General features: G+C 40.4%; 1 protein-coding gene across 1 annotated transcript; it reads right to left on the bottom strand.

Moving 5' to 3' along the window:
* Window positions 1-48048: 48048 nt before the first annotated feature.
* Window positions 48049-273584, bottom strand: adamts3 (ADAM metallopeptidase with thrombospondin type 1 motif, 3). Its single transcript, XM_034216683.1, is given in 23 exon segments — window positions 48049-50805; window positions 53304-53421; window positions 56074-56281; window positions 68985-69117; window positions 69459-69615; window positions 80105-80268; window positions 90405-90485; window positions 93775-93898; window positions 95372-95505; window positions 99420-99489; window positions 99492-99597; window positions 101732-101877; window positions 104269-104382; window positions 110493-110625; window positions 114612-114755; window positions 120981-121086; window positions 155383-155539; window positions 157149-157232; window positions 181810-181997; window positions 236380-236539; window positions 263967-264388; window positions 272834-272855; window positions 273211-273584. Coding segments are annotated over 23 exon segments (3510 nt in total). The 5' UTR covers window positions 273271-273584; the 3' UTR covers window positions 48049-50326.
* Between the last annotated feature and the right edge of the window lie 14517 nt (window positions 273585-288101).

Genomic DNA, 288101 nt, shown 5'->3' with positions numbered 1-288101 from the left:
AAACAAACATTTTTGACCGTTGGTGCTCATCCTAATTTTCGGCCTTGATGTAACAATATTTATAATTAAGTAAATGTAACACCCTTTTCACCCCGGTTACACGTTTCATTTGCCCTGTACGATGGGCGCTGTATGTGATGAAATGGGGGATGTTGGCTTATCTGGCGCCCGCAGCTCACAGCCAAAATGCGAGTGAGCGACGGAGAGAGAGAAGGGCGCACCGCCCGGTACTGACGCTGTTGTTATTATAATCTGGTGCTAGCTGTTTTAACGGATATAAGAAGAAGATGTTTCTACAATAATGTGGAGGGAGAGTCCTCTCCAGTCAGACTGAGAGGCTGATGACTACAGCTCAGTGAGGTAAAGGACTCTTGAGTGTTTAGATAGTTCACTTTAGTCTAAGTTCAAACGGTTTGGTCACAATTTATATAAACACATATTTCCAAGGCACTCCTTTATAATTATTGGGATAAACAGGTTTGAAATCATTCTATCGGACAGTAGCCAAAAATATCCTTTAAAACTGGAGAGATAAAAAAAAATGCATAAATAAATCAATGTTAAGGTAAAATAAGATATGAATGAACAACATAAATAAAATAAGTTACATTCATTTGTTATTGGTTATGTTCACATACTTATTTGATTACATCCACTTTTCTAAGATGACAACAGAGACTTTCGACCCAAACCCAGCTGTTGACTTGTGGATGCAAGCAGCTAATCGCAGACTCAACCAGAGAGGAAGGGTTCACATCTGCATGTGTGTTCTGTGTTCACCTCACGTGTGTTCAGTGCTGTGTGTCTGGCAAATAAAGTCAAGACCCCCTCAAAAGTTACGGTTTATTTAATTTTAAGGATGAGCATCAAGCAACATCTCCAGGTGCTCCTTTGAGAACCAGGGCAAAAAAGTTATGTGCACCCCTGGTTATAACACACTTAGATACAGTGGCAGGGTGCATCACAGCTCAGCTAATAAGGCAGATTCAAGAGAAGCTTTGCTGCGAGGAACAGTGAGGGGAGCAGTGAGGCTGAATTAATGAACTGCATGGAAAAGCACCAGCTCTAGTGGTGTGGAGTCATGCACACAGAGTTCACAACAATACTGATACTACATTATAGATTGAGTCATTCATGTGAAGTTTACATCCACACGTCACTATTCAGCTGCGATGAAGCACGGATGGCAGTGAGAAAAATGCAGAGTGAAAGATCACAGCACTGGTTGTTTACATTCTAACACAGCAAGGGGAATATAAGGTTAAGTTAATAGTATAATATAAAAATTAGTGCTGTCAAAATTATCGCGTTAATGGCGGTAATTATTTTTTTGAATTAATTGCGTTAAAATATTTAACGCATTTAACGCATGTGCAGAATGGCCCGCCCCATACGTGCCACCAGTGGCAGCGCCAGGGTATGGCTGGGGTAGGCTACACCATGGGCTACACCCAGGGTCGGCTCCAGAACAAATCGAATGGGGGGGGCAAGCATTTACCAAGGGGGGGCACACACTGCCGTCAACAACCAACACACAAACACCAACGCAACTTCAATTTAAAAAAACATGCTGTAAAGTGTCTTTCACACACATTGCAGGGGTGTAGTGCTATTGTATAGCGCACCTATGACTTGTGCATACATGCACGGTTGTGGCACGACCACCAAAACAGAAACATATAAGGACATAGGCCACCATATAAAAAGTGTGCAAATGTATTTAGTATCCTATCTATGTGAACATGTTTTAGGTGGGGGTGGACCTAACCTCCTCTAGGAGGGTCTGGGGGCATGCTCCCCCGGGAAGATTATTTTTAAAATATTGAAGTTAAATGCATCAATCTGGTGCACTTTGAGAGCAAAGTGAAGAGATCTATGGATAGTCTACATCTCTCAGCATCCATATGAAACAGAACTGTACACAGATTTACTTTTTCTTTATGGATATTTCACTAATCATTCCCCTTTTAAACTGTATTCTTGTGTTACTGTCCTATAGTATGTCATACCCGTTTTTCATTTATTCTCTTATTCTTTAATAACTATAATGATCATATAAAGGTATTCCTCGCAAATACTTGTTTACATAAATGGTGACCAAACCGTTTGAGACCCACTGAGATAACCTACACTAAAGTTAACTATCTAAACACTGAGAGAGTCCTTACCTCACTGAGCTGAGGTTATACGATCCTCTCAGTCTGACAGGAGAGGACTCTCCTCCACCTTGGTGTAGAAACAGCTCTTTATATCCGTTAGCATAGCTAGCTAACCAGATGCTAACAACAACATTCCACGTTACCACTCGCGCACTCACAAAATGCGCTCGTGCCACACACACACAGAGCCGAGCTTGAATTAAACACAGAGACCCAGAAGTAGGCTACTTGTACTGTACTGTATATCATATTATTTTCGATGGCTTACTGTATAATCAGTATAACATATGAACAGATCGCCACTGGGCTTTCATCTAAACACACAGCCACATAATGATTACAAAACAAAGGTCGGGGGTCATTGGTCAAGCAACACACCAATCAGAGAGCAGCAGTGAGCACAGCTCAGGCTGTGTTTTATATTTGTATTCTTTATTTCTGATGTATTTCACACAAAAAACCTTTAGTGGAAACGTTTTCACTTATATGATTAAAAAAAACAAAAAACGGCAAAGTGGCAAGGCTTGCCCACCCTGCTTTGGGGGGGCACAGTGACTCATTTGGGGGGGCATGGCCCGCGAATGACCCCCCATGACGCCGACCCTGGCTACACCAATACCAAGAAATGGCTTAGCCCCACCATGACAAATGATGTTAAAGTAAGCAAAATAAAGTCTGCCAACTCGCGCGGAGTAAATTGCACAGACAGCAGTTAGTAAGATTGATTTCAGTAGCCACGGTTTTGAAAACTTTTGTCACGTAGTGATCGTCTTCTCAATAGAACATCTTTGATAACGGCGTGGTGTTGTTGCAGGAAGTCCCGACGGAGAATACTTTTTGCTGTAGTACAGGGGTGCATATAACTGGTACGCAGGTTATGTGCGTAATCTCTCTGAAATGCGTACCGTCACTTGTGTCACAAAGCGCATTTGCGTACCGACGTAGCCTACTTGTGAAGCTTTTCCAGAAGGCGGTTAGATCACCGGACGACAGAGTCGGTCTCCGTGTGCACAGACAGGGCTGCTGTTAATGTCGGTCTGTACAACGGAATTGTGCCAAAACTACGCCAACCGGCTGCGGAGGGAGACTCCCCCCCTTCACCGGAAAACTGCGCTAAAACAGCTGATAGTTCACACTTTGTGGTCACTCCACTAGCCGCCGCCCCCCCCCCCCCTCTGTCGACTTTACTGAAGTACTCCCCCGTTGATAGAAATCAACACGTAATGAATTAAGACCCCACGGTTTGATGATTGATAGGTGTGTGGGTTGTCTTTCATTTTGACACGCAGAAAAATGTTATAATAAACATAGATACTGTATGTTAAATGGATATATCCGCCTTCTTTCATTTATCTTTCCATTCCCACAACAATATACATAAATAAATGGCATATTTTGGACATAGTTCGAATGGTGATTAATCATGATTAATTAATTTTTAAGCTGTGATTAATCTGATTAAAAATTTCCAAAGGCGGATTTCATTCTGGAAAAAAAAACATTGGGAAGTGCAACATAAATCCTCCCAGTAGCAAACCCAATGATACAACTCCATCATGAGTGAACACAGCTCTACAGTAATCCTTTCACATGAGGATGTATCAGTCTGAGTTACACAAGTCATCCTAGGTTTATCGGTTTTCATACAGAATGCCCATTTGTGTCACTTTTCCTCCACTTCCGCTCAGCATGGAAACACTGTCTGGGGGAAACTAAAAGAGGGAATTTCATACAAAAAAAAGATTTTACATTTGGAAGTTACCCTCTGACACAAGAAGATAATGCTTGGGAGGTTTTCTTCACACAGAGAGCAGATTCTTTCCCCAATATCCTTGAATAAGCGACCCTTAAAGTTCACATGGACACATATTCTTAATTAAGACATCCTTTTTCATTTGAGTCACATTAAGTGAAACACCGCAACAACACGCCTGAGTGGAAACCAAAGTGCAGCCTACAAGCCGACGTGTCAAACTTTTAACCCTTCCTGCCCCCACCAGACCACAGTTTACTCCTATTGATTTTGTTAAGTGAAGCACTTTGTTTTGATGATGAAAATCCATATCCATGTGCTTGGAAGGTTAAGCTTGTAATGAGAAACTGTAATTAATCTTCATGGGCCCATAACCACTTCTATATCAGTAACTGATTCCCCACATTGATCTCCCTAAATAGACATTTGTTACCCTGCCACAGAAGAAAATGAATTGTCGGTTATTATACAATGTTGAAGCACGAGGATATCAAAAAAATAAAAGGAACACATTTGCGTTACCTTACAGTATTTACATTGCATAATGGTCCACCGAGGCTACTCTCTCTGTGGAGAAATGGATATCTGCCGCTTGCATGAAGAATTTCTCCCTGATTCCCTTTGCTCATGTCAGAAATGGTTGCAAAATGGTGAACGAATGACATGTTAACCACTGGGTCCACTCCAATGTGTTTTTTGTTATCATGTTATGTCGGGAGCCCAAGTGAAATAAAGTGTATGAGCTGAATTGGTCTGTGTGCTTTTTATATTTTTGTTCAAAGTTCATCTGAGTTTAGAGGGCATGCCATCCAGTGGAAAAGGCCATCCCATAAAGGAGAGCTTATGAGGGAAGATTTACTCAAAATAAGGGGAAGACATTGGGATTGGGAAGATGAATTCATGTCCAGATTCTGAATCTTTAAATTGGTTTAAGAAGATTTTTAAAGGGGACGAGTTATGTTTATTCTTAACATTCATATTTCATACATATTTTTTATTCTGTTTTTTACTAGAACATGTTTACATGATTTAATTAAAAAACCGTCTGTCTTAATATACCTGTATTCACCCTCTATCTGAAACACTCACACACTTTTAATGACAACTTTTTCTAAGCCCTCTTAGAAAAAGCCCAGTCTGCTCTGATTTAAGAAACTCTTCTCAAGCTATACGTGGAGAAGTTCAGATCCGGGGTGATGTATTGTATAATATGATGTAACATTGAAAGGTCAATCAATCAATTAATCAACCAATCAAAATACTTTATTTAACGTAAGGTAAAATTAGGTTTGGTGAAAGTTGCATCATGTTCGAATATAAAATAAATACATGTTCATAAAAACACAAGTTGAAGTAAAATATGCAACAAAAGTCATGGCCACAGGTACGCAGCGTCTGAGGCACAGGAACGAGGCTGGACGTCTCACACAGCCCAGGGACCATCATGATGAAGACTCAGGCTCATGATGAAGACATTGTGCAGCTCTCGATGCAATCCTTGTGGGCCCAAACTGTCCAGAAGCCATCGAAGGAAACGCTGGATAACCTGGTGCAGCTATGTTTCTGTAAAACATATTAACTACACTCAGATATTTGGTCTGACAGCTAGCTAACGGCGTTAGCCAGGAGTTACAGTAACATCAAATAAGAAAAGTTCAAAATTGAGCTTAAAGTTGAAAATAGTACATATGTAGCAACTCCAGAAATAACCAAATGTATCTGCACAAGCACTGAAAAGGTGAGTTTTTCATGAAATGTCCTCTTTAAATGAAATGAAAAGAGTTTTATTACGCTGTCATTGGTCATACATGAAGAGACATTATTGTTTTAGGAGATTGGGTCTCTCTCCCTACTGATTGAGTACCACTTGCAGAGCAAACAGGAGCTGCCAGTTTGTTCAGCTAACAAAAGGACAAACAGTAATCAGTCAAATCACTGTTTCTAACCAAACCCTCATGTTCAGCCAGGAGTTCATCAAAAGATTGATTGATTGATTGAAAATTGATTGAACATTTTATTAACAGATAGCAGAATGGGTACAATACAGTACAGCTCACAACACACAATTGTTAAGGGGATGCAGACCAGAAAAATACTTTCGTCTTGTTTACATCAGGGTCCCCCTTGCATGAGTTATCTCTTGGAAACCTTTGGGCGAGCTCCCCCCACATTTGCAGGCACTGACAAAATCATACACAGACTGTCATGCAAATGTTCACAGAGGCTGAGCCCACTTGGCCTCCTGCCAATGGGGTGGATTGCTGCTTTGGCTGTTCACGCTGCAAAATCAGTCAATACGAAAACATTCATCCGTTCCCCGACTGGATGAATGCAGTTACCACAGCAACAATGAAGTCACTGCACATGTTTTTCTGTGAGGTGACGCAGCTCTTGCTGGTTTTTCAGGTGTGTGATGTGAATCCCCAAACTCCTTTGACGAAATCCTTTCATTTTCTGAGCAGACTTGAAAATGCTGTTCATGCTTTTTAAATTGTTCAACACATTAGCAGACGAACATGTTCCCAACTTAATTTGTATTTGTTAGATGTGAGGCTGAAATGAAAACAATTATATAAATGTTATGCATTACTTCTTGGTAAAGTTCTTAATGTACCTTGCAGTACAGAATTATACAGAAAATGTGTACTTCAGGGTACTTTGAATTAAAAATAACGGCATTTGAAGACCCAGACAACTTTTTTTTCTCAAGCAGCCTTATAACACTTCTATATATTCTGTAGCCTAGTGAGACTGTATATTTATATATGTCTTTTCTATTGTATACATGTACAAGTGCTTATTTTGTATTCTTACTCCACTTACTTGCCACTAATGTTGATTTAGATTTGTGTTATATTTGTACCTTATTGTATCTATTAAACCTATTTTCTCGTGTAATGCTTTGACACTGCTGCTGGAACAAAACGATTTCCCAATTTCTTGTTGGTTCTGGCTTTTTGGTTTGGATCAGTAAGAAGAGGGCGGGTCATTTTGTGGCTGTCAATCAAATCAGATCTAGTTTCTGATGTTTTACAGGGGCCCTACGATGCTCATTTTCAGGTTTCATATCTGTATTTTGTGCCTCTACTGTGACATGCTTAAATGTTCAAAAGGTCTTTATTTTTTCTTTTCACCCTCTGTGTGAAAACAGAGCACAGTCTGCTCTGATTGGCTGGCCGGCTCTGTTGTGATTGGTCAACGGCTTAGAGATATCCCCTATCAGTTACAATTTTCCAATAGAAGCGCGAGTGTTACATAGTTATACTTCTCTGTTAGGCATTTCCAGCAGGGGGGTTTGGGGGGTGGGGGTGAGGATGAGGATGAGGAAGTAGCTCCCTTTGGTGGGAACTTTGGGATTTTAGCCTTTGCAGGCCGTTTATATATTACACCATTTGATGTAAAGGTTTTTTTTATTCTTTATTTTTTTTATTCATGAAGACATGTACTTTTGTCACTTTTACACTTTTAATAAGAACGTCAAAGTAAAATGTTAAATATGGAAAGATGGATTACATGTCTAAAGATGATGTGGATGAAATATTAATGTTGGTTTAATATGTGAAAAACACCCCTCTCATGATCTGTGGTAGTTTAAACCGATGGTGAATGCAGCTGACATGCGAATGTGAAAGCCAATGAGAAGAGGCGATCTAAAAGCTCCTATGATGTCAAACATTGGGCACAGGCTTCTGACTTTTTTTTGCAGTAGGCTTATGTAACGTTTTTGCCACATTGCCAAAAGCAGCCACCCGAGTGCAAAGTAGTTTATAGTGTGTCAGCTCGGAGGATAAACCCTCATCAGTCATGCAGGATCCTGGCTCCGTGTCAGACGCCTGGGCTCTGAACGCCACGGGAAAAAAAACACAATGACGCAATTCGTATTGGTTTGCTCACCTCATACTGCAAAAAGGCCTCTCAGACGCTCTTCCGTTTACATGTTTAATAAAGAAAAACAATTGGACGGTAGATACACGGATTGTTTTGCACTTTGGGTGTGTGGTTTTGTGAATTGTGTTTAGTGTTCTGAGATACATTGAAGTACTTTTACTGTGTATTTTTTTAGAAATACTCTGTCAAAGTCCCCTGCTGAGAACACAATCAAGCCACTTCTGCTCAGTTTGATGAGGGAATTATTTTTTATTGCCATTAGTTCTTCGTGAGATTGATCCTGTTGGACTCAGTAGGCTACTAGTGAAACTACCCCCACAAGTACTTTGAAGTACTTACTGTGTACTTTTCCAACAATCCTCTGTCAATATCCCCCCCTGAGAACAAGAATGCATGTTTCTCTGCTATTTTGAATAAGCGTTAAAAAACCTTTCTTCATGAGACTTATATTGTTGGACAGAGTATTTTAAGAGGATATGGTAGACTTGATATCAGCAATACTTCCAGTCAGTACTCCGGCAGCAGCATTTTACACCTTGGAAAGTCTTTAGATTCTGGCCTGGATAGCATGGTCTATCCTTCAGCACACTGACACACTCTGTCACCCTCTTATGATGCTGCTGTCTTTTAGATTATTTTTCAGCCGCCAATTCGTTCCTCACAGATTCTTCAGTCTCATCAGCCTCATGCTTCCATCAGTCCCCTGTAGTCAACGCATCAGCCTCCATTACACTTCCAGTGTCTGACTCCAGATGATATTGTCCTGATGCTGTAAGGGTGATGCCCCATGATCACAAAATGACCCAAGGAGACACCCATGAGTGCCAAGGACCTCATATAATGTATGTCATTAATATTACATCAACCATTATTAAAACAATTTGATTTCCTTTTTTCTCTTCTCTTAACTGAATAGCCCTGTCTTTAAGTATAATACAATGTAAAGTCCTTTTCCTGCGCCATTTTAAGGCTTCAAAAACAGGCATTTTTACTGTATGTGTTTGGAGAAATGACACAATCAATGGCCAAGAATTGTACTTTATAAACTCTGAATCTTGTGGTGCTTGAAGAAATACACACTGGCTAAGCCGGCCAGGTTATATGCCTTTTTTGGAGCCATTTTTTGCAATATTTATTAAAATATCACTAGTTATTTAAACAAACCACTATCTGAGGATAATGAAGCAACCATAAAACACCCTTTACTAGAGCCATGGAACCCCATGAATAATTTATCTTTTCACAAATCTTTTCAACTGCTGTAAGTTAGGGCACTATCTGTGCAGAAAATTAAAAATATTCTTCATTTGCAGTATATTTTTTAAAAAGTGTTCAGAAAGACTGCATCAATTATATGCTATATATATATAATATCAATATTTGTATTAACTAACCAAAGTCAATTTAAATAGCGGGCACAAATGGGTTAATTGCCATGCATGTGGTGTTTGATATAGTTTACGTTCAATTTCAACTATTTTAGGCAGAAAAACGTATATTGACTAAAACTTTTTTAATAATTTACTATAATTTAGAAAGGTTTTTGTGAGAAATCATTTCAAAAGTAAACTTTGTTTTCATTTTATATTTAAATTTGATTGTTTGTACACAACATTATTAATTTATACATTTTTATCAATTTAAAAAAATTATGAATCCATTTATTTTTAATGTATTTCCTTGAGGCTGGGGAACATATCATGTAACTAATACAAGTAAGTATAAATATAACATGGAAAAGGAAATAAAATAGGTTTCATAGGAGGATGTGGATTTATTTTCTCTCACCTTGTAATTACACAATCAAACAATGTAATGTGGCTCTGGCCTTCATTACATTACATTACATTACATTTAGCTGACGCTTTTATCCAAAGCGACTTACAATAAGTACATTCGACCAGGAAGACACAACCTTGAAGAAAACAGAATCATATAAGTACATCAGGTTTCATAGAGCCAAACATTTCAAGTGCTACTCAACTGGCTTTAGGTAAGCCAGTCCTTTATTAGTATAAAAGTGCTTCGTTAATAGTTCTAACGCTCGAAGTGGAGTCGAAAGAGATGAGTTTTCAGTTTGCGCCGGAAGATGTGCAAGCTATCTGCCGTCCTGATGTCAATGGGGAGCTCATTCCACCATCTTGGAGCCAGGACAGCAAACCCACGTGTTTTTGCCGATGGGAACTTGGGTCCCCCTCGCAGCGAGGGCGCAACGAGTCGTTTGGCTGATGCAGAGCGTAGTGCACGCGCTGGGGTGTACGGTTTAACCATGTCCTGGATGTAGGAAGGGCCAGATCCATTCGCAGCATGGTACGCAAGTACCAGTGTCTTGAAGTGGATTCTAGCAGTTACCGGAAGCCAGTGAAGGGAGCGGAGGAGCGGAGTGGTGTGGGAGAATTTAGGAAGGTTGAAAACCAGACGAGCCGCTGCATTCTGGATGAGCTGCAGAGGTCGGATGGCACATGCAGGTAGACCAGCCAGGACGGAGTTGCAGTAGTCTAGGCGTGAGATGACGAGAGCCTGGACCAGAACCTGAGTCGCTTTCTGAGTCAGCTGGGGACGTATCTTCCTGATGTTGTAAAGCGTGTATCTGCAGCAACGGGTTGTAGCAGCGATGTTTGCAGTGAAGGACAGGTTGTTATCTAGGGTCACACCCAGATTCCTTGCAGTCTGAGTCGGGGAAACAACTGAGGTGCCGATGTTGATTGTCAGGTCAAGAGTTGGACAATCTTTTCCCGGGAGGAAGAGCAGCTCAGTCTTGTCAAGGTTGAGCTTGAGGTGGTGAGCAGACATCCACTGAGAGATGTCAGCTAGACAAGCAGAGATGCGTGCGACGACCTGGGTCTCTGAGCGGGGAAAGGACAGAATTAATTGGGTGTCGTCAGCGTAGCAGTGGTAAGAAAAACCATGCGGGCTAATGACTGATCCGAGCGAGTTTGTGTACAGGGAGAAGAGGAGGGGACCAAGAACAGAGCCCTGAGGGACCCCCGTAGTTAATTGACTAGGGTCGGACTCAGACCCTCTCCAAGTCACCCTGTAGGTACGGTCTTTCAGGTATGAGGTGAGGAGGGAAAGTGCAGAGCCTGAAACTCCAAGTTTTTGGAGCATGCAAAGGAGGATCTGATGATTCACCGTGTCGAATGCAGCAGACAGGTCCAACAGGATGATGACAGAGGAGAGGGATGCAGTTTTGGCAGTGTGCAGTTCCTCCGTGACAGCAATGAGAGCAGTTTCTGTGGAGTGACCTGCCTTGAAACCAGACTGGTGCGGATCCAGAAGGTTGTTCTGATTGAGATAACAGGAGAGTTGTTTAAAGACAGCGCGTTCAAGTGATTTAGACAGGAACGGGAGGAGAGAGACAGGCCTGTAGTTTATAACATCAGACGGGTTGAGAGTGGGTTTCTTTAGGAGACGGTTTACTCTTGCCTCCTTGAGACTGTTTGGAAAGTGACCAGAAGTTAGAGAAGTGTTGATGAAATGGGTGAGAAACGGTAGAATATCAGGAGCGATAGTCTGAAGGAGGTTTGAAGGGATAGGGTCCAGAGGACAGGTGGTAGGGCGGGCAGAGGTAATGAGGGTAAGAACCTCACTTGGAGAGAGAGGGGAAAAGGAGGTTAGTGTGTTGGTGGAAGGAAGGTCTGGTGACCCAGCGGTGAGTAAAGGTGAGTCAGAAAAAGAAGTGCGAATATCATTAACCTTTTTTTCAAAGTGGGTAACAAAGTCGCTTGACAGAAGTGAGGAGGGGGGAGGAGCTTTTGGAGGGTCCAAGAGGGTGGAGAAGATGGAAAATAGTTTTTTAGGATTGGAATAGGAAGATTGGATCTTATCTTGAAAGAAAGTGCTTTTTGCTTGAGAGATTGAAGCAGAGAAAGAGGAGAGGAGAGCTTGATAGGTTAGGAGGTCGTCACGGTGTTTGGATTTCCACCATTTCCGCTCTGCTGCCCTAAGGACGGTTCTATTAGCACGCAGTGCATCATTTAGCCAGGGAGCCGGAGGGGACTGACGAGCCTGCCGAGATGTCAGAGGACAGAGCGAGTCCAGAGTGGATGAGAGAGTAGAGAGGAGAGTTTCTGCAGCAGAGTTTGGAGGCAGTAGTTGGAACGAATCAGAGGAAGGGAGGGCTGAGAGCACCGACGAGGCAAAGGTAGAGGGAGAGAGGGAGCGAAGGTTACGGCGGACAAGTGTAGGATGGGAAGAGATTAGTTTGTTATGTTTGGAAAGGGATAGAGAGAATGAAATGAAGAAGTGATCGGATGTGTGGAGCGGGTTTACAGAGAGGTTAGAAGTAGCGCAGTTCCTTGAGAATATGAGATCAAGGACATTGCCAGCTTTATGAGTCGGTGGGGACGGAGACAGTGAGAAAGCAAAGGCGGTTAACAGAGATGTTAGTTCGTCTATCTTCCCCATCTGGAGGTTGAAGTCTCCGAGAAGTACAGCGGGAGGGCCAGTTTCAGGGATGTGTGAGAGGAGATGATCTAATTCCTCCAAGAAGTCCCCCAAGGCGCCTGGTGGACGGTAGAGAACAACAATGGTTAACTGTATAGGATGGGTTACTGTGACGGCATGGAACTCAAAGGTGGAAGGAGTGAAGTTAGGTAGCTTGAAGAGGGAAAAGCTCCATTTGGGAGAGAGCAGGAGACCAGTGCCACCTCCTCTGCCAGTGGGTCTGGGTGTATGGGAGAAGGAATATGCAGTGGAGAGAGCTGCTGGGGTGGATGTGTTGGATGGAGTAATCCAGGTCTCAGTGAGAGCAAGGAAATCCAGAGACTGCAGGGAGGCGTAGCCAGAGATGAAGTCAGCCTTAGGAACAGCTGACTGGCAATTCCACAGGCCACCTGAAACTAGATGTTGGATCTCAGTGGAGCACGTGGGATAGACGAGAGCAGGCCGGTTATATCGATTACGAGATACACGGGGTCAGTGATAATTGCGAGAGGACACATGAACAGGAATGGAGAAAATACACATGATTATAGCACGAGGGGCTAAACAACAAAATTAAAAAATTAAAAACACCAACGATACTTAGCTCAATCAAAGTAGGATTTGCCTCCTCTTTGCCTCCCTCGTGACTCCTGTAGGACTCTAATGTCTTTGTCAGTCTTAGCCTGTCTGCCGCTGAAGCTGACGCTGCAGGAAAGTGATACCTAAAATGGACGCCTTCACTCACAAAAAAACATTTTGTTGAATTGGACACATTTTTCGAAGCTCTATTGACTGACATGCAATGACTGGGACCAGTGGCGTGCACAGACATTTATAGGGGCAGGTGCTCAAGAGAAAAAAAAGGGCACCTTCTGAGTCGTCGTGGCGGTCGCGCCGAAATTGTGCGCTCCGAAATTGTGCGCAAAAATTTGCCGGATAATGGCGGATTATGTTAGTTCATTTTCGGTTTTTGGTTACTTTATTTCGGTGTTAGGGTTAGGTTAGGGTTATGTTATTTAATTCTTATTTTTGCCTGATTTTACTGATTTATTATCAAAAAATTTATTATTTTAACATTTATTTGTATTATTCTAAATGACTTAGGGGGGTCCAATCTGAAGCTAAGGGGGGGACGAAATCCCCCCCCCCCCCCGGGATTGACGCCCCTGGTGGAACCGCCGTCTGCCTTAGTAGTGTGAGATTTATTAAAGGCACATCTTGTATGTCGTAATTGCATATATATTTATTTCAATAACCATATGCTGTCTGATGCAGATGCCTATCTAAAACAAATCAGATAGTAGGCTTACTAGCTTCTACTCGCTAAAGCAACTGTAGTCAGGGATGCAAACTCATCAGGTATGAAAAAGGTGACAAGGATCCGAGCCCCCCGACCCCACGGAATATCGGCTTTAAAATTAGGAATAACAGAGGATTTTAGCAGTCAGAACAACTAAAGCAGCAGGTAATAATAACAGAAACGCCAAAGAGTTACATCTAATAGAAATATATAAAAGCATTTATTTTAATTGTGTAGCAGTCAGTTTATAATTTTGGCAGCACTGTTGAGCATTTTGAAAATGTATTTTCATGCCTTAGTATTTTTATAATACTTTTCTACTTTCACTTGAGGAACATTTTGAATGCAGGACTTTTACTGTAACAGAGTATTCCTACACTCTGGTACTTCTACTTTTACTCAAGTACAAGATCTGAGTACTTCTACGTTTATTAAGTACAAGATCTGAGTACTTCTACTAAAGTAGGCTACAAGATCTGAGCAGTGGCGAGTCGTGACTTTTATACCTAGGCCCTCTGACCCCCCCTCCCTCGAGAAAAAAAGAAGAGATATTACGTCACAGCGTATACTTCAGCGGAATATCAAAACAGCGGCCCGGGGTGCAAAACGCATCAATGACAGCGACCCTCTACCACACAAAACAACACCATTTATATAAACACCTATCATGACAGGGCACCCACAGACAAGTAACAATTACAAATGAATTAAGTCGGCACGGCGGCCCACATTGAAAATGACTGAGGCCTACCTTTGATGATCAAATCACTTAAACACAAAGTCCATCCTCCTGTCCTTTTGGATGAAGCACTTGATGGCGGGTCATTCAGCTGATCCTTTGCCACTCCAGTTTATCATTGTAATTCAATCTTGAAAATGACTCGGTTAATAATTTCGCAACGATGTCCTCACTATCACTGAAGTGAGCCATCATGAACGAACTTATGCTAATTATAAATATATCGATCATAAATCTATCGATCTATCGAAAATAATAAAAGTAGGGTAGACATGTGGATATTATCCGGCTGAACAAAACGTGCATTTATCTAACAGGTTCGTTTTCCACAGACCTTATTTCGAGCTATTTTCCAAAATCCTATGGAGAAATCCCACTGCTTTCTGTCGAGGGAATCCGAGCGAAGCTTACTTCCGGGTTTTAGGACGCGTCACTGCACCACTTGCATAGACCTCAGAGCGGGCGGAACTTGTCATAAAGTCCGCGAAAATAAAGCCCGCCCATTTAGAGGGAAGATATGATTGGTCAATTGTACTGTCATTTGACATTACTCTCTCGTTGAGTTACTATAGCTGGCCCTCTGTGAATGTAGAGAGGGACCAACAAGCTCTCCCGTCTTCACATAACTCGCAGAGACGGCAGTTAACCCTTCACATTCCAACAGAAACTGAACAGGCAGATTCAAAGGATTTATTTCTTTGGAAATATTATTTTAAATACAATTAAATGAAGTTATTTTGGTAAAACTAATGAAAAATGTAACAACAAAAAAATATTACAAAAAATATTTAAAAAAAACGTTTTTAAGAAAAAATGTTTTCAAATATTATTTGCCCTAGAGGGCCCTGATGGCTCGCCACTGGATCTGAGTATACTTCTACTTTTACTCTAGTAGCCTACAATCTCTATACTTATACCACCTCTGTTTATAGCCTATGAAAAAAACTATTAGAAAACGAAGGCTAAAGCTAACGTTAGCAGATAGTGACAATGATATTGCGACAGAAAAACGTTCCAGTTCACATCACGCTCTGCCGCTCTGCTCTGAACACCTGAACGGCCCGTTCTAACAGCTGTTCACCAGCGGCTCAGTCTGTGCCACAATGACTCCGCACAGTTAACGAACACACCGTAGATAATGTAGCTGACCCTCATCCCGGAGCAGCAGAGTTCAGCCGGCCCGACAGGCAAGAAGACTCGAGCACACAGCTCGCACTTCATATATTAAAAAATAACACCATGCGCGTCATGATGGCACATAACAGCTCGCGACCGCAGATTATTTCGGCCATTAGATCAAATGTAAATTATATTTGACGCAACTTTAGTTACATTTCCATGACTTTTCCAAAACTTTGGGAAAAATATTGTTTTCCATAACTTTTCCAGGGCCTGGAATTTGCATTTTGAATTTCCATGACTTTTCCAGATTTCCAATGACCGTACGAACCCTGTATAGTTTAGTTTGGCATCTGATTTAGGGGATTAAACAATACACTCGTTGTATTTGTTACCTGGTGGTTACTTACTTGGTCGTCACTAGGGCACTTTTAATCGTGTTGCTGCGTGCTGCTGCACCACACACCCGCCGTGGCCTGTCTGACTGACTGACTGTCAGCTCTGCGCGCTGCGCGTTCACGTTGAGAGCAGGGAAGGGAGGGGTTGCAGCCAGAGCACGTACGGGAGTGCCGCGGGGCACGTGTGGGGATGTCTGACAAAATTACAACGCGCATTTGGGGCATTGTTGTATATATTAGAAGCTTTTAATCCAGAATTGATCGATGTTACCATGAGCCACATACAGTACACTGTAAAAAAAAACTAAAAAAAAAAAACTGTAAAAAACGAACTTTCAAAAGGGCACATTGCTGTCAAGAGGGCAAAACGGGCAGGTGCTCAAGCACTACCTAGAGTCTATGTGTGCACGTCTCTGACTGGGACTGATGGAAGAATCTGCGAGGAATGAACTAGGAGCAGAGAAATAATCATATTTTAAAAGACAGCAGCTTCATAAGAGGCCAACAAGAGTGACAGAGTGTGTCAGTGTGCTGAAGGATAGACCAGCTATCCAGGCCAGACTCTAAAGACTTTCCAAGGTGTAAAATGCTGCTGCCGGAGTACTGACTGGAAGTATTGCTGATATCAAGTCTACCATCCTCTTAAAATACTCTGTCCAACAATATAAGTCTCATGAAGAAAGGTTTTTTAACGCTTATTCAAAATAGCAGAGAAACATGCATTCTTGTAATCAGGAGGGACAGAGGATTATTGGAAAAGTACACAGTAAGTACTTCATAGTACTTGTGAGGGTAGTTTCAGTAGTACTGAGTCTAACAGGATCAATCTCACGAAGAACTAATGGCAACAAAAAATAATTCCCTCATCAAATTGAGCAGAAGTGGCTTGATTGTGTTCTCAGCAGGGGACTTTGACAGAGTATTCCTCAAAAAATACACAGTACAAGTACTTCAATGTATTGTAAGTAGTAGGCTAATACAAAGTCAAACAGTATCAATTATACAGGGCCGGCCCTGACCAATTTGTTGCCCTAGGCAATATTTTAGCTGGCACCCCCCCTGGCACTTTGAGAGCAACATTAGGAGATCTATGGATACATCTCTCAACACCCATATGAAACAGAACTGTAAGCAGATTTTCTTTTTCTTTATGGATATTTTACAAATCACTCCCCTTTCAAACTGTATTGTTGTTTATTAATAACAACTTTTTTGTACTGTCATATAGTATTTTATATCTGTTTTTCACCTATTCTCTTATTTTTTTATAACTATAATGATCATATAAAGGTGTGCCTTTACCTCACTGAGCTGAGGTTATCAGAGCCTCTCAGTCTTTCAGGAGAGAGCTCTCCCCCCCGCGGCCGCTTACAATGTACATTCCAATGTTAATAAAAGCACACAGAAGCTGTGTACGTTTTTTGGGAGTTTGATTTATTTGAAATGAATACAAATATAAAATTAAAAGCTATAATTGCACACTAAAACCATTATTTAAAAAAAAGAACAATTTCACATAAACCTCTGTTTTTTACTGGGGCTGGGGCAGTTCAACTTGATTTTGGGGGGGGGGGGTGTGCCATAGTTTATGGGCGCTGTACGCAATATAGGCGTAGTTCTGTTAGTATAAGATAATAAGATGTACTTTGTTGATCCAAAATCGGGAAATTGTGTTGTTATGAAATATTAAAAAAAAAAAAGATTTTCTTTCTAACTTTTTTCTTTTTCTTTTTGTCTCCCACATTTTCGGCGCCCCCTATGGGTTGATGCACCCTTAGCATTCGCCTATACCAGGGGTCTTCAACTAAAATTCAACGAGGTCCAGTTAGAGAAAATCTCCTCATGCAAAGGTCCGGAACATCAAAATGTCTAACTTGCTTCATGAATTAGTGTGATATTGAAGTGACCTGTAGCTTTATCAACGTCTGCATGTAATCAACAACTGACTGCCAATCAAATAAAGAAAGTACAATTAAAAAACAACAATATTTATTGTCAATTAACATTACTTAAATACTGTGGATATGTGTAATGTTCCTCTCGGGCTGCATTTACAAATAAAATAGAGAACATAAATAAAATAGCTTTTGAAAATATGTGCATCTTAAAAGTGCTTAATTTTAGATAAATAAAATAAAGTGTAGCAGCAGCTTGAGTGTCCCTTTTTCTTTGTTAACCGTTTCACATCATGACTTAACAGTTTCAGCCGATTATAGAACAATATCAGTCTTCACACATCATAACAATTGAACAGTTTTAAAGTTTCTCTTTCTTTCCCTCTTATCTTATTTCCCTTCAGTCCCTCACTCACTTTTTTTAAATTCAGTGTGAGAATTGAGCTCGAGCTTGTCCTGCCAGGAGTTTGTAAATCTGGGCTGACATGGAGTCAGGGCTATTCTCATACACATGCAGGTGCTCATTGGTTACAGTGATGCAAACACAGGTATGGTGAAAAAAGAGAGAACTATTAGAAGCAGAAAAAAACAGCGTAATATACCATCTGACAAAGGCCTGTGCTATAATGCTTCAATTAACTGCTATTCTTTATAATATACTCAGATCAATAGGAGACAGAGATGTTAAGTTAAAAATCAAGGGTTTTTATTATTATTTACAGCAGGGGTGGGGAACCTTTTTCCTTTCAATTTTTACAACATCCTCCGAGGGTCGTACAAATTATTGAAGTCAACCACTGCTTAAAAAAACTAAAATCACAGCCCATCAGTAGCGTGGCGTGGGAAAAAAATTAGGGGAAGCCAATAATACCTACTTTCTTTTGGGTCGGGGGTGTGGTGGTCAATGTAATAACGTAACCAGATGAGTTACCCGGTATCATTTTACACACATTTGTATCATACAGATGCAGGACTTACACACGCCTGTTATCTAACCGACAGGTCCGCACGCACTCTCTAGCCGAAACTCTAATAAGCATTCATTCACAAACTAAATCAGGAGACCTTTCACATTTTACATCCGATTGGCTCCTTTTTTCCTCGCTGTACACAGCTCCAGTTTGGGCATTGGCCTGTCATCAGATTGTATTTTAGCTGCTGCTGTAGCGGAAGTTTAGTACAATTATTTTTGATTAAACACTCCAAATCTCCACCCTCCATAATTGCACTTGCAATTATGCTTGCTACTTTCTAATGGTGGCGAGAGTGGTGCAGTGACGCTATCTATCTTCTATCGATTAGATTTATGATTTGAAAATTATAAAAGTAGGGTAGACATGTGGATATTATCCGGCTGAACAAAACGACCACTGACCTTATTTCGAGCTATTTTCCAAAAGCCTATGGAGAAATCCCATTGCTTTTTTGTCGAGGGAAACCCATGGGAAACCGAGCGCAACTTACTTCCGGGTTTTAGGATGCGTCACTGCAACACTAAATTGATGTGATTTGATTGGATTGTGAGGCAAGGGAAGCCAGCCGCCTCTGGCTTCCCTTGGCATGGCCCTGACCAATCACAGGGGCATGACGTGATGTCATGTCTGATTGGTCAATCCCTCCATTTTTTTCCACCAAGGGAAGCCAATTTCGGCTAGCCTCCTGTCGCAACAGAGAGTGCAATCTACTGTTTCACCATAACATCTAGAGGGCCGCTGTTTCACTCTTTATAAAATATTCAATGAGAATGGGGGAGAGACGGGCCGGCAGCAACACACAACAAAGAATTTCCGAAACTAAACGAAGTGTTTTTATTTATTTATTAAAATTATAACTACAATCCGAAAAAACAGGGGAAGCCTGGCTTCCCTTGGCCTCCAGGAGAAAACGCCACTGCAGCCCATTCATTTCGCCTTTCTTTCATGCTGTGCAAAGAAAAAGCAACCTCTTAATCCAGATATCTCAACATGACTCACGTATGCATGCATGTGCACGGTGTGGCATGACCACCAAAACAGAAAGATATGGACACAAGATGTGTGCAAATGTATTTAGTATCCTATCCATGTGAACATGATTTAAGTGGGGGGGGGGGGGGGGACCTATAGGGTGACCAGGTCCCAACAAACCAAATGTGGGACAAGGAGGATGTTTGTGTGGGACAATGTGGGACACCCCCCCGGAAAACAAATCTCTATTGCTATTCTGTTTCATTTGGTTTATTCAACAGCATCCAATAGACAATGACAGAAAGTGAATTCAAAATGCAGTGTGTGGGCTATTTTGTCACCTAGAACCACTGGTGTTTTTAACTCTGTCAAACAACTCTCCACAGAGGCAGGGGCAAGCACATCTGTTATTATGGACGCTGCTTTTGTACGACCACATGACATTTTCTTTACTATCTCAGAGTCTGGAAAAATGGTCGGCGCTAGCTTGTTACCACAGTCATTTGACCGGTATGGTTGGGAGTGTTGCACTGTATGATAAACACTGGTTATTTCTGCTGCTGTTACCTTGTCTGAGTGGCCATCGTTTTTTGGTTTGAGTAGGAATGTCTCCATAGAGTGGGATGTCTCTTTTTGAGCGACACGTTTCTTGTGAGAATCGCATTCTCTGTGTCTTTTTACGTCGTATTCAACGCCATGTGAAATTGAAAAATTACTCTTGCAAAGATTGCAAAAAACTCTCTGAGAGTCGCCCTGCACTGGCTTCACCCACGGGTAAGTGTCTTCCCAGTCTTTGTTGTATGTGCATCTTCTTTTCTTCTTAGCTGTAGTTTCAGTTTCCTCCATTTTCCATAACCTGCTGTCTCGCCTGCGTTATTGACTGACTTTCGTTGTTGTTGTTTGGCGGGGGCCGCGGGGGGGGGGTGTGTGTGAGTGAGTTACTCTCATTGGTTAACACTTGACCAGCACCCGCCGTGTGTTACAGTTTGATTGACAGCAAACACACCCCCGTGATGATAGCCTTCCCTGCTTTCTCAACAGCTATTAGATAAATCTGATTTTAAAGAAAAGCGTTTTAGCCAATCAAAATGAAATATGCGGGACATCGTCTCAATTTGCAGGACGCACCAAAAGTCGTGAAAATGCTGTGCAGTCCCGCGCAAAGTGGGACATCTGGTCACCCTAGGCTCAGTAGCGTGGCGTGGGGAAAAATGTAGGGGAAGCCCATTTTTTGGGTCGGGGGGGTGGTCAATAACGTAACCAGATGAGTGATTACAGCGCCCGGTATCATTTGACACACATTTGTATCACACAGATGCAGGACTTGCACACGTCTGTTATCTAACCGACAGGTCCGCACGCACTCTACAGCTGAAACTCTCTCCTTATTAATTTAAGCATTTTACTTATTAATGTATGCAGACAATCACACAATCTATGTGATTTTTGGATTTACCGTGCCTCTCAATTGCCCGTGGCAGGTTGGCAAGGTCGATGAATCCTGAAGTTGCCCAAGGATTGTTCAGGGAGCACGAATCCTTGACGAAGAAGACATGGCCAGCAAAATAGACGCTGAAGTTTAGCGCTTCCAGTTAGCCACTCCGTGCGGACATAATTGTCCTCATTGAACGTCCGATTCTCTCCCTTTTTCCTCTGTGTACACCATAGACTGGTGTACACACAGCTCGAGTGCGGGCATTGGCCTGTCATCTGATTTAATTTGTAGTTGCTGCTATAGCGGAAGTTTAGTAAAGTTATGTTTGATTAAGTACGCCAAATCTCCACCCTCCATAATGCTTCATTTGCTTGATAATTTCTAACGGCGGTGATGACAGTTACAGTATTAAAACTGATGTTGATGTGATTTGATTGGATGGCAGTGTCCAATCAAATCGCCAGCCGCCTCTGAAGGGAAGCAAGAGGCGGCTAGCTTCCCTTGGCATGGCCCTGACCAATCACAGGTTGGCAGGGGCATCACGTGGGCCTCATCTGATTGGTCAATCCCTCCATTTTTTTTCACCAAGGGAAGCCAGATTCGGCTGGCCTCCTCTCGCAACAGAGAGTGCAATCTACTGTTTCACCATAACATCTAGAGGGGCGCTGTTTGTTTCACTCTTTGTAAAATACTCAATGAGAATGGGGGAGAGACGGGCCGGCAGAAACACACAGCAAAGGAGAATTATCGAAACAAAACAAAGTGTTTTTATTTATTTATTTAAATTATAACTACAATCCGAAAAAACAGGGGAAGCCTAGCTTCCGTTGGCCTCCGGGAGAAAACGCCACTGCCTAGGCTGGGGACCTAACCTCCTCTAGGGGGGTCCGGGGGCATGCTCCCCCGGGAAGATTTTTTTTTAAATATTGAAGTTAAAAGCATCAATCTGGTGCACTTTGAGAGCAACATTAAGAGATCTATGGATACATCTCTCAACACTCATATGAAACAGAACTGTAAGCATATTTTTCTTTTGGGATATTTTACAAATCACTCCCCTTTTAAACTCTATTCTTGTTATTTTTAACAACTTTTTTGTTACTGTCATATAGTATTTTATACCTGTTTTTCATTTAGTCTCATTAATAACTATAATGATCATATCAAGGTGTGCCTTAACCTCACTGAGCTGAGGTTATTTGAGCCTCTCAGGAGAGAGCTCTCTTCCACCTGGTTGTAGAAAAGCTCTTTAAATTCGTTAGCATAGCTAGCTAACCAGATGCTAATAACAACAGATCGCCACTGTGCTTACAACTAAAGACACAGCCACGCAAACACTGCGGCATGTGTACGGCTCCTTATGGGTATTGCAATATTTGAAGGGCTGGAGCGGCGTTCCGGTGCTCTCTGTCAGCACTCCTTTCAGACGAGACACCACGTGAAGACACGTTACGCTCGTGTTGTGTTCAAGGAACCTGTCCTTGGCCAGGAAAAACAGGTACTCGCTTGTTTAATTATTTTTGCGGTCTAGATTTCTTCTTCTTTTTTGAAGTGAGAAGTTGTCTGTCAGTCGGACTGACGGACTGACGGACGGACTCCCCCCCCCCCCACCCCCAAAACGAAAACTCTTCGGTTCACCACGAATTACACAAATCACCCAAATCAGCGTTAAAAAAGCGGGAGGTGCCGAAATATCCCCTATTAATGTATTGATTATAGCTCCGGGTCCATATAGGTCGGCGTCTGGGTCCGGACCGCGGTCTGCCTGTTGCCGACCCCTGGCCTATACCTATGCCGAGGGCCGTCCCTGGCTATATATGATATTTAGGCTCGCTGGTTTCATCCAGAGCCGTATAATAGAAGAGTTACGACAACGGAAGTCCAAAAACGGTTATCGTCACGTGGTTCATGTAGACGAGGATCGTTCCCCGGAAGTTCATGGCGGGCAATGTGAATGCACTGATAACAGGAGATAGAACTACGATTTTTGGTAATTATTAGTGAATAAAGGTTTTGATTTGCAATATTTATACAACAAATCGATATGTGTATGTATTTACATCAATATGTTTTAAAAAATAAAATAGAATTTGCTAATATTAAGTGATAATATTAGGATTAGTGTGAACAACTAGTTTACATGGTAGGCTAACAGTGCCTTGGTTAAAGAGCCTGTTGCTGTTTATTTATAGCTTTGAATTCTTTAAAACCAATATTATCTTCTTAAACTTGTATGGTAGTCAGGAGCATCACTTTCTAATGTTTATTGATATATTTAGAGGGAGGGGATCTAAAGTAATGCTTTAAAATTCAGATTAGATTAATGTCTACCATTTTCTTAAATTCATGGTAGTTTCAGTAATCCCATGGTAATTGAGGACACAAGTTATCTAAATGACTAATGTCATCTTTATGGCTTTCAGAAAGGACAGGAGACCGACAGGTGACTATCAAAGGACTAGCAGCAGCAGCATGATGATGATGTTAAATGTGTTGTTTTAGGAACATCCATTGCAAATACATGGATTCAATAAACATTGAATAGCATATCATGCAGTTTGTCTGTGCCTTTTCCTCCGTGTTGTCCTGGTTTGCTGTGCTGCCTCCCAGTCGCCACCATGGTTTGCTGTGCTGCCTGGGGATGCTCAAATCGCTCCGAGAAAGGAGTACGAATGTACGGCTTCCCTACTGACACAGAGCGGAGGAAAAAATGGCTGGCTCAAGTCAGCAGGAGCAATTTCACGACCAACAGCAAAAAAATATGTGAGGTAATTATATACAAACACTGCATTTGCACTTTTTCACAAAACGAAAACCACACCATTGGGAAAGCTTAATGTTTTGTTTAATACAAAAAAAAACAGGCTCTTCAGGCTCCATTGAATCCCCCTCTGGTTCTTGTGCTGAAAGAGGGATAAACAGACAGGAGAAAGGGTTATACACACCTATATAGCACACCTATTGGATGGGAAATTGCCTTGGGGAGATAAGGTGTGGTCTTTGTTCCCAACTGAAGTTATGGAACTTTATTATTTGTGAATCTAACAAAGTATGACAAATGGCATCAGTAACAGATGTGATATGAATTTCTATAAAGTTGTCTCACATTCTTGGTCATATTTTATATACAGTATGTAATGAGTATAACATGTCCAGTAAGTATAAAGTGTTTCCTAATACTGTGTATTCAATCACTATGGAATATGTATGTGGGCAGACAAGATTCAGTGTTAGAGATTTGGAGGGATAACTGGTCCGCTTTTCAAATCTCCGCGCGTTCCTATGAAGCTGGTTATAATACAGGAAGGAATCCATATCTACAAAGTAACCGTTAACAATAATCTACTTTAATGGCAATATGACAATGCAATACAATCATTACAACACAACATGATATATTACAGTTATATTGTAATGCTTAAGGAGTAATGCCGGCTTACTCCTGCTCTGGTCCGCATACTGCAGAGCTACTTTCACCCGAGGGCAGCATGTGAAGAAGAGGCCGAACGCCAGGGATCCACCGGATATATACCAGAGTAAGAAGGAGGGGTTTGGTGTTAGGTCAGCTGGTCATCTTTTCAGGTCATCTCATTGGGAGACGCAACGCAGCAGGAAACGCAGCAGGAAACCAAACAGGCTCACTTTCCAACAAAAGGTCTCAAGGCCTGCATACCTACACCTCCCCCACCGAGCAATAAAACCCTGTTTACTCCAACCAGCCCAGAATGTTTATAGCCATTTGTAGTCCTTACATTTATGAAAGGATAAAACAGAGAAATCAATATAAAACACAAACACAGGTATTGTTTGAACAGTATTCACTTAACTGCTACTGTTGATAACCACCAGAGAAACCCAAGGGACCTCCCTTAATATCACAACCACTGTAGCTCGTTCTAAGTTGAATGCAAATCAGGACATGCTCTCACCTTCCCCCATCTTCCTTTGTCCTCAAAAACACATGTCAACAGGCCCCAAATCCAGCTCACAGTTTTACCCAAATTATTCCCATTTTAAGCTTACCCATAGTTTGCTAACATGAAATACAAATATTACACTACAAATCCCCCTTTTTATCTCCTTCTCCAGAGATAAATTTAGACAAGGCATTTTGAAATATACCCACTGTCATTATTTTCTATTGTGTCCGTAAATCCATCTGAAGCTGGTATTTAGAGCACTTGAAACCTTCATGGAGACCGAACACCACTTTCCATGGCAGTGAAGGAACCATGAGGGGGTAGCTGAGTGCTAGAATCATCAGCCCCCCCCCCCCTCCCTCGGAGGAATAGCCCACAAGGACAGCTAATAGGGAGGGGGAGATGCAGCTTTCCCTTCACGGGTAGAACTGAGTAGAACCGAAGTAGACTCCTCTGCTGCGCCGTCCTGGCTTGCCGTGTCTTTGTCCACCCAATCTGCTGACAGCAGCTTCTGGGCTGCCTGCTAGAGAGATGTCTTCCTCCTCCTCGTCCTCCGGCCCGCTGATGGCGGCTTCCGGGTCGATGCTGTAGAGATGTCTTCCCGATCCTCCTTCTCCGGCCCGCTGATGATGCCTCCCGGGTCGTCTGCTGTAAGGATGTCTCCAGGGTCCTCCTTCTCCAGTCCGCTGCTTCCGAGTAGTCCACGTCTGCCAGGGCCACGTCCGTCCTGATGTCGTCCCCTGGTCCTAGTAGGTGGTTTCCCCGCCGCACACTGGCTCCCGTGGTACGAGCTGTCCCCCTTTTCTCCCAGGCAGACGGCATAAGAGGTCCGCTGGGTCACTCGGTCGGGGTCGGAGAGCCTGGGGTTGAGCCACTTTGTCCTCGTGCTTCTCGGGTCCCCCTTTTGGCGCCAGTGACCTGTGTGGAGAAATCTGATACAACTCCCTCAAGCCTACGCTCAGCTGTTTTGCCCCACTTGGAGCCTGTTGTTGGGGTGTCTTGAAACAACAGACGTCTGTGAACAGGTTTTCCAAATTAATTGTAGACCTCCTATCTGCCAGTGCAGCTTCAGAATCTTAATACTTGGACTGTGCCAACTAAATAAGAACCTCAACATCTTTAGGTAAACTAAATAACATATTTCAATAGCTCTGAATTTCTGACAAGCATCCGTGTTTATTTTTAAATGAAATCCTATTTAAAATCCAAATCTAATATGAACTGCTAATGTTTCTGGCAAAGAAACACACTAATGTTATGGATTCAAAAACAACCAAAATCACGATGCTAACAAAGTGAATGATTTCCTGGTGATACTGCTTCTACCCGTCAGTGCTTAGATATTATCACGCTGAAAAAATGAATACAGAATTCCAACAAACTGTCATCAAATGTCTTTCTATTATAAATGTAGATGAAATGTATATCCCTATAATGACCTAAATAATAAAGTCTATGGCTTTTACTCCTTTACCAGGCTAGTTACATGATGTTGTCTAAATTAAATTCTGTCTCATTACATTACTATGTTTTAGCTTAACTTAACTGTAATATGTTCTTTCTACATTTCAAACCTCAGTTACTCTAATGTCTGTTAAAATATTACAAAATTGTTTAACTATCACAGGTCAACTTCTTCGGTTTCACAGTAGCCCCTTGGCCACTGCTTCTTTGTTACCTGTTATAATTCAAATCAATATTTAGAAACATCTCAACCTTCATCAAACAGTATCTTATCCCCAGATATGGAGCAGGTTAATTACATTCAATGCTCAGTTTGAACATCTGGGTTGGGGCGGAAGGTTTCTGTCAATCCTTAAAAGAAAAATTTAAATTGTGAATTTTACAGCCATGTTGACATTTATACATTATACTCACTCCCCCCTTTTACACATGAAATAATGTGTAACAAAAGCCTGTAATGGGAGGGGAACAAAAACTGTCAGGTAATTGGTTAGGGACATAACGAACATCATTATCATTATTTCCACAGCGAACACTTCAGTGAAAAGAAGTGTTCCTCTCCGTCCTTCAGGCCTAAAAGAAACAGAATCTTCAGATTGTAGTTTGACATTTGCAAACCGCCAACTCATGTGAGAGGAAAATATCACATGTGCGGTTTCCCCTTTTTGTGGAATTTTTAGGAAACCTCTCGTTTCCCTTGGAGCTCCAAAATAATATGTTAGTCCAAAAACATGCTTGGTTAGTTATTGTTTTAGAATCATGCAGTTACACTGATCACATGCCGGCATACATTCACACTCACACTGTCTGGTTGTCATGTCAAGTTTGGTCAGGTTCACCCCAGAGTCAGTCATCCACAGTGCCTTGTCAAGTTACACTGTCGGTCAGGGTCAAAGGTCAGTTGGTCTCCGTCTTTTTTGGCCATGTGTCGTGCTCTGCAGAGACTTTGACATTTCAGCATAGGCCAGTATCCTTTGTCTACATAAATATGTCACGATTTCAACTATAATTTTCAAGATGATTCTCACTTGTCATTGGGACTTCTGCCTCCCACTTTTCCTGAAACTTGGTACAAAACTCACTTCCTTCGAGTACCACTACTACTGCAATCCAATTACACCTAATTAGTATTAAAATGTCTAATGATCTATTTCAGAAACTTTTGTACATAACTATTATCTTGAGTCAAAACATTACTAGGATCTGTGTCGCTCTGCATTTCATAGCTCATTATAATTCTGGTCTACTTAAAAAACAATGTTAAACTCTTCAGCAGTGTGTGGAACCTTGGGTGTCCGAACATGCAACAATTACTCCCTCCTTTATCAAGGATTTAAAACCGAAGTCTGGTAATAACTATGCCACAATGGTGAAATCAACACTTTAGATTGGAATTTAATATGTGGCTTGGCACTAGCCATTAATACAAACAAAGATTTGTCCTATAGAGTGGTTCCTAAAACTATCCTTTTAATGGTGATCAATATTGTAACCAATGAGATCACTACTTTATTCACAAGTGAATAAAAATGTCTTAAAGAATGATTTGTTAACATGATGAAAATATTGAAGAATATGGTTATACTCTGTCAGTGTGTTTTAGGATGATTATCATTTTACTTTAATATTTTCCTCTTTACTGCTATTTTTAATTTACCAAATGATTAATAAATCTTTCTGTCTTTACGTATTTATGAAGTTAATTCAAGTTATTTAAATGTGCGTTTCGTGAATAAGTGTGTTTATGTGTAACTCACTCATTCCCGTTCTCCTTTCCTCCTCCCCTGGTTTTCTCAAGCCGTGACCCCGGCCTCCTCACTTCTAATCGACCATGCCAACTCCTCTGATTCTGTCTTCTCTTCAGTCCATCAGCTGTTGAATCCATCCGCTGTAACTTTTGTAGGCCGCCATTGGCCCAGTCACATCTGCAGCCCCATCATGCCACTGTTGTTGCACTCCTCCTTTACAGTCTCTCTGCTGTTTTTATGGAGGGCGGATTCTGCTCTCATGTCTATTGTGCCAAATCTCGCGGCGCAGTTTGGAACTTCATGTCCTGTTTGAGGGACCGATGAGAGTATCTCTCTGTATGTCAGCATGCTGGTTTGGTTCTGGATGCCACAGGTGGAGATAGTTCTGGCTGCAGTCTTGATGTAGTCTTGTTGTTGTTGTTGGTTCAGCTCTGGTTCTCTGTCTGTACGATGGAGAAGGAGGAGTCTCCTGTTGGGTTAGGTCTCGTTGTCTGCTTGGAGGGTCGGGATCAAAGCCTTTCTAACTCAGAGGGGGAGTCCAGGTCCCGGTACACATTACCTATAAGAAGTCTAGCACACTGATGTTAAATAAATCCAACCCTTTCCACTCTGTCTCTTTCTAATCATACTATCTGTCTTAGTTGTTAAATGCCATCTAAACAACATAATTAATGTCTACTTATGATATTACAAAAACTCACTCCAAAAATTGTTTCATCCATTGTTACATATTTACCCAACACAACTCTGAAATACTTACATGTTTCCAGCATCACATATTCCACACACTATGAAAGAACATCTCCATATCTTCTCTCATTTTAAATCCCACTGTTACTTCGAACAATAGTAAACCTGCAGAGCACACCAATCGGATCACAGTAATGAAATTTGAATCAAGTGTAGGCCTATGTCTTCTTTCTGAACATTTATTTATATTGTCTACATTTGCAAACAGTTCGAGTGTAAAATGTGTTTTGCACAATGTATTTACACTCTACAGATTCTTGAGTTTACTCATCCCCTGGTGCTGTCGTTGTAAAAAATGTTCAATCCCTTATTGTTTTGTACCAGTTTACCAAAATCAGTTATAATTAATATACTGGGAACGTGCTTCCCGTCTTCAATACCGGCCAGCAATGTAATGATTAAACTCTAAGGTCGCATAAGTTTCAAGGGTGTGATACCCCCTTTCAGCCACTAGATGGCAGCAGCAGAAGTTTCAAGGGTGTGATACCCCCTTTCAGCCACTAGATGGCAGCAGCAGAAGTTTCCAGACAAAGGGAAACGCTCTACCTTGGTTTAATATATAACAGACCTCTGGCTTTAAGCTTTTAGCATTGGTCTGTTATTTAAACCCCAGTTTTAAACGGCGACTCGATCTGATTTATCGAGTTTCCAGGTTTTGCCGTGCAGGATTCAAACCTCGCATTCAGACAAACTGCACCATCTCTACGCCACTCAGGAATAAACTACCTGCAGATCCGCGCCAAACTGCTCTATTTTACGTCACGCAGGACTTTCGTCTACCTGTCGATCAACGTTTACGTTTTGTATATAACTTTCCTAACATAGTAAAATATGCATTGTATATTCCATTTAAACTATAAAAACACTGTGAAACGCCTACAGACAATCCTAAAGTTTTAGCGTATCCAATTACAGACAGGCGACTTTAATCGTCTGCTTACCTTATTTGCAAAGTTGCAGAGTCCTGCTGATTGTCTGAGATGTTTGAAAGCGTCTGAATTCTTCCTCAGCTTCGTTATCTCTAGACGTCGGGGTCACCATTTTGTTAGAGATTTGGAGGGATAACTGGTCCGCTTTTCAAATCTCCGCGCGTTCCTATGAAGCTGGTTATAATACAGGAAGGAATCCATATCTACAAAGTAACCGTTAACAATAATCTACTTTAATGGCAATATGACAATGCAATACAATCATTACAACACAACATGATATATTACAGTTATATTGTAATGCTTAAGGAGTAATGCCGGCTTACTCCTGCTCTGGTCCGCATACTGCAGAGCTACTTTCACCCGAGGGCAGCATGTGAAGAAGAGGCCGAACGCCAGGGATCCACCGGATATATACCAGAGTAAGAAGGAGGGGTTTGGTGTTAGGTCAGCTGGTCATCTTTTCAGGTCATCTCATTGGGAGACGCAACGCTGGCCAGCAGGAAACCAAACAGGCTCACTTTCCAACAAAAGGTCTCAAGGCCTGCATACCTACACCTCCCCCACAGAGCAATAAAACCCTGTTTACTCCAACCAGCCCAGAATGTTTATAGCCATTTGTAGTCCTTACATTTATGAAAGGATAAAACAGAGAAATCAATATAAAACACAAACACAGGTATTGTTTGAACAGTATTCACTTAACTGCTACTGTTGATAACCACCAGAGAAACCCAAGGGACCTCCCTTAATATCACAACCACTGTAGCTCGTTCTAAGTTGAATGCAAATCAGGACATGCTCTCACCTTCCCCCATCTTCCTTTGTCCTCAAAAACACATGTCAACAGGCCCCAAATCCAGCTCACAGTTTTACCCAAATTATTCCCATTTTAAGCTTACCCATAGTTTGCTAACATGAAATACAAATATAACTCTACATCAGACACAGTTTTTCTGTGTGTGAAGTAACCTCAAGTCACTCCGCAGGCACATTTTGATGCAGACCAGTTTGTCAAGACAAAAAAGGGCAAGACTAGGCTGAGAGCAGAGGCTATACCCACCATCTTCGTGCATCGCCCTGTGGTCAAAAAGAGAAGGGCCCCTGCACCACGATTCACCCCGGGACCTGTATCTACAAAGCCCATAGCTCATGATCACAGCTATAGTGTGAAAGGTGACACAGGTATAATAAGTATGAACTCTTAGTAACAAAAGTAATATTTCTTATTTTTAAGTGGTATAATATTTTAAATGTTCGAACATTTACAGTGCCATGTCTTCTACTTACATTAGTCTCAAAGATTGAGGGAAGAAGGGATGAGGAGACTGAGAGAAAGGAAAGTGAGGGTGAAGAAAGAGAGGACATGGCTAGTGAGGAGAGACAGGGAGGGCGGACACCACCCACTCAGCCAGCAGCCAGTCAGCATACGAGGGAACCAGCAGCCAGTCAGCATACGAGGGAACCAGCAGCCATTCAAACAGATCTATTACAACAATTAAAGAGAAAATTAAAGAGCCAAGAAGGAATCACCAAAAAAGCAAAGGCTGCACTAAGAAAAATCAGGAAGGAAAATGCAGCTCTCAAGAAAACAATGAAAATTAGGGACAAGAAATATAAGAAAACGTTTTCAAAAGACCAACTGAAGGCATTAGGCAGACTCACCACAAAGGGGATGAAATGGAGCAATGAGACAATTAAGAAGGCTTTAAAAATTCGCTTTGCGAGCGGACCAACGGGTTACAAAACTCTGCAGGAATTGAAGATTCCCCTTCCAGGAATAAGGACACTGCAAAGAAGGATGCAATGTGTTAAGTTTGAGCCTGGTGTGTTGTCCGAGGTCTTTGATTTCCTAAAATTGAAGGCAGATAAATTGACAGACCTTGAAAGGGAGTGTGTGTTGACCTTGGATGAAATGGCAATCACACCAAGTGTGGAGTTAGACATGATTACAGGCAAACTGTACGGTGATGTGACTTTACCAGGTCACACAGGGGTGGCAACACATGCTTGTGTGTTTATGTTGCATAAAGCATCCATAGGGCTACATGTGCTTGATGTCACCACCGACATGGGTAGCCCTAACCGAGCCATGTGGAAATCCTTTGGGGTGGACCAAAATAAAACATCGGTGCCACATCCAGCAAAACCAGACAGGCAGCTCTATTTCATGCCCGATGTCCCACATCTGGTAACATTTTTAAAAAGTGCCCTTGTCCGTGGGCAGGTCTTCATAATTCCTGAGGATGTTGTTAACAGAGAGAACCTCCCCTCTAACGAGGTTTCTGTGGTCCCCATTAAGGACTTATTGACCTTTCAGGAAGGGCCTTAAAAATAGCTCCCCATCTTTCAGCTGCAGCCATCGAGCCAAGTCACTTTGATAAGATGAAGGTTGGTCTTGCTCTAAATGTGTTCAGTAAGGCTACAAGTGCTGGGCTGAAATACATGGTGCAGCAAGAAAACCGCCCTCTGTCCAACCTGACGACAGCGTGGTTCCTGGAGCAGGTTGATCGTTGGTTTGATCTGATGTCATCTCGCCATCCAATTACAGCCCTGAGCAGGCTCAAGATGGAGGAGTACCAAAAGGCCATCACCTTCCTCCAGAACATCGTCCATCTGTTTCGTGGGATAAAGATAGGTCAAAAGGGAGGTTGGAAGCCTGTTCAAACAGGGGTGATAATGGCAACAACATCAATTTTGGCCATACAAGAGGAGATGCTTACACAAGGACACAGGTTTTTGTTAACGTCAAGGTTCACACAAGACTGCCTTGAAAATACATTCAGCTGTGTGAGGTCTAAAAATCCTGTCCCAACTCCAGTGGAATTCCATCATGCACTGAGAATCATATCTGTGGGGCAGTTCCTCACCACCATCAGCTCTGGGAGCTACCAGGAAGACCACAGTAGCTTTTTGGCAGACTTCCTGGACACAGGGGAGCCAAAAATCACTCCATCAGTCAGAGTGGAACAGCTGATGGCGGTGAACAGAGCAGCAGCACCTGACCTCACAAAAACTGAGAAATGTATTCTCTTCCATCTTGCAGGCTACATCGTCCACAAAATCATCAAGTTTGCCAGCATCTGTGAAAAATGCAAAATTGCAACAGAGCACCATGATGAGAGTCCTTCTGGTGACAACAGCTTGTTAGTGGACTTGAAAGACTTCAAGGCAGGTGCTCTTTGTCGTCCCTCCCAAGAAGCCTTTGACTTCATTCACCAAATTGAGGAACTATTTAGGACCAAGACTGGTTCCTCCCTCATGCAGCTCCCCAACGCAGTGGGTGTCTTGGAGAAAGAAGCTCAGGCCCTCTCCAGCAGGCTTCCGTCATGCTGTGGAGTACAACAAAAACTCGTAAAAGATTTATACGGCTGAGGCTGAGAATTGAGGCAAAACAAATCAGAAATGACAGAAAAAAAATAAAATTAAAAGATGGCCATTTTGGAAGCAAGAGCCAATCCAAAAAGGTGAAAAGGAACAACAGCAGCCAAGCTACCACATCCAGCAACCCCCAAACAGATCCACAGCTGCAATCATTTCCATTAGCTGTTGCAATGGAAATATTTGGACTAAACATTGCTCTTCCACCTGCCAGCACCCAGCTAACATCACTGCCCCTCCACCCGTAACATCACTGCCCCTCCACCTGTAACATCACTGCCCCTCCACCTGCCAACATCACTGCCCTCCACCTGCCAGCACCCAGCCAGAGGAGAGCAAACAACAAAAACAAGCAAGGTGTCCCGTCATGTACCTGGAAGTTTGGGTTGGCAAAATGGAGTAAGAGAGGGACTTGAAAAACCTTGGTGGCTCTCTACTCCTGTTGTTACAGTTGTCTTGGTTACAGCTCTCACGTGTTTTTTTGTTTCCATTTCCACATCTTTAGAAAATATGAATTAAAAAATTGAAGTGAAATCAACCTCTTCTCTGGAGAACAAACTTTGATTTCTCTGTCTTGTGAGTTTTCAGTCTTGCAGTCTTGCTCCTCCACCTGTAACATCACTGCCCCTCCACCTGCCATACAGTAGGTTACTAACAAGATTACTTATATAATACAGTGATAGAATACATGTTTAGTATGCTTACTTATATAAAACAGTAGTATTAAACTTACCTTGTGTTTTCACACTCACTTAAGTCCCTCTCCCTTTGTCATCAATCCAAAATCAGCTGAGCTGCAACATTATACAGGCAGGTAATAATCAACATAATCACAAGGACACAATATGGCTCTGCTAAAAACACTCACTCTTACACGCACCAAAGTTATATTTATCTAATATTTAACTCCCTCCACCCCCGCATACAATCCCGTTTAGAAGCCCCTCTTCTCTAACTCAACAACGTTGGACCAAATGACATTAAGAGAACGGAATTTACAATTAAAAGGTTGTTCAACGTCTGTTGCTAACTTGCTTCGGTATCCTAGCTTGATCTGTTATCAGTAAACGTTCCCTAAATCTACTGATTTAAGGATAATCCACTGACATCCTTTAATACACATGTTAATTTGAATCAGATGTACTGATAATATCCGCAATATAAATCTTTAAACTTCTTCATACCTTTAAAAGTCCGTCACGAACGGTTATTATGCTGCAACTCTACCGCTCTGCTAGCCTTGGCGCTAACTTCCGGGGAACGAATGAGAGGCTCCACGATCCGCCATTGCTGTAAAAAAGTGGTCCATTGGAGTGAACGGAGATGTCATAACTCTTCTATTATACGGCTCTGGTCTCATCCAAGCGGCAAACTGTGGGGTAGAGCCGGGAAGCCAATACGGAAGTGCCACACACTGCAGTTCATATATTGGCCGATAGGCGATGGCTGCAGAAAGGAGCAATTTCCATAGACCCCCATGTTAAAATGCCCAACTTTACAGCAGAAAAAAACATGTTTCTACCCCTGGCTCCATACATTTTATTATCAATATAGTTAGATTCCACCTTCATGATTATGGATCTGTGAGTGAATTGTTTTCTAACGCGACCCTTTTATTTATATTAGGTCTTAAAGTTTGTGCATAAATTAGGGCGTGGTCACATTGAGTGACGGCTCTGTCGAGTGCCTGCCGCTGTTAGCTTCTTGTCTCTCTGCTAGCTGCTCCGTGAAGCTAGCTACAGGGACTCTGCCTGCTCAGCTCATCCAGGAAACACAACTTGTAGCCGGCCGTGGTTGTTTGTTCTTCATGCTTATATATCGGACTATTGTGACTCGCTCTGCGGTTAAAACAGACGGTGCATGAATGCGGTTTTGCGGTAAGTGAAATTCTGGTGCTTTATTTATGTGTTAATGATTTTAATCAGCTACGTAATGAATGGTAAGGCTTGGGTTAGCATGTAAGCTAGTGGTAGCTACATCGGTGCTAACGATTGTAATCGTAGCCTCCAAGTTAAAATCATAGACTGTATATATAAAGGTTACAACGAAATAGACAAGTGTTAAGTGGGATAATACTGTTGAACAAACGGCTTCTGTTTGAGGTTGATAAAATAAGGTTACATCCTTGTAACTTAGAGATATTTTATTATGTAGGTAGAACTGTATGCATCTAAGGTTAATTTAAATTGGCTATGCTCAAGTATGTAGACAAGCTAATGTCGAAGTAGTGTATGTGAAATCAACCTCACAATAAGATGTGTGTATATTACAATTATTAATGTCATATTTCAAGATGATTACTTAGATATTACAATATGGTTGGTTGAGCTGGAGTTCATTATTGAGCTTACACGTTAACGTCACAGTCATCTGAAGAACAAACCCAAACCTTGTTGTTTTTATTAATTGTATTACCAAATGGGTATCAAATAAACAGTAAGCATTGGTAACACAACTTCCAAAGTTACAGTAAAATAAAAAGGCCCCTGACTCGGACAATACACAATCCAACATGTTCAACAGAAGATAATTAGTATTGTTTGTACACATGGTACTTTACATATATATCTGTTTGTTTAAGGTGTCCACGTGATGCAGACAGGCTGGACCAGAGAGTGAGAGACAGAACTGGACTCCTCACAGCAGTGAACTTCAGCACACGTACAAAGACTCTTTTTTCATACTGTACAAAGAATCAAGAAAGATATTGGTTTAAATGAATGAAGTATTGACTTGAATACACTGATATACATTCCATTAAACAATACTAAATACTAGATCACCTACTGTACACATCAGTTAAGTTGAGGGTTTTTTCCATGCAAAAAGTTACATTTAGATGATAACAAGCAATATGACTTTGTCAGCTTTCTAATTTAATGTATTGAAGGCAAAGATATTTAACACATAGTGAGAACTGCTACTATTTATCTCTCAATATTGTCTGTAAAAAACGTGGTAAAAGTTATTCTTTCAGTGAGACAACGGAGCAAGCTTCTACAGTTGCACTACGTTTTGATAACAGTTAAATATTATTTTGATAATAACATATATTTAAATGTTGATGAACTTCATACTGTTCATTCATAATCTGATTGTCTTTGTAGTTCATTGTTGAAATAAAAAAAAAACATTACAATTACAAAATAATTATATCTACAGCCCCTAAACACACAAACACACCGCTTTCATAAATAACACACTTGTTCTGCAATAATATGTTTTATGTTTCCTGTCATTTTTGTTAGGAAAGGACATGCCTGAAAGTTAGGACATTTTCTCCTTCTCTGAGGGTCAAGAAGAACATCCAAGAGGAACATTAAAAGCTGATGTTATGAGATTTTAAGACCAGTACAGGACATTCACTAAGAAACTACTTTTATTGTAAAAACAGTCAGCTGATCGAATACAGCTATTTCCACATCTACACTCCATCAGCTGATTATTTCTATTTGCCTCACTTTATGAGCTTCACAACATGTACCTTGTTTTGCAACGTCACAAATAAATGGGGCCAATCTTCAGTCAGATGTGAATGTGTAATCTAACATTTTCAGTAAGAATAATGGACAAAAGGAGTGCAAATAAATATACAATTTATTGAAATGTGAACCAAAAGTTAATCAAATGTTTTAAATAAAAAGCACATATGGACAGAAGGTGTAAACCTATTAAATGTATTAAACACATTTAGTCAAATAAAGTGACCGACTAGGCCTGTGCAGTTGGTATCAGCTTTGCCCAGCATGGGCTCCTTCATCAGCCCTGGTCCTCCTCGCAGAGGAAAGACCCTCAGTCCTCTCCAAACCAACAGACAGGACCATCACACGGAGGTTTCTCCCTGAAGTCTCTGCAGCTCTCTGGACACCATGCTGTCTCAATCCGTCCACACTGAATATGAGATTGTGAAAATGAAAATAATAAATGCTTTAGACAATAAGAAACATAAAGTTGACTGTTGAGTTGCTCAGTTTTTTTAGATTGTCAATACTATTACTGTATAACTAATATCTCAGGTTAAGAGGCACATTCAAATAAAGATTGGTCTTTAAATACATTTTGTCTTTTGAATTGTTTGTCTAAAGTCAAGGATCTATAACTGGTACTTAGTTTTAATGATACAGTCTGGTTATTATGCTGTTTGGAGGAGGCCTCACAGGTAAGAGCACTAACTAGCTACCATCACATGTACCTTAGCTTGACTTAAATGTATTAAACGTATTGTAACGTTCCCAAGATGAGTCGGAGACAGGCTTGTAGTTATTAGGCTTTAATAACTAGTATTTGAAGACAGATGATAACAGGTCAAGTACACTTCGTGGGTTCTACCGCACACTCCACTCACACTCACACTAACTTCTACACATACCCATATATATAGCACTGTCTACGTCACAACTCCCCGCCCTCCCCCGTCCGCTCCACCAACCACAGGCCCGCACCTCAGCCACCATCACGGTGCAGCTCTATGATTGGCAGAGAGACGGGGGATGCCTAAGTGTCACCCTGAGTAGCCTATCAGGATCGCTACAGTATAGTTAAGTGATATCAAAATATAATTAACTAATGTCATGCAAACATATTAATATTTGCTTGATTCCAGTGTTGAATTAGCACAATTGCATACAAACGTTAAGGGGTTTTAAGATTCTGAAGTATTATGCTAAAAGCTCAATAACTTAGATTATTATTTATAGTTTTGCTGAATAGTTTCATGTCCGCTTACCTTAGAAACGTAAAATGCGACGGCAGCGTGCAGATGGGGAGCATGTTAGCTTAGCTTGGTAGCTTCAGCTAGCTCTGGAACTTCCAGCTCGGTGGCAGCAGGTCCCGCCTCGGCTCCGCCTCTTTGCCCTTATTTGGAGCAGGCTGGAGAAGGCGGGAGTTGAACTCTGGCGTCACTGTCGAGCCGTTAGTGGCCGACTCCGCCTACTAAGGGCTTCACGGCAACTCTGCAGAGTCCTATCCTATGGGTGACGTCACGGACCCTACGTCCATTTATATATACAGTCTATGATCTCATCATACAACGGCAATGAAAAAAGCACCAGGGGAGGCAGCCATAACCTCTGCCGCACTGGAGGGGGCACACGTGAGCCCACAGGTTCTTGTTGCTACTGTTACGCAGAGACGGTAGACACAAACAACAAACTAGACTTGTGAAACTACAGGAAGATAAGGAGGACTTTTACAAAAAAGTAATAGATTGTTGTCCAGAAGGATAGCATGGACTTCATCTTCAAGTCAAGGTAAGACCACAATTGTAATGAAAATGGGATCTTACTAAGAGAGAAAAATCCAATATTTAGATTTTGGGTATCCTTTTGTTGAACGGTCTGTTTAAAATGAATCGAAGCATCAGACTAAAAAAGCTTTTGAAAATAACCGAATATTTCAATTATGGTCAAAATATAATATTTGTAAATCTGACTCTGAAAGAGTCAGTGCTCACCAGCCATGAACCTCACCGCACGTCACTGGATTTCATACATGCAAGAGTAACATACACAGATTAAAACATAGGACCGCTAAGTGTAAACAAGGTCAATATAGCTAATGCTAGCTAGCTTTGCAATAAGCATGTATACTTACAGGCTAGTATGGCTAACGCTAGCGCGAATGCTAACGCAATGCTAGCGTGCATGCTAACTTATTTTCTCATTGAGTTTAAACATCTCCAAATGTCATCACATAAACACAATACATGTTACTAATCCTTACAGTGTAAGTGTAAGGCTTACACTTACAGTCATTGCTTTCTGACAGACTTGACCCTTTTACTCTTCAGGTTGCATAGGAAAATTAGAAGCAGTGTACTGCCATGCCAGCGCCATATAGACATATAGAGTCTAGACAGATCTATATGGTGCTGTGCCATGCTATTCAGTTCACTTTCTCCTACTTCCTGTAGCCTACCCGGTTTCCTGTCTAACCTTCAGTACACATTTTACAAAAATATAAATGTGCAAATATGAAACATACAGTTCAATATCACCTTGCTATTGGTAGCTGAACTGACAATACCCCAAAACATATTCTTAGATATAAATACCTAATTTTGAGTTATTTAGACACAATTAACACTTATAGTTTCATGTCTTGTTACATAAGAATATATCATATTTGTTAAGTGTTATTATGGGAGAATTACTATTCTTGTGGTACTACTGCCTTATTAGGCCCATATTGAGCAGAGCATATTAAGACCCAAACTCATGTAACTCCCAACTAATGGCTTATTACTAAGTTGTAGGATATGGTCATGTAGAATAAGGCATTAATAAGTGTTTTATAATGACTAATAAAGAGCCAATATACTGCTAATATGCATGTTAATGAACAACTAGTTGATGGTTAATTTGTGTACCTTAATATAAAGTGTTACCCACAATTATTTTAGCTGACACTCAAAGAGCAAAACATCGGCTCAAATCTCCAAACACGTCATTTTTTTTTAATATACTTTTATTAATCGCGTGGGGAAATTGTTTCTCTGCATTTGACCCATCCTGTGTTAGGAGCAGTGTGCTGCCATTTTGAACGGCGCCCGGGGAGCAGTGTAGGGAACGGTGCCTTGCTCAGGGACACCTCGGTAGCACTTGGTCTTGCCGGGACTTGAACTGGTGACCTTCCAGTTGCCAAGCAATTCACACAATTTGCAAATCAACATGGCACTTTTTGCAAACCACTGCACACGTTTCTCCACGTAAGACACAGGCATCCAACATAAAGTCACGTGTTAGCAGGTTTAAAACACTGATATTCCAAATGCCTCACACATGGACCAATGATCAAGAAACACGTTCCATCTGACCAAACACCTGATAGCATAATTATTGGCTCATTAATCAGGATGTTAGCACTATAAAAAGACCACAGGTGAATACTTTCTTACAGCAACAATGGAAGCCAACATGGAAGCAAGAGCAAGAGCAAGAGCAAGAGCAAGAGCAAGAGCAAGAGCAAGAGCAAGAGCAAGAGCAAGAGCAAGAGCAAGAGCAAGAGCAAGAGCAAGAGCAAGAGCAAGAGCAAGAGCAAGAGCAAGAGCAAGAGCAAGAGCAAGAGCAAGAGCAAGAGCAAGAGCAAGAGCAAGAGCAAGAGCAAGAGCAAGAGCAAGAGCTGGGCTGAGAGTGAGAGGAGGAGGAAGAATGAGAGGTAGAGCTGGAGGGAGAGGACGTGGACAAAGAAGAATACTCTCTAATGAAATGAAATGTTATCAACCATGGTGTGACGATGAGAGAGGCTGGACAGAGGGTTCAGCCTAATCTAAGCCGATTTACTGTCGCCTCTGTGATCCGGACACTTATGGCGCGTTTCCACTGCAGCGGGTAGCCCCGTTTAAGCGTCCTTAACCGTCCTCAAGCGGCCAGGCCGGTTTTTGGTGGCGTTTCCATATAGCCTAGTACCGGCCAGCGGGTACTTTTTCCCTCTTTTTCCGGCCTCATCAAATCGTGGTTCCCTCAGACCAGGGCCAGGGCTGAACTAGTGACGTCAACACTCTCGACTGCTGATTGGTCAGAGAGAATCGTCACAAGATTGCGCGCGAGTTCATCCCTAGCGTCGCATATATATCTAGAAGCAATAGTGCTGTAGCGACGCGTCGACGTCGTCGACGCGTCGACTTCAAAATATCGTCGACGACATATTTCCGCGTCGACGCGTCGCCACCATAGACTGTATGACGCCACACACACGTGGGTCACCCAAAGCAACAAGCAGTTCGCAATCGCACTTCTAACACAATGGAGACTGAAACGGCTACCAACTCCTCCTCACAGGATTGCGCACGAAGCCCTCAAACGAAAACATCTCGCCCCAGGTCTTCAAAAGCATGGGAATATTTTAAAGTTAGTCCAAAACGCAAAGATATTTATATATTTATATCTCACTGAGACTGCTGCTTGACCGGAAGCAGCAGCTAGCTGTGGTGGCAACCATTAGCAGCTAGCTCTCCGATTTAAAATGGAATTATGGATTATAAATTCAATAATTTTTTTATACATAGACGTTAAAAACCTATGGATTAACCGATTCAGCCGCGTTTTTTCTCATTTTAATGCCATTGAACACGTATTTTGATCAGATTGACAGCTACGGCGGTGAGACGATCTCCCTAGAAGCTCTGTGAAGGTACGTGTTGTGATGACTGTATTTGCTTCCCCTGTCGCGAGTCCGGATCACTCAGTGATGATACTATGTACCTACATAATCTGTGGAGTCTCAGCTTTAATCGGATATATTGTATGTGCAGCTACGATAAGTAATAAGGGTACTTTTATCTTGAGATCTGTGCCAATGTCCGTTAGCATTTTTCGCTCAGGGGTCATTTAGATAGCATTTTAGTTTGCTTCTTATGAGACTTGTGTTTTGTTTTGGTAAACATGGTTTGTATCGTCAGTTAGCTGAGATTATTTCCGTTAATCTGGTATAACACATTAATAGGTTCTTAAATATTAAGATCCCCTGAGACACAGTATCGTGAAAAATTTTTTTTTTACATTACGTTTTTTATGAATTGAACAACAGAAAAATAATCGTTCGATTAGTCGACTAATCGATCAAATAATCGCCCGATTAATCGTTTTCAAAATAATCGTTTCCCCCCAGCACTAAGAAGCAAGCTTGCAGCATTTTTATAAACAGCATTTTGTAAACGGATGAGCTACAAAAATGGCTACGTCTAATAAGAAAAGCACACGACGTTCCTACATCTCATTGGGGATGATCAAATCCAGCGGGAGCTCGACGGAACAACTCGAAATGGGAACAAAAACAAAGCCGATCGCCCCGCCTACACTGCGTTGCTACCCCAGGTCCTAAACTGTAATGGAAATGCGCCACGGCCTCGGACGGCCAGCGAGGCAGCCCGAGGCCAGAGCGAGGACGCTTAGGGACGCTTAAACGGGGCTACCCCGCTGCAGTGGAAACGCGCCATTAGACTTGAAAACAGGTTAGTTACCAGTTTGTAGCTCTGCATAATTCATGATATATCAGTGCTTATATCTGTTGTGTGAAACGTATTGACTTCATTACTGTAATTGAGTTGTTGGCATGTTGCATACTATAACTGTACACAAATCCTGCACAATGTACTGTGGTAAACTAACTGTTATGCAACACAGACACTGACCAACCACTCTGTCTTTGTTGATTATCTGAAGGACTGAGAAACAAAGAGGTGCAGGTGGAAGGCTAAGGATGTTCAATGAGGCACAGGAAGCAGCAGCTACAAACTGGGTTTTGGCAAACAATGCATCCCACTTAGAGAGATCCTAAGCATAGTAGCTATGTGATGAGATGCATGTTGCACAATGTTATCTTTGAATAAAATGTGATTTGTTTCAACAACTCATTTGTATTTCTTCATTTACTGTATGTATGTATAAGCAATCAATCTTTCTCTGCAGAAAGCTCTCTGTACAGAGCATCGCCCATAACAGATGAAAGTGCTTTAGATGATGCTCAGCAGTGTGTAGTTGGGTGGTCAAACAATCTAGCATTATGAATGAAGTGTGTTATATTTGGTGCTAAAGTTTGCATTTGGTAAGTGTTTATGTAGTTTTGAGGGCAGTTCTTCACTTAGCAGGAGAAATTAGGTGTTTTTCACCAAATGGGCCGATTGTTCAAGCGCTTAATACGACCTATAATTACGATTTAAAGTTTTCGCCCTCTGTCGTTTATTCACAAATAACCCTCTCTGTAAAATCCTAAATTGTAGGATAGTTTGGCCATTAAAACGCTTTTTGATTAGATTTCTAGAGAGAAGTGTATATTGTACTTTTAGAATCCACGTCCAGTCGATATGTAGGATCTATAGTTTGATAGATATTACGAAGATGATTTGAGGTATGCGGCAGCCTCCATGTAAAGTTACGGGTTGAAAACAGTATTTCCGGTCTCGACGTTTTCATAATAAAACCAATGATAAAATGATTTAACAGTGATATCTGCAGTACTCATCCACTAAAACACATCAGTTTATCCTTGTTAATTATACGACATTAATTGGTTTAAATTGTGTACAATGCTTTTGTGTTTTACCCATAGGTTTTTCTCTTTCGATTCTGAGAGACACATTTCTTTTTTCAGAGGTTTTGATAGGCTAAAACACCGAACTACCCACAATCCTGGATGTTTTAGCCGCAATGCACGTCGGGATATGGTGTTTATGCGATATGAAATCGGAAAACATTTAAAAAAAATAAAAATAATACTTTATTCCGAGTGTTCTTGCTTTTCTCTTTGAAAGTCATCACATAACGGCATTGTAATACACGGTTCGGCTGCATTAAATATTACACATCTGCCGTAGTTCTCTATTTATAGAGCCCTGATGAGAAGACTTCTGGACAAACAGGAAGAAGTGCCGCCGAAACTGAATATGTGACGTGAATCATAAATATATCAACAATTAAACAACATCTTCCATTTATTTTCACAGAATACGTCTCCTTGCAGTATCAACATTAATTCGGCTGACTTTTATATTTGATCCAATTGGTAGATAGGCTATATGTACACCATAACGGTGCACAGCTGATATAAAGGGACACCTAGTTAAAAAACGTTATTGAATTATTTTGTTGAAATTATGTTATATTTGATGAAAAAAATATTAAGAATACATACTTTCATAGGGGGAAAGTAGAAGGTCAATGATATAACTATAGAATAGATAATATCAAGAAGATACTGTAGTGATCTCTACAATAAAACAGTTTAGTGCAGGACATCCAAAGATATTAACAGGAGGATGTGCAAAACAGACACACTAATAAGGCTTTATTTAAACATTAAAGAATACTTTAAGTTAAGGTCTTCTTTTGAATAAGAAAAAAACGTTGCGGGTATCCACAGATAAATATGAAGTCTGACAAAGTACTTAGCGTCTAATATATTGCATAGTTTATTTTGGCACTTGACAATCACCTTCCCTGAATTTGAGTCAGGTGTAACTAAAGTCTGATTTAAGGGTTGTTTATATTTCACATCATTAATCAGAATCTGCAAAGTAACTAAAATAAATGTAGTGGAGTAAAAATACCAGGTTAACCTCTGAATTGTAGTGGAGTAGAACAAAGTAGTACTTGCTGCTGTAACAAAAACATTTTCCAACTTGGGATCAATAAAGTATATTTTATCTTATCTTATCTTAAGATGATCGATGGCTACTGCCATATTTGCTAAATGTGCCTCTGAACCTTGACAAGTGCATGTTTCAGGCTTATCAATGAACAACAGGAGAATGAGAATGTGTCTTACGTGGAGAAACGTGTGCAGTGGTTTGCAAAAAGTGCTATGTTGATTTGCAAATTTTGTGAAAAGCTGAAAACGTGTTTAGAGTTTTGGAGATTTGAGCCGATGTTTTGCTCTTTGAGTGTCAGTTAAAATAATTGTGCTTTATATATAATTTTAGTGTGTTAGCAATCGAGAAAAACTGTAATGTCTTTTAATTCATTTCCCCAGAAATCAATTATCCGGGCCCAACTGTTTATAGTTCAACCGGAAATTAGGTTTAAGCTTGCAACCCAGTGCTTACTATCATGCTGTAAGTGAGGATGTCTTTCATTTAGCCTTTTCAGACGAAACAGTGTGTTACTTTAAAGTCTGTCACAATAAATCAATCGGATATCTCTAAGGACTACTGATAAAACATCTTCCTTTTTTTATGTTTGGTCCGCACAACATTTATGTAACGTTAAATGTTATGTATGTGTACTGTATGTTATGTCATGTTTTAAGTCACACTTCTATGACAATTGTACATCGTCAAGGAGTTTTTCCTATTTATTTGAACCTGATGAAGGATTGTAGTGATTGGACGTCTGTATCTTAAATTATGAAAGAAGCTTTAAAATGTAGCCCTTATCTCCTAGCCCCTCCATCCTGTCCTACTTAAACAAGACAGATTATTGACGTGAAACTGCTTTATTCAGTGTTTTTAAGTTTAACTCACAGTAAACGTTTGTTTTGAAGAGGATCAGACTGCTGCGGATAATTTGGCCTCCGGTAAAAAAAAGTTGCCGTGCCCATCTTGTCCGCAGTCCCTCTGAGGAGCTGCATAATCACACATTTTTAACTGCTTCATCCAATGTTTTAACGGGGTTGCTCACAATGTGTGTTTGTTTTGTAGGACGAGACTGCTGCAGATAATTCGGCTCTTGGTAAAGTCCTGCTGGAATATGAAACTGAAGAAACCCTAACCAGGAGAATCTGACAGAAATGGTGTTGAAGACATCCTCCCCCATGATCCCACACTACTTCACAACGCCACCAAATTATAAATTGTGATTGTTTGGATAAAAAGATCCCTAGTGGCAGAAGATTACATACATTCATTGATATAATTGTAATTTTAAATGATCATAAATGATTATGATTTACAAGATTAGTTTCTTAAAAACTTCAATACCGGTCCTCACTGATGCAGAAATGGTGATGTAGAAATCCTGACAGCAGGCAATCAGAGAAGTTAATCATGTCTTTTATTGCTATGTGCTCCCCAATACAACAAACAGCATCAGTAGTGTACACTTCAATCTACACAAATACAGAGAAAAGCAAATAGAGCAGAGAGTGACTGACAGTCATGACAATCGTAGGCTAATACTTCAATGCACAGGTAGCACAGGGGCTATCGTTAGAGTACATGGAGAATCCTATGCAGTAATATCTGTCTGAGGCTCAGGGATTGTCAATGTAACATCTACAACTATTTATCATTACAAGCTCTGCGTAACATTAGCAGCAATGTTGTATAGGCAGCAATCGAAAGAACAAGGGGGCAAAATGGCAAATGGCTAGACAATACTGACAACTACAAACAGTTACAGCATACAAAATACTTTACTTGTTACTGGTACTATTAATGTTTTATTGGTTAAAATAAAGCATTTGTCTGGTCAGTACATGTTGCTGTGATGTAACAGCTCTGTTAACAACTTCAACAAAACAGCTGTGAAAAGACAGCTTTCTTAACAAGTAAAACATCTCAAAATTGAGCATGTATATTTACATCTAATTGTTTGCAAAAAACAATGTCATTTATATTCTATCATGTTTTAAAAAAAAGTTGAAATCCATTGAAATCCATGAAAATGCGGATGAAAAATGGTCATTAGAAGTGATTCAATGGTTTATCTGCTGCAGCTTATTGACCAGCCGGCACTGCACATATTGTAAAAACAAAGCAGAGCCCTTTTACTTTCAATAAATACTTACGTACTGAATGCTATATACATGTACTACACATTGGCACACAGGGGTGAGTGTGAATAGTTGTTCATTTGCTGAAAACACAACTGTGTCTTTGCTATTGCAGTCAGATGCATTGTGGTTGTAAATAAATCCTTTTTTTTCTTTTTTAAATAAATAGCTTCCTCTCTCCTGAACCATTTTTCACCATAAAAAAGCCATTCTGTAAATAAGTTGGGGGAGGGGGGGCATGTTCCACATACAGCAAAAACATTTTTAGCATATTGTGCTTACAATGAGGCTTTGTTCATGCAAACACAACATGTGAAATACACCTTGTTTTGACTAGTTGGTTGTGACGATCTTAAAGCTCCATTAAGCACGTTTTTTTATATTAAATAAAATAAAAATGGATCAAATGATTGTGTCATGTGTGTAAAGACATGAAGCAGCTGAGAATGAAGACCTGCAGCCCCCCACGGTTTATAGAATGATAGTTCTTTAACAACTCCCAGATAAAAAAAGATGTGTTTGTTAGCACCAAAACGTGAACAATCGGTCAAGAAGCAGATTTCACTTGGGAGTTGGTCGAGACCAAAACAGAGCAAGCAGGGCCGGCCCTGACCAATTTGCTGCCCTAGGCAAGATTTTAGCTGGCGCCCCCCCCCCCCCAAATGCAGACACTTACACTTACTATGACTCGCGCGTGCACGGTTGTGGCATGACCACCAAAACAGAAAGACTGTAACTGTATTTAGTTTCCTATCCATTTAAACATGATTTAAGTGGGGGGGGGGGGGGTTGGGGGGACCTCACCTCCTCTAGGGGGTCCGGGGGCATGCACCCCCGAGAAGACTTTTTTTTTTAATATTGAAGTTAAAAGCATCAATCTGGTGCACTTTGAGAGCAACATTAGGAAATCTATGGATACATCTCTCAACACCCATATGAAACAGAACTGTAAACAGATTTTCTTTTTATTTATGGATATTTTACAAATCACTCCCCTTTTAAACTGTATTGTTGTTTATTAATAACAACTTTTTTGTACTGTCATATAGTATTTTATACTTGTTTTTCACCTATCGTCTTATTTTTAGCTGAGGTTATCAGAGCCGCTCAGTCTTTCAGGAGAGAGCTCTCTAAAGCTCTCCCCTCCGCGGCCGCTTACACAGTAAATTCCAATGTTAATAAAAGCACACAGAAGCTGTGTACATTTTTTGGGAGTTTTATTTATTTTAAATTAACACAAATTTAAAACCATTATTTAAAACCATTATTTCACATAAACCTCTGGTTTTTACTGGGGCAGTTCAACTTGATTTGGGGGGGGGGGTGTGCCATAGTTTATCGGCGCTGTACGCAATATAGGCGTAGTTATGTTACTATAAGATAATAAGATGTAATTTGTTGATCCAAAATCGGGAAATTGTGGTGTTATGCAATCTAAAAAATAATATATTTTTTTTAAATTTCTAACTTTTTTTCTCCCCAATTTTCGGCTTCCCCTATGGGTTGATGCGCCCTTATAATTCGCCTATACTGCCTATGCCGAGGGCCGGCCATGAGAGCAAGTACTGAAGAGTGAGTTTTGGATTTTAATTAATCAGGTGAACAAAGATGTTTCAATGTGTTGCTAATCAAGCTAACTCTGCTGGATGTGTAAATATGCTAACTGGTAGTTTGTTTGGGAGGCTTTATGCCCCCTAGTGGTCAAAACACGCTTAATGTAGCTTTAAGGGAATACAAAATCAACAGTTTATGTCATTGTATAAAATAATCCAAAAAAAGCCAAAACCAATTATCAATTTCAAGTTGTGTGTTTGCTTTTCCATTGTCCCATCTTCTCAGTTGCATGGTGTTGTTTTTTGCCTCCATTTTCAATCTGTTCTGGCTGAGCAAGACACTGCTGTATTGAACATACACTATTGAGAACACTTGTTAAATATGTTCCCTTCTTTGATATGTCTGGGCACACAATTTCACAAGGAGGGCAAAACAGAGAGTCGAAAAGGGTCTATGGCTAGCAGTAAACAAACTTCTAATTTAGCGAAAAGGTCAAATGGATGGATGGAAACATTTGATATTCTCAGAAATTTAGTTATTTGCTTTCTCACCAAAAATAAGAGGAGAAGTTCATACCACACTTGGGTCTGCACAGTTAAGATGAACTGGCAGCCAGAAGATGATTAGCTTAGCCTAGCATAGACGAGAAACAAATAGAAAACAGCCTGGCTCAATGTTAACCAAAATCCTTTTGTTTTGTTTTCTACACTTTTTCTGATTAATTAAGCAAAGATAGGACATGTCAAAATTGAGCTTAAGAAGTTTGGAAGCAGAACTAGCTGTTTCCCCATGCTTCCATTTGTTACGCTAAGCTAAAATAAGCTAAGCTAAGAGTTTTGTTGAACTATTGTCATAGAAACATTCCCCCCAGAGAACTTGGCATTCACATACAGGGTAAAATAGTTGTTTATGTCCTTGTAACACTGTTGTTGTAACATAAATGCTTTTATAATTGATTAAAATGTTTTTTGAAAGTGTCCTCAGCTTCTTAAAAATAATACTGATATTTGCATACACAGTATTTACAGCATCCTTTATAAATACCCATTTCAATAGAAACTGTAGAGCTCCATTTAACTGACATTGCTGGATCTATATAAAAAAAAATCTATACAACTTCAACCATTTCCAATGGTTGTGCCACTTTGCATTTGTGGCCATATAAAGACTAGTGTTTAATTTTATAAAATGCAGTGACTTCTCACATACTAGGACATGTGGGTTCTCCGTAAGTCAAGCTTCACACTTACATTTTTTGGCAAGAAATTGGTAGTTTGTAACGTTCAAGTACATTTTCAGCTGCATCAGAATTACCATTTTACATCTCTGTTTCCATCAACTGCAACTTTAAATTACATTACATTGCATATCATTTGTTAGATTAATTAATAGCAAATAAAACCTCCCATCCAAGGTGAGGGATCAGAGATTTGAAATGGTGGCGTTTAATTAGTCGAAACTTGCTGTAATGCAATGTTAATCAAACGAAAAGCATCTGGGATAAACTTTAGGAATAACAAAATGGTGAATGTAACAATTTGCACTCGAGCCGTGTTGTTTTTTGTAACAAGTGCAACATGTATTTCTGTTTTATTCCTGTACTGAGTTGTCTTTCTGCAGTGTGCATACATCTTCACAAATTGAATCAGCTGCAATTATTGCACCTATTGACATTTTCTCTCTGCTGTCTGCTGAAGATGTTCTGGAGGCTGCGAGGCTCTGCAGACACAGGGGCCCTGATTCATTAAATGACCAGAGAAAAGAGCAGCCAGAGGGGGAATATGGACACCTTCGCCCATACCTTTCACCTGACTTTAAATAAAAGCTTCAATACTCAGATGGGTAAAAGGGTTCAATTGGAATTAAACCACAATTTCTTTGTTATATATACTGTTAGTCTGGAGTCAATTAAATGAATAATAATATATCCTTTGGCTATTTTGTATCCCTGAAATTATTCACTATTAACTACCAACACTTTGTTTCCTTGATCTTTTCACATGGAATGACATTTCCCTTGCGGCCCCTTTAAATTTGAATTTATTGTAATATTTACTCCTCTCAATTAAATGAATGAAATCAAGGAAACTCAATTTAAGTAATAATATACTCTGGGAGCTACCTGGAAGATTATATATTAAAAGTCAATACGAGGGGCATAAAGGAATGGAAATTCTTAACAACAAAGTGAACCAGCACTTTTTCTTTCTTTCTCTGCGTTTCTCTCTGTGGTGTTTTTGGCGTGAGAAGACTCAGGTTGAAGCTGGATAATCTGCAGTACATTATTGAAAGTCCTGACGGGAAAGGGGCGTTTCTTTCATCTCTCTACTTCAGAATACGCTGTAGGCCACTCGCTATCTGTCACGCTGCCCGACCTTTGACCCTGTGTGGAATCAGCCAGGGGAGATGGTGCCATAGCGGGCAGCTTCCTGCCAGTGAGAGCCATGTGTGGTGGTACCCGCCGTGCTGTGGTAGCGATCTTCAACAGGGTTTTCTTAAGTTGGGCAGGGGTGGTGGCGTGTTTCACAGCATTGACTGAGGTGCTGGATCCCTTGCCTGGTCCTTGTTTTCCTCGCAGAGTGCCGTTGGCCGCTGCAGAGGCCGTTAATGTCTCCAGCAGCTGGGAGGCTGAGCCGAAGCGGACATGATCCTCCGTCTCAGCCGCTTCCGGGAAGAGGGCTCCACCGCGTCTGGTGCACGAGTCGCAGCACAGTTTGTTGTAGCCTGGAATAGAGCAGTAGCGTGCTAGGACCTCCATTTGGCAGAAGATGGATTTGTCTCCATTACATGGCTCATCTGAAGGAAGCATAAAGCAAACAGTGTGAGCACTTCACACAGCCCCGAGAAGCTGTGAGAGATGGCCATGGAAAGAGATCCAACAGGCTGAGAGTAAGTGGGTGCATTACAGATCCCTTATTCATTGTTTTAACTATGAGAGTCTGACAGATAAGTGTTTAGGCCATGACACAACCGTAGAACATTTCATCAACAGTATGAAGCTCATTCCAATGAAGTCTGATTCACAGCAGCTGCCTCTCAGATACACACCACCATACATTAGTGATCAGAATGAAGGTGCGCTCCATTTCAGGTTCAATGTTGGGTGACAATCAGGTGTATTTTTAAGCTTGAACATTTTTTAGGGTTTCGATATGTTCACAGTATTCATACAGCACCAAGACCTACTTTATTATATAAAAGGCATACAAATCTTGCTTTCACATAATGTTACATTGTTTGTTCTTCTAACTGTTGTATCGTCTTTTTTTAAATTACATTTTGTATTTTAGTAAAGCTTTTTTGACCTTTGCACTGATTAAGGGGTTACACTTAATTAAGCATACATAACATAAATACCTGATGCTGTTACTTATATGCTTATTGATTTTGTAAGATATTTCCAGAATCCTCAAAGACTTTTCTAACGGTCTGAATAAAATGAAGACATGTTATCACCTGTAATGATGGCTTATTATCCGCAATCAACTAGTAGGGGATTACTAAAATCATTTATTTTTGTTTGATTTTAAGGGTAATTCAAATGTAAAGCTGACTGAGTTAGAGGCACAAATCCGACACTCCAGTATGAATGCAAAACACAAAAGAAGTAGAGGAGATATTTACCACATCAAATATTCAATGAAATTAAAAACATTGCCGAAAGAGCTCAGAGAATATCTTGGAAGACTTCAAAAGACTTCATTATTCCCTCAAGGGAGCGTCTGAGGTAAACTTTCTTGCAGACATAAAAACACAAAGATACTCTTACTTTCATTTTGCGCCAAAGGATTCATACGCAGTGGATGATATTTTGCTTTTTTGTTAGAAAACTGTAAACTATGAACATGTTTTAGTGAGCATATTGAAACATCTTCCTGACCTTTTGTCACTCAATCTTCTTTTTAGCTGTCCCCCATTACATTATATACCTTTATATGTTTATGCGCATACAAATACTATAGGATACTAAGTAAGGGAGAGGGGGTTTTATCGAAAAATAATCTGAACACACCACGTTTGAAGGAGCCTGTGTTATTTGTATCTTCATCCTCTGCTGAAAATCCACTAGGCAATGGATGTTTACAGGAAAGAGTTTTAAAAAGTGATTTTCATAGGTTTGAAAATACGGACATACTCGACTATCGATAAAAGATGCTGTTTTTCAAAAATAAATGCTAGTAAAGGTTTTAGAATAATGATTGGCAGTTAAAGCAAGACTATGTTATTTTTACTAAACAGTAACCCAAGTTGCACTGAAAGCAAAATGCCATATTTAATTCCATTTTAGGATTCCTGTGTGTGTTTACTCCCTCTATTGTGCTGAAGTCCAACATCAACAATTTACCAAGCTGACTGTCCTCACCAGAGGTGGGAAGGAACTAAGTACATTTACTCAAGTACTGTATCCACTACATTTATTTAATACCTTTAGTTACTTAACATATTTGGATTAATGATGTGAAATATAATGAACCCTTAATTAAGACTTTAGTCAAACCTGGAGTTAATTCACAAGCTGCAGTATACAAAGTCATTACAACTAGCTGCACCTTTGCCAGCTTTGATAACACTTTAATGACCAATAATTATAATAAAAACATATCATTTATATTGTTCTGAAATGGGCCAATCTGCATAATGAGTAGTTTACATTTTTTATTTTGTGTGTCTAAGTTTGTTGCGTTTGTGTGGCTAGTGTGGACATTTGTGTTTGACTGTGTAGGCCCCCAGGACGAATAGCCAATGTTCATGCTAGTGCTATCGGGGATCCTAATATAGAAAAAGACCATTTAAATCCACTCACTACAAGTATGTACTGTAATAATGACTATTCTGCAAACCAGGCTGTTTTTAAGTGTTATGTTCCTTTCTTCCAGGCAGCAGTTTTTCTATTCATCTCTAATAGAAATGTTTGACTCTTTAAACCTGCTAGAGTTGAGAAATTCAGCAGTTTTGTTTGTGGGGTGAAGGGCAGACATTTTTCAAAACTGTATTTACCACCCGACAATAATGGCACATTAAAATAAATAAATACACACTTAACGTTCATTGACATGAATTGCATTACTTGTTATCGGGTACCAACGGCTGCCTGGAAGGTTGTGACACAAAATAGCTTTAGGAAGGAAATGACATGTAGATTATTTTTGAGGACTTGCTCGAAGGATTTGTTATTCAAGAACGCAAAAAGTGCTGAAATGTTGAACCATACTGTAACATTGAAATAGTGTTGTGGGGGTTTGTCTGGAGTAGGTATTTGTTTTCCTTTAGTTTTTTATGAAAAACATGCTTACCGTGGCAGGGTCCTGGTCTGCACGTTCTCACATTTTCAGGTCTTTCTCCGTTACATTGATCTCCGATCCGGCAAGAGACCAGACGCCTCTCCAACCCCTCCCCACAGGTCACAGAGCACTGTGGAAGATTGCAAACACACTCAGAGATATTGCAGCAAAAGGATTCCACTTTTCTAGTTGAGGCAGAAGTAAATGTTAGGATAACTGGCTGGGTAACAAGCCCACTCGAAGTTCAATATCCACCTAGAGTACAAACTAAATTCGCCGCTGCCAGCTGAGCCGGCAGAAAATATCAGCATGGACACATTTCCTCTATCCCCCTCTTCAGTCTGTTTTCACAGGTACACAGCAACACCGTTTGTGTCCTGGATAACAGGAAGCTCTCACTGCTGTGGGTTGATTTACTTTACACAGCAGGTTCCTGTGTCTGGATGGTTTTTCCGAACTTGGCTGAAGAGTTTGTGTAAGAAGCAAGGGGAAGCTCAACTTTACTTTGATTCTTTTCCTCTACATTTGACGAAAGATCAAATTGGATTAGAGCCCCTAATTTGTATTGCATTTTTGAGGGATGCACCAATGTCATATTTTCAGCTTATTCTGATATTTAGAGTTACAATTTAGCAGATGCCGATCCATATTTTGCTGTTTTGTCGTTGTTTTTTCTTTTTTGTTGCCAGGAAAAACAATTATTTAAAAAATATATTAAACTTAGCCATCAATTACACTATCTTTGAATGCGCACCAGCTCTTCAAAAATACTTTTTACAACATTTCTTACAACTCTGCTGTACTATTATCCACTCTGAGGAGATTAGAAGTTCCAACAGACAGTGTTGCGTTGATTTCCTTTGTCCATCATAATCCATTATTACTTGTCATTTTTGGATGATGATGAATACAAAAAGGATTAGCATAAAGTTGGTGACTGCTAATGTTTAAATCAGCTGAAAGATGATCAGGATTCAGGATCATGAGGGATTTGTATCCATCATAAATGATTTTAACATACTTACAGTACAAGGATTTGTCTTCCAACAATAGAAAAACACTCAAAAAATGTCGTTAAAAATATAAATTGTATTTGTAGGAAGTGATGTGTCAACACGCTGTACAAACTAGTTTATTACAAGCAATTTGTGAACTTAATAAGATAACAACATGTTTTTTACTTAATCAAAAAAATTCACTATCAATCTCCAAAATGAGGAGACACAGTTGTTATATATGCTATTAGAAGTATTGCAATATTCACTCATATATCATATATTCATAAGCAGTTTTATAATTTGGGTGACTTGGCAACATTGCCAGAAAATATGCAAACATTTCTTACTGCTGCAGCTTCGCATTAAATGCATTTAACCGGTTAAAGTTGATGTTTTAGGATCTAATCATAGAAATGTAAGGTTTGTCAGTAAGCTTGAAAATGTTTCCCCGCATATTTTAAAACAATAATAGTTTGTTTTGCTACTCGCAGTTTTTGCTGTTGCTATCAGTAATTAGTTGCCAATCAAACATTGAAACGTTAAAAATGACCACTTTAAATAAAGCAGGCATTTAGTAATGAGTAAACCATCAACTGAATCTTAGCGGGTGATCGTTGGAAAGATGAAAGCAAGGCAGCATGAAACTGGCTTTGGTTGATCTTTCTTTTGATATGACTGGCTTTTTGTTTGTTATTAGTAATGTGGCTGTTTTTAGACTGATTTCCTGCTGTGGTCACCAACTGTGGGTGAATGAAAATGTCAGGGACACAATTAGTCTGTTTATTCCTCACAGCTGTAGCCCAAATGAGTCTTTGTGATTATTGTCTGATTTCACAAGCATCTAATTGTAACTCATAGATAAATAAAAATACAATTAAACATCATTATAATAATTACATTTACAATACGGCTAGCTCAGTGCATACAGTAATTAAATGCATGCATATAAAGAGCTCTCTCCCAGTATGGGGACAAACCATGATTTAAAAAAAGAAAAAAAGATCTGAACCCACACAAATCCGCTGCTAGCATGGCATGTTTCCAGATGAGATGTGACATTGCTTTAAATTAAATATCATACGCATCTGCTTCATTTTTTAACTTTAGAATTACATGTCATTATCAGACAAGCTGCTACTGCATCAACACGAATACACACAAAAATGTATTAGTCATTAAAAACGAAATCAATCCGACAGATTGATGATAAATTAGGTTGTAGCTAATTTATACAAGCCCAGACGACAGAATAACAGCGTTCAGCTTCCAGAGATGTGAACGGCTGCACAAATCAAGCCCTATATAAAGTCATAAGAAATGTTCTCCTTTAAAGCTCACCACAATATATTATAGGGCCATATCTATACAAAACATGTCTCTGAAGTGTTTAGATCAAAATACCAAACAGATCACCCATTGTAGCCATGCCTCACACCCCTCTATTTCAGCCCTGTTACAAAAGTGCTGATTCTGGGTCAGTAGCTACGGGGCCACACCCCCTTTGGAGCGCACATGCAGCAGAGCTGCAGAGAGAATCAGATTCCCAGCTAAATGCTGCTGTGCTTAAACACCATATCATGTTCCAAACCACATCAAGGATTATTTCTGTAACAGTATGCAGCTCAAACTATTTTTTGGGTACGGAGGAAAAAAGAGAGGGTTTTCTTTTCTGACGCTTTGTAAGTCTCCTTACACACCGGGGACACATATTTATGTATTAAAGACATTAAAAAGTGCCTTTTGCATAATCGGGGACCTTTAAAATAATCATATGGATACTGCACCTCTGACCAGGCTCCGGTCCTCCACTGGGCCGGACAGGAGACCCTGTTGCAGGGCCTCCGGCTCTCCGGCTTCTCCCCGCTGCAGTACTTGCTGTGGACGGAGCGGTTGGTGCCCTCGTGGAGGAACTGCACACAGCGGACCGTCCGGATCTGGAAGCCCAGGCTGCCGCAGGTTTTGGTGCAATGCTCCCATTCTTCTGAGATCCATCTGGATGAATCAAAAAGAGGAGTATACTGAAGTTATACAACAGGTTTCGCTGGTTATAACGTTACCAAAAGGTACGCATTTAGTTAGAAAACAGCAGCAAAAGAAATACTCAAATTTAACCGATTAAAGACTGCAAAAAAGGTCCGTCATTTATAATCCCACTTCAATACTCTGTTAAATGAAAATATCACAAGTTCTCAGTTCTGCGAATGGTGTATCTTTAAACATGACATTATATAACTGCTTTATATACAGTGAGTCAATGGCTCTCGATCGAGGGGTCCAATAAGTTAATTTAAGTGTGTTGGTGAGGAAATAATAGGATTCTGCATCACAACTCTGCACATATATTTACATGTTTATGTATGTCTATATTTGGAACTGTAATCTTTGCATTTCTGTCACTAATTGTAATTCATAGACATCTGAGCAGTGGCGAGCCGTCAGGGCCCTCTAGGCCCTCTGCGAGGCCCTAAGATATTCTAAAAAATAATATTTGAAAACATTAAAAAAAAAAAAATATTTAAAAATATTTTTTAAATATTTTTTTGTTGTTACATTTTTCATTAGTTTTACAAAAATAACTTGATTTAATTGTATTTAAAATAACATTTCCAAATAAATAAATCCTTCGAATCTGCCTGTTCAGTTTCTGTTGGAATGTGAAGGGTTAAATGCCGTCTCTGCGAGTTATGTGAAGACGGGAGAGCTTGTTGGTCCCTCTCTACATTCACAGAGGGCTCAATGAGGTAACTCAATGAGAGAGTAATGTCAAATGACAGTACAATTGACCAATCATATCTTCCCTCTAAATGGGTGGGCTTTATTTTCGCGGACTTGATGACAAGTTCCGCCCGCTGTGAGGTCTCTGCAAGTGACGCGTCCTAAAACCCGGAAGTAAGCTGCGCTCGGATTCCCTCGACAGAAAGCAATGGAATTTCTCCATAGGATTTTGGAAAATAGCTTGAAATAAGGTCTGTGGAAAACGAACCTGTTAGATAAATGCACGTTTTGTTCAGCCGGGTAATATCCACATGTCTACCCTACTTTTATTATTTTCGAATCATAAATCTAATCGATAGATTTATGATCGATAGATTTATAATTAGCATAAGTTCGTTCATGATGGCTCACTTCAGTGATAGTGATGACATCGTTGCGAAATTATTAACCGAGTCATTTTCAAGATTGAGTTACAATGATAAACTGGAGTGGCAAAGGAGCAGCTGCATGACCCCGCCATCAAGTGCTTCATCCAAAAGGACAGGAGGATTGACTTTGTGTTTAAGTGATTTGATCATCAAAGGTAGGCCTAAGTCATTTTCAATGTGGGCCGCCGTGCCGACTTAATTCATTTGTAATTGTTACATGGCTGTGGGTGCCCTGTCATGATAGGTGTCATGTATATAAATGGTGTTGTTTTGTGTGGTAGAGGGTCGCTGTCATTGATGCGTTTTGCACCCCGGGCCGTTGTTTTGATATTCCGCTGAAGTATATGGTGTGACGTAATAACTCTTCTTTTTTTTCGAGGGAAGGGCCTAGGTATAAAAGTCACGGCTCGCCACTGCATCTGAGAGGTGATAAGGACAGACTTTAGTGTCTTTCATTTCAAATGTTATAAGCCAAACAAGAGTGATCATTGGTTATTGAAAACATCACGCTGTTGGTTTAACGGGTGACCTTTATACTGCTGATAAACTAGTAAACACTTGTAAAAGGTCACAAGACTTTTAAGGTTGGAAACAGCAGTTTGCAACTGTCAAATAAAGGCAGAGGAAAAACAATGACAAATTCCCTCTGAACTCATGGAGTCCCCCATAACCAAGTATTATTTTATTCTTTTAAAATGTTTTCCGGATTTCATATAATATAAACACCAAATCCCAGCATGCATTGCGGCTAAAACATCCAATAAGCGAGCTTAAACCATAGCTGAGGATCTTGGGTAATCGCTCGAAATGCCTACGTCTGTTTCCGGTTATTTTTATTTTGAAATTCAGCTCCTGACGGACGCCAAAAAAGCCAGAGATTATGGAATTAAACCAATAAATAAAAGCAAGGATAATTGTGTGTTATTGGTGAGTAAATAATAGTGTGTTATTTTGAAAAGAATAACAAATTAGAAGGAAAAAAAGATTTAAAAATACAGATTTCAGTATTCTGAGGCTCTGAGCCCCATTTATTTTCCTCACAGACGGCAACAAAAGTCCAAAATTATACGATTTAAAATAAAAGCAATAACTGTGGCTTGATATTGAGTAAGAACATGTTTTTATGAACCACACAGCTTCCGGTCTTCCAAGACCCGACCGGAGAAAAGACGTGCTGCAGGCACGAAACACATTACCAGTAGAAATACATTGCTTTTAAAATCGTGCTGTGCAATACGAAAAAAAGGGGGAAAATGGTGTTGGTGAACACGAAATGCCATGAGACTGGTTGGCCTGCAATACTGCATCTATCATCAAATGACTTGTGATGCTGCCCATGACAGTTATATAATTATTGTTGTTAACTTGTACACTTTACTGCTGTCACAGTGTGATGTGGTCATATTGATCTACTTTCCATTATGTTTCACTGCGCTTTTCTCAGATTTCCCAGCAGCATGTTATTATAAGTTATATAAGAGTTCTGTGACAATAACAACTGTACCATTCTATCAATAATGAAAAACCCCAATGTCAGATGGAGTGCAGCAGGACCCACGACTTTAGTGCAGACATTTATGGTTCCCAGTCGATGGATCCTATTCACTTTAGTGATCCCTTGGCTTTTCCCCCACCATGAGGTTGACATTTGTGGTTATGAATGGGTCCATTACTTTGAACAAATATCTGACACATTGTTCAACTTATTGTGAGCTGTAATGAACTTATGAACATTTTCTAAAATGTCTGACTTTATGGCAGTCAAAAGTAGGGTTGGGTACCGAGAACCGGTTCCAGTTCGGAACCGGTTCCAACATTTCGATTCCAAGGGCATCATTTAGAAATGTGAATTTCGGTTCCGCTTTTCGATGCCTGAGGAAATGTTTCTCGCCGCTCTCCGTAGCCTACTGTATGACTGCGGCGAAGCGGGAAATGTAGCGTTGTACCTACACTTCCTACAGTGTAACCTGAGACCAGGGCCGCCCCGTCGCACTGGCATTATAGATGTTCGCCTAGGGCGCCAGATCTGTGGAGCCGCTGCGCTGACAATGTTTTGACCGTTGGTGCTCATCCTAATTTTCGTCCTTGATGTAACAACATTCATAATTAAGTACATGTAACACCCTTTTTCACCCCGGTTACACGTTTCATTTGCCCTGTATGATGGGCGCTGTAAGTGATGAAAATGGGGGATGTTGGCTTATCTGGCGCCCGCAGCTCACAGCCAAAATGCGAGGGAGCGAGGGAGAAAGGGAGGGTGCACTGGAACCGGCGCTGTTGTTATTAGCACCTGGTGCTAGCTGCTCTAACGGAAGAAGATGTTTCTACAATGATGTGGAGGGAGAGTCCTCTCCAGTCAGACTGAGGCTGATAACTACAGCTCAGTGAGGTAAAGAACTTAGTGTTTAGATAGTTCACTTTAGTCTAAGTTATCTCAGTGGGTCTCAAACGTTTTGATCACAATTTATGTAAACACATATTTCCAAGGCACTCCTTTATAATTATTGGTATAAAACAGGTTTGAAATCATACCAATGTATACTATAGGACAGTAAACCAGACATATCGTTTTAAACTGGAGATAAAAAAATATGCATAAATAAAATAGTAAAATAAGATATGAATGAACAACAAAAATAAAATACGTTACATGTATTTGTTATTGGCTATGGGTTATTGGTTATGCTCACATACTTATTTAATTATTCAAATGTAAACCGATCTTGTTCATATGGGTGTTTAGAGTTGTACCCCCTAGATCTAGTCTCTAGTAATTCTGCTTAAAGTGCACCAGATTGAAGCATTTTGCTTTAAAATGTTCAAACATTTCTTCCTGGTATGCCTGAGAAGGCAGATATGCTTGTTTTTCTCAACAAGAACTTAATCAATTTTTTTACCCTGCCCCTCAAAGAATCGGAATTGAGAACCGTTAAGAACCGGAATCGAAAAGTAGAATCGGAATCGGAATCAGAATCGTGGAAATTCAAACGATACCCAACCCTAGTCAAAAGTCAGTTGTTGGTTCTTGCACCTTGAAGGCCAGCACAAATGTTTATTTGCGCCAGTTGGGTCAAACTGGAACCATATTGGTCAGTAGACTTAGTTGTTTGGACAAAATAATGTTCTGTATTGTGCTCAGTCAATTTTGAAGAGGTTCATGCTTATATTTTGTTCCTCTTCTGTGACATGTTTACATGCTTTAATGTTCAAAAAGGTATTTATTTCTCTGATAATGTCTGTGTTGCAGAACCTCTTTTCACCCTGGACACAGTGGAGACGTTATTGTTGTGATAATTTTCTTGACTATGAATCGTGTGGTCTCTTAAATGGCCATCACCACTTCCCAGAGCCCAAGTTGATGTCACAAAGGTCTATTTTTATTCCAAACCACAAAGCTATTCAACAGAATTTTTGAATAAAAACAGCACATTCTTACACTATTTAACTAGTTATTGCAGATGTAGCGATCATTCGAATGTTTTGTTGTGTTGTAACATAAACCTGCCTTTAAATCAATACACACTGATCTACCTTTTTGATAAGATTGAGGAGAAGCGCCTTACAACTCCCCCTTTAGTGAGAGCAATCTCAGTGAAACAACCTGAGCCTTTAAGGTTGAACCCAGACTTATCTCACTTTCCCCAGTATACTCGCGGTGTTGCTGTGTAATGACAGGCAGATTGATCAAAGTGTAGATCTATAAAGCCCTCTCACTAACCGCAAGTTAATCTTCTACACCACACTTCAGACCTCCTTCCTTCTATTTGAGCGCCTAATACCGATTTGGGTCCTGTAAACGCTGGGGCATACCCCATGCAATCAGCTACCTGGATCAGCCTCATGCAGCTTTTATATATTATCTAAAGGGCCCTTCTTCTTTTCTTTTTTTTTAAAGGAACAAAGAGTAGAATAGACAAATAAAACAAGTTTAGACTTACAAGTTAAAGCTCAAGGGCTTTTTGCTTTGAATTTCAAAGGTTAATTGAAGATATATCCAAGATACACCTATACACATACACTCAGAAGTATTCTTGGGCTTAATCCTTTCTTAATCCTTCAATTTAATGGTTTCAAAAAGCTTTTCAAAAGACTTGTGAGAAATAACTTGGGGTAAATAAGCGATACAATCCCTGTTATTTATAGGCATGCAATCACATGCAGGCTGTTGAGATGGCGAATTACGCGGGTCTTCTGAAAGGAGGGAAAAACTGGCAAAATACTAAGTGATGCGATTCAGGCTCCTTTGCAAGGGAGCGCTGTATCCAGTAAATTCTGGAGCAGTTGCAAATAGCTTTGAAAACACCATGCATTGTGATTGGGAAATTAATTTCAGGGGTGAAATGTTGACTAAACATCAAGCTTGAATGCTCTGAATGCAGACAGACTCTTTCCAAACTTCTCAGATAAGTTGTAAATCTGCTGACGCCTCTTCCATAACATCCAGATGTAGTGTATCTAGCCGTACAAATATTGGTTTATTTGTGAAGGAATTTCAGAGGCAGCCACTTCATTTATGTCTTTTGACGGATAAGAGTTAGGATTTAATTTATTCTAGAGGATTCTTCATATGTTTTTTACTTGTAGTTTTTGATTGGTTTGAGTGCCATGAATGGCAATGCATTGTCTCACGTTGGAGGCACACATCCCTGCAATAAATACAACAAACTCGATAGATTGGGGGAACATATAGTTCATTTTGTGATATGGGGTAATTACCCCTTTAAAGAAAATAATGTTTTCCGAGAGTTCTCCAGTGGAACAAACAGTCAGATATACAGTTGTTTTTTTTAACAAGACAACAATTTATTCAGATTGTCTGAATTTACATATTTAGAGTGCTTCTGAAATATCGATAACAATCCCCATTTTACAGAAACCTGTGTGCATGCACAACTACGGTGATTGTTGTGGGTCAAAGTGGAACCAACTGAGTCTGCAAACTGTGGTGGAGGTTTACATTGGACCACTTGGATAATAATTTAACCGTTCATCAATGCGTTCTGTGAAGTTTGGCTTAGCTGAGGGGTTTGTTCGTCTGATCTGATTGAGTTTCTTATTCTTCAAACTTATTTTTGGAAATATTGCCTTTGATTTGTTGAAAGGTTATCTGAAATTGGATTTGCTGTTAAAAACAAAAATGGTGATATGATTTGACATCTGCTGTGTGTGCACACTCATTTAACTATTAGAGGCTGCAGTAATTTACAAGTAGAAGAAGAATATAACGAGTTATTCTCCTCTGGGATGCTGACATACTGTACATGTCAGCATTTTGCATTCAGCTCTGCTCACAAAGGATGTGAGCTAGGAGTGTGTTTTCAGGAAATCCTTTGAACTTTGAAGTACAGAGGATTATACATGTTTGTACTCCAGTTAGTGATTCATCGAATTACACTGACAAGCAAATCATGTATTGCACAGTAATTAAATAATGTCTTCCCACAGGGATTGAACAGTTACGCTGTGTCCAAGTATATCAAGTTTACATTCTACCTCGCTGCCTTTGTGCGAGTCTCACAACAGGAGGGAGCAGTTTGTCATCATCAGAAATGTGAATTTATTATTTTCAGTCAGTGTCTCAATTGTCTTTCTTGACATTTTAAATCACCTCTGCTAGAGTCTTCTGAAATCTCTGTCCTTAACTAAAAAGTTAGTAAGTATACAAGTCAAGTTATGAAGCAAAGGTCTAATATCTAGCAATGCTAAATGGAGTGAACTCAGCCTTACTTAAGAGCAATGCTACATTTAGCATGCTGATGTTTAGCATACTGTATATCATTTCCATCAACTAAGTTTTAAGTGTTAGCATGCTAACATTTTCTAAGTAACACTTAACTTAACTAAATACGTTTTGTCTAATGACAACATAACGCAAACAAAAAATACATGATGATGGCACTAGATAAAATCATGAACGGACAACCACAGTTCTTACAATAAATCCTAAATGAACACGACTTTCTGTAAAATATGCTATAGAATCCACGGCTCATTCTCTGGAAACCAATGTGACACATTTGCCAATCCATCCACTCCATGTTGATATATTTATATCCGGAGTCAAGGCTGATCCTCTTGCTGTAGTCCTGTGTCTTGGATCCTCTATCCTGAGTTCTGGATTAAGTCGTGGACTTCGGGTCGTGGCTGAACCTGTCTCTGCGGTCCTGCCTTGGGTCTCGTCATGCTGCTTCCCTGAAGGCTTCCACGGGATTGTAGCTGACATCCTCGTTGATTCATCTTCTTATTACAGACACATGCATTTCCTAACATTCGGTCTATATGCTGTAAAATGTATTATCTCTTCGATTTACACACGGCATCTATTGCACGTCTGTCCGTCCTGGGAGAGGGATCCCTCCTCTGTTGCTCTCCCTGAGGTTTCTCCCATTTTTCCCTTTAAACTGTGGGTTTTCTCCGGAAGTTTTTCCTTGTACGATGTGAGGGTCTAAGGACAGAGGGTGTCGTTTTTCTCATACTGATATTCTGAACAATCTGTGCTGTTGTATTTGCTGTAAAGTGTCTCTACTGTAGGCTATTTTTTATTATATGTACACCACTTTGGCTTGACCAAAAATCGTTTATAAATGTGCTATATAAATAAAACTTGATTTGATTTGATATTTCACAGAATAACCAAAAATGATTTATATGCCACTGAAGTCAGTAGAATTTAAATCTCTAAGGGTCATGAAAATCAGCACAGCATTGGCAATCCAACATAATAGTTGTTGGGATATTTCAGTCTGGATCAAACAGACCAGTGTTGTCCTCAGAGCCCTGAAACTAACACTGCTAACAGGCTAAAAGTCTCATGAACACTTTGAAGTGGACAAAGTTCAGATAAGATCCACAAGACATGGTTGTTTTGATATAAAGTGTGTCCTTCAGCCTCAAAAGAGAGGTTGAAACATAAAGCGTTCAGTCTCTGAGATTGCTTTCTTTTGTGGTTCGAATGGAGTCCATCCAGAAGAGAAGTCAATCCATACTAAGAGTAATACATGACACAGAATGAGTGAATAATTTTCTTCAGTGTCAGAAAACAGCAGCATTTGATCTCTCGGCTCTTTATTTCGTTTGGTTTAATATTCGACAGAATAGCGAGGTCTTAAGCCTCACGTTGCGTAATCTCACAGTTTGAGATTTGGATGGAGACTTCCGGCTTCAGCTTTTTAAAGTGTCTTGGGGTTTTACAGCCTTGACCACTAAACAGCTTATGCATCCGTTTTCTTTTACCTGCTGGCCTTTTCTGTCAGGGCCCAGCATTTAGACTCCTCAGATTTTGTTATTTTACTTTCACACCCCTGCTAGAGTTCAGAGCGTATAGCCGCTACACACAGTGTGTTTTCACCCAGAGAAGCAGCTTTTCCCTCCCGTTATCTCATCTCTAAACCAACTGTCACCGCTTTTAAAACGAGACTGCTATGATGGATCTCTGGGGACACAACTCATTACTCTCCTAACAAGTCCCACTGGAGGGATGTATTGATAAAAGAGTAGACCTGTCCTGGTTCTTAGTGCAGCAGATTTAGGGCAACAAATTGTAAAATCATCCCTGCGTTTAGTATTAATCGGCTTTGGTTCAGTCTCTGTGGGTTTGAACCTGTGGAATGTGAACTACTGAATAATTGACTTCATTAAGTGAATACCTTTTCACAACGCATTACATTCCTGGATTGTGAAGTTCAGCTATATATTTTCCTATCATATGTGTTGAAAATCCTCAAAGCACTTTAAATGTATTTCTATTTTCATCTTTTTTTAAAACACTTAGTTCAGTTTTAAATTATATTTTCTAAATGTAATCATAATTAAAGGTCCATTGTTCATTTCAAGATTAAAAGCTTCTCCACTTCTTGATCCCAATGTCTACTTAATCATTCTAATTAAGAAGGTTAGACCTTTATAAGATAAATTAAAACAATTGAAATGTGGACACATCCTCTAATTTTGTTGAACTATTACAAGGAACTAACAAGGAATCATGTTATTAAAACACAAAGAATCCCAAGATGTGTTTTATTTCTATGGTTTCTCATGTCATTTGTGCTTGTAATGAGCTGGTTTTCTCTCAAAAACCCACGTTGCCATTGAACTTTGGGATTGTAGCCTTTGCAGACCAATTACATGCACATAGTCTACATAACACACTACAGGAAAGGGACAACACAAAAAAGGGCCCCCAGACACCAAATTACAAAAGATGAGTACTGTTGTGACACCTTTAAATAAATAAATAAATAAATGTAATTTATATAGCGCTTCTCATCTGCCAAGACAAATCTCGAAGTGCTTCACAACAAGGGATACTGATACACTTTGAGAGATTAAACAAATAATTGTAATAATAATAAGAAATAAAAAAAATAAAAAATAAAATAGAGTACAAAAGTAAAAGTCGGAGATAGCGATAAAAATGGCATTACTCCAGGTGTACCATGCTCAAAGTTTATTGGAAGGCCTGCCGAAAGAAGAGGGTCTTAAGGCCGGTTTTGAAGACCTCGGTGGAAGGGGCAGATCTCAGCTGATCTGGGAGGGAGTTCCAGAGGCACGGGGCGAATGAGCAGAAGGCTTGGTCTCCCATTGTTCGGAGACGTGTGCGGGGGATGTGAAGAAGAGGAGCGTGGCTGGAGCGGAGAGAGCGGGTAGATGTCTGGGTATGGATGAGGTCACAGAAGTATTTTGGGCTTTGTCCATTCAGGGCTTTGTACGTGAGGAGCAGAACCTTAAACTGGATCCTGTAGTGGACTGGGAGCCAGTGTAGTTTTGCAAGTATGGGGGTTATGTGTGCGGACCTTTTTGTACCGGTGAGACCTCTGGCTGTGCTGTTCTGGACAAGTTGCAAGCGGTTGATGGATTTGGCTGGGAGACCGGAGAGGAGTGCATTGCAATAGTCTAGTCTTGAGAAGACGAGTGCATAAACCAGTTTTTTGATGTCATCAGTTGAGAGTGAGGGCTTCAGTCGGGAAATGTTTTTCAGGTGAAAGAAGGAGGTCTTGGTGATGTGTTTGATGTGGGCTTGGAAAGACAGAGTGGGGTCAAACCTTACACCGAGGTTGGTGACAACGGGGGAGAGAGGAATGAGCTGACCATCAAGGGAGGGGCTGATGTTGGCGGCCTTGGCAAGCTGGTCAGTGGTGCCTATCAGGATTGCCTCCGTCTTGCTGCTGTTGAGCTGAAGGTAGTTGGTGGTCATCCAGGAGCGGATGTCTTCCAGGCAGGTGTTTAGTGTTTGGATAGTGGTGATATTGGGTTGTGTTTTGATGTAGACCTGAGTGTCGTCGGCATAGCAGTGGAAGTTGATGTTATGTTGTCTGATGATATGACCCAGAGGTAATAGATAGATTAAAAATAGGATCGGCCCCAGCACTGAGCCCTGTGGGACCCCGCATGTCACTGCGGTGTCGTCAGACCTGGAACCCCCTAGAGACACGTGGTACTTCCGGTTGGTGAGGTAGCTTGAGAACCACTTCAGAGCCGTGTCCGTCACCCTGGTGTAGGTCTCGAGGCGGTGGAGGAGGATGGTATGGTCCACTGTGTCGAAAGCCGCACTCAGGTCAAGAAGGACCAGGATGCTGGGTGACCCAGAGTCGGCTGCCATCAGTAGGTCGTTGGCTACTTTTATTAGGGCTGTTTCTGTACTGTGTGCAGGGCGGAAACCTGATTGGAAGGTCTCATACATGTCATTGTCAGACAGACAATGACATGTAAATCTATCAATGCACCAATCATCGTCGAGACCTAACAGATATACCAATCTGGATATCATCCATATTATATAAAGAGAAAACAGCTTGAGAGGCTTGTGATTATAACATGGTTTATCAGTCAAAGATGAAAAATGCTATTTAATTGCATTATGGGTTCTGAGCTTGATTCATTACTTAGATAACGCCCCTCAAACATTAGTAAAGTGACATGCTGCCATTTATTGTCAACGTTACCTCCAGGTAACACCATGGTGCCTGCCTCCTCATGAGTCCTGACTCTGGAGAGAGAGGTTCAACTTTATGCAAATGTCCTTTCATGTAACAGGAGCAACAAGTCTGAGACAGCAATCCCACTCTCTTTGATTCCTCTGGAGAAGCCCAGCTCTTAGCAGCTAAGATCTAACTTGACTATGTAGTAACACTTCAAATGAAAAGAGGGAAAACATCATCATGATATAATTTAATTTAATTACCCCACTGCAGTTATTATGTCGTTGGCCCAATCCCAAATCACCCCCTACACAGGTTTAAAACTAAAAGAGCTTTACAGAAGAAGTAACACAATTAAATATGTTTGGAGTTTTATTTGAGTTATTAATTTAAATGTTTTGTCAAAGAGATGCTGATTTGAAACCGTTGTTACATACAGTTACGGCATTTCCTGTTTCTGCCGGAGAGAGGGGAGTTTGTCCCAAAGCTTGCTGCTGTATTTACTCCCTCCATCTGACAGGAGGGAGCCTCGTTGAGCTGCGAGTGTCACTCCACAGAGTTTACTCCGTCACGGAGGGGAGTGTGTAGGGGTAGGGTGTAGGGCGTGGTTTGGGATTGGACCGTTGTGTCCCTGGGCAAGACACTTCTCCCCAAATCGTCCTGTGGGGATTGTCCACAGTATTGAGTATGTCGCTTTGGATAAAAGCGTCTAACAAGTATAATGTAATGTTATATAGGGTTTTGTTAATGTTAATGGTCTGCAAAGGCTAAAACCCAAAGTCCCTCCAACACTGCCCCTGCCTCAAAATCACCATACTCCCATATTTCTTCGTTAACATAGTGACATCACTAAGTAAAACTCACCCTTCTCGCCTTGCGCACCAAAACATTGTACGCGATATGCTAAGGTGTGGGACATCTCTAAGCAGTTGACCATTCACAACAGAGCTGACTCGCTAACCAATCAGAGCAGACTGGGCTCTGGTTTCAGACAGAGGGTGAAAAGAGGTGCTGCAGCACAGGCAGTATGAGAAAAATAAAGAGCTTTTTGAACATTAAATCATGGAGACATGTAACGATAGAAGCACAACATACAATACTGTATGTCATCTTTAAAAATATGAAAACAAATCGGAATCAAAATACTAATCTTTACGAGTGGTGAAGAGCTTTCATTTCAAGACTGTACGTAAGAGTGTATTGCAAAAAGACTAAGAGTCTAAAGCAGGTGTGTTTCAGGGGGAAATTATCCCCAGGCCCTGCATTCAAAATGTCAAAGTGTTTCTCCTTTGCTCCTCCTTTACAGTAATTTTCATATAAGTTCTCATCTATATAATGCAGTAAGTATTGAGCAAAGTGCTTTGACAAGCTGAAAATAAAACCCAAAACATGGAAGTTAAATCACAAATGAAACATTGTTCATCTTGCAAAAACTAAAGAGATATGTTCTCTCTATTCCCACACTACACATTATAGTTTTAGAGGCTTATTCAAATTCAACTCATGCTGACAGAAGCTACTTGAACATTGTTATCTTAATAGACTGCAGCTAAGTCCCACTTTGTATCTAATCAGCAATTTCCCAAATGGCTCAGTATATTTTCCTATGAGGGAAGCGGAGGGAGCGGTACTCACTGAGGCTGGGTGCAGTCCTGAAGGTTACACATTCTGCGGATCGGTTTCGGCTTCTTGCTGGCGTCGCAGTACCCTCGATGGACCATTTTGGTGTCTCCTTTCTTTCGACATCCATACTTGGTGTACTGAAACCCTGTGAAAGAAGTGAGGACCATTTTGTTTTTTAGTAGGAAAGCGTTCTGTTTGTCCATGGAAACAGTTTAATTTCCTTATCAACCGGAACCTTAAACAACAAACCACCACCAAAGAAGCTCCTTTAATAAAAAAAAAAAGAGTAATATGAAAAAACAAACATTTTAAATAGCTTCAGCTCAAGAGAATAGGAACTAAAGTAGAGAAAATGAGACAATCAAATGCTGCCTACTTACAGCAAGAGCAGTGAGCCCATTCATCAGATGATCACATTTATAAAAGAAGGAACCAATTTATTCCTCTCAGGTCCTTTTGAAAATGTGATGGTAATTGTTCCTTTACCTCCGGCACAAGGCTTGGAACACGGAGACCAGCTCTTCAGAGCCCACTCAAACGTCTCCTCCTGGATCACGTTGTTGTTGTTGACGGGCACCGAATCTTCATGGATGATGTACTTGTACATTAAAGTAGACCGTGTTTCATTATCTTTAGGTACTATCTGCAAACAATGGAAATAACGAAAATCAAACAAAACACATGACCAAGGGAGCATCGTTCTGCAGCGTATTTGCATGAAACTATTCTAAGTGTAAATGTGTGCAAATTATTTGATTGAATTTCAGGAAACAGGAGAGTAATTGTTCCATAAAAACATTAAAGCAGTTTCCATAATTTCGTAAAAACAAGGTGTAATCGGTTGAAGACTGGAATTATCGGACAACAGGGGAGTCTGTGCTTGAGATAAGACTGAAGCCACTAGGGCATCCACTACTAAAACATATTCTCTCTGATCTGTTTTTCTCTGGATCTGGTGTGTTTTACAGAGTTTCTGGAGACTGGAAAACAAGGGAGTTCATTTCCAAATGGAAACTTTTGGCAGTATGATATACCCTGGAGGAGTATAGAGATGAAGAACCTCCTTTAAAACTTACTTCAATAACAAAACCTTCAATGTATGTTGGACACAGACATACTTTTTATATCGAATAATCGAATAATTCATGGTGAACTTTGTGAGCTTTTTCCAGGATGTGAGATCAAAGTGAGCTCGGAAAATACCCGAGCAGACTCACAGTTCAAATGATACCACATTAAGTCATTCCCTTTTTTTTTTAAGACAAAATTAATGACAAAGGGATGATAATTGTTGTTCTTAGAGTTGCGATATGGCCAATAAACTACATAATGAGGATCATAAGATAGCAGTGTTATTTTTATTTTTTTACTTTTATTGTCATTACACAGTAGGCCTACTTACTATGTGACAAAATGGTTTCTCTGCATTTGACCCATCCTAGTGTTAGGAGCAGTGGGCTGCCATTATGACCGGCGCTCTCAGATTTTCAGTTCTTTGATCGTAACTTTGTGTATTCTTGCGTCACTGTTTGTTCGTATTTCTTTTTCTATACCACAAGATTGTAAATTAAGATTTTAAGGATTAGGTGGTAGAGTTCCAACCATGACCCCTTTGTTCTTGGCACATGTGGGCTCATGATACAAATTGCATATTCAATGTTTTTTTTTTAACATTAAAGCATGTAAACATGTCACAGTAGGGCAGTGGTTCTCAAACTTTTTCGGTCAGGCCCCCCCTTTGGAGAAAAAAAAAAGTCGGGCCCCCCCAACACAAATAGTCAGGCTCAGTGGCGGCGCCAGAGATTTCTTTTGGGGGTGCTGTGGGGTAGCTTGACCTTTCATAGAGCGTGCTCAAACATTTAGGGTTTCCCATTAATGTACCGGTCGCTACAGTGGAATTTTCTACTGCAACACTCCCCACGCACATACACTATGTACCCGCGACTGTTACAATGAAGGCTCGATATCAAGTCTCGGCATATAGGTGTAAGCAGGGGTAAAGTGCTATTTTTATAGGTGGTGTGTGGACTTCACATAGGGGGGTCCGGGGGCATGCTCCCCCGGGAAGATTTTTAAATATTGAAGTTGAAAGCATCAATCTGGTGCACTTTGAGAGCAAAATGAAGAGATCTATGGATACATCTCTCAACACCCAGATGAAACAGAATTGTAAACAGATTTACTATTTCTTTATGGATATTTTATAAATCACTCTTTTAAACTTTATTCTTGTTTTACTGTCATATAGTATTTCATAGCTGTTTTTCATGTATTCTCTTATTTTTTTATAACTATAATGATCATATAAACGTGTGCCTCGGAAATAATTGTTTACATTAATGGTGACCAAAACGTTTGAGACCCACTGAGATAACACTGAGAGTCCTTTAGCTCACTGAGACTCTCAGTCTGACATGAGAGGACTCTCCTCCACTTTGTTGTTAAAAAAACTCCTTATATCCGTTAGCGTAGCTCGCTAGCACCAGAAGCTAACATCAACGATCTCCGGTACCGGTGCGCTATCTCTCTCTCTCGCTCACGCACGCACACAAAATGGCTCGTTACACACACACACACACACACACACACACACACACACACACACACACACACACACACACACACACACACACACACACACACACACACACACACACACACACACACACACACACACACACACACACACACACACACACACACACAGAGCCGAGCTTTAATGAAACACAGAGACCCAGACGTAATAGTACTGTATCATATTATTTTCGAATCAATAATTGTTCAAAATATGATTTTTTTTTTTTTTTTTATAATCTTTTTTTTTTTTTTAATAACCATTTGTTCTCCTGGTCTCTCGCGCCCCCCCTGTCATGCCTCTGCGCCCCCCTGGGGGGGCGCGCCCCCCACTTTGAGAACCACTGCAGTAGGGGAACAAAATACAAATATGAACCTGAAAATGAGCATCTATCTGGTCTAATTGGTTTGAATCCTACTTAAAGGACAGAAACAACTTTGTTTCTATAGGTAAATACAAATCTGAGTTGACAAATATGACATGTGGGGTACCTCAAGGCTCCATCTTGGGGCCTCCTCTCTTTAACATCTACATGCTACCGCTGGCTCAGATAATGAAAAACAACAAAATAAGTTACCATAGTTATGCGGATGACACACATTTACATAACCATTTCACCAGGAGACTATGCTCCAATTCAAACACTGAGTAAGTGCATTGAACAAATCAATGACTGGATGTGTCAGAACTTTCTCCAATTAAACAAAGACAAAACTGAGGTAATGGTTTTTGGAGCCAAGGCAGAACGTATAAAAGTTAGCACTGAGCTTCAGCCTGCAATGTTCAAAACAACAGATAAAGCCAGAAATCTAGGTGTAGTCATGGACTCTGACCTGAGTTTCAACAGTCACATTAAAACAGTTACTAAATCAGCCTACTGTCACCTAAAGAATATATCTAGGATTAAAAGACTAATGTCACAGCAGGATTTGGAAAAACTTGTCCATGCTTTTATCTTCAGTAGACTGGACTACTGTAATGGTGTCTTCACAGGTCTCACTAAAAAATCTATTAGGAAGCTGCAGCTGATTCAGAACGCTGCTGCTCGAGTCCTCACTAACACTAAGAAAGTGGATCACATCACTCCTGTTCTGAAGTCTTTACACTGGCTTCCTGTGTATCAAAGAATTGATTTCAAAATACTGCTGCTGGTTTATAAAGCACTGTATGGTTTAGGCCCAAAATAAGTTTCTGACCTCCTGCTAAATTATGAACCATCCAGATCTCTCAGGTCTTCAGGGACTGGTCAGCTTTCTGTCCCCAGAGTCAGAACTAAACAGGGTTAAGCAGCATTCAGTTATTATGCTCCAAATATCTGGAACAAACTCCCAGAAACCTGCAGATCCGCTGCAACTCTTACTACTTTTAAATCCAGGCTGAAGACTAGGGATGCATATCGTTGACTTTTTTACGATACCGATACCGATACCACTGAACGATACCGATAGTCAACCGATACATATCGTGATACTTTGAAAATGTATCATCCCACAATTACTCCCATAAAGCGCTTTACGATATAGTTAACATGTCAAATGAATATTAAATTCAATTGTGGGACTTCTTGGACCTTTTAGTACTGAACAAACAATGAAAAATACATAAAAAATATGAAGAAAACCGATTATGGACTATATTTTATAACATCAGGTGTACCGCGTGAATAGCACATCTTGTCAATGCAAACAGACCGTTATAGCACCGTTATAATTAATGTTAAACCTGAGATTCGACTAGAGAACAAATACATAATAGAATAATGGATCACAACAAATCTCATCTTTAAAATCAACATTTACCTTCACTGGTGAGAGAAAACAAATCCCATCACAGTCCTTTTTAATGGGACTTTTACCTTTCTAGTATTGAACAAACAATGAAAAATACATAACATATGAAGAAAAACGATTATGCAATCTAATTTATAACACCCGCCATCACGGGCTACGGACTCACTTTTAAAATTCATTTAAAAAAAAAAAAAGTATCGAAACCGGATCTGATTTCGGTACGGTATACCGTAGCCACCAATAACCGGTATTTCGGTAATACCGGATACCGGTATGCATCCCTACTGAAGACTTTTCTTTTTGCCGCTGTTTTTAATTGAAACTGAGCGGTTGTGTTTCGTTTTTAGTTAATGAACATTTGGGGCTAGGGAATCTGTGTCTGGGGACTTTGTCCTTGCTGATTTTCTCTGTGTATGCTGCTCGGGACGTACAGTATGTGCCATACAAGCGTACACAGCTCATGTTCGGAGAAACCTTAAAGAAAGGCATCAGTAAAATGGAACTTCTGTGTGAACTATTCATATCTTAAACTGCACTGTACTTTTTATTCATATACTTTATATTAATGTATTTTTTCTTTTAATGTTTCTTTTATTATCTTTTTAATGACTGTTTTTAAATGCCTTTGTCTGAATGTCTTTCATTTATGTAAAGTACCTTGAATTGCTATATAAATAAACTTCTAAAATCTGTCTATCTATCTATTCCATCATTTTTACCCTACAAATAAAAAACACATCAGTTGCACGGTCTAAAAAACAGCCGTCATTACAAGACTTTGAGACTAGACATACATTTAGTAAATATTGATAGGATAATAACAAATATATGAGATAAGGAGGGAGAATTTAGCAGGAAAGGGAATCTGGGTTGTTCAAAGGCTGTGCCTCTGTGTTGATATAATCATAAAGTAGATATTTTTGATAGCTTTTATATGGAGTTTGCAGCAGATTCTTTTCACATAAAATAATTTACTCTGACTTACATCACTCACTAGAAAAAACACAAAACTACATTTTTCCTAAGCATTTAATGGCTTGTCATTATCTGTGAAAGCAGAAATGTAACTGCTTGTGTGTAATGGGACATTACCAGTTGGGACGACTCACTAAATACCAATGTTGTGCTTCATCATTTATAATAATAATAATAATAATAATAGCTTCGATTTCTATAGCGCCTTTCAGGGGACCCAAGGTCGCTTCACAAGTAATAGTGCAAAGACAAACATAACAAAACAAAAGACAGACAAACAGAACAACAGATCGATTTAGGGGCCGAAAGCCTTGGCAAACAGATGGGACTTGAGGGCCCTTTTGAAGGAGGAATCATGAATGCATTACACATGAATATAACATTGCATCCAATTAGTGAAACTGATCTGTTTTGACCTGCAACAATGTATTTATATACTCTACTTACTGCCAAATTAAATATGAATAATTATCTGAATGATTTACCCTCCTTTATAAGATTACTTCTAAGAAAAATATGCTGTTAGTGAGAAAACTGTAGATGAACTTCTGTAAGATGGCCTGTTCTCCTCAGTGTTCCAATCAATATGTATGTAATCATGTGTCATAATATGGAGCGCACATAAAAGGCAATTTACTCAATCCTGCTACATGTGAGTCGTAGGAAAGTAGAGTCGGTATCCCTGGGGTAAAAAACAATAATGTGTAATGAGAAGGAAACAAAAGGTGAGATTACGAGTGTGTGTGAGCACTACACATCTCTAATAAAATGCAAACTGTAATAAAGACGTTAATCAGTAATGGCACCTAAAGCCCTGAGGAATAGAAATGAGAGATCACTAAACAGAAACAAGACAAAAACACATTTATAATCCCATCAAAGCTCCTCTTGTCAGCTACATATCAATTCATTTCTTCTGGAGCGAAACCGACAGAACACTTGAAACCTTTGAAGTCTGTTAAGAGTGAAAAATAATGTAATGATAGAAGAAAGACTGATTAGATCCTATTCCTTTTAGGACATTACATATGTAACACTCCTTGCATCATCATATTGCAATGGCTTCCAGAAATTATTTTATAATTATTTTACTAAGCTCTTAATGGTTTGGCACCCTCATATATAATACTTATTCTCTGTTTCTTTATGTCCCTGGTCGAGCCCTAAGGTCTCCTCAGCTGCTTTTGAACATTTCCTAAAGTCACCCAAAATAAAATGGGTGAAGCAGCTTTAATTCAGTACGCACTTACACGGTCAAATTCAGTGGACAGCTGAAAAATATATTTTTATTTTAGCTTTTTATTAGCAATACCTCCCTTTTGACAGGTCCTTTAATTATTCTTATAATTGTTTTTTTATAATGTTTTATTTAGTTATTTATTTTATAGTTTTTATATTTCTTTGTATTTATTCATTTTGTCTAATGTCCTCCTTTGTTTTACTGAGAAGGTTATACTTTGTTTTTGGGTTGTGTTTTTACGCTGCCTACAGTGAGTGTCTTGTTCTCTGTTTTAATTTGTGATGTGTGCCATGTTGTTAAAGCACTTTGAGCTGCACTAAGTGTACGAGAAATGGTACACAAATAAAGCATGATTATTATTATTATTTGTATCTATTTGTTAAAGTGCTCATTATCCTTTAGATGTGTATTGTGTAATATCATTATTTAGACCTGACATGTTCGTTAAACAAAGAGTACCTTCGATAACAACGATAGGGTAAGAATTAAAGGCATAAAGAACGTTTGTTTTCTGTTTCTTCAAACGCTGCTCCTGTACTGAGCCAAAAGTGACATGCTGCTCCAATTATGCAAATGCTATTAATAATAATAATAATAATAGATTTAATTTGTTAGCGCTTTTACAGGTGCTCAAAGACGCTTTACAGATATAGTGAGGAGAAAAGAAAAGGAAGGAACAACAAATAAATATATAGTTAAAGTTAAAGTCAAATAATACAAAAACAATCACACATTAAAAGCCAGATTGAAGAGGTGAGTTTTTGTGAGTTTTATTACATTACATTACATTACATTACATTGCATTACATTACATTGCATTTAGCTGACGCTTTTATCCAAAGCGACTTACAATAAGTGCGTTCGTCCAACAAAATACAACTTGAAGAAAATAGAATCATATAAGTACATCAGGTTTCATAGAGCAAAAACATTTCAAGTGCTACTCAACTGGCTTTAGAAAAGCCAGTCCTTTATTAGTATAAAAGTGCTTCGTTAATAGTTCTATCGCTCGAAGTGGAGTCGAAAGAGATGAGTTTTCAGTTTGCGCCGGAAGATGTGCAAGCTATCTGCCGTCCTGATGTCAATGGGGAGCTCATTCTACCATCCTGGAGCCAGGACAGCAAACCCACGTGTTTTCGCCGTTGGGAACTTGGGTCCCCCTCGCAGCGAGGGCGCAACGAGTCGTTTGGCTGATGCAGCGTAGTGCACGCGCTGGGGTGTACGGTTTAACCATGTCCTGGATGTACGAAGGGCCAGATCCATTCGCAGCATGGTAAGCAAGTACCAGTGTCTTGAAGTGGATTCTAGCAGTTACCGGAAGCCAGTGAAGGGAGCGGAGGAGCGGAGTGGTGTGGGAGAATTTAGGAAGGTTGAAGACCAAACGAGCCGCTGCATTCTGGATGAGCTGCAGAGGTCGGATGGCACATGCAGGTAGACCAGCCAGGAGGGAGTTGCAGTAGTCTAGGCGTGAGATGACGAGAGCCTGGACCAGAACCTGAGTCGCTTTCTGTGTCAGCTGGGGACGTATCTTCCTGATGTTGTAAAGCGTGTATCTGCAGCAACGGGTTGTAGCAGCGATGTTTGCAGTGAAGGACAGGTTGTTATCTAGGGTCACACCCAGATTCCTTGCAGTCTGAGTCGGGGAAACAACTGAGGTGCCGATGTTGATTGTTAGGTCAAGAGTGGGACAATCTTTTCCCGGAAGGAAGAGCAGCTCAGTCTTGTCAAGGTTGAGTTTGAGGTGATGAGCAGACATCCACTGAGAGATGTCAGCTAGACAAGCAGAGATGCGTGCGACAACCTGGGTCTCTGAGCGGGGAAAGGACAGAATTAATTGGGTGTCATCAGCGTAGCAGTGGTAAGAAAAACCATGCGGGCTAATGACTGATCCGAGCGAGTTTGTGTACAGGGAGAAGAGGAGGGGACCAAGAACAGAGCCCTGAGGGACCCCCGTAGTTAATTGACAAGGGTCGGACTCAGACCCTCTCCAAGTCACCCTGTAGGTACGGTCTTTCAGGTATGAGGTGATGAGGGAAAGTGCAGAGCCTGAAACTCCAAGTTTTTGGAGAGTGCGAAGGAGGATCTGATGATTCACCGTGTCGAATGCAGCAGACAGGTCCAAAAGGATGATGACAGAGGAGAGGGATGCAGTTTTGGCAGTGTGCAGTTCCTCCGTGACAGCAATGAGAGCAGTTTCTGTGGAGTGACCTGCCTTGAAACCAGACTGGTGCGGATCCAGAAGGTTGTTCTGATGGAGATAACAGGAGAGTTGTTTAAAGACAGCGCGTTCAAGTGATTTAGACAGGAACGGGAGGAGAGAGACAGGCCTGTAGTTTATAACATCAGACGGGTTGAGAGTGGGTTTCTTTAGGAGAGGGTTTACTCTTGCCTCCTTGAGACTGTTTGGAAAGTGACCAGAAGTTAGAGAAGTGTTGATGAAATGGGTGAGAAACGGTAGAATATCGTTTTACATTTTAATCCTGCTTAACCTTGGGTGTTGCAAGAGTGGAGCAACTCTTAGTATAGAAAAACAATGTTACTTAACCAACTAATTTAGTCAACCAACAGTACTTTTACAGCAAGTATTTTAAAAGTCCATTAATTCAACATTTTATTCAAAATGGGCATTTAGGGTTTCAGCTGCTGAGAATAAAGTTTTCTCTGTTTAATGATTGCAATATGAGGTTATTTGGACTAAGACTCTTGGTTTGACTAAAATAAGGCTTCGAATGGTGTCAACTCAAACACTAGGAAAAAATCATCAAGCTGAATAATTTCAATATTCGTCTTTCAAGATTCTTGAAAGTCTCTTCTCTTTCTGGCCCCATTAATCATCGTATTGTAAGTCTGGGCAGCCGATCGATACATTTGAGGCGAGAAGCCTGGGGCTGTTATTCACAAAGATTCAGAGAATAGTTTCAGAGAGCTCTAAGACCCCATTTACACGGGAGCGCAAACGCATACGGACCGAATTCGCTAACAAAAAAGTATTCCGTTCACACGCGTTCAGCTCATTTAACGTCTCCGTTCACACGAGACCACTGGAAATGCTGTAGTACATATGCCGGGCCTGTATGTGGCGCTGTACTTCCACACGAGACCGCTCGTAAGCACTGGATACGCTGTAGTACATATGCCGGGCCTGTAAGTGGCGCTGTACTTCAGATTTTGCACTAACATCTGTAGCATGGTCAGTAGCAGTAGCACTAGCAGTAGCTACTGACAGTAGCTACAGACCATGCTACAGCAGTGAGCAGCAGAGGTGGGACTATGGCTTCATCGTTATCAGGAAATGATCGTATAGGGCATACACACTGAGACGCTTGGCCCCCCAGAGCGTTCCCTTTGCAGATCTATCCACCTTGGGACCCGTTATCGTTTGCGGGATCCGTTTCCGCAGTTCCGTTACGGCTTTGTGTGAACGAACGGGCTATACGCGAGAGAAAAGTAGCAGATACAACCCGTTTCGTTCTCGTGTAAACACCGCCTAAGCCCACAAAAAGTATTGTGTAAATATGTTGGTTGGCACGTAAATCTTTTCATTACATTTAACCATTTAAATGTTTCCAATTGCAAAATATATTAGGTTTTTGATCATTTCCTTTTAATGCGTTCTCTAATGGGATCGATCACAAACATTAAAACGTTAGACTCCTTACATAGAATTGAATCTGCAGCGTCTCGTTAGCTCACAGTCATAGAGTGTTTGGACAATATTTCTCTTGCCTCCTTGTCTTTGGCCATAATCTCCTCTGCTGAAGAAACACTTAAGCCTCTTAGAATCTCTCCTCCCTACCCCTGAGAGTTTTTCACCATGGGATGTCTCGTAAGAGTCTCTTTGTGAATCTTTTATCCATAGCAGGATCTAGACCTAACAATAACACAACATTCCTAGAAAATATCATTTTTCTAAGATTTTTCTCCCAAATGCGTCACTTGGGCACTTAAAAATTGTATGTGATATGATCAATAGAACTCGCACAGGCTTCATCAGAAGAAGTATCTTCTTAGTTGAGAGAGCTGCTTAACAAGAGAAGTGAACATATGACATCGTGTATTAAAACGTTGGACAATCAGACTACTGACTAATATCAGATTTTCCAGAATCACAGCAGCAGTTTAATGCAGAAGTGTTTTTGCTGTCTTATATCCTCCTGACGGGAAGCACTGTGTTGTGCAGTTCAAATTGTTTCAACTTTGACCTCCAGTCCTTACCACTAACATTTTGATGCACAACCAAACAGATAACAGCTGTATGTAGCCAGCTGGCACGGGAGGTAACAATAGAAACAAAACATAAAGCTGTTTTTGCTCTTCGCCCTCGCAGTGAGCAAAGAGCAAATTGCGTTTCATTTGAATGTTGCCATGTCATTTTACTGGCCTGAAAATCTGATTCCAATCATATCAATTCAACACAAAAAGATAAGTAAAAGTGATGGGAAAATAATGAGAAAAATAGGCTTACCTGCTTCTTTCACAGGGCTCATTTTCAAGCAAAGAGGATATTACAAAATGGAAGTACAAGCAGTAACAGAGAAGGAGTTATAATTACCAGAACCACCACAGGGTCGTGAAGAGGTCCGTCAGTGTGCAGAGTCTCCACCTCGTCCTCAATGATGTAGTGCCACTCCACGCCCAAGTCAATGAAGCTTCTGGACTTGACTTCCTCTCCTTTCCCGTTGAGGATGTAATGTCCCGTTGCCTGGTTCTTGATTGCTGCAATCATTCATTTGGTTATGACCCGGTGACAAAGAAACCTGGCACTTGCTTGGAATGATTATGGCTGAAAGTTATAATGGGTTACTCATGCAGTACATTTATGGAGAACAAGCGCTTGAACTTCTTATATAATACAACTTCTACGACCTGAGGCTGAAATGAGAATTGGCATGTAACCTGTTAACTGCTTTAAATATATCTGATGTAAATCAGTTGCAATTACAAGATGTCAAAACAACCCGACTTGTGTCTGCTAAAGATCCTTCCCTCCTGCTCCAGTGCAGATTATAACAGATTAGTCCATCGATTGAAAAAAACAACAACAATGCTTCAACTTCACATCAACTTTCACATAAATGCAGAGTTGACAGCAGGAAATAAGAAGCCACTAGTTCTTGAAATCAAAGCAAGTAAGAAATATCTTCAAATTGATCCATCAGCACATGTCATTTCAAAGTGAATGACAGTGACAGGAAAGATGGATGCGATAGAGAAACTACAGAAAAGGAATAATTGTAATGCTGTCAGCTAAATATTTCATTAAGAGTTAGATGTTCACCCTAGATGAAATCTTAACAAACACATTTAATTTTGTCACTTTTTTCTTCTATTCTGCTACAGCAACCACATCTCACGGAGTTCAGAGTCGATGTATGGGGACAAAACATTGGATTTCCTAATTATATATAGAATGTCAACTTTAGGGTGACTGTATCTGCGAAGGAGTGCGGTCGTCTTTCAACAAGAGGGTTGCGGGTTCGATCCCAGCCGTTGCAGTCAATAATGTCTATGTAACCTTGCGCAATATACTTCACCCTGAGTTGCTACCGCCTACAGCTGTGTAACAACATGCGTTCAGTGCTCTTTGCAAGAACGTTAATGGTGAGTGATGAGGAAGAATCAAATATGAAGCTGTGCCCTGGACAGCTCCCTCAATCAGCCTTGTTCTACACATTTGAATTGGTACATTTAAAATCATTATCTTCGGTAAAGCAGATTAATAATAATAACAATAATAATGCAAACAAATGATAATTATTGCAGATTATAGATTATAAATAAATCATTTAGGGACAAGGGGGTGAGATTAAATAAATTATACTTCTTCTCACTCCTTTTTGAACACTAGATGTGGCACTGTTTATGTTGCTAATGCTGTTGTTGTTGAATTTCTCTTACATGACTATGCACTGCAACATTTGTTTTGTTTTGTAATTATTTATTTTACTTGTTCGAAATAAATGTATCAATCAATCAATCAATTATCTTTGTATTTGCTGTGAATGACCTGTGGGTGTGTTTCCAAGGATCCTCACTCGCCTGCCTTTGTTCCTGCTTGTCTCCTTCCTACCTGCCATCCTCCAACCATGCCCCTTTCTTCCCTGCTGCCTCTAGATTCCCATTCCCCCTCATCCCCTGTTCCAGATCCCCCTCTAGAATAATAGTAATACTTTCTTACCACCACGACCCATTTAAAAGACGACTCAGTGATTAATGTGTTGTGATGACAGAGGCCATTTCCTCTGGCACAGTCCAGCTCTCTCCTGAAGCACACAGCCGATATTGCTTCTACAGGAGCAGCTGACCACTCTCTGGGCCTTTCAGCTTCATGATAACAAAGGAGAATGCTCCATCAAAGGCCATTAAAGCTAGCGCCAGAAAGTGTGTGAACTGTTATTGTTGTACTTTTTAAGGATTATAGATAAAGGGAGTTTTTGTTGGGTAGTTGAGTGGAGGAGTTCCACATCTGTGGGCCTTATAGCAGCTGATGTAGTGATGGTAACAATGTAGGAAGTGAATCATGTTGTTATTGGGCAACAAAATCAAGGCTGTTTAAAATTGCATATCAACGTACTGCTTACTTAAAGGTGGGGTAGGTACGTTTCAGAAACCGGCTCGAGATACACTTTGTGTTATATTCCATGGAATGCTCTTAACATCCCGATAGCAATGAATATCTTAAGTGCTTTGACAAAAAATCCATAAAAAAATGTCATCTGTGGAAGCTGTGGTACTGTAAAAAGTAACCTCTTTACACAACTATTGTCATGATTCTTGTGTTATGTCACGTTTTAGTTTTGTATGTCTTGTTATGGGTGTGTTTCTGTTCTCTCTGTCATGTTTTCCTCCTTGTGTATTGTCTGGTCCCTCTCCCTGGGTTTTTCCTCCCTGTCGTTAGTTTCCCTGGTGTGTCTAATTGTTTGATTGTGTTCACCTGTGGCCCTTGTGTTTCTCCTCCCCTGCCCGGCTGTTTCTCGTCTGGTGATTACCCCTCCCTGTATTTAGTCTGGTCTCTTCCTGTGTTCAGTGTTGGTGCTTCTTTTGTTTGTGACCTAGTTCACCGTAGAGTGTTTTGTTTGTTTCCATGTGATATGTTCGATAAGAGCCCTTGAAATAAAGGTATTATCAGTATTATCTGCGTTTGGGTCCTACCTGCTTCACTCCGCGTATCAACTATTGGAACAAGTGAATGAGGCTGGAGGTTTTTTTAATAGAACTAAATAAGGTGGGGTTTAAAAGCTTCTATTAACACTAGATTGCAATTTAAAGCGGAAATAGACCCAATTTAGTTTTTAAGTTATTACTTTGAAGTAAATGTTTCTGGCACAATGTAATTACCTATTTACCACACTTTCACTATGCAATTTGTATGTCTAGCAGCAAGATATCGATTTCTTCGAACAGCATTGGGAATTAATTGGTAAATAATGTATCTGTATATATTACTAGCTTTCTCACTGATCGTCTGAATAAAGGCAGCACCAACACTAATAACACTTGGAACTACAGGGGGAAAGTTGTCCTAATTGCTACTTAAAGGATGAGGTTCAAACTTGGTTTGTACAGAATTTAAGCTTCTATGCGTATTTGAAAAACACAAGTTAGCAACAGCGTTTCAGTTGTAACAGCTGAGCAGTTTTTGAAAGTAGTTTGCTTCCTCTCAGTTGCTTAAAGAGGCCCTATTATGCAAATGTGTACAATTAATAATTGCATTTTGTGCATCTACCGTCACATGTTTATATGCTACAATGTTCAAAAACTGCTTTAGTTTTTAGAGAGCCCAGAGCCAAGTCTGCTCTGATTGGAAAGCTGGCCGGCTCTGTTGTGATTGGTCAGCCGCTTAGAGATGTCCCTCCCCTTAGCTTATCCCGTTCAATATGTTGGAGCGCTAGTAGCGCTAGCCAATGGAAGCGCAAGTGTTAGGTAATGATGTCACTTTATTATGGAAGTAAACAAAGGACAACAATCAAGGTGTTCATCCTGTTGGACCTGTCTGCTGCATTCGACACAGTGAATCATCAGATCCTCCTTCGCACTCTCCAAAAACTTGGAGTTTCAGGCTCTGCACTTTCCCTCCTCATCTCATACCTCAAAGACCGCACCTACAGGGTTACCTGGAGAGGGTCGGAGTCCGACCCTTGTCAATTAACTACAGGGGTCCCTCAAGGCTCTTGTTCTTGGTCCCCTCCTCTTCTCCTTGTACACAAACTCGCTCGGATTAGTCATTAGCCCGCATGGTTTTTCTTACCACTGCTACGCTGACGACACCCAATTAATTCTGTCCTTTCCCCGCTTAAGCATTTGCACACTATTTACAAATAAAAATAAAATGTTGTTACTGTCTTAAAACCATCCTCGTCATTATATAGAAACAACAATCAGTGTCTTTCTAGTACAGTACATACATTATACCAGGCCACCCTACTTACTTGATTGTCAGTGATTGGGTCCGATTGGTCATTAAGCTGGCAAAGATAGCTCTGCCTGTCAAAGTTTTCAAAGAACCCACTGACACACGCGAGGAACATTACGGGCATGACCAATTACTCTAAGCTACTGACTCATTCATTTTCATCCTTATCAGGGGGGGCCAAGACCTTGACTACGGCTTTGAGACGCTTCATACTGAAGGAGGACCGAGCCCCGTTCAACTCACTTGCAACGCAGAGTGGGCTTCGCACGTGTGGAGGCTACTGCTAACTGTCATCGCCGGTGCCGACCTCTGCAAGGCCAGTAGTCCGGGCCCCGTCTATCCAGGACGGGCTTCCATCGGCGGATCGGGTAGGCCATGCTTACCTGCTGAGTGGAACTTCCCCCGCTCTCCCCCTCTGACTATTACGATGCCCTTTGCCAGTATTCTTCTTCTAACTCTTCTAGTCTCCCGACTATAACGAAATTTAAGCAGAAGTGCTTAATCATGTTGCTTCTACTTCTGTCTGGTATTCAGCCTAATCCTGGTCCTTTAATGGTATGTAATACCCCGGCGGACTTTAAGAACTTGTCTGGGTTACACATCATCCATGTAAATGCTCGCAGCTTGCTTCCCAAAATGGATATGTTGCGAATTTGGTCAGAGTCAACTGGAGCTGATCTAATTATTGTTTCTGAGACTTGGCTTTCAAATAAAATATTGGATAAAGATGTCGGAATTGACGGCTTCAATATTTATCGTTCGTACCGCCCCAGGAAAGGTGGTGGCGTGGCGATTTACGTGAAACATAATCTTGCTGCACAGGTCATCTTCTCCAAATCTGCTGTTAAATCTTAGCACTAAAGATTGATTTATCTGGTGGTCAGTTTTTAACTTGTTGGTTGCTATAGGCCCCCTTCTGCTACAAACGACACATTATCCTCGCTAATGCAGCTTTTATCTCAACTACAGTTTAAGGAAATCATCCTGGTAGGTGATTTTAACTGGGACTGGCTTTCACCAGTGTCTGATGATTTTAAAGCTCTTTGTATGTCTCTAAATTTTACACAAGTCATTGAAAGTGCCACTTGTCTTAACACCAGGTGTCTAAAAAAAATCCTCTCTTATCGATCTTTTAATTACTAATAAACCCCATAAATATACTGCAACCGGGGTCTTTGCTAATGACCTGAGTGATCATTGTTTAGTTGGTGCTATTAGGGATACCAAAATCCCCCGTACTAAGCCCTGTGTTGTACGGGGGATTTTAAATGGGATCGTATTTTATTGATTGGTGATAAACATGCTCCGTTTCGCCGGTTCAGGGTGAAGGGCCGTGATACCCCCTGGTTCACTTCTGATCTGGCAGCCCTCTTACGCAAGAGGAATCTGCTTTGGGCTGCTGCGAGGAAGACAGGCTCTGAGGCTGACTGGTTTCTTTTTCGTCCACTGCGTAATCGCTGTACTGCTTCCATTAAAAAAGCCAAAAGCAATTTTTACTTATCCTAGACCACAGACAGTTTAAACGATCCTAGGAGATTTTGGCATACCATAAAATCCCTCTCTGCCAGCTCTCGCTCCTTAGAGCTGCCTCCTAACATTGTTGTTGACTCCATCCCTGTGTCGATTAAGACAGAGATGCTTAATTGTTTTAATAAACATTGTATTGCCTCCAGTTCCTTATTTGACACATTATCGTTTGGTAAATCATCTCCCTCCATCACCACCAGTCATGCCTCCAGTAGCCACACTTTCTCCTTCAACCCCTTCAATGTTGGGGAGGTTTGTAAGGCTCTAAAGGGCCTAGACCCTAAAAAATCAGCAGGCCCGGACGATCTCCCCCCTTATTTCTTACGGCTAGCTGCAGATATTATAGCCAAACCACTGTGTCATGTTTTTAATCTTTCTATAACAAACAATGTCATTCCAGATGTTTGGAAAACTGCAAATGTTCTCCCCTTATTGAAAGGTGGTGATCCCATGGTGATGAATAATTACAGACCAATTTCCAAGCTCTCTATTTTAGCTAAAGTACTTGAAAGGCTGGTGAATGATCAAATCAAAGAATATTTAAGCTTGAACAACATTCTATCTCCTCACCAGTCAGGCTTTAGGAAGCAGCACAGTACAGTAACGGCTGCTTTGAAAGTAGTGAATGACATTGTTGAGGGCTTGGACGCAAAGAGCTACTGTGCTGCCCTTTTTATAGATGTATCCAAGGCATTTGATTCTGTGGACCATGGCATTCTATGCCAGAAGCTATCTCATATAGGCCTGTCTGACCAAGCTGTTGGTTGGTTTGCAAACTATCTTTCAAATCGCAAGCAATGTGTAAAATTCAGCGGTCTCTCCTCAAGCTTTCTTAATGTGCCCAGAGGTGTTCCTCAAGGTTCGGTCTTGGGACCGACCCTTTTTACAATTTATATAAATGATGTGGGTCAAAGTATTGATATATGCAGATGATACTGTTGTGTACTGTTGTGCTAGCACTGTTGCCCTTGCATTTGAACGTCTGCAGTCTGCTTTTGACACTTTTCAGTCACATCTGTTCCACCTTAGGTTGGGGTTAAATTCAGATAAGACAAACAAAAGTCATGTTGTTTTCCAATAAGAAAAAGTTACCAACTGTTCTTCCCTGCATCATGTCTGCACAGCATAACCCCATTGAAGCTGTTAACACCTACAGATACTTAGGCATCACTATAGATGAACATCTCTGCTTCAAACCACATATTGACAATTTCTTAAGGAAATTTAAATTAAAACTGGGATTCTTTTTTAGAAATAAGGCCTGCTTCTCCACAATTGCGAGGAAACGGCTTGTAGCTGCCACATTTTTGCCGCTCTTGGACTACGGGGATGTTGTGTACATGAACGCCTCAGCTCACTCCCTTCATCTGCTGGACGCTGTCTACCATGGGGCTCTGAGGTTCATAAAAAGCCATATCATACTCTGCCCCCTCGACCTGGAACACACTTCAGCAGGAACTTAAGCTGACCAGTTTGATACCCATCACAGATTTTAAACTCATTTTAAAAAAGCTGGAGAAATCATCTGTGGGTGTTTGCACCTGCTATATCTACTGTATATGGATTTCAATGACTACTTTTTTTACGATGTTGTATTTTAGTGTCCTGTCTGTCTGTAACTTTGTGTGGTAGTGTTACCACTGACAGGTCTCTCTTGAAAATGAGACCTTGTGTCTCAATGAGATTTTATAAATAAAGGTTAAATAAAAAAATAAAAGACGCCTCATACTGAACTCAGAGTTTTAAGAAATAGAAGGTGACTGTCAATATATCTTGGTGTTGGTTCAGCAGACATACAGTAGTGAACACTGGCTCCTCTAACGGCTTTATATCAGATAGTAATACCAAAGCAGGAAATAAAAAAAGATGAACTTGATGGCTGGAGACGGACAAACTCAACTCAATATCACTTCAATGCATGCAGAACAAAAAGTGACTGTTTGGCTATTTTCTACTGAGACGAGGCTCACTTTTCTTTAAGTCAGCTGAAGCAAATGTCTGATATGTTGGCAAGATAAATAAGACTGGCTTGACTTGAATGACATTTAAACTCAGCGAGGGGAAAAATGTCTCCCTTCAAAGCATGACTAATGTGACAAGCTCCTTTTATAAAGGACACGATTCACCGTTTTTTGTCCTCCGCAGGGACACGATCTTCCAATCATAGCTTAGCAACTGTCACTAGGCAGCATGACAGTCGAGCTTTGAAAGTCACCGAATGTTGAACGGCCATTATTAGGTATTCTCTGTGGAGGAATGTAACTAAAGTATATTCTACTCAATGGTAACTACTGTATAGGCCGGGTATTTTTCAACCAGAGCTATCACAATATCTTACCAGCATCAACACTTGTACCTACCCTCAACGATTGATACTTTGATTCAGAAGACAGTGCTTTGGTCAGGTAAGGTTTACCTACAACAACTGCTTAATTAGGGTTAGGACAATAATGTTGTTTAAATTGAAATGGTGACCATGATAAGATATAAATAATAACTACTTAGTTTAGCTGCTCTTTTGATGATAGGTAAAGAGAACCAATGGCTAGCAGTAGGATGCTTTACGGAATGGCTGAGATTACATTATTAATTAATTTAATAAATGTTTTACTTATTAGACCCTTATACCCAAAGCAACTTACATACGCTAAATTCTGTGGACAGTCCCCACAGGAACAATTGCTGATAGTGTCTTACCCAGGGACAATGCAACATGCGGACTGCAGTGGGGGTCCAGGTGGGATTGAACCAGTGTCAGCGCACTAAACCACTGAGCCTCCTGTGGCTCAGATAGCTAAACTATCACTACGGCTAGCAATCTAATTTGCTAGCGTGTTTGATGACCCTTACTGGTTGTACGAGCTATTAAAATGTTATCTGTTACATATCACACTGGCTATTGACTTAACAACAGTATAAAACATTTCAATAGAAAAATTGTATGATAAATACATTCAGGCTGATTTTATTATTAGAAAAAAAATAATGTTCATCTATATTTTCCCTGCATCAATTGCTGTAAAGAATTCTTTTTTCAGGGTATCATTACATGTGGTTTTCAAAATCTTCATTGGGAGATTTGTTTTTATGACAATTCATCCTAGATATAATTAAGCAATAGCTCACGACAGGCCGTGGTATATGCTCATTATATCACAGCTAAGGGGCGTGGTTCGGCCCGACGCGAAGCAGCACAATTCATTATGTCAAACCTTGGAAAGTATCTAGATATCCCTGCCCTAATGCCAAAGGAACTGCACACTGAATATGTTTTGCCGTTTGATATCTATGTCTGGACCGCTGCGTAAAAAGGAGGGTTTCTGTCCCGTTACTTCTCCGCTGCTTTCTTGTTACAGTTTGCCCAACGGTATACTGTTTTTCTCAGACGCGGAGGGATACTGACTTGTTGTGAAAAGTAACTTACAATTCTACCCGTGGTATACGCTCAGTATATCACGGCTAAGAACCAATCAGATTGCTTGATTTGACTTGTCCGTTTTATAATGTATTATTTTGGAGCTGTAGGTTTTTCTTGAGTCACTAGTTTTAGTTTTGGTATCATTATCTCTGAGCTGCACTTGACAGCGTTCTTTTACAAGAACAGTTGTCTTTTTCACCTTTTTTAGTTTGACCTTTGTTTCCGCTTCAATTTGAGAAGTTAACAAGGCTACAGAAAAGTAGCCCTTCAATGCTATCGTCTCTCTCTGTTGGTCACATGAGCCGGTCCAAATCAAGAGTATGGATGAGAGCAGCGCTCCGTCACTGCCTGGCGAAATGGCGGCCACGCTCACTTTCCAGTAAAAACAAGGGTCAGCAATATCATGCCTAAAAGCTGCTGTGAAAAATATATATCCGTGCCTGCAGTCCTCCACGGAGAGAAGGAAAAGCACAATCAATGTCAGTCAATATATGTACGCCTGTGGCATACACTTCATCACGGCTGAACTATGATGCCAATGAGTTTAAAGTCAAATGTCAGAGTCAGAACATTACATCATTTGTAATGTTAAAAGTCAAAGTAGTAAATATACATAACACTGATTAGCTGTCCACTGGCACTGACCGGACATCAATCCCCTATTGATTTATATTAAACTATAAACCTATGGTGATCATCTCCAAAGACATTATGTAATGTTGTCTTTTTGACCATTGTAATTGGACTCTTTGCAGATTAGACTTTGGACAGTATTCGTAATGTTTTAATGTAATTGGCGAACTCTTCAGAATTGGTATTTTCTGCCAGTCAAATGACAGCAAATGTTTTCACTGAAAAAGGGGCGATGACTTGGAGGGAAAGTAACCGGATTGGCTGCTCTCATCTATAGTTTTGTTGAAACGTGTATCCAGCCTGGAATTTGTGGCTCGATAATAAAGCTGTGGCCTTATTCCTCCTCCGCTCTCAAAGTTCAGTTACAGTATAACTCCTTTAGACACTGCAGGGTTTATAACTTCAACATAAACAGAGGTCAAAATAATGCATTTAACATAGCCGTTTCTACAAAACACATATATAACAGTTCCTCTCCTCTGAGTCTGTTAAAAAGATCCCAGGCACAATCCTGCAGCTTTAATATGAATATATATATATATAAATATATAATGTGAATTCACCTTAACATAGTAGAGAAAATAGTAGTAGTAAAAAAAACTGCAGTGTCATTATTCTGGCAGTGAAAGAACCCACTTATCTATTAATCTCTCTTCAATAGATAATAAATTATGAATGAGCAATACGAAGACTAATTATCTCTGCCTGAGAGGTGACATGGAATATATTATGCAAAGCCTCACATCTATTATTCTACATTATGTGTTCCCATTAGTCTTCCTGGAAAACAAGAAGAGGATGTTGAAATGTCCTCTCTGATTTCATACAGTACATGTGTTGGTGTTAGGAAGGCACACTTACCAAGAATTTGAGGGGAGGCCTCATGTTCTTGGATCATCACATGTCTAGCTCCAGGAGGAATGAGAAACATCTTAAGGTAACCTTTGCCAAGTTTGTAGCGGCAGCAGAAGCAGATGAGGGAGGGTTAGGAAAGAAAAGACACACACAGGTAAGTTAAGCAGATACAGAGACATATTTGTTTGCAGTGGTGGACATCACGCATGTTTCAGAAGTGTTGCTCGACAGAGAAGAAAATGGTAAAATGTCTTCTTCAATAGAAGCCTACAGGTATTTTTTTTTATTGAAACAGGCTGTTCATTCACATCTATCTTTTGCGTCATCAAAGGACTCTTAGAAATGTCAACATATTATTGTGTTACTATTACGTATAACTCAAGATATCCCTTAAATAAACTCTCCATTCCTTTATTTTGAATATACGCAGACAGGATGGGAATGCCTCAAGCCATGTTTCAATAAAGCGTGAAGAACAGGGTATTTTCGGACTACAGGGCAGCAAAGTGGCCTTCTGTCAGGGATGTCCACCGCCTGCAAACCTACCATGACTCACCGAGTACATTTCTAGAGTCTTCCGTCTCATTTAAATACACATTTCGGGCTCCTTTGGGCAAAGAGAAGGCTCCTCTGGTCTTCCCTTCAAAATGAAATGAATCAGTTAGTGAGTCTCGCAGTGTTTCCTCCCGTATCCAATTTTATCATTTCTCTGCAACATCGCCTACAGTGGAGGCACATTTAATTAGCATAGCAGGGAGCAGAGCAATTCATATCGGGTGAGGAGGCAATCTATTTTTTTACACTTGACAATCACCAGGACTGAATTGCTGTGCTGTGATTACTCGCCCTTGGATTTGACACTGGACACCTCCTGACGCAGACGATGATGATTATGAATGCGCTGGCACAATGTCACAGTGTTCACACAGGGTCACAACAGGTGGCAGACCAGGGGAAGCTGCTCACTCTGCTGTGTGTTTGAGAAGATAAATTGCAATGTACCTTTCGGAAAATGCCAAAAGATGCCCTCTTCGCTGGAGAACATTTTATAATAGCAGCCAATTTCAGAAACCTCAAGCCGCTCAATAGAAATCACAGTTTGATTACATGACTTTTTGTGGACTGATTGGAAAAACTGCACACAAGAAAGCTGTCTAAAAAAGACCACTTTGGATGTGTGGGGTTGAATGGAGCATCAGCATGCCAGTTGAGGCTCAATCAATCAACTTTTAAATAGCGAACAACATCCCAGATTACCTCCGAGTCTGTCAGTTTGTTTGATGACTTTTTTGTCTGCACAAAGACCTCTAAAGTTAGTTTGTTAGGCTGTTGAAGCAATATACATTAAATGATAATACATACAAAAACAACATCTCTGGATAGTGAACCTGTCACAGTTCCCACAGTCAAACCTAAACAGACGCTTGATTAGTAACAAGGAACAGAAGAAACAGCAGATGACATCACTCTTGTCTCTAAGTCACTACAGTGTTAGGCATCCATCTGCTCTACAAGCTGCACAGTAAATGCTATAGGACAGCAGTAATGGAGTATTCAGTAACACTGGATACTTGCATATTGTGTTTTCCAACAAAGGGCTTTCTTTTTGGGCTCTCTTGCTTAAGTGTTTCCCTGTTAAAAAAGGTGAGGGGTTAAAAGAGAGAGTGATGTTAAGAAACAAATTATGAAATGGATTGATAACAGTTTCAACAATTCTGAAACGGTTTAATGAAGCCTTCACGTCAAATCCCTCACAACGTCAATTTTCATTTGATTGACTTTATGACATCACGTCACATGGATAATGGTGTAATGGTAATATAGTGATGACAGATGAGGCTGGCATCATGAAAACGTTTAATTAAATGCACGGGTCGTTTGTTATTTTCTCATGCTGGAGGTTAATGTGAAAACACATTGTTCACAAAGAAAATGAATCACTTACTCACACTCATTCAGCTTCACAACGCAAAGTACGTTTTGTTACAGACAAAACACCCATGTGTGTGTGTGCGCCCTGTGTGTCTGCAGAGGGGAGATAACCTAAAGGAAGCAGCCTCAATTGAATTTGTACGAAGAGAAAGCACACTGTCTGAATTAACAAACTCAATAATAAAAAGAGAAACTAATATGTGAAATGAATAAAAAGGGGCATAATTATTTTTCTGCTACTTAATAAGGTTCTTAATCCAAAACAAAAACAAATGTGACAGCTGACAGATACTGTGGCTTTTCCCGCTCCCTGTAGATTTATTTATTAGCTTTGAATGTAATATTCTGCACATTAACAAAGATAAATGACAGAGATCTGTAGAATGTGGACGCCATAGTGTCGTGCAGTGATTACATATTTTTGTAGGCCGACCCGGAAGTTAGCGCCACAAGGGCTCATTTGACAAAAAGGAATGGTCTTTTTCCTTTTGTTTTCGGAGTATTGCAGAAAGCAAGATCTATGGCAAACACACGTTTATGATACTTACACATTTTGTTCAGCAGGATAGTCCGCGCAGTTCAACACCTTTATGGTGTATAGCGTAAATGCAATCGGCAGTAGTAAAAAGCTCATGTTTGGCTTGACACAAACGACATCACGATTCCATGGCTGTGCATCACTACCGCTAAGCTAAAGCCGGCTAATGTTCGGTGTGATGACGTTTAGTATTTAGTACTTTAGTACTTAATTTTGCATACGCCATTTTTAAAAGACATGGAAGATTTGAACACTCACCAGTGTGGTATTTACTTAAAGGTGGGGTAGGTACGTTTGAGAAACCGGCTCGAGATACACTTTTGTTATATTCCATGGAATGCTCTTAACATCCCGATAGCAATGAATATCTTAAGTGCTTTGACAAAACATCCATAACAAAATGTCATCTGTGGAAGCCGTAGCACTGTAAAAAGCACGACCAATCACCTGAGCCGGCCCGGCTAAAGTAACTGGATGGCCTACCTGCCTGTCAGCCTTCCATCTGTGCACAAACTTATCTCGTGCCCTCATTCGTCATGTGCGCGTTCATGTGTGTTGGAGGAGGGGCTCTGTGAGGAAGTGGCACATGTTTTCCGGCTGTGTATTTTCAAATTCTAGCGATCTCGAGCTGGTTTCTCCAAAATTACCTACCCCACCTTTAAGGATTTTATGTCGTAGAACAAAAAGTGGAAATCTCCTAAACTTGTGTTAACCACAGATCTTATTCCACATGTTGAAAAAAACATTTTGAAACTTTTTCAGAAATCATACTCTGTTTGTGGGATTAGGTTTCACATGTTAAAAGGAGTAAAACAAGAGTGCCACTGAAAAAAGATTACTAAAGTGCAGCATGGACAAAGCTGCACTCCACTCACAAACATGTGGACTGGTTTCATGTTTTCTTACCAGGTTTCTTTGGTGTTCGGGTGAAGGATCCTTTCACGGTGCGGCAGTGGGAGTTGTCCCCACCACAAACACCACATCTGTCTTCAACTTTGGTGGAGCCAATCTCTCTGTCGCAGCCGACATTCTGCAGACCACGAACATAACCAGACAGATTAGTTGAGATTCTTTTTGGACTTGTTAAACATACAAAGTGGTTTTACAACAAGGCTTCATAATGAGATTATCAGTGCTAAATGGAGACGGAGTTGTGTAAATCTGATTGTGTTTTGAATACGTATGTTATACAGATCCAGCAGAGCATTCCAAAGCATACTGTTTTTGGTGGAAAGTAACTTTGAACATTTACTCAAGTACTATACTTAATAACCATTTTAAAGAACTCTACTTATGTATTTTTATATTATGCTACTTCATACTGTACTTATAATTAAATACATTACTGCGGAAGATTTGCTTTTACCTCGACACATGTATCTGATAGCTTTATAAACTTTGCATGGTCTGATTATTAATACAAATAAAATAATTAAATAAATTCTGATGCATTAATAAAGATTAAGCTAACCAGCAATAAAGTAATTGAGGCAACAGCAGATGGACCTTTACCATCTGCAATTTTAAAGTGATAGAAACACAAATTGCATCAATTATTATTATTTATTTTTTTAAATTCAAGACAAGATGGACTTTTATTAATCTCTCGTGGGGAAATTGTTTCTCTGCATTTGACCCATCCTAGTGTTAGGAGCAGTGTGCTGCCATTTTGAACGGCGTGCCTTGCTTAGGGACACCTCGGTAGCACTTGGTCTTGCCGGGACTTGAACTGGTGACCTTCCAGTTGCCAAGCCAAGTCCCTATCGACTTCGCCACCACCGCCCCCATATCATTTTACAATTATAAAATAACAAAAATCATTTAAAAAGTGTCATTATGCAGTGAGGACCTTTCCTTTTTACACTCTTGGCATATCATTTCGTACTTTTCTTATTAAAATTGTATTGCATCACCTGTACTGTACGTCTACACAGTTGTATTGTTACTTTAACTAAATGTAATATATTTGCATACTTACTCACAACTCTTTCTCCATGCGATGCAAGGCAGACACAGGGGCAAGGCAGGGCCCTATTATGCTTGTTTTTCAGGTTCATATTGTTTTTTTGTGCCTCTACTGTGACTCGTTTACAAGCTTCAGTGAAAATCCCCAAAAGCACAATAGGGCCCCTCTAAATGTTCCTACAAAGTGCATCTAATTTTCTCCAAATGTGTTATTAAACACAGTTTTACCAAGCAAATAATTTGTAAGCATTTGTGGTTTTATGACTATTAGTTGCCAAATTCTTGTTGCTGTGACATACGCATTTCTGTGACCAAGACTTGTATCTTCGTATGTACTTAGGTGAACATTGACATTCTGCTTTGATTAATTTCAGTGAGGAGGGAAATGTCAGATTTTAGACTCCTGGTTCTACGCAGCATGTGCAAAGATAAACCTGTTACTGATCGGTTTTCCAACATCACACTTTGTCTACATTTGTATAGATTTAAAATACAACTTTTACAACGTCAACATCATGTAGTTTAACCACATGCTTACCACACATTCTCCCCGTACGCAGATGCTGTAGGCGTCTTTGTAAGAGCATCGTGTCCCATCATGCACCAGCAGCTTCATGTAGGCCACGTCTGATATCTCCTTTGACTGGCAGTACAGGTGGCATCTCTTGTTAGCTACAGGAAAACACATTATAAACATGTTGTGGAAAGCAAAATCCAACTTAGAGAAAGATTGATATTTTGAAAGACTTTCAAAGATGAATGTGTTGTATTTACATAATAACACTTATAAAACATAAAATATGCACAATTAGATCCAGACTTTCAAAGGGTAAAAGGGAAACATGAAGCTCATTAAATATACATCTCTTTATGTTGGATAGTACCAGTTAATAGCTTGTTTTTCAAGTGGCTGCATTCTTTATTATCTTGCCGAAGAACTGACACAATGTCCCACTGCTTTTGCTGCGGAGATTACAACTATCTTGCAATTTACACCCACCAACATGTCAATTCTGACAGGCATCGACAGGCATCCTCTCAAATCAATAATGGCCAATTAGAAGTGGTATATTATATGCAAAACTTCCTCTACAGTATGTAACCTTTACACAGCGGGATATGCGCTCTAACTTGGCTAGAGTAAAAACACATCTTCAAAAGTTGTGATGATTAATCACAGGCACTTTCTCTCAGTTGCTGAACTTCTAAAACACAATGGGAGTTTTACAAAAAGATAAATAAATCAACTCCTGAGCTCCGTGCCTTCACAACTTCACACCATTCATCTGTTTGCATCTCATATATTTATCCATTATTACAATAAGCAATATTTAATTTCACTGTACAGCATTTCCTCTTCTTTTTCTATCTTAATCTATTTTACTTGCATATAGTTTACTCTAAGTCTTGAAACATTCTGTTGCAATATTTTATTTCTACTTTGATTTAGTTTTATGTCGTATATATGTTTGTGTTGCATTGATGGAGGAGCCTCTGACTTAAGTGTTTTCATTGCATATCTACACTGTAGCTGTGGATATGACAATAAAGCCCTTTCAACCTTTGAACACAATAGGAGTTTTGTAAATCCATCACCATTGAAACTCTCTACCCTGACCAACTGCCCGATTGAAACAAAATCCTGGATGCAATGCTACTACCTCAAACTCAACTGTAAGACATTTGGCATGCTCATCATTGGTCCCCAATCCCTCAACAGAACCAATAATAACTTCTGCTTCACCAATGAGGACTCCACTCTTTCTCCCTCCATACACATCCGCAACCCTGGAGTCATTTTCAACAGCAACCCGACTTTTGAAAACCATATCAACCACATCACCAAAACCACCTTAAAAATATAGACCAACAAAACTAACCTAATTAAACTGAAGTATATTCAGAACTCACACCCGCTCCCATGACCACTGATCTGCAGAAACTCCACCATTTGTCCTCATTTTAAAACATTAAAGGTGGGGTAGGTACGTTGAGAAACCGGCTCGAGATACACTTGTTGTTATATTCCATGGAATGCTCTTAACATCCCGATAGCAATGAATATCTGAAGTGCTTTGACAAAAAAACCCATAAATAAATTTCATCTGTGGAAGCCGTAGTACTGTAAAAAGCACGACCAATCATCTGAGCTGGCCCGGCTAAAGTAACTGGATGGCCTACCTGCCTGTCAGCCTTCCATCTGTGCACAAACGTATCTCGTGCCCTCATTGGTCATGTGTGCGTTCGTGTGTGTTGGAGGAGGGGCTCTGTAAGGAAGTGGCAGATTTTTCACTCGAGCTGGTTTCTCCAAAACTACCTACCCCACCTTTAATCAAAACTCACCTCGTCAGAGCTGCTTTTAATGTGCAATTCATTTCGTGTATCTCATGACTTAGGTCTTAGATTTACAATGTATCTATGAATTTGAATATGTATCTGTAAGGATATTCTGTCTTTGAGTCTTTTTAAAAGCACTGGGGTGGTGTTTGCACACAAACCTATACAAGACACTACAGGAAAAATAAAACGCCAACAGCATTATAGGGCCCCTTTTCCAAATTGTATCAGGTGTTTATGTACTTTTATTGAATTTAGATTCCGTGTTGTAGTGGAGAGCAGGAGCAGAAGACACCAAGTATTATCCTTATCCATTGGATTTTTGCTATAATGGTGATATTGAACAATATTAGACATACAAGAAAATAAAAGCCCTTTTTCCTTCATTATGTCTCCATTTTCTCTGGATTGGAAATATAAATAGTTTCCTATTCCTAGCCTTTTTACCTTTCAAAGTAAACAAAATAAATGCATATACTGTTGGCTGTATGGTTACAAAACTATCCCCGATTCATTTATGGTTTGTTATTAAAGTAAAGTAAATTACCCTTAGGGCAAAGGCCAGAATAACCTCACTCTAAACTAATTCATATAATCTTGTACAAAAGGCCTTTGATTTTCTATTGAACGTAATACCTTTTTCTAACTAAGTGTAAAAATACTCTCGACTCTGCAGGATAGCTCGTTAGCTTCCATAGAACAACGGGCTCCCACTTTACATTATCAGCCTTCATAGGGTTTTCTTACTTCTTTTCCACATGACTGACTGGGGGAACACAAAACAATTTAAATACAGGAGGTTGGAAACTGCTCCATGGAGCGAAGCCAGAAAAAGCTAATTCTGATAAAGACATTTTAAAAAGATGAACGTTTTATATCTGCACTATAAACTCCCATCATCTTTACAAAAAAGGGCAATTTTGAGCGTGGATGGCTTTAAACGCTGCATGCTGGCATAGTTATAGGAAGATGAACACATATAAAACAATGGAAGAAAGAAAATACAAAAAAAAAGTTCAGAAAAGGGTCTGGTCTGTTTGATAATGTCCCTTAAACGGCTGGGAAATGTTTCGAATGTACAATATATTTATTTCAGTTCTTGCTGTCAGAATGCAGATTCCCTTCCCTTGTAGACTTTCTTTGTTCTTTCTTGGCCCAGAAAAACCTTGAGAAGTCTCCCGTTAACAGTGTTGGGACTAACGCGTCACAAAGTAACGCGTTACTGTAACGCCGTTATTGTTGGCAGTAACTAGTACTCTAACGCATTACTTTTTTAATTCAGTAACTCAGTTACCGTTACTACATGGTGCGTTACTCCGTTACTGCATTCATTTTTTTATATAGTCAACAGCCAGGCGAACAGAGATGAGAACTGTACTTAAGTACTTGAGTAAATGTACTTATACTTCCTGTGTCACATGCGGAGACGCGCTGTGGGCGTGTTTGTGTTGTTTACTAACAAGACTATCATGGCGGCGGCGGAGCTCAAGTCTAGTTTCTCCACCTGGAGATATTCTCACTATTTCACTTTTGTCGAGCACAAAGAAAAGAACGTTTTAGTTAAATGTAAGTTGTGGTCCTGGCGGGTCAAAGATCCTATCTACTACTGCCCAAACCAGTAATTCAAATCTCTTAAAACATCTGCAAAAACAACATGCTGGGACGAAGCTAGTAACTAAGACCACAGAGACTCAGCCGACGCCACTCCACCTCCACCTAAGCAACAGCGGCTGGATTTTAACCAAGGGACTGCTAGCCAGAGAAAAGTCGATAAAGCCATTGCACGGTATGTTGTAGAACACATGCAGGCTATTGCTACAGTGGAGTCACCCGCTTTCAGGGAGCTAGTTAGCATGATAGCATGTCCGGGCGGCACACGGCATATGGGACGGAAAACTTTTTCCAACTACCTGGAGAAAGAATATACAAAAATGGAAAGCCAGCTAATATCGATGCAATCCAGATTGCATATAATGCATGTCAAGTTGATCAACAGATTGTATTATTCTCCAATGCAAAACAGTACTGAAAGGAAGGCTATAAGGGCATTAATGGGAGCCCTTTTTTCAAGTAACTAAAAAGTTACTTTTCACAGTAACGCATTACTTTTTTGTGTAAGTAATCAGTAAAGTAACTGAGTTACTTTTGAAATGAAGTAACTAGTAATGGTAACTAGTTACTGGTTTTCAGTAACTAGCACACACACTGCCCTTAAAACAAAATTATCTTTTGAAATGTTTCTGGCTTACTGTCAGGATGTTCGTAGGGCAGCCAATGGTGTTTGGCATTTTGGAATTCAAAGTGGGAGTTGCGGAGCTGGCCACTGCTTGAGCTCTGAAATCCTCGAAGTGCTTTGGGCAGTCATCAGAGTTGCAGAGCTGATACTCGAAGTTCACTCCTGGGCAGTCCTGGCCGCCATTGGAGGGCCTGCGGGGGGGGGGGGGGGGGGAATAGTAAGCAGTACTTTGAGACCACAATGTGAAAACAAATCCTGCTTAACCCTAAAATGGACAATCACATATAGATATTATGAACAATGTATTGATTACTTTGTTCTACATTACACTCATATTACGATGTTACGTCACTGTTACGGACTCTGTTTTCTATCTGCTTAGTCATCGGTCTGTGAGTGTTTTCAGCGGTGCGTGTGACATGTAAATGAGCTGTGCGGTAGCCCTGATGTCATTGGCTGCCCATTTTCTGGTCCGCCTCCTGGGGATTGTGATTGAAGCATGCCGGGGCCGACGCGCTCCAATCGCAGCGCACAGCCGGCGCACACCTGCTGCAGATGACTACAAAGCCTGAGGACAACTACCACTCTGGAGGCTCTGTGGTGTGAGACAGACGCCTCTAGCCTCTTGTTGTGTTTACTCGTTGTGCTCGATAATACTGTGAATCCTCTGTGTTCAGTTATACTGCTTAGCAGCGTGTTTAAGTAGTGTTCTGTGTTTAGTGTAGTATGTGTGTGTCAAGAAGACCCAGGGTAGCTTAACGGTTAGCACCTGTCGATCAGCTGTGGTTTTTGCACAGCCGTTTCAGTTACATGTACCACGTTTAACGTGAGGTTTTTGTTTTCCCTTTTATTTAATTATTACTCTGTATGATCTGCCAAACTCGCTGCTTGCCTGCCATTTTGTTTCACCATATTATAATAAAACCATTTATAATTATTACCAATTCCAATCTGGCGTATGTTGCTTTCCTCTTCCCCTAGTCGGGACGTAACAGTCACCCATATTAAACATTGATACACCAATATTACACCCTATTAAACCATTATCCCACCTGTATTTCACCCATGTTACACCTTTTTTTACACCTGTATCACAACCTTATTATACACCAGTGGCGAACCGTCAGGGCCTTCAAGGTATTCACAGAATACCCTGGAACACTCAGATAAAACAAACAAAAAATCGATTTAATTATATAAATAAAATGTATATACAATTTATAAATGAAAATCGTATCTGTTGGCGGCGGTGGCGGAGGGTGTGTGTGTCTACAGAAGGTCCAGTTGTGATAGACACGGTTCGCCACTGTTATACACATATTTCAAATGTATTACACATAGACACAACCTGTCAAATGACTGTTTCCCACACAATATAGAAATCATTTTATGGTTAATGTGTGATGAGAAAACATGCATAAAAGATTGGCGTTACGTTTAACATTGCACCTGTAATGCTCTGTCAGAGTTTCCTATTTAGTTTTCAATGGGGTTTTGCACCCCGTGTGTGTTTTTACTTCATGCCTGTCTTTTCCCGCCTTTTTGATTACAAGCTCAATTTCACCTGCTGCCTTTTTCTAGAAGTTGCTTACATTGTTTATTTTAACCCCAGTGTTATTTGTATATGTCATTAATAATGATTGACTACCAAGCCTACAAAGAACAATTACATCTGACAATAAACGTTTGCCTTTCTAAAGCTGTTAAGCAATTACAACAGAATAGTGTGCACATTATACTTTAAAGACTTAAGGGTTGATCAGTGAACATGAGCAATTTCTCGTTGAGTTAGTGTCTAGCTTTAGGTCTCCTTCATGAAGGTGTGATTTATTATATGCCCATACTGTACGTAGTTGTAACAGAAGTGTTATTCACTCTGCAAGAAAGTCAATAATTCTATTTTCAAAAATGTCAAAAGATTCCTTTGATATAAGGAGACTAAAACTCCTTGGTTATCGTAGCCACGAGTCAAGTTAAATAAACTGTCATGGTGAGAATAAAACACAGGGGACTAGTATTACTAGATGTGATGTGGACTTTAAAACCAACATTGGGCCCGATTTCTCTTCCTTTGACATTTTGCATTTGACATAAAAATCAACTAGAGAGAATATGCGTAGTTTGAGGTGTTTGACGAATCAATGCTGTCCTTTTTCTGGTTAGGATAGCCTGAATAATACCCATACTCCCTGTAGCTCAGTAGGCAGGGTACATTTAAGGTTACAAAAAAGGACATCTACCCACTTAAATTATCCAACAATACCTGCCAGCTAGGATCAACCTCCTCCTTTAGGTCAACATTTTGTAATAATGCCTGTCACTCACGCTGGGCTGGTGCACTGACGCGTCCGGAAGCGAACTCCAGTACCACAAGAGCGGGAGCAGGAGCCATACTTGCTCCAGGAGCCCCAGGCGCCATCTTGCTTGATCTGATTAGGATTCTTCCACATGCAGTGACCTTTGTAGCACCACTACAGAGGATGACAGGAGACAGGGAAACATAAAAGACTCAAATAACATCTATTTAGAGCAGAATTGATGCAAAATAATGTATTTTGTGACATCTTTGTAATTGCTAGAGGATTGATGCGTCATGGGAATATATAATAGGTAATGAGGTGGGTGCTGATGGTTAAGGTATGAGTGTTTATCAAATAAATCAATACAAATAATAAAGGCAACAATCATTACAGAGCAATAGAGCAACATACAGTAACCATTTAATTAATGATGGTTAGTTAAATAAATAAATAAATATAACATTTTGTGAAAAAAAGACATGACCAATAACACAAATAGTAGTATTACGAATAATAACAAATACTAGGTACTTGCTACATCAACAAGTATAATGCTAAAGCAAACAACAATATGCAACATTTGTGTAATTGATAGGGGATTGGTGTGTTATGGGATATGGTGTCAAGTTGTGAGTGCTGTTACCTTTAGGCATGACTGTATATCCATTTAATCATTCATGATAATGTCAGAACAATTACATAATACTAAAATAAATAACCATAAAAGTAAAAATGGTGAAATGTATTGAAAGGGGAAAATTAAAACTAAATTAAAAAAGGACCAATCACGAAAAAGTCCCCAAAATGTATTAAGATAATAATAATGAGAATAAATAGTAGATACTTGCTACATTAACAAGTATAAAGTGCTGAATCACAGGATAGTAATTGCATTATGTTAAAAGGATAGGGATTGTGTATTATGGAATAAGTGTTACATGATGATAGCTGCTAGTGTAGGGTTGGAGTGTTTTTGGCACAAAGACATACGTCTGTTTTAAGCTGGGATTCGTTCACAAGCTGATTTAATGGGGTCATGAAAGCTGCCAGTGTGTTGCTTAGTGCTGATGTGAAATTATTTGCATTACAAAAAGGTCTACCATTATGCGATGGGTATTGTGTTTCTTGTTTTTTAGTGTTGTCTGTGGATTGGGATGGGTGTCTTGATGACGGGAAGAGCAGTCACTGACACAGACGGTCAGAAAGGGGGACGCTGCGGCTCGTTATCAGGGATATCCTGTCAGGGGCTTGTTTCCAAAAGTAATGTGTTAGTTTGCAGAGCCAGCTGAAGTGGAAGTAATATCTGATGTGTTCATTGAGCATCGTGAGCATGTATCCCAATTAAAAAAACAAAACCTTTTTTTTTACATTTTGTCTTGGGTAATGTGAGTTTTGTGAATACAGTTGTGGCTGAATGTTAGCATCCTCTTGCTAATTGTGTGAATTTGAGTGAACTGAAAGAGAAACCCTGCAGCAATGTTACATCATCTGTGAAAAAGGTTCCCAAAAGAGTGGTAGCCCATTGTTTTCAACAATCATATGTCATTGTTAGGCTGATGCTGTGGTTTTGCAACTGACATGCATTGTTTATTACTCACTTTTGGAAAAACTGCTGTATGATCGCGGCTATTGTGTAATCATTATCTAATCCATCAAAGATTCTTCCTCCCTCACCACATTCAAAACATCACTCAAAACCTACCTGTTCAACACTGCATTCAACCACTGACCACCCCCCCACTATTTTCTGTTTTTTTTATCTGTTTTTGTATTTTTCTCTGTAGTTTTTTTTAAATGATTTGTATTCTCTGTCAAAGTGTCTTTGAGTTTCTAGAAAAGCGCTATACAAGTATAATGTATTATTATTATTATTATTATTATAATAGTCCTGCAGATAGCTATAACAATCTTGTGGAAAAGTGGAAACAAGCACCAAAATTCATCCCTTTGGGGTCATTTATTTTAAAAACACGTTTCCAAAATGGCCGCCATTTCCAGCCGAGGAAACAGTATTTTAACACAGAATTTATAACCACTGGATCTATTTTTGTGATTTTGGTATTGAGTTATTTGTTTAAGACTATGGGGAATATATAATACAATTTAAAAAAACTTCTTCAGAGTTATTTTGTATAATTTTAAACACAAAATGTAAAAATGTATATCTAAAACACTGGATTATTTCAAAAAATATATATTTTAACGATTTTCAAACTCCAACAGGAACTAAATTCTGCAAAATATCAGTAAATTGGTTAAAAGTCAAATGCAGTGCACAATATGTGCTTTATTTAAATTCTCTGAGCAATCACATCTAACACATCTTATCAGCAGTGTCCTTGTTTCCACATTATGACATAAAGCTCATGAATACAAAGGAGATAGGAAAACAACATTTCACCTTGGGATGGGACTGTTCAAAAAGTATTTGAATTCACCATTGACATTGGGCGCGCATTCTCTGATTGCCATTCTAGTCTTTTCTCTACGTCCAGACACCTTTTTCTCGGTTCTCCAAACCAGTGGCCATGTAGTACTACTGCATATAATAGACATACTTACTTTTCCAGGAGCACACTCCGTCCCATCGAGAGGCGGACCCTTCTTGGTTTTGCAGAAGTACGGGTTGTCTGGATGACTGCACCACAGCTGTTTACATGGGTCAAATGTACGGAACTGAAACGTAGAGAAGAGGAACATTGTGTGTGAGGTCAATGAGCTGAACATTTAGGTATAACAGCCATGAATCTGATTGGAAATGTTTTGTGTTAATACTGTATGGCGGATGATGATTTGTATACATACAGTATAAAAACATAAACCGAGGATGACATAAAGTATAAAATATAAATCAAATCAAGTTTTATTTAATATAGCACATTTATAAACGATTTTTGGTCGAGCCAAAGTGCTGTACATATAATAAAAATAGCCTACAGTGGAGACACTTTACAGCAAATACAACAGCACAGATTGTTCAGAATATCAGTATGAGAAAAAAAAACGACACCCTCTATCCTTGTATATGAGGTGTTAAGTATCGCAGTCACACTATCTGACGGACAGCTGCCACCCAACAGTTACAAGCTCCACTATCAGGCACTCAGCTGAGAGGAGTTGGGATGTTTTTCGTCCCTTCAAGGTTGTATTTTTTTAAAGGAAGAATAGAACGGATAGGACTCATTGAGAGAACTCAAAAATTTGCTTTTTAGCTGCCCTCAGCATCCTTCTGACAAAAGGTAAAGCAATTAAAGGTTCTCCTCCCTTATGGTATTGATGTGCATATTTTCCTTTATGTGTGTCATTATATTTCCCCAATTGTCACTTTCCTGTTCAACCTTCAATCGCTGCGGCAAATCTCACATTAACACTGCAAACATGTTTCATTTGAAAGCTTATAATAAGATATTAGATAACTATCTCAGTCCAATACATTGTGTATAATGAACACCATTTATTTGCGCTCATTGGGTGAATTGTACTTCGTTCTTAATGGCAAGTCACGGCCATAGTAACAGTAAACCCACACTAATTTTCTAAGCTTCTTCACCAGTAGTGGCATGCTGGCACTTTTTGCGTTCAAACTATCATAACCTTGTGCCTCCATTCTCAACACATTCTCACTCCCAACTCGGCCTATGTTGACGTTATGTAGGGGTCCTTGACGTCACTTTCCAACGCAAGGGGGGACCCTTTAGCGTCGAGTTTCAACTATCAGGGAGTCCCGTTGACTTGCATAGAGCTCCCTGAACGTCGGTAATAGACGAGTTGGGATCGCGGCGAAATGCTCTCCGCAGATCCATTCTCACAGCTTTTATCAACCTTTTTCTTACTCAATATCAAGCCACACTTATTGTTTTTACTTCCTTATTTTAATTGAATAATGTAGGACTTTTGTTGCCGTCAGTTATGGGGAGAGTAGGGGCTCAGAAAACTGAAATCTGTATTGTTTCATCGTTTTTTCCTTCTAATTTTGTATTATTTTCTAAACCACACACTGTTATTTACTCAACAATAACACACAATTATCCTTGTGTTTATTCCTTTGTTTGATAAATAAACACAAGTTGGAGTCCGTCAGGACCGAGGGTCGGAGCAGCTCATTCAAACACAGAAAGCTGTATTTTCAAAATAAGAGTTCATTTTAATATTATGTTTTATAATATATTTTTTTATTAACTAGACCACTGGGTCATGTTAAGACCATATTTTCTGTCGGTTTGGTGTTGCAAATATAAAAACAATATATGTGTGGATAACAAAATACATCCATCAATAACGTGCTTTACTTATTGACACAAATATTAAGAGTACATACTTTCATAGGGGGAAAGTATGTACGGACCCATTCAAATCCAGTTTTGGATAGTCTGCCGTGGTTTCATCCCATTTGAAAGTGCTGTTTGACGCTCGGAGTATCCATGGGCGTAACCCTCGGCGCACTGCCACTCAAACATCCAATTTCAGAGCTTGAGGACTAATCACAGGGTTTGTCAAGTAAGAGAATACTTACTTCCGGGTGTAAAATTCTCTAAAGCAACTACTATGAGCTGCTCCGACCCTCGGTCCTGACGGACTCCAACTTGTGTTTATTTATCAAACAAAGGAATAAACACAAGGATAATTGTGTGTTATTGTTGAGTAAATAACAGTGTGTGGTTTAGAAAATAATACAAAATTAGAAGGAAAAAACGATGAAACAATACAGATTTCAGTTTTTTTTTTCAGTCTATGACGGAGCACAAGCCGCCATGAGGTAGTTTACTGTTCAGGGACGAAGGTTCCCTGGCGCACATTCTCTTCTGTGGACGAGAGCTCTAGTTTTCCATTTGAAAGAGCTTGACGCTCGGCGTAACCTTGGCGCACTGCCACTCCAACATCCAATTAATCTCGAAGATTAATCACAGGGTTTGTCAACGGGACTGTAGTCCCAAACGATAGCTGGGGATTATGGGTAGTGTAATGTCTTCGGCCATCCTAAACTGAATTTTTTTTTCGGATATCATATCGCATTAATAACACCACATCTGGTGTCACAGAGAACTTCTGTTACTGTCCTTTCTTCTTAGAGGAAGTAGGGGAGACCAGGGACAGTTGCAACACTTTTTGGGTTTTTCCCCAATAAGTAAAAAACCATTTACAATAGGATAGCCATTTTGCTATATTATACATTATCAATATGTCAGCTACTGAAACAATGTATTTAAGATGTTTTTATGAAATAAGTACAGGTTGGAAAATGTATTTTTTTTTAAAAACTCAACTGTTACAACTGTCCTTGTGTACAGGGACAGTTGTAGCACATGCCAGGCACGGTTGTAAAATGTTAATAACGGTTACCTTTTCACACTGCATGACAACAAATAGGGAAAGCTGTCAAATTCTAAGGCAACAAGATTTGAATGGGGTTTCACACATCCTCCAACAAACAATGAACAATGAACAGGATCACAGATAACACACACAGCATCATCCTCTGTGAAGGATTAAACTGTTCTCTGAGAGGTGCTTCTACCTTAATTATGCGGACCTACCTCCTTTGAGCTGAGACCATAATATAAATCAGCTGCCTCCATCAGGTAGTCTCTCAAAAGCATCCCCTGCTCTGTTGAGAACACCTTCTTTGGTGTCTAGTAGCCTACTCTTGGGGGTGTTTGTGATCCCTGACTCTCCAACCTCAGCCTCCTCTTATGGAACCGGTACAGGGTGACATGGCATATATCCAGGGACTTTGCCACATCCCTGAATGATTCGCCCTTCTCAACTTCATTTGAGGCCCTCTGCAGCAGAGCAAGTGGCACTCCCCTGTCTGTCTTCCTCTTTCTGACATTTGGCATACTGTAAACACACACACACACTTTAGGCCTAATGTACAGTATTTTATTCTGTTTATTTTTACAGGGACAATGCACACCAATCAACAATACAACTGTATTCTTGAATGAACAATTGATCATTCCAGCAAATGAGCCATCATTGTAAATGTGCCACGTTACCACCGTCCCGTTACAACCGTCCCAGGACCACCAGTCTTGCTTCCACCCCCTGTGAACCTGCCTGGTTGCTACCTGTAGCTTGACCCATATTTAGCTAGTTATATTTGTAGCTTACAAAACAGTGATTCTAATAATACTAGTTTGGATTCCTAGACATTTGAACTCAAGACAGTATCCAAAAAATACATCATATAATTTTAGTTAATATTTTACCTCTGAAACACACTTTTGCTGATATCTTATCACAAACCCTCAAAGTACACCCTGTAGCGAGTAAAACTCTAACACAGTCTATGCTGCCCCAAAACGCCTCATTGGAGATTTCTAATTTTCCATTATTTTCTACGAAACCTGATATACTTATATGATTCTGTTTTCTTCAAGTTTGTATTTTGTTGGTCGAACGCACTTATTGTAAGTCGCTTTGGATAAAAGCGTCAGCTAAATGCAATGTAATGTAATGTAATAACTGAAGCTACATCAGAAAGTTATTCAACTTTTCATGGATATCCTTATCCTTTTATGTGTTTAAATGAAATGACGCAGGCATCATCTCTTTTATGGCCAGATATCAGAGTCCATCTGAACTGAACATTCATTCTATGAAACTAGTGACCTCGATTTAAATCAAGAGCTTAGTTATCAGGTGAAGATCAGGTGAAGATCTTAGTCAGAACCCCCAAGTTCTCCGCCCATTCCTCTCAATACACACAACCTCCAAAAACAGACAACCTGATCAAATCTACTCCATCATAGAATCCATTACAATCCGATGCTGCGATTTTTACTGTAGAGTGTACTCTCTCGTAATAAAATCAATCCTTGTACCATTAATTTGCATTTTTAACAAATATATTTGATAAAAGAAAAGCTTTAGAACTTCCTGCAAAATTAAAAAGGTTTATGATTAAATATGAATTATCCAGTGTTTTGCAGGTTTACATACATTTGTTGTCTTTCAATCTATGTCAGATCAAGGTTCTAATTAGCTTTTGTACCTGTGACTTTGATAGAAACGTGATATTAATATCAAGCTTTTGTAGATCAAGGTGATTTGATGAAGAAAAGACGCATTGACTGCAGAATAAAGTAACAGAATATTAATTACCTCACCAGTGGCGGCCAGCCCATAGGGGCGCTAGGGGCGCCGCCCCACCTCTTCCCACATTCAAAAAAAAATATTAAAAAAAATATTAAATTAAAAAAATATATATTAAAAAATATATATTTAAAAAACATATATATTTTATATTTTTATTTTTAATGAACAAGGTAAATATCATACAATTGGTATCAGTACAATGTATAATCTACAATAAAATCTCGTTTAAAATTGTGTTACGATGTAAAGTAAAGTTACTGATAAGTCACATGTTTCCTGCCTGGCCTTGCCCATGGCATTAGTTTATCATTACCGGGCGGAGCCCCCCGAGACAAACAGCAGCAACCAGCACGTTGCAAAAGTCTCATTAGTAAACTGTGCCGCCGAAACATAATTTCAGCCAATCAGCGCCGTCAAATATTTTGGTCACGAGGGCGCTCACGTTGGCGCCCACGTTGCTTACGTGACGTGAGTTGTTTTTTAGACTTGTGAGTGACCAAGGTGACGCAGTATTTGGATGAGAATGGTGTGCAGGTGGAGTCGCCGGACCTCGGTCCGCACCCAATTCCGTGCAAGAGCTACTCTCCAATCCTTTCCAAAGGAGAAGTTTGGGAGATAAATTGATACTTAAAGACCTTGGACCGGACCAACCCGATTTATATATATCACAGCAAGCTCGTGAAAAAGACAAAACGTATCAACGAGGCTAGCTGGATGCAAACGATGCAAACAGGTAAATGCTATATTTTGTTTCCCATGCTTGCTCTTCAAACAGATACGATCTGTTCAGAAACTAGACAAAAGTTAAACAAGTACAAACCACAGACTGTCTGTGTCATGGAGAATACAGTCGCTGGTTTATTTATGTCTGTATAGGCCGTTGTTGTGAGTGTGGACGGTCGGAACATATATAACGTTAGCTTAGCCAAGCTCCATTCAGAAAACAAGCATTCTAAAAGGTTTTTCGCCTGCCGTCTGTCTGCAGACTTGTCAAAGCATTAATTCATGGTTTTTACTAACCGGTATCAGTATGTTGTTACGTCGGCATCATTTAGAAACGTGTATTACAATTTAATCACGGTAAAATATGTTCATTTTGTTGTAGTTGTAGCTCCCGAGCCAGCGCGTCTTGTTTGAATGATGCGAGTAAACGCAGCTGGCAGCCGCGGTGAAACTCTAGCGACTAGAGCGATGCGATAGGAGCGTTTAGAGCGAAGCGAATATTCGCATCGCGTCCGGTCTGAACGCAGCATTAAAGCGAGCTCCGCGCTGCACTGGAAACGCGCCATTACATCACCAGAAGTCCTAATTTAAGGGGTCATTTCTCCCAAAAAAAATTGTTTTACTCACTATATCAAAAGCCCCACCAAAAATATTTTCCACCAGCCGCCACTGTACCTCACCATCTGCAGATATTAAGCAGGTGTGACTTTAAGCAGATGTCTGTTTGAAGTGCTCCCTAATCTAGCATCTGATTATGCTTGGAGGAATCTGCTGATGTTTGAAAATCAGTTTCTTTGAAGACTCTAATCATCATCGGCTGTGTGGCTTTCTGCAGAGCCTCAGCAGGTCTGACCTGCTTTTCTCAACTAAAATTGTTATTATTTTGGAGAGTAAATTGGGCCCTCTTACAGACAAGGTTTTTGAGTCTTCAGTCCTCCAAATGGTAACCTGAGTGCAGTACTCACCGAGGTGCAGATCTTATAGCCCACTCCAAAGTCAAATCGACACTGCTCATCCATCGAGTAGTTGATGCCGGGAAGTTCAGGGAGTTGCGGCCAGTCGTGTTTGAAGGGGTCATCTAGGAGACAGTCGTACGTGCTGTCGGGAAAGAAGAGATGACACCGAAGTCAAGCACTGAAGAGAACATTTTTTAAAACATTAAATCATTTTTCTAGATGGATTAGTCTACTGGGGACTTGAAATACTTTAATCACAGGACCAAATAGACATATTTATAAGAGTCAAACCTTTCTCAACTGATTACTCCAGTTTAAAATGTGCTGCTGTGAATTCAAACTGTTCCTTTGACACATTTGGCATAACATTCTACAGCATTAAATCCATCAGAGTAATATCACACTCCAAGTAGAGCTGCGTAATGTGTAATGTGGCAAAAATCAAATACAGTGTTATGATCTATTTTATGTAAGTAACAGTTTCTCACTTTACAGTCATTGATTTGTTAATTGTATTCTTCTATTGCAAGATTGGCGACATAACTTGTGTTAAACTCGAAAGACTGAAATTCTTTAAAAATAGACTTGTTAAGGGTTTTTAAGGCGAACAGGTGCAAAACAATTCTAGCCTGACTACACAATACAAATCATAGTCATGTGTTTTTAAAAGACTTGAAAGTATTCTAACAAATAAAAAGACTTGGCTTTTACTGCAGGCTCATTTTACATTTTAAAAAGCTGACAAAATACAAGTTTCTGTTAAAAAAATATATTATTTAAATAATTTAGCTGATTATCAACATGTTTGTGTAGACAGACAGACTGAATGAAATGTAAGTCTTTGTTTCTGGTTTCCACATAATTACATTCATGGAAACAACACAGTCCATTCATACTCACAACTTTATAGCATATATCCTACATTTTAAACAAAATGATTGTTTTATATTCAACTCCAAACTTACAGCACAGATCTTTTCACATTAAAATCCCCGCAGAGACTCAAACTTCTGCAGATGTTTTAAAATCAAAGCCTACATGATGGCTTTGATTGTAAAACACTGGCAGGAGGTGTTTCTTTGACAGTAATGCAAAGTTGGCAGACTAAAACTCAGATCAGCTCAGTGTTTAATACGACAGACAGGACTGCTGATACACTAATAAAGTAAGTGCTGCAGAAATGGATGTTATCTGAAATGTAAGGCTTTTTACCAATTGATTGAAAGTCAGCCATTATCGAATACTTTATTTGAAAATTCACTGTATGTTCCTTGCTCTAAGTGAAAAGCAAAGCATCCTACAATTTAGCATTTTGTTGTTCTGCGGCTTCTTATTACTGTTTGTTCGAACATACAATGCTTTAAAGCCTGTGTGCAAATATTCTAACTGAATGCTACACAGTTTTCACAGAGCCTTTATCATTTCTTCTTTCAATGACAGTTTTGCACCTGTATTTCAGTTTGAGGACACATTTGGTTGCACATGGCCAGGTGGTGAACAATGCCTCAGCTGCAGTAAATGCCATCATGGCCGCCTTTTGTTAAACTGGCAAATCATATGTTCCTTTTTATAAGTGATAAATGAGCACCTCGCACAAGTTTGCACAGCTGTCTACCCAAGCTTTCTCTTTCCATCTCAGAACCAAAGCTGTATCATCCAACATTATCACACAGCATTAACACTTTTAATACCGTTTATGGATTTATTGCTACAATGGATCCAATTAAAATAGCCGGAAGCTGCTCTAAAAAAACTGTGTGCTGATTGATTTCACAATGCCATTGTCATCTCTCACTTCGCTGTCAATAGTTGAGCATTTCACTGTTAGGAATTGATTTTTGAGCAGCTCAGTGAAAGAGTCAAGGTCCCTGTCACTGTTGGATAATGGAAAATATTGCAAATAATGGTTTCAAACAGGGCGTTGGAAGGAACACTTTGAGGAACTCCTGAACCCGACAACTCCGCCCTCTATGTTAGAGGCAGAGCTGGAGTATGACGGGGGATCAACACCAATCTCCCGGGGGGAGGTCACTGAGGTCGTCAAACAACTCCACAGTGGCAAAGCCCCGGGGGTGGATGAGATCCGCCCAGAAATGCTGAAGGCTCTGGGTGTTGAGGGACTGTCATGGTTGACACGTCTCATCAACGTTGCGTGGAAGTCGGAAACAGTACCGAAGGAGTGGCAGACCGGGGTGGTGGTTCCCCTTTTTAAAAAGGGGGATCAGAGGGTGTGTGCCAATTACAGAGGCATCACACTACTCAACCTCCCCGGGAAAGTTTACTCTAAGGTACTCGAAAGGAGGGTCAGGCCGATTGTCGAACCTCAGATTGAGGAGGAACAATGCGGATTCCGTCCTGGTCGTGGAACGACGGAACAGCTTTTTACTCTCGCAAGGATCCTGGAGGGGGCCTGGGAGTACGCTTATCCGGTCTACATGTGTTTTGTAGACTTGGAGAAGGCGTATGACCGAGTTCCCAGGGAGTTACTGTGGGAGGTGCTGCAGGAGTATGGGGTGAGGGGGTCTCTACTCAGGGCCATCCAATCTCTGTACTCCCAAAGCGAGAGCTGTGTCCGGGTCCTCGGCAGTAAGTCGGACCCAATTCCGGTGAGGGTTGGCCTCCGCCAGGGCTGCGCTTTGTCACCAATCCTGTTTGTAATATACATGGATCGGATTTCGAGGCGTAGTCATGGGGGAGGGGGTCTGCAGTTCGGTGGACTAAGGATTGCACCACTGCTTTTTCCAGATGATGTGGTTCTAATGGCTTCATCGGTCTGCGACCTTCAGCACTCACTGGATCGGTTCGCAACCGAGTGTGAAGCGGCTGGGATGAGGATCAGCACCTCCAAATCTGAGGCCATGGTTCTCAGCAGGAAACCGATGGATTGTCCACTCCAAGTAGGGAATGAGTCCTTACCCCAAGTGAAGGAGTTCAAGTATCTCGGGGTCTTGTTCTCGAGTGAGGGAACAATGGAGCGTGAGATGGGCCGGAGAATCGGAGCAGCGGGAGCGGTACTGCAGTCGCTTTACCGCACCGTTGTGACGAAAAGGGAGCTGAGCCAGAAGGCAAAGCTCTCTGTCTACCGGGCCATTTTCTTTCCTACCCTCACCTATGGTCATGAAGGATGGACCGAAAGAACGAGATTGCGGATACAAGCGGCCGAGATGGGTTTTCTCCGCAGGGTGGCTGGTGTCTCTCTTAGGGATAAGGTGAAAAGTTCGGTCATCAGGGAGGGACTCGGAGTTGAGCCGCTCCTCCTTCGCATAGAAAGGAGCCAGTTGAGGTGGTTCGGGCACCTAGTTAGGATGCCACCTGGGCGCCTCCCTAGGGAGGTGTTCCAGGCACGTCCAGCTGGGAAGAGACCAAGGGGTAGACCTAGGACCTGATGGAGGGATTATATCTCTTCGCTGGCCTGGGAGCGCCTTGGGATCCCCCAGTCAGAGCTGGTTGATGTCGCCAGGGAAAAGAAAGTTTGGGTCTCTCTGCTGGAACTGCTACCCCCGCGACCCGACCACGGATAAGCGGGAGAAGATGGATGGATGGATGGATGGTTTCAAACAGAGTATCAAACAGTTTAAGTGCTTTTGGAAGACAGCTGCAGGTTAATGGTGTTAATGTAGGTACACTTAAGTGTGTTACCAAGACATTATAAATATAGGTTGCTTAAGGTTATTATTAAAGAGAATTTCCCCAAAATTGCTCCACAAATTGTAGTACTTCTATTTGATAGGAATATGTTATGGTGCAGATAGTGGCACCATGTTACCAATTACAGCATGGGGCACATGTTTCAATACTGTTGTTTTCAAAGAAATTCAGATGTGGCTTATTAAAAATCAGCTAAATATATCAGCATCTTTTCTTAACAAATGGCTGAAGCAACACAATAAATTAATGATCATGATTTGACATTCACTTTGCTTATATTCATTCCAATACAAATGATGGCAACCATTAAGCATGACATATTTTCATGCTTTTTTTTAAAGCAGATGAAAGATGATTTTCTAGCGGTCAAACATGTTTCTTTTTTTAGCCCTGATAGAGGTTTGAGTTCTCTGAGTGCTTTCCAGATAATAGATACATTAGTGATCAATCTGTGGATGTAAACTGCCAACATGGACTCACTGGATGTATCTTTTCAGCTCCTGTCCGCTGCACATGGACCAGTGGTATCGATGGAAGGCTGCCTGCACCAGTGGAGCCATCACGCTTCCCATCGCCGTTTCGTCTCCGCAGCGGTTGCCTTGGCCATCGTGCTCCATGCCCAGCCTATTCCCAAAGAGAGACACGAGGAAATACTTATAAAACTGCAGATTATCAAGATTGACAAATGCCCAAGGAGTTTTAAATAAATACGCTGATTTAACACCTTTGACATATTGGGGGACCGAAGTGGAAAACAACCTAAATTACTCAAATAATTGATCGTTATAAACAGATAACTTCTACATAATGTGAAACTCTTTATTTTTTTTAGACACTTTTTTTTTTTCTGCAGCAGGTGGATGTTTGAAAGCTTGTCACGATGTAGCCTGAGGGCTTTTGCCATCTTGGAATGTAGAAATGTGCTCCCTTTAGGAATGATACAAATGTGTAGAAGTGCACATTTGTATCATTCAAATATTACCGTAACTAAATCCCTTCATAATAATCTGAAGGCCACATGTTACATAAAAGACAGAAATAATGCATTTTATCATGTCACTTCACTTAAGCCAGTGGAATTTGTTTTCAGTATTGCATTAAAAACACTTAGTACATAGCATTAGTAATACGTCACCCATCACGTAAATATTTCCAAATGATCTCTGACTTTGTTTTACCAGGCAATAGAAAATTGGCATTCAGACATCTATCCGCAAAATAACTTTTTCTGCAAAACTACATTTTAAAATATAAATAATGCATTGCAACACTTGACCTCGGTACTGTTTATACAATGCAGGCCAAGGGGTTCTCTTCTTCACTCTAAATCTTTTACAAACACAGACTCACCGTCAGTCCTATTGAATTAACCTGGGGGGTTTAGTTGAACTCATCGAGTATTCCTTTGGAAATTCTGTGCATATATATGAGAGTAAACTGAAGAGACTGGAAATGCAATGAGAAACAGTGACAAATGTTTGCAGCCACAGTTGTACCGGTATCATGATCACAAGTTGTCGTTTGTGATTGGCAGCCAATCTCAAGAAGATGGTTGAATTAATATAATCAAAATGTTTGACGAGCTATCAAACTTAACTGCCGACATTGCAGAAGAAGAAGAAGAAGAAGAAGAAGAAGAAGAAGAAGAAGAAGAAGAAGAAGAAGAACCTTTCTTAATCCCCCAAGGGAGACATTTTAAAAAAGGCCTCAAAACCCATCTGTTCAGTAGAGCCATCTCCTAGACCTTTTATCTGATGTATTACTACCCTTTTATTTATTTATTTATTTTTTGTACTGCTTTTTATTCATTCTACCGTGTTGTGTAACGTTTTTATTTTGTTCCATGCTAAATGCTTGTAGCACTTCGGGATCTGAACTCAGATATGAAGTGCGTTATAAATTAAACCCATTATTATTATTATCATACTACAGGCAGCCCCAGTGGGTTTTGTCAATCATTATGTATCATTTGCTAGGGTTGTGTTTTTTCATACACATTTTTATATGGTCTCTGTCACCCATCATCACGTAACGGGTGGGTCCATTGTGCACTGCTGTACATCCTGTGCTGTCCTTGCTGTGAATGAGAGGTCATGTTCTGCCAACAGATAGTGAGCATCAATAAATACTTTGGTAGATGTCAGTAGATGAGGCGTCAATACTGTATGTTCCAGTGTCACCAACACAAACTCCTATTCAGTTATTTATACACACATGCATTAAAGGATGCAGAGCTTCTGCAGGTTTTATATCAGCTATAGAAAATGTTCTTTTTGCTTGTGATGCAAATGTGTTGCCAGTAAGAATAAGAACTATGAATACACAAAGAGCATACAAGATACTTTTTTTTTTAGCTTTCACTATTGACAACATATCCACACATTTGCTGATCAAGGCCAAAGATGTTTTTGTGGCAAAAAAAACGGCCAGAGTTCAAATGTTTCAATAATTGAATCTGACAACAGCTGTGTGTTTGTCGAGCTCCTGGTTTCTAATTGTTTTCATATATTTGTCCCCTCAGGAGAGGTGTATTGATCCCTGTAGAGGAAACCCTCGGTTCACTTGGCCCCAGGGTCAGATGCAGAGCAACAACCGCAACGAGGGATTCGGTGTTTCAGTAGGGGACATTTCAGCAGGACGGGTCTTTGCCGTCATAGCTTGTTGAGTCTGTCCCACAGCTGCTTATCGTTTCTCACTCTGACGTCTTGCTTCCCATTTTTTAAAGTCATTTAAATTTCAACAAGATCAGACAATAAAGTAACAATTCCAAAACCTGCTGTTGATTGGATGAATCTGAACATATAGAGGAATGTACAGAGCTGTCCAGCCGCTCTATAAATGGTGAGCTATAACCACTTAAAGTCCAACCGTTTTAATGTTCATTTATATCTTTTTGAAGTTAATAATAATGTCAACATGATTTTTTAAATATATTCTAAATGTTTTTTTTATTAAAAGAAAGTAAAAAGGTCTTTATATAGAATGGAAAAATCTGAAATGATGTTTTGAGTCATAGCAACCTGGAGGGAAATGTAATTGAACAAATGAATGAACGTTGAATGTAACATTTGTATGTTGTAAAGATAATACTCAATTAAAAGATTGATAACACAAAGAGAGACTATGAATTGAATGTAGAGCACTACAGTAGCAAACAATAAGTGATTACAGCCTGTATTAAGCTCTCTTAATACATCCACATTCATCAGTAATTTCCAGTATTCTTTCTGTCTCTCCACCTTTTTGTGCCACATAAATAAGCAAGGGACATGAGATCTTCACATCCTAAAATACTTTCATTTCAGCAGGAATCCTAGTTGTGGCCTAGTGACATGTCTGCAAATACAGTCATCATTTTGATCAGTGTGTTGTAGGGGTGTAACGGTTCACAGAAGTCACGGTTCGGTTCATACCTCGGTTTGGGGGTCACGGTTCGGTACGGGTTCGGTACAACAAGAAAAAGCAAAAAAAAGTCCCAAATGCATAATTCCAGGTTTGTTGTTATTTATGTTTGAACAGTAGTGCAAGTTTCAGTTTAAAAATAAGGAACTCTGACATTTTGAATAATTAACTGTATTAAACAGTTAAAAACAAACCACAAACAGTACCACACACACTCAGATGGCCATATTATCTATAATGGCTGATGTCAAACAAAAAGGTTTCATCAAGCTGTAAAACTAAAAAGGATGTCTTGAAAATATGACATCATAAATAATAAGAAAGTGTTTCAAGAGCGCAAAGTCGTTGAAAAACATATGCCAAAAGCTTCCGTTATTTATTTTGGTCTCACCGCTTTCATGTCTATTGTCTTCTTAAAAACAGCGGGGATCAGCTGTTGAACTGCTGTTGTCTTTTGCCGGGCTCCGGTGATTGGCAAATCTGGCTGATGCCTTCTGATATGATTTAGCATGTTTGGCGTGCCCATTAGCATACCGCACCGCTATTGAACAACGCCGACACACCGTCCTCGTCCGATCCACCACTCGCACTCCATCGTTGTTGTAGTCCACAGGGAACCCGAAATGTTCCCACACAGCTGATTTAAAAGAAGCAGGTGGGTTCTAGCCATGGATGTATAATAAGAACTGCATACAGCGTGGGAGGCGGGGCCTCATTAATTCCTATGAGAGCTGCTCATTAGCGCATGATGATAAAATGGCCCACCTTTTGAGAGAGTGAAACGTCACAGATTATCCAGCATGCCTGAGAAGTACCCGTATGTGCGCTCATAGAGCATGCGCAACTTTAACCAAAATGCTCGTTCACATCAAGCACGTCAATTTGCGTACACGTAACTGCACCGCGCGTTCATGACAGCATGGTAATGGATTGTTGGCCCAATCCCAAACCACTCCCTCGACCCTACCCCTCCGTGATGGAGTGAACTCCGTCTGTAGCCACACTCGCAGCTCAACGAGGCTCCCTCCTGTCAGATGGAGGGAGTAAATACAGCAGCAAGCTTTGGGACGGCCTCCCCTCTCTCCGGCAGAAACAGGAAATACGTAACTGTATGTAACAACGGTTTCAAATCAGCATCGCTTAGACAAAAAGTTTAAATGAATAACTCAAATAAAACTCCAAACATCTTTCATTGTGTTTCAAAGCTCTTTTAGTTTTAAACCTGATGTTTATAAGCTTCTTATATGTGATCCTAAGTTAAAAACATATGAGGTCATCATGAGGTTGTTAACATCGCAGTTTATCAGTGGATGTTTGCTGGAACTAGGCTACTTGTAAACAGCGTGTTTCCTGACGGACACACACAGCGGGACTCCGGTCAGGTAGAGACCGGTCTCAAGTCAGCACCGCTGCAGACTCGCTGTTTGAGGGCTTGATAGCCTACTCCCCCTCCACACTCGTTGCTTTGGAACAGCCCTCAATATGGCGGACCCTCCGCGTGAACGCGCAAACGGAGGGGTAGGGTGTAGGGGGCGGTTTGGGAATGGGCCGTTGTTATCATGGATTTGATATGAACGAGGCGGCAGTTAGCGGCTAGCTAGTAATGATGCTAATGTACACATCAATCGTTATGTACTTATATTACGCTGTAACAGGATCTAGTGATATCCAACAGAGCTTCATTTAGCATGAAATAATTATTGCACTGTATATATATATATTTATATACAGTGCAATAAGCTTCTTAGTGCAATACGAAGCTACAGGGACGTTAATAATGTCGGTAATATTAACTTTATTTAATACAACATTTACGGTACAAGATTTAATCATACAGCCCATGTAGTATGATAATGAATTACAGCAAACATGTGCAATATATCCATTATTACAGCTCCGTGGGATGGCAGTAAGACGATATGGATCAGTTCTTATTGTGCATCCATGGGTAAAGATAAACGCAACTCACATTGGTTTCTCTTACAGCATCTCTGTAAACTACGTGTATTCACTGAATTTCACTCTGCCTTTAACGGCTCGTTGTAGCTCCAATAGCTTCAGCCCCCACCCTCCCTGTGAGCACAGTGTGCTCTGATTGGTCGGGACACGTAACATGAACGTGCCGGGCGGCGCGGTCCCGTGGGTTAGATGCGCGTTCATAATGCAGAGGGAAATAACTCTCAGAATAACGTTATTAGCACATTTTTACAACTTGAGGAACAAATGTTTTTAATAAGGGCTATACAAGTGTTCATACTGGGTAGTTTATTTAGTTTTTAAAAAAGTATCCAACGAGTTACAGACCACTCTTTCCCCATGTAAGTCAATGGGAAAAAGTGTTTCCGGGCCTGGCAACCAAACGGAAGTGTAGTACCGCCGTTTGGCCAGCACGAATATTTTCATCTGAGTCCGGCGCACTTCCTGGGGGCTTGGTTCTAGCTCCTGTGTGTTATCTGAAATCGCCATACTAACTTTTCTTCTTCTTGTATTTTGTTCGTTTTGTTGTTGTTTCTTCTTGTTCTTCATTTGTTGTTTAAGGGCGGCTGGTAAACAGCTTTTAGGCGCAATACCGCCCCCTGGATTATAAATAGTGCAGTTGATACTGCCCTGAATGACAGACTTTTTTCCCACTCGTAAAAAAAAGGCGTATTCGTCGTGTGGCGTATTCGTCGTGTGCCGAACCGTGACGTCTGAACCGTGACGGTACGGGACGAATACGGATACCGTTACACCCCTAGTGTGTTGTGGTGAGTATTTCTGCAGTACCATCATTCGCAGTCTTCAAATATGTTTCCAGCTGTGTTTGACACATTTGTGTGTGTGAGTCAGATATAGTAGTGTTGCTTTGATGTAGACTTCAACAGTGGCATTTTTTTGAGGTAGTGTGAGTTGGAGTCATAGCAGTGGTGCTAAGGCACGCGGGCCCAGCAAAAGGTGAGTGCGGAACGCGTGGAATTATCTTGTGTGTGCGAAGTGCGCCCCACCAATATGTTTCTATGTGTCTGCCAGCACAAGAAAGGCTCTCGAGGCATAGTACATACAGTGGCAATGTCTCATTTTACACTGGGGCTATGTACAATATGTATTCTAGGGTGGGTAAAGGAAAAAGGGGACAAACAGTTTCAGAGTGCATGTATTTTTTGGACATGTGCTCAATAAACAAACATTTAAATTCGATAAAGGCATGTTCACTGTCAGGGTGTTGAGGTCCAGTCTACTTACTATAAAGGCCAACACAGAGATCACACACAATCAGAGATCACATGGAAACGGAGCCCGGGGAGACATTCACACTTGTCTTTTGAGGCTGTGTTATTCAGCAGAGGGAGAATAACTTCCCTTCCCTTCCGTCACAACACAGCGTACCCTAGGGAAGAGTAATGGAGTATAGAGGTGCTAAGAAAACACCTACAAGGACAGAGAATAAATAACCTAACAAGAACTTACACATGTCCGGTCTCGTGAGCCACAACAAAGGCCGAGGAGAAGCCATCTTCATGGTTTAGGGTGCAGCTCCGGACTGGGTGGCACATGCCTGTGACTGGAGCATAACCTGAAAGACATCGGAGGAAGGATGGAGGCTATTATAAGAATGTATTGAATGAGAAACATCTGATTGTGGTTATTTCACTGAGAATACTTTCCAAAATGTATAAAAATAGTCCTTAGGTTTGTAGTATGGGGTTCTGGAAAGTGTCAATGCGGATGTGTTTTAAACTTGCATTCTATCTATTAGCCGGGGATCACATTTTTTTTCTCCAAACTTTAGTTATTACTTCATTAAAACATTTATATTAAGTATACAGTCTCAAATGGTAGGCTCAAGTTTTCTTCAGAACAGCATGATTCATTTTGTAAGTCATGTTCCCACAAATAAATGATAGAGCAGTGTATTCTTAAGAGCGTCAACATTTTGTGATTGACAGGCTGCTACCAGTATGCTTTCCTGGATGGTTGGGATTTGTGTTTTTTGTTTTACTTCAAACTAAATATTAGAACTTAAACCTTACCAAACTATTCAGTACATCAAACATATTTGCTTTGGGTTGGTAACATTTCTATTTTCTGGTTTAAACTTCTTGAGTCTGTGAAAAAACGCCAAACTTGCGGCTTTGTGCTGTTGGCCATAAACGATGACTGTGTTTACCTCTTTTAGGCAGCTCACACTGTATTTCTCAGATTTCATTAAAAAACTTGGATAAGAGAAGAATTGTACTATTTTACAATGTTCAGTTAAAGTTATTTCAAACTTTAAAGGTCCCATGTCATGCTTTTCCGGTTATTACCCGTCCCCTTGTGTGTTATGTAGCTTTTTATGGATGTAAACGGTCTGCAAAGTCACAAACCCTCAAAGTACACCCTGTCGCGCAGGGCTTCTCAAACTCCGGACCAAGATCCGGATCCGGACCGAACTGCACATCAATCCGGACCGAACCCTGTGTCCCATTATAAACATTGTTTTAACAAACCCACGTCCTTTATTCGGGGTGAAGGAAAATAAACTAGGTAGTTATAATGGATGGTTGGATGTACAGTTCAACACACAGGTTGTTATGTCCTAGGTAATTGTATTGGTCACTTACAGAGGTGCGGGAAGGTATTTTGAGTGGGGGTGCTGAGGTGCTGGACTCCAGTGAACACTATTACGGGCACTGTATAGAGCACGCACGAAAGCACTCCCCACAAGCAAACACACAGTACACCCGCGACTGTTACAATGAAGGCTCGATAATCAGCTCACGGCATATAGGCAGGGGTAAAGTGCTATCTTTTACGAGTGGGGAGCGGACCTCACCTCCTCTAGGGGGGTCCTCACCTCCTCTAGGACCTCACCTCCTCTAGGGGGGTCCGGGGGGATGCTCCCCGGGAAGATTGTTTTTAAATATTGAAGTTGAAAGCATCAATCTGGTGCACATTGAGAGCAACATTAAGAGATCTATGGAAACATCTCTCAACACCCAGATGAAACACAACTGTAACTTAAGCAGATGTTCTTTTTCTTTATGGATATTTTACAAATCACTCCCCTTTCAAACTGTATTCTTGTTTTACTGCCATACAGTATTTCATACCTGTTTTTCCTTTATTCTCTTATTTGTTTTATAACTATAATGATCATATGAAGGTGTGCCGCGGAAATAATCTTTTGAATAATTTGTGACCAAACCGTTTGAGACCCACTGAGATAACTTAGACTAAAGTTAACTATCTAAACACTCAGAGAGTCCTTTAGCTCACCTGAGCCTCTCAGTCTGAGAGGAGAGCTCTCCTCCAGCTTGTTGTGGAACAAACAGCTCTGTATGTCCGTCACACACACACACACACACACACACACACACCACACACACACACACACACACACACACACACACACACACACACACACACACACAAACAGAGGGTTTGAATGACACAAGCACACTTTTATTTCCATGCAACTCTCTGATTGGTCTGGTGTCTTGCCTCTGTTGCATTCACTGAACACGGGAAATTACACTCCTGCCGTCCTCTCGAGTGTCATGATGAGGTTCACGTAAAACACGGTTAATGTATTATATTATTGAGGTAGAATTGTGCGGTGCTACAGAAAAAACATTCGGGGCAGGCCAAAATATTATTTTACCAACAATGTGGAATGTATTGGCTACATATCACACACGGGAGCAGCAATAACCGTCAAATAATAATTCAGACAGGGGAGCTCCGCACCCCCTGCCTGCCGCTAGGGGGTGCTGCAGCGCCCTCAGCACCCCCCTTCCCGCGCCCATGGTCAACTTATCAAAAATGTCAACACTTGAATTTAACTTGACTTCTTAAAATTCAACGACGAAAGTTCTCTTTCGTCGACCTCAACAAAGTTGACCTAAATAAAAAAAGTAATCTTTCAGCATGCAAGAGGAGATACTGGGGAAAATAATTATCCGTTTCCTGTAGTCTCCTTGTTTTGTTGACTGAAAAAGGAGCTGTTTTACGTTTCATACAATATGCATTCTGTAGTGCAAATAAGATGTAAATTAAAATAACTCTTAGAAGACAAACAGAACCTTTCCTGATATCCAGTAATGCAGATAGCTTCTGTTTTATCTCTGGAGGTTCTGAGACTTCTGCTGTTTTCCAAATATTTTTCAGGCAAACATAGTTTTGTTGGGGTGACCTAAACTTTATAAAACAACGTGACAGCAGCTAGCTTCTATCTCCATAGGATAGGAAAATGACTTCCAAATAAATATTCTCTTACGACTGTTGTTTCCGCCGTATAACTAGGACGATGATTTTAAAATATAAATGTCGTTGTTGGGTTTTTTAAACGTTATGTTTCGAAATACATTGAGCCCTACAGAACAACTTTCATTCACCTCAACTGGAGCAAATACAAACTGACACTACTTGCAAGTCCAAACAGTACTCTGCCATCTAAAGTAAGACAGATGTGTGTGTATTTCTGTCCATGCATGTTACTGTGTGTGCAGACGTGTGTCTCATGATAGATGTATTGATGAACTCTGCAGCAAAACAGGAAACAGATATCACAAACAAAGCAGGAGTGGGGGGGGGACAGAGATTCAGCATGGAAGGAAGGAAACGTTTTACATTTGCCAGCTGCGTGATTATTAATTAAAACTGAAATTCACAATTTAGGTCTCAGACTATTTCCTGCTAGCTTTATGCATGCTGTGGCGTCAGTCGCCAAATTGCTATTGACAGACAATATGGAGGCTTCGGTTGGCAGAATAGACAAGACAAGTGTGCCACAAATAGAATAAAAAAGCACTTCATTATGCGGTGCTCTCTTTGTGCTGTTGTTTCCCCACTTTACTGACAGTTACAAATGTACTGGAGAAGCAACATAATGAACACAGACACTATCCAAATACAAGATCGGCTTTTTGCACAGCACTGGTACAATACATTTGGCACAGTGCCACTAATAATGGCCTGTTTGAATTGATCTAAATCATCGATTTTTCTGGTTTGTTTGTAGACATTTTGATTATTCAATAGTGATTTTCTGCAGTCTGGATGAAAAAATCAATCAATAACATGGCCATTTTATTAATGTATTACATCTAGAATGATTTCCTATTGAAGAAAATGCCTATTAAGAGTCAATGACCTTAAATCAGTTCACACTCTACCACCAGGCTAGGAATCCATAATAACAGATTACATGTCACAGGATTACATAATCAGGATACACAAAAGAGTAGCTGTATTCCCTTACAGTAACTGAACAAATATGTAATCAGATTACTGTTACATTTCTAAAAAATTGGGAATTACTAGCAGGATTACAATGTTACAATACATGAAAATGAAGAACCTATATGTTCTTAAAGTAGTTTCACTGTTGGTGAATATACTACCCAAATAAGCCTATTGAACGGCATGTTTTTCATATTTTTCAAATCGCTGAGCTGAGGACATATTTTTGATTCTAAATATCTAAGGGACTCTTAGTTTCTTCTTTTTTTAAGTTTACATTGTTGTGTTGTCTTACCTAATACACCAAAGCATTGCTATTTATTTTCTCTCTGCACCTTTTGCTTTGCATTTGATATTAAGGTAATCCAAAGTAAATGAAAGTAATCAAGTTACATTACTTTTATATTATGATACTCATATTTGGTTATAAATTACTTTTTTTTATAAAGGTAACCAGTAATTGTAACAAAAGTTTAAAAACTTGGGATAAAACTAAAGAAATTGCAAACTATTTCATTGGAAAAGCAATCGTCTATAAAATCAGTCAATTTTGAAAAAAAGTATGAAAGAGAAAAGAAACTGAAAAAATGGAATGAAAGAACAAATAAAACCCTGATATGGCACCAGGAGGGAAAACACTCTCAGTGCTACACCAGACATAATTGACTTTTCATACGTAATGGTTTTAACGAGTGCAATTTACTCTGGGAATTGGTAAGTGAACTTTTCAAAAACGGTTTTGTCCTCCTTGAATTTATAGAATGGCTGAATCTCTGAAGGGAAAATGCTTGCAGTGATGTAATTGGTAGACATTGATCACTGTTCTGGGAGTCTGTAGTCTAAATTGAACTTCCTAAAACCATTTACCCTCTAATCAACCCTCTAATCAACCCTCTGTGGGTTTACCAAAAACGAAATTAAAAACAGGATACAAAATGTTGGAAATTCAGATTTGTAAGAAGAAGGAAGTAGTGGAAGACACCGAGAGAATGAGAATGAGGTTTATTAATAGTGTTGATGGTGATTTAAAAAAAGAGGTATAGGTGAGATAATGATGGTATTCAGAGAAACAGAGTGGAGACACAGACTGAAGGCGGACAGATATAAACAAAAAAGAAGTCAAGCCACGACAAAACACAAGCCAACAAAATGTGTCAAATATAGGAGATGACATGTTTAAATGCATATTTTAGGGAAAATAATGAAGTAAAAATGGGTTTTCATTATAGGGCCATGTTTCCTTATCCGGTCCTCAGTGTTACCGCAAAGGGTCACAAAATAATAAATGTTGTTTTGTTTACAAAAATGTAAACTGTAGTCTGAATCCAACATATTATTATATAGATTAATTGGCTTGTTTAAAAAAAAAGAGGTCCCTGCTCTGTCTGAAACAAATATAGTTGAGACAATGATAGCCAGATAAAAGAGTGACGCCAGATTAAAGGCTGACAGAAGTCCATCCTTTTGAAAAGCCATAAGGGTTGTAGAAAGACAGATGATCTTGGAAGTTAAGAAAACTGTGCAATTTTGAGGCATAAATACACTTTCTGCCACCTTTTCGCCTTAAAGCAGAGAAAATACAGAGGCTTTCAATTGGAAAACAAACACCTTGCATACCTGTAGCATGAAGAGAAAGTTTATCCCACACAAACCATTTATTGTCTATGCCCTTTTTTTTTTAATCTATCCCTGGTTGTTAAAAATATACGTTTCTCGCTGTTCTTTTTTAATGTTTTGTCAGAAGTATAAGGGAACTATATGATCTCAGTTAGGAGAAAAGCACATTGAAAAATAGCCAGAGGCTAGCCATAGGATACAGAGATTTGATGAGTTAGACATGGACTTTTCCTATGATATACTGATAGTGAGCATGTAGCCAACATTAGCAGATTTTGTAGCTACATGTTTAGCTAAGCGCTGATTTCCCCAAGGCTGAATATTAACAATGAACATTACAACTATCCCAGTACATATATACAAATCCATGTATTGTAAAATGTGTGGATGATAACTTTGTTATGTCGCCGTTATGTCATTTAGATTTATAGAAATATAATAAAAGTACATCAGACATTGTTTTAACTCGGGGGGAGGGGGGGAAGCAACCCAGATGCAAATCAGAACATTTAAAAAATAAAGCACTGCTCTATGACTGCTGAAGTTGACCCCAAATTGACACATCATCTGAAAGGGAATGTATTTTGTGATAAATTAATACACTTCTCAAAATGAAGCTTCTCCATTGGTTTACATATCAGTATATATGGTAGTTGTTGGACATTTCCTACTTACATTCTCTTAAGCCACAGATGAATTATTTTGTTGTGATTATCTATTCAAAGTATTTTCACTGACCTCAATGTTTTTAGGATAAGACATTTGATCATCTCATGCTAGGGGAGTTTTATAATCATCCAAGCAAGTGTAGAAAATAATAATGAGTAGACCCTCGAAGCCTTAACATTTGAAATTACTTGGGACTTTGAAACTCTACACAAAGGGCTGGGCAATATGTCTGTAGAACATAATTGCAAATTGAACTGTTTCTAGTGAAATCAAAGAAATTAAATTACATTCAAAACCTTTATTTATCCAGATGAAATCCCATTGAGATCAATGATCTCTTTTTCAAGGGAGACCTGCAGCAGTAGGTTCCACATGAAGACATAAAAACATAAACAACAGAACATCATCAGCATACAAATCTAACTATACATTGACCATGTTTACTGTGCATGCAAATACTGAGTAGTTAGGATAGCCATATAATTAGATTTACGTGGGTTTAATTGGATTTTCTGAGAATTTTCATTTAATGGGTGCTTATTATCATCAATTTAGATGACACAATTGTGTATCCGGACGTCTTGATGATTCCATTGAAAGATAAATTATCACAACAAATTGTTGCCGTGCCCAATCCATACTTAAGTAGGTTGTTCATCATGTAGTTGTGCTTTCTAAAGGAAGATCATTTTGTGAAGTCTTTGAAAGTATTTCTGACATAATAATAGGATTTGAGCCGGACAAAGACAACAAATTGTTTATTTTTTAATAGGACGTCTCCATTGTGTGATAAGAAAGAAGTGAAAGTGGTAATTACCTGAATATGTGTGTAAGTAGAGCTACTGCAGGTTTAGGAAATGTAGGTGCACCACCATGACAAAGGATTCACAGTAAAGCAAGGGGAATAGCTGTTGTTTGTTATTCTGTTTGATGGATTAGATTAGCTATTTATGAATGGCAGAACTGGTATTTCCATCCCACCTTTACCATCAACCTTTCCATGAAACTCTTATTATCTGCTCACTGTCCATGGGGTGAAGTTTGGTCAATTGTTTGTTTATTCCAGCCTGGGGAAATTGTTCAATTTCAAAACATGTCACACTCAAACAGAAAGGCTTAATGACAGCTTGCTTACAGGATGGCTCTGCACTGATCAACATAAAACAATGGCTGCAGAGAAGATGTTTTCCCCCCAGACAGCATGGAATTAATTTAGCCCTTGTCGAGGGGAGTCCTACGGAAAGCCATGAAGACAATCATGTCTTTATGACCTCAATAAACTGCAAAACAAATGGTTGGAAAATAGGCATTAAAACAAATCAATTCAGCAATCTATTCTTTTATCCACTATATTTATATATTTGTAGTATTTTCTTACGTGAATACAAAAATATGTATTGTTAATACAGGTCGAGCTGTCATAAATGGGGCGAAGCCTGCGAACTAGTTCAGTCATCTCGAGCACCAATGATACATTAACACGTGACGCCCTCGTCTCTCTTACAACCAACCAAACACATTCTGCTAAACTTGCCGCTCTATTTAAGCTGCCAGATCTGCCTGCCTCTGCCTCGCTAATGCTGCCCCCCCGCCCCACCACCACCCCAGCATCCACCTGTAAGCTCGGGGGGATATATATCTAATCATCACTCAATATTCTATGTAAATCTATGGAGTCATGAGGCACGAGCCTAGATGCCAAACTCAAACTATATGCTGCTTCTAATAAACATATCAAAGAAACCGGTGAGTTGGATGACTGAATTATTATTAACATTAGTTTGGGCAATTCAACCCGTCTCCATGGCAGGTTCTCAGTATCAAATGATACATCTGGATCATGCTTCTGGCTTTTTTTGGCAGGACCTGGATCCTCCTTTTGTATTGATATTCACATTATCATTTTGTCTGTGTTCCAATTGTATTAAGATGTTTGTTCAGTAACAAACTGTAACATCTAAAGTCTGTTTGTCCTTGGAGAAGCACCGTTCCTCTGATTGAATTCATTCCGCATTAACTGTGAGGTTTTCTTTGGGGAGAACTCTGCAATGGTCTAACAACAGCTGGTTTTGTGTTCTTCAAAGACTGTAACGCCCCCTGAAACAAATGTATAATTTGTGATATTGGGGTATATAAATCAAATCTGAAAGCTCTTTGAATATTTTACATAGGTTAGCATCTTTGCCGATTGGATGTGTATTGCACATTTCATCTGAATGCAAGCCCCATAAGGCACGACAGGTGAAAACAGGTGATGTTCTCTATATACAATTCGGAATTGTCAGGCACTAGACACACAGATAGCAGGCATCAACAAACAACCTACTGTGATGTGAGTGCCGGCAACAATCAATCGTTGAGATTGTTAAAATGTGTTAATGCAGCTTTGAACTGAGTTCAATTACAGAGCTATCCTGCAGGGAACAGCACAATATATCATATTGTCTGCTGGCTTCCATAGCGTGCAGGAGTCACCTGCTGATCTTTCCATCTATTACTATTGCTCCAGTTGTCAATGTGAAATTGAATGCAAGCCCCATAAGGCAGCATTGGTTGCTGCACGTACAAAAATTAGCACACACTGACCTTTTTCTATCTGTGCCACTCGAAGTGGGAGAGAAAATAAATCACGGATGCCTTATGATATTTTTCCTAACAAAGGCGTTGGTGAAGTGAGAATGAACAAAGATAAAACGTTTGGTCCACGGTATATGGAAAGTACTATACCCTATGCAGGCATACATTGATTAATTATTACGCAGTCAGCTTCACCGTGTGTCTCTGAAGCGGTGACAGAAACTAGCACTTTTTATGCTCTGATATCACATCCACTCTGGGTCCAAGAAAGGGTTTTTTGAGAGTGCTTTACAAAGGACACTGTCATCTTTATATCACATTAGGTCATCATCATAAAGGGTATGTCTGGGTGGTATTGATAAACACGTTTATGACACACTCCAGTTTGAAAGGAAAAAGGAAATGTACAGTTGATAATTATGTGTGTAAAGTTTGTGAAGGCAGGAGGAAAGCTTCCGCGATCACCGTCTCCTCTGTTCCTTTAAAGCCCGCGCCCTCTCTGAAAATAATGAGTGACAGGATGATAGTAACCTGATAGAAACGTTATTATTATTCACTTAAATCACTGACACATACATTCATGGGATGTATGTAACAGTAAGACAGAGAATTTAAGTGTGCACCCACATGCAGTATTTTAGTTGTTATATGCTGTTGTAAATACTCCTGTTGTCTGCTGTGTCCTTTTTTTAACAGAAGACCTAAGCTACAGCTAGACTGCAGAAGCATTCATTTTTTGTTTTTGAGGATGGAACAATTTCACACACAGATCGAGGGAGGCTAGACCTATACAATTGATTTATTATGGTTTATAATTTAATGTCAAGACAAAGAAGAATAAAAAGATGGCTGAACTGTTCAGTGTCAATCCTGTGGAGATAGAGATGGAGGTTATAAATCTCCAAAATCATGTTCAGCTTTAAGTCTCAGCGAAACTCACAACATTTCTGGAGCCTTGTAGACCCAGAAAACTACAAGAACATTCACCAAGCAGCACTGAAAATGTCTGCTGTATTTGGCTGTACATACCTTTGTGAAGCAGATTTTTCTGACATGAATGTCATGAAATATAAATACAGAACAAGACTGACTACTTCCTGCTTTCTTACAGTGCAGACGCTTGCTCTTGCCTCTGCTTACTTTGTTATGCTTACAAAGCACTAATAAAGGACTGGCTTATCTAAAGCCAGTTGAGTAGCACTTGAAATGTTTTGGCTCTATGAAACCTGATGTACTTATATGATTCTGTTTTCTTCAAGTTTGTATCTTGTTGATCGAATGCACTTATTGTTTATACTTTGGATAAAAGCGTCAGCTAAACGCAATGTAAGATGGACTTTTTATTAATCCCTCGTGGGGAAATTGTTTCTCTGCATTTGACCCATCCTAATGTTAGGAGCAGTGTGCTGCCATTTTGAATGGCGCCCGGGAGCAGTGTGGGGAACGGTGCCTTGCTCAGGGACACCTCGGTAGCACTTGGTCTTGCCGGGACTTGAACTGGTGACCTTCCAGTTGCCAAGCCAAGTCCCTATCGACTTCTCCACCACCGCCCTCAATGTAATGTAATGTAATGTTATGCTGATTTTCCTATTTTTCTTTTCGGAAAACTTTGAGCGGCGGCTACTGGACATTAACTTATCACTGGGACAGTTATTCTTCGTAAATAGATGGAGGGTTTCAGCCATATTTCAATATTTTTACGACGACCTCAGTCTTATAGTAGCGTGGGCTAGCAACAGCTAAAACCTGGAACTGCATGCTATTTAGCTTAAGCTAGTTAGCAGCAAAATGCCTCCGTTCTCTACAGATGACTTCCACAAACTTCTACAGAAGATGGCCGTGTTGGAAATAAAAATGCAATGGTTGGAAGTTAACGTGGAAGTGAATGGACTAGGTTGGAATGACACCACTTTACCAGTGTTGCAAAAATAATGGACAAAGGCATACTAACTCAAAGCTAGTTAGCAGCTACAAGGATTCCAAGGAACAGGAGGGCTGTGTACCGGGTAATACATCTACAAGTGGTAGTCCTCCCTGGAACTCTCTGGGTGCAAAGCCGAAGAGTAAATCATTTCCATTGGATTTGGGAGGATGAATAACAGGCAGAGCCCAACGCTCTGAAATCTGTGATGCGACCGGCTGGCCTGCATTGTTATCACCCAGGAAGAGCGCCTCTTCAACCCCTATTTATACTAGGAAACAGCCATGGACAGCTGCTAAAGGGAGAACTACAAACAATCCTCCTAAACCACCGAGTGTGCCAATCCAGAACAGATACGCTCCGCTGACCGAGAACCGGAGATCTCTTTCTGATGACCTGGATAACCTGTCCTCTTCACACAGCAGGGTAAGTATGCGGTGTGAACGCGGCTAATATCTATCTATATATATTTACTGAACTGCTGTCTATAGCAGGCATGGGCAAACTAAGGCCATATACGGCCCGTTGGGCTTTTTAATCCGGCCCGCCGAATATTGGTAGAATACATTTTCCAAATTATAGTAAAGACCGCATTCATTTAGCCTGTTTCCTGCAATACCCGGCATTTCAGTTGATCTCACTAGATGGCGTACTCTAGACACAATTGACCTTTGCAAGATCTAAGAACCAAATACGTCACGCTTACATTGGAGGAGGTCGAGATTAACCTGAGCAATAACAGTTCATGGCGAGTACAGCGAAATACAAGTTATTGTGATTCTGTTTATTTTACCTTACTTTAATGACTATCCGTTCACTGTTATTGACCATTGTGAAGAGCAGGCAGACGTTTTCCTGTTGTTTTGTATTATTGCAGCTATCGGATGGAATCAATACATGGGCTACATGTGGCCATCACAAGTAAAATCATCGGCTCATGCCACAATATGATAGCAACAAGTAGTCAAGATAGTCTGATTAGCTTCGGTTGCTGTGCTAACATGACCTGTAGAATGCCAGAGAAACTTTCATAACAGCGTCAATTCAGACTGAAACACATTCACTGATGGAGATGGGGGATATTTATCAGCTGCTTGTGTGACAGTCAGACAGTGAATATTTTACAGCGGCCGCTGCCACGAGTCAACAGTAGAATAAACTCCGGTGGATGAGCAGCGCTCGGTAAATGCTGCTGAAACACATTAATAAACAATGCACCACAGCACTCTGGAGAAAAGTATAAGGTTGGAGAAGTCGTTCTTTAATTTAATCTGGCTTCGTATGATTAAAAACTACCCGACGCAGTCCTCTATTGATGTTGTTGTGAGCGGTGTTGAGAAAATCAGCGATGTCAAACGCTGTGTGGGTCATAAGAAGGCGCGTAAATGGTTACGTCATGACGCAAACGATGATGGCCAGCCTAAGGCACACCTGTGCAATAATCATGCTGTCTAATCAGCATCTTGATATGCCACCAGTGGCGACTGGTCATTAGGGGCAGGTGGCACAGCCCCACCTAGTGTCAGCAGAAAGTATTAAAAATAATTATTGCAAAAGAAATGCAAAAAAATATATTAAATTTATTTTAAGATCATGTTTAATCATCTGATTCGTCTGTACATTGCTGTTTTAGTCTGTTCTTCTAATTAGTGTCTACAGTGTGTGCCTATTGAGCTGCTTAGAGCCATGTGGGACAAAACCCGATCATGCCCCTCCCTCTCACTGTCTAACTGAATGGTGACTGTAAAAACTACACTGCGCATGCTCAGAGTATTTTCCTATTTAATGTGTGTGGCAAAAAAATAATGACCATAGGGGCATTGAGCTGCCATCCCCACCATACGTCATCTCACATCATTCAGAGCTGATTGGCTGTAAGTATGTGTGCCGCGAAAAGTGTGGTGTGTGTTAAGAGGAGAGGAGAGAGCTGCAGTGACGCATCCTAAAACCCGGAAGTAAGCTACGCATGGCTTCCCTCCACAAAAAAAGCAATGAGATTTCTCCATAGACTTTTAGAAAATAGCTCAAAATAAGATCTGTGGGAAACGTAGGCCTACCTGTTAGATAAATGCACGTTTTGTTCAGCCGGATAATATCCACATGTCTACCCTACTTTTATAATTTTCGAATCATAAATCTATCGATTAGATTTATGATAGACTTTTGAAACTACAAGAAGATAAGGAGGACTTTTACAAAAAAGTAATAGAGATTTTAGTCCAGAAGGACAGGCAAATGGACTTCATCTTCAAGTCAAGGTAAGACCGCAATTTTATTGAAAATGGCATCTTACTAAGAGAGAACAATCCAATATTTAAATGATACAATTAAATGTTTTGGGTATCCTTCTGTTGAACTGTCTGTTTCAAATTAATCGAAGCATCAGACAATAAAGCTTTTGAAAATAATATTATATTTTTATTTAGGTCAAAATATAATATTTGTAAACCTGAAGAGTCAGTGCCAGTGCCAGCCATGAACCTCACTGCACGTCACTGCAGAAGCATATAGACATCTACGTTTTTTGTGCCCCACCACTTTTGTACATATAAAAACGCCACTGTATGCCACACCTGTGAGGTGGGATGGATTATCTCTGCAAAGGAGAAGTGCTCACTATCACAGATTTTTTCAGATTTGTGAACAATATTTGAGAGAAATGGTTATTTTGTGTATATAGAAAATGTTTTAGATCTTTGAGTTCATCTCATGAAAAATGGGAGCAAAAACAAGTGTTGCATTTATATTTTTGTTCAGTGTAATTGCCAAAAACAACGCACGTGCCTTGTTTGCTACCGTTGATAGACTAACAAACCCCCCAGTGTCAGTAGCCTCTATCCACCAGGGCATGTAATGAATTTGTCTCCTTCTTCACTGACAAAATTCAGAAAATTAGACAAGCAGTCAGTGCCTCTGTATCAGGTACAGCACATTTTTTGTCCCTGTGTCCACCGAATATCAATTCAAACACCATGACTCAATTCAATCAGATTAATGATAAAAACATTTAACAAGGACATTATTCAACTTCTGAAATCCTCTTCCTGCTGCCATGATATTATTCCAACAGGATTTTTCAAACATGTTTTTCATTGCATGGCCTCAGATCTACTTCATATAGTAAACACATCTCTTCACTCAGGTGTTTCTGTCTCAGGGTCGAAAATGACATTTCCAGAACAAATGACCATAACTACACTTCTAAAAGGGGAGAATTAAGATTGATGCAAAACAAGTGACATTTGACCTTTTTAGAGAGGTTTAGAAAAAAAAACTCTTTAAATCCAGGCTGAAGACTTTTCTTTTTGCCGCTGCTTTTAATTGATATATGCATATCTTAAACTGCACTGTAACTTTTATTATCTTTGCTTTTAAATGAGTGTTTTTAAATGTCATTTTATATCATTGCTTTTAAATGAGTGTTTCTAGATATAATGTTATAATATGTTTCTTAATGCTCTTAATGTCTTTCATTTTTGTAAAGCACTTTGAATTGCCTTGTGTTGAAAGGTGCTATATAAATAAACTTGCCTTGCCTTGCTGGACATTTAAATGACTCAATTAGAGTGAACCTAAGTGGGTACACTCCAGCATACACCTCTATGGTGGACTCCATGCAGTGCCAGTCATCTCACTGACTGTAAAAAAAGAGTGTATGCACTTATTTTACACATGTGCCATAAAATGCTTGTAAGGTGGGGATTAAGGTGATGTATGTGGGCCATAATAAGAAGTGAACAAATTGTCTTTTTCCCTTGGACATTTATGTGAATCTTCAGTGATGTACTTATATGTGGGCCATAATAATATGTGAGAAATTGTTGTTTTCTTGGACCTTGATGTGAAGTTAAGATTTTTGATAAGCTTTCGGTATTGTAATTTCACACGTGTACAAAAGTAGCTTAATTCAACTGATGAGTGCTATGTGAATAAATGTAAGCGATGTGATGCAAGTCGCTCTTGACCACTTTCATTTTTTCAAAGTAGCTCTCAGATGAAGAAAGGTTGGAGACCCCTGCTTTAGATGAAAATAAGTTCTCATTCATAACACTCCGTTCGATGTCTCACTATGGGATGCGCCTCAACGCGTATGCAAACAGAAGCATCAATCTCATTACGCCAATCCTGATTGGCTGGTGATCTTGACGTCTACGTCAGGGAATCCACCCACCCTTTAAGTAGCTTGCGCTACGTCGCAGCGTCATTCAAACACCTCTTCTCGCTTCAGAGCACATCTCGAATATCAGTAGCCGGGCTAGCTTAACGGTCCACAGACTGAACCCAAGCTAACAGTCGGTCGACGGGCGCTTGCCGGTTACTTTTTTGCTTTGCAGAAGAATTGAACAAATATTAACACACCAGTTAATATTGTAATCTGCCCCGCCGTTTTTTCTTTCGAAATAACGGTAAGGTTTGATTTTTTTCTTCAAACAGTAACATACCTGTTGCTAGTTTATCCCTCCGCGCCGACACCACGGCGAGCGGGGACGGACTCTTCTCTCCCTCACACCAGAGGAGACGGAGATAAGAAAGATATTAACACACCAGTTAATATTTTTTAAAGAAAAATCTACCTCGTCGTTTTTTCCTTTCGGAATAACGATAAGGTTGGATTTTTTTCGGTAACATACCTGTTACTAGCTTCTCCCTCCGCGCCGACACCCCGGCAAATGAGGATGGACCCTTCTCTCCCTCACACCAGAGGAGTCGGAGGCTCGGCTCGGCTCGGCTCGGAGGCTGCGGGTTTAGGATCTCGGGCACGGACTCACACCAGGTCTGCTCGTCCTGCCTTGGGCTGGAACACGCCCAGGAAGCTATCGATACCCCCGGTTCGTGCGGGCATTGTGCCCGCTTCACCATCAAGAGCCTCCGCCGACGGCTAGCGTGCCAAGCTAGCCGTCGGGACGGGACCCCTTCATGTCCGTTGATTCACCGGCCGGCAATCGGGACATGGTGGCGACCGCCGCGGAGATTGAGCCCCGCGCTGTGTCAGGCTGGGGCTCAACAACGGCGGTAGCCGCGGAATCGGAGCCCCGCGCCGTGTCAGGCTGGGGCCCGGTGGCGGCAAGAGCCGCGAGAGTGGAGCCCCGCGCTGTGTCAAGCTGGGGCTCCCAACTGGACCTCCGCGCTGTGTCAAGCTGGGGCTCCCAACTGGACCTCACCGTGGTTCCACCCGCGGAGGATGTCCTACAGCTGGATTATATGGAGGAGGATGAAGAGGATGCCTCTGAGTTCCTCTTATCCGACTCGGATGAGCACAAAGATGACATCTTCGTTTCATCTGCCCAGGCTGCCAAGCCGGAGGCGATGTCCGCTCCCCCGGGCGAAAGCACACCAGCATCGCCCTGCCTCAGTATGGACTTGCAGGCCGTGTGCCAACGCGCTGCGTCCAGGCTGGACATCCCCTGAAGTGGCAAAGGAGACCTCCAGATCTCGCTATGAGGGGAAGAACTTGCCCCAAGCAGCGAGGATGAGGAAGCAGCTTCTCCCAGTCTTTCCAGAGATGCTGGACGAGGTGTCGGTCTCGTGGAGAGACCGCCCTTTCAGCAACAAGGCCCCAATCCAGGGTGCCTCCTCTTTGGACTGTGTCGGCATGGAGAAGCTCGGCCTGCTCCGCATGCCGCCCATGGAACCGCTGGTGGCAGCCCACCTCCAACCGCGGCTGGCTTCGGCACTGAGCAGGAACCCCACGCTACCGGCAAAGGCAGACCGCTTCCAGTCAGCAATGACCGAACGAGCCTATAAAGCCGCAGCTTTGTCCGCCAGGGCACTCAACGTCTCCTCGCTGCTGACCGCCTACCAGGCGGAGCTCTGCGAGGACATGACGATCAAACCTGAGCCTGCCGTGTGGGACGAAATCGCAGCGATCACGGACATTTTCCTCCGTGTGCAGCGCTGTGCAGTCCAAGCCACGGGCAAAGCACTGGGGATAATGGTGGTACAGGAGAGAGCCAGGTGGCTTACCCTGACGAACCTTCCAGACCGGGAAAAAGAGGACGGTCTTGGACATGCCTATTGTTCCCGAGGGCATATTTGGCTCCGCTCTAGCTTCGATGCAGCAGCGGTGTGAATCCAAAAAGAAGGAGGATGAGGCTCTCCAGCTTTGTCTTCCCCGAAGGGTCCAGCCGCCGCCTTCAACGGCCCCGCGGCAGTCCATCGCTCAGGCTGCCTCACGTCCTGCCCGTTTCAAGATCCCGAAACAGCAGAGGCCACAGCCCGCCCCGGGTCTCCAGCCCAGACACGAGGCGAGACGAGCTGGCCAAGAAAGTCTCCGGTTCCGGCAGCAGCCGCTCAGGCACAGCCAGCCCAGACTTTCAGCCACCAGACGAGGAAGAAGAAAAGGGCGGCCAGACAGCCTCCTCTCCTCGATAAAAAAGCTGGAAGTTCCCTGTTCTCCAGCTCCAGAACACTTTCCAGTGTTAGATGCTCATGTGTTTCCGGGGTGCAACCATGCCCCCATCTTCCCGCCGCCTCGAGTGATGTCAGAACGTCATCCTCAAGTTCGCGCCATGAGGGAAATGGACTTAACATCAACGACAGCAAGCTCCGCTGCTCGTTTAAGTCACACAAACACATGTCATCCCTATTGTCTTTTAATAAATCATTTTCCACTGTCGTTTCCAGGCTTAAAGCCAAGGGCGCAGTCAATAAAAATGAAAAGAAAGACAATAAAAACAATAAACAGTCTGACGTCTACCCCCCTTCTAAGAGTGGCTGCTACCTCTCTCAGAAGGCGGACGATGGACGGGGCTGTGAAGGCATCACCGCCACGCGCATGCGCAGTGTCGACCGGGGTTGTCAACCTGGGGTACCACCGTGTTCAGACACTAGAGGGCCCCATAACACAACAAATAAAGACACAAAGGGCAGACGACAGGGATGTGACATCTCCACTCACTTTGAGAAGCGAAAAGTGGAGGATGCTCACAGATTCTGCTTGGGTTTTATAGCACGGGGTTACAGACTCCAATTCGCTGTCACCCCCCCTCACTTTTCGGCAGTGGCGAACCATCAGGGCCTTCAAGGTATTCAGAGAATACCCTGGAACAATCAGATAAAACAAACAAAAAATCGATTTAATTATATAAATAAAATGTAATAAAATGTATATAAAATGAATAAATGAGAATCGTATCTGTGTTGTTGATCTGTAATATTACAGTGTTGCGTTGATTTGTTTGTCCTTCTCGGACCATGCACTACGCATTTCAGTGGTTTTGTGTTAGAAAAGAAAGCAACCAATAAGATCTTGTTCTGGGTCTCTGGGTAGAATATCCTTCAACCAAGGTATTCTACATCCTTGATAGAATGCCCTGGCCGTTGCACTGAATGAGAGCGTACGTTTGGACTGACAGTTTGATCAACCAATCAGATATTGATTTGTAGCCAATGGGCGTATTCTTTCAGAGTTCCCCTCGGTTCCAGGGTATTCTAGAAGGCCCGCTAGTTAACTGGCTCGAGACAGAGGATCTATGCGACGAAGCAATTCATGCCGTTTTATTGTTTTTAACGTTGAAATGACAAGTGCAACAGGTGAAGATGAAGTTGTTGCGGAATTGTTGTGAGTACAATTTTCAAGACGACAATTCAGTGAAAAGACGGACATTATAATGCCGCGGGGGAGGGGCGGCGGGGGGTGTGTGTGTCTACAGAAGGTCCAGTTGTGATAGACACGGTTCGCCACTGCTTTTCGGGCATTCTGCATTCGCAAGCCCGGGGAGAGTCGGCCCATATTCTAGAGCAAGAGATCCTCTCGCTACTAGACAAGAAGGCTATATCTATAATACCCTCCGAATAGAGTCAGAGCGGCTTTTATTCCAAGTATTTCCTCGTTCCCAAACGGGGAGGGAATGGGATTCGGCCTATACTAGATTTGAGGGCTCTGAACAAATATCTCAAAAGATACAAATTCAGAATGCTCACTCACACATCTCTGTTGCGTCTCGTGCGCCAAAACGATTGGTTCACATCAGTCGACCTGAAAGACGCGTATTTCCACATCCCAGTATATTATCCACACAGGAAATATCTGAGGTTCGCCTTTCAGGGTGTCTGTTACGAGTACAGAGTACTTCCCTTCGGTCTGTCTCTCAGCCCATGAGTGTTTGTACGGTGTACGGAAGCCGCGATAGCCCCGTTAAGACAACAGGGTATTCGCCTGGCAACTTATCTGGACGATTGGCTCCTTCTCGCACAGTCGGAGCAAGAGGCTATTACGCAGACGAATGTCCTCCTAAAACACCTGCTCGACCTGGGTTTCGTAATAAACACAGAAAAGAGCATGTTGTCCCCAGCCCAGACTGTACTCTTCCTTGGCCCACGCCTGAATTCGGTGCCCTTTACAGCCTGCCTGTCAGCAGAGAGAGTGAAAGCCTTCAGGGTTTGCCTCGCTCATTTCCAGCCACGCAAATATGATCTCTTCAGATCATGTCTGCGGTTACTTGGGCTCATGGCGTCAGCCATCCTGGTGGTACGACTGGGACGCTTACACATGAGGGAGTTTCAGCGCTGGGTAGCTGCCCTCAGACTGGACCCTGTGCGTCATGGCGCGTGGAGAGTGATGGTCACTATGAAATGCGTAATGGCACTGCGCCACTGGCTGCACCCGACTTTTCTAGTACGGGGCGTGCCTATGGGTGCTGTCCTATCGCGGAAGGTGGTCACCACAGACGCATGTCTGACGGGCAGGGGGGGTATATACGAAGGTCGACCTGTGAGGGGTCTCTGGAGCAGAGACCTCCAACGGTCACACATAAATTATCTGCAGCTTTTAGCGGTGTTCCTCACCCTGAAACGCTTTCTGCCTTTTCTCAGAGGACATCATGTCCTCGTGAGGACAGACAACACGACCACAATATCGTATACAAACCGCCAAGGGGGTTTGCGTTGTCTCCAGTTACACATGCTGGCACGCAAACTGATCTTATGGAGCTGCGGATGTCTCCTCTCTCTGAGAGCGACGCACGTACCAGGAGTGATGAACCTCGGGGCAGATCTGCTGTCCAGAGGTGCACCACTATATGCAGACTGGACTCTACATCCAATAATTGTGAGTCAGCTGTGGGTGCGTTACGGCCGGGCCGCGGTGGATCTGTTCGCATCAAAAGAAAACGCTCAATGTCAGCTGTTTTTTTCAATGCGCGATTTAAACGCACCGTTAGGCGTGGACGCGCTCGCGCACGTTTGGCCTCCGGTCCTTCTGTACGCGTTCCCACCCCTGGCTCTGATACCCCCAACTCTGGCCAGTGTGAGAGAACAACGCCACACACTGATCCTAATAGCTCCACACTGGCCTGCAATGTACTGGCTGGCGGAGATATATCAGCTGCTGTCCGGGCAGCCGTGGCAGCTCCCGCTACGCAGGGACATACTGTCTCAGGCGGGGTGGACGATTTTTCACCCACACCCAGAGCGCTTGGCACTATGGGCCTGGCCCGTGAGTGGTATAACCTGAATACAGTGGGACTCCCTCAGAAGGTGATAAACACTATTCATAGTGCAAGAGCTTCCTCCACCAGGTCCCTCTATGACTGTAAGTGGAGGGTGTTTGAAGAGTGGTGCCTTCAAAAAGGACACATCTCTTTTCAATGTCCTGTCGGGGTGATTCTATCATTTCTACAGGACCTGATTGATAAACACAGAGCTTTCTCTACGATCAAAGTGTACCTGGCTGCTATTGCTGCATGCCATGTGGGCTTTGAGGGAAAGACGGCTAGCCAACATCCCTTGGTCTGCCGTTTTATGAAAGGGGCTCGCAGGCTCCTCCCTGTTTCCAGGTCGCTGGTGCCCTTATGGGACTAGGCAGTGGTTTTAGATGGGCTCACTCGACCTCCATTTGAACCCCTGGAAGAAGCTGACATGAAACACCTGTCACTGAAGACAGTGTTGTTACTGGCTCTGGCATCTGCCAAGCGAGTCAGTGACATTCATGCGCTCTCTGTACATCCTTCATGCACTCAGTTTGCCCCGGGGCAAACAAGAGTGTTGCTGAAGCCCAACCCTGCCTTTGTACCTAAGGTGGTTGGCTCATGTACCCCCATTGACATTGAGGCATTTCCTCCGCCACTGTGTTCCTCTGAGGAACAGCGGCCGAATTTGCTGTGCCCAGTCCGTGCTTTACGCACCTATATGGACAGGTCAAAAGAGTTTCGATGCAATGACCAACTCTTTGTATCCTGGGCTAACCCTCATAAGGGCAAGCCCGTTACCAGGCAACGGCTCTCCCACTGGATTGTGGAAGCGATTGCTCATCCTACTCGTGGACTGGCTACATCCTGGGCTTTGTTCAAGGGTGTTTCCATCCAAGACATTTGTGCAGCAGCGAGCTGGTCCTCGCCGCTCACTTTTGTCCGCTTTTACAGGTTAGATGTCTCTGCTCCAAGTGTGGCCCGCGCAGTGCTGGGCCCCATGTTGAGACAGAGTTTTGCCTGTTAAGTTCTGGTTGTTTTGGTGATTTTCGAGATAAGCATGTCTAGCATACGGGAGTTTCAATATCCCATAGTGAGACATCGAACGGAGTGTTATGAATGAGAACTATAGGTTACTTACGTCACCCCAGTTCTCAGAGTAACATGAAGTGAGATGTCTCACCAGACGGCCCTTCTTGCTAAGGCGAAGCGAGAAGAGGTGCTTATTTTGAATGACGCTGCGACGTAGCGCAAGCTACTTAAAGGGTGGGTGGATTCCCTGACGTAGACGTCAAGATCACCAGCCAATCAGGATTGGCGTAATGAGATTGATGCTTCTGTTTGCATACGCGTTGAGGCGCATCCCATAGTGAGACATCTCACTTCATGTTACTCTGAGAACTGTGGTTACGTAAGTAACCTATAGGTTCCACTCCCCACGCCCATCTGAGAGATATTTGGTTAAAAATACCACAATGGTGCTCTAGGAGGAGATTCAGGTGATAAGGTGGGGGGCGGGGGGGTTATCTTGGTTGGTTATTGGCTAATGGTTACACAAGTGGCCAAAATCTGATTACCTCATATTCAGACAGGTTTTTATATAAATGGATCATGACAAAAAGTGAGAAAATCCTTTTTTCTTACATTTCCAGAATCTCTCTACACAGAGGGGACACATGTTTATGTATAAAATACAAGAAAAAGTGTATTTTGCATAATAGGTGATGTTTAAATATTTTTTTTGTTGAAAGTGTATATTTCTTCAGGTGTAGCATGAATGCATATCACAGTTTTTCTTGGATTTGCTTTTACATGTTTACATCAGTCGATATAACTTTTAAATGTATATAAGAAAACAACTACATAATCTCAAACACACACAAACTTTTGTTTCCATAATGTAATTTTCCAGACCGCTTTGGATAGTGGTGTGTGCCTTACTTTAGTGGCACTGTAGGTCTATCTGCTTAAAAAAACAAACAAACATGGTACTAATCTACCAGGTCATCCTTAAACAAAGAGGCTGCAGGTAGAGCATGACACTGTATAACATATCCCTGTGCACTTTAGCCTCAGCTGCCACAGCGACTGTTGATATCCATTGTATGCCTTGTCAAGCTAGAGGCATGTAACCACATGTGTTTTTTGGGGCAAAACCCAATTAAAAATGTGTTCGGTTGAATGTTCCTTTATTATTTTGCAGAAGTGGGACCAAGTCATTGTTTTGCAAGTCCGAGTCAAGTCTTAAGTCTTTGCGCTCAAGTCCGAGTCAAGTCTCAAGTCTTTGCGCTCAAGTCCAAGTCAAGTCTCAAGTCAGGATGGGCAAGTTCAAGTCAAGTCCAAGTCCTAAACTTTGACAAAACGAGTCTTAAACAAGTCATTATGTGCTTTTCAACAAATGTAATGACATTGATCAACAGAATAATACTTAATAATCAAACTGCCCTTTATTACGTGGGTTTGCTATCCTGGCTCCACAATGGTGGAATGAGCTCCCCATTGACATCAGGACAGCAGAAAGCTTACACATCTTCCGGCGCAGACTGAAAACTCATCTCTTTCGACTCCACCTCGAGCGATAGAATTACTAACAAAGAACTGCTAACAGAGCACTTATATACTAATAAAGGACTGGCTTATCTAAAGCCAGTTGAGTAGCACTTGAAATGTTTGGCTCTATGAAACCTGATGTACTTATATGATTCTGTTTTCTTCAAGGTTGTGTCTTCCTGGTCGAATGTACTTATTGTAAGTCGCTTTGGATAAAAGCGTCAGCTAAATGCAATGTAATGTAATGTAAATAGTCACATTAATAATTTAATAATCCATTTTCTCTCTGCTGGTAAAGTAACGTGTTTTCTTCTATTTTAAGAGGGATCAGTAAGGTAAGGCTACCGTGACGGTTTGATTCAGAAGGAGTTTAATGTATAAGATCCCTGATGTTGAGGTAACCAGAATGTTTATTTCCACTGTGTACAACATGTTATAAGGGACCCACAATCTATCTTTATGCAAGAGATAATGTGCAGTGAGGCGGTCTCTATGGGGAAAAGAACACCTGAATCTAGATCCCTCTGCAGGTGGTAGGCTACTTTAAGTATATTTTGATGCTAATACTTTTGTACTTTTAATTGTAACATTTTGAATGCAGGACTTTTTATTGTAACCGAGTATTCCTACACTCTGGTACTTTTACTCAAGTACAAGATCTGAACTTCTCCCACCTCTGACAATAAATTCTGAGTGGTTACCAAAAAAAACCCCCTGCTCTGAAGGTTATTTTCATTTTACAAATCCTGCACTCAGCTTTGCTTTCTCCAATATCATTGAAATGCAGCCAGATGCTGCTTCTTTTTTCGGTTTTCACTAATTTCTTGACTTTTTCCGACGCGCTTGCATTTAAATCCGGCTCCCCGTCTCCCTGTCGCTGGCCTGTACCACTACTACACCTGCTGTCTTTGGAGCGTCTGCCCCCCACCCTTCTTTCACATAATGTTATGATCCTAGTGTGTCCTCGCATATGATTGGCCACATGGTGGCTCAGCAAAATAAAGTCCCGCCCCTGCCTGCATGGATTCACAGCAAGAGTTGCAGCGGCTGAAGATTCTGCTCTCCCAGACGACGGGAGTCTGCGGGAGCGGCATCTCGCGATCGGCGTGTTGGAGACCCCTGAATTAAATTATCAAGTCACCTCAAGTCAGAAGGCTCAAGTCCAAGTCAAGTCCCGAGTCATTGGTGTTCAAGTCCAAGTTGAGTCGTAAGTGTTTTGTGATTTTGTCAAGTCGAGTCCAAAGTCATCAAATTGGTGACTCGAGTCTGACTCGAGTCCAAGTCATGTGACTCGAGTCCACACCTCTGTTATTTTGTGTACACTACCACTTCAAATGTACGTCTACTTTGTAAAGTGAGGGTCATGAACTCACAGGTAACTTTTATATATATTAAAATGCTTTAATGACCTGTCATCTCAAAGGTTTAGAGACTCTGGCAGCTGCTATTTTCATGGAAGTGACGTCGAACTTTAAAAGCATTTGCAAACCAACACCTGGTATGATAGTTACTAAGAAGATGGGACTGATACAAGTAATGAGTGGATCGGTTATTTGTCTACCAGCTACAAGAGATACAAATCACATAAAACAGATTCAAATAAAGTGATTTTGAATTGGTTTTAGTTTATTTTTGTTTAATGAGTGAGATCACAATACAAAATATTGCAAACATATATTAAAATACTTATTTTAATAGTTTTTCTGCAATGTGTACTTTAACACTTAATTATTTGAGTACATTTTCCTAATCAGACTCAAACAGTTTTACTTAAAGGGGACCTATCATGCAAAATGCACTCTTGTACGTCTTTTATACATGAATATGTGTCCCCGGTGTGTGTGGGAACTCACCAAGTGTCAGAAAATACAACCCTCTCTCTTTTCCTCTATACCCAAATCTAAAAAAAAACGGGGCTGTAACGGATCTGATACAGACAGATCCAGATTTGAATTATTTTCTACGTCACAAAAGGGGTGCTCCGCTTAGTGGTCAATTCTCCACCTATCAGGGGAATGAGAGGTTGGGCCACGGCCGGCAAAAGCTCTGGAGACGCTGTAGTACATATGCCAGGCCTGTAAGTGGCGCTGTAGTCTGCCACAAAAGCAGCGAAGAAGACTTCCTGCGCATGGTTGCCCTTCTGTTTATTCTCCGCTGTGGTTCTTTTTCTCCCTCCCCGAGGCAAGCGTTTGCGCCTCCTGCTTTAAAACAAATGAATAATGACTCTATATAATCATATGTAAGGGATAATGTGCAGCGACGCGGTCATTATGGGGAAAAGAACACCGACAGGCTGATCAGGAGCTCGACGCGAAGCGGAGGGATCTAGATCGTTATTACATGGCCACTTATTACATGGCCACATTCTCAACAAAGTAACGGTATGACTCCCAATATTAATTGAAATGCTTTTATGGATTTAGAAAATGATTTTATTGATTTAAAAAATAGTTGTATTGATTTAAATAGACATGCATCCGCTAAGAAAAATAGTCCGTTGTTAGGAACTGCTTCGATAGCGTTTTTGAGGAGCTTTTTGATTACAGATTTGAAAACATCGTTGCTTGCTTTAAAAGTAGCACAATTCATTATGTCAAACCTTGGAAAGTATCTAGATATCCCTGCCCTAATGCCAAAGTAACTGGCAACTGAATATGTGTCGCCGTGTGATGTCTATGTCTGGGCCGCTGCGTACAAAGGAGGGTTTCTGCCCCATTACTTTTCTTCTTACTTCTATAAGAATACAACACGGAGGACGGAGATCTCTTTTTCTCCCCCTCTTCTGACAGCCCAGCAGCTGATCTCAGAGCACTCCCCTCTCCTGCAGGGGGGCGTGGTCAGCTGCAGCTCACAGAATTAGCCCCCTGCAAAAACAGTGCTGGACAGAGCAAATAGAGCTAAATGAGGCATGGCTAAAATGCAGGATCTGTTTGGTATTTTGAAAAAAAAACTATATTTATATACTTTATATAGGTATGGCCCTACAATATATTGTTCAAATATAGCAAGATATGTCCCCTTTAAGTACAATACTCAATGCAGTATTTTCACTGGCAGTTGAATGGAATTAGTACTTTGACTTAAGTAAATTATCTGAATACCTTTTCCACCACTGCCTAAAACAAAGCATACATAGTTTGCTTCCAATTGGAGAAAAAAAAAAAAAAAAAAATGTCTGCAGTGCAAGTGACTTAATTCCAGTTTAATTGGCCTTTAATGGTATTGATTGGGACAGTTAGTTGCCCTCACTGTTTCTGTTTAGCTGTTGTTAAACAGAAACAGCTGGTCGAACGCACTTATTGTAAGTCGCTTTGGATAAAAGCGTCAGCTAAATGCAATGTAATGTAATGTAATGTTAAAGGAATATAAAGGTGGTGGTGGGGGGGATGTCAATATCTGGCAGAGAGTATTTCAAATATGTTTAAGCACCAAATCAACGATGCTGCGGCTGGTTGGTCATACCATTTACTGAGAAATTGGCTTTCTGATTGTGCAATACTTTTTCAGACGAGAGCCCGGAGCTTTTTATTTGAGTCAGTGGGGCATGTCAACTGCATTTAAAATGTAATCAGACTGAATCTGATCTTGAACTTTCATTTGGGTGGATTTTTCATATCTCTGGCCCCCCTTGGTTGATTTTGATGATTGACATCTCTTTCAAACCGTCAGAGCCAATGGAACCGAGGGAAAGTTCCACATACACACACAGGTTACCAAATAAGGAGTGATAGTGACGTGTAGAAAAACTGGAAGCTGCGCTAGCCTCTAGTGCAGGGGTGGGGAACCTTTTTCTTCTCAAGGACCATTTCAATGTTTTCAACATCCTCCGAGGGCCGTACAAATGATTGACCTCTGCTTAAAAATACTAAAATCACAGCCCATTCATTTCGCCTTTCTTTCATGCTGTGCAAAGAAAACGCAACCTCTTAATCCAGATATTTTACCATGACTCACGTATGCATTCATGTGCACGGTTGTGGCATGACCACCAAAACAGAAATATATGGACACCACATGTGTGCAAATGTATTTTTAGTATCCTATCCATGTGGACATGATTTAAGTGGGGGGGGGACCTAACCTCCACTAGGGGGGGGAGATTTTTTTTTAAATGTTGACGTTAAAAGCATCAATCTGGTGCACTTTGAGAGCAACATTAGGAGATCTATGGATACATCTCTCAACACCCATATGAAACAGAACTGAAAACAGATTTTATTTTTCTTTATGGATATTTTACAAATCACTCCCCTTTTAAACTGTATTCTTGTTTATTAATAGCATTTTTTTTTTTTACTGTCATATAGTATTTTATACCCGTTTACTTTATTCTTTTATTTTTTTATAACTATAATGTTCATATAAAGATGTGCCTTTACACTGGTTGTAGAAAAAGCTTCTTATATTCGTTAGCATAGCTAGCTAACTAACCAGATGCTAATAACAACAAAGTTATTGACTGTATGATCAGTATGACAGGTACAACATCATATGGATGTTGAGAGATGTATCCACTGAGACAAATGTAACATTTGTGATATTGGGCTATATAAATAAACATTGATTGATTGATTGATTGATTGATTGAGTATGACAAGTGAACAGATCGCCACTGGCCTCACAACTAAAGACACAGCCACGCAAAAACTGTGACATGTGTACGGCTCCTTATCATGGATGTATAATAAGAACTGGATACAGCGTGGGAGGCGGGGCCTCATTCATTCCTATGAGAGCTGCTCATTAGCGCATGATGATAAAATGGCCAACTTTTGAGAGAGTGAAACGTCACAGATTACCCAGCATGCCTGAGAAGTACCCGTATGTGCACTCATAGAGCATGCGCAACTTTAACCAAAATGCTCGTTCACATCAAGCACGTCAATTTGCGTACACGTAACAGCACCGCGCGTTCATGACAGCATGGTAATGGATTGTTGTTATCATGGATTTGATATGAATGAGGCGGCAGTTAGCAGCTAGCAGCTAGCTAGTAATGATGCTAATGTACACATCAATCATTATGTACTTATATTACGCTGTAACAGGATCTAGTGATATCCAACAGAGCTTCATTTAGCATGAAATAATTATTGCACTGTATATATATATATATATATTTATATACAGTGCAATAAGCTTCTTAGTGCAATACGAAGCTACAGGGACGTTAATAATGTCGGTAATATTAACTTTATTTAATACAACATTTACGGTACAAGATTTAATCATTCAGCCCATGTAGTATGATAATGAATTACAGCAAACATGTGCAATATATCCATTATTACAGCTCCGTGGGATGGCAGTAAGACGATATGGATCCGTTCTTATCCATGGGTAAAGATAAACGCAACTCACATTGGTTTCTCATACAGCATCTCTGTAAACTACGTGTATTCACTGAATTTCACTCTCTGCCTTTAACGGCTCGTTGTAGCTCCAATAGCTCCAGCCCCCACCCTCCCTGTGAGCACAGTGTGCTCTGATTGGTCGGGACACGTAACTTGAACGTGCCGGGCGGCGCGGTCCCGTGGGTTAGATGCGCGTTCATAATGCAGAGGGAAATAACTCTCAGAATAACGTTATTAACACATTTTTACAACTTGAGGAACGAATGTTTTTAATAAGGGCTATACAAGTGTTCATACTGGGTAGTTTATTTAGTTTAAAAAAAATTATCCAACGAGTTACAGACCACTCTTTCCCCATGTAAGTCAATGGGAAAAAGTGTTTCCGGGCCTGGCAACCAAACGGAAGTGTAGTACCGCCGTTTGGCCAGCACGAATATTTTCATCTGAGTCCGGCGCACTTCCTGGGGGCTTGCTCCTTATGGGTACTTCCATCTTTGGAAGTGCCGCAGCGACGTTTTGGTGCTCTCCGTCAGAACTGCACCCCTGTCAGACGAGACATATACCACGTGATGACACGTTAAACTCGTGTTGTGTTCAAGGACCCTGTTTTGGACAGGAAAAACAGGCACTCGCTTGTTTAATTTTTTTGCGGTCTAGAGTTCTTAATTTTTTTATTTTTCGCGTGTGTTCACCAAATGGTCTCGCGGGCCGTATACGGCCCGGGGAACGGAGGTTCCTCACCCCTGCTCTAGTGGCTACCATTAGCAGCACATTTTTCTTCTCCGATTTTTGCATAAAAATTGAATTATGGCTGGTGCGGAGGTGAAAACACGCTGCAAACAATTGAGTTATTTTGTAGGAATCCGGGAACTGAGAGTGTAACAATAGGGCGGGTTGACTGCGCAAATACTTTTTTTCTTACAGAAGGTAAAGAAAAAGGAAAGGGAAATGTCAACACGGTTCAGCCAGAATTAAGAATCGCAGAAAATGAAGACCGTGAAATCGGTATGACAAAAGTACTTCTTCACAGTTTACGCATGCAAAAGCAACTGGAAAATAAATGTGAGGAACTTGAAGGCCGGGAACGACGGAACAACCTGAGGATTTATTCAGTGTCCGAAAAATGTGAGGGAAATAGCATGATGGACTTTGTGGGAATCTTAATACGCGAGAAACTGGATGTGAGCGGCGAAATTCCCATTGAGAGAGCGCACCGGGCAACGGGTCATCTCACTGGGCACAGCGACCGTCCCAGATCAATAATAGTCCACTTCCAAAACTACAACGTGAGGCAAAGGGTGCTACAAGCCGCCTGGGCAAAGAAGGACATTAGGGTGAAAGATTGCAGGATTTTCTTTGATGAGGACTTCACCACCCAAGTGTTCAAGGAGCGCGCAAAAATACAGACAAGTAAGGAAGCAGCTCCAGGAAAGAAACATCAAATCCCGCATTCTGTTCCCTGCTAAACTGAAATTATTCGAGAAAAACGGAAAAGTCAGGGTGTTTAACAACCCACAAGATGTGGCACAGGGTCTACTGGAGTATGGTGTCAACATGGAGAGTCCAGCAGGAGAACCGGACTTGGAGTCTACTCTTCAGGCATCAGGATGGCAGACACACCACTCCAGGAACCGGAGAACCCCAGGATGTGAGCTGATGTCGGACGTAAAGACATTAATTGACTCGCTTGATCGGCATGAAAGAGCAAAGGAATGAACAGGTATGTGTGGAGGGAGTTAACTCCTTGCAGACGTACATGGAAAACAATAACAACACATAAATGACTGAGCCACTCGGAATCTTTTCCAGATTTGACAACACAGAGTATAACATGTACAATTTTGATTATGATATCGATTCAGAGAATCATGTGTTTAATCATATAAGTGACTCGTGTAAATATTTTACCGATGATCAATTTAAAGACAATGTTGGACTTGAAAATACATTTTCTTTAATACATTTCAACTGCAGGAGTCTGTATGCAAACTTTAATAAGATCACTGAATACCTACATACATTTAAAAGTAAATTCAAAGTAATTGCCATATCGGAGACTTGGCTAAATAAAGTCACATATATAAGTCACTGATTTCCAAATTGAGGGTTACGTGATACACCATATCAACAGAACCAATAAGAGAGGAGGGGGTGTGGCTCTTTATGTGGACAGCATCCTAAAATGCACACTGGTTGAAAAAATTTCAATTGTGACTGATGATTTAATGGAATGCATAACTATAGAAATTGAAATGGAAAGGAAGAGAAATGTTGTTGTGACTTGTGCATATAGAGCACCAGGATCAAATGTAGAGCTTTTTAAAGATAGTTTAGGAGTATTAATGGATGGCCTAAATGAAAATAAAACATGTATTATTTGTGGGGATTTTAACATCGATCTTCTAAATGTATCTAAACAAAACAAAACAACTTCTGATTTCCTGGATGCATTGTACAGCAGGGGGCTTTATCCCCTAATCACTAAGCCCAGTAGAATAACATCAACTTGTGCAACATTGATCGACAATATCTTTACAAATGTCATGGAAAACAGTGCTAAGAGTGGGCTAATAATAAATGACATAAGCGACCATTTACCTGTATTTGTAGCATATGATTGGCAATTAAAGAAAAAGAAGGAAGAGACTCGCAGTAGATATGTCAGGGTAAGGACTGCTGAAGCAAAAGACACATTTAGGAGTGACCTCTTAAAGGAAGAGTGGAGAGGGGTTTATGTAGAAGATGTAAATGCTGCATATGAGTCCTTCCTAACAATCTACATATCACTGTATGACAAACATTGTCCCACTGTACTCCGTACATCAAATAAGTTGACAGTTATAATGAGACAAGCAAAAAGAGAATATTATAATAATATGTTAAAAGAAAAGAAAAATGATATCAAGGGCACATGGAAAATCTTAAATAATGTTATTGGAAATAAATCTGTATCCACTGGCCTGCCCAGTCACTTCATTGATGACAAAAATAAGGTTGTAAAAAACATGAATGAAGTGGTACATGAATTCAACTCTTTTTTTGTAAATGTCGGTCCTAATCTTGCAAAGACTATTCCAAAACAACACGATGGGCAAAAAGAGGATTGGCGGAAGTAAAGTGTTGCAGTCAATGTTTCTGGGAGAGATAAACGAAATTGAAATTAGATCCATTGTAGACAAATGCAAAAATAAGACTTCGACAGATAGTGATGGGATCGACATGACAATAGTGAAAACGACTATTGACTGCATAATTAAACCGCTAAGCTACATTTTTAATCTTTCATTTCAGACAGGTATTTTCCCAGATAGCATGAAAATAGCTAAAGTTATCCCACTTTTTAAAACAGGGGACAAAAGCCAATTTACCAACTACAGACCAGTGTCCTTGCTTTCACAATTTTCAAAGGTCCTTGAGAAATTGTTTGTCCAAAAATTTGATAATTTTATTGAAAAAAATGAGTTATTGAGTGAGAGTCAGTATGGATTTAGGAAAAATCGATCTACAGCTTTAGCTTTAATGAAAATAACAGAAGAAATTACAACAGCTATAGAAAGAAAGAAATACACAATAGGTGTATTTATTGACTTAAAAAAGGCATTTGACACCATAGACCATTACCTATTAATTTCGAAATTACATAGATACGGAGTGAGAGGAGTAGTTCTAGATTGGTTAAAAAGTTATTTAGATAACAGACAACAATATGTAGAATTTGCTGGTAGTACATCGGAGTGTATGAACATAGAATGTGGTGTCCCGCAGGGCTCGGTTTTAGGGCCTAAACTTTTTATTTTGTACATCAATGACATATGTGAAACGTCAACATTATTGCAATTTGTGTTGTTTGCAGACGACACAAATGTATTTTGTTCAGGAGATGACTTAAACATTTTAGCAAAGTTTATTGGACATGAAATGGTCAAACTTAAAAGATGGTTTGATGAAAATAAGTTAACCCTAAATTTGAATAAAACGAAGTTTATGGTTTTTGCTAATAGAAAAAAAGATGAAAACATTTCACTGTCCATTGATGGAGTTTTTATTGAAAGGGTTTCTGAATTTCGATTCTTAGGTGTGACGCTGGATGAAAACCTGACATGGAAATCACACATAGCACATGTTAAAACGAAAGTGTCTAAGAATATTTCTGTTCTAAACAAGGCAAAGTATTTGCTAGATTACAAGGCATTGAGGATGTTGTACTGTTCACTCATTTTGCCATTTTTCATTTATTGTATAGAAGTGTGGGGCAACACGTATATGAGCAATATAAAGCCATTGTCAATATTACAGAAAAGGGCAGTAAGAATAATTCATAAAGCTGACTCAAGAGAACACACCAGACTGTTTTTAAGTCAGGACTCTTGAAACTCAAAGACAGCTGAGCTGCAGACATTATCAGTAATGCACAGGGCAACAAGCAGAATGTTACCAGCATATTTACAACAGTTGTTTGTTTTTGGATCAGACAAGGAAGACCACAGAAGGAAATTACATTTTAAGCATCCATATGCAAGGACTACTCTTAAACAAATGTGTATTTCGGTAGTTGGTGTACAATTGTGGAATTCTCAACACAAGGATCTAAAGAATTGTATATGCATTTTTCAGTTAAAGAAGTTGTATAAATTAAGAAAGATGGGACTATATGAAGCAGGATGTGAATAAATCGATGTACTCTGGTCCTTCATGTTTTTGATGTCTTTGATGTGATGTCTCCTCTGTATTTGCGGGTCCCATTGCCATTGTTATTGTTGTTATTGTTATTATCATCATGTGTCGCTTTCCACCTTCTTCTCCAGTAGGACTCAGATGAGGGTGTTGCACTTTTCTTTTCCTTATACATGTGATGTTTTGGTGTTGTTTTGTTTCTTTCCGTTAACCGTCAAGTGGGAAATAAGTATTTTTTTTGTGTGTTTCTCTTAGTATCCTAAGATACTGTTATGTTTGGCTGTGAAAAAAAAATTATTATTATGAAGGGCAGACCATCTATTTGTATTTATTTGTTTTTTTTTAGAAAGGGGCAGGTCACATAAGATTTTATTCTTCTCCCTGCTCCTTTTCGCTCAATGGTAGAGTCATGTTTTGTGGCAATTATTGTACATTTGGTTTTGCGTACCATGACAAATAAAAATGAAATGAAATGAAATGAAAATGATGGATTATCAATAATTTTTTCAAAGTGACAGACACATTGCTATAACCTATGGATTAACCTTCAGCCGCTTTTTTCTCGTTTTAATGACATTGAACACAACTTTTGATCAGGATAACAGCTAAGGTGAGCATATCTCCGTGTTTTGCTACCTAAAGCTACTCGTGTGTTGTCTGTATTTGCTTCCCCTGTCACGAGTTCTGATCGCTCAGTGATGGTCCTTATATATTTCTATAATCTGTGGAATCTCAGGATGTTATCTAAGCTTATTTGTGCAGATCCAATACGTTTATCGATCGGTATAGCTAGAGTTCTGTGCTAACGGCCTAAATATTTTTTTGCCCGTGGCTAATTCAGAGGCTCAGCGTTAGCTTTGAGGTTTTTTAAAAAGAAAAAGAAAAAAGATCAGTTAGCTGAGTTTCTTCCTGTTACATGGATATGAAACATTCATAGTTTATTAAATCTTAAGAAGCCCTCAGACATTTTTGTTTGCAGATGTTGTGAATTCTGCCCCTTCGGCGGGTCCGTGGGGCTTAAGCTTAAATCGAAGGGCAGTATAACGGCCCGTCTACACTACAGGCGTCAAAAAATGCTTTCAACGCTTCGCCCATTCATTTGAATGGGGTGACGTAGGATATTTTCAAACTTCGCCGAACTGCATTGTGGGTAGCATGGCAAGGCGTTGCAAGCATCGCGAGCGTCTATCGGCGTCAAAAGTTGAACAATGTTCAACTTTTGAGGCTCGATGCTTGCTCGAAGCTGGCGTCAGCCAATCAAATCCCGTTTTTGCAATTCCCGCCAGTACAAGCGCTAGCCAATCAAACCGCGTGCAAGCTGGGAGAGCCAGACCGCAGTTAATTTCCTCATATTCCAAACGAGAAATTACGGTAGCAAATCACCCGGTTCTTTCCGACCAGAACTATTAACGGGATACAAACCGGAGGAACCAGGCATGGAGGGAGGTGGCAGAGACAGTGGGTGTTTGGGGAGTTTATATCCAGTTTACTTCGTTTTAACATTGCTCTTGCTTTGTATGTCGGGGGCGGGAGATTCATGTGATTGGTTGTTGGTCGCGTTGCTCGCAAAAAATTGCCAAGCTTCAGACACGCCCAGCTTCAAGATGTTTTGATGCCTGTAGTGTAGACGGGCCGTGAGTGTGACTCATGTCAGAATAAACCACAGAACACATTTTACAGGTTGATGGTGTGTGTGTGTGTGTGTGTGTGTGTGTGTGTGTGTGTGTGTGTGTGTGTGTGTGTGTGTGTGTGTGTGTGTGTGTGTGTGTGTGTGTGTGTATTTTATGGGTAACCTTCTGTAGCTGTGTTTAAATTGGTAACAGTGTACAGGGCAAAATGGCTTATTTGAATGTTACTGTGTCCTCCAGGCTCCTTACCCTGCATCCCCGTGGGGCCGAAGCCTTGGCGAGTGAGGAAAATTGCGTGGTCGTGGTGCTCGGCGTGATCAAGGTCACCTTTCTGCTGCACAAAGGCCCAGCGGCACACATTCTCCAGGCTCCGCGATGGGTTTCCTCTTTCAATGAGGCTGATGGACTGACAGGAAAGAGCGAGAAAGAGATTGAAATGCTTACCGATTAACCTTGTAGCCGTGTAAATGAACATGTTAGTATTCTGGCAGCAGCACAAAACTGTATAGATTGATAATCCGATCGGGAAAGCATAGCATTCAATGTAAACATATTTTAGATGTGGGCTCTGGGGTGATAATGAAAGTGGAAAGCAAAAGGTAATTTGCTCTCATCCGCCATATGGTAAAATGGCCAGTTGATCATAAATAATGTATTTTTAGAGAATGTGTAAAAGAAAGCCGACAGTATTCTTCACTATTTATAATCTATGCTACAATAATAATGGCTTTGGCTATGTCACTAGAAATAACCACCTCTCTGAGGCAATTATACAAAATAGATATCAGAGCGAGAACAAAAAGCATCCATGCTCACAAAACTATGAAAACATTTTTTTTGTAATTGGTATCACTGTGATGTTGCACAGGACAGCAGATTATTAATAGCAGACCAGAGGCTCTAGAGCACTACATCATTGAGAATAGTTAACAGTCTAAAATATAGTCTAAAAAATAGACAATTCATGACTTTTGCCAAAGTTTTGTTTTTGTTTTTGTTCTCCTGGGATGAAACATTGGCCTTTAATCCCACTGAGGCACTGTGTGCTTTTCTTTTGCTTACTGTTTGCTCTAACAGCCAGAGATGATGGGTTGATGCTTCACCTCTGGCTCAAAGCTTTTGTTTCCTCGCAGAAAACACAACACATTGTTGTGGACAGAGTGTGGGGAGCTAGGATGGGGAATTTTGCTGACCTGTAGCAACAACTTCTACAAATGAATCTTGAACTTGTTGGCCAACGTTTAGGGTGATTTGTGCAACAACAAAAAATCCATATCTATATGTTTATTCTCATAACTGGTCTAAAAAAGATCAATCAAGTTAATTGACAACAATGGGATCATTTTCATCAATTGACTATGTATTTATTAGTTATGTAGCAGACAAGAGACATGTGTGTGTCTGTCCTTTACCACGCTGTAAACCAAGAGTCCAATGGAGGCGTTTGCATGGGGGAGAGCGTGTGGGAGAGAAACTCCCTCTTGAGGGAACTTTGGGATTTTAGCATTTACACACCCTTTATATGCACAAAAACATATATCACACTGCAGGGAAGGTAAAAACCCATCAGGCATAATTTCTCTTTAAGAAAACACCTGGGTGTATTGAAGTCATTGTGTGTTATGCAGTACTGCACTTAAACTACAATACTTTTGAGGCCTATTAATCTCAGAAAGGATAGATGGAACTACTACACTCAAACTAATTTGAAGTGTGGTGGCTCTTTACTGCATAGTGAGAGCAGAATACCTTTGGCTGTACAAATACAAATATTGTGATGACAGTTTCTTTTTTAAAACAATCACAGGGTGGAATGATAAACAAATCTCAGAAGTTGCAGCCCTGTTAGGAAGACTGAGACTACAGCTTCTGTGTGATGTGATCAAACTCAATGCAGTGAGGAACATGTTTTGTCTCTGAGCTACAGTAACACTTCTCTCGCATACAAATCATATTGCCCTCACCATGCTTTACATTCTTGGTGCAAATCAACATAAACGGAGTGTGAGCCTCACCTTGGCGTACCCCAGCATGATCATCCTCACCAGCACCACGTTGATGTGGACTCCCAGCGACTCGTCGTGGTAAATCTCATTCACCTGAGAAGTAGGGCGGGGAAACACAATCATCGAGAAGCTCACACAAATAGCATCACCTTAACGGCATGTGCATCATTGGCCCTGAACACCTCATATACGGCAAGGCAAGGCAAGTTTATTTATATAGCACCTTTCAACACAAGGCAATTCAAAGTGCTTTACAAAAAACGAAAGACATTAAGAAAATGGCATTTAAAATCAGACATTAAAAAGAAAAGATACATGAATAAAAGTTACAGTGCAGTGCATATAAGCCCATTGTTGGCTTCTACTTTCCACTCAGCAGGGGAGAGAAACACCATTCTTCATGAATCACAGCATGGATGCATGTATCACACACTTAAGCAACCGCAATTGTACAGCCTTTTTCAAAGAGCTGGCGAATGCAGCGAGGAGGAAGGTCCTGTCCTTTTGTGCTTGCTCCTCACAAAATATGATTGCCATACCAGTAAAAGGGGAAAAGACTCAAATGAATACCAAATAAAAATGCCATTTGTACAGTACATCATTTACTCGCAGAGTTTTACCTTGAATACTTTGTTTTCTATTGCATTCCTCCAAGGTGAAGGGAGAAAAACATAACATATCCTTGATTCATTTAATGATATGGAGGCTCTGTTTAACAATATCGATCAAAACATTAACAAACTCTGACACAGCTCATGCAGTTTAATCATTTAGGTATTACGTTTTTATAGTTTTTGATTAAACCCTACTATTTACAACTCCACTAAGGTCTCATGCTTCCTTCGACCTCCATTTGCTTTTACCCATTTCATGGTTCTCCTTTCGACATAGAGAAATGCTGGAACAATTACATTTTATTTAAGAATTCAATGTAACACAAGGTATACTATTCATTCACATAGCATCTACACAAAAAGAATGGAGTTGGACTGGTATAAATCATCTGCTTCTGAATGTGGCTAAGACCAGAGAGTTGGTTAATGGCTTCAGTCAGGAGGAAGAGGACGTCTCAACAGCCCCTGTGCATTATGGGAGAGGACGTGGCGGTTGTGGGGGACTACAAGGACCTGGGAGTGTACGGAGGATCGACACTGACGCTGTGAACAAGAAGGGGATGATCAGACTCTATTTTCTGAGGAAGCTGAGAACCTTCAACATGTGCAGCAAGATGATGGAGATCTCTGCACTCTTCTTTGTTGTGGTCTGCTTTGGGGGGGGGGGCAGCATCAGAGCCAGTGACACCAGAAGACTCAAAAGACTCATTAGGAACGATATCTATTTTAATATGCCCTTCAATAGTGTTTTATTTGTCAGATAGTCTACATATTTGGTCTCACTCTTCTGTTGTATCTTCTATTTGAGATCTAATGTTTATATTATTATATATTTACATTGTATAATTGTTTTGTTCTACACTTTCTTATTTCTTATTATATACAATACTTTGTTTTACATGCTGCTGCAACCAAAACATGTCCCAATTTGGGATCAATAAAGTATATATGTATCTTAAATGTTAACAACAAAGGAAGATGTGTTATGGGGATGTCTTTGTCCATATGTGAGAGTAGGACTGAATCATATATAATGTGCCTTTTAAACGACATAAAACTATAAGATTAAAGGAACAGAAAGAAGCAGGTTTAGTATTCAGACTGCTATAGCTCCCTGTAGACTCAGAAGTAAAGACAACATGGTGAGTGAGAGCAAAGGCTTCTCCACTGACTGAAGTTTATCATGATCTTAAATCTGAGGGACAAGGCAACGTGCGCTTTTTATCAAGCTGTGCCTCGTTTTTAGACATTCGTTATGCTGTATATATTACTCGTATTTTATTATCTTCCACTGTCATGTGTTCTGTTAATCAGTGGGATCAAATTTCCCCCTCAGTGACAGGCGTCACTCACTGTATCCTTTGGTCTCTCAGAGATATTAAATACACTGATGGATTTTCTGTTTACATGACTTCCCCTCCATGTCTCCTAATTTATTTTTGCTTTTCAATTACACATGTATGAGAGCTTCACGCCTGACAATATCCACACGTCTTATGATTAAACATCAATGATGGGAATACTAGTTGATTGATTGCACAACATTACATTTAGTTTTTATTTCACTGGCATCAGGAGATAAATTGCAATTAGTGTAATGTTATCAAGTGTACACCAGAATGATTTTTCAACATTTCAGTATTTTACGTGTGCAGCTGAAAGAATATTATCAGTTTTTTCAAAGTTTTTAGGGATTAAACATATCATAAATATGTTCATTATAAGTGATTATAGATTGGACAACAGTTTTATATGTTGTATCAGGAAATGTAACTTTTGATAAATTGTGATTAATTAGTTAATAAGAAGGGTGTCAAGTTTAGTTACAAAGACTTAAACAGAGTGTGTATTTGCTTTCTTTCCAAGTTAAAAAAGCTTGATATGGCATGTAACTCCTTCTTAGTTGGGGAGCTGTAATGATCTTTTTTACAGAAATAATACGAGATATTGTGACAATTGTGAAATGCAAATGATTGCTTTAATAAAGCAGCACATTGACACCACTCTTAGTGTATTTACAGAAACACAATCATTACAAGCCAAAACATTTTATAGCCTGGATTGCAGTGGATTTGTATTAGAAGATCTTTGCTGAAACCTTAAATTACATTTTATTGTTATGTGTTTGTCAAATGGCAACTGGAAACAAGACCATTATGAATTGTATTGACGGCTGACCTTTAACAGGCCAGCGTGATGTGTTTGTGGTCTCACATCACCTTGTACTGTATGTATGGCTGTTGTTCCTCCACTTATGGCGCGTTTCCACTGCAGCGGGGTAGCCCCGTTTAAGCGTCCCTAAGCGTCCTCGCTCTGGCCTCGGGCTGCCTCGCTGGCCGGCCCAGGCCGTGGCGCATTTCCATTACAGTTTAGGACCTGGGGTAGCAACGCAGTGTAGGCGGGGCGATCGGCTTTGTTTTTGTTCACATTTCTCATTGTTCCGTCGAGCTCCCGCTGGATTTGATCATCCCCAATGAGATGAAGGAACGTCGTCACCTCCTCGGTCGACCACGGTGTGCTTTTCTTAGAAGTAGCCATTTTTGTAGCTCCTCCGTTTACAAAATGCTGTGTATAAAAATGCTGCAAGCTTGCTTCTAGATATATATGCGACGCTAGGGATGAACTCGCGCGCAATCTTGTGACGATTCTCTCTGACCAATCAGCAGTCGAGAGTGTTGACGTCACTAGTTCAGCCCTGGCCCTGGTCTGATAGAACCACGATTTTATGGGGCCGGAAAAAGAGGGGAAAAGTACCCGCTGGCCGGTACTAGGCTATATGGAAACGCCACCAAAAACCGGCCTGGCCGCTTGAGGACGGTTAAGGACGCTTAAACGGGGCTACCCGCTGCAGTGGAAACGCGCCATTAGTGAGCACCAGTTGAATCAGTCATCAAATGAACGTCTCTCTGACAATGTTCGGCAACCAGAAGCTTTAAAACTGTCAAGTCAAAGCCAGCATCACCCTCTCTCCTCAGACCCTTAAATTGAATAAGAGAAAACTCTTGTAAAAAAACTGGAAAGAGAATGGAAGAAACATACGGCAGAGAGGAATGATTCTTCTCAGACAGACATGCAGTAGATGTTGTGTGTACTGAATAAACATAGACTTTTATATATATAGATTGATGACGCATCTTCTCCTTCTTCTACTGCACAAAGGTGACATCTAAATATCCTGCACGAAGAACCAGATTGACATCATGTACAGAGGGTTGTTGCCAATGGAAAGCCAAGTCAGGCCAAGCTGCTACGTTAGCCTCACAGCAGCTGTTTGGCCAGAAAGACATAACAACTGAGCATAATATTTAAATAAATAAATAATTGATTAAATTGTCACATGCTCTATTTTGTTTTCTTTTATATTGTTTTGCTCAAAATACCAACCCATTGTAGCCATGCCTCATACCCCTCTATGTCAGCCGTGTAACAAAAGTGACACGTTCTTTCTTCAGTGTTTAACGCTAGAACAGTGCCATTATATGTATTATATATATAACAACTTTACTCTAAACTGACTTTGAACATGTATCAGTGGGATAACAACTGTCTAGAATGATAGAAACCATATTTTGCTTGATCGCACAGTTTTTGGAAGAGGGCGGGGTCTATGATCGACACTGCAGCCAGCCAACAGGAGCAATGGAGATGTTTTGGCGTCACTTTTGACAATACCGACAAATAGTCAAATGACTGTGCAGACAATCCAAATGACAATAATGATAACAAGAATTAAAGCTTTAATGAAGACAATGAATCGGGCAGGATGTCAAGCAGCTTCTATATGCCGCTAAATAGAACCTGAGCAACACGACCTCCTCTCAACATGCAGTCTGAGTGAGGACAGGCGGCACAAACACTCCGTAAGAATAAAGAGACAGGCGGCCTCAAATGGCTTTCATTGTCTTTGGGCCAGTGATTTGTCACTGAGTTTATCTGCCTCATTACACATTTATTTCAGCAACATATAATCACGTTCTCAATTGTCCTCAGAGTCCTATTCTCGCCTTATCGACTTCTGGAGGAGCAGGGCGACATACTCCAGGTCTAGAAGATTCTGCTCGCTGTTTTAGTCTGTATAAAGCAACCAGCAGGCTCAGTGTGACCCCAACTACAGAGGGGTTATTTGTTTCGCAAAAAACACAATAAATGCTGCTGATCCTGAACTCACATCCAGTCGAGAGTACCGTTATGAGCTAAACCGCAAGCTAAAATTACACGGTGTGTTCTCCCACACACTGATCTGCTCGCTTCCAAAAGGTCGGTCAAAAGGGTGCTCTCGACATCACACCAACCTCCCAACAGCTACAACCAAACGTTAACACGATACGACTCACTTCCTCTCCCTCCTCCCTCTCCGTTCACCCGGCTCACAGACACTGTTATGAGTGTTACATTTCCCAGTGCATCTCTTTAGAGGAAAGCTGGAGACTGGTAGGTTAACTGATCAATACCACTGACTTGATCTATTTTTCAGATGAAATGTCGATCGCAAATCTTTCTATGTTGTGTATAGTGTTTCAAAACGACAGTTATTTTCTGTTGTCCTCTTACGTAGGTGCTGTCTTCAGGATGGAAGCTTTTTTTTCCCTAGGGCTGTCAACATAATGCATGAATGTGAGCGGATTCCCTTGTTATTAAGACATTGATGCAATACTGCATACAAGCAGAGTTTGCCCTTACATAGTGCCTTTTATGGTGTATCATATGGCACATAATGAAGAATAAATTAATTGAAATTGTTCGATTAGAATCCATAGCTACATTGACAGCATGGAGGTTTGTCTCCTGCTTTTACGTGCCTGCTTCATAAAAGCCAAACCGCGCGAAAATCCCTCACATCGACAACAACAACAACAATGGACCACTGCTGCTTAGTTTGAGGTTTTCCATCGTTGTGTACAAACTGGATAAAACGCGGGCATTTTGTTGTTGTTCAGGAGGTTGATCCCGCCCATGCCCCTGCCCCCGCCTCGACGTAAGCGGCGCCGCCTCTTAGCTCCGGAATCTTGGAGCTGAAAACGAACCGGATTCCGGAGCTAAGAGGCGGCGCCACTGCGGTGTGAAGAGGAAAAAACGGTACTTTTCAGCCTCTAGCTCCGAGCCGGCCCTGAAAACGCGTTGGTGTGAAAGGGGCATTACTGTATCTCCAGTTTGGTAGACTTAATTTTCCTAATAAATTACATTCAGTTATGAAAATTGATCATAGCCTTCCTCTCCAACGTGTTTCCCTAACCCAAAATACATAGAAACCCCCATTCACATGCTTTTGGTATATTGGGGTTTAAAGCTGTTATTCATGGTGAGGTGGTCAGGGGCGGACTGGCCATCTGTAGAATCTGGAGAACCACAGAACGGCCGGTCGTCAAGGGCCGTTGGCGGCCGGCACTTAAAAAAAAAAAAGGTTTAACGTCATCATTTAAATTGCGCTGACGGCCGACAGAGGGCGACAGCGGCCGATAATGCGGTTGTGTGGTTCTTATGTCAAATAATCACACACGAAGAAGAAAAAATACCGGCCACATGAAGAGAAGGGATTAGACGCCGCGGCAGACAGGGAGAATGAAAAAACATGGTTACAAAAATAAAAATCAAAGAAAACGAAAAGAAAAAGGTGGGCCGAGAAGGCAAGAGAAAAAAAGGTGAAGTCACTCGCAGGTGGAGCATATAAATGTCGCAAATTGACAGACCTTTTTGGCAGCAGCGCTGCTACAAGCTCTATCATCATCAGCAGCTTAAAACAAGTGCAAGATGATGAAGAGAATGATGTGGGCGCGAGTTCAGATATACAGCCAGCATTCATGATGAGGGACAGAGTTGAGCTGCTGGAAGAACCAGCTCAACCGGCACACGTGCAGAGCAAGAGGTGGGTGAGAATTATCCCTTGAACTCAGTGTCGTTTTCTCCTGGAGGCCAAGGGAAGACAGTCTTCCCCTCTTTTTTTGCATTGTAGTTATAATATTAATAAATAAATGAAAACACTTCGTTTAGTTTCGGTAATTATTCTGTCGGCCCGTCTCTCCCCCATTCTCATTGAGTATTTTACAAAGAGTGAAACAGCGCCCCTCTAGATGTTATGGTGAAATAGTAGATTGCACTCTGTTGCGAGAGGAGGCCAGCCGAAATTGGCTTCCGTTGGTGAAAAAAAATCGAGGGATTGACCAATCAGATGAGGCTCACGTCATGCCTCACAATCCAATCAAATCGCATCAACTTCAGTTCGTACTGTAACTGTCATCACTGCCCTTAAAAAGTAGCAAGCAACTGAAGAAAGTGCAATTATGGAGGGTGGAGATTTGGAGTATTTCATCAAAAAGAATTGTACTAAACTTCCGCTACAGCAGCAACTAAAAATGAAATCTGATGACAGGCCAATGATTAAACTGGAGCTGTGTACAGAGAGGGAAAAAGGAGTGAATCAGAAACTTTAAATAATAAACAGCGGATTTCTAACATTTGACATTTCATGTGGAGGGACTGGGTCAGTTTCCAGGGCTGAATTTTAGTCCCAGTCCGCCCCTGGAGGTGGTTCTTCCAACTTTTATGGCAACAGTTTGGGGCCCAACATGAAATTGTCCGTGTGCACAAATCCACGCCCAAGAAGAAAATCGTTTTTCCACTTGGTGTGGAAGAACGTGGCTAGGCCAGCACAGAGCTCTGACCTTAACCCAATCCAACACCTCTGGGATGGACTTTGACGTCAGGTGTGAGCCAGATCTTATCAACCAAAATTGTCTGGGTTTGACATCACTGGTGCAGTTGCAGCTGAATGGGATATAAATACCTGCAGCCATGCCATGCCAACATCTGATGGAAAGTATAACCCCAGGAGGGGAGTCTGATGTAGCAGCAGATTAATGCCTGTGGTTTATAAATGGCATTATCAAGAATGTCATGTGGGTATGAAGTTCAGGAGTCCATAAACTTGTGTCAAAATGTACCACAGTGCTATGTAGCCTATGTTTACCTACTGTGATAAGTATCGTGTTTAGGTGGATCTGCTAGAATCAACACAACACTGGATAGGGAACTCCGAACTGCAGAACATTTGAGTAAATGGATTGATTTTGGAGCACACTACGGTGGCCCTGAAGTGCAAGACACTACAGCATTTCAGAAAACGCCACAGCATTTCAGAAAACACCACAGCATTTCACATTGGACGGAAAGGGTATTCCTTTAGTGATGTTTGTGATTGGACAGAGCCAGCCAGAGAAGCACTGCTGTGATTGGTTGTTTTTGCTGCCAGTCAAGAAATGACGCTTCGTGATTGGTCAACACCCGACAGCGAAATATGTCCCAACACATCAGCCGTTAGCACACACTCAGAGCTCACAGCTCCTCATATCTGTTCAGAAACTGGAAAAAAGTTAAACATGTACAAACCACAGACTGTCTGTGTCATGGTGAATACAGTCGCTGGTTTATTTATGTCTGTATGACGTTGTTAACTTGTGAGTGTGGACGGAGCAGCTACAGGTTAGTTTAGCCTGATGGATCCGATTTCATTCATAAAAGACGCATTTTAAAAGCTTTTCGTCTGCCGTCTTATCTGCAGACTTGTCAAAGCGTTAATTCATGGTTTTTACTAACCGTTATCAGTATGTAGTTACTTCGGCATCACTTTGAAACGTGTATTACAATTAAATCAGGGTCAAATATGTTCATTTTGTTGTAGTTGGTATCTCCCATAGAATTTACATGGAGATACGCCCCGCCCCCTCTCCAGCGCGTCTTGTTTGAATGACAGGAGCAAACACAGCTGACAGCCGCGGTGAAACTCGAGCGATTAGAGCGATGCGAATATTGGGTGGTCTACCATAGTATTTACATGGAGATAAGCCCCTTAAAAACCATGAATTAATAAAGCATTAATTCTGTGTTTACTCCTGTCATTCAAACAAGACGCTGGAGAGGGGGCGGGCCGTATCTCCATGTAAATCCTATCGGAATCGGATCGATCAGGCTAAACTAACCTGTAGCTGCTCCGTCCACACTCACAACAATGTCGTACAGACATAAATAAAGCAGCGACTGTATTCACCATGACATAGACAGTCTATGTTTTGTATATGTTTAACTTTTGTCCAGTTTCTGAACAGATATGAGGAGCTGTGAGCTCTGAGTGTGTGCTAACAGCTAACGGCTGATGTGTTGGGCCAATCACGAAGCGTAATTTATTGACTGGCAGCAAAAACAACCAATCACAGCAGTGGCTGGTTCTGTCCAATCACAAACAAGAAGTGTTCTCCCTAAGGAATACCCTTTCCGTCCAATGTGAAATGCTGTGGTGTTTTCTGAAATGCTGTGGTTTCTGAAATGCTGTTGTGTTTTGTGAAATGCTGTTGTGTTTTGTGAAATGCTGTTGTGTTTTGTGAAATGCTGTTGTGTTTTGTGAAATGCTGTGGCGTTTTGTGAAATGCTGTTGTGTTTTGTGAAATGCTGTGGTGTCTTGCACTTCAGGGCCACCGTACACATCATTTACTGTGAGGATTTCCTAACAGATAAAAATAACTGTTACATTGTTATATAATTCTCTGTCTGTATTATGTTTCATTTATTTAATTTTTTTAAGAATCATACAACCCTTATAGGCTTTTTTTTAATTAATTCAATATTTTTCTAGTTCCTGACGCTTGGCCTCTGATCTATTAACTGCATAGTTTTTAAATGCTAGACACCGCTTTTCAGAAGTTTATTTTTTCAGTTATTGTATCTAATTTCTTTTGGAGAAATTGATCAAATTCTGAGGTATAGGCAAACGTCATAATACAAAAAAGAGAGTCTTACACCCATTAAAATCAAGAAGGCCTCTGGCGACCCCTAGTGAGGGTCACGTGCGGTTTGTTTACATTTCGCAGTGACGTTGATGTCACTACTTCTTCCTCTGTGGCACGTTAGAGCCCACTACTATTGCAATACTGCCCGAGTGGCTGTTATTGTTAAGTAATGCTTGTGTTCGTTCGGATGAATTTCTTTGAGCTACGACTTCTTTATCCTCTTCGTAATGCAGACTGAGCTCTGTGTAATTAGTTATTATGTTTAAGTTTATTCATGGTAATGCTCTGGGATTTGGTTTCCAGGGCTGCTGGGCCTTCTTAATTGTTGTTTTGTGTTTTTCTGTCTTTTTCTTTTTGTGTTTGAATGTGTTGTATGTCTGTTTTACATTAATGGTTAAATCTAGCAATCTTTACAATCATGAATCACATTTATGCGTAACAAGTGACAGGAACATTATTTCCAGACTGGATGAATTAAAGGGTATACAAATCATTCATTTGAATATCAGGAGTATATTGCCCAAAATTAATTTACTTCGGACATGGGTTGTCCTACATAAACCTAAAATCATCACACTCTCTGAAACTTGGTTTAATAGTAACATTTCCGATAGTGAACTAAAAATTACAAATTATTTGCTTTACAGATCTGATAGATGCAGCAGGGGTAGAGGTGTGGCTAGTTATGTCTCCTCTGACCTTGTGACTGAGCTAATTGCTACTTCTATAGAGCCTCTACATTTTGAATGCATTTTTCATGAAAATAAATGTTTAACTATTGGTAGCATCTATAGGCCACCTTCTTCACCTGCAGAGTCTTTTAACCACATAATTGACACTATCAACTCATTTCCTGTGAAAATGAAATAATCTTGCTTGGTGATTTCAACAAAAATTGGTTGGATAAATCATCTGATAGAGAAAACGTTTCGGTGGTTTAAATGTTAAACAGCTAATTAATGAGCCGACTTGTATCACTCTTAGAACGCAATCTCTGCTTGACTGGATACTGGTGTCACACCCTGACAGAATCTTAAAAGCTGGTGTCATGTCGGATTGCTTCAGCGATCATTCAATTGTTTATTGTGTATGGAAAACCGAATTAATTAAACTGCCTCCCAAACTAGTCAAAATCAGACAATATAAAAAATGTAATGTTGATTTATTTATTAATGATGTTGTTGCCCTTAATTGGAACAGATGTCAACTAATACCTTTTGTACAAGATGCTTGGGATTTTCTGCATAAAGAGTTCACTGATGTCATGAACAAACATGCACCTGTGAGAACGGCTAAGGTCAAAGGTCAACATCTCCTTTGGATCAATTCTGAACTCATCAGTCTCTTTAGGGAAAGGGATAAAGCATGGTCGATATATCGTCATTCAAGAACTATAGCCGATTGGGAAGTATACAGGCATCTTCTAAATCTGAGTAAAACCAAAACCCGAAATGCTAAATCCAACTACTATAAAGAATCTCTCACTTCGGACTTTAAGAATCCAAAGCAATTTTGGACTAAAATTAAATCTATTTTAAATAAATCAGATAAACATTCTATTAATAAAATAAAAACTGCTGATACAATTATTCATGACCCATTATCCATTGCCCAAATATTCAATCAGCATTTCGTTAATGTATGTTAATGTACTATCTGACTCCTATTTCTAATAGTAACTCATACTGCAACAGTTCTTTTTCTTTTAAGAAGATTCTACCACACAAAGTTCATAATGCTATCACATAATTAAAAGTGGATGGCAGTGCAGGACTCGATGGTATAGAAAACAGGTTTATAAAATGAACGTCCCATATTCTCATGTACCCACTTGCTGATTTGTTCAACCTGTCTTTGTCCACCTGTGAGTTGCCGACTATTTGGAAATATGCCTAATCACTCCACAACAACATGTCATGCTACTTACATTTTCGAATGACTTGTACTCTGCTGCAGATGATGGTGAACTCACAGGTGCAATTTTTATTGACTTGACAAAAGCCTTTGATTTTGTTGATCGATATCTGCTCCTGGATAAACTTCACGGCATTGGCCTTTCTAATAATACAGTGTTATGGTTTAACTCGTACCTTCACAGTAGAAAGCAATGTGTGGTTGTTAATGGAAAACAGTCTGACCTGTTGATCCAACAAAAGGGTGTACCCCAGGGATCAACTCTGGGCCCACTTCTGGTTTCTATTTACATAAATTATTTATCTTATTGTCTCGTTAATTATCGTACTCAGCTTTATGCTGATGACACTGTCGTATAAATTATACATCCAAATCTGACTTTACACAAATTCAATCTTCAAACTTTAATCGGATATTAATATCTAACAGGACTGGCTATCACACAATAAACTACTGCTCAACAAAACAAAATCTTATACTATGGTCTTTGGTACCAGGCAGAAGCTCAAATCTAAACCTAATGTAGTAATGAAATGTAAGGATGGCACTTCTCTGCATAAAGTTGATAGCTTTAAATATCTTGGTGTATGGCTAGACTCTGAACTTTCCTTTAAACTACATATAAATCATGTAATACAAAAAAGTCAATTACGGAATTGGTGTCTTAGACCGCTCTCGCAATTGTTTTACGCTCAGTGTCCATAAGATAATTGCTTCTCAACTTATTCTTCAGATTATGGACTATTGTGATGTTGTCTACCAATATGCACATAAATCAGATCTTGCTCCACTCAACATAGCCTACAACAGACTATGCAGATTTGTTCTTGGTTGTCCTTTTCGTACACATCACTGCACAATGTATAACCAACTTAAATGGCCTTCATTAAATGTAAGGGTGCGTTCACACCTGCCTTTTATAGTCCGGTTGAATGGAACCCTGGTGCGTTTAGCCGCTTGGTGCGGTTCATTTGGGTCGGTGTGAACGCAGTCCGAGACCTCTTAAGTGAACTAAACAACCGGACTCTGGTCCGGTAAAATAGATGGTCTCGGAACGCTTGCTTGCGAACTCTGGAGCGGTTCATTGCTGGTGTGAACGCAGTCCGCACCAAAACATAGGAAGCGTAGTATTTACGTGTCACAAGAACGCGGATGTCTTCAAAAATCTTTAGCGAAAGAGTCTTTCAAGACATCCGCGGTTGTTTAGTTAAAGAGTGAAGCAGAATTAAGTGTTGAACAGTGTCGTGTAAAGTAAAAATGCTCCGTCAACTAGGCTACATAAAATTAAGAACACCTGTCGTCGGTGAAACGCCCCTCCTTACTGCAGAACGTCTCTCATTATATGTGTTATAATGTTTTTTAATGGACGTTGTCTGATTATATAATCATATGCGCGGGCCGCTAGTGTCTGTTGATCTCCAGATTAACAGCAGCATGAGAATAACCTGCCGAAAGTGCCGATGTTCCATGGCAGAGGCTCCGGTAGAAATTGCCGGGATTTGCGTTTTTACCCCTTTAATGTCTGACCAATGGTTGAACAGCATTTCCGTGCACATGACTTGTGTTTAAAGTGTATAGTCCATTTGAGTTTTGCCCTTGTGAACGCAAACCGAACCTTCTGAAAAATGTAACAATGTAACAAACAAACTGTGGTCTGGTGCGCACCAGAGAAGCGGACTATTAGGTGTGAATCATAGACTGTATATATATAAATGGACGTAGTGTCCGTGACGTCACCCATAGGATTCTGCAGAGTTGCCGTGAAGCCCTTAGTAGGCGGAGTCGGCCACTAACGGCTCGACTGTGTCTAATCCCGCCTGCTCCAAATAAGGGCAAAGAGGCGGAGCCGAGGCGGGACCTGCTGCCTCCGAACTGGAAGTAAACAGAGCTAGCTCAGGCTAAGAAGCTAAGCTAACATGAAATACATGCATACCAAGTTACTGCTAACAGTGTAGTTCCCCTATACAAACGTTACATTCATAATCAAATGAGACAATCTGCAAGAGAATTAGCTATATTTTGTTATTCTTAATGCTTGTCATTCACACGTTGAGAAAAGACGGACTCCACCGCCCGGACAACGGAGCGCCGCAGTGGGCTAGCTCCGGGACGCCGGCTGGAGCTAGCCCCCTGCGGCTCTGTTAGCTCCGGCGGCTACCACTGGGATAATTGGGTCCCCTATTAACATTTGCTCCCGTTTAGCATTATGGGCGTCATAGCCATAGAGTATACAAGTCTTACCCAAGGCTGAATCATAAACTAAAATGTATATGTATGCAGGGGCGGCGCCAGGGGGGAGCTAGAGGGTGCTGAAGCACCCCCCAGGATTGCCAAAGCACCCCCAAGAAATATGTCTTTTCTTTTTTTTTCGAAAATTATTTTTATTAAATTAAATCAGAAAAATTATTGATTACATCAATGCAAATTTGAAAAAAATAAATGTTTGACCAAAAACATAAAGCCAACACAGGTGATATGATTAGGCCAATGGCCAGCACCCATTCGATTTTTGACCTACCCATAGGCTAAATTACTTTGTGACACTTGAGTGACTTCCTGTTAGCTGGAGCCCCAAATGATTTGCTAACAGCAAAGTGACAAATGGATCGTTTTTTAGTCCTTAAACGTCCACGTGTGGACACTCAATCAAAACCACCTGAAAGCGAGAGGGATTCTGCACATAATAGGCCTCGTGAGTACAAGTAGCTTACTTCTGGGTCTGTTTCATTCAAGCTCTGCTCTGTGTGTGTGTGGCACGAGCCATTTTGTGTGCGTGCGCAAGCGAGCGAGAGAGAGAGAGCTCGCGCACCGGTGGGTATCTACCGGAGATCGATGTGGTTAGCATCTGGTGCTAGCTAGCCAAGCTAACGGATATAAGGAGCTTTTTCAACAATAAGGTGGATGGAGAACTCTCTCCTGTCAGACTGAGAGTCTCAGATAACCTCAGCTCAGGTGAAGTAAAGGACTCTCAGTGTTTAGATAGTTAACTTTAGTCTAGTTATCTCAGTGGGTCTCAAACGGTTTGTTTTAAAAGGGGAGTGATTTGTAAAATATCTATAAAGAAATAGAAAATATGTTTACAGTTCTGTTTCATATGTATGTTGAGATATACTGTATATCCATAGATCTCTTCATTTTGGCTCTCAAAGTGCACCAGATTGATGCTTTTAACTTCAATATTTAAAAAAATATTTTTTCCACTAGAAGAGGTGAGGACCCTCCTAGAGGAGGTGAGGTCCACTCCCCACTTGTAAAAATAGCACTTTACCCCTGCTTACACCTATATGCCGTGAGCTGATTACCGAGCCTTCATTGTAACAGTCGTGGGTACACTGTGTGTGTGTGTGTGTGTGTGTGTGTGTGTGTGTGTGTGTGTGTGTGTGTGTGTGTGTGTGTGTGTGTGTGTGTTGTGTGTGTGTGTGTGTGTGTGTGTGTGTGTGTGTGTGTGTGTGTGGGGAGTGTTGCAGTAGAAAATTCAACTGTAGCGCTGGTGCATTAATGGGAAACCCTTAATGTTTGAGCACCCTCTATGAAATGTCAAGCTACCCCACAGCACCCCCTAGAGAAAATCTCTGGCACCGCCACTGTATGTATGCATAAAGGGTTACGTCCTTACTCCTTAGCTGGCTAATAAGTAACAAGCTAAGCTACTAAGCACACAAACACCTGCGAACGGGGTTAACATGTATAATATTATAATTGTAGACTTCTTGGAAGTTCTGTTAGTACATTCAAGCGCACAGCACGACATTTTAATTGTCTGGTATTTGTAACAATATTCCCTAAAAGGCACAATCACCACGAACACGGCTAAAGCTAAAGGGTCAAGTACAGTAGGCCTACTATGACTAACTAACGTTGTAGCCTCTATGGTTGTAGCCTAGCAGAGTGGACAAGTTGCTGTTAGCTGACAGTGAGGCACGTATCTGTCCATCAACGTGACCACGCCCTAATTTATGCAAACACTTTAAGACCTAATATAAATAAAAGGGTCGTGTTAGAAAACAATTCACTCACAGATTCATAATCATGAAGGTGGAATCTAACTATATCGATAATAATATTTATTGCATCCATGGGTAGAAACATGTTTTTTTTCTGCTGTAAAGTTGGGCATTTTAACATGGGGGTCTATGGAAATTGCTCCTTTCTGCAGCCAGTCCCTAGCGGCCCATGTATGAACTGCAGTGTGTGGCACTTCCGTATTGGCTTCCCGGCTGTTCCCCAGAGTTTGCTGCTTGGTGTGAATGCACCCTAACCCCTAGATTCCACCGGGTCCGTCTGCGTCGCATTACGGCTGCGCCGCGGCGTCCGCAAGAATAACGGCCACTCTAGTCAATGGGTACTATTCCACCAGACGCGCCGCGTTACGGCTCAGAAGCGTCCCAGAAGCGTCTCGCCGCTGGGCTCCGCTCTAAATAGGATTGAACTCTATTTTTCTACGCGATGCGAGGCGTTGCAGAGGCAGGAAGTGGACCGGTCAAAGCATCCGGCCCATCCCCCAAATAAACTAATCTGCAGACCCTATCCCTCTGTAGTCTTTCAAGTAGGAGGAGAAATGCCAGCGTTCTCCTCCGGTTTACAGGTACTGTGTAAATTATATATAATAATTATGTATTTTTTATATTTACCACTAAAATACAGCAACACATCTTTGATTCATGTCGTTTATAACTGGGGTATTACAATTATTATTAACTTTGTCTGTACAAAGTAGCCTGTCCAGGAAATATGCCCAAATCAACAAAAACTGCGAGCCGGCAGGCAAGACGCTCCGCTTCTGAAATGCGCCTGGTAGGGTATGACGCCGGAGTAGGCCGGACCAAAACCACGGCGCAGCCGTTACGCGACGCAGACGGACCCGGTGGAATCGAGGGATGAGAAGACACACGCATTGTCTTCAGCTGATATTTGTAAAATGTGTATCTTTGTACATGGGAAAAACACTGAAATTATCTCATCCTGTCTCTCAAATGCTTTGGACAAAGTTCAACACTGGCTGAAGAACATTTGCTTACAGTTAAATGCAAAAAAAACAGTATGCATGATGTTCAGTAAACGACCAGTCAAAATCGAAGGATCCAATGTGTTTTTAAACGGAGCAGAAATATAACTAGTCCCCCACTTCAAGTATCTTACTTGGAGTCATAATGGACTCGAACTTGACTTTTAAGAAACATATTAAGAAAGTATCCAATACCATTAAATTCAACTTGCAAAATGTTAAACAAATCAGACCCTTCTTAACTGTCAATGCTGCAAAGTCAGATCTCCACTGCATGATTCTATCCCACATTGAATACTGTTTTACAAACTGGTCGTTTGCTTGTGCCACAAACCTGAAACCAATAGAACAGCTGTACAAGAGAGATATCAAGGTGTTTGACAGAAAGCCAAATTCATACCACCACTGTACCATCCTTGAAAAACAAAATGTCTTGAGTTTTGACCATTTGAAGTCTTTTAAAAGTATGTATTTTTTTATAAATGTTTACATGGACTGCCCCCCCCCCCCTCCCTTTTAGGGGAATTAATTCACAAAAAACACACTGGACGCTGCACTAGGTCAGAAACCAGAGGAGACTGTGAAGTCCACCGCAGACGGACCACTTTTGGACAAAATGTCCTCTCCATTAAAGGCAGCTCATTGTGGAATAGCCTCCCAACTAAGATACGGGATTGTCCCACTCTCAATAGTTTTAAAGGACAACTTAAAGAACTGTTGAGCAACAAACAGATGTGCAATCACCGCTAACTGCACTTTAATACAGGGGTAACTCATCTTGCACTTTATGTAGCACTTTTATCTTATCTTGCACTTTATATGTCGTAGCTGCTACATTGTACTGCCATGTGGTAAATGCTTGTATGCTGCTCATGCTCTTTCTGCATGTCATGTATTTATTTTTGCTATGTATATAAATGTCATGTTCTTGTATGTTGTATGTGATGGGACTGCGGATGGAAATTAGCTTAAAGCTCAAATCCGGCTCATTTACGCATGTAAGCATTGTTTTTGTTTTAAAGTGTTCATCGATGTGCACTGTCCCGGTTCAAATAAACGATTAAATAAAATAAATAAATAAATATTTAAATGCATTTATCTTAACTATCCCCCTTATTTAAAGCAGTATTTTGTACCCTACTCACCAAATCATCAAGGTAGACACTCTGTCCAGATTTATTTCTCCAAGGAGTTTTGCCGGCACACACCTTATCTTTTCTCAGCCTCGGCTCCGTGGATCTCCACTCACAGTTCGCCATACACTCACGTGTGTGTGCTCAGGCTGAGGCTCGCTGTCTCGCAGACCCCACGCAGCAACCAGGAAACGACACCAGTAATCCAGCTCACACTGTACGCTCCACGAGCCCCACAGGGCGGAGCAGCGAGCCCCGCAACATCCCGCCAACACGGCACCCAGACGCAGCATTCTCATCTGTTTGTCATTACTGGTGTCCTTTTCTGGTTGCTAGCGCCATTGTAACACATAAACACTGATGTTCCGCTGTAACGGTGGTAGACTCATCAGAACAGAGTGGGCGAGCTGACCAATCAGAGCACACTGGGCTCATGGGGAGGGGGGGGCAGGAGCTCCAACAAGCCATTTAGGACAGAGAGTGAATACACATGAGATGCTCTTTGAGAAAAAATGTGAGTTTGGAACATTGAACAATGTAAATATATTCTCGTAGACCTCAACAATGGAATTATCATCAGTATAAATGGCCATGACATGGGAGCTTTAAGAAAGCATGGAAGAGGAGAGGAGATAGGGGAGGATGGAAGTTAAAGGAGAGAGGAAAGGAAAGACAAATATGTATCTGAGAGCGGAGTCTGCAGGTCTGTGTGTACCTGAGGGAGTTGGAGAGAGACAGGGAGGGGGGGGGGGGGGCAGAGGAATCCAACACTGTCAATCATATTAATCACTGGTGAGGCCAAGCTGCTTCCAGTCACCGCCAGCCTGGACCTCTGCTCGGAAAACACCATAAATAACCTCATAATGTGGATGCCAGGCCATAACAGACACATTCTCGCTCTCATTATGGATATACTGTTTAGGCTATAAATATATATATATATATATATATATACTGGAGTGGAGAGGGAATGTAGCCAATGATTAATTAGGAAGTGTGTTGCGGATCACATCTTTATAAAGATAGTGACAGCAGGGAGATGACAGGAAATGAAGAGAGACAGATGGGGAATGAACATCCTCAGTTTGAACCAAACCGGAGACATTGAGGTTCATGCCTCGGAGAGGTTGTAGTATCACACAGTATTACCAATGTAAAAGGGATATTCATCTCTAAACATGATCGTATCTCTTTTCGCTATGTTGGCAATGTAGGGTAACATATCTTCAGAATGAGCAAAAAATAGATGTGTTTATTGGCCCTGAATAGGAATGAAAGTGAGGTACTGTACGTGTTTTCAGAGGAGCTTCCTGTGCCTGAAGCTTTCAGAGACAATCTGTTGTTTTGAGTTGTGAGTAAACTGCAATTCTGAGCAACCTGAAACTGATTAATTATACTTTGGGGTTGTTCAATCTCGTTTATTTAATTTAAAGTTATTATTATTTAAAATTATTTTTTGGCCCACCAGTCACTTTATGACAGGATTTGAATACCCGGGTATGACTCCTCCTCATGTCCTGATACCCACTAAATGGACTTTCATCTTTACCAAGAGAGCTAAAAGGTTTTTTCATCATTTGTGATCTGACATACCATAAACAGACAAACTGAGTATTACATTACATTAAATAAATGTCTTTGAAGAGACCGCATGCTGACATTAACTTTAACATCTTTACCATTGACTATCTACAGTTAAACAATTATCTGTTAAGGGCTGGTCTGTGTGGACACCTCAGAATAGCTAGCTGTGGCAGTTTTGCATCCAGTTAACAGCAATATATTTACCAAGAGTACTTTCAGGAGTATATTATATTTGTACTGCTCCAAACAGATATCAGATTTTGTCTAACAATTAAGTATTAAATTCAGTTTCTAATGATTTTTTCCATCACAGACAGACTGTCTAACCCCAGCCCAGAAACACATAATGGGGCTGTGATCGGCTGCCATCGACAAACAGAAGACTAGAATCCTTTAAGTGGGTCCAGTGTGTAGCGGTTGAAGCAGAGAGCCTCGATCAGCAGAGCCAGTAGGGGTCCAGCATTGTGATTAAAAAATCCATGTCAGCTTCCAACTAAACTGCATTCCCAAAACTCAATATACATTAATATTCTGTAAATACAACCCCCTATTCTCAGAAGAGCAGAATACAGACAAAAGGTACAACACTGCAACACAGAGTGTAACAACATTATGAATTCAATGCTTCTTTGAGATATGCATTTGAAAAGAATAAGCATTTGCAGTGCTGGCTGAAAAGGATGTAGAACAAATTTCTGAGACGACGCCTTCACATGGAAGACAGCCAGGACTAAGAAAGCAGGGATGAAGCTGCAACGCACTCGCTATCGCCCCGATAAAACGGCGGAAAAATCCAGCTCACTGCTGGCTCATATATCTCCTCCTGAAGCCTTCTTTGATCCAAAATCATAACCTGCTTTTCAACAATTAGCCTCCTTTGTTTGATTTGACGGCTCGCTGCTTTTATGTTGCATATCTAATTTCTCTACCCCGCTACATGTCATCAGGGTTAGAAATAAACTTTATCCAATGCCTATCAGAAAATGTGTGTATGAGTGGCAAACAATCCTCTTAAACTCATTCCCAGTCCCTGGGGAGGCTTATGCCCTACTGTTCTTAAAACGTTTTCAGCGGGACGTTTTATTTTGGTTCCCAGAATGTTCTTCTGAAAGGTAGGATAACGTTCTCTAAAAACATTCTAAACATTTTTGGTGATAACTTTCTTAAGATGTATGAGCGCATTGCGACAATGAATAGGACGTATAAAAACAAATTTGCATGCCAATATTCACTCACATGCGCTTATAATCACACTATGGTATGTAGGCCCACAGTATTCATAATATCATGTGTAAAATATCAGAAAAATGATCTTTTCTGACTATATAGGTTGTGTCTCGTATGTAGGTTCTAACTGTTAGATAAGCTATCTGGCCGTGTGTGGTTTGTGAGGGCTGCGTATAAACAGTGTCCGCTGTTTATGCATTTTGGATACAAATCGTTATTGCACCCTTTAGATTTGAGACCGACAGACATATAGAGGAACGGACCGACTGTCACTGCCCGTCCCTGAAACCCCTGTTAGTGTTTGTATGTGTTTGATACTTTGGCCCTTTCTCATTTCATCAAATCCCCCTCCTCGACTCCTCGACTCCTCGGTCCTCCGGTAGTGACCCGGAAATGAATTTTAGCGCGCCATGTTGAAGGACATCTAATTTCTCTAAATGCACTTCGAGGACCGAGGATCGAGCGTCGAGGACGCTCTCTGGAGGAGCTCTAACCGAGGATACACTGATGGGTCCTCCACGGTCCTCCACGGCTCCTTTGTGGATGCATTTCCGGGAACAGAGATGTTTCAAAGAGTCGTGACGCACGGCCGGACTTATCTCAGCCAATGACAGCTCTGCATGCATCCCCTGGATATTATTTTATTAACTGCTCTCATCGCAACGCGATGTTTACAGAGAGAACAGCTGTGAGGTCCGTGCAGAAAGCAGAGCAGTGTGTAAAATATATATCACTCAGTATAACAGGCCTACATTACTCTCTGTACTTGCTGTAGTTTAGTAGATATCTACAAACAAAGAGTCGATATTTTTCTAAAACCATTTAGTGGCCTGTAGCCTGATTATATGCTTTAGGTAGGAGCTGTAGGTGCGTGTGGTACAGTGTGTAGGTGTGTGTGTTGTACAGTGTGTAGGTGTGTGTGTTGTACAGTGTGTAGGTGTGTGTGTTGTACAGTGCGTAGATGCAGCGGACAGACAGGTCTCAGTTGGTTTGGTGTCCTCTGCTTTTAATACTTGTAAATAAAACTTTTGGCCCGTAATTTATTTCCCTCATTGTAGCGACCAGAGAGGGGAGAGGGGGGGGGGGGATATATCCAGTCTCTGATAGTGTTACGTTATTATGAGAGTGCTCTGTTTGATTCTGAAATGGTATATATTTATATAAATATGTGTGTGTGTATATGTATGTATGTGTCCGCATCTGTAGCCTGTTATTGTCTCATTATACCGCACTGTGAATGAATCAAAGTAAATATATAAGTGGTCATGAACACATCTGTCCATCAGACAGAGGGCTGCTGTGCCTCCTGTCATCATTAATGGACGTATTTTTCAAATGACCGCTCAGAGGAGAGGAGTTCTCATTTCTCTAACCGCCTGCTGCTTCCCCTCCTCTCTCCTCGGCTCCCCTCCTCGACTCCTCCGTTCGCATCTCCTGTGGGCGGGACTAAGTCTCGAGGATAGGAGTCGAGGAGGGGAGTTAGAGAAATGAGAAAGGGCCCGTGTGTCTCTCTCTCTCCTCCCCCCCCTGCCTGCTGGTCTGCTCTACACGGCTGGGAGCAATCTCCAATCAACCACACCTGCAACCTGCTCATCAGCCACACTATGAAAGCCTGCAGCCTGCACTCATTCCCTGCCGGATTGTTGCCGTGGACGGTTTGTTGCGTGCCGCTCTAGCTTTTTGCCAGCATATTCTTTGACAACTTTGCCTGCTTTTGCCTCACACTCATTTTTATGTCTCTCCCAGGAGGAATCCAAGGCCTTCCACACTCCCAAGACCAGCCAGGCCTCTCCACCCACCCTGGAACAACTGTTTCCCACTGCCGCCATAACCAACCTCCACTCCCAGCTCCCCTTTTCTAATAAAAAATGTTACTTTCACCAGCTGATTCCGAGTCTGATTCTGGGTCCCCTCCAGTACATGTGACACCGACAGTGACTTGTAATAGCTACTGGTCGCATTAAAAAAAACACCTAAACACAACACAAGTCTAACACCAAGCGTTTAAATCCGCACTGGTAGCGATATTTTATACTTCATGCTATCTGCACAAATTATCATATGAAAAGCTGAGAGTCCACAGATTCTATTGGTATAAGTTTCATCACTGTGCGATCAAAACTCACTGTTCTGTATGATAAATAAAAGAACATTGTACCTTGAAAATCAATAGCGGGTACATCTTACCCGTTGGCGGTTTTAGGTATACAGCGACCTCTGGCGGTTCTAGTGTTAAGAATGTTTTTAGAGAACGTTATCCTACCTTTCAGAAGAACATTCTGGGAACCAAAAGAAAACTTCCCAGTTAAAACATTCCTAGAAAAGTGAATGGTAACATTCTCAGAATGTTTTTAGAACCAAACATTTCTAGCTGGGATGTCTCTGAAGTGTTTGGCTGAAATACTAAACAGATCATTTTAACAAGCCATAATCCCCTCTGTTTCAGCCCTGTTTCCAAAGTGCTGATTCTCTGTCTGTTACTTTAGATGAAAATAAGGAGCCCCTCCCCACGCCCCTTTGCGAGATATTTGGTTAGAAATACCACAATGGTGCTCTAGGAGGATATTCAGGTGATAAGGTGGGGGGGTTACCTTGGTTGGTTATTGGCTAATGCCCAAAACATCGTTATGTCATCATAAAGTGGCCAAAATCTGATCAGCTCATTTTTCAGACAGGTTTTTATATAAATGGATCAGGACAAAAAGTGAGTGAATCCTTTTTCCTGAAACTTTCAGAATCTCTTTACAGAGAGGGAACACATGTTTATGTATAAAGACATGAACAAGTGGATTTTGCATAATAGGTGACCTTAATATTATTCTGAAACAGAATGCAGAATTAGTATTTTGAGACCATAGTATTTTAAGTTGACTTCTAATTACTTCCGACACAATGATACTATCAAAGGAAATTATATGAATATAACAAAACAACACAATACAATTAACTTTACACATTTAAGTCAATACTCATCAACTCAAGTTACTCAAGTAAATGACTGTTATTTCAAAAAGTAGCAACAACCAACTTCCTGCTGTCATTCTGCTCCCTATGAGGCTGACAAGATTAAGACATTCCTTGCAGAGATGTTTTGTGCAGAGTATATATCTGCAAATCTGTCCACAGAAATATAACACCTGGCAAAGCTCTCAAAACCTCCTCGTGGTATTTCTCACACAGAAGGTGTGTCCCGAACAACCACATTTGACCACATATGGTATATGACATAAACCAAGCTCTACGACTAGCTGCTCCATTGGTTGAGCCCAAAATGTGGCCAAAAAATATTTAAAGTAAGGATTGTTTTTAGTCTTGCAGATAGCTAAACATGACTATTACTGGCAGGTTAAGTTGTTCTGAAATGTTGAATTGCTCCAACCACTTTAGGTCCATGCTGATACTGTATAAATTTGCCCACAATATATTACACACACATGGCAACTAAATAATTTGAAATAAAATGGAAGGAGTCTCTGTATACGTGTAGGTATATATTCAAACATGATCCTCACCACCCATTGGAGTAACCAACTTCACCGTAGGTAGGTATATCTCTGAGTACCTTAAGGAAGTTCAGTGTTGAGTGTGTAGTTGTTAAACACTCGGCTAGGTACTCAAGAAAAACAGGCAATCACGAGGCCAAGCAATCAGCTAATCGGGCACTCCATGGATATGGAAAATCAAGTTATGATGATGGGAGTATGTGCTGCTTTGCTGGGGTAATTTCATTAAGGCTGCATTTTTTGTATTCTCACAAAATCCCCATTCAACGAAGATATGAGATAAAAGTTCAAACTCCTCAAAGCCAGTGCATTTATCTTGGAATATGAGGCGTAATCCCCGAACACATTTGCCTTTTCTTAAAAACACTGATTTAAGAAATGCTCAAGGAGAAAGATAGTGGAACCATACAGGAACTGCAGAGAGGCTTTTGGCTCTCTATATCTGGATCTGGACAGTGTTTATTCTTTTAAACTTCGTACGTTATATCACTACATGCAGTCTACATGCCTTATGAATTTCAAATGTCTGTGTTTCGTACATGTATAACTTTCCTCCAGTTTCTGAACAGATATGAGGAGCTGTGAGCTCTGTGTGCTAACAGCTAACGGCTGATGTTTTGGTTTTCTGATTCAACATCAGTGGCGGCAGGCTGAGATCCTCTCCGCTGATTGGCTTTCGCGAGAACACGCCACGCGATTTGCGTGTATCCGCGTCTTTGCATTGGCTTTACATGTAATCGCGCCGCCCCCAGAAATCACATCGAGTCCACGTGTGAACGCACCATTCGTGCAAAACTGTTGAAAAGAAAATGTCGTACCAAGCATTGCCTGTTTATTCGGCACGTAGACAAATTGCATTACACTGCAACAAAAAAAACAAATCTAGTGACAAAAACAAAAAAAAGATGCTTACGATATTCATGAGAGTGAGGAGGTAATTTTGCACGTGCTCCTTGCCGTGAAACCGTACCACCGAGTCGTCAACTCCCAGCAGGATTTCGATGTTGTAGTCGTCCTCCCCGGCATCTCGGCGGCGGCGGACGGTCTCGTTGACCTGCCGGGCGACAGAGTCCAGAGTCCCAGGTACATCCAGCTCTGGTTCTGGTCAGGGAACAAGAGAGGGTAGGAGTGTTAATGCAAGAATAAGCAGAACAAAACAAACAATCACCTAACCAACAGAACCAAACAGTTGAAATGGGGCTTTTATTTTGAAATGCTTAATGACAATCAGATATACTTTGTTGATCCCACATAAGTAAATAGGGTTAATAGGGAGTTGCTCCCACTATATAATAATAATATATCTAAATAAAATAATATACAAATACATGACAATAAGTAAGTAAGTTTGTAGAAGTATACTAGATACTGTATGTTGATATAACGTTTGTTAAAATTCACAAAATAGTTTAATTATTCATGGTTGAGTTATTTAAATACGTCCGTCATGTAGCTGCAAGTCTTCTTTAGAATAAAGAAATAAATGCTTTAGAATTAAAAAGGCGCATTGGTGTTAGAGGTGAAAATCTGCTGGTGTCCTGGGTCTATTATATTTGACGACTGCAAACAAATCCCTCATCATCTCTCCAAATATTTGTTTTACATCTTCTCAAATGATTTGTAACATCTCTGTTTCATATGATGTAAAAGGTACAATACACATACAAATATTTAAATATTCAGTTTCAGTTTTTCACTGTGCACACAAATCAATGGTTTTAAAGAAATGAAATGGAGAACTTGAGTGAACTTGCACAGTACTGTGCCACACTAACAACTAATGGTTCTGCGATGACTCATTCTGTACAAGCACTGATGGCTGTTTGAGCAGCATTGATCAGGTCATGAGGCTAGAAAGGGCTTCAGTTTACACAGATAGCTGCTCTGTGACAGTTTGGTAAAATTGCTGCTGATCATTGCCATTTAAACCGTGATTCATTGCCAGTAATAAACACACATTTCTAGTTCCTTTAAGGCATTTTTACAAGTCCCAGATAATTTGCTGTAGCTACATAACATTAAAATAAGTTTTGAATTCAAAGTTTATCTCTCCTCTGGATTTGAAAATGTAGTGAATTATCAGATTTGACAGCTCTGCACTTACTGGCTCTGATTCCGACATCCAAAAAATGCTAATATTTTTTTTTTTAATGGAAGGGCAAGCCCCTCTTAATACTGCTTAGCCTTAAAGTCAGAAGATGAGGCTATCCCTGTCAAAGCTCCAACTGCTGATATGAAATCCTTCATCTGGCCCCTTCGGCAATCCTGAGGAGAGTACAGGGTTGCATTCCAATAGTCCATTTAGCTTAGGAACCTTCCTAACGGAGTGAAATGACCCGGAAGTACGTCACTGGCAGCCATGATAAGTGCCGTTCCAATTCTCCAAATGAAAGGAAAGGAGGTTTCAAACTTCCTTTATAACCTCTTTTAGTTTAGGAACCACTGGACCTCCCTAACCGAAAGGAGAGGAGAAAATGCTGCCCCACAATGCATTGCAGCCGCAGCATTTGCCGTCACTCAACAGTCGGCCGTTCACGGAAACCACCGATTATGACCGAGAAATAATATCATGAAAGTTACGGTGCTTATTAAGCATTTTAAAACGTATGTGGTAAGTTGCCAAAGTGCTTTTTTCTGAACGTTCATCAGTATTATAATCAAAAAGAGAAATATGAACGTTAGTTTTTACTGAAATGATCAAATAAAGTCAACATCTCACAGTCTTTACTGAGCTGTGTGGGGTTTGTTCAACTTTTAAAAGATGTTTGAATGGTGATGTACACAGTGATAGATGTTAAGGACTAACGTTTATAATAAATACATTTGTATTGATTTTAAGATCTTTTCATCATACAATCATACGTATTGGGATCATTTGTATTAATGTGGACCGGAGGGAGAGGGTGACGAGTATAAGTTTCACTTTCCTTTTTTATTTCAATTCCAACTTTGGTCATGAAGAATATGTTTCTCTGTTGTCCACGTTCATAAAGCATAAAACAACAGCATCAGAGCACGGTGCAGAGTCTCTAGATGAGTTTACAGTAGTCCCTCGTTCTTATTAAACATCCATGTTGTAGTCCGCTGTATAGAAAACTGTAGTTTCCATGGTTTCCCCACAGCAGCAGACGCACATTCATGACGTCCGCTGGCGCATCATAAACACGTCGGATAGTGAAAGTGCATTCGGATTCTCTAAAGTACCGCGGTCTCTTCTCCTAAGTCCTTTTGAATTCTCCTATCCACTATCCCTTAACCCCGTGACGTTTCACTCAGAGGTCAAGGAATAGGAGATAGGGTTAGAATTTAGGAGCTGATTTTTGGATTATCGGAACGCAACCCAGGACTCTGAGCAGTGATAAGGTGGCAGCGGATATCCCTTACTTTACACTTTCCTTTACAGTAAGACACACTGCAGATTCAATTTTCCCCTGCATTGAGGCAGAAGTGCTGAATCTTTCGGGCATTAGCAGCTCGGTTGCTTGTAAATGCAGCCAGAAAAGCTGGTGGGGAACATCTTGGCCCGTTGATGAATCATCAGAGAGTGTTTTACTTTGCTGGAGCTGCGGGCCAACAGCGAGGCTGTGATTACGCCTTCTGTTTGTTTTGGTTGGTCTCAACCGCATTTTTTTTGTTGTTAGTTTTGTATTTGGTTCATTTAAATCTCGTTTGAGACTGAACCTTGAGTGCACTCAGGGTTCTTTTAAACAGAGCTTCACAAATGTTTTCTGAGACATTCTCTATCATTACAACTTCACTGAAGCTAAACATTTGCCCATCAATCATAAAAAACACAGTTGAACAAACTCTGAAAATCTCCATTGAAAGAAAAACTGCAATATGATTATTTTGTGAATTTTTCCATCAGCTAAGTGGAGAGCTCCATTTTCTGTGTTGGCTTAATTTTTGTAATTACAAATTACATTTTACAAGTACTTGCTGTGAATATGTAATGTGTTAACTTAAAATTATTGTTAACTGCGGATAAAAAACAAAAATCCAACAGAAAATCAGAACACAATGTCACTCTGTGATGTGAGTGCAGGCTTTCAGTCCTTTGTACAAACACAATCAGAACTCCATGGGAGCAACATGAAGTAATAACGATAGTTAGTAGATCTACAGATTGAGAGCTTAAATGTACACACTGATATGATTTGATGACCCCAGGGGTTTCTTTCATTTTCCCCTATTAACTGTGGGGTTTCTTTGGGAGTGTTTTCTTGTCCGATGTGAGGGTCTAAGGACAAAGGGTGGCGTATTTGCATTCATATTCTGTATAAACTGTAAAGCTCCCTGACACAAATGTAAAATGTGTGATATTATTTGTTTTCTATTGCATATCTTGGTGCAAATTCTTCTCATATGTATACATTATATCAGAGTTCATTATATAGCAGACTCCCTGACTGTGTGTGTGTGAAGAGCCCCCTGGTGTCCTTTTGCATTTGTTTACAGCCAGCACATATTCAATCTGATCCTCAACCTGAACAGCAACTGAAGGCCAAGGGGGTTAATCTTTCATTCGATAATATCCATAAAACTCCGCCTGTAGTCTGCCAGCAAGACATTACAGGCATGGAACAAAAACGAAAATGGGTTCATGTAGGTTCAAGCAGCCCATTTACAAACACACCAGATTGGGTAAACAAAGGTCACATGGACTCACAAGAAGCTTGTTTATTAAAGAGACGTTTTTCGGTAAGCTCTAGTACTGCCGTGTTAGAACGTTTGGCTGAGGGTCAAGTCAAAACAAATCTCCTTCCAGAGCAGAGTAATGTAGATCCTGATGGACGCATCTGCCCTCAGCATTGGAATTAACCTTCTCTGGTCTTCAAGCCCGAATCCTCTATTATCATTGAATAATTACGTATTGCTATTGTCCAACAGCACTCTTGGAAGAAAATATTTCTTCAGACTAGAGATTATAGTAGAGATTACTGGGATTCTCTGCAGGTCAAATTAATAGACCTCTTTTCCAGCACTTATTAAATGAAGGACTGAACTATGAAAGGTGAGGCACGGCCCCGTCATGTTCTCTGAAGTTCCCTTGAATAAATAAATGATTAACTCTAAAATAAATGTCACACTTTCTATATTTCATCCACATTGGGTGAAGATACTTTGCTGGCAAACACTTGGAAATCTCAAGCCATAAATAAAAGTGCAGGCCATTTCTCATTTTTCCAGGGATGCTTAGGGCCGCAGACAGGGCCATTGATTGAGTGGAGAGGGAGCTAAAATAAATAGGAAGAAATGGCTGCCACCTCAGCTGTGGCCCGGCTCCTACAGTGTTGGGATTGTCGAGTGCATTCCTCCTCTCCGCCGCTCCCGTCATGACACAGGCATTCTTGTGCAGAGGGCCAGCACCCCCCCCACCCCCCCCCCCCCCCCCCCCTGAGTAAACAGGCTTTCTGAGGTCCCTACATCAAAAGCACAGGACTTCCCCTCAGCAGCGCTCCTTAAGACCGCTAGTGTGCTTCAGTCAGCGGACGAGCCCCCCCTCCCTCTCCAGTCCACCCGGGGCCCATGACCCAGTCCCAGGGGAGCCCCACCATGCAGCAGCAGCCCAGGAGATGGGAGAGGCCCCCGTCTAGCGCCTGCACAGAGGCACAGAGCAGCAAGGTGGCAGCGAGGCCAGCCAGAGCCGCCAAAGGCTAAATATGGCACAGAGGTAAACGACAGGCAACTCGCCATCAGCCCGGAGTGGAAATCTACTGTGTCTGCCGGGAGGCTAGGATACCCACACCCCTGAGAGACACATTAAAGGTCCCCTACTATACTTTTTTGCATCAATATATTAATAGTTCTCAGTTATATACAAAACATGTCTCTGAAGTGTTTGGCTCGAAATACCAAACAGATCATGCATTGTAGCATCCCATAATCCCCTCTGTTTCAGCCCTGTTTCAAAAGTGCTGATTCTCTGTCTGTTACTTTAGATTAAAATAAGGTGCCACTCCCCACGCCCCTCTGAGATATATTTGGTTAAAAATAGCACAATGGTACTCTTGGAGGAGATTCAGGGGATACAGTGGGGGGGGGTTACCTTGGTTGGTTATTGGCTAATGCTCAAAACATCGTTATGACATCATAAAGTGGCCAAAATCTGATCAGCTCTTTTTTTATATAAACGGATCAGGACAAAAAGTGAGCGAATCCTTTTTCCTGAAACTTTCAGATTATCTTTACACAGAGGGACACATGTTTATGTATAAAAGACATGACAAAGTGGATTTTGCATACTAGGTGACCTTTGATGCTGTAATTAACCTGGTTGGGAAAACATAAGGAGAATTTTTTTCAGACTCAAATGCATAAAAATAGTGCTCAAAGCTTCTCCTCTGAGAAAGTCGGTCTGTATATTTGTTATCACAATGGTAAAACATCCAACAGGAAAAAGGACCTTTATTTATGGAACAAATGTCCAACATTATCTGGGGTATTTGCATTAAAATATGGACCTGTAATCCTTTTTATCGGTTTCTGTTTTGTTTAGGGCTGCATGATTGGCCTATATACTGTTCACTGTGTGTGAAATGATACAGAAATACACACTTGGTGGATAGGAAATTTCATGAATTATACTCTGTGAGCTGAATGTAATTTGTCTCATGTGGCACAACTAACATCTAAGTGGGACAAACGGGTAAAGAAAGGGGGCGGGATATCTTTCTGCAGCACTTTGAATTGCCTTGTGTTGGAAAGTGCTATAAATAAACTTGCCTTGCCTTGCAGATGTGTTGTTAGAGAAAGGATGTAAATATAACACCAGAAAATGATTTATAATTATTTGAATGGGACTTGATAATAACATGATGCTGTTTAATCCATGAGCTCTTATAGAAGGAATACATTCATCCATAGAGACCCTGATGTCTGTCATGAGCTCTAGAAAACATTTAGACTCAAACTGCTCTTGCCCATACAGTAGGATAGTTTTTTTCCTATCCATTTAGATATGCTGCAATATACACACAGGTGCCAGCCACACAGCTCCATTTTCACACTGGCTTCCCATGTGAGCCGATAACTGAAAACAAGTTTAGAGTGTGATCTAACCGACTGTGAAAAAGGCAGGATCAAGGCCGCCAGAAGAGCGGGTTAGAGATGATTCTCTCTTCTAAACCATCAACGTGCATGTTAGACCCAATTCCAACTAAGCTGTTGAAGGAAGTTTTTCCATTAATTAGCACTTATTTATTAAATATTATGAATATGTCTTTATTATCAGGCTATGTTCCACAATCATTCAAAGTAGCAGTGATAAAACCGCTTCTTAAAAAGCACAACCTCGATCCAGAGGTTTTAGCCAACTATAGACCTATTTCTAATCTTCCGTTCCTCTCAAAAATTCTTGAGAAAGCGGTCGCAAAACAGTTGTGTGATTACTTAAAAAACAATGATTTATTTGAAGCTTTTCAGTCTGGCTTTAGAACACATCATAGCACAGAGACAGCTCTGGTTAAAGTCACAAATGACATTCTAATAGCCTCTGACAAGGGACGTGTCTCTATTCTTGTTTTGCTCGATCTCAGTGCTGCATTTGATACTATCGACCATGATATCTTATTGCAAAGACTAGAGCACTTAGTTGGCATACAGGGAACTGCTTTAGACTGGTTTAGGTCCTATCTATCTGAACGCTCTCAGTTTGTACGTGTCAATGATGAATCTTCCACGCAAACCAAAGTTAGCCATGGAGTGCCACAGGGCTCAGTGCTCGGACCTATTTTGTTCACATTATATATGCTTCCGTTAGGCAATATTATAAGGAATCATTCTGTAAACTTTCATTGTTATGCGGATGATACTCAACTATATTTATCAATCAAGCCTGATGAAATTAATCATCTAAATAAAATTCAAGACTGCCTTAAGGACTTAAAAACGTGGATGACCTTAAACTTTTTGATGTTAAACACGACCAAAACTGAAGTTATTGTACTTGGCCCGAAGAATCTACGAAACAAATTATCTAAGGATATACTAACTATGGATGGCATTAATTTGGCCTCCAGTGAGACAGTAAGGAATCTTGGTGTTATATTTGATCAGGATTTATCCTTTAACGCCCACATAAAATCAATTTCAAGGACCGCCTACTTCCATCTACGTAACATTGCAAAAATCAGGCATATCTTGCCTCAAAACGATGCAGAGAAACTAGTCCATGCATTTGTTACTTCAAGGCTGGATTATTGTAACTCTTTATTATCAGGGTGTACCAAGAAGTCAGTCAAGTCGCTTCAGCTGATTCAAAATGCTGCGGCTCGTGTACTAACCAGAGTTAGGAAAAGGGACCACATTACTCCTGTTCTGGCTGCCTTACACTGGCTCCCTATAGAACACAGGATAGAATTTAAAATTCTTCTTCTCGCCTACAAAGCCCTTAATGGGCAGGCGCCATCTTACCTTAAAGAACTCATTATACCCTACTGTCCTACTAGGGCATTGCGTTCCAAGAATGCAGGGTTGTTGGTTGTTCCTAGAGTCTCTAAAAGTACAATGGGAGCCAGAGCCTTTTCTTATCAAGCTCCACATTTGTGGAATCAGCTTCCAGTTTGTGTTCGGGCGGCAGACACCCTATCCGTTTTTAAGAGTGCGCTTAAGACCTTCCTTTTTGATAAAGCTTATAGTTAGGGCTGATTAGATCCAGCCCCTAGTTTTGCTGATATAGGCTTAGTTTGTCGGGGGACATCTTACTTCTTCCTTCTCTCTGTCTATACCTGTGTACTCTCATGTTCCGATTAACCCAGCTTCCCCAAATGTCTTTCTTTTTGGTGTCTATATACGCCGGGATCCGGAGTCATGGATGATCCTGCGCTCCTCTGTCCTGGATCGCGAGCCCTGGATCTTGAGTCGTGGCTGTGGTCCTGGATCATAGGTCCTGGATGGATATCCTCGTGGATTCATCTTCCTATTATACACACATGCATTTCCAAACATTTGGACTACCTATGTTGCAAATGTATTATCTTTTCAATTTACACACGGCATCTATTGCACGTCTGTCCGTCCTGGGAGAGGGATCCCTCCTCTGTTGCTCTCCCTGAGGTTTCTCCCATTTTTCCCTTTAAACTGTGGGTTTTCTCCGGAAGTTTTTCCTTGTACGATGTGAGGGTCTAAGGACAGAGGGTGTCGTATTGTCATACTGATATTTTGTACAAACTGTAAAGTCCACTGAGACAAATGTAACATTTGTGATATTGGGCTATATAAATAAACATTGATTGATTGATTGATTGATTGATAGAGCACCGCGACATCTTACTTCTTCCTTCTCTCTGTCTATACCTGTGTACTCTCATGTTCCAATTAACCTAGCTTCCCCAAATGTCTTTCTTTTTGGTGTCTATATATGCTGGGATCCGGAGTCATGGATGATCCTGCGGTCCTGTGTCCTGGATCGCGAGCCCTGGATCTTGAGTCGTGGCTGCAGTCCTGGATCATAGGTCCTGGATGGATATCCTCGTGGATTCATCTTCCTATTATACACACATGCATTTCCAAACATTTGGACTACCTATGTTGCAAATGTATTATCTTTTCAATTTACACACGGCATCTATTGCACGTCTGTCCGTCCTGGGAGAGGGATCCCTCCTCTGTTGCTCTCCCTGAGGTTTCTCCCATTTTTCCCTTTAAAACTGTGGGTTTTCTCCGGAAGTTTTTCCTTGTACGATGTGAGGGTCTAAGGACAGAGGGTGTCGTATTGCCATACTGATATTCTGTACACACTGTGAAGACCACTGAGACAAATGTAACATTTGTGATATTGGGCTATATAAATAAACATTGATTGATTGATTGATCGACCTCGACTGTGGTCTCAAAGGGGCTCAGTGAATGAAACAGGACAACAAAAATATCTGATGACATTTCAGGTGTCTCGGGCCACAACAGGAAACAATTCATTTCAAAGCACACAAACCAATCAGTCTTCAAGGTCAGGGGAAAGGAATCAAGCGGCATGATAAATGAGGTGAAAGGTTGATGGGTCAACAGGTTCCTGCATCCAATTGTCACACATGCTGTATTGTAATATAATACAATACAATTGAAAAACAGCTTCGTCCACCAGGCTGTCAGGAGGCTGAACTCTCTCCCCCCCCTCCCACCTCTCCACCCTGCCCCCACTGGACCGGGACTTTAACACCCCCCCCCCACACACACACAGACACAAATAATCCAGCACCAGTCACTTTTACGCTGCTATGGAAATGTTTGCACTCTCATTTGCACTATGTACATCATCTTTTTGTATATATATCCTGCTTACTTGAAGTAAACGGTTATTTTGTGGTTTTTGTAATTATTGAGTGTTCTTGTATTTTAATGTGTTTTTGTATACCTCGGGACTGTGGGAAACAGTATTTCGATCTTTGTGTGTGTACAAACATATTTTGAGATTGACAATAAAGTTAACTTTGACTTGACTTTAGGAACAAGGTATATTGCTATACAGGAGAATCTATATAAACACAATCTATAGGCAATGACACACTTTGGTATCGGAAGCGTTTCTGTTTGTATTGACTAATCACGCTTGAGCTGGCTTGGCTAGAATTGTGGTTAACTGAAATGCAATCTCGAACAATCTGATGAGGATTTCGCTTTCTATTGGCATAAAGTTAAAGGGTTACCTGTAAAAAAATCGGCTGTGCAAGTCATTTTTCAATGTAACTCTAGGTATGCATCCCAACTTGCTAATCAGACTGTTAACAAGCAGTGTATCAAAAAAGTCTTGGCAGGTTATCCGCTCAACACCAGTACCTCAGAAATATATTATTGAGTGATGAGGAAAGGAGTTAAACCGTTTCTTTAGAATAATGGGCACAGAGACAGCTCTGGTTAAAGTCACAAATGACATTCTAATAGCCTCTGACAAGGGACGTGTCTCTATTCTTGTTTTGCTCGATCTCAGTGCTGCATTTGATACTATCGACCATGATATCTTATTGCAAAGACTAGAGCACTTAGTTGGCATACAGGGAACTGCTTTAGGCTGGTTTAGGTCCTATCTATCTGAACGCTCTCAGTTTGTACGTGTCAATGATGGATCTTCCACGCAAACCAAAGTTAGCCATGGAGTGCCACAGGGCTCAGTGCTCGGACCTATTTTGTTCACATTATATATGCTTCCGTTAGGCAATATTATAAGGAATCATTCTGTACATTTTCATTGTTATGCGGATGATACTCAACTATATTTATCAATCAAGCCTGATGAAATTAATCATCTAAATAAAATTCAAGACTGCCTCAAGGACTTAAAAACGTTGATGACCTTAAACTTTTTGATGTTAAACATGACCAAAACTGAAGTTATTGTACTTGGCCCGAAGAATCTACGAAACAAATTATCTAAGGATATACTAACTATGGATGGCATTAATTTGGCCTCCAGTGAGACTGTAAGGAATCTTGGTGTTATATTTGATCAGGATTTATCCTTTAACGCCCACATAAAATCAATTTCAAGGACCGCCTACTTCCATCTACGTAACATTGCAAAAATCAGGCATATCTTGCCTCAAAACGATGCAGAGAAACTAGTCCATGCATTTGTTACTTCAAGGCTGGATTATTGTAACTCTTTATTATCAGGGTGTACCAAGAAGTCAGTCAAGTCGCTTCAGCTGATTCAAAATGCTGCAGCTCGTGTACTAACCAGAGTTAGGAAAAGGGACCACATTACTCCTGTTCTGGCTGCCTTACACTGGCTCCCTATAGAACACACGATAGAATTTAAAATTCTTCTTCTTGCCTACAAAGCCCTTAATGGGCAGGCGCCATCTTACCTTAAAGAACTCATTATACCCTACTGTCCTACTAGGGCATTGCGTTCCAAGAATGCAGGGTTGTTGGTTGTTCCTAGAGTCTCTAAACAATGGGAGCCAGAGCCTTTTCTTATCAAGCTCCACATTTGTGGAATCAGCTTCCAGTTTGTGTTCGGGCGGCAGACACCCTATCCGTTTTTAAGAGTGCGCTTAAGACCTTCCTTTTTGATAAAGCTTATAGTTAGGGCTGATTAGATTCAGCCCCTAGTTTTTCTGATATAGGCTTAGTTTGTCGGGGGACATCTTACTTCTTCCTTCTCTCTGTCTATACCTGTGTACTCTCATGTTCCGATTAACCCAGCTTCCCCAAATTTCTTTCTTTTTGGTGTCTATATACGGTGGGATCCGTAGTCATGGATGATCCTGCGGTCCTGTGTCCTGCATCGCGAGCCCTGGATCTTGAATCGTGGCTGTGGTCCTGGATCATAGGTCCTGGATGGATATCCTCGTGGATTCATCTTCCTATTATACACACATGCATTTCCAAACATTTGGACTACCTATGTTGCAAATGTATTATCTTTTCAATTTACACACGGCATCTATTGCACGTCTGTCCGTCCTGGGAGAGGGATCCCTCCTCTGTTGCTCTCCCTGAGGTTTCTCCCATTTTTCCCTTTAAACTGTGGGTTTTCTTCGGAAGTTTTTCCTTGTACGATGTGAGGGTCTAAGGACAGAGGGTGTCGTATTGTCATACTGATATTTTGTACAAACTGTAAAGTCCACTGAGACAAATGTAACATTTGTGATATTGGGCTATATAAATAAACATTGATTGATTGATTGATTGATTGAGTAATGTTTTTTGCACTTGTAATTTAGCCTCCTCCAATATGTATATTGTATATATGCCAAGTAAACTGTCATTACAACCATAAAACTAGAATAACTGCCTCATAGTGGTATTCTTCCGCCAACAATTCAAGTTGCAGTTTGAATCCAATGTCAATACATTGTCATGTCATCCTATCAAACATTTGTGTGAATTTGTCATAAGTAGCAAATATATTGTTGATTTAGAGCCGATAAACCTGTTATGCTATTTATGCCACAAATCTTTCATGTTTGACATTTATATCTTCCAGTCTCCTTCTTTGTTATTTACTTGCTGGTTTATGGGGAATAAGACTGCAAATTATACAACAACATTGATGAGAAAGCAACATTTCTATGCTTTCTAGCTGTATAATTCTGGCAATGAAGTGGTTCAAGTACCAAGGAGTTTTGAAGCTGCAGCTGATTTAGGGCTGGCAATTTACTTCTTGTCGTGTAAGGGCATTTTTGACTTCCTAGGGCACATAAAACCTGGGATAATTACACTGGATTTTATGACTGAGGCAATATTGTTTAAGCCTTTTCTTCCCTCAGACTCGGTAGAGTTGATAGCAGCAGCAACAGCAGCCTAATTACCAGCAGTACACCGCAACAATAGAACATATGCTGGCAAAAGCATTTCCCAGCGGTGGAGACACCACGCATGTTTTTGGTCCTGTGTGTAGTGTGATGTGGATTCAAAAAAGCTGCATTTTTGTCTATGCACATTCTCCGTGGCCCACCCTAAGCTTGTAAAACATTATTAACAGGCTCATGGGGAGTTTTAGGAATACAATTTAAGCCAACACTCCTGCTCTCAGTGGGCCTTACAATAAAGCATTACTAAAGTCTTAGCTGCTTTTTCCCAAAAAATAAACCTCAAGAGGCCTTCCTTGCTAAAGTCAAATATCCTTTGAGTTTGAAATAGTGCACCTTGTCAGCGCATATTGAATGGAAATAACTGATCGTGTGTATAAAAGGATGATATTTGTATATAAAGAACCAATACGTTTACACAACATATTATTTGTCATGTGTAAGATTGTGTAAGTACCGAACTTAACTGTACTAGTTTTTCTACCAAAAGTACCATAAATACCACAGGCATGTTGGTTATTAGCTGCCAGTTACGGAGGTGCTATTGGCTCGCATATGCTGGTCAAACTCAATTCAGATACATTATTATTGGGCAAATGTAAAATATAATGTAATCATGACGTGTTCAAATGTAATCTTGGATGTGAATGAAAAGTGCTTGTTAAATATGAACTGTGGCTATAAAAACACAATTAGCTCACATTGTAGAAAATATCAAGACATGTGTTGTGTGTCGCCATTTCGCCTTAAAATATTGAGGTGTGATATTTGGTGTTTTTCGTTCAGCCTACGCCTATTACTTATATATATGTGGGAAAAGCCACAGAGGATGAAAAACATGTTTTTATGAACCACACAGCTTCCGGTCTTCTACGACCCGACCGGAGAAAAAGAGGTGCTGCAGGCACGAAACACATTACCAGTAGAAATACATTGCTTTTAAAATCGTGCTGTGCAACACGAAAAAAAAAGGGGAAAATCGTGTTGGTGAACACGAATCAATAGATTAAAAATCGTGTTGGTGAACACGAAATGCCATGAGACTGGGTTGGGATATGTCACAAGCTTTTATATATAGGCCAGATATGCTAACATGACTGACACAATACAGACAGGAACATCCTTATGTCAAACTTGAAACACAAAGGACCAGGCTCAGATTACGGATATTGAAGGTGGAGAGAACATTTTTTATGTATTTAGAGATGAAACATATGATATTGTTGTGCCTCAGTTCTAAGTTCATTTCAGTCCAGAGTTCTGCATCAGACTGTATGTTTATCTGAGACTCCAACATCAATAAACCTGTACCAAAACTGGAATTATGGGGGAGTATAACACAAATTAAACTTCATTAAAAGAAATATACTCCCTCAGTTAATGTGAAATTAAATGTTTGTCACCAAGGCCAAAGCCATCACCATGAACTTCTCTTTTATCCTGCTGTAAATACACTTAGCACCAACTAAGAATCTGAACATGTACCTGCTTTGAAATGAGTTATTTTGGAAGCCTGTGAGCTGATAAAAAACCTCACGGAGGCTGCTGGTGACAGCGCAGAGACAGCACACCAAAAATAAAGGTTTATTTTGGAGGAAAAACATTTGACTATGAATGAGTATTCATCAATTTCAGTTTGCTGTGGGTTTTGTCTTTACTGAACTGAAATGTATTATATCTCCTGTGGATACTTATTTTCAATTAAAATACTATTTTTGGTGCAAACCCATTAACGAACACGACAGCAGCTCTGCAACTAATTGTGTCATGTATTTAGTGACGCAGGTCTTTTATATAATACTTGCTCAGAGAATTATGTATATTTCTGTTGCTTAGCCTTTTATGTGATCCTCAAAGGCTCGAGGAGAAGTGATATGGAAAGGGCAATGATTACTGTGAGGTAGACTACAAACAGGCACTAAGGTTTACACAGTTTCCCCATCAGGACCAATAAGCACCACTTCAGTAAGGACTGCATACTGAATACATGTTCATCACATTAGGCTGGGTATGGATTATCTGTTCAAACCATTTCCCTACAAATAATAATTACAAGCAGAAACATCTGATCAATGTGACAAGATTGAAAAGCTGTCAGTCAATAGCTGATAGGGAGCACTGGCCTTTTCTCTTTCATTTATAATCGTTTGACCTTTGACATTTTATGGAGCTAACAATCAAACCAATATCTCTCCTCATGGCTTAACCTAACCAAATAATCAATTGAAGGCAACAAATACTAATCAATGTCAATGTTAGGTTGAGTAGGGCAGGTGATGCCTGCGTCAGACATGCAAAACTATACCAAAAAACAACACGTATAGATTGTAAAGCTGAATTATACGTAGGCTTTGGCAACAAAACTACAACTTGCCTATGTCGAAGCGGCAAAACCAGATGGTAAGGTTAAAACAAATATTTTGATTAAGATGTAATTAAGATTTGTTAAATGAAAGTGAAACCTAACATTGATAACAGAAAGACAACCAACTGTTGGTAGATGAGACACAACACTAGACATTTTTTGTGTCCCATCCATCGCCTTCAAAATCCAGCCTTATGGAGTTTCACACTCTTTACACTAAGTCCCATAACTTTAGACTCTTCTTCCTGTCAATTACTTCGTAACTTACTGGTTAAGTCCCAGAAGAACTCAATATAATCAAGATAGCAACAAGCAGGCCCCTTTTGTCAGCTTTGGACATCGTCTTCAAAGACTTCCTCTTCAGTCATGTTGTCTTTTTTTCAGACTTTAGCAGTTGTTGGGAACATTGCTGTTAGGAACTAGAACTATCCCTTAATAATTATAATGTAAAGAATGAAAAGATAAAGAAAAAAATGACTTATACTATTATCTGATTTCAGTTCTGTCAGTTTGTAGGTTAGGATTCAAATAATTGCAGTGTGCTTTTGATAAAATAACTTTAATTAAACTTGTTTTGACTTTCCCGGATTTTAGACTTCCTTTGAGGCTTGCACTGACAGACTTCGCTTTGACTTGCCTTAAAACACTTAAAATACAATAAGCAGAAAATAAAAAGCTCTTCTCTTTCTAGACAGAACAAGGAGACAAAGTGTCTTGAAGTTGTTTATATAGACAGGATGTAAATGTTTGCCTTTGTTTTCGCCCAGGAGTACCTGAGGAGGGATTTCTGTTTTTGTGAGCAGTCTTTTCAACTTTAAGGACCCCTTGAGGTTCAGTGGATGTGAAACTTATCGAGCAATGTGTTTGAGTTTGGAGGACAGACTCAAAAGAGCTTTTTGCATCAGAATTAAATAAACCCAACATACAAATTGCTTTAACATGTTTCTTAATGTATGGGTAACAAATAAGAGTTGTACTTAAACATAAGCGTGGCATCTTCTCATCTTGCTTTTTTAGTAAGAATTCAACTACCTCACACTATTCCTTTAAATGGAATCTGCAAGTGTTTATAACATAAAAAGTCTCTCTGTTGCATTGGTGCTTATCTGTTGTTGTGCCGCCGAGTCACAGACTATCAGACTAGTGTGGAGTGTGGAGTGTGTTTGTGTGCGAGTTAAGAGAGGCAGAGAGAGAGAGTGTCGAGGCAGACAACGGCAGGCCTTGTTGGGGTCGGTCAGTTACAACATGCAGCCAAACTTAGGCTTCATTCATGGTGGGGTGCGAACTGCCTTTTTGGAAGAAATGCTCACTGTATTTCCTTTCAGGGAGTTCAATATATTTTGGTGACCTGCATCCGGTTTTTTTTCTCTCTTTCTTTCAAAGAACAAACACCCCAATGTCATCGTTGAAAGGTCAAGTGACAAACTGTTTCCACTCTCTCCCTGCCCAACACAACTGATAAAATACATGAATGTGAGGAGTGGAATTCCAGAAAAAGGACTGAACGGTTCCAAGCAATGCAACGTGGTGAATGGAGCCTATTTTTAACTTTGCCATGGATATTTGTGGTTCTGTTTGTTTGATTTATTATGGCAAAATATCTTCAAAAGTACTAAGCAAACTACAATAAACGTTGTGAAGTATTAATTATTGGACTACTCTTATAATTATAGTTAAATGGCATTATTGATTTTAAAGGCATTTTGCAGTGTGTAATGTTATATTTTAATACATTTAATTGGGATCAAAAACAGGCTGACATGTATTTATATTGAACTCAAGGACGCACGTCTGATTTCAAAGGTGTGATACTATTTTATGTTTGAACATATAATGAAACTGGTTATACAGTAGTGCATTCCATAATATGATCGTTTTCTTTATAGAGACCTAGTTACTTTCTTTCAGCGTTGTTCATTTACACATAACTGTATAACATAGAGGCACTGGCAGAAAAGGTGTCGGCTGAAGACTGTGTTAAGTGATTGAAAGATCTGGAAAAATTGCAAATTGACCCTCTGATGGAATCATTTTTTCAAACACAATCTTACGGAAGATCAATGAATCCATCAAAAGATCAATTTAGTGACCATAATATGAACAACCTTTCATATACCGTGTAATTACAACCATAAATCATATTTTTGGATAATCATTATTCTACATTAAAGACTGCATGATTACGTTTCTTTATAAATGAAACCATGGAAAGGTAGAATAGCTATACTGAGACAGTGAAGGTGCACAAATGTGCACTAAATGCTGCTAATATTTAAGTTATCATGTCTTCCGTGCAATACGAGGGGAATCGTGCAATTTAATTTATTTATTATTTATTTATATACATATTCCCTATCATGTCTTTTTTAAGTCCCATTTATTGTTTTTATTGTTTTTATAGTGTCTTGTTGTTTTTATATTGTCTTGTTGTTTTTATATTGTCTTGTTGTTGCGTGTTGGCACCTTGAGTTTATTGAAATTTCGTTGTACCTGTACAATGACAAATAAAGATCTATCTATCTATCTATCTATCTATCTATCTATCTATCTATCTAAATAATACATAACTAAGGACAGCACAAACTCAACAATTCAAGGATAGATAAACCCCAACAAATGGACTCATAAACTAGATAATAAGTGTTTGAGACAAAAAACACCCTTAAACAACTCTTACAACAGCATTACATCTGAAAAAGAGTTCTGGGGATTTCTTTGAAGTGCATGGTGTAATTTCCAGACATGTGGGCAGTGTTGTTGCAGCTCTTAGACTCTTACACAATGCAAAGACATTCCGTTTAGGCGATATGAGTAAAAGGGTTGCAATACTAGGAAATGTCATCAAATATTTATTATTTTTGTGTCACACAAACAGCTGCAATCGAGGCAATGTGGATAAGATCTTCCCAATATGAAGGGTTATCACACAAATAGGGAAGGGTAGTCATATCAGATGGAGATAAATTAAAGAACGAACCGTTACATTATAGAAATGTCCTGATTACACGAAATAAATTCAACACTTTTTTCTATCCCTTGACACTACAATCCGTTTTAAGCCTTGAGAGACGGCGGAACACAAAATGCTGTTGTACTTTTTCAGGCATCACACAGAGACACGCTCACACACACATTCACACGGGAGCATTCAAACTCACCTCTGACATTGGCTAAATTACTTGTGGTTGCAACACATTACTGGAACCATCCTCACTAAGCAAATACCTGATAACATTTACAGTTTTCAAATAACTAAAGAAGGTCAATTGCTTTCACTGCCAAACACACCTCACATCCAACTAATTTGAAACACCCGTCTCACATGCCCACAATATAAATCAGATGGGGCTTTACCTTTTATTTTATTTATTTTTTGTAGTTCTTTAAGCTCCACCTCAAAAATGACATGCCAAGAACAAATCACTATATCTTTACTTCTAAAAGGGGTAAATTAATAATCTTTTTTCTCAAAGCAATGATAAACCTGTGAGTTGGATGTAGAAGAGTCAGAATAAATATAGATGTTTTAATTTTAAAGTAAATTCAGATTGAACATAGTACAAAAATGTAAATTATAGTTTTCGTCCAAAAAAAAAAACATTACTTATAGTGAAAACCACCCTTGAATGATGGGATAGTGGACTGAAAGCTTTAGGAATCCAAACTATAACATATAAGTGCCCTGTATCAAGATTGATGGAAAACAAGTGACATTTGACCTTTTTAGAGAGATTTAGAAGAAAAAACCCACCTCTGGGGTCATTTGGTGTGTATTTGCCGTTTCTCTGGAACCCATTGGTCGATTTTGGTGATTGACACCTCTTTTTAACCACCAATAGAATCGAGGGGAAATTCCTAAATCCATCTAAACATTACCATTGAGGATTGAGAGTTATGCGCACGCAGTTTGCCCAAAACCGGAAGCTCCGTCACACTCTGAAAAATATGATTATTGCCATAAATATGATGATGGATTATCAGTAATCATTTCAAAGTGACGGAGACATTGAATTAACCTTCAGCAGCGTTTCTATGCATTTTAATGCCATTGAACATACATCAGAAAATAGCAAAGGTAAGACGTATTTGCCATTTTGGCTACGTAAAGCTAAGTTGTGTGTTGTCTGGTTTCACCTTCGCTGCCGCGAGTTTTGTTCGTGGAGTGATGATACTTATAGCCTACCATTGGAATCTGTGGAATCTCAGCTTTCCTATGGTTTGTGCAGAACCGATGAAGTATAACATATTTATACCGTGAGTTATGTGCTAAGTGCGTTAGCACTAGGGGTGGGTACATAGAGGGTGTGTATCGAGAACCGGTACTAAGTCAATACCGCCCCGTACCTGATTGGACGGTATCGGTATACCGTTAAGCCGCTGGACAAACGGTGCTGCTATCGGTATATGTGTTACGTCTACTTCCTTAGTTGAACTTTAAACCATTCTGGTTGGTTGGGAACCCTCATCCCGTGTGATGTATCCGGTTTGAGACCCCTCTGATTGGCCACTGTAAATGCCACTCGTCATCTCTCTCAACAGCGCTCTTATTATTGTTGTGAGACTCCCGCAGGCATGGCGGACAGAGCGAAGCGATCGAAGGTCTGGGTGCACTTTAAAAAATTGAGTGGTGATAGTGCAAGGTGCAATCTATATACTCAATTAGTTGCTTGTAAAGGGGGTAACACAAGCAACTTAATGAAGCATTTGCAAACGAGACACTCATTGAATCTAACACGGTGCAGCGTATTTGACAGCCTAAACAATGTGGCTGCTAGCGATACTGCTAGTGCTAATAGTGCTAGTGGGTAGGGGTGAGCCGCGGGCGGATCGATCCCAAAATATCGATACTTCCGATATTACGTTACGTTTCAAAAATATCGATACTAGAGCCAATAGGATCCATACTTTTATACTTTTTTTTCCTTCTCCTCTACTCGTCAATTTCTTCAAAAAACGATGTGCAGACGAACACAATATGCTCTTTCTCTCTCCACTGCTGTCCTCCTCTCTGGAGGCTCGCGCACGCGCAGCACGCTCCCTGCCTGAACGCCGATTATCAAGCTGACCGACAGCAACCAGCAGGACAGGACAGTGAGCAGCAGCCAGCGACTCACGAGTCACGAGTGCAACACACACACACGCATGATGGTTGAGAGAAAGAGGAGTGTTGTGTGGAGCAATTGCACAACTGGCAATTAAAACTTAGAGAACTGTGATGTGTGCAAGAAGACAGTTCGCTACTCTGGACACTTTGTATTGTTATTTTTCGTGTTTGCACTTTAAATTTGCAAAAGTAAAACGTTTATTTGTCTATAAAAACTGTCCTGTCTTTATTCATGAAAATGAATTCAGATGTAGTCTATTTATGATGCATTCAGCTCAAAAATCATGTCATGCAGCTCTCCCCTATATGAAAGTACATAAGACGCTTTTCATTTAAAAAGTATTGGTATAGATATCGGCAATACTGGCCCTGAAATACTTGGTATCGGATCGAATCCAGATTTTGTGGTATCGCCCTGATCACATGATGAATTGGAAATGGGGGACCCTGATGTAAACAAGACGAAAGTCTTTCTCTGATCTGCATCCCCTTAACAATTGTATGTTTTGAGCTGTACTGTACTGTACCCAATATACAAGCTGTTAATAAACTTTTCAATCAATCAATCAATCAAGCCCACCCCTACTAGCGGGCTTCAACCGCGCCGTGTCTAAATATGACCTGAGCGAAGGCTCGCAGGCAGGTTAGCTGCTGCGCACGGGTAATATGTTTTGTTTACCTAAGTGGAGTCTTGCAGGCACATCGCCTTGTCTTTTTTTAGTTTATTAACACTGACAGAGTATTAATGTGAGCTCCTACACCTATAATAATTTGGCCTTTCATTGAATGCTTTATAAACCAGTTCAACTTACAGATGTCATTGTGAATTGGAAAACTGCATTTAAATGTTGTTAAAGGCAGTGGCGTTTTCTCCCGGAGGCCAAGGGAAGCCAGGCTTCCCCTGTTTTTTCGGATTGTAGTTATCATTTAAATAAATAAATAAAAACACTTTGTTTTGTTTCGATAATTCTCCTTTGCTGTGTGTTGCTGCCGGCCCGTCTCTCCCCCATTCTCATTGAGTATTTTAAAGAGTGAAACAAACAGCGCCCCTCTAGATGTTATGGTGAAACAGTAGATTGCACTCTCTGTTGCGAGAGGAGAACAGCCGAATCTGGCTTCCTTTGGTGAAAACAATTTGAGGGATTGACCAATCAGATGAGGCCCACGTGATGCCCCAGCCAACCTGTGATTGGTCAGGGCCATGCCAAGGGAAGCCAGCCGCCTCTAGCTTCCCTTCAGGGGCGGCTGGCGGCTGGCGTTTTGATTGGACGCTGCCATCCAATCAAATCACATCAACATCAGTTTTAATACTGTAACTGTCATCACCGCCGTTAGAAATTATCAAGCAAATGAAGCATTATGGAGGGTGGAGATTTGGCGTACTTAATCAAACATAACTTTACTAAACTTCCGCTACAGCAGCAACTAAAAATTAAATCAGATGGCAGGCCAATGCCCGCACTCGAGCTGTGTGTACACAGAGGAAAAAGGGAGAGAATCGGACGTTCAATGAGGACAAATATGTCCGCACGGAGTGGCTAACTGGAAGCGCTAAACTTCAGCGTCTAATTTGCTGGCCATGTCTTCTTTTTGACAAGGATTCGTGCTCCCTGAACAATCCTTGGGCAACTTCAGGATTCATCGACCTTGCCAACCTGTCACGGGCAATTGAGAGGCACGGTAAATCCAAAAATCACATAGATTGTGTGATTGTCTGAATACATTAATAAGTAAAATGCTTAAATTAATAAGGAGAGAGTTTCAGCTGGAGAGTGCGTGCGGACCTTTCGGTTAGATAACAGGCGTGTGCAAGTCCTGCATCTGTGTGATACAAATGTGTGTAAAATGATACCGGGCGCTGTAATCACTCATCTGGTTACGTTATTGACCACCCCCCCGACCCAAAAAATGGGCTTCCCCTACATTTTTCCCCACGCCACGCTACTGGTTAAAGGTCAACGTTGCAATGTATGGTTCAGCAATTGTTGGTCGTTTACTAGGAATTGACATATTTTAAGCTCAAATACTTTGTTCTATGTTTAAACCTTCAGACACATTTTGACGTGTTTCAGTTCAGCACATCATTTATTTTGTGTTGATTTAAAAGTACAATCCAGAATAATATACGTACTCGCCTTTATCTTTTTGCCATCTTAGCCTTTTGACCAATTTCTTCATATCACAGTTTTGCATGATGTCACTGGAGGACAATGTTTTAAGGATCTCTTGTCAAGCTAGGTTGTCAGTTTGAAATGTCTGGATGAAGATGTAACTGATTTACAAATGTTTAAAAATGTTTAAAAAAACGATAGGGCGAGCCAGGCCCCTTTAAGTTATTTTATTTATTTGTGTCTGCTTCTGAGAAGCTAATGTATAAGTTATACAGTTATTTCTGCAAGAAAATTACAATAAAATGACTATTTAATCTTCACATCTTGTATTCATGTCTAGAATTTTGAGCACCAAATTATTGAAAATTATTAATAAGAGTATCGAAAAATACCGATACCGATAAGCAGTACCGGTATGGGTATCGGTATCGATAACATCCTAACGATACCCATCCCTAGTTAGCACTCTTTCGCTTAGTGCTCATTCAGAGGCTCGGCGTTAGACTTGTGTTTTGTTTCGGTAAAAATTGTTCACATCTTAAGTTAGCTGAGTTTCTTCCCGTTAAGTGGGTATGACACATTCATAGTTTGTTAAATGTTAAGAAGCCCTCAGACGCTATTTATTGCAAGATGTTGCGGGAGCCCGCGGGTTTAACAGGTTAAAGGAGGGGGGAAAAGTGTTTTTTCAAGGCTTCCAGATGCAGGTACCTGTGTTTGGAAGTCAAATTACTAAATTTCTGACAAGGAAAACCATTAGCATGTTCTGAGGATGAATTTGCCGTAATCACAAGAAGTCACAAGCAGAGATTTACTTCACACACTTTTGTTTAAACCTACCCCAACTTTATATCTCATTAGAGTATTGTCACGCAGCGTTTATCCGCACAAACTCCACAACACAGCTGCTGCTGATGGTGGGATTCAGTTAACAAGGCTGGGGTTCAGGGGGCACCAACAAACAAACAAACAGAGAACAGCTGGCAAGCACCAATGATATTGCTGCAAACCAACAAGTCATTTCCTTCCACTGCCACATCACCTGGCCTGTTCTCTCTCTGTGACGATGATCCTTGGAATATTAACATGACGTATTCTAAGTAAAGTCATCAGGTGTGTGTGTGTGTGTGTGTGTGTGTGTGTGTGTGTGTGTGTGTGTGTGTGTGTGTGTGTGTGTGTGTGTGTGTGTGTGTGTGTGTGTGTGTGTGTGTGTGTGTGTGTGTGTGTGTGTGTGTGTGTGTGTGTGTGTGTGTGTGTGTGTGTGTGTGTGTTGACCTCGGGGGTATACTACGAAGCAGGATTTTCGCTTAGCAAGATAACTTCTGGGATTTCCGGGACTACGAAGTAGGGCTGGGCGATTTTTTCGGTTTTAACGATTAATTTGCATTTTTACTTTCCTACGGTTTGTGAAATGGCTGAACCGAAAAATCGCGATTTAAAAACATTTCTAGACTCCGCAGATTTGTTTTGCTTTAAGGGACTCCGTAGTAGCTTACTCTCTCACTTTCCAGAACGCGCACAAAACTCAGCCACATTGCCTGTGACTACCCGATCTGCAGCTCTGTGTACACATATATCACTTAAATTATTCAATACATCCTTTGTACTGAAGTATTCATGAGTAAATAAAATAAAAAAAGTTTAATATAAATGATTTGCTGTGGCCAATTGTTTTCATTGCATTTACAGACCCGTGTAAATCTCTGATACCACCCAATGAATGCATTGACTTGCTTGTAGAACCACGCTACACAAAACAGATAGCAACACCTATACAAACTATTTTTAAAAAAAAGGGGCTACTGTAAAGTATATAAATATATATTTTTTCTTCAAAATACCAAAAATATCTTGCATTTTAGCCATGCCTCATTTCGCTCCATTTGCTTTTTCCAGCGCTGTTTTTGCAGGGGGCTGATTCTGTGAGCTGCAGCTGACCACGCCCCCCTGCAGGAGAGGGGAGCGTGCTCTGAGATCAGCTGCTGGGCGGTCTGTAGAGGGGGAGGAAAAGAGATCTCCGTCCTCCGTGTTTTATTCTTATAGAAGTAAGAAGAGAAGTAATGGGGCAGAAACCCTCCTTTTTACGCAGCGGTCCAGACATAGACATCAAACGGCGACACATATTCAGTTGGCAGTTACTTTGGCATTAGGGCAGGGATATCTAGATACTTCCCAAGGTCTAACATCATGAAGTGTGCTACTTTTAAAGCAAGCAACGATGTTTTCAAATCTGTAATCAAAAAGCTCCTCAAAAACACTATCGAAGCAGTTCCTGCCGTTGCTACGTTAGTTCAAACAGTAACAACGGACTACTTTTCTTAGCGGATGCTTGTCAATTTAAATCAATACATAAAACAATTTTTTAAGTCAATAAAATCATTTTCTAAATCCATAAAAGCATTTCAATTAATATTGGGAGTCATGTCGTTACTTTGTTGAGAATGTGGCCATGTGTAATAAGCGGGATGATGTGCACATTGCATAATGTGCCTTCATGCCGATCTAGATCCCTCCGCAAAAAAAACACAAAAACGGCTCGTTCGCGGGCGAGAGCCGGCTCCCGTCGTTCACTTAAAAGAGCCTTGGTCTGGTTTGTTTAGAAAAAAACTGAAAAAAATCGAGGTTTAAATCGAAAATTGTCCATTAGTTAGAAAAAAAATCGCGATTTTATTTTTAGGCCAAATCGCCCAGCCCTACTACGAAGCTGGTTCACTTTTTAGCGGGCTAGATCTCCATAGTGACTTATCCTGGAACCTAGCCTGTGCTCCGAAGCAGGATAGGTTCCAGGATAAGAGATCAACTCAGCGAAAGCACCACGCCTGCTGACCAATCAGAGCTCAGTGTGCGGAGGAAATACAGTTTAAAGTGCGGTAGCAGGAAAGACGGCCGGCCAAAATCACCGACTGTGTGAACGTGAAAATGAATAGAACATCACCTCCCATCTTCAGAGCAATCCGACTATTATAACTATACTTACTATACTATTATAAGAAAGCTTACTTAAATATCTGCCACAACATAAGTAACCGGATCAAAGTAACATTAAGTACAGTCCGCGGCACTGTGAGTGCAGACGTCGATGTGTCCCATTATCCTTCATATCACATCAGAGTGTATCATATATTTCCTTATCTGAGTCAGCTGAGCCGTATCTGGCTGTGCAACACTCACAGTGTCACATAGCCTATATGCAGAAGTATTAATTTAAGCAACACATTAAGTTGACGAAACACTCGAGTCAAATGTAATTAAGCTCAGATCCACTCGTGTCTTGGGCAGTGATATCATAAACCTGTTAATTATCTTGCATACATATATTGTCTTCAGACATGCATATATTATTTATAATATTAAATGTAAACATTGAATGAATATGCATGAGAGCAAAATGTATAAATATGAGCGTTAAAATATATGAATATGAGAGCAAAATGTATATGTGTGAGTGTAAATATATACGTGTGTGAGTGAAAATGTATGTATGTAAAAGGAGAATGTATTTGTGTAAGAGTGAAAATATATGTATGTAAAAGGAGAATGTATGTGCGTGACCAGTATGAATTACGGCCTGTACGGCCCCTCATACATAAGGTCCTCTGTCTGCTTCACCTAGAGACAGATGGTCTAACAGCATCCATCTTTCATTAACATCAGTTGTTGGATGCAGACCTCTGGAAGCTTTTGTGGAGTTTTCTCTTCTGGAAATCAAAGGACTCCTGAGCCTCGAAGAGGAGAAATGACTTTGCTGATCCCCTCATTACAGAGTACAGTTTCTACATTCGAAGTGAAGCTGGAAAAAACAGGGGAGGGGGTGCCAGGCGCTCTGAGGTTTAACCTTCACGCTAAAGCTTGAATAAAGAACCGATTGCACAGGCAACTTGCAAATACTTTTTTCATACAGTCCAGGTTTGCTGAGCACACATGCTCACATTTAGCAGCACCCTACTCTACAATGCACAGGACCCCAAGCATCTACAGTCATTCATTTCCTTCAGCCCACACTCACCACAATTGAACAGGAACAATAGATGAGGTCATCACCTGACTCAACCTCAAACTCTGTTCTTTGAAAGCATCCAAAATGTCTTTCTACATACGTCTTATTACCCTGCCTCCGGACTAGCTTTTAAATGTGGGTCTAAAAGGGTAAATTAGAAAGGTTTTACATTTATTTGGCACCAAACTACACTGAGATTAGCTCAGGTTCAGCCAACCCGGTGAGTTTTCTTCCTACAGCAGTAAGCTGCTTGGCAGCGGTGAAAACATCTCATTCTCCTGTTGATAAATACCCACTGAGTCTTCGGTTAATCAGTCGCCTCCCTATGCTAGATCCTATTTTCTGGCAGATTCTACCAGGATTATACAGTTAAAACTATTGTCTTTTTGTTTTTTGTCTTTTCCTCCTTTGAATGTGTAGTATTCCTGCCTGCTCACCGAATCCCACCACACTCAGCCAGCCCCCTCTCTGCCTTCTATGTGACGAACATAAATCACCAATTTCCTTTTTCCGTAGAGATCACTTCCTTACTCATTGAGAATCTTCTTTCACTGGTCCCTAACTCTATTTTCACTACCATGTGAATATAAAAACCTAATATCCAAGTGTTGCGAAGGGTGAATCCCTCACCTGGGCGTCAGGCCAGATAACAGGAGATCATATTGCAGTGCACACTGAGGAGTCCAGACACTTGCTTTCACTGTAATCCCCTTTTCCCTGGAATCACACACACACACACACACACACACACACACACACACACACACACACACACACACACACACACGATTAACTGTGTGTGTGTGTGTGTGTGTGTGTGTGTGTGTGTGTGTGTGTGTGTGTGTGTGTGTGTGTGTGTGTGTGTGGCCTAGCATTACTATACTTGTGGGGACCTAAATCTGTTTACACAGTCACGTGTGGGGACTCGCCTCCCTTATGGGGACAAAATGGAGGTCCCCATGAGGGGAATCATTAATTTTAGGATGAAGACTTGGTTAGGGTAAGGGTTATGGTTAGGCATGTGTTGGTTATGGTTAAGGTTAGGATAAGTCCCCAGGAAATGCATGTAAGTCAATGTAATGTCCCCTGAAGTGATGTATACATGGTATGTGTGGTGTGTGTGTGTGTGTGTGTGTGTGTGTGTGTGTGTGTGTGTGTGTGTGTGTGTGTGTGTGTGTGTGTGTGTGTGTGTGTGTGTGTGTGTGTGTGTGTGTGTGTGTGTGTGGCGAGAGATAGATTGAAAAAGATCACATCACCAAGATTGTGAGGGGAACAGTCGTGGGCTGTGCTAAAAGTGACTACATTATTTCAAATATTTTATATAAAAACAGCTACAATTATTATTCGATAATCATAAAGTTGACTGACAGAAATATGATAAAGGGATCATTTGTCATATACTGTATGGAAAAACAGAAAATAGTTTTGTACTCTTGGGGATTGCTATTGATGATTTTTTTCAAATGTTCAGCACCTTTAAGAATGAGCTTCTATTAAAGCTATGATAAACCAATCAAAACTATGTAATTATGAATTGTGAATGAAAACAAGTTTTAGCAGTTCAGGGTTCTCAAAATTACTACTTTATAATCCATAAACCCTTGTTGTGTTTTTTAAATGTTTTATTTTCTCTGACTTTGTTGTTATTATATGCTGCTAAATAAGTAATACAACATTGCAGCAAAGAAACACCAGATGCAAGTTTTCACACCACAGAGAAACAGATGATTCTGGCAGATGTATCCAGTGGCGAACCGTGTCTATCACAACTGATACCGCACTGTGTCCGCACTTGTCATTGTGAGGATCTGCAGTACTTCCTCCTTCTTTTTCCCCTTTCTGTGTTTGTTTTGTCTGTTTGTCTATGTGTCTGTCTCCCTGGCTGGGCGTGGCTACCTACATTCCGATTCCCGCCAACTCACCTCCTCAGCTGCTGCTCATTTCACTGATTGCCACTGCTCACCTGCACCTGCTTAAAACCCTGGTTCCCATCTTCAGACTTCGCCAGTCCTTCGTTTATTCTTCAGTGGTAAACTATCATCCAGGCCTACTAGTGTTTTTTCCTAGTGACTTTTTGATGCTCCTAGTGAAGGGAGATCATTTCCTAATCCTGCTTGTTTTTCCTGTTCCAGATCCACATACTCCAGCCGCTCTGCCTGCCCCGTCCAGCCTCCCCTCCTGAGCAGCCCAGCTCCACGTCTTCCCTCTATGTGTGCTTCGTCAACTCCTTGTCAGTGTCGTGGACAAAATAAAGCCTTTTTGACACTTCACCACAGTCTCAGTTGTAGTGCTTGCATAGCGGGTTCTCATCTCCAGTCACTTCTCGGGAAACCTAACAGTCATTGGCTCAGTCAAACTCACGTTACACACTAGGTTCGCGGGCCAGCGAGTAACAGCTTCAAGATGTCTCTCTCCAAGCCCAAGAAACGTAAAGTTGATTCGGAAAATCGCCAATTCCAGAATGAATGACCTGACAAATATGTATTTACTTTGCCAGCCGCAACAAGTAATAAACCGGTGTGTTTATTGTGCAACGAAAGTATATCCGTGATGAAAGAATACAATGTAAAGCGACACTACAACTCAAATCACGGCTCGTTTTCTGCCAGTTTTCCCGTGGGCTCAGAGGAACGGAGAAGGAAAGTACAGGGACTGCGAGCATCATTTGAACGGAGTTAAGCGGCTTTTAGTCGCTTTTGCACGGAACAAGAGAGAGCTACGATAGCATCCCTGCGAGTAGCCTGGACACTAGCCAGACAGAAGAGGCCCTTTACCGACGCGGAGACCGTTAAAGAGTGCATGCTTGCTGTCATCGATGAAGTGGTTATTGACCAAAAAGTAAAAGACAGCATCACTTCAGCCATTAAAAAAGTACCTCTCTCAGACACAACAACACTTCGCAGAGTGGAACTACTTGCAAAGGATGTGTCGGGGAAGCTTTTGGAAAACAGAGTTTATATCAATCGCTGTGGACGAATCAACTGACTGTACTGACATGGCCCAGCTATGCATCTATGTGAGGTTTTTCGATGAAGTTCGCTTTAGGGAAGAACTTCTGGGGCTTATTCCGTTGGAGGGACACACTACAGGTGAGGTTATCTTTCAAAAGATAGTCTCGTTTTTTAACGAACGTCAACTGGATTTAAAAAAAAGTGTGCCTGTTGGTCACTGATGGCGCTCCAGCTATGATCGGCAGAGTGCAGGGGCTGGTGGCACGTCTATCTGCCATAGCCCCACACATGCAGTATTTACACTGTATTATTCATCAATCTGTGTTGTGTGCAAAGCTCAGTGGTGATTTGAAAAACACCATGGACACTGTCATGAACATTGTGAATTTCATTCGCTCAACCTCCAGCCTACAACACCGCCTGTTCCGTCAGCTGCTTGCTGACACGTTTGCTGAACGCACGGACTTACTCGTCCATAACGATGTCCGATGGCTCAGCAAAGGAAAGGTCCTGGATCGTTTCTGTGAACTCCGCCAGGAGATTGTGTCTTTCCTTCGCACGTGTAAGCACAAACGAGCTACAAACCTCTTGGAGCGCATGTCAGATGAACAGTTTATGGCAGATGTTTACTTTCTGTGTGACATTTTTGGACACTTGAACACTTTGAATTGCGAACTGCAGGGTCGCGAAAAGTCTATCGCTGATTTGGTTGAAAGACTTTGTGCCTTCAAGATAAAGCTAACGATCTTCAAAACAGACCTAATGACGACAAAACTGCTGCACTTCCCAAAACTCCGTGCATTTATGACCACATCACCTGGAGCAAACATAACGCCAGTCATGACAGACTTCATGACAAAATTGACTGATAACTTATAGGGTGTAACGGTTCACAGAAGTCACGGTTCGGTTCATACCTCGGTTTGGGGGTCACGGTTCGGTACGGGTTCGGTACAACAAGGAAAAGCAAAAAAAAAGTCCCAAATGCATAATTCTTTTTTGCTGTTATTTATTTTTAACAGTCGTGCAAGTTTTGGTATGAAAATAAGGAACTCTAACATTTGGAATCCTTAACTGTATTACACAGTTAAAAACAAACCACAAACAGTAACACACACACTCAGATGGCCATATTATTTATAATGGCTGATGTCAAACAAAAAGGTTAAATAAGCTGTACAACTAAAAAGAATGTCTTGAAAATATTAAAATAAATAATAAGAAAGTGTTTCAATCACAATCAATAAAAGGCAATACAGAACTGTATAACATCTCCTGATGTCAAAATATAAAATAAATACAATGATAAATATATAACAAAATAAAATCTGTACCTTTAGGAGCAATGTCTAACATGTGTAATTAACTTGTGAGTGTGTGAGGCCATTATGCCTAAATAAAGCTTTACTCTATTTTCAATTTTTTCTTCAAAAAGATGAGTTTGTCTACGTTGTCAGTAGTGAGGGCAGATCTGTTGGCGGTAACTATGTCACCTGCCGTCGAGAAAACCCTCTCGCTGGGGACTGAGACTGACTCGGAAGTGATTGAGCATGTTTGACGTGTTACCACTAGACACACCGTCCTCGTCCGATCCACAACTCGCACCCCATCATTGTTGTAGTCCACAGGGAACCCGACATGTTCCCACACACCTGATTTAAAAGAAGCAGGTGGGTCTTCTAGCTCCTGTGTGTTGTGTGAACTCGCCATAGCTACTAACTTTTCTTCTTCATGTATTGTGTTCGTTTTGTTGTGTTTTGTTCTTGTTCTTCATTTGTTATTTACGGACGGCTGGCTTTTAGGCGCAATACCGCCCCCTGGATTATATATAGTGTAATACTGCCCTGAGTGACAGACTTTTTTCCCACTCGTAAAAAAAGTCGTATTCGCCGTGTGACTGCATGTGCCGAACCGTGACGTCCGAACCGTGACGGTCCGTGACGAATACGGATACCGTTACACCCCTATAACTTTACTGACAGATTCCAAGGCTTCAGCATTCCAATTGAGGTATTGCAGTTTGCTCGTGACCCGTTTTCCATCAAGCCTGATGCAGACTTCTGTGTAAAAGTAAAAGAGGTAATATCTAATATCTTGCATTGATGAGAGCCTCTTTCAGATGGAGCTGGTTGATGTGCAGTCTTCCTTTGCTTTAAAACAGCTCCTGCAGTCTGAGGGTGTAGTGGACTTTTGGTCTAACCATGTTAGCCAGTATCAGTATCCCACAATGAGGAAGGTGGCCTTGCTTATACTGACAATGTTTGGATCTACCTATACTTATGAGTCTAGCTTTTCTCATATGAATGCCATCAAAACAAGGGCACGTTGCTCCATGACCAATGAGAAATTGCATGAGTGTCTCAGGATTGCTCTTACCACTAATGAGCCAAACTATGCTGAAATAGCTAAATCAAGGCAGTGTAATTTCGCTCACTGACTCAAACAGGCTAAACATGACAGAAGTATAATGCATGGTATGTATGCAGATCTGTTTTTATGGTCATTCATTTTATGGTCATTCAAACAAGCCTACTTACTGTTTCGAAAAATGTAAAAATGTTTCCAAGATATTAATGTTATTGTGAGTCTGATGGCTATTGTTTTACTATGTTCTATTTGCATTTAGTATTACATTTTATGGACTTGTGTTGTCTTCAATGCACCTTATGTATGCTTGGAAGTGTTGAGGATATTATACACAGGGCTACTTACTGTTAATGTGATGAATACTGTTTTATTATATTCATCTTGTTTTGTACATTAGTGGACATGGAACTGTTGGGGGAAAAAACCTCATGTCTCCTTAGTTTTAAAGATGCAACATTTTGCACTTTTGTGTCAAGCCTTGTAACCGAAGCTTTCCTACTTTTTGATGGACTGGTTGCTTTCTGTAATGATTTATGTTGATACAATTCAAGTTAAAAAAGGGATGCACTTGACTAGTTCATTTAATGTATTAGTATATATTAACACTACTGTAAGCAAGAGTTATTTGTAGTGATTCCTTGACAAAGTATTGTGTGGCCCACAAACCCCCTGTGATTTTCCTATTTGGCCCACTTGCTAATGAAGTTGAATAGCCCTGGCGTAGTGCATGGTCCGAGAAGGACAAACAAATCAACGTAACACTGTAATATTACAGATCAACAACACAGATACGATTATCATTTATTCATTTTATATACATTTTATTACATTTTATTTCTATAATTAAATCGATATTTTGTTTGTTTTATCTGAGTGTTCCAGGGTATTCTCTGAATACCTTGAAGGCCCTGACGGTTCGCCACTGGATGTATCAAACAACTGTAAAATATTCAGGTTGTCAGAAATGCAGTTTCAGTAAGGCTTTAATGTTAAAGGGGACCTATCATGCAAAATGCACTTTTTGATGTATTTTATACATAAATATGTGTCCTGGTGTGTCGGGGAACTCACGCAGCATCAGCAAATAAAACCCTTTCTCTTTTCCTCCGTACCCACATCTTTTAAAAACGGGGATACAACAAGCTGATCCAGATTTGCTGCTGATTTGACGTAATTTCAGATGGTGGACCCACAGAGAGTTCCTATCACAAACCATGCCTGACGTGTTTTGGACATAATATGGTATTTGTTTACATTAGCAAACATCGCTAACACTCAGAGCTAACCTGTACTGTGTAGAGCGCATGTGATTAAAAAGCAGGAAATAAAAAAAGGAACTCACCTTGTGATAAACCCGCAAGAGAAAAAGCATGTGAGCTCCATACTGTTTCAGAAATAATCTTTGATGTGGATAAGAACAGGATGGCGTTTTATCACAGCAGAATTTTACTTTATCTCCGGTGGAATTCTGATCAGGCATTAGCTCCGCCTCCTCTCTCTTTTTTTTAAGCTAAGGACCCAAAATCCGCGTTTCTCTAACAGGGCTGGAATAGAGGGATATAAGGGATGTCTAAAATGCATGATCTGTTTGTATTTTGAGAAAAACACATCATAGACATGTTTTTATATATTTTTATATATCTGAGAACCATAATATATGCCTAAAACTAGCATGATAGGTGCACTTTAAAGTATTAAATATCTTCAAATCGGAACAGCAACTCAGAATCAGACATCTACATCTTATTTTAACGCTCTGAGCTATAAAATACATCAGATATTCTTTGTATGGTCCATGGCATGTCACATACTTGTAATGGTCTTACTGTATAATGATTTGCTTTTTTAAGGGATAAAAGAATCTTAAAAATTACCTGGATTTATTAGTGCTTTTATTACGAGACAGAAACACTGGTATTATTCTCTTTGAGTGTGTGAGTCATCGCGGCATAATATGCTCATTGAGAAACCTAATGTATCAGGAATTACCACAATGGATGTGTTGAGTACTCTTCTCATATTATGCTGGGTTTGTCTATTAACACGTTTTTTTCAGATTAAGTTACAAGAGTTCACACATGTTTAGTTCAGATCAAATGAAGGCTGAGTTCAAGAATAGGTGGTGCAGTTGAGATCAAATTGTAGGTTGAAAGAGGTCCAAGCAAGGGAGGTGGAGCGGCTATACGGTCCCCCGCTTAACACCCCCATACTACGCCCCCGGGCTGTTTTGGCATCATGAAACATAACAGGCGTGTGGTAAACATCAAAATAAAGGCTGAGTTTGAATATAGGTGTGGTCCGAGAAATGGCACAGGGAGTTGGGGGTAGGAAGTGGAGAAGGGACCATCGGGATTATGATCACAAACCCAAATAGGTGTCTAGATATTTATTAATGTCAGTGTTTGTCAGGATAAAAGTGCAATCACTTACAAATTAGCCTCGTCTTTCTTCGAACATCCAATAACATTGATTGATATGTTAGAACCAGCTTTATATAGAACACACTAAGGTTTGTGGAAATCAGGAGAGCTTCCCAGGAGAAACTATAGGACAGGCCAAAGAAACCTGGAACGCTGGACCCTGGAGACTTCTTTCTTTCCATCGGAGCAGAACCTGATGGGGCAACACTGGCCAGGCAGACGTGTCAATGTATCACTAACAGTACACAATCCCATCACTTTGCGATGCCAGGCACAATTTATATTTCTCACAGCTGAGTATTCACACAGAGAGAGGAAGAGAAAGTGTTCACAGGATGGGGATGTTTGATTTTTTTTTCTAGGACGGATACAAGACCAAGGTTTGATCAGTATGTTTCTGTTATCTCGGAATCAAAAAGTCTGCAATGTGGTTTCGTTTTGAAATTGATCTATACCACCTAAATCCCTCTGGTCATGGTAACAATCTAAAGGTGTGGAGGTTGTGATCATTTTTAATCCATCTGCTCGAGAATGATCACGTTTGGAAGTTTTATTCAACAATCATTTACCATGTGGTTTAAATGTAAAATATGTCAAGCATAAATATAAAGATAACACCATTTTATTGAATATCAGTGAGAAAAAAATATTAATACTGTTGATAGTACTAAGGCTCAGTGCAACAATTACAAATATAACATTCTTATATTTCTGATATTGTGATAATCATTGTGTGGAAAAACTAAATTAGACAAAAACTTTTTTTACTTATTTCATATTTTCAATAGGTTGGAACTGATACAAAATGATGTCAATTAATTTACAATTATATCATTACGTTTTCACGTTGACTTCTAGAAAAATACCAGCAGATAAACAGCTGTGAGAAGTTTTAATGGTACATTTCATTTTCAAACATGGACAACATTACAATGTGTAAGCCTCTTTTTCAGGTGAAAACCCCTTTATGAAATCAACTGTTCATCCAGTAGAGCTCTGTAAAAGAAACAATGTGCTGGGTGATTATTAGCACCTTTCCATGTGTAACCCTCTTACTCGTGTTTGCTTTGTTTGGCATCACATATCACAGACATTTGTTTTAAAGGAAAACAGAAAATGCTAACGGCTGTTTTGCTAGCAGGAGTGTCAGCAGAATCCGGTTTCTACGAACTGAATTGTTAAAACTGAGAAATTAAGTGAAACATTGAGAATTATTCATTCAGAATCTTGTTCCACAGCGGGATTGTCTTCTGTTATAGGTGAGGCTACAACTGACACATTTCCCACAGCCAAGGTAACCTCAACACAAGTTATGAAAACTACCTATCCATCAGAAGAAAGTGAAAGTCTGCCTTAATCAAAAAACAATGCTAAAAAATAAACTATGTTCTAAAGTATGTGGAATTCGACCGATTGTAGTTATGAGGGTCCTTTACTGTTTAAACATCACAATGCCCCAGAGCACAAAACCTAGTACATGAAGAAATTATGTTCCCAGTTTGATGTTGAAGAACTTAACTAAGTTTGAAAAAGAAATACTGACCTTAGTAATAGCAGTTCAGATTGTTTTATCAACTTCAGCCAAAATGATTAGTGCTAATGCTGTTTACAGCATTGCACTATAGTCCTTCAAAAATGTATTCTTCTTCCCCTTATTATTAGTGCGAATGCTGTTTACAGCATTCCACTATAGTGCTTCAAATCTTTATTCTTCCCCTTATTATTATTTCAGCCAATACTTTGGCACTCCATAACTTCAGCTTATTTTCAGCTACAGAAACCATTCAAATATTAAACTATTCAGCCTGTTCAGGAATCGATGGGAAACTTTCAACTTTTTCAAAATATTTCATACTTTTTGAAATATTCAGCTTTTTAAACTCTTTTTTTTAACATTGAAGTCAATGGGAAGAGCCTTCAAATCCACTTTTCCTACACTTTGCGCCAAATGCATCTCCTTCCACATAATTTCAGCCAGACACTTCATTCCAACTTTCAAATGATCACAATACCTTCAGCTATAAAACTTGTATAAAATAATTTTGATATCTTTTCAACTTTTTGAGATATTGAATTTAGTTTGGAGCTTGGTAGAGAGGCATTTTTAAGATGTTTACATTAGAGTGGATGGAGCAGCTCATTAACTCTAGAGTGCTTTGATCTCAAAACAGAGTGCAGGACAGCTCAAAATTCTCCCCCAAAAATGTTTTAAACTTGCCATACTTCCCAAACCCTACACTCCTCAGACATATTTTTTCATGGAAAACGTAGGAAAACCTCTCCTAGCTTGTAAAATAAAGAAAAAATAAGAAAAAATATTAAAGAAAATGCCTCTTGAGGGCATTAAGTGACAAAAACGTTCAACATTCCTCCATTGAAGCCCATTGTAATTTCAGGCAGATATTTCCTCATGGTAGCAGCCGCACACCTTTAGTTAAACTGCCAAAAAGGCCACATTATTAAACCAAAACTACACAAAAATTACACTTCAGATACTCAACTTCCTTGACATGCTTCACGTTTTGAAATTTCACAGATATCTGTTACGGTTCTTCCACAAAACGTTCACATGTAAGAGGTTCATCTCTCATTCAGAACAATGGAAACCTGTGATCTCTACAGAGCTCGTTAGTTCAAATATAAACACCTGTGCAATGGAACACGATGATGTCATCACTCCAACTGCCATGCAGCAGACTTCAACAGTCCAGCTGTGAAGACGATTCGGGACAGTCTTGAGATTTCTCCAAATGCCGTTGCCATGGCAACACAATGCTCGCCTTGAAACACGGTTTTCTCATAGCTTCAGTGAAAATACTCCAAACAACCCAGAACTTCACAGGTTTGATAACGATGCAGCCATCAATGCATCTAAGCGTAGTATGGGGTGTCATCAAATGTCATCGCCATGGCGACAGACCACTCGCCATGAAACACGATGAGGCTGTAAGTCAAATCGACACTGTCCAATCGTCCCCCAATCTTCACTTGTATATCACCGGTCCATGCCTCAAGAGCTCTACGCCAAATCTGAGATCTCACCATATGCCGTTTCCATGGAAACGCATCCCTCGCCATACAACTTGATGTCGCTATAAGTCCAATGGACACGGTCCAATCGTCCCCCAATCTTCACTTGTATATCACCGGTCCATGCCTCCACAGCTCTACGCCAAATCTGAGATCTCACCATATGCCGTTTCCATGAAAACGCATCCCTCGCCATAAAATATGATGTCACTATAACTCCTATGCAAATGTTCAAAGAGTGCTCAATCTTCACATGTGTGCTAACAGTCCAGCCGTGAAGACATCTACGTGACAGTTTTGAGATTTCTTCAAATGCCGTTGCCATGGCAACACAATGCTCACCATGAAACACGGTTTTCTCATAACTTCAGTGAAAATACTCGAAATGGCCCAAAACTTCACAGGTTTGGTAACAATGCAGCCATCAACACATCTAAGAGTATTATGGGATGTCATCAAATGCCGTTGCCATGGCGACAGATCATTCACCATCAAGTTAGTTCAAAAGTTTCCCAAGCCTTTTTACTTTCTTTTCTCATCTTAATACAAATTCATTCACTACTACTTACATATGATATTTAACTCCTTCAGCCTATTTTCAGCTGCATAACCCATTCAACTATTACATTATTCAGCTATTTCAGGACATCAAGGCTATACATGTTGTTGTTTATACCTTTTTTAAACCTTTTCTTTTAAATATTCAGCTTTTTCTGCATTTTTTTAGCTAAAAGCAGCTACCATTCAGCTAATAACATATTCAGCTTTTTCTGCATTTTCAGCTAAATTCAGCCATAAATGTTCACAGTTTACAGCATTCGCACGCATTTTCTGCAAGAAATGCATTTTCTAGTTATTATTATTATTATTATTTCAGCCAATACTTTGGCTTTCCATAACTTCAGCTTATTTTCAGCTACAGAAACCATTCAAATATTAAACTATTCAGCCTGTTCAGCAATCGATGGGAAACCTTCAACTTTTTCAAAATATGTTATACTTTTTGAAATATTCAGCTTTTTACACTCTTTTTTTAACATTGAAGTCAATGGGAAGAGCCTTCAAATCAGCCAATACTTTAGCTCTCCATAACTTCAGCTTATTTTCAGCTACAGAAACCATTCAAATATTAAACTATTCAGCCTGTTCAGGAATCGATGGGAAACCTTCAACTTTTTCAAAATATGTTATACTTTTTGAAATATTCAGCTTTTTAAACTCTTTTTTTAACATTGAAGTCAATGGGAAGAGCCTTCAAATCAGCCAATACTTTAGCTCTCCATAACTTCAGCTTACTTTCGGCTACAGAAACCATTCAAATATTAAACTATTCAGCCTGTTCAGGAATCGATGGGAAACCTTCAACTTTTTCAAAATATTTTATACTTTTTGAAATATTCAGCTTTTTAAACTATTTTTTTAACATTGAAGTCAATGGGAGATGCCTTCAAATCCTGTTTTCCTACACTTTGCGCCAAATGCATCTCCTTCCACATAATTTCAGCCAGACACTTCATTCCAACTTTCAAATGATCACAATACCTTCAGCTATAAAACTTGTATAAAATAATTTTGATATCTTTTCAACTTTTTGAGATATTGAATTTAGTTTGGAGCTTGGTAGAGAGGCATTTTTAAGATGTTTACATTAGAGTGGATGGAGCAGCTCATTAACTCTAGAGTGCTTTGATCTCAAAACAGAGTGCAGGACAGCTCAAAATTCTCCCCCAAAAATGTTTTAAACTTGCCCTACTTCCCAAACCCTACACTCCTCAGACATATTTTTTCATGGAAAACGTAGGAAAACCTCTCCTAGCTTGGAAAATAAAGAAAAAATAAGAAAAAATATTAAAGAAAATGCCTCTTGAGGGCATTAAGTGACAAAAACGTTCAACATTCCTCCATTGAAGCCCATTGTAATTTCAGGCAGATATTTCCTCACGGTAGCAGCCGCACACCTTTAGTTAAACTGCCAAAAAGGCCACATTATTAACCCAAAACTACACAACAATTACACTTCAGATACTCAACTTCCTTGACATGCTTCACGTTTTGAAATTTTACAGATATCTGTTACGGTTCTTCCACAAAACGTTCACATGTAAGAGGTTCATCTCTCATTCAGAACAATGGAAACCTGTGATCTCTACAGAGCTCGTTAGTTCAAATATAAACACCTGTGTAATGGAACACGATGATGTCATCACTCCAACTGACATGCAGCAGACTTCAACAGTCCAGCTGTGAAGACGATTCGGGACAGTCTTGAGATTTCTCCAAATGCCGTTGCCATGGCAACACAATGCTCGCCTTGAAACACGGTTTTCTCAAAGCTTCAGTGAAAATACTCCAAACAGCCCAGAACTTCACAGGTTTGATAACGATGCAGCCATCAATGCATCTAAGCGTAGTATGGGGTGTCATCGCCATGGCGACAGACCACTCGCCATGAAACACGATGAGGCTGTAAGTCAAATCGACACTGTCCAATCGTCCCCCAATCTTCACTTGTATATCACCGGTCCATGCCTCAAGAGCTCTACGCCAAATCTGAGATCTCACCATATGCCGTTTCCATGGAAACGCATCCCTCGCCATAAAATATGATGTCACTATAACTCCTATGCAAATGTTCAAAGAGTGCGCAAACTTCACATGTGTGCTAACGGCCCGTCCACACAGCAGCTTTGAACAAATCTTGAAAATCTAGGAGCTGGGCGTGTCTGACAGCTTGGGGATTTTTTGCGAGCAACACGACCAACAACCAATCACATGAATCTCCCGCCCCCGACATACAAAGCAAAAAAAAACGGGGATTTTATGCGAGCAATATATATATATATATAAACTCCCCAAACAGGCGAAAACCTACCAGTTTCACCCACTGTCTCTGCCACCTCCCTCCATGCCTGGTTCCTCCGGTTTGTATCCCGGTAAATAGTCTGGTCGTAAAGAACCGGGTGATTTGCTACCGTAATTTCTCGTTTGGAATATGAGGAAATGAACTGCGGGTCTGGTTCTCCCAGCTTGCACGCGGTTTGATTGGCTAGCGCTTGAAATGTCAGATTTGCATAAACGGATCTGATTGGCTGTCGCTTCCAGCTCAGCCTCAAAAGTTGAACATTGTTCAACTTTTGAATCCTGAACATCCTGGAAATCCTGGAAATCTTCGCCTCGCCCCCCCACAATGCAGTTCGGCGACAAGCGAGGGAAAGTGACGTCATCCCCATTCAAAGTTAATGGGCGGAGACGCGCTGGAAGCGGTGGACAAATCGCCAAAAGCTGCTGTGTGGACGGGCCGTAACAGTCCAGCCGTGAAGACATCTACGTGACAGTTTTGAGATTTCTTCAAATGCCGTTGCCATGGCAACACAATGCTCACCATGAAACACGGTTTTCTCATAACTTCAGTGAAAATACTCGAAATGGCCCAAAACTTCACAGGTTTGGTAACAATGCAGCCATCAACACATCTAAGAGTATTATGGGATGTCATCAAATGCCGTTGCCATGGCGACAGATCATTCACCATCAAGTTAGTTCAAAAGTTTCCCAAGCCTTTTTACTTTCTTTTCTCATCTTAATACAAATTCATTCACTACTACTTACATCTGATATTTAACTCCTTCAGCCTATTTTCAGCTGCAGAACCCATTCAACTATTACATTATTCAGCTATTTCAGGACATCAAGGCTATACATGTTGTTGTTTATACCTTTTTTAAACCTTTTCTTTTAAATATTCAGCTTTTTCTGCATTTTTTTAGCTAAAAGCAGCTACCATTCAGCTAATAACATATTCAGCTTTTTCTGCATTTTCAGCTAAATTCAGCCATAAATGTTCACAGTTTACAGCATTCGCACGCATTTTCTGCAAGAAATGCATTTTCTAGTTATTATTATTATTTCAGCCAATACTTTGGCTTTCCATAACTTCAGCTTATTTTCAGCTACAGAAACCATTCAAATATTAAACTATTCAGCCTGTTCAGCAATCGATGGGAAACCTTCAACTTTTTCAAAATATGTTATACTTTTTGAAATATTCAGCTTTTTACACTCTTTTTTTAACATTGAAGTCAATGGGAAGAGCCTTCAAATCAGCCAATACTTTAGCTCTCCATAACTTCAGCTTATTTTCAGCTACAGAAACCATTCAAATATTAAACTATTCAGCCTGTTCAGGAATCGATGGGAAACCTTCAACTTTTTCAAAATATGTTATACTTTTTGAAATATTCAGCTTTTTTAAACTCTTTTTTTAACATTGAAGTCAATGGGAAGAGCCTTCAAATCAGCCAATACTTTAGCTCTCCATAACTTCAGCTTACTTTCGGCTACAGAAACCATTCAAATATTAAACTATTCAGCCTGTTCAGGAATCGATGGGAAACCTTCAACTTTTTCAAAATATTTTATACTTTTTGAAATATTCAGCTTTTTAAACTATTTTTTTAACATTGAAGTCAATGGGAGATGCCTTCAAATCCTGTTTTCCTACACTTTGCGCCAAATGCATCTCCTTCCACATAATTTCAGCCAGACACTTCATTCCAACTTTCAAATGATCACAATACCTTCAGCTATAAAACTTGTATAAAATAATTTTGATATCTTTTCAACTTTTGAGATATTGAATTTAGTTTGGAGCTTGGTAGAGAGGCATTTTTAAGATGTTTACATTAGAGTGGATGGAGCAGCTCATTAACTCTAGAGTGCTTTGATCTCAAAACAGAGTGCAGGACAGCTCAAAATTCTCCCCCAAAAATGTTTTAAACTTGCCCTACTTCCCAAACCCTACACTCCTCAGACATATTTTTTCATGGAAAACGTAGGAAAACCTCTCCTAGCTTGGAAAAATAAAGAAAAAATAAGAAAAATATTAAAGAAAATGCCTCTTGAGGGCATTAAGTGACAAAAACGTTCAACATTCCTCCATTGAAGCCCATTGTAATTTCAGGCAGATATTTCCTCACGGTAGCAGCCGCACACCTTTAGTTAAACTGCCAAAAAGGCCACATTATTAACCCAAAACTACACAACAATTACACTTCAGATACTCAACTTCCTTGACATGCTTCACGTTTTGAAATTTTACAGATATCTGTTACGGTTCTTCCACAAAACGTTCACATGTAAGAGGTTCATCTCTCATTCAGAACAATGGAAACCTGTGATCTCTACAGAGCTCGTTAGTTCAAATATAAACAACCTGTGTAATGGAACACGATGATGTCATCACTCCAACTGCCATGCAGCAGACTTCAACAGTCCAGCTGTGAAGACGATTCGGGACAGTCTTGAGATTTCTCCAAATGCCGTTGCCATGGCAACACAATGCTCGCCTTGAAACACGGTTTTTCTCAAAGCTTCAGTGAAAATACTCCAACAGCCCAGAACTTCACAGGTTTGATAACGATGCAGCCATCAATGCATCTAAGCGTAGTATGGGGTGTCATCGCCATGGCGACAGACCACTCGCCATGAAACACGATGAGGCTGTAAGTCAAATCGACACTGTCCAATCGTCCCCCAATCTTCACTTGTATATCACCGGTCCATGCCTCAAGAGCTCTACGCCAAATCTGAGATCTCACCCATATGCCGTTTCCATGGAAACGCATCCCTCGCCATAAAATATGATGTCACTATAACTCCTATGCAAATGTTCAAAGAGTGCGCAAACTTCACATGTGTGCTAACGGCCCGTCCACACAGCAGCTTTGAACAAATCTTGAAAATCTAGGAGCTGGGCGTGTCTGACAGCTTGGGGATTTTTTGCGAGCAACACGACCAACAACCAATCACATGAATCTACCCGCCCCCGACATACAAAGCAAAAAAAAAACGGGGATTTTATGCGAGCAATATATATATATATATAAACTCCCCAAACAGGCGAAAACCTACCAGTTTCACCCACTGTCTCTGCCACCACCCATCCCTCCATGCCTGGTTCCTCCGGGTTTGTATCCCGGTAAAAGTCTGGTCGTAAAGAACCGGGTGATTTTGCTACCGTAAATTTCTCGTTTTGGAATAGAGGAAGGAAATGAACCTGCGGGTCTGGTATCTCCAAGCTTGGCACGGCCTGGTGGTTGATTGGCTAGACGCTTGGAAATGTCAGATTGCAGAAACGGATCTGAATGGCTGTCCGCTTCCGCTCAGCCTGCAAAAAGTTGAACATTGTTCCAACTTTGGAATCCTGAACATCCTGGAAATCCTGGAAAATCTTCGCCTTCGCCACCCCACAATGCAGTTTCGGCGACAAGCGAGGGAAAAGTGACGTCATCCCCATTCAAAGTATAATGGGGCGGAGACGCGCTGGAAGCGGTGGACAAATCGCCCCAAAAGGCTGCTTGTGTGGACGGCCGTAACAGTCCAGCCCTGTGTGAAGACATCTTCTAGGTGAGACAGTTTTGAGATTTCTGTCAAATGCCTTTGCCATGGCAACACACTGATTCCACCATGAAACCACGGTTATTTCCTCATAACTTCAGTGAAAATACTCGAAATTGGCCCAAAACTTGCATCAGGTTTTGGGTACACAATGCAGCAATCAACACATCTAAGGAGTATTGAATGGTGATGTCTGTCATCAATGCCGGTTGCCATGGCGACAGATCATTCACCATCAAGTTAGTTCAAAAGTTTTCCCAAGTCAGCCTTTTTACTTTCTTTCTCATCTTAATACAAATAATTCCACTACTACATTAATCTGATATTTAACTCCTTCAGCCTAATTTCAAGCTGCAGAAACCCATTCAAAACTATTACATTATTCAGCTATTTTCAGGACATCAGGCTATACATGTTGTTGTTTCTACTTTTTTAAACCTTTTCTTTTAAATCTTCAGCTTCTTTTCTGCATTTTTTTTAGCTAAAAGCAGCTACCATTCAGCTAATAACATATTCAGCTTTTTCTGCATTTTCAGCTAAATTCAGCCATAAATGTTCACAGTTTACAGCATTCGCACGCATTTTCTGCAGGAAATGCATTTTCTAGTTAGTTCTGTTAATATAACTCTCTGGCCTCAACAGGAAATATGAAGTGCTGAAACAAACACAGCGTCTTAACCACACACACAACAGAAATCAGGAGGATTGTAATCACCATTCTCCTGTGAAACCCTTTAAAAGTTGATATCGACCTTGCTGCAGGAAAGAGAAGCGCAAGTTCACAGAAACTTTCCAACATCACTGACATTAAACGCAACAATTATAAAGGCTGTATAACACTGACTGCCATGTCTACAGCACATGATCAATCATGAAGGTAAGGTCTGTACAAATGTGTTGATCAAACCCTTTCACGTGTGAAAGTCATTGAAGTGTTCAAAGGGAACAATGGGCTTTGAGGGACTGTGAGACTGACCGTTGAGCGGCCCGACCAAGCAAGGAGGCAGAGGCAGAACGTCCAAATACAACCCGGTGTGGGCATTTATTAACTCATGAACACATGACACACAGCCTCAATCCTGCTGAACATGTGCACACCGTCACCAACCACAGGGATCTCCCACACACTACCAGCCTCCAAACAGACAGGGCAACAGGGACTAAATACACACACTAATCAGCAATTAGACACAGGTGGGGGGAGGAGACAACACAGGGCACCAGGTGCACACAATCAACAGCCACAGACATGGGGAAAGGGAACACTTTTAACATAAAACCAGCAAACAGAGACAGACAAACTAAAACACATACAGATGCACACACTACCTACATTTCGCCACCAACAAAGCTACACAATCCGTAACGGAGGCCGAGATCTATGGCCCCAGAGATCACCTCCGTTACAGGGACACAGAAAAACACAGCTGACCACAGAGCAGCTCCTTAAAGGCAAAGTGTGCCTTGCTCAGAGGTCTGACAGCTGAACTTGTTAAGGGTGGAATTACTCCTCCTGTGCCATGACCCACAGGGATTCTGAGTAATCAATCTATATTCTTTACACACAGGACATGACATGAGACTAGATGGGTTCAAGGTATGATATCAAATCAACAATATGCACAAGTGGCTAATGAACTGACAAACACCATGGTTCATGTAACAACTTGGCTGGAACAATGCTGTTTGCAACTAAATATTTGTAAAACAGTATGCATCTTCCTCACCAAAACAAAGTCCTCTTGTGTTGCGCCAGATGTTTTTGTATCAGGGGAGAGGCTGCAGGTGGTGTCACAATACAAGTACCTTGGAGTCATGATTGATTCAACACTCAATTTCAAGGCTCAGGTTCAAAAAATATGTAATAGGGTCAAATTCAGTCTGTCGAATTTTAGGTTCACCAGATATTACATGTCAATTGAGGCATCTCTGATGTACACACACTCTATGGTTCTCTCACACATCACCTACTGTTTAACTACCTGGTCACATGCCAGTACAACAACATGAAAACCAAACAGCGAGGTGCAGCGAGAGGAGATTCCATTATTCCACTCAGAAAAAGTTCTTTCAGTCAGTCTTCATTTTCTGTTAAAGCTGCTCAGCAATGGAACTCAATCCCACCTCCAATCAGAGACCAGACCACATTCACTTTATTTAAATCAAAACTCAAAATATGGTTAATGAGGAATCAGCTCTGCCAACACTGACCCAATCTTCTGCTCCTTACAACCCACTGCCTGTGTTCATGTTCTTTTGTTTTGTTTTATTTGTTTTGTTTTAATGTTCTGTATTTTAAATTGTTTTATTTAAGTATCCCAGTAATGTCTGTTGCATGTTTTAAATGTATTGTATTTACTTGTTTAAAATGAAATGTGTTTTAGGTTGACCTTTAAAATCTGTCCAGGGACTACAGATGAAAAATAGCCTCTTGGCTAACTCTGGCATGTTTACAGAAATGTTCATTAATGTGCACTGTCCCTGTTAAATAAATGAATAAATGAATGAATGAATAAATAAATAAATAAATAAATAAATAAATAACAGCAGAGGATCGCAGCAGAGAAACAGGGGGGGCTGCGCTGATGGCATTGCCGCACACTGTGCAATCATCTTCCACAGCACTTACCAGGTTCAATGTAACCCTTTATTTGAAAGAGCCAGAGAGAGAGAGGGAGAGGGGGAGGAGAAGCTGCAAGTGTTTCTCACTCACCTTTTGCAATGCTTGGTAATATCTCACTTAATGTCCGGAAGGTAAAGATCCCTTTGGAAGAAACAGGCTGCATCAAAATGTTGATAGAGTATTGAACAGGTCTGCATGGTGTTTATTTGTCAGGTAACACTGGCAAATATTTGTGTTTACAGAGCAGCAGTAGCTCAGTCCGTAGTGACTTGGACTGAGCAAGGCTCCAACCCCTACACTGCTCCTGGGCGCTGCTCCTAATAGTAAGATGGGTTAAATGCAGAATCTGGGGCGGCAGTAGCTCCTTCTGTAGGGACTTAGCATGGGAACGTTCTGATTGGTCAGTACCAAAGTATAGAAGAAGCTGATGGACAAACGGTGCTGCTTTCATTATTTGTGTTACATAATATATGGTTAAGAGCGCGCTGCTCGCGTCATGGAGGCGTTAGAAACTTTGTGAATGCTGAACCTCATCTCTCTTAATGCTCTGATTCACTCGATGATCGCACGGGCCTGACACCAAGTTTATCAAAATTGCTAGCTATTTGCTAAGTAAGTTAGCCTTAATTTGAACGTGCCAATTGTATATTTGTGCACTGATGTGTCTGCTTTTTATAGCTCCGCAACTCAGCACCCAAAGTCTGGTGAATAAACAAACTCCATAGTCAGCCGACTGTACATAAAAGGTCATTTGTTTGCCCTGTTTTTGATTAAATGGTGTTGTTGTTCCGGTCTTCGTTGCTGCATTAGCTGGTGTGAGCCGTCCTGGCACAGCCATTGAGAACGTGCCCTCTGTTGGTGGAGTAAGAAGAAACACTTTCCCTCTTTAACATCTACCTCTGTGTTCAGGCCTCCACAAAACCTGCTCAAAGTGTGTTTTCCATAGCTGGCAACATTATAAGTAAGGAGAGATCTTGGCTTCTCCAAGGGAAAGTTAACATGCCATGTTTTGATGATCAATTGACTATGTTTTCATAGTGAATTGTATAGTAGAGATCCCAAATATTTGTTCTCTGTAAATGTTGTTTTCAAGTTATTATCTATTGATTTTTCGTTTCTAAAAAAAACGCAAAAACTATGGTTATGCAGTTTTTTGGGGGGAAAAAGTAACAGCAAAAGAACTGGTATTGAATCTTTTCACTAAGAATAGCAGGGAGTCTGTCTTTACCTACAAGGAGGGAAGGCGGGGAGGAGAACGACGAAACACATTCGTTGTGTACCTCAATGTGAGGATGTGACCATGGGTTTTTTTTAATACTAGTTGAACATTACATTTTTATATTTGTATGTGTTTTTTTATTTATTTATTTTTTATATGTTTCTAGTTATTGTGCTTTTTATTATGTTTTTAATTCTCCCATTGTGTTATTTAATATTGTAGTTACTGCCTGTACAGCACTTTGGTCAACTGAAGGTTGTTTTAAATGTGCTATATAAATAAATAAAGATTGAGATTGAGATGGGTTCAGGCTAATTGGCCCCTGCCTGTCATGTAGGACACTAGGAAGCCTCTTTATGTTGAGGCTTCTTGATTGCAGCAAAATCATTTCTATGCATTTACATACATTACGACCAGGGCCGCCCCTCCCTACAGGCCAATCACGCAGGCTGCATGGGGCCCCGCCTTGTGCAGGGGGCCCCGCCCAGAGGGCCTCAGCTGCTGTGTGCAGTTCTCCGCTCAGTTCTCCGCGCACCCCCCGCGAGAGTTAGAGGTGACAAGGGGAGCACGTCTGTAACCCGACACCGTTGCAATGAATCCACATCTGACCAATCACGGCTTTGATACGGCCACTAGTGCAGGTGAAGGGATGTCGGTGAAAAGACAGTTTCAGTCCGGGGCAAAAAACAAAACATGAAGAAACTAGCGCATCACTCGAAGGTGGGTTATTGTATGAGTCAAATGTACAACTTACGAATGTTGTATAAGTCAAATTGCCAATTGCCATCTTAAAACATCAGCTGCAATTCACGACATGAAGAAGGCAGTCTCTGCAGAGCATATAGGCTAATGGAGATGCAGTTATTTCCAGCATTCTTTATTTACCATTCATTCATTATGTGATGCCTTTTATCTGCTAATGTACAGGAGGAAGAGAGATACACTGTCTGTCTAGTTGGCTTACATAACAGTTAAAGTTTACAGCTTAAAACACATGGAGCATTTTTTCCCCTTTTATTCATTTTTATGTCAATTTGCACATTTCATGGTGACGCTCAGCCTCTCCCCTTAACTCCTAACAGTCATCATCATGTCAACCACAACACAGAGAAACACTGATAGAAATGTGTGTAGTTGTTGACACATTGCTGACAGAGGGAACTAGAATACAGATTTAAGAAATATCAGTTTTTGAGCATGTCATAAGCATGTTTTGTCTTGACTATATTACAACTATATTATAATAAAACAATATAGTATTTTTATTATTGAATTGATTATGATTATTAGTAGAAGTAGTTTATTTGCCTTAATTATGTTTTTATCTTTTTGAGGCTAGTATTTGGCAGGAAATGCAAAATTCACCTGTAAACGCATACTGAACGACATACATGCACATTTACCATTTACCTCACTGTATAAAAAAGTAACCGTTGATAATAATAATAAACAGGAATTATATTTGCAAAGTAGCCTACTTTGTTTCCAAATTATTTTTTTTCACTCCTGTCGGTTGGGGGGGGGGGGGGCCTCATCTCACAATGTCGCTTGGGGCCCCAAGTTGGCCAGGGGCGGCCCTGATTACGACCTCCGTGACCACTGCAATCGGTGCAGATTCACGGAGAATCTTATTTTCCATAAATTATTAAAAATAATTTCAGAGCACACAACTGTCACATGCTACTTGTTTATTTATTATTGTTTATGTTAATAATTCCTGTTAGATATTTCTTATGTTGGTCAGATTAAGAGCTTGCACCCATGTGACATAATCATAATCAACCAAAAGAAGGCAATGTGAAATGTCTTTATTCTTTTGTAAAATGTTTTCTTGTGAATGAATGCTTGGTATGAATGGAACCCCCAAGTGGCCAATAGCCAATAAATAAATACATTATTAAATGAATCAGCGTGTGAATACATTTGGTTAAAGAATTAAAGTGACAAACCTATGCTGGGGAAATCCAGGACATTAAAAACTGAATATCTCTAGGGTTTATAAGGAAATTCAAGAAATGTAGAGTCAGGCACGATTTATAGAAGGAGGTCAGACCTAGTCCCACATCACCTGGTTTATTTAAGCTCCATTTGAACAGAATTACCATCACATGGGGAGGTGGGGGGAGAATATTCACCGTCCCCTTCAGGGAGTTTACTGATCATTCTAGAAGCAGTTTAGACCACCATCAGGAAATTATAGCGCAGGCAGTAGACATGGGAGTGTTGAGGGTGAGGGGAGGTGAGGGGGAAACGTGACTCACACAGACATGACTCACATATCTTAAGAATGATATAGAACGTGATGTATTCAATAATGAACAACCCAGCAGGAGCCCTGACATTTGCTGTTCAAATTCTGAGAGCAATTTTGAGGCATGTATTTTAGCAACCAAAAATACAAATCATGAAATCTGTTTTCATGATATTGACATGGCTCCTTAATGCAAATAGCATATGATAACAAATACTGCAGGAATGGACCCCAAAAAACCTTTCGGGAAAACTGTCAGGTAAATATATATTCCTACAGTATAGCAATTTTCACAGCTCACAAACAAATAAGTGTTACGATTTTAGATGATATATCAATTAGGGGAATATCGGCCCCGATAATCGGCCTGGCCTGGCCGATTATCGGGGCCGATATTCCGCATTTGACCGATTATCGGTATCGGCCTTTTTTTTATCAAATTGCCGATAAAACTTTGGCTCTGATTCTATGGTATTAGTTGTGTATCATAAAGATAAAGCAACACTTTCTCAGAATAAAGCAAAACTATGAGTTTAAAAGAAAAAAAAACTGAGTCAAGCAAAATAAAATACATTTCAAAAATAAAACTATAAGTTGCAAACAAATCATTTGTGTAATCATGTAAACTATAAGCCTTTTTTCTTTATTTTAACATAGGTTTTTGTTTGCAGTTCTTGTTTCTTCTTTCTCAATGACCAGACTTTTGCTCTCGCTGCAGCTTTCTCTTTTGCGCTCCGTCACTTTTTGTTTGAGATTCTGACCCAAACCTCCCAGGTGGACGGGACTTTCAGGGGTGCGTCCCCATTGGCTACTCAGTTTTTGAGTGACAGCCCAGTCCTCCAGCGATTGTACAGTGCAGGCAGCTGCGGTGCGGTAGCTAGCTGAGCGTGGACAGAAGACCCCCAGAAGAACCAGCATTTCAATTATTATAATACTACAAGTGAAAATATATGTAAGTATTGATCATTTGTGTTGTTTGTGCTATACGGTCTGTTTCTTTATTGTGTTAAGTGAGAAGTAAAGCTGTGCTATGAAAGTTAGCTTGTGCTACCTTTAGATCCATAACAATGCAAGCTAAGTAGCCTAACAGTTAGCTACATAGCTAGCAGTGAGTGAGCGTTCAGACACCGGCGCACACACTCAAACAGACTAGTGTGCCAGACTCTACCAACAGGCTTTCATGATTCTGTTTAGATATCCAAGTATAAGCCATGATAGCTTATTTTATTAACACGCTAATTTGATATGAAAATCAATGGAGGCTGAGTTAACTTTGTAGGAAAACCTACCGTCCATGATGCCCCCTGAGCTGTGTTTTATTTGTTAACTTCATATTTTTCATTTCCTAAAAAATTATTTTCCTCTCATATTAACAGTGTGGATCATTGAGACAGCGTGGCGTCCAGAGTCTTATCCCGTTTTCCCACTTCCTCTGAGGGTACAGCACGGAGGAGGGGGGGGGGGGCATGAAGAGAGACCTGCACCATCTTCATCCACACTGGGCGTTGCTGTTATCACTGGCTCAGTGTCATTTCATTTGACCAAATGGCTTTACATATACATTTAATAGATTTTATTATTATCCACCTTTTTGTTTTATGTCCTTTTATTTAAAACATTCTTTGAGACTTCATCTTCTGGTTCAAATTTCAATAAATGTAATTCGTATAATCACTCTTTTGTCTTTATTCTACATGAAAATGTTAGAGATTCCATTCAAATCTGTTGATTATTCATATCTTCCTCAGGCTAGGAATAGTATGTCAAATTTTTAATGCTAAATGTATATCATTTTCTCACAGGATATAGAATGAAACAACACAGTTTGTATCCATTGTGTATGAATGCTTCAGCTCTTCAGACCAACATAGTAAGATGTGAGCATGTTCCTAATTGTGTTGGTATGCAGCCTAGGTCTGGTCTGTTTAATAAAGCAAATCTGCCACTTTTATATTGCAGAATTTGTTCAATTAAAGCAGTCTTTAATTGTTTGTCCTAAACATAGCAATATATGCTTTTGAAATGTAACATGTCTTTGAAAAATAATAGTATACAGTTTATATTGTGTATCACCTTTAGCTTAAAAATACATAGATGTGTTTTTTTAATCTATAAAATAAATAGACAGACACTTTATCAATCCCAAATTGGGAAATTATTTAACAGCAGCAGGTCAGGTATTACAAATATTTAAAGTTGGAATAAAGTATGAACTACACATCACAAGTATAATGCACTGCAATCCATAAAATAAGTCCGATATGTTCATGAAAACCCCCCAGGAGACACCAACACTAACGTGGCCGAGTGGACTCCGGAGTTTGCTACACTGTATGATCTGTGGTGTAGTGGGCTGTCACTCAAAAACTGAGTAGCCAATGAGGACGCACCCCTGAAAGTCCCGCCCACCTGGGATGTTTGTGTCAAAATCTCAAACAAAAAATCAGGGAGCGCAAACGAGAAGAGCTGCAGCGAGAGCAAAAGTCTGATCATTGAGAAAGAAACAAGAACTGCAAACAAAAACCTATGTTAAAACAAAGAAAAAATACTTATAGTTTACATGATTACACAAATGATTTGTTTGCAACTTATAGTTTTATTTTTGACTTAGTTTTTTTTTGTTTTAAACTCATTGTTTTGCTTTATTCTGAAAAAGTGTTGCTTTATCTTTATGATACAAAACTAATCCCATATATTGCGGCCGTTTCTCTGGCTGCAGTCACCACTCTGTGTACACGAGCAATGTCCCGCCCACAGCGCTATCTGATAGGCTATTACTGAAGTGTCAATCAACACTGAAGATTTTCCGGGCGGGAGCCAGCCAGAGAGGCGGGACCTTCTCAGATTACAAGCAGGTGCGAACGAACCGGAAAGAACCCAGACACAGACTGAAGCAAGCAGCAGCGCTGAGTGGCAGAGCCATACATGCGTTTCTAATTTAAATCAGTTTATTGGGATTTTATGAGATAGTCAGACAGGCATTGTTTTTGATTTAATAAATTAAGCATTATTGTTAGTTAAGCATGTCAGCCTGCAGCCCCACTTCTTGTCTCTCTCTCTAACTCATTGCAGATGGCTGCACTAAAGAAAAGGGCACAGAGAGTAAACCAGTTGTAAGATGTTTACAAGTTCATTAAACATAATATATGCTTAAATGCATTTCAAATAAGTTGTGTTGTAGTTTGTGTTATTCTATATGTTGACACCAAGATTTTCTGATTTTACTGCAAATGTATATCGGTTCCAAATGTCGGTTATTGGTCTCCTTGATTACTAATAATTGGTATCGGCCTTGAAAAAGCCATATCGGTCGATCCCTAATATCAATGTATAATCCTGATCATTCAAATTCAATTGGAAAGAAAAGCAATAATGTGAATCATTTTAATATCATGATTCTATTCATTATCTCACACTGATAGATTTGATGTATTGGACAACAGATACAAATGTGCATCCAGCTAACTGTAGAGACTTTAAATTGTGTGCTGGCCCTGCGACAATATCAATCAAATATAAAATTACTATATTTCCATTTTCATACCTCCTTTTAGCACAGGGATGAAACCGAACAGAAAGGGCGACTCGTGGGACCTTTATTGTTTGTTGATCCTAAACACAAAGCAATTCACAGGAAGATGTATTTCCTGAGCACATATCTCTTCACAGTGCATGTGACGCAACGCGAGTTTCCATCAGCAGCAACAGTGACATTTGTTTGCTATAAATAGAGGGCGAACAGGGTCAGCTGTTTATAACACCAGTAATAACAATAGCAGCAGGAGACTATACCATATCATATTTTCAAAGTTTTGCTTTTAAATGCATCTCACAGTCTTTAGTCTCAGGGACCATGAGATATGGTTGGAAGCTTCAAGAAAGCTTATCATTTATTCTACAAGTTGACAGTTTTTCTCATACAGATCCATCAACCCAAGACTTGTCAAAAAAGTATCTTCCATCATCTGTTGAAAGTGACTATAGCTACATTTTGTTGTGTTTTGCCTCAAGCAACCAGTAGCTGGTGACATATTCACCTCACTGACACCATGTTAGTGGACACACAATCTGCTTTAGGGTAGTGGTCATTTTTTATTTGATACAGTAGCAAGATAAATAAAGGCTTAAAGAAAAGCCTTTTTGGCCTGTTGTTAGCACAGGGAGATGATGCCCCCATTACCAATCTCATATCAAGCCATACAAAAAAATGAAATCTGAATTTATAAAACTTCCAGGTAGGAATTTCACACTTTCTCATAATTTTCAAGAAGATACAATGACAAAGCAATAAAAACCCAGTTTTCCATTTGATTGCTGTAAGGGCACGAACACAGGTCAGTGTAACAATTCATCTCAGTGTATAAACATGCTTTGTAAAGTTAGAAGTTTGCAGTGGGTAGTTGTTCATGCAGCAGAAACTGGCTCGAGAGAGTACAGTCCAGGAAGTTGTTATTTTTCCTATGGGGGTGGAAGAAGAGGAGCGCTTGTTGTTTTCCTGTGTGCAGCCTGTAAACGTGTCGGCACTCCTTTCCTGTCAAATGTGTGGCTTTATTTGCCCTACAGGCATTTCTTTAGTGTATATACGTTTGGCAATATCACTACATTGACATACATTACCGTGGGTTAGGGTGAGCTGGGCACCAGGACCTTGAGTGATTCTTGATATGTTGTTTTTTATTAAAATTGTTTGCTGTCAAGTTATTTTTATTTCCTCTGTGAATAGTTTAATAAAGTCAGACTATATATTTTCCCATGTGGTTGTGATGTTCAAGCCTGCCACCAGAGAACCCTATATACCTGTTCACTTCATCAGCAAGATTAGATAAGCCCATAATAAGCAGATGTGGGAGAAGTACTCATATTGTGTACTAAAGTAAAAGTAGAAGTACCAGCGTGTACTGTAGGAATACTCTGTTACAAGTCAAAGTCCTGCATTCAAAATGTTAGTCAAGTAAAAGTAGAAAAGTATTAGCATCAAATTATACTTAAAGTACTCATTATGCAAATTAATCCATTTCAGAATAATATATATTATGTTCTGATTATAATTATTGATGCATTAAAGTGTTATCAAAGCTGGTAAAGATGCAGCTAGTTGTAATGATTTTGAATTAACTTCAGGTGTAACTAAAGTCCTATGTAAGTGTTGTTTATATTTCACATCATCAATCCAAATATGTGAAGTAACTAAAGGCATACAATAAATGTAGTGGAGTAAAAGTACACGATTTAACTCTTAATTATAGTGGAGAAGAAGTACAATGTAACACTTAAGTACAGTACTTAAGTAAATCTACTTAGTTGCTTTACACCACTGATAATAAGTACTGTCCTAGAAATCGTAACAGTCCTAGATGTAAGATCCCAGTATCAGTAAAACACTGTGGTTACGGTCCTACCTTTTATCTGGTAGTCCTCAGAGATGTCTGAGGAGGGGGCCTGCAGCAGAGCCGACCTGCGGTAGACCACGTGGACCCGGCCCTGGTCCTCCAGCTCCTGAGTGCCTCTTTCGAGCGGCTCGATGAAATACTCGTCTGAGTCGGTGCGGATCATCCCAGCCTGCAACAGAAGGCCAGGCCAGTTAATGAGAGTGAGGAGCCATGCTGCTCTACAGCGAGAGGAAAGAGTAGGAAGTATGCTGTAGTACTCTGATACAGCCAAATGAGGCTGAAGAGGTCCTGAAGTCTTACAATCATTTGCCATGAGGACCAGCAATTATGCTTATAGGGTCACCAATCAAAATAAGTTTTGCTAAGAGCTGTGAAGGTGTTTCGAATAATTTTCTATATGTAATTTTTGTAGCAATGGTCTCTTGAATCTATTTAGAGATCTGCTTTATCCTTTGGTAAAAATCTTATGTACTCCATTTATTTGTTTTGGCCAAGCATAATTGGTTTGGGCCTGAAGGAACTATGCAAGTGTTTTAAACCAGCACTGTTTCATAGAAGTCTAAGAGAAAATGACCCTACTTCTAACTTGATTTATTATCTCAGTAGACTCAGTACATTTCAAGTCTTGTTCAATACAGCAGGATATTTATTTTGTAAATTACGTCTGCATTTTGAGTAAAATATACGATAAAGAAGGGCAAACGTTATGGTCGGACAACTTTATGATTGACATGTGGCTGCCACAGTGTTTTCCAGGTTTCTGCGTTGTAACATTTGAATCGCCTAAAAATGTATAGGCCATCACTTTTCTTAGCTCGATCCACTTCTTTTAATTCTGGTTCCAAAAAAAGGTGATGGTATTAGCCAAACTTGGAGCTTAATACCAGTAGCCCACAAACCAATGGGTGACGTCACACTGCGTCAACCTTTTTTAAACACTCTATGATCTTGACTGGTGCGTTCACAGACAGATGATAAAAAACCGACGCAATAATATCCTACCAAACAAAGTCCTAGTATCGATATACAAACATATCCACAAAATAGATGACAATGAACAGACAGATTATGTAATTAATGCAGGAAAAAATGTTTCTAAGTACTGATTGCCTGCTCAAATGTATTTGGTTCTCTCTGTGTGACAATCGTTTCACGTTGTTTTGATTCATTTCCTGCAACTTACAAACTCTTTCCAATTATCAGCTGGTTCCCCGACAGCTGCAGGTGGTAATCAAAACATCATGAGGGACACATTGGAACAAAATTGCTTTGTGATCACTACCTGCCAACCTTAGATTTCCTGCAATAATCCGCCTGCCATGCCTGTAGTTTAGGGCGGATATATCCAAGGCTCACTCTGTCCAGCTAGCATGATGATGTACAAACAACCTGAATGAGCAGCTCATCAAAACCAAGTGATGTGCTCAAGCAGGTGTCAGAGGATTGAAAGGCTGAGTTAAGTCACAATAAACCATACAGGTTAGCATGATAACTACATCGAGCACTGTGCTTTGCTTACCATTCATTTTCTGTAATAATTTCATTTCCCCTACCCAAATGAGCTGTTAAAAAAAGCCTTAGCCATGTGTGATGTTTCAATTCTATGTGAGAATATAAATGTAAAATGCAAATATGTATAATGTTCAACACAGAGCCAGCGGCATCAGGTGAGAAAGGATGAAGACTAATTAATTAAAGTTGTATACAGCAAATGGCCTCGGGAAGTAAAAACTGCTGCTCCTGTGCACCTGTGCGCAGACAGAGCCACCTCTCACAGCTCCAGAGGATTTTTTTTTCTAGCTTTCGGTCACAGGGTCGGTCGGTCGGTCCGGTCTCCTCTGCTGCACCTCGCAGACTTTACCTCACTATGGCCCCTCCGCTAACACTCTGCTGGACGCATATATGGTGCACTGCAACCAACATGCACACTGAACTCCAACTCCCATAGTCCTGAACCTACCCAAAACTCCCCCATCTCTCCTCCTATTCACACGCAATACTGGCTGAACTCCAATTCACTTCTTACCCAAGTTTGCATTTGAACTTGAGCACATCAACAGAATATTCATGTCCTGAGGTGTGGAGCACATAGATAAACAGCCTGCGTGTACAATTAAATTATAAGCTTTGGCATCCTGATGACCTCTTCCCTTTGAAACAGTAGGGGAATTAGATCTCCTAAAAGTTAGTTTTGTTTACTGACATGTTATAACCTCATAATGTGGCCATTATGTTATGATTTGGTTCAGTTTAAGAGGACCAGGTACATGTCTGGCCAAACATCCCTGATAATCGACCAAAGCATTCTAACCAGGTTATGATGCCAATATACATCCTATCAAAACTGTAAAGTTTGAGTTATCGTCTGTCACTTGGCATCATTCCTCTTTGTGGATGTTGACATAAGAAGCAAAAGCCTAAAATAAATTACATGTTGAAAATATATGAAAAAATATATATCTCTTCCTGCAAAAAATGATATCAAAAAGTATTCATTAACAATCAAACCTCTGCTTTAACATTAGATGATAGAATGAGTGACTCGGTAGCATTGTTTCAAAAGCAACTAGTTGACATTACAGCTCTGTAAACCAACAGAGCTGTTATCAAGCAGAGCAGCTCAGAGTAGAGTCTTGTCACTTTAGCTAGTAAAGCCCACCTTAAGTGAGCCTGAGGTGTTGTTAGCTTCAAGGTTAACCTCCTTCAATTTTCAAGTGGCAAGCACTCCACCGAGCTTGGCTTTGTGAGTTAGAATATCCAAAAAGCATGCTATCACTCATACTGCAAAATCTGGGTTTCCCACATAGACTTTGCTTGGGCAGACCGCCCAGGTATATTAACGGCCGCCAAAGCATATTTCGATTAACTAGTGGACAATGATCCCTCGCTCTACGCCTCCTGTACCTGTTCGCTCTGCTATCGCGTGAAGGGTCTGCTAACAAGCGATCAACAGAAAGGTTAATGTTGTTGCACACGTCACAAAGCCAGCGCCCCCCTGAATTCATTCCTGGTATTACACCCATCACCACAGCGTCTTTTCCTTTATTTACTCACAGCACATCTCCCACCTTGGTTCACTGGCAACTAAACAAAGTCACCTCTAGACTAACATGTTTACACCAGAGGAATATTTGAAATAAAACTGGAATTAATTTAAAATAGCATATTCACTTTTTCTCGATCAAGATCCGAAACTTCGTCGAGGTGGCGTTTCAATTTCAGATCAGTTAAGATGAAGCATTTCTTTCAGAATAAAACGAGAGGCAGACCAGAGGCCAGATTGGAGCCTCTGCTCCCAGACACATCATAAATTATAGTGGAGAGCTATTAAAAGCACAGCTATTAAAAGCACAGATTCTGAGAAACTGACAGATGGATAATTAGATAAAAGTTGGGATTCCGTCCAGTGGCACTGTTTAAATCTGCATATTTTATGAACCATGTGAAAGGCTGTAAATGCCACCTTCTTGTTAACACATGGCAGAGGCGAACAGTGTGAGGAGTCCAATTTAAAAGGCATGCTTGAATGTTCGTAATGACATGGCAAAAGCTGACATTTAAAGTGGATCAAAAGCTTTTCTGAAGAATGACACAAGAGGAGACAGTTAAGTCGATATCAAACATAAAACAGCAAGAAACAATGCTATGCAACTCATGGGTTGAAAGCTGAGCCAAGTAAAGGAAAATATGTAATCAATTCAGCCAATACTGTTTGACTCCAATTTTGTTTTACTATTTATCCAAGCTTTTCTATGAGTGAAAAAGTACTGAGAAAGAGAAAAGCTCAATATGTGGATGTCTAGCAAAAACATGCTCACTGTGTCTTAAGTTAACAAAGCAGAAATCCTCCCCCGTGTATATGAACAAGGCGTTTCAGTAATCTGCATCGCCCCCAAAGGAAGTGCTGAGCTCTCACCACTTTGAATGATTTAAACATAAGCAATTGGATACAGCCTTCCTGAAATTAATTGTTCATCTATCCTTGAAGCACACACAGCATTACAAAAAGGCAATAATCTCAAATATACTGGGAAAAAACAAACGTCATCATAATGCAAATGTTATCTTCTTCCATGAGCTAACACTGCTTAGAAATTCACATGAGCTCAAGGTATTAAACAGTGGTGATAATATTCCCTTCAGGTGCCCACTGTGAAACCAGAGGATTCATTGCTTTATTCTGCAATTCATGTTAGGAGATGGTCCTCATGCTGTGTTTCACCATGTATTAAAAATCCACATTACAGGAATCCTCTCTGTTTTCTATCTCTCCCGAAGCACTTAAGTTTGGAGAAAAGACTCCAACATCCTCACATGTCTAAGAGTCTGCAGTCACACACGTTGACCCATGAGCCTGTAATGCTAATCAAAATTGATTAAAAAAAAGAGGAGAGGAAACTGTTATTATACGTTGATCATTACCAGTGTTTGGAATAACTGGCCATAAAGGAACAGTTACTCCAAACAGCATTACAGTTATCAGATTACATTTGTCTGTAACGCAGTAATGTAACGCATTACTCTTGCTTCAGCAGTAATTACATTATAGTCACTACACACAATATTATCTTGTAACTTGTGTTACTTTTAAAGTCTTCGACTATCTGCATAACGGGAGGATAGAAAAAGTAATCAAATCTCCATTTTTGCTCGCGCTACACTCACAACTTCATGATTGAGGAAACGGAGCAAAATGTCAGAGTAGCAGAGATAAAAAGGCGCAGCAAACATCGTGGAGGACATCTTACCCGTGTCATTAATATATCCATGGTTTCCACAGTGGAATCGCCTTCTTTCGAAACATATCGAGCAAGAAACACGTAACAGGCGGGTCGCCGCCATCAGAGAGGAACACTTTAGCAAGCAACCTGGATCAGTGTTACTATGGAAACTAAACTAAAGAAAACACGGCTGAAGAGCAGAAAACAAGAGGTATTGATTGATTGATTGAAAAGTGTATTAACAGCTTGTATATTGGGTACAGTACAGTACAGCTCAAAACATACAATTGTTAAGGGGATGCAGACCAGATAAAGACTTTTGTCTGGTTTACATCAGGGTCCCCCATTTCCAATTCATGTGTACAGTGTTGTCAAATCAACAGTGATGACCATTTTAAGGCGTATTCAGACTACTCATTCATTTCAATGAGACCGCTGTGATTTTGCATACATAGCTTGACATTTTATGTAATGAGCAGAGACATAGTTTACCAGAAAGTGACTCAATGTGCTGCTTAGCGGGTAGCGGTTAGCAGCAGATGGGCAGCAAGTCCTGCTAGCATGAGGTGCCATTGACTTGATCACTATGATGCGTTCATGCTGTTTTCAGTATAAATTGTTATTGCCTACATTTGTTATTAAGTATCCTGATGTTATCAAATGTAATTTATTACGTTTTGGCGAGAAACGTATATAACTTAAATAGGCTTAGATACAGATGCACCTAAAACATTCGGCTCATGCTGACAAAAAAAAAATTCAGGAAACTTGGGTAATCACCAAACCCTGACTTAAGTGTGTAGAGTTTTGTATCTTATCGTTCTGCCACAGGAACAGTCAGGGAATCACCAAAGTCATTAGTGTTCATCCTCTGGAGACCATGAATCTCTGTTGTAAGTCTTACAGCAATCCTAGCTACAGTTGTTAGCATCAGGCTAACATATGTAAAGCACTTTGACATTGCCCTGCCCCTTTTTGCATATAAATTGCGTTCTTACTGAATCAAGAAAAACTTGGCTGCATGTATTTGGAAGGATTTTCAGTGTAAGCCTTAAGGCATTAAACATAATGATACGCCTAATTAGAATGGAAGCACATCCCATAATAAGAAAAAAATAACTGCACAAAATTATGTTATCGAGGTGCACACACACAGTGCTGGAATTGGGCCGGTACTCACCGGTACGCAGTACCGGCACTTCTGGTTCTGACCCATGGAGTACCGGCACTTCTTGCTCAGTACCGGCATGCTGGCGGTACTCCGGTACTCATGCACCGTGCCAGTACTCAACACTCTCCCGCCGTTCTTATTATACATCCATATATATATATACAGCCGCCCGGTACTCAGTAGATGCGTCATGAGGTGCCGAACGGACATTCTCATCGCTCTAACCGCTGGAGTTTCACAGCGGCTGTCAGCTGTTTACTCCTGTCATTCAAACAGAACGTGCTGGAGAGGGGGCGGGGCTTATCTTCTCCATGTAAATACTGTGGTGGAAACGACTATGTCAAAATTAACCTATTTGACCGTGATTTAATAGTAATACACGTTTCAAAATAATAATAATAATAATAATGCCGAAGTAACAACATACTGAAAACTGTTAGTAAAACCATGTTTTAATGCTTTACAATTTACATACCTAGATGCACGTGTGTTGTGTTTATGCAGTGCAACTCCCACCCAGTGGGTGGCTATGTAGAGTGATAGAACAGAGCAGGCACGCCCCCGAGAGAAGGAAAGCAAGTCACGTCACAAATTAGCATTTCTAAAATGTTAGCGTGGATTAATAAAAGTGCAAAAAGACAGCGGTTGTCGCCGGAAGAAACTTCAAATACAGAGAATGCTGTGCCTGTGTTGGAAATTGTGTCTGATGGGGAGCTTTCTTTGGTTGATCCTCCTGCTCCAAGTTCTAGTGCATTAGCATTAGCACTAGCTCCGCCGCCTCCTCCAGAGCCTCTAACGTTAGCTGCTGCTGGCTCAACTGCCACCACCAACACCGGGCAAAGCGATGCACCTGACTGCTGGACAACGGACCAGGTGCAATATTTTTGCAAGACCAATGCATGGCTCCTTCTTAAAGATAAGAAGCTAGGATGTCGGATATGCAGAGATGTCAAATCTTTGGGAATACACACTGGACAAGGACTGAAACTGTCAACTGAATGGGGTGAGTGTGCAGTGTCTCATTTCGGTGTTGACAAGGGCAAACAACAAGCTAGCCTGAGAAAACAAATCAAAGAACATAAAGAATCACAAGCCCATGTAAAAGCTGCTGACATGCTTACATCTGCTTCACGTGAAACTATTCAACATCAAGTGCAGTCTATGCATAAATCTGAATTAGACACCACTATCAGAGTTTTTCGAACGGCATATAAAATTGGCAAACATAGCCGGCCATTCACAGACATGCCAATTGATTTGAATGTACAGAAACTGAATGGGCTGAACGTGGGCAGGGTTTTGCACTCCAATAAAACCTGTGGCGAAATCATCGACCACATAGCTCATGAGCTGAAGAAAAAAATGGCAAAAGACATTACAGAAAACCAAAGAAAACTCTGTGTTTTGGTCGATGAATCTACCACTATTAGTGGTAAAACGGTGCTTGTTGTGTGTCTACGCTCAGCATTAGCTGATGCTGAGCCCGAAACGTTTTTTTGGGAGCTGATCGAGTTGGATGGAACAACGGCTGATGACATCACAAAGGCGTTAATGGAGTGTCTTGGAAGAGATTTTAACGAGGACTTTTTAGGTCAGTGTTTCGTTTCTTTTGCATGTGATGGGGCTTCAGTCATGCTAGGGAAGAGAACAGGCGTTGCTACCCAGTTGTGTAGTAAATTCCCAAGCCTGTTTGTGTGGCACTGCTCCAATCATCGTCTAGAGCTGGCAATTGGGGATGTGGTCAAGGAGGTCTCAGGGCTCAATCATTTCCAGATCTTTTTTGACAAACTCTATTCCTTGTTCCATGCCTCCCCCAAAAATCAGAGGCAGTTAGCGCAGTGTGCGCAAGCAGTCGGACAGCGTCTCCTGGTGATAGGGCGTGTTTGTCCATCCGCTGGGTGGCTTCAAGTGAAAGGAGCGTCAGAGCAGTCTGGGAAAACTACCGAGTGCTTCATGATCACTTCACAAATGCTGCAAACGACACGAGCAGGGATTCCAGAGACAGAGCAAAGTACAAGGGCCTGGATGATGTGCTCACATCTGCAACGTTTGTCAGCAATCTGGGACTGATGTACGATGCGCTCACAGAGCTCAGCGACCTCTCTCGGCAACTCCAAAAAAGAGAGATGACACTGCCTACAGCAGATAGGCTCTTAACTCGAGAAATACGAGTTTTTGAATCCATGGTCACCATGCCTGGCCCACACATGACTACAGTTCATACAGCTCTAGCTGAGAAGTCCTTCAAGGGTGTTGCCCTGCGTGAGAATGGCAGGCTTGTACAGATTCATGCAGGTCAGTTTTTCCGCAGTATGGTAGAGAATCTGAGACACAGAATGACTTCCACAACCTCCTCTCATGTCAGCACAAGAGAAATCCCATTACATGGCCGGGAGGCCCGGGACAATCAGCTAATCCAGGACATGAAAGTTATCCATCCTGGAAGTTGGCCTGAAGAGGAGTTAGACGTACAGTATGGGGACGTAGAGGTGCTACGTTTGTGTGAAGTGCTGAAAGTGGACAGAAGAGAGATTGTTCAGGGCTTTCGCGAATACAAGGAAACCAGGGCATCCCGTACACCTGCTGCCATGGAGCCTCTACTGAAAGCAGTCCGAACCATCGCTGTCTCCACTAGTGAGTGTGAGCGGGCATTCAGCTGCATGAACGATATCCTTACTGCAAAAAGGAATGCTCTCTCTGTCAGCCGACTGTCCAGCCTGGTTTTCATTAAATGTAATGGACCATCACTAGGACAGTTCAATCCGGAACAGTATGTGAGGTCCTGGCTGGCAAAGGGAAGGAGAAGTGCTGATGAAAGAGCCTGTCCAGCTCCAGCCCCTGATACTGATGTCCCCAAGGCCTTCTGGAGCCTTTTCTAACAATGTGAAGTATATTGCAAAGCAGCTCACCCAGTGAGAAGACTTTTGGCATAATGTGCCGATTTGTACAGATCCTGGAGATAGAAGGACTTCAGACCAACCAGGGAGTTATCTGATCAGCTTGGTGTTCAATGTAACTCTTTACCATGGCTCAGACTTTGTTACTTGCAGTTACAGTTTCTCATTTTAGATTGTGCAAATTTTGTATTTGTTTTTACATGTTCTTTGTTCATGCTCTTTATCATTTTTCTGAGTTGGAAAGTTAGATTGCATCATAGTTTACTTTATACATATTTGTATTCTTCAGTGGTGAAGTATATTGCAAAGCAGCTCAGCCATGTGAGAAGACTTTTGGCACTTTTTCGTTTTTCGTTTTCTGAGTTGGAAAGTTAGATTGCATTCAAAATGTACAGAAATACTTAATTTTGTTAAAGCTTTTTATAAAAAATGCTTCTGACCAGAGCTTTGTTTCCTTGTAATTAATGTTGAACACCACCAGAGGGGCTCTCACCTGAAAGGTCTCTGCTTCATGTGTCTTCAGCAGAAGATCTAGACTTTGATTGCTATATTTTCAGTTAATATTGACCTTACTGAGCTTTAGCCATATCCGCTGCCTATCATAAAAAATGTTAAGTACAGTGAACCTTTCTAAAATATACAGTAGTAAAGAGACAAACCCACCAGCATTATAGTAGCCAAATTCTTGTTTGTGGGCTGTATATATAAAATTGACTTGAAAAAGTTGCTGATTTTAGAGTACTGGCACCTTTTTCATTCCAATTCAAGCACTGCACACACACACAAATCCTCTCTGACAAGCAAGAAAATAAACTGAAACCAGTGTGTCGCAGCGAATTATCAACATCGGACACCATAGCAAGCACTGATACACTTCACACGTATTATGTTGCGTTTTTTTTATGTATTATGAAATGCAAGATATTTTTAGCCCAGCCCTGTTTATATAACAATGATGTGTGCGTAGCTTATTGTTGCTCTATAAACTGAGAGCTTTGGTTCCAATACTGATGTCACAGTAACCCTACCATGATTCTAATATTTAGTTTACATCAGGATGATACTGTTGCATGCAAGTTCTGGAAGAAGTATTCAAGCCTGCTAGCGTTGGGGACATAATCTCACTTTAATGCAGGTACAAATATTAGCATTAAAAAGCACTTTAAAAAAAAGTCATATTTTGTTTGAAACGCCTTCAACATAATGTAAATTGTTTAAGCAACGGACATTGTTGTAACATTTTACCACTGCTGTACAAAGACAAGAAGACGGTATTAACCACAATACTAAAATAAATCAACAAGAAATGTAAGTCATAAATGTCCAATCTATGCTGCTCGTAAAAATGACCATAAAGCAGGAATATACTGCACAAGAAAGTTACACAAAAATGTCTCTTAAAATACGAAATGTAAAGCAACATTACATATTTACTTCAGGCAATTGCATTTACGCCTCGAAAATCATTGAAATGGGGTCGCTATGGGGATATTATCCTGCTGAACAAAACCTGTAATTACCATAAACATTTGTTTGACACAGATCTTGTGGGAAAATGGTTTGCCATTGTTTACTATCAAGAGAGTCCAATTATACTCTACAGTCTACAGAGTTGCCACATAACATTTGAACATTAATAAGCCCTTTGGCCAGAGGACAATTACATTAATTGTGCACACTGAGAAGATAAATAATAGAGGAAACTGAAACTCTGCACACTATGCACAGTGAATGTCTCTAATGCTCACAGAACCACCCTTATAATGAAAATGCATATGAATGGGCGACTGCTGGATGAATAATTGAAGACTATACCTTGGTGGTTATTTTTACCTGGGGTAACATAATGTAATTACGTGTAAATAAAGGAACTGTGCAGAGTGACTGTTTCAGGCGACTGGTTAGCGCTGTTCTCTCCCAGAGAAAAAGACTCACAGGAACTGAACAATTCATCTAGATTAAATATGATGAACATCCTCCCACCAGCAAGTTTTCAGGGGAACTGAAAATTAGAAAATCAAATAATTGCACGAGAACAGGGAGGCTGTGGCTCAGTGGATAGTGTGCTGGACTTCGAATCATGGGATAGCAAGTTCTAGTCCCACTGCAGTCAGCATGTCGTTGTGTCCCTGAGACACTTCACCCCAAATTGCTCCTGTGGGGATTGTCCACAGTATTGAGTATGTAAGTCGCTTTGGATAAAAGCGTCTAACAAATGACATGTAATGTAAAAAGATGACTCCAGAAAATGCAGTTTTAAGCTTCCGATTTCACTTTAGAGTTCTGTTTTAAACTACACCATTAAACAGTCAACAGATTCCTGACAACAACAAACTAAACTGTACCTGGTAACCAAGAAGTAACCATTTTAACCAGGATATGAGATTGGAATATGAAAACATAATTGTTTTAACAAAAGCCATACAATAATTTGACTAAACAATGAACAATGGTAATATGTGTGTTTGCCTGGTTTGCCAACAGCCATTGCCACTGAGCTGACCACAGGTTGTACTACAGTTTGTGATCACTGTCAGAACCAAAACCATTTTAGAAACACACGGAAATTACCTTAATGTACTCAATTGAAGATATAATTGTAAACAATATATATCTAGTGTTCAAACAATGGTCACCAGATGATCAATACAAAAAGGAAAAACTGTAGAAACGAGGGAAACACACATATTATGTGTTCTAAACATATTCAGATATATAAAAACACTAAGTGTATACAACTGGTGTTATTGGTAAATGGAGTGCTCTTACAGTCCATTGCACTTTTCTACCCTTACAGATAAAGCATTGCATTCACACATTCATAATGCTGCGGGGTACCTCTTACCAAGCCTTAATGGTGTACCTCTTAACAAGCCTTACTGGTGTTATTGGTAAATGGAGTGCTCTTACAGTCCATTGCACTTGTCTACCCTTACAGATAAAGCATTGCATTCACACATTCATAATGCTGCGGGGTACCTCTTAACAAGCCTTAATGGGTTCTCTCTCCCTGTTGGGCCACAAACACCCCGTAATGATGGGCCTAAGTATACATGGCTTTGTTTTATAGGTCACAAATTGACACCACCAATGTTTGCAACAAAGTAGCTGATTGGATAATAAAGTGATTGAACCCACAAAGATAAGGTCATATTGCTACAAGGCTATACAAATCTCATGTATTGCATGTTTTACAAAGATAGGATTACAAAAAGTGTAAAACAAAAAACCAAGGGATTCTCTGCATAACCTCAAACCAGTCATACTGACAGAACATTTAATTTAATTTGCCCAATATCAGCAAGGTCAACTTCAGGCGAACTGACCAAAGCATGGATGGGATTATTCAAACAGACGTGTACATTCACGCATTACGTCACCCTCATCTAAACTAATAAAAAAATGTATAAACAGGAATCTCTTTCACAAACAAAAAACATCAGGAAAGTACATCTTCTGCTGGAAGTGATGTTTCAAGGAGGGAAAGTGCCAGATAAAATACCTGGTGGATGATTATTTGGCAACAATCCACTTTTTATGTATAAAATAAAATAGTGCAACAACTTCAAAAACCCACTTTCACATCGTGCAAGACCTTCACAAATGTCTCTCTGCCGTCTCAAGTTTGGCTCTCCAGCAGGAGGGTTTCTGATGGCACATTATTTGCCGACAAGTATTCTGAGATATAGAATATCAGAGGAGATAATGGCAGGTGTCTGACAGAGGCTCAGATAGTTGGTACCTGAACACAACCCCTCAAAAAAAGGTATCAAGAGTCCTGTGTTCCATCAGTTTAATATCCCCAACATCAGCCTTGGCCAAGCAGACAGCACTTGTCTGCCAAGAAAAACATATGGGATTCAGCTGAAGGGCTCCAGTTTTTCAAAAACAGCCTCTTTCAGTCTAAAGTTCTTAAGGAGGTCGGTATGAACGTGCTTTCGTTTAAAAAAAAAAAAAAAAAAAGAGTTGAGGTACTGCAACGTTGAAAAAAGCTCTGAATTCAGCCAGGACACTGCCACCTTTCACCCTCGGTGTTGTTCAAAGGTGTGTTTGCTTTCAAAAATGTGAGCAAACCTTCGTCATCGTTACCTGCCATTTTCATCCCCAGCCTTTAAAGGAACTTTAAGGGGAAAAAATACGTTAAGTTAATTTCTTGTGATTTGCAGGGGAGTCAAGTAGAAAACTGTTTTTGAGAATGCTTTACAATAACAAACTGACATTTGCAGAAATAACTCAGAAGTGTACATTGAATTTGCGAAGCTAGATTTGAAGTTCATCCTCAGATGTATTTAAGCAGATGTTGTTGCCTTCCGAAGGGTCTAGCACAAAAAGTTCTATATTTTTAAAGAAAGAAAAAGAGAGAGTTTTAGGGCAGAGGAAGGTGAAACAGTATACACTTTGAGAGACAATATAAGAATTTATTTTAGCTCTGACTTTTTGTGCGTCCCCACCGAACAGAGCAAACATTCACTGACGGCTTAGAGGAGGCGGTGAAGCGTCCACACTTGAAAACTTGAAATAAAACCTTGCACCGGTGAAAGGCTCCCAATGTCGGTCTGTAGCGAGGGCAGAGAATGTGGGCTCCTCTTAAGTTTATATAGGTCATGATTAAAAATGTCTAAACACATAAATATCAATAAAGGCGCCCGGGCAGTACACACTGAACTGAAGCCTCGGCTGCTCGGGAGAAAACTTGGAAGAAATAGCTTGGCTTTGCATATCTTGGTGTGCCTCCCCTCCTGCACCTCAAACCATATACCCAAACAGATCTGGGGTCAGGCCTCTGCAACAAGCCTTGGCTGAGTCAACAGGGAACATTAAGAACTATTAGTGAATAAAACTCTTGTGCCTGCCTACAGTTCACTGCAAAGAGGAGCTGGCTCACTTTCTTTTTCTAATCAAATAGGATATTTTCTTTGCTTTTTCTTTTTCTCCACGGCAGCTCCCAATATGTCAGGAGCTGTGCACGTCCAGAATGCTCTTTAAATGTCTCCAAGGCCAAAAGCGTGGACCACTCAACACACGTAGCTTTTAGCAAAACATAGCATTTCTTATTTGCTCATTTTGTCACTCTCCATGAGGCTGACATTGTAAACGTTTCCTCCGGGGCGGAGTTTAAGGTGGAGGCGTTAAAACTTCCCAGAGGGGCTGATGGCAAAGTGTCGGGTGAGTGTCCTCTTTTTTTTTTTTTAAGGGCAGGATTATGCTCTGAAAATATATTTCAACGGATGCATTACCCATCAGGCCTGCAGTCTGTTTACACTCGCACACAACCACAGACACAGAAAAGTGCCTCACCCTTTTGGCTGGCAGAGCTGATTATGCAACATGACACACATTAAGAGGTGGCCAAGTTCTGCAGAGCTGCTGGTGAGGTAAAGGTTAACATCATCAGTCAGACATGCAGGAAGTCTCTGTGGTTTTCAGGTCAGCTCTGCCTCTGTCTGTCTGTATCTGTCAGTCGATCGCTCTGTCTGCCAAGGACTGCTTAAAAGAAAAAGAAAATTCTCCTTCATGCAACACAGAGCAAGAGGAGGTTTTTGTTCCAGCTATCCTGCTTCATGGAAACAAATGAGAGAGGCTGAAGCAGTATTTCATGGTTGCTTTAAGGCATTTATAGGCAGCTCACAGATTGTTTGTCCTGGTACTTTGCGGTACATCGTGCAGCAGCTGAAAGAGCGCAAAGTTCAGTACACAGAGCAGATGATTCATAATCATGATACATTCAATCTAAAGTGTCAGCTCTGAGCCACATAGATGTATGGCGTCAATTCAAAAGGATTCCCACACGAGCGCTTCAATCACAACCACTGATGCAACGATAAGAAGGGGGGGATGTCATTTGATTGCCCCTGATCTCGACTCTAGTGATAATTAATGCATATTTGTCCTATATAACAGCTATAGCTGCAGCTGTTCACCAACAAAATGCAGCATTCCTATTGCCAGTCATTTAAAAAAAAACAAAACCTAAAGCATCAAATCAAACTGTTGCTTTATAGAGTGCCACAGTGATCGATCATAAATCTATCGATTAGATTTATGATTTGAAAATGATAAAAGTAGGTAGACATGTGGAGATTATCCGGCTGAACACAACGTGATCCGTCTCTTAAATGTGTGTCAACCACAGACCTTTCCAGCTATTTTCCAAAATCCTATGGAGAAATTGCATTGCGTTTTTGACGAAGGAACCCATGCGCAGCTTACTTCCGGGTATTAGGATGCGTCACTGTGGCACTCTATTTCTTAGTCTGTTCCCACACTCACAGAGCTGTGCACTAGAGAAGTATTCATTAAGGTATGGTATGAGCTTTTATATCATGATCAAACTACACTGTGCATTTTAAATAAAGTAAGAAACTTTATATGTATTAGAGCATCATCCTTGACATTGTGTGACAAAATCATCTTTACTCAAAGGTCCATTTAGTAGATTCTCTCATGGTTGACTCTCATGTTACTCAAAACCACAAACATCAATCTCATGATGGCGCCGAAGGAAATAAGGAACGTATTGGGCAACATGAATGTCTTCCTAAATGTCATACCAATCAATCAGATAGTTGAAATATTTAAGTCTAGACCAAAGTGGTAGACCGCCATCTCCATCCGTACAGCTCGTCTGGCTTGAACCACGACTTAAACGGAATATAATGCACATCGTAATGCGCTTTAAACTCAGAGACACACCATCAGTGAAATGAGTTCCGCAGGGCAAGTGTCTAACATTAACATCGCAGAGAGTAAATACTGTTGTCGGAGGTGGGCTCCATCCAAGCAGACATATTAAGAGTCATCTAAAACCATTATTCAGCACCATGCCTGCATCAATGTGCGGACTAATTTCAAGCTCACTGTTTGCTTTACATATTTCAATATGTTTCTCTGAAGGCTGAAAGAAACATTTAAATAAAATGCTTTAACAGACCTTTGGGCCCCAATATTGTTAATATTATTCATCAAAGCGTGACTTGTCCCAAAAAGATTATTAATTTGTACTCCTCCAGCCTAGCCTAGCTGGATCAACAACAGACGCATAGATGATGTCCTGACTCCTTGAATACAAAAATGCAAAAGTCATGGGAAGCTTACCCTTTCCTTTTTTGCCTTGCAGGCCTCTACAATGAAACATCTGCAGTATGTGAACCTTCAAGGAAACCCTGTGAGCACATGAGTGTACACAAGAGGAGACCAGATTTGAGTCAAGTAAGAAGAGGAGGAGGATGGGAATGATAAAGGAGACACCACTTCTCGAGGTCAGTTATATTCCACATTGCTTTAAGAGAAGTGTTTGTAGGTTTAAATCCACGTCCAAAAAAAAAAAAGAAAAACCTCCTCAGCTTTGTCGCTCCTGCTGACTGTTAACGATGGACATATTGTACTCGTAAAACTACGTGTTTTCACAATAAAATCCTCCATAACAGACCAGGTGTGCTTTAAAGATCAAACGCTGTCATTATATCTTGCAAACAGAAGCAACTGCTTCGAAAAGACAGTCCTTGTTTTTGAAGATGTTACCAGCTTGTATGTCACACAGTAAATATCAAAGAGTGTCACAGAGAGTTTCAACCACACTAGGCAGCAGTGTTTCTCAGGGAAGGAGTCGTTTCACAAAGCAGACAGTCTGCTGCTGCAAAATCACTGACATCAAGACTTTCATCTACCAACGAAGCGCCATCATCCCTGCAATGCATTCCAGGCAGAGATCATTCAAAGGCATTAGAAAGAACAAGTATACGAGCGCATCTGGCATCATCCAGACAGTATGTTTTCATGAATATTTTAGCAAAGCCTTCATAACACTACCATCTTATTAAAACAAATATTTCCCTGATGTTCAGAAGAGTTGCATAAATAGGAACCTGTAATTATAGAACAACAGATACAAGATTCTTTAGAACAAGTCAGAGTTTAAAAAAAGTCAGATAACAATATTTCAGATGGTTATATTGTTTAAAACAAACGCTCAAAACATAAACAACAATTTAATCATTGGATTTGTTTAGTTCTTAAGGAAGATATATACAGAGAAGGGTCTGAAAAATCAACTTGTCATTATTCTCTAGCCTAGTAGATAAATTATGTAATATTACTATATATTGGCTTTTCTGTAACTTTACCAGCATTATATCTGCAATGAACTTGCATCAGTGGATATATGGCTAATTTATGAGTCTAGCTCTATCAATATTCGTTGATTGTTGTCATTTAAATGAAAACACCCCTGCGGTAAGAACTGTGCAAGTTCATCAACCTGCATTTAAAATCCGCCATGATCAGACTGTTAAAGCTAACTGTCAGTCCATCAGTGTGCCAATTCATTCACTGCCCCACAGAGAGCCCTACAGACAAACAGTTGGATCGTGATCACAAGTTGAATTGTACCCAATGAGGCTCTGAAGACCAAAATCTCGTAGATTAAGTGAGAACAAATCACGGACAGTTTGTGTGATGACAAAAAAAGAAGCCCATTTGATTTTAAATTGAAAAAGGTTGAGTTGTAACCCGGCTCTATTTAAACATTTACAAGCACTGTCTGTGTTTTAACAACTTCATCACAAAATAGCCATATGGTTAAAGGGTTTGAAATGTGCTTCCGTCAAAGTGCCTTTTTTCCCCTTCATTAAGCATTTCTAAGTGTGAAAAAAGATAACGAATGAAAACCAGCTAGTGAAATAAAATAAAAACCTCAGTAAGACCCCTTAATACTTAACTCTGCTAATGAGATGAAAAGGATTCTGATTTTGTAACAAACCCATGAATCACTGGAGGGAACATGAGACATAAATGGGCTAATGGGTGACAGACTTAGCTTTGCAGCATATTTGAATGAGGCCTCTGCTGTGACCCTGACGGATCTGTTCTGCTCAGCACGAGATTAAAAAAGGCAGAAAACAGAGTTCCGCGGTGATGTGTTTCATACACTTCTACCAAGAAACCCCTCTCCCTGGTTTCTGAATGTTGATGGCTGACTCCCACACAGGGCAGCAACCCTCACCCCCTCCTCACCCCCTCCTCACCCCCACACTCTGCTACTGCTGCTGAAGCAAAGGAGGTATATGCCTCATAAGCATTTAGCAGTCAAGCTGCCTGCCTGCTGCAGTAAAGACTTCCAGACAGCAGCCTGGCTATAATTAAGAAACAGTAAAACACACACCTAGCGAGGGCTAAGGCTACCACTTGAGATCAAAGACCACTGGCCCTCAACGACAGGCAACCACTGGTTTGGCAAGCGTTTGATCTCCAGTTATGCAACCCTACACGCTTTGCATTTAGGCTGCGAAGTAACAATGTGAGGAGAAAATATAATCATGTTCTGCATTAGAAACAGCCAGAGAAGCAGTAAAGTAAACAGAAAAGGTGGAGAGGAGAGTACTTATTTAGTACTATTGCATGCTAGTTTCTTTTTGGGTTTCACAGATTTGTAACAAGAAACTCGTAAAAAAGAAAAAGGCAGGGCAGGTTGAATAGATTTTTATCCAATTAAATATCCATATTTGGATTTATTTCCTGCTGTGAAAGAACAATGATCATGCACACAGTAAATTAGGTCTGTGATGTTGGCAGCTCAAGTTTCCAGAAATAGTTACAGTAAGAGGAAAACTTGTGAATAGATGCACAAATGAGCTATTGAGAGTAAGAAGTGAATAGTAATTACAATGTTCCAATATAATCCTTTGAGTTTTCAATCATGTTCATACATGAAGGGAAAAGGTGGATTTCTCTCTGATTTCACTTCAGTTTTTATTCAAGTCAATCCTAAATGAGGTGTTTCCTAGGAGAAATCTGTGATCCCCAAATGTTCGGTGGGGCGCAAAAGCAACGTGCTAATCCCAGTATTCAGCTCTATCAAAGCAGCGGTGGGCATTGAGAGCTATAATCCCCCACAGATCGATAAAAAAACTAAAACAGAATCAACATACGGCGAGGTCGACCTACACCATAAGGAAGATTTTAGTTCCAGGTTTTTCTAATGTTAAAGGTATATATATATATATATATATATATATATATATATATATATGTGTATATATATATATGGATATATATGTATATATGGATATGTATATATATGTATATATATATATATACACATATATATATACGTATATATATACACGTATATATATATATATATATATACACGTATATATACATATATATACATATATATACATACATATATATATATATCCATATATATACATATATATCCATATATACATATATATCCATATATATATATACATATATATCCATATATATATACATATATATCCATATATATATACACATATCCATATATATATATACACATATATATATATATCCATATATATACATATATATATATACACATATACATATATACATATATATATATTAGGGCCGGGACTTTAACGCGTTAATTAAGATTAATTAATTACACAAAAATTAACGCGTTAAAAAAATTAACGCATTTTAATCGCACTTATTTTTGCACCGCGGAACGTTTCTCACTGGATGAGTTTCAGGCGTACCGATTATACTGGAGCACCAACTAACGTTCATGACTTCAGACAACAACAAACCACAGTGAACAACAGTGGGAAATGTTGTTTTAAAAAAACGGACGGATGGAAGCGTCGATAAGAGCACGGTTGTGTACAAATTATGCAAAAAGGAATTTGCATATCACCGCAGCACATCAAGCCTCAAGTATCACCTCAATGCAAAACATATAGCAGCTAGCGTGGAAGCTAGCGTGGACGTTAGCCTCTTTTATCGCGTTCACACCAAAAAGAGCCGGTACTAAAATTAGTTCATGAGAACCTTTTTACCCCCCACGAAAGTCCCTGCTAGAGAGCAGAGAGCTGCTAGAGAGCAGGGACTTTCGTACCGCTCTCTTGTGAGAAAAGAGCTATATTTCTGATTGGCTGGGCGGATTGCAAACCACGCCCCGTAAAACTCCCCAAAAAGTTTGGTGAAGCCGCCATTTTATTATCCTCGCATTAGCATTATTAGCATTAGCATTAGCCCAGCGCAGAAACGCAGAGAGACTAACTTATGGCAACACAAAATAAAACATGGGAGCGTTGGAGATGAGGAGGTGTCGGCGTTCTGGCGATTTACTCGGAAGGCTGCTGGGAGTCCCAGCAGCTTCTACTGAAGCCAGTCCCCAACTCCGGGGACTTTGGGCGGCAGTATACGCCGTGAAGTGGTTTGCGGCCTGCCAGTAAACCCAAAGCAGAAGAAGAAGAAGTGACGTCAGCGGCTTCATTTGCCTAATCCACCCCCAGGTTCAAAGAGTTCTCATGAACTAAGTTCTCATGAACCTTTGTGGGAAAAGTACTGCGGTGTGAATGCGCCTAATGGTATACTAAAATCCATGTGAAAAAAATTGCTTCTCAGTTTCTCAAAATTGCGATTAATTTCGATTAATTAATTACAAAGCCTCTAATTAATTAGATTAATTTTTTTAATCGAGTCCCGGCCCTAATATATATATATATATATATATTTAAATGCCAAATGTAAGCCACATATCTATTCCAGTGCACTGCTGTCAGTCAATGAATGAGCCAAGTGTCTGTGGTTAATTGAAAAGTCTTTAATACCGATCCAGTCTGAGTTTATGACAGCAGGACAGTGGAGGCTATGTTTTCTTAATTTATACGGTCTGTTTACCAGAATTAGATTAGAAACAGAATTAGATCAAAACAGATTAGACCACATGCCGAAACTCATCAAGCTCCGCAACAGGTTGTTCACTTCTCAACGTGGCGCGAGTGTCAGTGGTGGGCGGGGCGAGAGGCCACAAAGCGTAGGTTTGCGTACAGACACTTTCTATTTACCTTTAAAACCATGTAAATCATGGCAGAATATTTGTACAAATGTTAAAACATGTCTAGAAGGACACTTTAGTATTTTACTGCAAAAAGCAAGCTTCCAGGATTTGATTTTTGCATTATTGATTGAAAAAAAAAGACATTGTTTGCAAACAGCAGCAGTCTTTTTTAAAGCAGCCTTTCAGTGGAAAATCCCCACCCTCTTTGTTTTGTTTTCTTGGATATTGGCTGGTGCATTTTTTTGTATGCACATGTATTTGAACTTTGGGAATAGTCATGTTGAGCTGTGGTATTGTTTGGAATGAAGTGTTTAGAGTAAATGCTTTTGACAAAGTACAATGAATACATTCCATATCAGCCATCCACTGCACAAAGCATCAGACTTTTGAGGGCTGTTGGCGTCTTCAAAGTGACATCCTGCCACGACAGTATTTACAAAGCAGAACTCACATCCTGTGTGGCCCCCTCTCAGCCCTAACTATAAATGTCTTGGAGGGACTGAATCTGCCCACCAAGTGATGAACTGCTTCCTTCTGCTGCAATCAAAGGAAATGGCAAAATCCTGCAGTGCCGAGCTGAGGATTAAAGGTCAGACTGACATTATCTTACAGGGAGAATGTATTAGGACTTCGCACAGAGGCGCTGCAGTTGTTCAGTTCAAAAGGAAGTACTTTTTTCGACTGCTGTTTTAAGTGCTGTTAGATCGCTGTGTGATAAAACACTGTACACATTACAACAGAGGGTCACCAATGGGAAACAGAATGTTTGCTTTAACACAACAAAGGCATCTCAATGAATAAATGAGAATACAACAAAAACACAGTAACAAATTGTCTCATGAGTGCCCGGGCAAACTCAAGTGCCTTTTCTCTACTTCAAAAATACTCTTCAGATAAAATAATGGACAATTCAGAAAACCCTTAAAGCACCTGTCACACTGTCCCGAAATTGACACCCGATGGACACACGAATATGGAATTGTGAATTTCGCACGAAGATGGCCCCGAACCACACACGAAGGCAACATTTACATTACATTTAAGACATACAACTGCAATGAAAGTACCAAAAACAATTATGTTACAGTACTATGATACTGAACTGATATCTTCAGACTTTGTTCTTTACTTTATCCGTCTTTATATGTAGAAAATATTACGTTTTCTCCGTAATGTTGTTTCCATAGCAACAACAACTTCCTGTTAACTCTCCTTCAAAATAATATATTATATCCTTTTTAGTTTCACAGAACACAAATTGGGTTATTTACATAATATATTTGCATGATTTTGTTGTGCAATAAAACAACCCGATGGACACACGATAAAGGAAATGTTCAAATTCGGCTCTGATCGTAGCAACATCAGGCCATTCGTGAGGGCATCTTAAGCCATCGTATGACCGCCGGTGGAGTTTCTCAGGCTCCGGCAGCAACTTCGTGAGCGGTGGCAAAATCTTTGGCATGCCAAAAAATAGCCGAAGGACCTTGCGAAGGTTCATTTTCGTGTTGAATTTGTGTGTACATTTTGCCCTTCGTAAGGCCATCGTTAGGGCATCTTGTTATCATCGGTGCCATCGGGCATTCGCCCCGATCAGAGTGAGGGTGAATGCACCGATGATAACACGAAGATGACACGACTTGACAAGATGCCCTCACGAGTGCCTTACGAAGTTGCCGCTCACTAAGTTGCTGCCGGAGCCTGAGAAACTCCACCGGCGGTCATACGATGTCTTAAGATGCCCTCACGAATGGCCCGATGTTGCTACGATCACAGCCGAATTTGAACATTTCCTTTATCGTGTGTCCATCGGGTGTCAATTTCGGGACAGTGTGACAGGGCCTTAAAGGGAGTTAAGAGCCTAGTACGGAGAAAACAGAAACAAACTCTGAGAATAACTGTGACGGACAGAGAGACAGAACATCATCGTGGCCCTTTTGCACAACTGCACATTTGTTTTGAGAACTGACCCATACAGATTGATTCATTATTTGCAACTGGAAATGTATCCATCAAAAAATAAAGTTCTTTGTTTGATTTTGACCATCGTGATTTTGACCATCGTGCTATTGTATTTGTACATTTAAACATTGAAGGGGCTGAATAAACTTGCATTATGAGTCATGACACATTATACATTAAAGTGCCCTATTATGCTCATTTTCAGGTTTGTAATTGTATTTTGTGTTTCTACTTTCTATTGTGTGGAGGGTACTTTGGGATTTTAGTCTTTGCAGATGTACATGCACAAACACACATATACAACACACTACTGTGAAAGGGAAAACAACAAAATAACTAATAGGGCCCCTTTAATTTGATGACTAATATCAGTTAAGTTTTGTGATGATACTGTCTACTTAATTAGTAATTCAATATATTTATATTTCTCAAAGTATGTTATGACTCAATATATACGTAGATATACTCAATTGTATGCCAATTAACTTTTAAATAAAACATTTCCTTTACATGTAATTGCTTCCCTACATGGTTACCTGTAAGATGTGAGCAGTTACACGTCACAACACTATTTTCAGATAAATGAGAGGAAGTGAGAAATATCTATTATATTCCTGCATCATTATGTAAATGTTATTCAAAATAATCCAGGTTGTGAACAATACTGCTTTTCCCCTCCAGCTAAAAACATTGGGTGTTATTGTGAACTCGGAGGAGCAGACTTTTTAAAACATATTTTTCAACTTTTTAACTATTTCTCAAGAATGAATTTAGTTGTACTTTTTGATCATGTATTTTCTTGCGACATGATCGGAAGCAAGGAAAGGGAAGAGTCTGTTAAAAGTTTTAATCATAATTTAATGTATTACTCTTTCCAACGGATGACATCTATCTATATCCCTGCCTCACTCAAAAACGGTTTCTAAACTATTACATTTTTTGATTTCCGGTGGGTTTCTAGAAGTGTTTCAGATCCAGTTTTTATATTAAGTTTTAGATTGTGGCTCCAGAAAAGTGTCAGTTTATTATTTCATGATCTAATATTGCCACCAGAGTGGATTTGAAATAATTTTAGCTCCCTTTAAAAATAACTTATTAAAATTAGCAACATCTTTAGGAACTTTAAACAGTCAATGTAATATTAAATACAGGCTTTTAAGGCCCCATTTACACGGGAACGCAAACGAAACGCAAACAAACCGAATTCCATATCAAAAAAGTATTCCGTTCACACGGATACGGCTAAAAAAAAAAACTTGTCCCTTCACACGAGACCGCTCGACCCGCTGGAGACGCTGTAGCATGGGCGTAGGAAGCATCCTCAATGTGGGTGGGACAATTTGACGGGGGGTGTGGGTAGGTGATGGATCTCACCTCCTCTTGGGGGGTCCGGGGGCAAGCTCCCCCGGGAAGATTTGTTTTTAAATGTTGAAGTTAAATGGATCTATCTGGTGCACTTTGAGAGCAAAGTTAGGTACTAAATCTATGGATACATCTCTCAACAACACCCATGTGAAACAGTACTGTTTCTTTATGCATATTTGACTATTCACTCCCCTTTTAAACTGTATTTTTGTTTTACTGTCCTATATGAGTTGGAATTATTTCATACCTGTTATTCTCTTGTTTTTTTATAATGATCCTATAAAAGGTGTGCCTTGGAAATACTTGTTTACATGAGATAACTTAGACTAAAGTCAACGATCGAAACACTCAGAGTCCTTTACCTCCCTGAGCTGACGTTATAAGATTTGTCTGACAGGAGAGAGCTCTCCTCCTCCTTGTTGTAGAAACAACTCCTTATGTATGTTAGCGCTCTCTCGTTCACTCTCTCTCTCGCTCACACAAAATGCGCTCGTCGTGCCACACATACAGCCGAGCTATGACACACAAAGACCCAGAATAACTTTTAATGCTGTATCCTATTATTTTCGATGGCTTTATTGTATGATATGGCAGATGAACAGATCGCCACTGGGCTTACAACTAAAGACACAGCTACGCAAAAAATGCTCATGTGTACGGCTCTGAGAATCTGCCTTGGTACAAAGTAGCAGTGAAAACATGGTACGGAGTTTCATTGATTTGGGCATTCTCACAATAAGCAAGTGGAATGGATTTGATATGAAGTACTGACACAGCGCTCTACAAAGAGCGGTGAGTGGATAGACCGATGCACGGACTTTCCACATGGTAAAAGTGGGGGGGTCTAAACTAATCATTTTAAAAGGTGGGGGGGACTTGTCCCACCTTCATATAATGGCTGGGCCATGCGCTGTAGTACATATGCCGGGCCTGTAAGTGGCGCTGTACTTCCGCCACAACATACACCAAAAGCAGCGAAGAAGACCCCCGAGCATGGTTGCCATGGTTGCCTGGTTGCCCTTATGTTTATTCTCCGCGGTGGATTTAGCAACATGTAGTTCATGTAGTTCTCCATGTCCACTTGTTGCTGATGGTTGTGGTAGAGGAGCTGTAGATTTTGCACTAAAATCTGTAGCATGGTCAGTAGCAGTAGCTACTGACCATGCTACAGCAGTGAGCAGCAGAGGTGGGGAGAGGCGGGGCTATGGCTTCATCGTTATCAGGAAATTATCGTATAGGACGTACACACGTTATCGTTTTAGGGGTCCGTTTCCGCGGTTCCGTTACGGCCTTGTGTGAACGAACGAGCTATACGAAAGAGAAAAGTAGCGGATACAACCCGTTTAGTTCCCGTGTAAACAACACCTAAGTTGCATTTACTGTAGCACTTATTAGCTGGGAATGCTGTGTTTATTTAGTCATGATTGATTTGCCTTGTATGTGGGCAAGGGCACTTGGGGTTTTTGAATAAATGACCATCAGTATTATAGTGTTTTACAAAGAGGAAATTAAAAAATGATTTCATTTGTTGTAAGGAGCTTATATTTCAATCTGCTGAGTTAAAGTGTTTAGCCTTCATCTGGGAGAGTACTGCGTGTTGTTTTTTTCTGACATCAAATGATGGTAGTTTCAAGTTTCATACAAAACAAAACATGTCAGCTTACTTCCAGCGAATCAACCTGTTTAAATGTTCTGAGAAGTCAGACAATTTTTCATTGAAACCACTCAGTTTCACACACTCGCTATAGTTTGTAGCTAGCCAAAAACACTTTTCTAAACCTCACACTCCAACAACCGCCTGTAAGAATCTCCCTCTACATGTAATACCTTGTTGCGAGTGATGTAATGTGAGAGAAAAAGTGACGCACACACGCGCACACACACACACACACACTGGCGTGTGGGCTTGATGTTGGAGCAAGGTCTGAGAATTAATACCTTTACAAAAGCAGTATCCGTAATGTCTGGAACTAAGGTACAATACATTCAGATATTACTTGTGAGCATGTAATTTATAAAGGGAGGCTGGTGTTTCTTCTTTATAATAATAATCTCAATTTCCAAGATACTAAAACTAACAATGAATTTATCATAATGAGTTTTGTCTGTGCAGCCCCATGTTATTATACCATACATCTCATCTGAAAAAAATGACATGGTAAATAATTTGCAGCCAGTTTAGTGAAGCCTAAGCACAGAATGTAGGATTATTAAAAGTCGTCCTGCGTCGAACCTAAATGTGAGTATCAAATTCAATGACAATCCGTCAAATAGTCGCTGATAGATTCCACTCAAAACCAATAAAATGTCAAGCTGCTGGTGGCAGCAGAGAAAAAGATCAATAGGATTCGATGTCTTAGAGCCGATAACGTCTGTGTCCATATAAGACGATCCATATGGTAGATGATCAAATATTCCACTGGATTAGGGATACATTTGTCCTGCTGCTGGCCCTTTGTGAATAGTTACGGAGAACATCGCCTAAAATAAGCGTCTGTGAGCAAGCAAAGGTTCACTAAGTTCTGTGACATACAGTAAAAGAGGCATATTGTGTTTGGGTGACACATAAATTCACCAAAAAGGACGGGATCTTTTCACTTCATAGCCAATTCTGACTTTTCCTCCTGAATGTGCTACATATCGCTGGAACTAACTGCATGTTTGCTGCAGCTCTCACTTATTTGAAATAAAGAAAACAGAAAACACAATTCTGTCACTGCCTGTAATTGAATCAAATAACTTTTCATATCTTGTGCTGCACTGTAACTTTTTTTCTTGTGTTTTATATCGCTCTTATTCCATTTTAGCTTTTTTTAAATGTTTTGTTATTCTCTTGGCTGTTTTAATGTACTTCAACAGCCCCTATTATGCTTTTTAGAGTTGTTCCTTTTCTGTGTTACATAGGTTTTTGTGCATGAATAAAACCTGAAAATTAGTTAAATAGGGTCCCTTTAATTGTCATGCACTATTTCTCAATGCTTTTAAACGTTTTTTTGTAAAACACACACAAAAATGCCCTTCCTTGAATCTGTTTGTGGTAAACAAACATATTGTAGTAAAGAAGAAATTCAAAAGATTAGCAATAAAAAGATAAAATAACAGCAGCATTATCTTTAAATGGATTGTGATTGCCTATCAGGATGTGTGAGTTACAGCACTCTTTGTGATGCTTTCAGTAGAAGACTTCATTTGAAAGTGTTTGGAGCTAACTGAGTGTCTTCTATGAATGCAGACATGTTGTGTTGGCCAGTCTCAGAGATTTGGGCCCAGGTCATTCCTCAATTACTGTTCAAGTGTTTTATGAGGGGTAATGGGGAGGATAGGACTGCAGGCTTTTGTGGCGCACAAAGGGTACTCATGTTTTATGCTGGGAAAAGGTTGGGGGAGAATCCGTTGGGTTTGGGGGTGCAATGGGTGGCCACTCACCCGTTACAAACATCTGTACAAAAAGCTATTCCGTTGGCCCGGCTGAAGAATATCTCAGAGAACAGTGTGCTATAAAAACGCCGAGTGCTGACGTAAAGAAAGGAGTTATGGACATCTAAAATCCATTCGAGTAGAGTTAAAAAGGTCACGACACTTTTGTACTGAAAAGACAGGGTTTGAGGGGGGTGGAGGAGTGAGAAGCTTTACAGCCCAGGAAGACTTACCAGACCGTCACAGTTGTTAATGGCAACCGAGGCCCCGGGTACATCTGTGATGTCACCGATGAAGGTGCAGTCCGTCTTCAGCAGCTCACGGTGCAGTATCCTCTCCGCCCCGCCGCCGGCTTCAGTCTGGTTGGCACCATAGGCGTTGCTGACGTTCCCGAAGTCGTGGATCTCATCGTGCCACTCCACCATGGCGCCCGGTGCCACCAGCCTGTTGTTGGGGCGCAGACGGAGGTGGAACTCCTTCCCGAAGGCGGATATGTTGAAGAAAAGCTTCTGTTCAGCTTCAGCAGCAGAAAACACCTCCCTTTTGACGCGCTGCTTGTGAGTGGCAGAGAGCAGGTGTGACAGGTAGTGTCCGTGAGAGTCGGTGCTGAACGGAGTGACGAGGCCGTATTCCTTCAGCCGGATCCTCAGCTGGTCTGCAAAACACAATGAGACCTTTATTATGTCAAGGCAGCAGAGACAGACTAGTGCAAGTTGTTATTATAATTAGTTGGGAGAAGTAATATGTCTCTTAGACAGGGGCTCTTCTTGTGACCTTTTTTGACTGGATTTAGGAACAAATGCAACAAATATATTATATTTTTTCTAAATGAACACAAAACAAAACAAAAAACTAGGAAAAAAAATACACATTTTAAGTCTATTGTCGGAAGTTATATTGCTTTCTTTGTCTGGCCAATTTTTCAAAACCCAATGATATACAGCCTAAAGTCATATTAAACAGTACATCGTCACATTTGGGAAGTTGACGGAATGGAATATTTAGTATTATAGATCAAATTTGAAAACTTTTTAAAGTACAATATTAAACATCAAGTATTGAATGAGGCTTCAGGCAAGTATTAATATTACTACTATCATTTAAATCATAAAAAAAGGAAGTTTACATTTGCAAAGACATTACAAAGCAAATGAAATATCATATCTGAACTAGTTTGCTCCTCTTTCTTAAACACGTTAGCCCTAGCTCACTCATGTACACACTACAAGGTATTTGACCTAGACTTTAAGATGGCATGTTTTTGATCAGCTGTTGTGGCGCTCACATGTCGGGCCAAAGCATTGGTCTTTGAAATGTATGAGGAGGCTGGATTTTCTTATGCCATCATTGATCCATACATGGCCTTGAGCTGCATCAAAGTGTGCATAATTTCATCAATAACAATGTCTCTTTTAAGCCATAATGATCTCAGCATAGAAAAAAACATCATTCCACAAGACTTTGATAATATGTAGCTGCGTTGAACAAAAATATGAATTTGATATGCTGGATTCTTTCAATATCATCTTGGCAAATTGCTGCATTCACCCTCAGGCTCTTGTTTACAGGCTAATATGCAGTCAACTCAATTGTACAAGGACATCTGTGGGTTTCGCAAGCACTCTCAGTTTAAAGGACATTTCCACCCAGACTTGGCTAGCAAATGTGTGCAAAAGCAGACACATTCAAAAATATTTGGTCGGTTTTGGTTGGTAAAAAATGTAACATGAATATTGAAACCTTGTAATTATCTTGTAGGTTTTGACTAGAAGAACAGGTGTCAATGGTAAAATTACATGTCTGAGCAAACGCCATACCTTACAAATCATAGTGTGCACGCTGTGTAAAGAAAAATGTAATTGGTGAGCTTTTGAGAGAAAACATGGAGATATCAAAGAGCAAATTAGATCACAAAATGATGCAGATTAAGCTGAGAGGGAGGAAGCTTTATCGCGGATTGTGTGAGGTTTGTAATATCTCTACTACCAAAGCAAACTGCAGGCCCGTGCCTGGTTTTGAAAATGCAAAAACATCAAAAGCCTTCTTTTTCAGGGCTAAATACCTCACAGTTGCATCACACTAAGTTTGCCGGCTGAGTTAGACGTTTGATACTTATATGTGAACAACTTGTCCAACACGTGTAGAGCATGTAAGTTTAGACAGTGTATTACTACATCCAACCCAGTTCACTATTTGCAGGAAAGCTGGTGTGAGAAATTGTTAAGATTGAAAAAACGTTATAGAGCCATGGGTCAAAGAGAAGCCAAGAATCAGCTCTGTGTATTTGAGATAATTTGTAGGGTATCAATGCTTAAACCTAAGGAGGCCCAGGGCTAATATTAAAAGCCATTCCTTCTCCTCGGAGAAGACTATGTTCTACAACCTTTTTTTTAGACCTTCACCTACATAATGGAGTTTTTTAAAAGCCCCTAAAACTTTGGATTCAAATTATGTCAGAGGTCACAAAGACATGTTTTGTTGTCATTTATTTAAGTTCTAATCCTTGAGCTCATTTACTAAATATAACCCCACTATTTCAAACAGCAATTGAATGCATTTACATGTAGTTATCATGTCTCTCTATTAACCTGTTTTTGGGGGTATTGGAAAGCACTAAAGCAACGATGCAATCCAGCGCAACTTTGTTAAAAAGTATTGCGTACGGTGGCCGAAAGGCAGTGGTTTACCGGCCATCGGGACGTTTGGGACAAAGCCCGATGGGCCAGATAACTCACTAGCAGCCCCCCCCCCTTGCCGTTGACAATTTACTAGCGGGACCGAAGTGGGCCGGTCGGATAAGCCACGAAGTGGGCCGGTCGAGATGCCCGTGCTGATTTTTTGTCCCAGTCCGCCCCTGCCGACAGGTGAAGACGTGACACAACAGCCCAACTCACTGCCATTGCAAATTAAAAATACAAATGTGCCAGAACACATGCAAATGAAAACATGTGGATGACACATACACAGCAATTAGAACACATTAATGAAATTGATGACATATGTGGAAGTTTACTGAAAGTGGACACAAAACATTTCAAATAAAAAACGCTGCAAGAGGCTCAACGGAAAAAGGGACACTAATTAGTGATGCACACATGTACTGGGACCGGAGCACTGACGTTCGGGGACTATAATGTTTGCCAACTGTCACTAGCAGTCAGTCTGTTTCCTAATTGTTAGTGTGTTTTATCAGTATATATATAAACTGAAAAGAAAGCCTGCCTTTAAAGGAATATTTACTTTTAGAATACCTTAAAGGCTTCTGTTTGCAGCACCATGTGGGAGGGGTCTTCTTCAGGGAATATGTAAGATTAAAGGAACCAAAATGAAAATAGCGAAACATGAATCAGAATCCTTTGATTTTGGAAAAAGAATAGTAACTCATTTTTCACAGAGAATAGTGAACTCGTTGTATTGTGCAGTTTTTCAAGTCTTGCAAGGTCAGATTTGATGTGAAGCTGTTCACGAGCTGTTCACAAAAGGAGAGTGTAGAGTGCATGTTTGATACTTGTATAGGTCAACCCTTCATTGTAACAACTTTGATTATGCACTTGAAGAATAGAAAACCTGACACAAGGCATCACTTATGTCAGGTTTTCTATTCTTCAAGTGCATTTTTGTTCACAGATTTAAAAAATAATAATAATTGAAGGTCAATTCAAACCATAAATATTGTTCACATAACTTTAAAAGGCAAACTCTTGAGAGTGTTTGCATTGAGAATAATTCAATAACAGTACGGAGTAAAGAGTTTGCAAACAAAAATGCATTTTTTTTTACCGTGATTTAATTGTAATACACGTTTCAAAATGATGCCGAAGTAACAACATACTGATACCAGTTAGTAAAAACCGTGAATTAATGCTGTGACAAGTCTGCAGACAGGCGACAAACCTTTTAAAATGCGTGTTTTCTGAATGGAGATCGGATCGATCAGGATTTAAACTAACCTGTAGCTGCTCCGTCCACACTCACAACAACGGCCTATACAGACATAAATAAACCAGCGACTCTACTCGCCATGACACAGACAGTCTGTGGTTTGTACATGTTTCACTTTTGTCCAGTTTCTGAACAGATATGAGGAGCTGTGAGCTCTGTGTGCTAACAGCTAACGGCTGATGTTTCGGGACATGTTGCGCTGTCGGGTGCTGACCAATCACGAAGCGTAATTTCTTGACTGGCAGCAAAAACAACCAATCACAGCAGTGCTTCTCCGGCTGGCTCTGTCCAATCACAAACAAGAAGTGTTCTCCCTAAAGGAATACCCTTTCTGTATAAGTTGAAATGCTGTGGTGTTTTCTGAAATGCTGTGGTGTTTCCTGAAATGCTGTTTTGACTTGCACTTCAGGGCCACCCTATATTAGAGATGATTTTAATACACATTTTATTTGCACCAATGATTTTAGGTTATTGATCATTTCATTGTATCTTTACTCCCTTCGTTAGTTACATTACATAATACATTTTGAATCAGTCAGATGTTTGGTCCCACATTGGACACAAGCAGTGATCGCTATGGCAAAAGGCATCTGTTGATCTGACCCATCTGTCCTGCTTGTCCACCTGCCATACACTAACCATTCTTAACAATCGTATGGTGAGTTTACACATAGGAGTAATTTAAAAGCCTGATAAATGTATGCTAAAGTCCAAGCAATCCTGCATAAATTGATAGTATTTATTCAAATTGTAAATAATTTTCATTTAGTCATTAGTCTGACTAAACAAATACATTCAGCACAATAAATCCATTGTTAAATGGATTTAATTCAGGGCTTCTCCAGGAATCACAGCCAATATCAGCCACTTAAGGGCATTGTCTATCCCTGTATGTGATCTGGGTCCCTTTGGTGTGTCTTTTTGTATTATAATTATCATCTTTTGTGTTCATTTTTCTTGTCAAATGTGGACTTAATAGTCTAAAATAAAATGAAATTAATCGCTTGTTTAAATGTATTATTTTTGGTTAGGTAAAGGCTCATTTCTGGTCCTTATCATACCAACGTTTTATAAACTGTTGTTGCAGAGTCAGTTTCCAGACAAAGAGCAAAAGTAAAGGCGACGTACCTTACTGCAAGAACAGCCCCTGGGGGTTTGTGTTCTGCTACTGTGAGAGGATAATATTGATCTATCTTCCTCTGCTATATTGGATATGCTGTGGCCTTCACCGCCACCATATCTCAACTCACTAGGATCATTTGTGGAGAAGTGTTACTCAACTCCCATCAACCTTCACCAAAACACGAAATGAGAACACTTTTTGAAAGAATGTTGTTGATGCCTACAGTAGAGTTACAAGAAAACTGCAGTCAAGGAGTTCTGAGATTTGTCACAAATCTGTCAAATTTGAAAATCTGTGAACGACAGACACCCACCAATTTTACGCTGCCATGAACATGATGACACCGGCTCGCCATACGCCTGAGGTTTTCAATGTGTCCCCTGAAAGAAAATGTTGTTCATGGCTGTTTAGAATGGCCACATGTGAAGGCCAGGAAAAAAGCCTCCAGTCATAGATGAGGATAAGACATGATGAATTGTGAGCACTAGAAGTGATGGCAGTAGTTGTGTGGAAGACAACAAAAAACCCTGCTTTCTCTCACACCTCTGCATGCCTTTAAAGCCCAGTGAGGCGATTTGTGACTGGACTATATCAATAATACATTTGACTTAAGTTGATCACCAGGCTACTCTCTGCAAAAAAGGCTGTGATTTCATTTGAGATAGTATGTTTCGGGAAGTTGCAACGATTGAGTGAACTACCACTTCAATAGTGAGGTCAGAAAGATGTGGGCTGAGCTGGATATTTGACAATATTCCACCATCAGACAAGCTTTTGGGTTGAAGCATCCTGACGCCTTAGGAGCCCTTACACATCTAGCCTCGGCCAACGGACAGCTGACCACCGGGTTGGAGGAAATAGCTGTGCTTTCTGTACGTTAGAGGGGAAAACTAGTCAGTGTTATCCAGTTTTTTTAAAACAGTGTAAACTATGCACTATTTCATACCAAGCCAATATCTATACATTAAATGGGCATAATTGATGGATCGTCTGACGGTGCCAATTTCAGATGCTGTAAGACGTTCTGATAAAACATTGTGTCAAGAATATATTGAAAGAAAATGCAATTAAAAAAATAAAGTTAATTTAAACTTAACTCATGCTAAACTTGTTTTCTTTACTTATCCTAATCTTACTTTTTTTTGTGAATTTTGCCTGTACGGGTTAAAAATCAGACACAACAAACTATTTTAAAGTGCTTGTTTCGGGCCGCCGCGTTGCTCAGTGTCTAGAGATGGTGGGCCATGAACTGCTCAGTCCCTGCTGCGGACACAGGTTTTAATTAAGCATGCGATCCCTTTTCGGTGTCATCCCCTGTATCTCCCCCCTTTTAGCACTGTAAATCCAAATTAAGGCTAATATATCCAAAAAAAATACGCTTCTTTAAGTTGTTCAAGGTCTATGCTCATGAGATGTCATCATTTGCATCATTGACGCAGCTTGCTGTTCTCCTCTATTTGGATCGTGTCCATTTGGTAGCACTTGTTTTGCAAAGCTCTCACAAAACTCTCAAAATAAGGTTAGCTGTTGATCTCAAATGGTTAAAGTTAGGGTTAGAGCTAGAGCTGTGTTTCAATACCTGCTTCCAGCTGACATTAATACAAAATTAGCAGTGTCAGTTATTGGGTTATTAGACCCATAATAATTAGAAAGTGTACACATCAAGGTACATCATCGGTACTATAATTAAAATGAAGGGGACATGCTTTGAAATACATTTGTTTAAAAAATGTGGGTGGTCAAGGTGACGTAACAGCAGGTTAGTTTATGTTGTCTTACATTATACACTAAAGTAAAAAAACATCTTATTGATATTTCCTTTTTTGTTTTGTATTAAGTTGCATCACATTTGATATTGAGGTAATCAGAAAGTGTACAGGTGACATTACTTTTATATTTTGATACTCAGATTACATTACTGATTAGTAGTTAGTATTTGTAATGGTTTACATTTGTTAAGTAACCCTCCCAATCCTGCGTAACAGGTACAGAGATAGAGTATAATAAAGTAACTGATGAGACATGTGAACTGCAACAAGACCCAATGTTGTCAGAAAGGAATTTTTCTCACAACTTTAAATGGTAAAAACTTTAAATGGTGTGTTTACATCAGAACTGGCATACTATTGTCCATCATTATTCAATCCCAGTATGTTGTTCTGCTAAAATATGACAATCAAATTCTCCTCAACTCTTCAGATTAGTGTGTACAGTATAACCGTTAATAATCTGGTCATGACAATAATTCGGATTTCTACCCAAGAGAAAACATGTTGAAAGCGACAAGTTCTCATAAATATCACATGGGAGCAACATCTCTTCTTAGAAGTAGTCCTTACTTGAACTTGTAAAAGAAGGGAAAGACGGAGGTGGAACATTTAAGAGAAACCATACTAATGGCGTATTTCTACTGCAGGGCCTCGTACGGCTTAGTACGGTATAGTTAGGCCTTGGTAGGCCAGGCTCACTTTATGCTGCGTTTCCATTACAGTTTAGTAGCTGGGGCAGTAACTATAGTAACGCAGTGTAGGCGGAGCCGTGACGTCATATTCAATGCGAACCACAGAAAACCAACATCAGCAGTTAGCTGTTAGCACTCAGAGCTCACAGCTCCTCATATCATATCTGTTCAGAAACTAGACAAAAGTTAAACAAGTACAAACCACAGACTGTCTGTGTCATGGCGAATACAGTCGCTGGTTTATTTATGTCTGTATAGGCCGTTGTTGTGAGTGTGGATGGTCGGAGCATATACTGCGTTAGCTTAGCCGATCTCCATTCGGAAAACACGCATTTTAAAAGGTTTTTCGCCTGCCGTCTGTCTGCAGACTTGTCAAAGCATTAATTCATGGTTTTTACTAACCGGTATCAGTATGTTGTTACTTCAGCATCATTTTAAAACGGGTATTACAATTAAATCACGGTCAAATATGTTCATTTTGTTGTAGTTGTAGCCCCCTTGCCAGCGATTCTCTCACTAGTTTAGTATACTCAGCCCGGTTGTTGGCCCGGAAAACAACCTGGACTTTGGAGGGCCATAAACACTGAGAAACAGTACCTGTTAGCCGGAACTACCCCAAGTGGAAACGCAACAAAAAACGGGCCGGGTTTGGCACGGCACGCTTAAACCGTGCTACGCGCTGCAGTGGAAATGCGCCATAAGTGGGTGAAATAACTGCTTTACAAGGCTGATAATAGGCTCAGGAAGAGAGTATAAGCAAAACTTCACTGTAAGAGCCACATTTGAAGTATTTTTCTGTGTGTATTATGGTACATGTTTTTTTAGTCACTATAGGTGGTGGGCGTGTCATTGGATTTGTGTGGTGACGTTTGTGGTTATATCCGGTTGCTTTTACCTGCGCACTTTATAATAGATGGAGGGGAAGTGAGCTGGAGAAGGACCATTTGTGTTGACCGCACGCACGCACTCACGCATAAAGGAATATAGGCCTACGCATTATGGATATGGAATGTTTGCTTTGGAAATAAAAGGTCAAACGCATACTTTTGGAAAGACTGAGTTTTTGCGCGTCCACAGTGTTTTTTCTCTTGTTTAGTCCCTCGTGGCACTTTGTTTGGATATTACTGCCGCGATATTCACCACAGGCCCAACTGGCAGCTGTCATCTTGCTGTGTGAGGGCCCTAGAGGTGCTCAGAAGATAACGGTGGGTGTAAAAGGATCCTACGAGGACGCTGTTGCAGCTCACTTGTTTCTTAACCTCAGAATTGATAACAGATGTGCAGGATTTAGAAGTGGAATTTTCTTTCCTGTATAACAAAGCCCTTGAAGCAGTTTGCTCTTGTAACATGTGCGTGCATGCGTGTGCGTGTGTGTGTGTGTGTATGTGTGGGGGGGAACGCTGGGGTGGTAGCAGAGGGTATGTGGGGGGGGGAGTATTACAGAGCTCCTCACACACACACAAACTCCCCTCCCACTTTGATCTCACTGCACCAAGGTTGTCCTCCCGAGTTCACTTTCTCACAACTTCCCTGTAATAATTAAAAACGATGAAGAGAAAATAAACACAACTCACCCTCTTTATCTACTTCACCAGCCTGTAAGAGGGGAGAAAAGATAAGCTCGTTAAAATGCGGGGAAAGCAAGAAGGAAATCTGACAGTGTGAGATGTCCAGTTTACTGTACGCTACTTGTTAAAAAAAACGAAATAACATAAATGCCTCTATTTTACTCTTATGTAACTCATGCGTGTGCATTGTCAACATGTATTTCACAGAGGAAGCAGTGTGCGTATTCGCAAAGCCAAAACGTGAACGTTTTAAGACTTTAAAAATAATAACCTGTCGCCGTGCCAGCCCCGCTTCTGCGTTGGGTTCACGGGACAACAAGCGACACATTTCAGCAACAGTTGGCAGGAAAACGAGGCGACAGTGAAGCGGCACGGACACTTACCTTGTCAGCTGAAGTCAATACAAATCCTACAAGTAGCAACGCTAGTGATAGGACAGCCATCACGAGTCTTTAAATGATTCAAAGAAAGAATTAAAAAAACGTTATCCCAACGTCAAATTTAAAATAAGGACAAACAAAATCTCTCTACGCAAGCGGCTCATTCAAGAGTTATCAAAGTGGATATGCAGCCTCTGTTTTAAAGTCTCAGAAGAATAACATGTAAACGTTTCATTAAAGCAGGAGTGAGGCCAGTTGCGACACTTTGTCAGTCAGTGGGTTTTTTTTTTCTGTTCGACCGAAAGTTTCTAGAAAGTTTTTTTTTGTGGAAGTTAGTAGGACATCCCCTCTGCCGCTGGCCGGACAGAGCTGCAGTGTGAAGCTCTTGCAACCTGGCACTTGGCTCCCCTGGCTAATAAACGGCAAAGACCAACCCTGCGTGACGTCACTTCATCCCAAACACATGGAGGGACAGAGGAGGAGGAGATGGGGGAGGAAGAAGAGCACCCTCTCTCTAACCTAATCCCACAGGGCAGAAGAGTCTGGATATTAGTGCCAGAGATGTTAAACTACTAAGTACATTTACTCAAGTACTGTACTTAAGTTCCATTTTGAGGGACCTGTACTTTACTTGAGTATTTAAATGTGGTGCTACTCTGTACTTCTTCTCCAATAGAGGTATATAGTGTATTTTTACTCCACAACATGAATTGTATACCTTTAGTTACTTTGCTGATTTGGATTAATGATGTGAAATATATTCAACAACACTTAAATCAGACTTTAGTTACACCTGGAGTAAATACACAAACTACCCTGCAGTATACAAAGTCATTAAAACTAGCTGCACCTTTACCAGCTGAATGCATCAATAATTATAATCAAAATATATCATATAAATTATTCTGAAATTGACCAATTTGCATAATGATTATTATTAATGTTGGTACTTTAAGTATAGTTTGTTTCCAATACTTTTGTAGTTCTACTTAAGTAAGGTTTTGAATGCAGGACATTTATTGTAACAAAGTATTCCTGCTCTTTGGGACTTCTACTTTTACCCAAGTACACAACCCAAGTACTTCTTCCACCTTTGATTAATGCTAAATATGTTTTAACGATAGCGCAAATGTATTAGAAGAAGAGGTGGAGAGTAACAAAATACATTAACTTAAGTTACTTAAGTATACACAAAGGGAAATTTAACTTCTAACTCCAATATATTTATCTGATCATTTTAGTTACGTCGCATGTTGAATCTATAAAATAAAATAAAACAAATAAATGAATTATCATCAAACAATATAGATCCAAATCCCTTGATCCCCAAGAGGAATCTCACAAACAGTAGATGAAGATTTTAAAAATGATCTCTATGCTTGAAAAATAATTTTAATCAACTTTATTACAGTTAGTTTATAATTAGTGTGTTATAATCCATCGGTAATAGGTTTGAATGGAAGTTTACACATAAGTTAACGTTAACTAACACTATCTAAAACTCTCCATACTAAAGTATAAATCTACATAGGATACTGTAAAAGAAAATAAACTTATTGCAAACACATTTAATTAATAAATAAATAAAACATTAGATAAGATGCCAAGTACAGTTATATTTTTAAACACCCTGTGGGCGTTACATTGTGTTGGTGTACCGTTATACCGAATATAACACATTTTTATCGCATGTGATGTGTTTTACTGTACGTTGAGAACAAAAATGACGGATTACACTTTCTCTTCACGTCATTTTTATTATTAAATAGTAAAGAGAATACAGCGTAGGCTTGACATTATTGAAGAGAAAAGATATTGATTGCAAGATAAAATCCTTGATTAAATCAAAATCCAAAACTAGCACTCCCACCAATACTTGAATAGCCTTTAAATTAAAAAAAATCCGGGGAGGGGGGGAGTAAGATGTGGAGAGTGATGTTACTCTCCAGATCTTACTACATTTTGAAGATTACTCCTGGATCAAATTCATTTTTTTTATCTTCAACGTTTTCATCTGATGTTGTTTCCAAGGCATGAAGAGGTGAAAAGACCAGAACAACATAGACATATTTTTGTGTAACAGATCATTTCTTTAATCATTTTGTGAAGTATGGTTGAGGTGTTGACCATATAACCAGTATGTGTTAAATCTGAAAGTACGGGCAATCATAATTACAATGCCCTTCCTCATCTGAACACATGGTGGGACAGGAGAACAAGGAGAGCCTGCCTCAAAACCCAAACTGAAAAGGAAAGCATGAGAAAATACAGGCAATAATAAAGCAATATGACATGCAAATTCATCTCTATTAAAATCAAACGAAAAGGACCTTCAATCTTGGAAGACATTGCTGTTTCTGTTTGTCAGAAGTTAATTTGATTTCTTCTTTTTTACTGCAGACATTTTTCGTGCATCCGTCAACTTTTAAATATTCCATAAACGGAATACATTTTAGATTTACCATTTGAGGGCAGTGAGTTCCTCTCTCAGCTGACTGAACAACTCCAGGGGGCAAAGTTTCATGTAGAATCAGAAGGTTAACATTTAAATGAACTCCCTCACTGCTGACTGAACATCATCCACTTTTTCTCCATGTCATGACTTAAGAGTGATTCAGTGGCAGCGTGATTTATTTTATTCCAGGCTATCTTAGAAATCTATGCAACTTTGAGATTCATTAGCGTATATATCTTCTTTGAAAGTTGACTCAAGCAAGTACATCAGCCGGTCCATCAATGGTTAAAATCCAACCTTTTATGAATAGCATTGATGTTCATAAATACTAATAGCTTCGTAGAACGTTGGCGTGTGCTATTAAGACTGCCTACCTGCAAACTGGGCTTCAGAAGTCCTCAGTTGAGGGGTTTTGAGATAATAATTGGGAGAGGAAAACGGGAAAGACAAATCTACTCTTAAAATTTGCATCATTGCTTTCCCTAAATTCCCCTAATTTCACCATTTTGGGGTTCAGACAATTATATGTAAAACCATATGAAAAGCTCAGGTAATAATATGTAAATACAACTGAATTGCAATTGATCATTTTACATTATATAAACATATGTTCTTACTTTACAATCATCATTATTTTCAATATCTCCTGTTTGTGGCAGCACATTATTGTCTTGTACAACCTTATTTAACTTTTGTATATATTCTAGATGTAGAGTAAAGAGTACATTAATTATTTAAAATAAGCGGTATAAAGAAACAAAAAATGTAAAGTAAATGACCTAAAAAGTGTTCTTGAGTACATTACTTGAGTAAATGTAAATATTATCTTTCCATCTCTACTTTTGATGTTTCCTTTAGCAAAATGACTATTACTTTCTGTTGAAACTTGATTCTGTAAACTTTTCTCAGGGGCATTAGCCAAGTATTTGCTTCCATTTCTTTGGACAGAGTTGACCTCACAAAGAAATTAGTTGATTTCTTAACATTCAAATACATATTTAATAGTACTTCAAAGACTTTTCAGTCAACTTTGGTGAGAGGAGCTTTTTTGTTCAAGGCCTGTCCGTCATGCTCAAAGGCACCAGCATAGACAAGGGGAAACATCAAAGAAGATCAAACTAGTCATCAGTCCCGCAGACTGACTTCCCAAATGATGATCAGAGTCCATGTTCTTCATCCAAGTAAAATAGCCAGACAAAACAAGAATCATAATGATATGGATTTGTATCTTCTAGTCAGACCTCTCTATACATCAATCATTAAGAGTGAGACCATTTATCAAATACAGAATGGATGTCAGCTAACCATACTTTCATTCACTTATAATGTACAAGGCTTTGTTGAATAGTTTAATCTGATGGTGAATGTCGACATCAAACAGTCTGTTATTTCTCACTGCTGTTGAGGATGCTCTGATAAAGGAACCATGTGCAGTCAAATCAGAAAGAAGTCGAGTCAATTTAGCAATGTCAGCAGTACATCAGTAAACATAATGGTATATGGATTGATGATTGCTGAACTTTCCTTAAATAGTAAAATAACAAGAGGTTAAGAGACACAGAGAGCTGGATGACAAACAAATCACCCAAAGAAGACAAACAAAATACACGGTAGGGGCTCTGGCAGTGTTTCAAGACTGGTACATGAAAAACTAATTTGAACAAAACAGTGGCCTGTGCTACGAAGCAGGATTTGCAGTTAGCGAGGTAACTTCAGGGTTAACTCTGGCTTTCCGGTCCTACGACGCTGGTTCACTTCTTACCGGGGTAGATCTCGGGGTAGATAGATCTCCCATGGTAACTTATGCTGAACACCTAACCTGCTCCGGAGCAAATGTGATTAAAGTCAGATCCACTCGTGTTTTAGACGGGGCAGTGATATCATAAAACTGTTAATGCATTCAAACACTAGTAGTCGTTTTTTTTTTTTACCCGCTGTTCCTTATTCACATTGTAGGTGAAACTACATTATGTTGCTTTTATCCTGGATTAAGTGTTTAAGTCATGGATGTTTAAAGTTTTAACTTCTTCATATTTGTCTAACATGATATTTTACTTTTCATTAAGCGTGCTGCTCTGTCAGAACGCTTCTCCATGTTTGTGATTGGTAAAATATGAACGCGCTCTCAGCCAGAGAGAGAAACCCTGGGTTGATTTACCGAGTTGATAACCAGCGTCGCAGGACCGCTTTGCGAGATCTCGTTTGTTAGGGTTAGTTAAGCCAGATAACTCAAACATATCCAGGGCATGGCCGTATCTACCATTGAGGTCACCGAGGTCCGGACCTCGGTAATATTTTCCGAGCTGTGTGACAAAACTTGTGAAATAATTGCACTAAACGGGGTTCTTTGTAGTACTTCCATTTACTGACCATGGGGGCGCTGCATAACTACGTAGCCTCGATTAAAGCAAACAGAAGAAGACGACATGTATCAACAAACCACCGCAGACCGGACTTGAACCGGAGCAGCAGAGGAGTGATGAGGTATCTAGAGATCTGAGTCCAGCGGGCTGCTTGTGTTTCTGTTCATCAGGACATCATAGGACCAGCAGATCCTGTGTGAACGCTCTACGTTAGTCACTGGACGTCCGACAACATGCACACTAACTTATATTGCAGCTATAGGCTATACTTTGGTTTAAATTGCGTGAATAAACTAGCTAGAGAGCTAAAGTTCATTGCGTTCATCCAATGTCAGAAGGATAACCTTTTAACAAACGTTGTAATGCTTTTCTTTCATTTCAATTTGAGTAAAACATTGAAGATATAACATTGTATTTTCTTTTTACACTGACTCAGATATAATGAGAAGACTACGTCAGTCGAAGCTCAGCTTTGGTAAGAGAGAGAGAGAGAGAGAGAGAGAGAGAGAGAGAGAGAGAGAGAGAGAGAGAGAGAGAGAGAGAGAGAGCAGAGAGAGACATAAAGAGACATAGAGAGAGAGAGAGAGGAAGAGAGAGAGATAGAGAGAGAGAGAGAGAGAGAGAGAGAGAGAGAGAAAGTGATCTATAAGCCCATCTATTTATTTATCTATCTATTTATCTATCTATGTATCTATAACAATAGTCTTCATTTACAATAGGCATAATTTTAAAACATACATCTATTACAGTTATGATGTCATAATAACATACAATTGTATAAAACACAATTTGCTTACATCTTTGTTCTCTTTTGAGAATCAAACAAAACAGATTTAAATTAAAAAAAGAATGCAAACAAACGAGTGAAATGAACTAAATTGCTGAATTGCTTTTAATTCACTGGCAGGAGCGACAAGTGAGGAGGAGCAAAAAGTGAACAACGAGGGAGAGGTTGAACAAAGAGAAAGAGTAGAGGACAGAGAGAGTAAAGAAGATGGAAGAGAGGCTGCAGGTTATGGAAAGGAGAGAGACATGGAAAATGAATGTTGACAATGTTTTGTGATCATTTGAGCTCTTCTGCATGTCCAGATCATTAATAGTAACAATCAACTGATTCTTATGTATTACACTTTCAAAAATAATTGATGCTGACATTGTCAGCCCACTGACATGGTTTGAAATCGATATCTTATCCAATTTGGGACCCCCCACAGGACTTAAAAAGCACCTAACTAGATCATGAAAATCCCCAAAATCTCGGGGGGTATCCCCCATACCCCCCTAGCATGTTTGGACCTCGGTATTTAGGAAATCCTGGATATGGCCCTGATCCAGGGTATGTTCAACTGGCTTCGTCATACAGACCACTGGAACGTTACGAGTCAGAAAATGTTGATCAGTGCTGCGGTCAATATTAAGTTATGTTGCTGTCACCGCAGTTTCAGGCAAACCCAAGAACATATTTATTTGTAAGCCTTTTGATTCAAAAGTTACCTTGATTTTTGAATTCACAGCGTTAACCACATGTATGCAGGGGCGGATCTACCGGGGTGGCATGGGGTGGCAACTGCCACCCTAAACAATAGCCTTGCCACCCCAGCTGCCACCCCAGTTGGCATCTTTGTTTTGAAAGAAAAGTTGTGGCTCATCGGACATTTATGAGAGAAAATCTCTAATGTCCGAGTGCAAGTGAATGCAGCACAAGACGCGAGTCTTGTAACCCCTCCCCCGGCCCTGGCGCGAGACTGGAAATATGATCGAGAAGCATTTCGGACCCAAGTAGACGGAAGGAATGAGGTATTTGCGATCTACAATTACAGAGAAGAGAATGTCAAGTTTGGCTGTACTCAGCATTGAATCAAAACGCACTAAAGCTTTGGATCTTAATACGTTTGTGAGGCGTTTTGCTGAACAAAATAGTAATCGCCGCATTCAGCTGTAATAGACATGCCAACTTGATGCTCTGCTCACGGATGACTCGATGAGCATAACAAACTATTAAGATGATGACCTTGTATGCGTGTGTATATTTTTTTTCTTTGAGGGGGTCTGCCCCCAAAAAACTGTTTTAAGTCCTGAGAAAGTAAAATCAGACGGTGTGTAAAACTACACTGCCCAGCCAACAGAAAGTAACCACTTTGATTTAACCAGTCCAGTAGACAAGGACTTTCCACTGGATAATAACTTACTGCAGCGATGTATATGTTTTAGCTGAATACACACGTTTTTTTTTTTAACCCTAACTGATGCAGTTAGTCACTTTTTTAATATTTGTTCTTTCTGATGTAAAGTCAAGGTTGTAACTGTATATCAATAATGATATAATTACTTGTTTTTCAAATCTGAAGGAGGGTGAGCAAGCATCTTGATGAACATTCATCATTAACTCCTCCAAAAAATATAGTTTATTCAATAATAAATGAATATGTGAATCATAAAAGGGATTGACAGCTGATAGGAATAATATGATTGTTAATAGTATCATATTCATTCAGACAAACATCGATGAGACAGTTAATGAATGTACTTATTGCAGCAGTCTTCATAGATTTGGTACCCCTGCTGGTCTAAGATTGAAACAAACTCATTCAGTTATTGTTCAGTTAAAATTCATTAAATTACGTCTGCCACCTTATATATTTATATGTAAGGCTTTACTGATGTGCCACAATAATATCACCTAATGTCATTGAGTTAAAATATTAATATTGTGGCTTTCCAAGTTAACATTGATTGTAGGGGTGTAACGGTTCACAAACATTTCGGTTCGGTTCGTACCTCGGTTTTTAGGTCACGGTTCGGTTCGGTACGTTTTCGGTACAGCAGAAAAAATTATCACAAAACATTAAAAAAAAAAAATATTTTTTTAATTATTATTAAACTGTGAATATTCACTCAAATAAATACAAAATATAATAAAATAAACATTAAGGTGCAGCATTTCGATGAACTGAAATAATCTGTATTTGAACTGTACTGTACTAGTACCTAAGCAGCCAGCTTGACATTAGGACTTGCTTGTCATTGTATTTTCATGTTTTTTTAAAGAAAAATTAACTTGTCCACATTGCTTGCCGAAAGGGCAGATCTGCTGGCACTAATAATGTCTCCTGCTGTGGAGAACACCCTCTCGCTAGGGACAGAGGTAGCAGATACAGCCAGGTAGCGCTTTGCTAACATGGCAACATAAGGATATTTGGCATTTGTAATAGCTTTGGCTCGGTCTGAACTTGTTGCGAGTGGTGGAGGCTTAAATGCTAGTGGGAGTTGGGTTTGCACTTCAGTCTTTTTTCTTTTGGTACCGGTGATATTCACGTTTGGGTGATGCCTTTTCAAATGAGTGTGCAAGTTTGATGTATTGCCAGCCGCGTAACCAATGTTAGTTGAACAATCCCGACAAACAGCTTTGGTTCAGTCCACCTGTCTTTGTCCGTCATCCTTGTACGTAACTGCGAAACCAAAATGTTCCCAAACTGGAGACTTCAATGATGCTGGAGGATTTTCGAGCTCAACTTTATCTGCGTTCGCCATTTCCTCAAATTACTGACTACATTTGAACGCATCCCTTTGACCAGCTCTCATAGTATGCCTCTCGTCCAATGAAATGACTTGGTCGCTCTATGATATATATACCTAAGATTACTTCCAGAAAGTTGTTCATGTTCTCAATTTTTTACATTTAACGTTATATTCGTTCGGTACCCTTCGGTTCACACGTGTACCGAACCGAAGGGCCCGTACCGAATAATTTCAGTACGGGTACGTGTACCGTTACACTGCGATTTAAATCAGCATATACTTCTGCCAGGGGATGCCACCCCTCAAAATCTCCTGCCACCCTCTTGCCACCCCATGAATATTTGTCTAGATCCGCCCCTGCATGTATGTATGCCTAACCTAATCCTCAGGGCCCAGGAGTTCAAAACTTGTAATCCCTATCTGATCAAATCAGATTTGGATTTTGGGGAGTTCAAAACCAAACAACAGGATTAGGATCACTTTGATATCCGATCAGATCAGGAAATCCAATCCAAGCTTTAATCTGGATCAAATCTTCAAAATGGGTTCAAACCGACAACACAGGATTGGGATCAATTTGATCCCAAAAAACTGGATTATCCTGATCCCACCAGAGGGGTGGATTTCCAGTGGATTACCAGAGCAAATTGTACTGTACCATTTATTTAAAAATATGTTTCAATATAAATAAGATGGCAAAGTTTGTTAACTGAAATAATAAACCATTTTTAGCCTTCATGGGAAATACATTTTATTTTTCATTTTTTGTTCACGTTTGTGGTGGCCTATTTTGTTTTCAACCAAATGTTGATGACATAAATGTTTATGCTCATGAAAGTATCACAACAAAGATTGTCAATCACAAATGTAATTTAGATTAAATTAAAAATATCTTCAACAAAAAAAAAGTCCATCATCTGTCATCACCTTTCAAAAGTAATTGCGGACAATAGATGTCTCTGCAATGTGGTCTCTTGTCTTCCTTGTATTATTTTTCATGTCCACTAGATGGCGATCGGTAGGATTAAAGCACTGATATTCAGGATCTAGTCATCTTGAAAAGTCGTAATCTGGATCAGGCTGATCCTATCCTGAATTGCTTTGAACTTCAGGGACAAAATGTGGCCGACTTGTCTGATCCTGGATCACAAAAAATGGGATTTCAAAATCTGATCGGATCTGATTGAGATTAAAAGTTTTGAACTCCTGGGCCCAGGGTACCAGGTGGATTAAAAATGGCGCCACTGGCTCCTTACCAAGCATTTGTATGTGACGAGTGGGCCAATAGATCCATGTGTCCTGAGAGGCCTCGCAGGAAGCTAAGATTTATCAAGGCCTTGTACTGTAGACATCCACATTTCTTTACCTAGAGCTAGAGTAACTGTAGACTTGGACTTGGACTTGGACTTCAGTGTGACTTAAGACTCATATACACTCAGGTCATAATTTAGTTGTAGGTCAGGTTTTGCTTCTCTAGAAATCCAAGCCCATTTCTCTCATGACTTGGAAACCGACTTAACTTACATGTATGACTTCATATTCAAGTGAACCACGACTTGTAAACCCCCCAAAAAAAGAAAAAAAGTTTAAATATTTCGTCATTAAAGGTCCCATGTCATGGCCATTTCTACTGATCATAATTCCATTGTTGAGGTCTACTAGAATACATTTACATTGTGCAATTTTCCAAACTCACATTGGTGTCTCATACAGCATCTCTGTAAAGTATGTGTATTCACTCTCTGTCCTAAACGGCTTGTTGGAGCTCCTGCCCCCCCCCCCCCTGTGAGCCCAGTGTGCTCTGATTGGTCAGCTCGCCCACTCTGTTCTGATTAGTCCACCACCGTTACAGCGGAACATCAGTGATTATGTGTTACACTGGCGTTAGCAACCAGAAAAGGCCAGAGGTCGGCCGGAGCGCACGCACACACACACACACACACACACACACACACACACACACACACACACACACACACACACACACACACACACACACACACACACACACACACACACACACACACACACACACACACACACACACACACACACACACACACACACACACACACACACACACACACACACACACACACACACACACACACACACACACACACACACACACACACACACAGGCACAGGCTGTGGGTCTGTGTGTGTGCTCGGACCGGGCCCGGGCCTCGCCATGTCCCGCTGTCTCAGGCTGAGTCCAGGCTTAGAAATCCGTGGAGCTGCAGCTGAGAAAAACAAGGCTGGCTGAGTGTGTGTGTGAGGAGCTCCGTGGATTGGTCCATTTGGACCAATTGGTCCATTTGGATCGTCGTTACGTCACTTGGTTCCCGGAAGAAAAAAACGGAAAAAGAAAATCTCCAACGAGGCGTTCTGGGGCAGCATCGACACGTCTTTTCTGTGTTAGAGTTTTACTCGCTACAGGGTGTACTTTGAGGGTTTGTGACTCTGCAGACCGTTTACATGCAGAAAAAGCTACATAACAAACAAGGGGACGGTTAATGTAAAGTATGTCTCCTTAAGAAACAATTTACATTGAAATATAAAGAAGTCAAACACTGCTCATATCAACATAGCCATCTATAAAACAGCGTATTTTTAGCTAGCTCCAGACAAGTTTGAACCCTGACGTCTAGACACATGTTTAATTGACAAGCCAAAGAATCACCTACCTTCTTTAGACAAACCACAACAAGAGAATGGGACGAATACATTTCCAAGTTAGAAGTTCCCCCCCTATGGTTTGCAGCGAGAGAATGAACTGTCAGATTGATGGAGCCTCGAGACGCCGTGTGAGTCTGCATCCCATATGGAGGACACATGATCATATATCACTGCTTTTATTGGGCACAGCGAAAGGGCCGTTAGAGGTCTGTGTCAAGACATTCTGTTCATTTTCCTCTCTCTGTCTGAGTGCAGTGTGTTGACAAGAAGCCGCCTCTTCATTCTGCTGCAGGATTCATTAAATTACCTGATAACATGAAGGGAAAAATAACAAGCCTTTCCATCGTGGTTGTTTGTGATTGAGTCGGTTATTCACTGGCTTCCAGCCCCGCACTCAGCTGGACTTTAGGTGAGGTGCCTGCAGATAAGGAAACCTAATTAACTTGCACATCTGCACGCCTCATGGCATTGCCGCCGTGGGAGAGGAACTGACAGTCAAGCGGGGAAAGGTGAGAGAAACTAGGTGACGGGGTTGGGCAGAGGCAAGACGAGGGGGAATTAAATGAGGGGTTATGAGATGTAGACTTAGAAGTAATAGATACAAAAAAGGAATAAGCATGATCAGCTAGGAAAAGAAGGGGTTTTTTGTCAGGGTTTGTTAGTGTATCAACATCCTGTTCATCCTTGACCAACCACAGAGACACAGACCCTTGGACTTCATTCATCTGGCCTCAGAGCCCAACATCTGGTCTTCCTCGCAGCCGCAGATCCAGACAAATAAGTTGCTGTTACAATTGGCGGCGAATCACATGAGGCTTATTGAAAACAGGCCTCTGCGGCAACATTTGGATTTCTATAGAGATAGTGTGATACAAGATTTCACTCCAGAAGTCACAGGGGAAGATTTTGTTATTATTTCTTGTGTCCTGTTGGTTTTTGGGGAGAAGTGTATCGCCTGAGAGAATAGATGTGTTCTGCTCACACAGGTATGGCAACAACTATGTCTATCACTCAAGTACACTGTGGGACAAATGAAATTACTCCTGTATTGTTTCGCTTGGACAAAAATGTACCAGTAATTACTTTTAAAATAGGCCCAAAACAACAGCAGTGCCCCTCCCCCTCTATTTCCTGTTTGTAATGCTGTTCCAATAAAACTGTCTTCCTACTCTCATGAAATTCTTCTTTTGTCACTTCTGTTCTGCAGTGGACTTCACTGCAGTAAGTACATCTAATCAGGTAGTTAAGTACTATTTATATTTCCTGCCATTTGATACTTCCACTTTTCTATATTGCAGAGACAACCACTGTACTTTTAAATGGGCCCCATTATGCACATTTTCAGGTTCATATTTGTATTTTGTGACTCTACTGTGACATGTTGACATGCTTAAATGTAGATTTAGAGATGTGTCGGAAATGTCCTGCCCTTCACGTACAATAAGTTTGAGCGTGAGGGGCCTATAGAAGCTTGAGAGTTGTGTAGTGATAGTGTTATGGAAGTAAACCAAGGAGTCCAATCGAGGTGTTTTAGACAGGGGGGGAGAGTGTGGGAGAGAAACTCCCTCTGGAGGAAACTATGGGATTTTAGAGATCTATGATCTCAATGGGATTCACCTGGTTAAATAAAGGTTTGAAAACAACAAAAGGGAAAACCCCAAAATCATAATAGTGTACCCTTTAAACTCCCTTCATTCATTTGACAGATTCAGGTGAGCTGATATTTTATTTTAACTTGACATGCTTTGAGTACAGTTTGCTGATAACACTTATGTAAAGTAGGATTTTGAATGTAGAATGAATTTCCCTTGGGATGGTTAGGGAAATACCAAACTCATCACCATATATGTAAATGTCAATAGACATAGTATATGCATACTTATATGCATCCATATGCCAAAACGTGCTTTGTGAGGACACAGTTACTAAGACGTCTGATGTAAAAGTTCCAATCAGTCCAAGTCAACGTTGGCTCATTCCAAATTTGAAGAATTTCTCTCAATGCTTATGTGAGAATAGGACATACCAAATACTGGATGCCTCTGTCTACAACTATTCCCGGTTCGCAAGCATGAAATTACTATAAAGAATAAACCTGATTTAAGGTTATTCCTAGCACATTTTGCACTTCAGGTATAATTAAAGTAAAATGAAACATGCTACATGCTCCAGGCCAGAGACTAAAATGTAATCAAATTGTTCCTCACAAGTAATACTTTTTTCTTGTTTCATAAAATACATCTGTACATCTGGAAATGTCCTAAAAAGCCAATTGGTCTTCATCTGTATTGCTCTAGAAGCAGCTTAAATGATTCTGCCAGATACTTAAAAGAAAAGCAGACAAGAACAATTACATTTGTGGTGAGAACCCATTGTTTCTAAAGTCTTTAATTGCAGCCTGTGTGTGCCTGGGGTCTGGGCAACTAGTACTCAGTCAAAGAAAATGAATGCATAACTCTAAAATGTGAGCGTAATTTGTATAATTTGGCCGAGTGAGAGTAATCCCACAGAGAGGACAGAGACATCAGCGGACTCCAGACGGAGGGGAACAGCTAACCTAATTACAAGATGTAGGTATGTGCTTTGAAAGGTGGTTTCTCTAAAACGACAACTATCAACGCTTTTGAACAAAGCTGACCCCCGCTTGCATTATAAAAGGGGGCAAGCTGGGCCATTTCAGAGAAGGCATCTGGATTGTTTTCTTTTCTCTCTCTCACGCTTTGTCCTGAGACACAAAACCGCCCCGACACAATGACTGGTGACGTCTGACGGCAAAGTTATGCCAGAGCCACAATGTGCATCTAGGTGGTGAGGCGAGCAGATGCCCCCATGGGGTCAGCGCTGGTTTTTGTCCCCAGTGTCACCACAACAGAGGGAAGGTAGGGCAATAAAATGCTTCAGTGCTAAAAGAAGAGGGAGGAGGAGTGTTGGGATCTGACATAATTTAAAACATGGCTGTCATATTCTGAATGGGAGCCCCCGCTCCCACCCCTTCTGAGTGGAAACCATTTATTTTTCTGGATGTTTTTGTGTTCCGCGGCTCTTACAAGCATGAGCGCTGCTAAATCGGCTTGTTTGGGAACAAGAGGAAAACAATTAAACTGAGGGCACATGGGCGGCTGTAGTGTGTTCAAATATGCATATGAATGGAGGGGGAAGTGAAGAGACAACATGTGCAAGAAACAAAAACACTATTATCACAGTGTTCATAATAAAGAGATTGTATCCTCACAGTCAACAGCCTAAAACACTACCAACACCAGCTTAGAAAAGATCATACATTGTATTTGTCTTGACCTTTATTTGACCAGACCTGGATGGATACAAATCATTACACTCTTCATCATTTAAAATCCGATATTCAATAAGCTTGTTAGCGTTCAGTTAGAGAGCTGCTGATCACTTTAGGTTTGTGGTGCTTGGTTTCAGAAAGCTTTCAAAGGTCAGCAGAAATGGCTAGAAAATCAATTGGTTAGATATTTTCGTTAACATGGCAACAATCACATTTAGCCAAAAGTCACATGTTTTGGCCATTGCTACGGCTGTTTACTTATATATGCTTCTTTATGTTATCAAACTGCCGCGTTTATTTTTCTTTGTATCTTCATTTTGTCTAGTTATGAATTATGAATATTTGTTGTTATTGCAATGGAGATCTATTTGTTCCGTTACAGTTGTTATGAGCTGGTTTCAGCTTGTCACCGTTTCACGATTATTTAGAAATTTGCACATACAATTCAACAACTCAAACTGCTAAATCAGAACTTGAGATATGATGAAAAGCTGCAGAACAGCTGCTCAATTGACCTTTTTGAAGGATTATTTTCTCAACTTTATTTTTCCCAGGTGGTTGAGCAGTCAGGCAACATGTACAGACT

Source organism: Gymnodraco acuticeps, unplaced genomic scaffold (assembly GCF_902827175.1).
Source record: "Gymnodraco acuticeps unplaced genomic scaffold, fGymAcu1.1, whole genome shotgun sequence".
NCBI classification, from domain to species: domain Eukaryota; kingdom Metazoa; phylum Chordata; class Actinopteri; order Perciformes; family Bathydraconidae; genus Gymnodraco; species Gymnodraco acuticeps.
This window is presented reverse-complemented; position numbering and strand designations above follow the sequence as displayed.